This window comes from Protomyctophum parallelum (genome assembly GCF_964188405.1).
Source record: "Protomyctophum parallelum genome assembly, chromosome: 9".
In the NCBI taxonomy this organism is placed as follows: Eukaryota; Metazoa; Chordata; class Actinopteri; order Myctophiformes; family Myctophidae; genus Protomyctophum; species Protomyctophum parallelum.
Window position 1 is genome coordinate 33,084,568 of NC_139706.1, and position 241,230 is coordinate 33,325,797.

Sequence of the window (241,230 nt, forward strand, 5' to 3'; positions counted from 1 at the left end):
GAGTTGTACTGCATCCCTAACTGCTCTAGTTAACCACAGCACCCCCCCCCCAGATCTATAAACTGGCAGATCTACAAACTCACAATGAGCTTGTAGATCTACTTGCAGAGCTACATTTGGCAAAGAGATTTGGTGTAGATGGAGAAAAAAAAGTACTGTTGTAACTTGTAACTCAACTGGAGGGTTTAAGTGGTTAATGACATTCAAAACTCAGACTCAGACTCAGACTCTTCCCTGGTTCATTTTCGTGAGGTTGAAGAGAGCACACATTCAGGTCCCGACAAGGTAAACAGTCATTTAGGGTAAGTCAGACGCGTGATGAGTCACAAATGTTTTTGTCTTTCTGAGGGTGGGGCCTGAGAGAAAAAGTCAGACTAAAGACTTTTAAAAATAAATAAATGAGATCTGTTATTCTGTTTTTGACAAGAGAAGGAAAGTTAAACCCAATGAGAAGATGGTGGAGCCGTGACCTTGAGTAAGTTGAATTTGTAAAAACAAAAGGAAAAAAAGAAGAACATTCTTAAGGTGAATGAGAGCACCACTTTACTGTTTTTGTTGGGTTTTTTCAGTTGTAGTATTGCCTAGAGAGCAATGTGACAGCCTTGTTTGACCTGGTATTGGCCCTGGCAGGAATGCTGCTTGGCACAGTTCATTTTTCAGTCAAATTGTCTGAGCATACAGTAGTGACTGCGGTTGGTATTGCTTAACAGCGCTTAGTTTTCTCGTTCCATTGCATGAGTTAGAGGTGGGAGAAATATGTTCTCTTGCACGTTGTTGGCACACCAAGTACCACATATTTTTAATAAAGGCGGATGTGCAAGCTCACAACGCGTCGCGACGCTGTTGTGAGCTTGTAAATCAGCTATTTCCACAATTTTTGGCACAACACCATTGTGTGACGGAAGTATAACTAATGATTAAGTGGTTAATAATTTGATATCTATATATCTATATACTGTATATACTAGACCGGTGCCCGGCTGTAGCGCACCAAGTTGGTAACGATGGAAGTTGTAAATCCATGCCCCACCCGGCTATGCAGTACCTGTTGTACCTGTGTCAGAGTACCCGTTCCACCCATCTGTCTGTGTCCCTTTTATGCCCATATATGGAGATTTCTGTGTCCGTCTCTCTGTGTCCCTTTATTCCTAGGCATGCCCAAATGTGGAGTGTACACACGTACTACCTACGTACAGACACGCGTACAGAGACATGGTGCATTTTAGAGCGGTGCCCGTTGGGCACTGGCTTACTTGGAACGATGCAAGTTGGAAATGTATGCCCCATCCAGATATTATGCGTTGGAGCCTCTACAGCGGTGCCTGTTGGGCACTGGCCTACTTGGAACGATGCAAGTTCGAAATGCGTGCCCCACCCAGATATTATGTCTGTGTCCCTTTTCTGCCCATACTGTATATGGAGTTCTTTGTCAAGCATGCCCAAATATGGTGTTTATCCAGAGCCCGGGTCAGATGATGATGTCAGAACAGGCCAGCTCCATATACAGTATGGACCACAGCCTTTTGTGGCGGTTCTGGAGAACCGTGGGCCCGCTGATTCGACGTGACGTGGAACGCGTGTGTCGAATTTGAATTCGTGGGGTGATATATATATACTGTATATATATTAGGGCATTAAGCAAGTCGACTAGTCGACCAGTCGACTAATCCTGCTATGGTCCTCTGCACTTCCATCAGGTCATAGAATTAGCTTTAAAGCTAAAGGGTTTAGCGACGTGAAGGTTAGGGTTTACATTTAGAGTCGAGGGCTAGCATTAGGCTTACGTTATCATACGATTACGGTTTAGGCTAAGTGTTAATGCTTAGAGTGAGGCTAGGGTTAGGTAATGGCAGCTAAGGTTAAAATACTTGGCGGTCATGATGATGACTGTGCCAGTCGATGAGAAGTGCTCAGAAGCAATGCAATGCAAGCACACATACCTGTTTGTGCTTGTGCATGTGTGCATTTACATGTGTGGATGCTAGACATACACAGGGAAGTGTGTGTGTGTGTGTGTGTGTGTGTGTGTGTGTGTGTGTGTGTGTGTGTGTGTGTGTGTGTGTGTGTGTGTGTGTGTGTGTGTGTGTGTGTGTGTGTGTGTGTGTGTGTGTGTGTGTGTGCGTGGTGTGCGCGTGCATGCGTGTGTATAGTACAATTTCTGAAATAGTCATTATGCCATTTTCTGATTTTGATTCAGCTTTAGGTAGCAGATACAACATTGTGGACCCTTAAATCTGCAATTCTTAACATTTTAAAGTTAAAAATGGCAAATCAAGGATGACATGTGTATCATTAACTGCCAGGTGAAAGAAGCGCTCTCCATTGTGCATCTGTCACCCCATGTTTCTTTTCCCCTATTATCTTTTGTTATTATTTTCTCGGCCACTAGCTCACTCACACTCGGTCACTCGGCAGTGTTACGGTGAAATTGGCGACCTGCTGAAATATGTACCATATGGTGGACTTCACACACCTTACAAGTCTTTGGCTTAAAGGTCGCTATAGGTTGAACTCTACATTCGGACACTGACATTATGTGACTGTCTACACAATTGTCACATATTTCAGCAGGTCAACAATTTCACCATGCCGGAGAGACCAAGTGTGAGTGAGTCAGTGAGTGGCTTAGATTTGTGTGTGTGTGTGTGTGTGTGTGTGTGTGTGTGTGTGTGTGTGTGTGTGTGTGTGTGTGTGTGTGTGTGTGTGTGTGTGTGTGTGTGTGTGTGTGTTACAGGCACATTGCTCTGCACTGGGGGTTGCACCTCGATGGGGCCCGTTCTCGGCAGAGGGCCCCAAACCACAGGCATTACCCAGTCCCACATTGTTGTGCAATTCCTGCCCTGAAGCCATTATAAAGGGTGCCTGTCAGACTGGCCCGACATTATGACACACACACACACACACACACACACACACACACACACACACACACACACACACACACACACACACACACACACACACACACACACACACACACACACACACACACACACACCACACACACACACACACACACACACACGCACGACCGCTGCTCCACAGAGCAGCCTGTGTGTGCGTCTGCATCCCACCCTGAAACATACATACATGTGCCTTTGTGTCACTATACGTCCATTCATTTATTCCCCAGAGTCCGACCACTAAGCGGCCACGTGACGGTCATGGCTGCTAATTGAACTGGCAGCTCGATTTGTCGTTCCGCCTGCAAGGTTTTTCTGTTGTCACACGTCGGGAAGTAAGTCGAAATGAGGTCAGAGGAACGGAACCAGTCATCTTTGTATGGCAGTTTTTATGTGTATGGCAGTCTCATGTGTTGAGATTGTGACGTCAGTTGTCACAAATAGCCGTTCTCAAATTACTTAACAACAGAACCCGTTACACTCAAAAAGAGTCTTCCTCTAAGAAATAGTCTGTGACGTTCTTAGAAACGGTTTGTGACCAGCTTTCGGGTGCCACTGTTTGTTAAAATCCAGATTTAAACCAATGCTTAACACATCGGTTTATTTTGGCAGTGGGTCTGTGGAACATTGAAATGTTTTCATTGTCAGTGGTGTCTGGTGTGTAACAGCGCACGGTTCGGTGCCCACATTGTGTCTAGCAAAGAAACAGGTCACACAGAGTGGGGGCGAGGTTACAAGCACTTAAGGCAGATTGCGAGCAAAACCAACCGTAGCATCTTCTGCAAAATGTCTTCATCTTAGAATCTCTGCTTTGATTATCTGCGCAGAGGAGAGAGAGACAGAAAAGAGGAGGCAGTGAGGGCACGGGACTTAAATGTGTTTGGACCATGGGCTGAGCTGCCAGGGCCACTACAGTGTTTATTTACTTCCCTGTCTCCCCAGTGAGGGGGGTGGCTTTCCTTAACAACTTTACGGGGAAGCAGCCACACAATTTCAGGAAAGTTGGGCAATGATCCCTAGATTACCTGATTACATACTGGGGGTAAGTGGGTACAAGGCCCCGAAAAAGGCCATAACTTCTTAAAACATACTGCAATGTACTTCAGACTAACAACATATTATTATTATTTCTGAGCAAAATTCTTATACATTGGTCAAGTTTTGGGGGGTCACGGTCATGAACTCAAAAACTGTTTAAAACCCCCATACTATTACTGGCAATTAAGAAGCATAATATTATGGTCTTTCCTTTGGCATCATTCGACCTTGAGCAACCTTGAAACGTCAACATTACAGGATTTGGATAGTGGATCATTGCCCAGAAAAGGCAGAGCTATAGCCTGGGGTTTGTTCTCTTTAAAGGAGGGAGAATGGGCAATGCAAAATGAAAATAGCCAACGTAGAACCTGACAATGCATCGCAATGTGACACGTTTTCAGTGCCACACACACACAGACATGTGCACGAGAAAAGCTTCTAATTATTATCGTTACCTAAATATTCTGTATTGTGACTGTGCTTTTACTGAAATATTAACTTTTTTTTAATACCGAAAAGCAACTGGTGACCCCTCTGTGGCCCACGACTGACGAGTCACGACCCCCAGGTTGAGAGCCAGTGTATTATGACATGCCCAGAATAGGTTCATGTGGTTAAGCCCAGATCCAAAATGTAATGGAAGCACCTGTCTTTAATACATACACTTTGTCAGCATCAGACATTGTGACGTTACATCCAGTTCAGCACTGGCATTAACCCTACAATCCTAACTTCCTGAATTCAAATCAAGACCTGGTGTGCAAACCCCCACCCCGTCTGTACTTACTTTGTCACCAGTGATGTAAAGTAACTAAGTACTGTACAATTTTTATGTATTTGTACTTGAGTATTTCCATACTATTACTATTACACCACTATACATCTCGATTCCAAATATCATATTTTTACTTTTACAATTATTATTGCAAAACGTACATTAACCACTTTCTTTTTATTTGAAAATAGCCAATCTACAAGCTCACATTGTAGATGTGCTATATTGTTATGGCTGGCTCTGGGGCCATAACGAAGAAGGGGAAACCACACCGGAGGACAATCGAAAAATAAGTATTTTATTTCATACTTGTGGAAAGATAAATAGTTCAAGCAATTAAATTAAAGTTTCCAACTTAACTTGGCAGGGAAACATACTGCCCAAAACAAACAAAGGAACTCTCCTGCGGCCGGCCCTGCAGCCTGTGGAGAATAGCAGATCTGTAGTGCTTTGAGAGCAGGTGTCTTAAATAGTGTTTGGGGAGGACACTGGCCAGGTGTCTCCCCTTCCACTCATCATCTCTGGCTCCGCATACATATATACATACTGTATATGGGCCATTCAGCCCTTATCATAATCATATTATACCCCATACATAATCAGATTCTGATTCTATTTTTTCCACACCAGTTTATGGTTTATGACTAACGTTATCTCTTCCCAGGCTGGGGGGCAAGCCATCATTCGCTGTTATTGCATAAGAGCAACAGTAACAGGATAGCGTGTGAAATAGGCTTAATGTCAGATAGAACATGAATAATAATGAATAGAATAAATGTTTGTTGCCAGAAATGACAATGTTGCAATAGTGAGAGAAAAAAATCAGCCAGATCAGAAACAGCAGATGACTGCATTGGGCCATTGGCTGAATTTAATATCAAAACAACTTGGAAAGTCTACTCTATGTTGAAACAAAAGATCAGAATCTTTATTTGTATTTTTCAAATGATATGCTCTACCACATTGGTTCTCAAGGTAGGGTCCGGGAACCCCCAGAGGTCCTTGGGGAAGTTCCAGAGGGTCCCCAGCCAAATGTGTTAATACATCACAATCATATTAACCCCTTGATCCATATTTTATACGTTGGCTATTCAAAAATAGCAAATATATTATTAAGCTCAGAATTTATCTTGCCTTCATTATTCATGCTATTGAGTCTTTTTTTTTTTTTAGGTTTTAGTATTAAATTATTGATTATTGAATTATCATATGCCTGTATTATTGTAAATAGCAGGATATAAAAATAAGATTGATGGTTTTTACTGTCTGGCACTGGGTGATCCCATCATGCCTTGGAAAACCAGCAAAGTGATCATGTGTCCGAGAAAAAAGGTTTGCCCACCATCCCAACCGCCCAACACCCCCCTCCCAGTCTAAACCAATGCAACCACAGCTCAACATTGTCTAAACTCCAGACAAAATGTGGAGCAATGATTACTCTACCTCTGAAGAATAAGATACATACAGAGAAAACAGACGGAAGACACACACACACACACACACACACACACACACACACACACACACACACACACACACACACACACACACACACACACACACACACACACACACAGACAAAGGCCTGTTATAGACATCTTGGCCTTCAGCCATGCCATAAAAATAGAGAATAAGATTAAGTAAAGTATCTTTTTACTACAGGTTGGTTCCCCGTACACTGTGCAGGGGTTGTGCTGGATTCCTGGGAGACAGCAATGCCAGGCAGGCAGACTAAACGTGTAACCACACGCACACACACATTTTCCCTCATCATCATCATGAATCATTCATGTTATTCAGATCTAAGGTCTAGTCAACATGGGAGGAGGGTACGTGGAGTAGAATATTTTGTGTCGTTTTCTTCCTCCATTTAAAACCATTACAGTGTAATGTTTTTGTTTGATGTTTGTATGGTCTCGGTTCAAGACTGGAAAATGTGGGGAAGAGCAGCTTTCATATACATGTTGTTGCTACAAGGCAAATGGTTGCTTTTGTAGCAAGTTCTCAGCCATTGTGTATTTTGTGGGATTCTGCCATTCTGGCATACAGTGGTAGTCATTGTCAAGAGTTTTGGGTTTGATGCCAATCCGGATTTTGGAGGTCTCTCAGGTGTTTTCAACTTTTTCCCAGGGACCACCATCCTGACTAAGAGAAACCTGGGGGCCACCACTATTGTGTCTGGTGTCCATCATAAACCCACCTGACACAATAGTGGTGGGGGGTCGTTCATGCACCGTTCCATGCTTTTTTTTCTCTCTTCCCCTTGTTACTCACTAATCACACTATCACAGGCTACATTGATGAGCTGGACAAAAACAATCTAGTATTCAAAGCAATTTATTACCAGTAAAGAGCAGGGATATTATTTGTGCAAGAACTTTTTAATACATTTGAATACAAATATGCGGCTGAATGCAAACAGTTTATGTCTAGGTCTATATATATATATATATATATATATATATATATATATATTAATTTTTTTTATCATTTTTGTTTGAAAAAACATAATAATAAAAATGTTTGGGAAGCATTTGATTACAAGATAGTGCATGCAGGCAGTGCAGAGAGTAGACATCTTTGTAGTGCTCCATTACGTAACAAAGTGCACACAAGTCACCGCCGCCAGCTCCATCTGCATAGTACATTAGGGCAGGTATGTAGCATGTGGCCACTGCCTTGTCAGCTAACAGGAATATATTAACCTCCATCTGCTCCCACCTCCATTCCACTCTCTCTCTCTCTCTCTCTCTCTCTCTCTTCACTGTAAGATCCGAAAGTAGTGTTAATTTAACTCAAGAGAGATGTGTTAAAAATGTTAGTTACGGGGTCCATTTTTTGACTGTCTGCAGCTAAATTGACACTCTTGACAAAGAAGTGTGCAGGTGTTAGGCCGCGGCTCACAGGAAGTGGGCCCTTTGAGAGAGAGAGAGCGATGCGAGGGACGTGCAATGATGTCACCAGAAACAGGAAGCATACATGGCTCCCGAGTCTGACGCCAGATTCTGCGGCTTCCTCCTTAATTCCACCCGGCGTTTCTTCTCTCGCTTCTCTCGCTTCTCTCTCTCTCTCTCTCTCTCTCTCTCTCTCTCTCTCTCTCTCTCTCTCTCTCTCTCTCTCTCTCTCTCTCTCTCACCCCTCGGTTACCACCCTCCCCACTTCCACACCTAAATGTATCCACTGATGTATCTGACATTAGTTTATGAAGGGGCACTTGCACTGATTTGGTGGTCAAATTAGCCGCCGTGTGGTTTTCATTTTTACCCGTAAGACAAACGCTGCCATAACAGTGAAATTGAACAGCCAGTTACAAAAAAAACAAACAAACAAAAGTTCCATCTGCCGGAAACCCCTTTCTTTTGTTTGTGGACAGATTAGAATAGATTCTATTCTATCTGTCATTTGGTCTCTTTATCCATGTCTCTTTGTCTTTCCTCTCCCGACCTACGGAAATTTGATATTTGTTCCATTTGGGTGGGCACCTCCAAATGTCAGGCAGGCCATCCTATTGGCATGCGTGCAGAGCTTCCATATAACGATCAGGCCACAACATCACCAAGTGTGGTTATTGGTCACGTTAGTTAATACCGTAGAGGCGACGTGGGGCAGGGCTCAGTAAATATGCAGTGATATGATTCCACTGAAAGATTAGGTGCAAATGTAGATTAGATATTAGTTTAGATTAAATGTATTGTCACTGCACATAGTATACAAATACATTGACAATGAAATGAATAGTGGCGTCGACTAAGCAATAAGCAATGAAGTATAAGTAAATAGTATGAATGTACCAATATTGATATGCTCAAGAGTCATCATGGCTGCTAATATGCGTATCCTATTGTAAAAAGGATTGGCACAGGTTGGACCATCATCTAATATTATCGCAGCTCCCTGTCCACCTCGACCCCATCCTAGTATTATTGTCTCTGGGTATTACCTGTCCACCTCGACCCCATCCTAGTATTATTGTCTCTGGGTATTACCATCGCTGCTCCCTGTCCACCTCGACCCCATCCTAGTATTATTGTCTCTGGGTATTACCTGTCCACCTCGACCCCATCCTAGTATTATTGTCTCTGGGTATTACCATCGCTGCTCCCTGTCCACCTCGACCCCATCCTAGTATTATTGTCTCTGGGTATTACCATCGCTGCTCCCTGTCCACCTCGACCCCATCCTAGTATTATTGTCTCTGGGTATTACCTGTCCACCTCGACCCCATCCTAGTATTATTGTCTGTGGGTATTACCATCGCTGCTCCCTGTCCACCTCGACCCCATCCTAGTATTATTGTCTCTGGGTATTACCTGTCCACCTCGACCCCATCCTAGTATTATTGTCTCTGGGTATTATCATCGCTGCTCCATGTCCACCTCTGTGTCTGTTCATAAAGGAGAGGACGGGTGGGTATGATCTGTATAGGCTTATACTTCCCATGAAAACTCACAGTCACAACAATTCTATCACTCCAATGCAATCTACTGAAGAAAAATAGAGACGTCAGTTTTTTTACACCTAAATGTATAGGTTGTCAACTTGTCATCTAATTATACACGTATACAATTTACAGCACATTATTATAGTCCTGTGTAATGTCTCTCTTTACCGCTGTTTCTCTTGCTTGTCTCTCGTCCTGTCTGTTCCCCTCCCTCTGGTTCTGCTGCTCTCTCATATATGATATCCCAGGCATATCTCTCTCTCTCTCTCTCTCTCTCTCTCTCTCTCTCTCTCTCATGTTTTCCTCTGTCTCGTTCTTGGAGCTGTGAATTTGGCTAGTAATGTGTGTGAGACGTGAGTCCTCCAGTAATTTCCTTTTCAAAGCGAGTCCGCACCAGATAGCAGAAAGCTGGCAGTAAATGCGCTATCTTCCGTTTAGTTTGATAGAGTCTAGTGCAGTGATTTTCAACAAGGGCCATTATTTATTCGGGCATTTGAGCCACGGACCACCATTTGATCGTTTAGCATGGACGAAAATACAGCCCCAACCTCTCCGGCCCGAGAATTGGATACGATGTTGTCCACAATTCCATGCTGTACTGAATACTCTTGAGATGGTAAAAGGAAACCAAATGGACCCGGTACTCTGCTCTGCCGTCTGAGCCACTGCCGTCCAACAGACCTAACTAGGGATGAGGAAAGCATTGACTATACGACTGATTCTGAAGTAGATCAGAATACTCAATGAATGGAGGTTGTGACATGATATTGTATTTGCTATATGTTCATTGCTGAATTAGAACCTCTTTGAAATAACTAGGCTACTTCATTTATGTGTGTGTGCGTGCGTGCGTTGCGTGTGTGCGTGCGTGCGTGCGTGCGTTGCGTGTGTGCGTGCGTGCGTGCGTGCGTGCGTGCGTGCGTGTGTGCGTGCGTGCGTGCGTGCGTTGCGTGTGTGCGTGCGTGCGTGCGTGCGTGATTCAGCAAACGAGGCATCTTTAATAATGACTCAAATGTTGCTGCCCATCGGTAAAGAAAACATAGTTAATTTGATCTTTGAGAAAAGCATTGGCGACCATGATAATTTTTTCTATGGTACAAATGTCAACTTGTAGAGACTTGGGTAGGAACTAAGGTAGCTAATCCAACACAGTAAAAGTTCTGTCACTGATTTTACTTGTGCAAGCAGAGCACGCAAGTACTGTAATCGACTGCGTTTGTCGGTGGCGTCCGTCGGTGGCTGATGACGTAACTATGTATGTATGTACAGTATGTATGTAACTTTGTATGTGTGTGTGTGTGTGTGTGTGTGTGTGTGTGTGTGTGTGTGTGTGTGTGTGTGTGTGTGTGTGTGTGTGTGTACATGTATGTATGTCGGGGTAAGAATGGCGGTCCCTTATTGGCTGTTGATGGTGATGTAACTAAGTTTCAATAATAATAATAATAAGCTTTATTTATATAGCACCTTTCATACAGGGTTGCAGTTCAAAGTGCTTCACAGGCAGGACATATATCAAGTGCTTTACAGTTAGGTCATAGGTTATATCAAACACAATAATTAAATTAAATTACATTTTTGTATTTGTAGAACAATAATAATAAAATACATGCTGGGGAAGCCTCAATAAAGTGCTACGGTAGGGTGGAGAAGGCCAATCTGAAGAGGTGTGTTTTTAGTTTTTGTTTGAAAATTTTGGTGGAGTTGGCCTCTCTGATTTCCTGAGGAATTGTATTCCATAATTTTGGTGCATAAAAAGAATGCCTCTCCTATTTTCTTTCGTGGTTTATTTTTTCCTTTTGTGGTTAGTAAACCTGCTGTTGAGGGTCTAAAGGATTTAGAACAGCAGTTGTAGGCCATGTATGGCCTACTTGTGTGCAAGGTGCAAGTTGGCACCTTGACAGGGAGCGATTAACTTGATGTCTAACTGAAAATAATCCCTGTAGAAAAGACTACTGAGGTGCGATTGAAATGCCTATGACTGACTAGTGATGGTCAAAGTACTCAACCCCAGTGCTAATGGCGATAGAAATATCAGCCGGAGAAGCAGAAATGGTCCAAAACAGTGACTTTTTAGGAAATGGTCATCCAATGTATAGTTATTATTTTGTCACAAACTCTTGTTAATACTTTCATTGGTTCAAAATTTATGAAATCCACAGACAGACTTAACAACGATATATTGATCAGCAGCAGCACAACAACGTCCAGCAATGGTCCACACACAGCAGCTTTATGCAGACTTTGGGCCCGGCCTGGACCAGCCCAGCTCCGCAGCTCTTTTTGTGTGCGCTGATCGCAGGGGCGAAAATATCCCTGAAGCTCCCACAGACTGCACTCTGTGCATTTACAGACGCACATTGTGTCCCCACACACAAACGCATTCACATAATATTACCATGGTGAGCTTAAGCCAGTACAACCCGGGCCCTGTCTGTGCGAAGGCAATTGCACGGTGCTTAACTTAAGTCTGCGACAAGACGTTAGTGAGCGCAACACTCGGCCACTGTGCTGTAATTACCGCTGCATGGTGCTTGCTTGGTAGCGTATCTAAGGAGCACACAGGTAGGTAGCAGGCGTATGATTGGAGTTGAACTGCCTGTTGACGTGTTGCACCATGCGGTGGTGCGTCTAATTAGTTAGTTACTAACTCACTCACGCATCCATCCACTGATTCATTCTCTCGCTCACTCCACTGGCCATTTACTTGCTCACTCTCTCAATGTCTCTCTCTCTCCCTCTCTCGCAGCCACTGACGCAATCAAGCGTCAATTTCAGAGATTTTTGACCAAAAAAATGTGTTTGATGGGCAGAACACAGCCATCAAACACAAATGTTTGGTCAAACCATGTGACTCCCATTGGAAATGCAGGCCATTAAACACCCATGCTTTTTGTTCTTGCTTAATGTAAATCGCTCTGGATTAAGAGCGTCTGCTAAATGCCTAAATTGTTAATTGTAAACACAGACAAGACACAGAACATGTGTTCGGTATGTGTGTATGGGGTCTTATACTCTCCACCCAGGGTTGAATTTACACTCAGAACTTCACAGGGTGTTAGGCTTTACAGGATGCTTCATGTATACTCAGTCATGCAAAGCACCATGTGGACAAATAGCAGATCTGCAAGTGAGCTTGTAGATCTGGCATTTTGGCACGTCAGTATATAAACCCATTCAACTTCAATCTCTTTAACTACGTTAGACTCAACTTAAAAATTGGGTTGCATGCACACAAAAGTCAAAGTAGTAGAGCTGTAGATATTAAAATGATCCCAGAAGTGAAATGCCCCTTTAACCTCCAACGCCGGGCTGAACCAGCAGGAAACGGCAGAGAATTTGTCATCCTTCTAGCACATTCCCTCACTTTGATTGACACCTCACACCGGAGGACGATTGTTTCGAAAACATACAGTAGTAGTGGAGCTGGCACTTTTCCGCTGTATACCCCCGAGCCGGATCACCTTCACAAGGACCCCCGCTTCTCTCCCCCAACCCCCCATCCCCCCCACCCCCCCTTCCTCTTGTTTTCGCTTTTGTCAGGCCGCAGAGTTTTGATTAGGAAGTGGCGGCTCTTGAACCCGCTGTTTCTTCAGCCAGTTGCCCCCGCGTGGCTCTGTGGAGCGCGGGGGCGTGGCTCTGTGGAGCGCGGGACACGCTCTCCTACTCCAGTGTTTTCCCGTAGAGACCAGAGGTGGGGGGGGATCAGTATCAGGACTCGCCAGCGCTTCCTGTGCCGGATACAATGCAGGGAGGAAGTTTGCTTAAAAGGCCCCTACTACGTATATATGCTCCAGCGCCACCGCTCTCACACTAGCACACAGCACTGGACTGGAGGCTCCTGCAGTGTCACGGAGGACATTCAGCCATTGTGTAACGTGTCCCCATGACCGTGCGCATGTACACATGCACGCACACAGGCACGCATGCACACAGGCACGCAAACACGCACACACACACACGCACGGACGCACGTATGCGCGCACAAACACACACACAAACACACACACACACACACACACACACACACACACACACACACACACACACACACACACACACACACACACACACACAAACACACACACACAGGTTTGGATTTCTATACTTGTAAAGACTACCCACCGATTTCCATTGACTGCATTAATTCACCAGACTGTAATCCTAACCCTAACCTTAATCCTCACTGATAGATACCTAATTTTAACTCATGCCCAACCTTAATTATTCTAACTGTAAACCCAGGACCCAACTAACTCTAAAATGGCCCTTGCCATCACAAAGGAAAACTGATAAAATGAATACTATCACTTTCAAGGATTTTATCTTTATTTATTGCTTTAGTTTTTTTTGTGTCTTTCTTCTGAGAAATCAAACACACACACTCATACTGTACACACATCATTGTGTGTGTGTGTGTGTGTGTGTGTGTGTGTGTGTGTGTGTGTGTGTGTGTGTGTGTGTGTGTGTGTGTGTGTGTGTGACACGTGTGTGAGACAGATCCGTCTTCTTAATCACACCCGTTGTCTCTCTGCCAAGAACAGTGTGAGAGGGATTGGATGTTTGCACTGCTCTGCTCAGAGTGCTTTGCGGAGGATTGTGAAAGATCCAGTCGATTTGCTCTGCGACTCGTGTTTCTGGCGTCCATCCGCAGGCCTTTCTCCATTTGCAATGTCTAAGAGCTCTTAAAGTTCTTCGACTGAGCCAAGTTCAGTGATCCCTGATAAGGCGTGATCCTGCTGCGTTTGTTGCAAAGGTCAGAATGAGGTAAAAAAGGAAGAAAAAAAAGGTAAAGATGTAAAAAGAAACTGAGACATGCAGGAAAATATTATTGTATTTGTTTAAATTAATCCACACACCAAAAAAAGAAAAAATGATCAAATAAAGTGTTGATGTAACACAAATGTGGGACAAAGAAAACTATTTAAATTCATATAATAATTATGTTAAATAACATATTGCATAATGTATAACATTTTCTCTGGATGTTTGGGAACCCTGGTCATATACTGTAACTCAAAAAAGAATGTATAGACGTCCCACAATGATGTCTCTTGTGGGACGTGTGTGTGTGTGTGTGTGTGTGTGTGTGTGTGTGTGTGTGTGTGTGTGTGTGTGTGTGTGTGTGTGTGTGTGTGTGTGTGTGTGTGTGCGTGTGTGTGTGCGTGCGTGCGTGTGTGTGTGTGTCCAAAATTAAATTCTTGGAGGTTGACGTCAGTAAACCAGAAAAGGACTCTTTTGTGACTGTTTTTTGCAGCAGCAGCACGAGTGTGTGATCAGCTCAGCTGTGAGTGACCAGTGGTGTGTGTATGTCTGTGCGTGCGTGCGTGCGTGCATGCGTGCGTGCGTGCGTGCTTGTGTGCGTTTCTGAGAGGGACAAGTGAGGGAACAGAGGACAAGAGAAAGGGGCGGAGCCGCGGGACTGAAGGCTGAGGCGGAGACGGCCTATTTCTGGACCGTGCCGTGTAGCCTCGGGTCAGGTTCCATTTTTAATCCCAGCCATTTTAAAAACGAAATTAATGTGTTGATGGTGCAGCGGTTAAGAAGACTAACGCCTCTCTCACTCCTTCCTTATCTAGCCCTAAGCTGGCATTGTGACTGAATCCACTGACTTCACAGAAAAAATCCTGACATTTTCAGTCATGTGTGTTACATTCTTTTGAGTGGTCTTTTTTGCCGATGGCTCTGGCAATAGCTCCGTTATCATTAGAGCATTTGTCTATATGGAAGTACCGCTCAAAAAGCAATACTGTCGAAACACCCAGGGATATTTTGGTAGTAACTGTAAAATACATTTATACATTTTCCGGTACATTTGTGGCTCCTATGCCCTACAGGCATTTGGTGCAAGCTGTCTGGGGCAGACATTCGCAAATAAACGTATTGTTTAATTGTGTTTCAAGGAGTTGTAAAAATAAAACATTTATGTGGAACGGTTATTGTGAAAAATATATAACCGTGAAAACATCACACAGTGTGACTTTGAACTGTGAGTGGTTCCATTTGCATGTCAGAGTTACAAACAGAGATGAATCTCGGCTTTCCCGCTATATTTTCTCTCCAGCAGTTACACTTTTCCTCGTGCACGATGACACCGTTAAATCTCAGCAGCACGCAGGCTGCTATGCAACTTATAATGGCAGCAGTCATTTCCCTCACTCTTGTTTTTTATGAAACTGGAGGTGCATTAATGCGAGAGGACCGAGGCTTTATATTTCCTGGGTGTCGCGTTATTTCCACATCGTTTAACGATCATATCTCCGTATTGACTTTGGCAAATAGGTCAGCAATTATCACCGGATGGTACAGTGTTGCCGGTGACAATAACCCATCAGGCTACATGGCCGATGGAGGCATCAGAGGACATTATGTCGACTCAGGAGCTTTTGTCTGCCTCATAATGAGTATTTCTCGTGTATTTATTTCAATTTTTACTGTTTCCGCTAGAAGACATTGAAAAGGCTTTGAAAAGGCTCTCATGCACATCTAGGCCTACATGAGTCACAGAGCATTTAGGCACACTGTTTTTTTCCTAATAAAGTTGTCCTTTTAGATGTTCCCTCCCCTGGCCCCAACACATGCAAAGAGTCTTTGAGTACTCATGAAAAGCGCTATATAAATCCCAGATGATATTATTATTGTTATTATTATTATTATTAAGATTAAAATCTACGGAGTATTTGCAATGAAACAACTAGAGTGGTTGTGGGAAAACAAATTCTCATCTTGCTCCTGGGTGGAAATTTACAAGAATAAAACCTGTTGTTGAACAATGGGGGCAGAAGCAGCTTTTGGCCACAGCTGTCATTGTGTGTGGGTTTGTGGTGTCTCTGCCATGTTATCTATCTGATGGGACTGTGTACTCATTGGTTGTATATGGTATTGATTGCAGTACTTACTTATACTTACTTACTTACTTGCATTACTATACGCAGTTTGGTGCTGGAAACTGTACAGCCCATGGTTGTATGGCATTGATTGTATTGGTTGAACTTCACAGCAAAATTATTAACCCCCCCCCCCCCCCCCTCCCCCCGCCTTCCCCCCAGGTTGGCAGAGGAAGCCAGGATCACACCAGATGATCTTTGTTTTGACCAAAAATGCCATCTGGGACAAGGAATATAGGAGATACATGCGATTGAAAGAAACAGATTGGTACCTGTTATGGGCACGATGATAATGATCGCGCGATCCTGTGTTAAAAAATAGCAGTTATACAAGCTCACGGCACGTCACTTTGTGCAGCGCAGAGAGCTTGTACACTGCAATTTTTTAATCTTGAAACTATTGGGAAATGTTCAAAAAGTGTCCTTTCCTTGGCGCGAAAAGCTTTGAGAGCCAGCTGAGAACCACAGGCTGAAAAGCTCACATCGTTATTGTGCAATCCACAATGGTATGAATCATTACCCAGAAAGACACTGGCTACAAAATAATGTAATGTGATGAAATAGAAGCAACAGGATTACATGCATTAGCTACAATGTCAAAGCCATGGTGCCGGTTACACTATATTGCTATAATCCCTATGGATTAAGCTACTGTACATTAAGCACATTAACCGCAACGCCAATATGAGAAAATGGTACCAGGGCAGGGCTACAGCATGACAGCACGTACAAAGATTTGTGTGATTTGCGTGTTACTGTGAGCAGTGTTAATTTTGACAACAAATTTTGATTTAGTTTCTGTCCTTTGAATGAAATGTCATTTTAATTTCACTAATATATAGGACTAAATATAAGATTTTAGGCGACTAAAATAAATACATGTACAGTTGATGACGTCTTAATGGCTGATTTTACACTAGGTTGCATGCTGAAAATAGAGCTTGTAGATCTGCTATTCTCAAAGGGCAACACCCGAGTGCAACCAAACATAAAATGACTTTAGTTGTCTGGACCTCAATTAGAGGCCATGGCAACAATCTGAACAGACTATACAGCACATAATGGCCGCGGTGTTGAGTCAACATGTGGGCCTATACACAGTGACAGTGCTCATTAGTGCTGCACAATGGAACAAGATCCTGGTCTAGATTAAGACACCTATGAGATCTCATTTCAAAATTTGAGCAAGAATGGTGCAGCACTAGTTGGCTGTCCAATTCATTTTAGTTACTCTCGTGTTTTTACTACAAGAGGCAGATTTTAAGAGTGGTTTAAGACAAGCACTTTGATGTTGTCTGTTTAAAGCCATAGTAGTAGACAATACAGTGTGTGTGTGTGTGTGTGTGTGTGTGTGTGTGTGTGTGTGTGTGTGTGTGTGTGTGTGTGCGTGCGTGCGTGCGTGCGTGCGTGCGTGCGTGCGTGCGTGCGTGCGTGCGTGCGTGCGTGCGTGCGTGCGTGCGTGCGTGCGTGCGTGCGTTACACATTACACAAGCTTACACAAGCTTACATTCCCGTTTATTTATTAATTCAGGTTTGTTTGTTTGTTTATGTATTTATTCATTCATTCATTCATTCTGAAAGCTGCTTCAGACTGCTTCAGACTCCACCCCACTGTGCAGTGCTGTGGTTGTTGTCTGAGCCTCTCTGTGGATGTTGCCAAGCAGGGATTTCCCCAGATAGGGCTTTTTTTGGTCTCTTTATGGGAGCCAAGGTTACGTAAGATCAGTGGTGGAAGAATTACTCAATACTACGTGAGGTGCCCCTGTTTTTTAATTAACTTTGTTATTTATTATATTATTTAACTAATATCATTTATTAATTTATTTTTAAAATATAAAAAATAAATTAAAAAAGTAATAAAAAAAAAACACGGGCACCTCACATATTAGTCACTATCAGTCACCAGAAAAAAGTACGGGTGTTTTTGATGAATTGTCATGCCATGGTATCATGGTTAAAATGGAGGTTGAAGTTACAATAGGTTTGTATAGGAAGGGGACGGGCAGCTAAAATGAATATCAAATATCTAAATACTCGAGCAACTTAAAAACTGTCTGGGGTGTTCACATAAGCCTAGATGATAAAATGACCAAACGGTTTTTTGTGAAGATCCCTTTAAGTACATGCACTTAAAAGTCACTTTAAATCTCTCTCTCTCTCTCTCTCTCTCTCTCTCTCTCTCTCTCTCTCTCTCTCTCTCTCTCTCGTCATGAAATAAGATGAACTTATTTAAATAAGACTTGACATCTTCGTGTAAATTTGACGAGTTGGGACGGAAAAAAGTCGTTAAGTGTCTGTGAGAGTTTCCTAGTAACTCTTCTCTAAGAACTGCCACCTCTTGTCTCGTGCTGATGTCTGCTGTGCTCTGCCAGCCTCCTCTGGGGCCTGCCAAAAAAAATCGATCATGATAACAGATTTATGAGACTAGATATAATCTGGGATCGTAATATCAGTTTAGATATTGAAGCCTCTTTTATTGTTTTGAAGCTGCTAGTAACAAGGGTGACTATACTGACATTTTCCATGTGATCTTCCTCAGAGTCATAAATGTTGTCTTTCCCTGATATTAATCTCTTAAGCCGTATTTTATGCTTTGCGGAAAAACGTCAACATTTCCCAAAGTAGCCAATCTACATGCAGGCTCATAATGCGTCACACTGCTATTGGAACATTTCTGAAAAAATATGTTATTTTGATAATACAGTATAGACTCTATACTGTATTAGCAAATGCTGGTGGTGATGCTGAGAGATTAGTGAACCCGCCTGCATGGGGAGCCAGAGCCCCTGGTTGTCCCAGGTACGATTCCAGGCGAGGCCAGCAATGTGTCGATGTGTGTCCCTGAGCAAGACTCTTAACCCCAAATTGCTTCCCAAGTGCAGTAGAATGGCTGCTCACTGCTCATAGTTGGCAAGCATAGAATGGGTAAATGCAGAGGGCAATTTTCACCTCTGTGCACACACACACACACACACACACACACACACACACACACACACACACACACACACACACACACACACACACACACACACACACAAAATGGTGACAATGAAGTTGATTCTGATTCTGAGTGGCAGTGGGCATTCAGCTGTGGGTGTACCCAGTAAGTGGCGGTTCCTCTCACTCTCCATGCAGTAGTTGTGTCCTACCTTGCTCCCACGCTGTTGTTAAAGGACCTGCTGATCTGGTGTCAGCGTAATGACAGGTCTGCATGTTCTCCGTCTCAACCACACCTCTCCAACTCAGCCAGACTCAGCACAAAGCCCACCGCGCTAGACATGACCCAACTCGAGCTCTAAGGCCTGTTGTTTACTCCCGTGGTTTCACGTGCAACTTGCTGATGTAAAGGCCCACCACTCTCTGTCACCCTTACAGGTGATCCTCGGCCAAAGCCGCAGACGTTACACGGTAAAATGGTTGGCTTGCTGAAAAGCTGTGTGTGAACGCCTACCGTTAAAAGGATTGAAATCGGAGGTTAGATAAGGTATGAAGCGTTGCCGGGGACGCCACCTCTTCTTAGATAATGAAGACTGATGCAGGTGGAAATGGCGCAGGGCAAACCGCGTTTCTTTTGACGGTTCCTTGTCTCATGTGAAACTTTGCAGGGGCTGGAGGAGCTCTTTACAAACGCCTGTCTGCCTGTCTTTCAAGTCAGAGAGAGGGAGCCTCGCGGCAGCAGATGCTCTTAATTTCTTTTCAGTTTCACTTTTTACCCCCTTTTCTGCAGGTCAGGTTTCAGTTGTAGCTTTCAGTCGATTCAAAACGCACCTCCTGCCCCTGAATGCAGGAGGTGCGTTGGTGTCTTTCTTTAGTTCTGTGGGGGATTGTCTTCTCTTTATGTTCTAACTTTACCCGAGGAGTTGACATTTGAGCGGTTTTAAAAGCATCAGCAGCACCTCTGGGTCAGTGTGCCGGCGCAACATCCCCCCCCCCCCCCCCCCCCCCTCACTGGTCTGCTATTAGCCCAATGCTGGCCAAGGTGTCTGAGAGAGGGGAAGGTTGTCACCGAACAGAGGAAAGTAGATGGGGTGGGAAGGGTAGGAGAGTAGAGGAGAGAAGAGAGGGTGAGTGCACTAAACACTACAGCCTTTCAGCAGCAATGTTCAACCAGCACACCGTGTCCCTTTACCGGCCCATGCCCTCTCTGACACACGCACGCACGCATTTTGCACGCACGCACTCACGCACGCACGCACGTACACACACACACACACACACGCGCAATGTAAGAGCAGCTTTCACTATAATGACCCATAACAACAACATTCAATCATGTTTGTTCTTTTCCTGTCTCTTTCTCGTACACTGAAACAGGACAAACTGGGCGGCTATACCGGTATGGCTCTCAAAGTGGGGTCCGGCTGCGGGGACACCCAGGGGTCCTTGCGCTAAAGGATTGGCAACTCTCTGAGTTATGGGGGTCCTTGGCTTATTATGACATATCGTAAAGTGGAGGGTCCTTGAAATGTAAAACGTTTGGGAATCACTGGTCTCTCTACAGCAGTGGTTCCAAAACCTTTTAGCCCATGACCCAAAAGAGAAAAGCACACAATGTGACACATTGAGAGCTTGTAGATCTGCCATTTTCAAAATATTTTTTTATACATTTGAAAACTTATGAAATGGGACATTGTGCATAATGACTACTTTTACTTTTGTACTTTAAGTATATTTTGATACCAATACCTTTGTACATTTACTGAATTCCGGACCTTTACTTGCAACAGAATATTTCTACATTGCCGTATTGACACTTTTACTTCAGTAAAATACTGCTCATTGGTCATACATTCAGAGGAATACTATATTTTACATGTGCATGGAGCAACAGAAGACACTGTGACATCAGGATTAGAGCTGTTGCCAAACATAAACTCCCCCCACCCAGAGGAGAGAGCGGGAGAATGCTAAATGTGCGGTGTCCACTTGGCTCGGGGGCTCAGCGGTTTTGCATTCCATGCCTTTTTTCCCTCTCATTCTCTCTCTCCCTCTCCCTCTCTCCCTCCCTTCACAACCAAGGTTTTCCTGTGGGGCAGGAAGTCAGCGCTGCTTCCTGTCGCAGTCCTCTTTCATGTGGTCACTTCCTGGCGGTGCATTCCGTTGACTCTAGAAAAGAATCAGAATCATTCAGAATCAACATTGTTGTCGTATCACAGGTTCACAGGGGTAACGATGTGGGTGAAATTATATATATGTTTTGTGCGAGGTCTAAAGGGAGCTGAGTGGCGCCCCTCGCAGGTGGGCTCGGGAGGCTGCCAGGAAACACAAATGCTCTGGAAGCGAACGTTTGGGAAAGTCAACTAATGTAACGAAGTGGTGAAGATGGGCAGCAAAGACTTAGACTGACACACAGATCACCTCCCATCATACGAACAACACTGTTGTTTCTGTTTTGAAAAAGAATCCACTCGATTTAGTGTTTTCCCTTTATTAACTATATCCTAGATCATCACTGTATACTGTATATGGCACGAACAATACGGGCTACTATCAGCCACTGCTTTAGGACCATAACATTTACCTTCAAGCGCAATATTATGTAAGTTGTCAGTGTGTTATGATGACTTTGTTAACCTTATCAAAGGTTAACAAAGGAATGTCTTGTTGTTTTTTTGTTTCTCTTTCACATTGGGTCGGGATAAAGGGGGGAAATCTCAAGTATTGACCAACGTTGAGACAGTATAGGTTAAGGTGCTATCATCCAATATGTTTTTTTTTCATACAACAGGAGATAGCAGTGTCCTCCAGCTCCGGTAATCAAAGTTCACTTCTGCAGAAGAATCCTCTCTTTTGTAACCTTGGGTTGAGGAATGTTGATTGTGATGGCTGGCTGGGAATCTTGCAGCTTTTTCTTTTTTTGGAGTTTTTTTTGCTGTTTCCTAACAGATACTGAGCGGTCGGCTGCGATTATGTTTGAACTTTGCACACAGTGATTAGCTGGAATGTTAAGATTCCTGTGTACTGCGGACGGCGCTAACAGTAAATCAAACATTGTCACATGCATGCAGTCCCCAGCCACCAAAAGGAAACGGGGTCAAAAGTAATTCAGTGGATGAATAGTAGATGATACAGTTGTCCATGAGCTATGCTGTATTAATTAGCGTGACTGTTAATTAGGGGCTTCTGTTTTGCGGTGCTCTTCTGAAATTGGCAAGATGTCAGATTAGACACTCAGTATTTCTTAAATCATACAATTTATAAAATGGTTGATAAAATATAAAAATGTTCAAAAATGTCCACTCAAGGTTGTACTAATAGGCTATACTATTTGTAGATACAGTAGCCTCTATGTCTTCCTCTCATAATCCCTATTCTGAGAGGAACATTAGCTGAAAATAGTTCATCTACAAGCTCACAATGCGCTGGTGTAGGAAAAAGGAGCAAACCAGTTACAGAGCCATGCACTGTCACTGATAGTCAACGTAGCTTAATCTGCTGCACAATTGTATACAGTGTTGTAGGGGGTCACTCACTGCTTCCTCTCTCTCTCTAGAGAGGCTCATGCCGACCTAGGCTACTCCTAACTAGTATTAACCCTAATTTTGCAGCCATTAATTTCCCATGTTTTGGCTCTCAGATACACACAGTCTTGTCCACTCACCTTGTTCAGATGCCCTCAGCCACACAGGTCAATCTGTCGCATGGTTTAAAGCCACCACTTTAGCTTTTTGTTTGTTTTTAGTTTTTATTAATATGAATACATTTCTAATTGTAAAAAATATAAACGGTGAGGTCCTCGTGTAACGGGTCCCAAGCCAGGCCGGGTACCACATTTACAATATTGGATGATAGGTTCTATGTCTCACCGGTCGTGGTCTCTGAAAAACAGAGTAAGCAGTCATAGGAATGAAGACTCTCAATTTATTCACAATAATACAATCACAATAAAATAATCAATAAACTGTTTCCAGTTTCATCCCAGGATGATATAGGGCAGCTGTAAGGGGACATCCTGGCCTCACATTGCAATCACTGTGCTGCTGCTGCTCAGCTGAAAATGACCAGCCACTCTTTTCTCAGTCATGGGAGACAGAGACTCATGACCAGGCATTACATCCCCTGGACGTACTGTACCGTACTGTACTGTATGGGGAGAGAGGAGAGGCTGACCATGGAGGTCCCTAAACAGGGAAGGGCCCTCACTTAACCGCCTCATTCTGATCATGCGGACGGGCCCCCGTAAGGCTATTGGCTGAGTCAGTCAGGTCATTTAATGTCAGGGTTAATTTAATTCATTTGTAAAGGCTGCAGTGTTTTCGGTGTGAAGGCTAGGAAGGCCCTCCCCGGGGTCCTAGTGCCTGCGCTGTTCCCTGCATGCCAGGAAGAGATGGGGTGAAGAGGAGAGGAGAGGAAGATGCGTTTTTACAATAGACGGTGATGCTCGGCCATGACCCGTCCTAGAAACGCCCCGCCTGCCTCTGATTGGCCTGCCTCTGATTGGCCTGCCACTGATCGACAACTCTACAACGTGCCAAGAGTTCTCCAAGGCAGCGTCTCTTTTATCTGTTTCGCGCAGGTGGACCCCCCCGCATAATCTGTGCCATTTGGCTTATTATGAATTCATTTAATTTGTCAGCCTTCTGATTGGTCTCTGACTGACTAACCAGCAGGCTCTTTCTGCCTTGTTCTGCCATGGTTCTACCTTGTTTATGTTATGTTATGATATGCCCAGTCACCATGCTGCACCTGTGATGTTCCTTTTTAGAGATGATACGGCAACCAATGGGTGCGAAGAGGGGCGTGACTTGACAAAGGGTGAATTATGCGTTTTTCTGGAGGGTTTGGGTGTGAATGATACTGTGTAGCAACCTATAGTGGATTAGACAATCAAAGCAAATACAAAATAATAATTATATTCAAGGCAATTTCCACAAGCCATCATATGAACTACATAATTCTGCAGCACGCCGATGATTAGCCTGATCAAGACGATCAAGATTGGTCACAAGAGAGTCATATTAAATTATAGGACAGTCTTAGGCCAAATCAACGTTGCCTTGTGTGATTATTTCATAAAACCTGCATTTTTCTCCATAAAGTTTATAAAGTCATCGCCTCATCTGGCCCCTCTGTGAAAATACAGTGGTCCGGTGTGTGCGCGCGCGCCTGCGTGTTAAGGCTGTACCCTAGCCCTTATTTTAGGACTCGAACTTCGGCAGGAATTTTCGAGTGAACATTCGGACCAATCATGACAAACACAATTTTTCGGGCCAAAGAATTACGTACGACGCTTAAGGTCTTTAAATAAAGAAATGCCTATGGAGAAAATGAAATGGAGAATAATTTCCTGGGCCACTCGTCGTTCTGAAAGGGGGAGGGACTGAGACGCTCTATTGTGCAAAAGGATGCCTGTTTAACAGATTAAATGTAATCAGCAGGGCGCAGCAGGGAATCGAACCCCATCCCAGTAAACCAGGAGCTCCATGCCTGTGCCAAAGTGCTTAGTTTGCGATGCAACGCAAAAACCTACCCTAGTAGGAACCCTACCCTACCAACCCTACCCCACCAGCAGAAAAGAATACAAAAACAGATACTTACCGTGAACCATCACGTTCTTCTGCAGATGACAGGCAGTGTCCACAAGTTAGGTGAAATGACGGAACCGGACGAAATTGTGGCAGTCGACGCAAAAGACGCAACGCAAACGACGACGTGACGCAACCGCAGGAAGCCGGAACGCAAACGAGAGCAACACCATCAGTACCCTGCTTAACCACACCAGCGACAGCAAAGGACAATAAACAAGATTTGTACTCACTGCGCAGCAAGCAGCTCTTCCCAGCAGCAGCTATAGCGTACAGTTCATACCGCAATTTCTTGTGCAGGGAGGGGGGCATCGGTCTGGGACACTTCACATGGGCTCCAGGGTGGGGGTCCTCGGAAGCCTAAATTGGTGGGGCTGTGGGGCCCACGGACATGGCTCGTCTCAGGGTCCAGGGCTTGGTGCTGCCTACACCACTGATGCAGTGACTCTTCATATTCTGGAATTACATGAAGAGAAAAGATAAGTGTGTTATGTAGGCCTACATCACATTGGAAACACATCAGCCCCCACAACCCATATTTTACAACTTAACATCCCTCCCTCAAGCTTACATTTTTAATATATACATTTTCCCCCCCAACTTTTGAAATAAGTTTTCCCTTCAGCTTTGAATGAAGTTTAAGCCCAACATTGTATTGTGCGTTTGTGACAACACCAATTTTATATTGAAGATGAAGTGTTGGCATGTTTAACCAAATGGACCCTTACAGCTCTCAGTGTACAAATGGAACCAAAGACCCTTACAGCTCTCAGTGTACAAATGGAACCAAATGGACCCTTACAGCTCAGTGTACAAATGGAACCAAATGGACCCTTACAGCTCTCAGTGTACAAATGGAACCAAATGGACCCTTACAGCTCAGTGTACAAATGGAACCAAATGGACCCTTACAGCTCTCAGTGTACAAATGGAACCAAATGGACCCTTACAGCTCTCAGTGTACAAATGGAACCAAATGGACCCTTACAGCTCTCAGTGTACAAATGGAACCAAATGGACCCTTACAGCTCAGTGTACAAATGGAACCAAATGGACCCTTACAGCTCTCAGTGTACAAATGGAACCAAATGGACCCTTACAGCTCAGTGTACAAATGGAACCAAATGGACCCTTACAGCTCAGTGTACAAATGGAACCAAATGGACCCTTACAGCTCAGTGTACAAATGGAACCAAATGGACCCTTACAGCTCTCAGTGTACAAATGGAACCAAATGGACCCTTACAGCTCTCGGTGTACAAATGGAACCTTACAGCTCTCGGTGTACAAATGGAACCAAATGGACCCTTACAGCTCTCGGTGTACAAATGGAACCAAATGGACCCTTACAGCTCTCGGTGTACAAATGAACCAAATGGACCCTTACAGCTCTCGGTGTACAAATGGAACCAAATGGACCCTGTCCACTGTCTGATGAGTTTGAATGCCAGTCAAAAAGACACTATGAGCCATATTGGAACAGTTACCTTAACTCTTGTTATAAAACTTCACATCTCAGTGGCATTCATTCACAGATCAAGTTACCCAAACTGAATCATTTAAAACAAAGCTAAAGGTTTAAGTTTAACATGTAGTTACCTTCTTGCTACAGCCAGACAGTGTGTAACTTCCTGCTACAGACAGACAGACAGACAGACAGACAGACAGACAGACAGACAGACAGACAGACAGACAGACAGACAGACAGACGGTGTGTAACTTCTTGCTACAGACAGACCAAACACACACCAGGAAGAATACATCAGAATGCTGCTTCCAGTGCTTCCACACAGCTTTATATAGTTGAGGCCATCACAGGAGCCAATCAGCAGCCTGGCTCCTCCTATACAATCACACGCAGTCAACACACTTTTTTTCAATTCAAAGGAGCTTTATTGGCATTGAGAGCAAGGCAAAAAGCACAATACAACACATTAACAATACAATCAAAACTAAATGTATGTACATTTGAATTGAAAGTCAGAATATTCAATAAATCAGTGTCACACACACACACACACACACACACACACACACACACACACACATGCGCGTGCACACACACACACACACACACACACACACACACACACACACACACACACACACACACACACACACACACACACACACACACACACAGACAGACAGACAGACAGACAGACAGACGCAACAGTGCGGCGAGAGAGAGAGAGAGAGAACTAACCTTTTTCTCAAATTGTGACGTGCTGGTGTGTGTGCGTGTGTGTGTGTGTGTGTGTGTGTGTGTGTGGGTGTGGGTGTGGGTGTGTGTTTGTTGCTGATTGGCTGATTGGCTGCAGGCCCATCACCAAATTAATGTGCACAGGGGATTTTGGAGAGGGACAGCACAAGGAGATAGACATAACTTCTGAGAGGAATGCACGAGAAACTTACTTTTTAACATATATCACATTCTCGCCGAGATATATTTTCGAGTTAATAAAAAAATAAACCCCAATGGTTCAACTTCAGACCCATTAATTAAGATCCGAGTGCCAACTCTAACGAGCGAACATTCGAACCTTGAATGTTTGGGGACAGCCTTAGTGTGTGTGTGTGTGTGTGTGTGTGTGTGGGGGGGGGCTTTAGCGGTGTTAAACCGGTCTTAAAAATCCTTAATGTGCAGACCCTGTATACACTTATACTGTATGTTGGTTTGTTTACTGTTGACTGAGAAAACTATGTTTACCTTAGGCTAATCATCTGGGGACCCCACGAAAAATAATTTGAGGTCCCCCTGGGTTTCCCAACCCACATGTTGAGAACCACTGCTCTAGAAGGGGAGGGTTAAGCCTGTAGTTGGATGGTGTTGCGTGCGATCTACAAGCTAACAACATGCCACAATGTGACCCGTTGTTGGCGTATATAGATCGTCTCTTTTTTGTTATGTGTACAGGCCTACCATAAATGAAGCAGTGTAACTACATTTTTTACTGTACTTAAGTACTATAAAATAAATAAATTACAATTATTTTACTATACTCCTCAGTAGGCAAATATTGTACTTTTACTCCACTACAATTATTTTAAAACTTAGTTACTAGATAGTTTGTAGATTTTGATTATTATTACAAAACATTCATTAAACACTTCATACATTTCGGCCATTTGAAAATAGCAGATCTACAAGCTCAGGTTGTAGATTTTTGACATTTTAAAACTTGTGAAGGACATTCGCCATAATGAGTACTTTCTACTTTTAGTAGACTTACTTGTAACAGAGTATTTCTACAGGGCAGTATTGGAACTTTTACTTAAGTAAAAAATGGGAGTACTTTTTGCACCACTGAAATTAAGCGGCAGTTATTGTGTGTGGGTCTGGCAGACAAGCACAACACAGCGAGGAGTGTAGACTGGGAACCAGATGTGAAAGAGTGAGTCACTGCAAGGAACCGAGGCCTCGATGACGCGAGCATAGACGCCGCTATGCGTGCTAAGCTCTGCGTGTGTGTGTGTGTGTATGCGTGCGAGTGTAGTGTGAGTGTGCACACCGAGTCTCGACCTCTCTTGAAAACAAGAAGCTTAGTTTACGCACCGTCTTATTGCACTCGTCTGGCCAAAGGCATACGAGGTTGCACCAGACATGCATTGCACGCACGCAAGCATGCATGCACGCACGTACGCACGCACGCACACACATACATACACACATACACACACAGAGCTAGACTGTCTCTCTGAATAAATAGACACTTAAAAACAGTGGTTTGGGCTGAGATAGAGTCATGTCTTTCTTAAATCATAACAAGCACCCAAGAGAGTCTGACGGGATAACTTGAAGTCTACAAAGATTTGTTTGGGTAAACAGCTGGGTGAGCGCCCTTCCACCTTTTTTAGACCTACAGTATTAGGTGTTGTTTTGGTACAAAGTGTTCACTGTATTATTCTTATTTCACACTGTGTAATGTTTTTGCTGCTCGGTTGCCACGCCGGACGATTTCTCTGTATTCCTGACTGTGCTTTTTTGTCCCACCTTTGTGTTTTTTAATAATGCTTCACACTCTCTGTAAAGAAAAACGGCCGCTTTTTTCACTGAGCAACGTGCAGGTAGATATTAACATTTGTTTAAGGACAAAAGATGAATCTGTTTTCTCCTTTTCACTGTGGTTTCGACACGCATTGAGGTGGAATGTGTGTGTGTGTGACTGTGTGTGTGTGTGTGTGTGTGTGTGTGTGTGTGTGTGTGTGTGTGTGTGTGTGTGTGTGTGTGTGTGCGTGCGTGCGTGCGTGCGCGTGCGTGCGTGTGCGTGCGTGCGTGTGTTTGTGTGTGTGCATGCATGTGTGACTGTGTGTGCTGGTTGCTCACAATGGGCTCTGTAAGTCTTTTGATGAAGGATAATAAAGGCCATATGTACACTATATTTGTAGATAACACTTTCTGTCCTGCACACTCTTGCAGATGTACAGTATTACTGTAGTTTATTGTAGTTTATTGATGGCCATTGTGTGACATTGGGGCAAGGTTTTTGCGCAGGAGTGCGTCTGCTTGCGTGTGTATGCAAGCTCACACGCAATACTGTTTGTATGTTTGGTAGTACATGGCATTATTAGCTGGTTGACTGACCTTAAACTCTCCACAGTAAACTGAGCAACCGCACCTGCAAGGAGGGATTTGCGCTTGTATGCTGTTCTACAGCTGTCATCAAATTAGATGTTTTTTCGGCCAAAGGGCAACCACACAAATATATCTTTCACTACATTTAACAAGACCCCCCCCCCTTCTCTCTCTCTCTCTCTCTCTCTCTCTCTCGTCCAGAACTCCATCAGACACAACCTGTCCCTGCACAGCCGCTTCATACGCGTTCAGAACGAGGGAACGGGCAAGAGCTCGTGGTGGATGCTCAACCCAGAGGGCGGGAAGAGTGGCAAGTCACCTCGGCGCCGAGCCGCCTCCATGGACAACAACAGCAAGTTCACCAAGAGCAGAGGGAGAGCCGCCAAGAAGAAGGTACACAAAGACAGGCCTATACTGTGTACATGCTCGCGATTGAATGAACCAATGTAAAGTCGCTGTCGGGCGGAAACTATTTAAACTTTCTGTTTGTAAATTAACGTCCTACTTGATCACACTATGACTATAGCATCACATAAAAGTAGGAAGTACCAGATCCGCAAGCTCAAAACGCGCAGGCACGAAGCAACATGCCTTGAGCTTATAGAACTGCTATTTTTGCTTTCTTTTATTTTTATTTGAATCCTGAAAAATAACAAGTTTGGACATATGAGATTTCCACCTGACAGAGATGATAACAAGCACGGGGGAATTGTTTACATAGAATTTAGCCTTTAAAATGTTATAAGTCGTTTCTGAAGTTGGATTTGTTAAGATGATGAGGAAAATTGCCCGGCAAAAGAACAAATGTATGGGATTTGCCAACAGTGTGGGCTGAAAACACGCCCGGCCTCGTCATCACGCAGACAATCTGTGAGCTGCCGAAGGTCACTAGTATTTTCCACTCTGTGTTTTGGTTCCTTTGAGCCCGGATAAACTCCAGTGGTTCCTCAGCTGTGAACTTTACCAAACCATGTGCAGAATCCATGTTAGATTGCCTAGCTACAGCTATGTTTGAGGTTAGTTTATGTTAGACTGCCTAGCTACTGTACAGCGATGTTTGAGATTGTGGGTTCAGCATCGACTATCGAGGTAGCTCAGGGTGGCGGTTCAGCATGCTATGGCACTTTAATACTTGATTGGTCAGGTGCCATATTGGCTCAGGGGTACAGTGGCCAGTAGTGAAATGCAAATGGCCAGTTCGATACCGGGCTCCCTCAGAGTTAGTGTCGAAGTGTCCTTGAGCAAGACTCTGAACCCCTATTGCTCCCAGTGGTTGCCACCATTGTTGTGTGAATGTGCATGGGAAGTGAGGGCGCTGGCGTTGACTGTTCACCACTTCACCTTCCAATGCATGAATGAATGCACCATTGTAAAGCATTATTATTTAGCGTTATTATTATTATTATTATTATTATTATTATTATTATTATTATTATTATTATTATTATTATTATTATTATTATTATTATTATTATTATTATATTATCCCTAAGGAAGATATAGCGTCCTCCTTTTATCACCCCTTCAGCCAGGGCTGACTGACCGTCCACTCTGTGACTCTGTCCCTTGCAGCTGTCTCTCCAGAGCGGGCCAGACGGCGGAGCCGACAGCCCGGGCTCCTACTCCAAGTGGCCTGGGAGCCCCAACTCCCACAGCAACGACGACTTTGACGCCTGGAACAGCTTCAGGCCCCGAACCAGCTCCAACGCCAGCACGCTGAGCGGACGCCTCTCTCCCTACATGCCCGAGGATGACCTCGGGGAGTCGGACGTGCACATGGTCTACCCGGGGGCCTCCGGCGCCAAGATGACGGCCACCCTGCCCAGCCTCACGGAGATGACCAGCTCTTTGGGACACGGCTCCGAGAATGTCATGGAGAACCTGCTGGACAACCTCAACCTGCTCTCTCCCAACGGCGGCCAGGTTGGCGGGGGGCCCGCCACTCCGGGCTCCTCACAGTCCTCGCCTTCCCCGATGATGCAGGCCAGCCCCGGGTACCCCTCCTACAGCTCGCCCAGCATGGGCTCCCAGCCCCAGCAGGACTACCGCAAGTGTGTGTATGGCCAGGCTGGGATGAACACCCTCTCGCCCATGCCCCTGCAGGCGCTGCCGGAGGTCAAACCCGGCTTTGGGCCATCACTGTGTCAGTACAACTGCCCCGCGGGTCTCCTGAAGGAGCTGCTGACGTCGGACACGGACCAGCACAGGGAGCTCATCCCATCAGTGGACACGGTGGTGTCTCAGTCCATGCTGCCCCCGTACGGCAACGGCGGTGGCCAGCATTGCGCCAAGCTTATGGGCGGGGGTAACGCCCACCCTCGCGGCCTCTCCCATCCGCACAACCACCCCCACAACGTGCACAACCAAGCCCCTCCCCCTTCAACGGTAGCCATGAACGGACGCTTGCTCATGTCGCTGAACCACAACGGGGGCGGCGGTCGAATGCCCGCTGTGAAGAGCCCCATGCACATGCCCTACGGCCTCGCCGCCCACCTTGGCGGCGGGGCGATACCGGGCAGCTTCTGCCCCGCCAACGGGTACGGCCGGCCGGGCCCGCCCCAGCCCCTGCACCCAGAGAGGCTGCCCAGCGACCTCGACGACATGTCCATCGAAAGGTTCGAGTGTGACATGGAGTCCATCCTTCACGACACGCTGATGGACGGAGACTCGCTGGACTTCAACTTTGAGCCAATGGCACCGCAGCAGGGATTCTCTCACGGGGTGAAGACCACCACACACAGCTGGGTGTCAGGGTAGTAGACGAAAAAAGAGCCCCCACCCCACGCTCAGCTCTTTAACCATGACTGACTTGTTTGGCGACAGTGTTGACAAAGAACTCAACCTGAATCCATTTTAGATGAAAGAACCTGCATACTCTTTCATCCATACCCCAAGAGTTCCCTAGTCCATCATCTACAGATAGTGTAGTGTAGCCTAGTCCATCATCTACAGATAGTGTAGTGTACCATCAACATTTCATTTAGGGAAAACAAACAAACAATATATGGTATATATTTGGTCCCTTCCGTTCACAAGGAAAAATTCTTGAGACCTTCAAAATGACATGAATGAGCCAAGTGCCAAACGATAATTTGCCTTAAACTTCAGAGCCAAACTGAAACACGCACCTCTCTTTGTCCGGTTTACTCTCACGGTAGGCGTGGTCCTTCGCAGACAGACACTACGACGTGTCGGTTAGCGTTCGCTCATCTTTGCCTATAGCGACACTGCCAACTCTACGTCCCAGCAAAACGACAAGTACTGTTCCACACAACTACATAAACAATACATCACGCTGTTTACTCTTCTTCACTGTGGCTTCCCACAGACAATCCAAGTCTGTGTGTGTGTGTGTGTGTGTGTGTGTGTGTGTGTGTGTGTGTGTGTGTGTGTACAATGTGGTGACGGATAATCACCACGACGCACGTCCCAATGAAGGAAATGGGACATTTATGATGCCTTGAAGATGGGGTCAGAAGGTCCGTCAGTCACAGTGTCGATTTGGAAAACCTCTCCGGGAAAATATCGGGACGATGTTACATAATCACAAGGTTTGTTTCTTATTACCTGAATCGATGTACATACAGTTGTCACATACAACGGTTGTCACGGTGATTTGTTAAAAAAAAAAAAGAAAAAAAAAAAGGGTGTTGCGTAGTGTATTTTCTAAGAGTTGTACATAGTGTTTACAGTATAAAAACAACAATCAAGGCAGCAGACATTACTTTGTGAATTGACCTAGAAAACTGGATTAGACCTCGTCTTTTTTTTCTTTCTTTTTGTAACAGGACTAATACGGATTGAAGTGACTAGCTCTGTGCTCGAGAATGTTTCTCAATCAGGCTGTGTGAGCGTTAATACATTTACTTATGCTGCGTTGTAAATACATTTCAAGATGTATAATAAAATAACAATAGATGAATACTAGAGTAAGCATATTGTGTTTGAGACCTAAATTATTTGTTAGATGGAGGTATAGATTTATGCTGGTGCATAATAAATGTGCACCTGGGCTAACAGTTCCTGGAGACCTTTGTCACTCTGAACCTTAATGCCACAGAGGCCTATTCACTGTGCCTGGTCGGGTAGATAACAACCACATGCTTGAGATGTTTTGCCATTTTAACAGTACATGGTTCGGAAGATACCGTAATACAACAGCCTTTAAAAATTAAAAACCACAGTGAATTGATTTATTTTTTTCATCTTTTCAAATGCCCTGCTTTATAGATGAAAGATGCCAGATAGATACTGTAGTTGAATCTTTGTGAGGGCTGCGTTGTCGTCGTTCATTGTTGGCCAAGTAGATGTGGTGGCATCGTGAACGCTGTGAGTCCGGTTCCGTGGACAAAAATATATTTTTTGTCACCCTTGCTGTTGCTGTTGTACAAAACAAAACAGCAAGTGATTGTCTTTCAAGACGCTGCAATGAACCATTTGTTGTGCCCGTTTAGTTTAGATTCCGGATTCTTTTTGATAATCACAATAGAAATTAGATATGATCTGAGGTATGATTCCTATTTAGACAAAACAGTCCCTTAGAACAGTGGTTCTCAACCTGTGGGCCGGCACCCCCATGGGGTCCCCACATGATTTTTGGGGGGAGTAAAGTAAAAATGTAAGGACTTTTTAAAACCTTGCCTTTTTAAAGACCCTTTTAAAACCTTTCCTAAACGCCTTGCAACGCAGCTATTTTCTTTGTCCGAGTCAAACTAAATATAATTCCCCAACTCCTACAATTCCAAGTGCTTAGGGTGTCCCCAGTTCAAATATGATTATTTAGGGGGGTCGCGGCCTGACAAGGTTGATAACCACTGCCTTAGATGCTGTTCACAGTCACCATAATACTTTTTATGAGGCCTCCTCTGTCACTGTGTCCCCTGCTACCTCTACTGAATCTATATCTCTGTCTCTTTGTCCAAGATCGACAGGATGCATTTGAACATTTGATATCCTATGTGACAAAATGTGACTTGATTTGCTCTAATTGCCTATACTGGATTCCTGTTTTAAATAATTGTTACAGTGCCCCCGCCATCCACAACGAGTGCCACTAAGTGTTAAGTATGTTGTATAGGCATGTACATTCGCGATCTTCTGTTTGTGCTTCTCCAAATTGTTGCTGTATTAACGATTTATTTGTCGCACGAGTCTATCGGTGGCTAATCATAGCAGAGTCACAGAATGCACAGTGAAATCCTCCGGGTTTTTGTCGTGTACCGATGGTCTTTGTTGAGCGTGACCGCTTCTCGTGAAGTTAGGTTGTGTGGGGTGGGAGGTGGGGGTGTAGAGAATCCTTAGAGGTGGCACACAAATAAATTATGAACTCATTATGAACTGACTTTCTCACAACAGTCATTCATTCTAATTTAAGATTGTGATTTTAAATCCAGAAACCACGTAGATCTCAAGAAAGCCAGAGTGATTCGGGGGAGCAGGTAGTAGAGATTTTTTTTATATTTTTTTCTTTAATACGAGATTCTTGCATTTCAAACATTTTTGCGTAGAGGCCTATGAAAGAAGCTGCTGTGTGTGTTTGGGCTTTGGTGCCAGGTGTTGCCTTTATCAACCCAAACACGCCCATAGTGTACTTTAGCCAAGTTTGTCTTTGAAGTCAAACTGTATGATATTATATTTAGCAAATTCATCATGTGATGTGTTCAGAATTTTATGCTTGTGCCGGTCACTTGAGTCAGGATATAAACTATAAATGAATCCGTGTCGCCAGCGTCACACAGTTCGCTCTAAACATAGAAGAAAAAAAATAAGAGCTGTACTAAGTAAATTATATCTCTGCATTTCTTTTTTTGTTTTTTAAATGATTGAATCTATGCATTGTATTCCTTAATTTTATGTTGCTATTGTTATATATTCATTTTCCTTTGAACTTAAGACAGAGATATTTTATTGTATCATAGCGCTGTGAGATATTATTAAGATATTTGTTGTTGTCCCAAAAAATCCTTATGTTCTTAAATAGTTATATGAGGGGGGAAATGAAGTTTATTTAGATTAAATAGATTATGCAGTGATTGACATGCTAAGCTTTTGTAAACTGACGATGTTGTATTTCTTGTATTTAGCTACAGTTTGTAGAAAACAATGCATAAAAACATAAAATATGGGGGAAAGAAATTGATGAAAAATATATATTACATTTTTGAAAAGTAAAGAAAACAATATTTAGTCTGTAGTGTCGGATAATCCCTTCTCAGATGACTGATTCTGGACCAATTATTTTGTAATTTTACGAGTAGAAAGACATTGCACTTTTACTTACATTTTATAATAAAGTGCTCCTTGTAAAAAGAGGACAAATACCCATTACATATTTTACAACAAAACTGTTACATTTAACTCATGTACAGGAATAAATTGCAATTGTGCTGTGTGGTTTTGCAATCAGAAAGGATATAAAACTTGTTCAACATTAATGTATTAAGACATAAATAAATGTACTTCTGTGTTAAAGATGTGTCATTCCTATGTATTATTTTGTCGGGTGGAATCCTGGTTTGCCCAAAACCACTTACTTACAAAAGAAAGAAAGACAACAAAACTTGACTTCCACTGGATCCAATGTAGTTAGTAATTATTCACAAGCTTATTTACTTTTCATTTGTTGAATTTTTTATCAAATCCACAGATTTAACCACTTTCTATTTTTGCAAAATAAGCTACAAGCTCACATAAAAACAAAAACGTCAACATAAATTTGCGTTGAGCGGTTAATGTGTTTTATAATTAACAATCTAAATCAAAAAAGTAACTAGTAACTAAAGTTGTCAAATAATATGCAGAGGAGTAATAAGTACAATAGTTGCCTCTGAGTAGAGATGTCCCGATACTGTATCGGTATCTGAAAAGTTTCAATATCGGCCCTTATTTGTCATATCGGGTCATATCGGTATCGGCAATTATGCCAGTCTAACCACCGATCCGACACAGGGGTAAGGGTTTGACACTATGGCTGGTAAATATAATGTTGGGGCATGTGGAGTTTGCTTTCAAGTTGCCCAAACTGCAAGTGCACATTTGAGTGAGGAGTCTGCTATAAACACAACACGAGATCGGAAACGAAAAAAGTGTATCGGGACGTCCCTACTTCTGAGGTGTAGTGCGTAGAAGTGTAAATGATAATAAGATTACATCACTGATTGTCAGGTTGTGTCATCTGCTCGAAAGCTCATTTCAGAAGTTGTCTGCAGACATAATGATGTGTGACGTGAAGCCTGTGAGGCCAAGACTTTACCCATGCAGGTCAGAGAGCTTCAGGTAGGGCTAAAGAACCACACATTAGCACCTTTAGTAGGAAAACCTGACGGTCAGTGGAGTGAAACAGGATCCTATGTGTGATGTAACAATGTTTTTGGAATAAATCAACCCATTGCTTTGGAAAGAGAGAGAGAGAGAGAGTGTAACGAATGTGTTAGACATTAACTAAACACTGCAGTTCAGGAATAATCTAAAATGAAATTCCTCGCTTTGATCTTTTTGCAGCTTTGTACACACCCTGGAATTTACAAGAACTCAAGAACAGCGCACACAGCAGGCCAATCGAGAGTGTTAACAAATGTATTAAAATGTATCTGTAATTGGATACATTTGGATCTGTCTTTACCCCCTTTTCACCCCAATTTTAATATACCATTTTATTCGTCCCCACACATATTTGTGTTTGTTAATGCTGTTGTATCCTACTGACTCACCTGCCAGTGAGGAGCCCTACCGGGAGGACGTACGCTCGTACAACCTTCGTCCTACTCCTCCTGCCCAGCACTCCCTGCTGAAAGGTTCCACCCAGCCTGTAGAAGTATTTCAGTCAGGACAACTAAAGAATGGATGGAATATATATTTATTGAATATAAAATGAGCAATATATTTATTATAGTTTGGCGATGAATTGGATCTGCTTTTTAGGTACTGAGATCAAGCGCATCAGTCCCAACCATAGAGAATCCGAATCCGCCGTACCTAAACAGCAGATCCAAAATGACAGGTGGTAGCTGGGGTGGAGGAGGGTGAGCAGCAACGTTTAAGCAGGCAGCAGCGCAGCTGTATCAGTGTGCAGCAGCAAGTAAGCAAGCAGATTGAGCAGTGCAAACTTCCAGTTTAAATAGCCGGTATGAAAATGGAATGAGTATGTGATTGGATGAAATTAATCATGTGAATGAACGTGATGCTGCAGGCGGCACAATTAACGAATTTCCTGACTGAACTTGCTCTGTGCATGTCTGTGACAGGCTGTGCGATGCAATGTCCCCACTGGTCCGACTCACCCTGTGTCCCTAAGGTAGTGTAGCACTGGTTCGACGTACATCAGGACCGCTCATTAGCCCGACACCAAACCCTAACTCTAACCATAACCACACGTAAAGCCACGTAGACTGACTAATGTGGCATCCGAATTATGAGCAGATCTCAGTGGGCACTTGCCGCCGGGGCATTGTATGGGATGAGGAGTCTGAAAATCGGACATTAAATCAGAAAAGAAAAGTGGGTGATATTTTTGTATTGTGCAAGTTGGTGTTGGCTATAGTCCATAGTCTCACATCAGACTCTCCTGATTGGATTTTTATTCTTTCTTTTTTTAATGGGGAGACTGCTTTTAATTCACACTATCAAATAATCAATGGTTGCCATTAGAATGTGGAGCTACTGTATATATAACACTTAGTTTGACCAAACAATATCACTTACACTGATGTTATGTTATGAGTGTAAATTAGCCCATAGCCTTTGTAAAAGAAAATCCCTCTACATTGCAAAATCTTGTGTTAGTTTAACTTCTTAGTTTAACTCTTAAGAATTGAACTAACACTAAGGACTTTGTTAGCGTAATTCCCTTGAGGATTAAAGACGGGTTCAACCTTTTCCCACCACTTATTTGCATGATCTGAACACTATGGATCTGACCTACTTAATGCTGGCTGACCTGTAATGTGAGTAGTGATGATGACATACAAAAGTAGAGCCTTCTTTTTCTACCATTTTGCATGTAAGTTGACCCGGGAGCGTCAACCAGATGCCTTAAATGTCACACCAAATATGTCATTTCTAAAGATTGTGTGTGTGTGTGTGAGTGCGTGCGTGCGTGCGTGCGTGTGTGTGTGTGTGTGTGTGTGTGTGTGTGTGTGTGTGTGTGTTTGTGCGTGTGTGTGAAGTGGTGGAGGAAGTAGTACTGTAAGTATTACGGACTTACCGACAGACCGTCTGACTTACCGACAGACCCGTCGGACCAACCGTCGGACCCGGTCGAGTCTTTTGGATTTCGCCTTTGCTGAACGCTGCCGAGTAATAGTTCAGTATTAAAATCTTAATCTAAGTATACACTTAATGTACCAAAAGTAAACATAGGCCTACTCATTATTTTCCAAATCTGTGGTCAAAACGTTCAGAAATAGTATAAACGCGTCAGTATTGTTGATAGATTATCTTTGAATAGCCAAAGTGTAAAATAAGGCTAAATTGGTTAACATGACATGTTTCCTTGTTTTGTTATAATAATCTAAATCTGCAAAGTATTAAACTAAAGCTGTCAAATATTGGAGTAAAAAGTACAATATTTGACTCTGATGTGGAGTAGGCCTAGTATACAAACTATTAAAAAATGGACATACTCAAGTAATGCCAAAGTACCTCAAAGTTATAATTAAGTACACAGTACTCAAGTGAATGCACTTTCCACCACTGCATGTGTGCTGCATTCCCAAGTTGTGTACCTTCAGAATGCTCCAGAACTTCCTCCTCTACACCATATGTAGCTCCTCCTGGCTTTTCCTTCTGTAACCTCTCCTCCCTCCCCCTGCCTTCATCCAGTTCCTCATGAACCCACTCACCCCAGACAGAAAACTGCACAGTTTCTCTCCCTCCCTCCCATGTGTCTTTCACTGTATGGTAAGTAATAGACAGGGTTGACCTAGATGAGCCACCAGGGACTCACATAATGGGCCCCAGCTAACATCTCCTTCCACAAAAAGAACACCAGATACATTCTTCGCTGTTGCATTTTGTGTCTGTTTGTCTCTTTGTTTGTTTTTGTATTTCCCTGGCTTTGTATGTTCTACATCCAATCTGATATTTCTTTTGTACCTGCCTATAGTATAAAACTTTCTCCCGAAAGTACCATCACAACTTCTGCCGGAAAAACATCGAGGCACCTGAAACCATGCAAGCCTATAGGACCTCGGCCCAGAAACGAAAAAAGTTGCATGAATGGCAGTATGACAGCCGATTCAGCCAGGGGGCTTCGCTCCAGCTCCTTGAGGAAAACCAGGTGGTTGTCCTCAATACTGCAGTTCAACAAACTGCTGTACTGTAACTATATGTATGCCGCTCCCCCCACACACTCCATATTATTTTCATAGCTTGGTGCAGCAGAGCAATGTGATCCTGGGTTTTGGTGTCAGTACGAGGCGAGGGCAGGGGAGGTGGAGAGGGAAGAAGGAGGGCAGGCAGGCCGGGTAGGGGGCGGGGGTGGGGGTGTTGGTGGGGTGGCGATGGTGAGATTCTTGTGAGCACACAGCTAAGGAATGTGGGTGTGGACTCCTGCCAAAGGCATATGCAATCCTTATGTTCCCCTGGGTGCGAGGAGGCAATACGCGGTTAGCAGGCCGGGGCCATGTCAGGACACAGACACGCTCACACTGTAGTAAGGACGCACACGGGCTGTGGGCTGCTCCACTTCAAACTGTGCAGTTGATTTGCGGACGCAGCCGGGGGTTGCTCTAGTTGAGAGTTCTTGCACGTCTTGGCTTTTCGTCTGAAAGTTTGTGGAGACTTGATAATATCCTCATTAAACCCCCTTTGCCTCCCAATGTTATTATGCATTACAGATGCTTTGAAGTACCAAAGAGAAAGGAGAAAAAAAATATTCCACCCCAAAACTGAATTCACATGACACTGATTATCTTTGACAGTCTGCTCAACAGACTCCCAGTGCTAGAACCCTGAATACAGACTCAAGTTTGTGCTATCCTCAAGCATCTCTTTCTTCTGTCCTGTTCTATTAGCAAGTCCTGCTGGCTGATTTTCAAAGTGTGTTTGAAGCTTTTACCTCCAAGTATACCACTTATTTAAACACAGAGGTAGTGTAGTTTTGTAAATAGCAATAGGCTACTACATTATAGACAAGGTTTTAATGTAAGTCTGTGTCGATTTCCAGGGCCAGTTTGTTTCGCCCCTCTTTTGGTCCGGTCTCTTTCAGGCTATGGTCATCTTTTCTGCCCACACTGTCTCTACACGGTTCTCATCCATAAATAAATTAAATTTAAATAAAATTGGGCAAACAGAAGAAAGTGGGTTTTAAGGGAGGAAGGACATAAAGAGACAGGAACTAATATGGCTTGTTTTTGACAGAGGCTGAAATGAAGGAGCACTGTAGTGTAGCATGCCATTTTCGTTTATTTTATTTACATTGGATGACAGTGTTGCATGGCATGTTTTTAATGGTTTTTACATTGGATAACAGTGCTGCATGACATGTTTTTAAATGTTCTTTTTTTACATTGGACAGCATGGCATTATTTCATGGTCTTAATTCATGGCACTATAGAAAACATATACTGTAAGTATCATAGTAAGCACCATCGGAAACAGGTAAGTAGCCTATAGAGGGTATGTGCATGCATAAAGTGAGTGACAAATTGAGTGGCAAAGTGAGTTTAACGTGTCCTTTAATGCAATCAGATAGGACTTTTCTGGGCTGTCAAGTTCAGAAAGTACGGTAGTTTTTTGCCACTATGTGATGTTGATTGATTCATTGATTGATTGAATACTTTATTGAAATGTAAACAGTATAGCCTACCCTACAGAGTATACGGTCAAACACACGTCCAGGCCCAGGCGGTGGCGTAACCGTCTGCAGGCACCCGACTGGTAATCCAGTCGCAGTGTGCCGCGGGTTCGACTCCCGAGCCCGACACAGCCTTTACTGCATGTCATCCCCCCATCTCTCTCCCATTTCCTGTCAGCCTACTGTCTGTCCCTTCAAAAACCAATAAAAGGCGTAAGCCGCAAAAAATATCTTAAAAAAAAACACGTCCAAAGGGATCACTGAAAAAAGTCCTTGCGGTCTTGTTTCCATTCAGGTCCTGAAATGTTACTGAGGAGGAAGTGATGTCACTGAGGCGAAAGTAATGATTCTGACAAGTCCCGGAAAAGATGTGTTGTGATTGGCCAATAGTCAGTTTGGCACTTTGAGTGGCAGCGTCTACCTTTCTATGTCTATGATAGGAAGCACCATAGAAGACAGGTAAGTACCATAGGAAGCACCATAGAAGGTCAGGTTAAAAACCAAGCATACAAAGAACAAGGAAAACAAAATAGCATAACATAACAACAACAAAATAAAAGAGCGCGTACACAATTTAAGCAGAACATATTATGCCAAGATCCATGAAACCAAGACTAAAGGCTCATACATAGTCTGGATTTACGGTGGTGGGGTGACCACCGAACTACAACATGACGTCACGAGCCGCGGTGAAGAGCGGTGGTCACCTCGCCACCGAAAATCCAGACTATGAATAGGCCTTTAAAGGACCAGTGCTTATACGATCAGACATGAGTTAACGGCCAGGGAGAAGAAATTACTTTTAAGTGAAGATTTGGAAAACCGATAAGGAGAGACTTAATAATATGTAGGGGAAAACCGTTACGGAGGCTGGGGCTGACCACTGAAAAAGCTTGGTCACCTCTAGACCTGTAGCTAGTTGTGGGCGCAGTCAGGAACAACTGGTCAGCTGACCTCAGGGCCCTGGCTCGGGTGTATGGGTATAGGGAAATGCCTGGCGGGGAATGCCAGAGGCTCTTAATGTGCACATGAGGCTCATAGGGGATTAAAAGATCAGAAATGTAGGCAGGTGCCAGACCCCAATGAGTCTTAAATCTAATCAGTACACTATTTTAATCTATTGTAAATCCAAGGAAGTTGGTGTAAAGAGACTTGAAATTGGCATGACATGATCGCTTCTTGTTGTGGTTAAAAAAAATACTTGTATTTTAACCTGTTGGCGTAGGCCAGTAGTTGAGCGGACAGCGTGCTAACCACATGATTCAATGTCCACCAGTTTGAGATTCCGGCCTCGAGACACGTGTTGCGTCACCATAGGTGTCACCTGCGTCACCCTCTATATCCTCGTTCAACACTTTCACCCTCCCTATCCTTGTTCAACACTTTCACCCTCTCTATCCTCGTTCAACACTTTCACCCTCTCTATCCTCATTCAACACTTTCACCCTCTCTATCCTCATTCAACACTTTCACCCTCTCTATCCTTGTTCAACACTTTCACCCTCTCTATCCTCGTTCAACACTTTCACCCTCTCTATCCTCGTTCAACACTTTCACCCTCTCTATCCTCATTCAACACTTTCACCCTCTCTATCCTCGTTCAACACTTTCACCCTCTCTATCCTCGTTCAACACTTTCACCCTCTCTATCCTCGTTCAACACTTTCACCCTCTATCCTCGTTCAACACTTTCACCCTCTCTATCCTCGTTCAACACTTTCACCCTCTATCCTCGTTCAACACTTTCACCCTCTCTATCCTCGTTCAACACTTTCACCCTCTCTATCCTCGTTCAACACTTTCACCCTCTATCCTCGTTCAACACTTTCACCCTCTCTATCCTCGTTCAACACTTTCACCCTCCCTATCCTCGTTCAACACTTTCACCCTCTCTATCCTCGTTCAACACTTTCACCCTCTCTATCCTCATTCAACACTTTCACCCTCTCTATCCTCGTTCAACACTTTCACCCTCTCTATCCTCATTCAACACTTTCACCCTCCCTATCCTCGTTCAACACTTTCACCCTCTATCCTCGTTCAACACTTTCACCATCTCTATCCTCGTTCAACACTTTCACCCTCTCTATCCTCGTTCAACACTTTCACCCTCTCTATCCTCATTCAACACTTTCACCCTCCCTATCCTCGTTCAACACTTTCACCCTCTATCCTCGTTCAACACTTTCACCCTCTCTATCCTCGTTCAACACTTTCACCCTCTCTATCCTCGTTCAACACTTTCACCCTCTCTATCCTCGTTCAACACTTTCACCCTCTCTATCCTCGTTCAACACTTTCACCCTCTCTATCCTCGTTCAACACGTTCACCCTCCCTATCCTCGTTCAACACTTTCACCCTCTCTATCCTCGTTCAACACTTTCACCCTCTATCCTCGTTCAACACTTTCACCCTCTCTATCCTCGTTCAACACTTTCACCCTCTCTATCCTCGTTCAACACTTTCACCCTCTATCCTCGTTCAACACTTTCACCATCTCTATCCTTGTTCAACACTTTCACCCTCCCTATCCTCGTTCAACACTTTCACCATCTCTATCCTCGTTCAACACTTTCACCCTCCCTATCCTCGTTCAACACTTTCACCATCTCTATCCTCGTTCAACACTTTCACCATCTCTATCCTCGTTCAACACTTTCACCATCTCTATCCTCGTTCAACACTTTCACCCTCTATATCCTCGTTCAACACTTTCACCCTCTCTATCCTCGTTCAACACTTTCACCATCTCTATCCTCGTTCAACACTTTCACCCTCTCTATCCCCGTTCAACACTTTTCTTCTGAAAACTGTTAGGATTTAGAAGACATTAGTGGAATCAGCCGCCTCAGGTCTTAATGGGTTAAATGCTGCAATATTTTAACATTGAATTGTCCAGACTAGGATATTTAAATAGCCGTTGGCCAAGAGCAGGCGTACAGTAAAATAAGGTGGCCAATAGTTATTGATGATGTCCAGAATGCTTTCCATAACCTCATAAAACTATTGCAGTCCAGTTGGAACAATATGTCCTGCGGAAAAGGAAGAGGGTTTCACGTGTGAAATGGGAACTAATGGGCAAAAGAACAATGTGCCTTGTCTAGTTCAAACAACAGACAGGTCATGCGCAGAATGGATAATCTGATTTCCGATGTTTTGAGTTTTCTTGATGAAATATTGCAGGAAATCTTCCCATTCTTCACACGGTAATCACTGGTTCTTTTGTCCAACAGAACATTCTAATTCAGTGATGCCCAACCTGTGGGCTGGGTACTAACTGGTGGACCGGGGTATGTTGCCAGTGGGCCCCCAAATAATTGGCACTAAGACTTTATTGATAATATTAATATAAATGGTATTTCTTCTTTAAACCATGACAATATGTTTTCACTGTGATACTGATGAATAAAAACCCATTGAGACCTGAGGAGTCTTCACATGCATGACAGTTTTCTGAAAGACTCTGGACCCCCAAAATTATGTATTTGGCCTAAGACCCTTATCTCAAAATATTTTTTCCCGGGACCAGAAGCAAATATTTGCATCATGAACTGTGGCGATTTATTATCGTGTACCTTTATTTTGTAGTATGTCTCTTGGTGTCCTCTGTTGCTGTTTTTACCTGTGTTGTCTCACCTCCCTGTGATTGCTAATTCAATTTCAATCGCAATTTGCCTTTGGGGAACGCCAATCCTTGCGTGATTGGCGTTCCCCAAAGGCGAATGATTTCGCTCATTTACTTAAAGAACCACGGTTACTGAAGTAACCTCCAGTTTTCTCCACCTGTGTTCTGTTAGTCTCCCAGCCAATCCCTCGTCACCTGTGTATGGTTATCCCTGTCTACCTCTAACCCTCCGTTCCTTTTGTTCCCTGGCTAGAATAGAGATGTTGTTATGGTGTTCTGTCGTAGTGTTTTCAGTCCTGTGTGTAGGAAGTTATGAATGGTTTCCTGAGTTTTCCTGGGTGAATAAATCCCTCTGCATTCGACTGCTCCATGCCTCTGACTAGTCTGTTGTGCATTCTACAGTAGGTCACTGGGTCCTATACATCTGAGTCTCACCGCAACAATTTGAGTGTAAAATGTTCACTTTAGAAATATTCAAGATTATTAGCAAATCTACGAGCTCCTGCCTGCATCTTCTAGCTGTTTGCTGTGACTCTGCGTTTGGGTTCAACTTGCTCTGCATCCTTGACAGAAAATGCACCAGACGCCAACCCATCTGACCACAGCAACTGATTGGCTGCTGTGTTAATGATGATTATAGATTATAATGAATTCATTTGTATCACGCTTTTCAAAACAGAGTTACAAAGTTAAGTCTGGAACTAATTTAAAAACAGAAAACAACAGAGTAAAAATCTGAAAACTGCTCCTTGAAGCACAGAAGCACAGTTCTAGGTACGTTATTGTGGATCGTCAGGTGGAAATGGGCATGGCTAGTTTGGGGAGTTCCATGGAATCAAAGGGGGAAATAATTTTGAGAAAACTAGGTTGGCCTAGTGGGATGCGTGCAAAGTTTCACAGCAATCGGTTCATGATTTGAAGCATTTTGTTCAATAACATTTTTAGAAAGGGTTTAAACATGAAAATGTTCAAAATAGTGGCATAACTGGGTTTGTAAAACGCTGATAGGATTGCTCATACTATAGACACTATAGCACTATTATACATTTTTAAGTGGAACGCAACATTTTTTGTTACACAGACCGAGTAGAAAGAAATTGCGCAATTTTTTCATGATTATTTAGTGAGGACCTATTATATGAAGATAGGTTGAAAAGTGGTGAAGTGGTCCTTTAATAGTCCAAACACTCAAATAAAATACTGTATGATATGCAGATTAGACGTTGAAACAATGTCGTTTCAACAGCTAATCAACGTCTAAGGTAAGCCTAGGCCGCTAAAAACGGATGTTAGGTTCTTAGCTTGATTATGATCCTTATACTATTTCTATGTATTTGATGTATTACCATGTGTTGTTTTTGTTTACTGTAAATCATTAAGAGTGTCTGCTAAATGACTAAATTGTAAATTGTGTATACATCTGTACTTGCATGCATATTGCATAATTGTGTGTATCTGTGTGTCAGTGTGCATGCGTACGTGATGTGTACAGTAGTAATGTTCCTGTGGCATGTGGACGGCCTCCCCAGGGCTCCAGTACGAACTTAAATGAGTCTCAGAGAGACCTGGCAAGCCTCAGGCCCAGTACAGTATACAGTACAGTGTACAGTATACAGCTATAAGGGCTGTAACTAGTGGAGCACCTCTGTGCCCTGCAGCACCACCCATGGGTGATCTGCTCTGCTCTTGCACCCCGGCAAGGGACTCAGAGCCTACAGCCCTATCTCTCTGAAGAGATACTGTGTGTGGAGAGATATGTCTTTTGGTTCATATAGGGCCTTAAGCCACAATAGATATATTTATTGAAGAGCGTTTATAAACTGCAGATCCGGTTTCTTTTTTCTTTAGAATATATATAGTACACACACACACACACGCGCGCACACACACACGCACGCACGCACAAACGCACGCGCACGCACACTCACACGCACACACACACACACACACACACACACACACACACACACACACACACACACACACACATACACAACACACACACAAGCAGATCCGACGTTTGTACAGTAGCTGCTACAACAGAATAGATACAAAGATGCAAAGCTACAAATTGAAGTTGAGCTGGGTTCAATTTGTGCAAAGCACAAACCAATGAAATGGATTTGTTTTTCTGATTGTAATTGTGAGACTGATCGCTAAGCCCATGCACCCACACCGTAATCATGTTTATTTCCTCTTTTAGTCGAGTAGCTACTTGCCCAGCTGCCAGCTGGAGAACCCTTTCACATGTTTCTTCCATCTAGCATCTCTATTGATGTGCATTGTGGGTATGCTGATAATAAACTTCTGGGAAGTCCCTGGTTGACTCCATGCTGATGTTGCTGAGTTGAAAGCAATTAGAGGTTTGATTGTTGGAGCACATTGAGGTTGCAGGATATTGATTTTAAATATATGGATCGTCACCCAAACACGCGTTGCCCAGCAAGGTTATCCAAGGTGTTGATGCGGATGTAGCCTACCCAAGGTGGGGTAATCAAAGGAACAAAGACATCAAGATGGCCAAAATGTAACACAATTAGAAACACCTGGGCCTAGGCCGACTATAAGAAAACCTACTGTATGAATGAACACATCTCTAATCTTATTTACATTTACAATACAAATATAATAAAGGGTTTTCCACATACAGTATATATATACAAGCTTGTTTCACAAACAGCACAACCGTAGGGGGGGTCTCTTTTTTACAAGAAAAAATCACACCCGTGTGAACTGAGTGGTGCAACTCCCCTCCCCCCCATCTCTCCTCTCTCTCTCTCTCTCTCTCTCTCTCTCTCTCATTAGCAGGCAACAGTGCAGCACTAATACTATCTCTCTCTCTGTTTCTGGCAAAACAGCGCCCCTACTGGTACTCATACAATTTCCTCATCAAGGTAATTTATACTGATGAAGGTCATTTACTAGTCTTATGAAGGTCATTTATACTGGTCAAGGTCATCTATACTGGTCAAGGTCATTTACTATTCTTATGAAGTTAATTTATACTGGCCACGGTAATTTATACTGGTGAAGGTCATTTACTAGTCTTATGAAGGTCATTTATACTGGTCAAGGTCATTTATATTGTTAAAGGTCATTTATACTGTTAAAGGTCATTTATACTGTTAAAGGTCATTTATACTGTTCAAGGTCATTGAGCGGCGCGCTTTAATGCACGATTCTTCATCATTGTTGAGGATTGTTTTTTTAAAGGTGAAAATCCCGGAAAGGCAAAAAGACAGATTTCAGAAGAAGAAAACAAACAAAAAGCAGTGTGAATTGTCTGGAACCAGTGGCTCAGTGTGTTAGAATGCTGGCCACATGATCGGGAGATGGTGAGTTCAGACCCCACTCGAGTCTTTACTTTCAAGACCGATTTCAGGAGATGTAAACAAACAAAAAAGCAGTGTGAATTGTCTGTAACCAGTGGCTCAGTGTGTTAGAACGCTGACACATGATCGGGAGATGGTGAGTTCAAACCCCACTCAAGTCTTTACTTTCAAGATCGTTTTCAGAAGGAGAAAACCAACAAAAAGCAGTGTGAATTGTCTGGACCCAGTGGCTCATTGTGGTAGAACGTTGCCACATGATTGGGAGATGGTGAGTTCAGACCCCTCTCGAGTCTTTACTTCAAGACCGATTTCAGAAGAAGAAAACAAACAAAAAGCAGTGTGAATTGTCTGTAACCAGTGGCTCAGTGTGTTAGAACGCTGACACATGATCGGGAGATGGTGAGTTCAAACCCCACTCAAATATTTACTTTCAAGACCGATTTCAGAAGAAGAAAACAAACAAAAAAGCAGTGTGAATTGTCTGGACCCAGTGGCTCAGTGTGTTAGAACGCTGCCACATGATCGGGAGATGGTGGGTTCAAACCGCACTCAAGTTCAAACAAATAAATAAAGGTCCAGGGTGTAATCCCATCTCAGTCTTTACTGTGACACTTTGCTTTCCACACTTACATCAAGTAGCACAGAAAAGCTGTGTTGTAGTAACCAGCAGTTGGCTCAGTGTGATGAGAGGCTGTCCTTGGGAGCCACAGGTCCAGGGTTCAAATCCCACATTAGTCATAACTGTGACACTTTGCTTTGCACACTGACTTTCAGAAGGACAACTTTAAAGCAGCACAGCAATTCCCCATGATTGTGTGCCTCAGTGGCCCAACGGGTAAGTCAGATGATATCCGTAGTATACCTAATAGAAGTGTGCCGGTTCAAACCCCGACATACTCAAATCACAGACGGTGGATAATTGATATCCATAGATCACAGACACTGTCCATATCCATATCCTAGTAGATAAGTAGAAGTATGCTGGCCACATACTCCTAGTAGGATGCTGAGTAGGTAGGAGTGTGTGCAGTTAAGATCCCTGGTGGATAAATCAGATAATATCCATAGAATACCTAGTTGAAGTCTGCCGGTTCAAACCCGACATAGAATGGTGCTGGTTCACATCACTATCAACTAGTGTAAGTATGACTGTGTGCCGTTAAGTGGCCCGGTGGATAGATCAGATAATATCCATAGAATACTTAGTGGGATGGTGCTGAACATCACCTAGAGTAGGTAGCACTGTGTGCCGTTAAGTGGCCTGGTGTATAAATCAGATAATATCCATAGAATACTTAGTGGGATGGTGCTGACTATCACCTAGAGTAGGTAGCACTGTGTGCCGTTAAGTGGCCTGGTGGATAAATCAGATAATATCCATATAATTCCTAGTAGGGGGAGAGTAGGTGAGGGGGGAGAGTAGGCTAGAGGGCCCCAAGCAGCAGGAGGAGAGTAGGCGAAGGGGCCCCAGGCAGTAGGAGAGTAGGTGAGAGGGGGGTCAGGCAGTAGGAGAGTAGGTGAAGGGGCCACAGGCAGGAGGAGAGTAGGCGAGGGGGCCCCAGGCAGTAGGAGAGTAGGCGAGGGGGGGTCAGGAGGAGAGTAGGCGAGGGGGCCCATGGCAGGAGGAGAGTAGGTGAGGGGGAGTCAGCCAGGAGCAGAGTTGGTGAGGTGGGGGATCAGGCAGGAGGAGAGTAGGCGAGGGCGGCGGTCAGGCAGGAGGAGAGTAGGCGAGGAGGCCCCGGGCAGGAGGAGAGTAGGCGATGGAGGGTCAGCCAGGAGGAGAGTAGGCAAGGGGGCCTCGGGCAGGACAAGAGTAGGCGAGGGAGGGTCAGCCAGGAGGAGAGTAGGCGAGGGGGGGTCAGCCAGGAGTAGAGTAGGTGAACTACTACTGTAAGCTACTAGTCCTACATACTTAAACCATGCTGGAACATTTTACTTTGAAATGTTTTGTAGTTTCTGAGTTATTTAACTTAAACGCCCAATGCATTCTCTATGGCAATAGCACAAACTTTGGCATGCTACTACTAGTCCTACATACTTAAACCTACCAACCCCATTCTAGCCTACTTAGGTTCATCTTACGGTGGACATGTTTGCCTGAAAAGGAATCTTTGAAAGGTGTCATAGTTTTAGAAATATAGTGCTTTCAAATTTTAGACTTTTAACATGGGGCTCAATGGCAGATTTTGGCACGTCAAAAAATCACTTTCACCTAGAAACTCCATTCACACTTTTTATTATTCAGCTTACTGTGGAGACACATGCTGGAACGTTTTACTTTTAAATGTTTTGTAGTTTCTGAGTTATTTAACTTAAACCCCCAATGTATTCTCTATGGCAATAGCACAAACTTTGGCATGCTACTTGTCCTACATACTTAAACCTACCAACCCCATTCTAGCCTACTTAGGTTCTTCTTACGGTGGACATGTTTGCCTGAAAAGGAATCTTTGAAAGGTGTCATAGTTTTAGAAATATAGTGCTTTCAAATTTGACACTTTTAACAAGGGGCTCAATGGCAGATTTTGGCACGTCAAAAAAATCACTTTCACCTAGAAACTCCATTCACACTTTTAATTATTCAGCTTACTGTGGAGACACATGCTGGAACTTTTTACTTTGAAATGTTTTGTAGTTTGAGTTATTTAACTTAAACCCCCAATGTATTCTCTATGGCAATAGCACAAACTTTGGCATGCTACTTGTCCTACATACTTAAACCTACCAACCCCATTCTAGCCTACTTAGGTTCTTCTTACGGTGGACATGTTTGCCTGAAAAGGAATCTTTGAAAGGTGTCATAGTTTTAGAAATATAGTGCTTTCAAATTTGAGACTTTTATAATGGGGCTCAATGGCAGATTTTGGCACGTCAAAAAATCACTTTCACCTAGAAACTCCATTCACACTTTTTATTATTCAGTTCACTGTGGAGACACATGCTGGAACTTTTTACTTTGAAATGTTTTGTAGTTTCTGAGTTATTTAACTTAAACGCCCAATGCATTCTCTATGGCAATAGCACAAACTTTGGCATGCTACTAGTCCTACATACTTAACGGCACACAGTCATACCTACTCTAGGTGATGGTGATTTGAACGAGCACCATTCTATGTCGGGTTTGAACCGGCAGACTTCTACTAGGTATTTTATGGAAATTATCTGATTTATCCAACAGGGCTCCTAACTGCACACACTCCTACCTACTCAGCATCCTACTAGGAGTATGTGGCCGGCATACTTCTAGTAGGATATGGATATGGACAGTGTCGGTGATCTATGGATATCCACTGTCTGTGATTTGAGTATGTCGGGGTTTGAACCAGCACACTTCTATTAGGTATACTACTGATATCATCTGACTTACCCGTTGGGCCACTGAGGCACACAATCATGGGGAATTTCTGTCCTGCTTTAAAGTTGTCCTTCTGAAAGTCAGTGTGCAAAGCAAAGTGTTACAGAGCCACATGACTAATGTGGGATTTGAACCCTGGACCTGTGGATCACAAGCACAGCCACTCATCACACTGAGCTAACTGCTGGTTACTACCACACAGCTTGTCTGTTCTACTTGATGTTAGTGTGGAATGCAAAGTGTCACAGTAAAGACTGGGGTGGGATTGGCCCTGCCACGGGGCAACCCGTGCCCTATATACAAAGACACTTGAAACTGCTTTCTAAGTTTCTATAACATGCAAGGACTAATGTTTTAAACTTGTGTATGGAAAACTGTGTGTTCACTGATTGTTTGCACTGATTGTCTCTCCTGCACTGCTGGTGGCATTGCCCTTGATTTAGGAAGGGGCCAAGTGCTATGCAGGGGAGGGGGGTTACTTCTTATGCTTTGAGTATTTGTCATTGAGTGTTCATGCTTATTTATATTTGTTTAATGGTAACACATCTTTAGTATGTTTAGGTTACTTTTATACAAGGGATTATTTATGGCAGTATTTATTTATAAGTATTTATTGAGAAGAAAGGTTGCTAATTGCTCTGTGTCCTGTGGTGGTAGGATCCACCCCTATTTAAGGGAGGCTGCAGGGACAGGTGGGTTAGTTGGTTGTGGGCTTTAACACAGGTAACAGTAGGGGGAGCTACAGGGCCTTGTGGGATCAAGGTTTAACCTGAAGAGTTCTCATCCTATTTGGTCTTGTTCAATTGTGTTTGCCTAAGTATTTGTTTTGTTGGTCTATTGTTGGACAGTATTTAGTTTGTCTATGTGAATTGCACTGAAGAAAACTGTCTGGAGGTTGGTGGAGGAGTTTGGGGAAAAGAAAATCCCTTAACGAACATTTCTGACTGTTCTTGGAGCCTTGGCTGTTCGGGCAACTTCACAGGCCCCTTTATTTCTTTTTTTGAACTTGAGTGTTTTTTCCAGACAATTCACACTGCTTTTTTGTTTGTTTTGTTCTTCTGTAAATCGGTCTTCAAAGTAAAGACTTGAGTGTGGTTTGAACCCACCATCTCCCGATCATGTGGCAGCGTTCTAACACACTGAGCCACTGGGTCCAGACAATTCACACTGCTTTTTTGTTTGTTTTGTTCTTCTTAAATCGGTCGTGAAAGTAAAGACTTGAGTGGGGTTTGAACCCACCATCTCCCAATCATGTGGCAGCATTCTAACACACTGAGCCACTGGTTCCAGACAATTCACACTGCTTTTTTGTTTGTTTTGTTCTTCTGTAAATCGGTCTTGAAAGTAAAGACTTGAGTGGGGTTTGAACCCACCATCTCCCGATCATGTGGCAACGTTCTAACACACTGAGACACTGGGTCCAGACAATTCACACTGCTTTTTTGTTTGTTTTCTTCTTCTGAAATCGGTCGTGAAAGTAAAGACTTGAGTCGGGTTTGAACACACCATCTCCCGATCATGTGGCAGCGTTCTAACACACTGAGCCACTGGTTCCAGACAATTCACACTGCTTTTTTGTTTGTTTTGTTCTTCTGTAAATCGGTCTTGAAAGTAAAGACTTGAGTGGGGTTTGAACCCACCATCTCCCGATCATGTGGCAACGTTCTAACACACTGAGACACTGGGTCCAGACAATTCACACTGCTTTTTTGTTTGTTTTCTTCTTCTGAAATCGGTCGTGAAAGTAAATATTTGAGTGGGGTTTGAACCCACCATCTCCCAATCATGTGGCAGCGCTCTAACACACTGAGCCACTGGTTCCAGACAATTCACACTGCTTTTTTGTTTGTTTTGTTCTTCTGTAAATCGGTCTTCAAAGTAAAGACTTGAGTGGGGTTTGAACCCACCATCTCCCGATCGTGTGGCAGCGTTCAACACACTGAGCCACTGGGTCCAGACAATTCACACTGCTTTTTTGTTTGTTTTGTTCTTCTGAAATCGGTCGTGAAAGTAAAGACTTGAGTGGGGTTTGAACCCACCATCTCCCAATCATGTGGCAGCTATTTATCGAAATAAATAAAAGTTTATATCAACAAGAAGTTGTCATAGCGGTGAAAACCGGTTATGTTCCGTCACTTGCGAACCAGTTCTCTCCCAGTGGAATGGCTTTGGCAATGTAAACGTATGTTGCCAATAAAGCCCTTTGAATTGAATTGTGTGCGTGCGTGATTCAGTAGTAGCTAGCTGCATGTATTTTGAAACTTGGTCACTGTCAATCATTCCTTTAAAAATCCCCCACCCCCCCCCCACCCCCCTCCTCTCTCTCTCTCTCGACCTCTCTCATTAGCAGGCAACAGTGCAGCACGTGCAGCACTATCTCCCTCTCTGTTTCTGGCAAACAGCGCCCCTACTGGTACTAATAGTCACTCTCGTGCTCATGGCCACATAGGCGGTTGTACACGGAAATTGCTGGTTGTAGGAGTGGTTGCACCACTCAAAAAAAAATATAAACTGTAGTACATGAGAAAAAAAAATCACACCAGTGTGAACCGAGTGGTGCAACTCCCGTCTATTGGTTCTCTGTATCATTCCAATTTGTATCGTCCAATTTCTTCTCTGTATCGTTCCAATTTCTTCTCTGTATCTCTGGTGCCCCCTACTGGTATAAATATGTAACATACTCGTGCTCACTTATACATACATACAGGTACACACACACACAGGTACACGGACGTCTTCTCTGTATCTCTGGTGCCCCCTACTGGTATAAATATGTAACATACTCGTGCTCACTTATACATACATACAGGTACACATACACGTACACACACACACACACACAGGTACACGGACGTTGCTGGATGTAGGAGTGGTTGCACCACTCAAAAATATATAAGGTGCATGAGCATAACAGCCGCTGTGTACTGTGCTATATAAATATATATATCCATCCATCCATCCATCCACCCATCCATCTGTAATATATATATATATATATATATATATATATATTACAGCTCCTGAAAATGAGCGTCGCGCCCGTCACAGACATGCGCAAAGTTCAGTCAGGAAACTCAGTGCAGTTGTTGCCGTGATCATCCAATCACACACTCATTCCATCTTCATAGTTCATACCGGCTATTTTAACTGGAAGTTTGCACTGCACTTGTTTGCTGCTTCACACTGATACTGCTGCGCTGCTGTCTGCTCAGGATGTAGTGCTTTCTAAAAACCGACAAACATTTTACGGCATAGTTTTAGTTGACAAAATCAACTCTAGTCCACACAGTTCATCCATCCAGCTATACCTATAGCTTTTCCTGCAAGCTGTCCAGATGTTGCCAAGTAACAGAAAGGTACCATAAAGGTTACAGTGAACTGTTAAAGCTAATAAGGCTGAGAAATGATTCCGCTATTGAAAGGCCATATCTTCTTAAGAGTTGGATAGTGCCCTTTTCAGAAATTCTGCAGAGTGCAGTGCCCACAATAGATTTAGGGGAAAATTAAGTGAAATACCATTGTCTCTCTTTTATTTGCTGACTTTTACATTTTACACGCATAACCACATTGGCGTAAAAAAGGGGGAGAATATTGCTTTTTACTAGGCTGTATTTGCAGAGCCAAGGTCTCCATTTGGCCGTTATCGGCTGCTTAGTTGTATGCTTGCTTTATCTAGCATTGCCATGCAGTGGTGGAAAGAAATTCAGTATATTTACTCAAGTTCTACTTAAATACAATTTTGAAGAACTTGAACTGTTCTTGAGTATGATACTTTTACTCCATCTCAGAGGCAAATATTGTATATTACATTATTAACACATATGACCAATTTCCACTTAATAATAATAATAATAAAAAACTTTTTATATAGCACCTTTCATACATAAATCGCGATCGCATTGCTCCACAGGCTGGGAGCATCTGTTGCGCAAAACATTCAATGTTATTTCCGGTTGGGACGTCATAGAAAATGTCCCCCCCCCCATTTTAGCGGGTCAGATCGAAAATCTTAAAACGTGAATAACTCTTGATCTGAATCATTCCGTCCAATTCTAAGCATGTGATTTAGACGGGCCATTACAGCCTCGCTAGTTAGAATTAATCATAGCTCCCGTTGTTGTCGATCGCCTCAGAAGTGTTTTGGCTACATCAAGCTACTTCAGCTACATCCGGGATAGCCAACAAACTGGCGAGATGTATGGAAAACCGGGGTGACTTTAAGCGACAATGGAGGGCTCGTCTGTGAACGACGTAGAGAGAGAGAGATAGATCTGTCACTTTTTGTACTTTTGTAAGTAAAAGCAATTTTTTGCATCCACAGAGTCTCAGTTTTCATCCTTACCTGGCCTCTTGTCGCCCCAGTTTACAGCCCTGCCTTGAGTTTAGAGTGCCAACCTCCTGCATTCTTACTATTAGCATTACAAACAGGCCTGTAAGACTTTCCCCTGGCCTGGCCTGAAATACATTTCCAGGCTACTACTACAGTAACTTGGCTGGATGATAACAGCGAGAAAAAGAACCTGTAACTTCCACCCGATTGTTGCTCTGCATCGTCATCCTGTTATGAAATTGGTCCACTTTGAGGCATGACAAAACGGTAGGCCTGCTATGGAAGAGAGAGAGAGAGAGAGATGTGAAACAGATGTGTATACCAACTGTTGGTTGAGGGATGGGGATGTGAGCCATGTCCTCAGCTGACCTCTGCGCTGATAAGGCATCAAGCGTGGCAACACACATACACACATGTAGGCTACTACGCATAGCATGTATGCATTATTCATGCACACACACACACACACACACACACACACACACACACACACACACACACACACACACACACAGAATTGTAGGCTACTATAATTATTCCGTTTAGGCTATAACACCAACCAACTGTGACTCTAAAATAGTCTCTTAACAAAATTAATTTCTTCATTATCCAGGATATTTGCCTTTGCACATCTGGTTCTTCTCACAACGATATTTATGCACGCACGCACGCATAGACACAGAGAACTTTTTCTTTCATCCCTCTTTCTCTCTCTGTCCTTTCCTCACTCTTTTAATATTTGGAGTTTCTGACGACGCTGGGCTGTCTCGACTGCTCTCTCTCTCTCTCCCTGTAATTTATGAATCACTGGAACCAATGAAAGCACTGGCTTTAACTTCCAGGTCAATCGCATTCCACATCAGTCATCTTTCCCTGAGCTCTTTGTACTGTCACGCTCGCCTTGTGGAGGGGAATCCTCCTCAACTTGTTTTGACACTGTTTTGATCACTATACCGTCGCAGCGATGGATCTATAGTTTAAACTCCCTATAACCTCCTGGGTTCTCTGTATGATGTAAGACATCTCCCGAAATGGAACTTGACAGTGCAGTGTTTGCCCCGGAGACCAAAGCACACTGCAGCCGCTGTTTCCTGGCACCTCAGATGTATTTTTTGGAGCATTTTGGAGCGTTTGCAGAATCCAAACAACGGGTGGCTGGCATCACCCTTAGAGATATGGTGCGAAGTTCGGTCACACGAGAGAGACTCGAAATAGAGTCGCTGCTTCTTTGCCTGGAAAGGAGCCAGCTTAGGTGTTTCAGGCATCTGGTTAGGATGCCTCTCGAGCGTCTCCCTAGGGAGGTCCTCGAAGCACATCCCTCTGGGAGGAGACACCCAGGCAGACCAAGGATGAGATGGAGGGATGACATCGACTCACTGTCCTCGTAACACGTCAGGTTCCCCCAGGAGGCAGTTACTAATGTTGCTCTGGAGAGGGAATGTTGCTTTTGGTATTATTATACGCGGACGACACAATTGTCATGTCAAATACAAAGGAGGGATTGCAGAAGGCAATAGACCTGATGTGTGGTTTTTGTGAAAAATGGAAATTGAAAATCAATAGTGATAAAACAAAGGTCACAGTCTTTGGATGTAGAAAAGCTGATATCAGCAAACAAAAATTTGTCTGTAATGGAGTCAACCTAGAGCTTGTCCATAGTTTCAAATACCTTGGAGTTATTATGAACTATAATGGATCATTTAAGATTGCTATCGAAGAACTACACAAGCAGGCCTCACGTGCATGCCATGTACTCCCTCCTTGGTAAATGTAGATCGTTTGATTTACCAGTAAATGTTGCACTGGATCTCTTCGACAAATTGGTCTCACCAGTCATGCTGTACACATGTGAAATCTGGGGGTTCGAAAAACTAGAAAAACTAGAAAAATTACATCTGAAATTTCTCAAGTATATCCTAAAAGTTAAAACAACTACCTGTAGTAATATGGTGTATGGTGAGCTGGGGAGGTACCCAATTTGTATCGCTGTTAAAAAGAGACTTATCGGGTACTGGGCCCGGTTGATCGAAGGAAAAGAGAGTAAACTGAGTCGAATAATGTACGACTGTCTTCTTAACCTGTTCAACACAGGTGCCCATGTGTCACCTTGGGTTGCACAGGTGAAGAAAATACTGGATGACTGTGGTATGTCCTACATTTGGTTGGCCCAGAAATGTAATAACATTGACTGGTTGAAGCGAACTGTTGAACAAAGGTTGAAAGACCAGTTTCTGCAAAAGTGGCAAAGTGAACTCAATAGTATGACATCATGTGACATCTATGTTGAATATAAACAAGAGTTCAAACTAGAAAAATATCTTCTATGTGAAAACCGTAAGTATAGACAGGCTATTTGCAACCTTAGGCTAAACAACACAAGAATCCCAAAGGTCATCGGTAGATATAAAGGATTGGAAAGAAATCAGAGGATTTGTAACCTATGTAAGGAAGCCAGAATTGGAGACGAGTATCATGTTTTGTTGGAATGTAAGAATACTGACATTATGAATTTCAGGCAAAAATACCTGCCACTTTATTTCTTTACCTACCCTTCTATGTTTAAACTACGTAATTGCATTACTAAAATCTGAAAAACAAAAAGTAATTTATAAATTGGGTGCTTTTCTGAAAAATGTTCTCCCACTGTATAAATAGGGAAAGCCTTACGATATGTCTATGTATATCGTGTAATCTGTAATGTATTGTATACTTTCGATTGTATACTTTTATGAATCTGTGCTCCAAACCATGTGATCATGGTCGTGAGTTAAATAAATGATGAGGAAATCTGGAGCTCTCTGGTGGAGCTGTTTCCCCCGCGACTAGACTATGCGGTTGAAGATGGATGGACTTCCACAATATACACTAGGTAGGCATACAGGAGAGCAAAATACTGTTCTCCACAACTCATGGTGCTTCACATTTAAAAACAATAGAAACATTTTAAAAAGAGGCAAAGCCGCTTAAAAACATTAAAACGTAGAGAGAGCAGACAACATTGGCAGGAGAAAGCAGAGGTGCTAACCGTGCGGTCAATGGTGGTGTTGACAGCTTTAATAATTATTTAGTTTATCCTTTGCCTTGAAAAAACCCGTTTTAATGATAATAGTCTATTTCCGTCTTGGTTGGCGGATGTTTAGATTGTTTACAGACATCCCAAGTAGCCAATCACATCCCGATCAGGCCGCAAAGCAAAATTCATCCGCAAACGCGATTGGCCACTTGGGATGTTTAAATTTGTTTTGCCTATGCCACCAATAGTCACCTCGCGCTTGCTGTATTATTAGCCTACCTGATTGTCACCAGGGGGCTATCAATATAGCCTATATAATGTTTATATAATATAATGTTATATAACTAGAGTGGTACCCATGTTGTGATGTCAGAACAGGCCCGATCCGAATATATAGGGGTGATCGGGTAGGTCCAGAGCCCTGGCAGAGGCTTTTGTGCTGGTTCTGGACAACCGGAAATCCATGCCCCACCCAGTTATTATGTACATATGTGTCCGTTATTCCCATATGGAGTTATTTTTCAAACATGCCAAATGTGTGCTGGCTCTGGACAACTGGGAATGCAGAGTACCCGTTCCATGCACCCATCTGTCTGTATCCCTTTTATGCCCATATATATATTGCTATATACTGTATATACCCGCCACCCCTGGTTTGGGGGAAGAAATTGTTGGACGACCTGGTCCTGGACTGATGTGTGTACAGTGTTCTGACATGAGGAACCAGATACATATCCAGCAGAAGGTTGTACTTCATCTCATCCAGTTTGAGACAAGGGGCATACTTGGAATCGTAGAACGTAAAGATTATGTCACGGACCTAACTCTAAAAATAACTTAAAGCTTAAATAACTTAAACCTCCTGCCAGATGGCAGGAGGTCTTCAGAACCTCCTATTCTTCTTGTTGATACTGCGAACACACAAGGACAGGCCGACAGTACATCTGCTCACAATATCTAACTCCAACAAATGATAGCAGCCAAAAGGCACACGTCGTCATAACTTGTCAACATCAAGGCCACAGAGGGGGTACTTATCTGAAAAGAGGGGCTAGTCGCAACTTGGCCCCTCTGCTGAGTCAGTCTGGCTTCCCCTCTTTCAGCGTCTCAAACACAGGTTCCCCGGTCAACCTGTGTGATCATCTCATCTGCTGGTTCTCCTTCATCCCTTGCAGAGTTGCCTCACACCGACGGCCACACGAGCTATCCTGGCCTGGTGTGGGAATTGTCCTCTCCTCTGTCCAGTACCCCACCTCCTCAGCCCTGTCACCGCACGGACAGAGCTGCTACCTTCCAGACCCGCTTCCTTGGCTCTCCCTTCCCAACTGAGTGTGTCCCTATTTGAACCCCAAGGCCGGCCCAAAGTCATCAGCGGGGCTGACGCTCATCAGGCAATCAAGGGAGACGTTCAAGAACACAACGTTACTAAGCACACTCAGACAGTAATACAAATGACACAAGGGAAAACAATATTACTCAACAGGTAAATAATAAGGCCATTATGCAACACAAAAAAAAGAAAGAAAAGCACACTTGACCTCCGTCACACTTACACCTAGAAACCCCATTCAAACCTATTTAGGTTCATCTTAAGGTGGACATGTTTGCCTGAAAAGGAATCTTTGAAATGTTTCATAGTTTTAGAAATATAGTGCTTTTAAATTTGAGACATTCAGAATGGGGCTCAATGGCAGATATTGGCACGTCAAAAAAGCACTTTCACCTAGAAACTCCATTCACACTTTTTATAATTCAGCTTACTGTGGAGACACATGCTGGAACTTTTTAATTTGAAATGTTTTGTAGTTTCTGAGTTATTTAACATCCTGGCAGGAAAGAACGTCAAACTTTCCTTTTGCTTTAAGTAGCATGTGACATATCAAACTAGTTTCTTTTTTCATGATTCTGAATCCATTCCAAGCATTAGTTTTGCACAAAAAACACTCCTTGGGCTAAAAGCAGCCATAGCCACTTGCCCAAATGAATGTGCCCAAAATGTGCTGACCTCATCACATTTGTCATGACGTCTATGGCCGTTTTTTTGCCCAAGGAGTGCATTTTGTGCAAAACTAATGCTTGGAATGGATTCAGAATGATGAAAACCCCCTAGTTTGACATGTCACATGCTAAAAGGAAGACTATACCAAATGTCCTATACCCTTAACCCCGGCTGCCGGACTATAGTAGTCGAGGAGCCAACATGTGATGTCATGACATACTTTTTATTTGTGTTTTTGAGGGGCGCTAGCCTCTCCTATATACAGGTTTAATGTTAGTTTTTCCTTAAAAACGCCATTATGGACATCACTAAAAAAAGAAAAACATTGCATGGATGCACCTGGGATGTATCCTCAGTGATGTATCCTGAGGTCAACGGGGTTTTGGGTCTCTCAACATCATACCCCTCACTCAGGCGATCTAGCCGGGAGTGATCAAGTCCAGACTTACGTCCCAGTAGCTACCCTCAATCAGTCCCACTAGGGAAAAACCAGGGGCACACAATCCGTTGGAACTACTCCAGAACTACTCTGCCAGGGCTGGGAGGTACACTTCTGGCGCATGGAGGGACTAGGCTCTGTGTGTTGTCTCCCTCCTACGTCTCACCAGGTCCACTCCTGCTCTCACCAGGCTCAGGACCTGTGCGTTGCACCAGAGTCCCAGCACCAGACAGTTCATTCAGGAGTGGTGGGCAATGGTTCCGCAGGGACATGGTGCTGCGGTTCCGCTTGCTGCTTGCATGGCCCTCCCAAAGGCCTCACCGAGGGTTGTTGGGCTTCCTCCTCACGGAGGACACAGGCTGGGGCGCTAACCCATACTGCTCACCCGGGTGCCGTCTACATTCCGACTGTCACCTGTCTCTCCGGTGCTCACCAGACTATACCTGGTTGTCACATAGTCTATTCCTATGAGTCAGGGTTTAATGTTTGTTTTGTCTGATAATTACGTCATAAAATATCTATATATAGCGCCCCTCACTTCACACAGGTCAGATTTTTTCTATTAATTTGGTCATTAAGGTCCACAGAATGAGAGGCCTGTTCTGCTGGAAACATTGCGAAAAAAAGTTAAGTTTTGTATAAATTTCATCATGCTATAAGTATAGCATGTGACATGTCAAACTAAAGGGTTTTCATGATTCTGAATCCATTCCAAGCATTAGTTTTGCACGAAAAACACTCCTTGGCCTAAAAACAGCACATTTGGGCATATTTGGGCAAGTGGCTATGGCCGAATTTAGGCCATGGAGTATTTTTCGTGCAAAACTAATGCTTGGAATGGATTCAGAATCATGAAAACCCCCTAGTTTGACATGTCACATGCTACTTAAAGTATGATGACATTTGGAAAACTCTATGGTGTGGTATACAAAAATGGCCAGAACTTTCTTTCGTGATGTCTCCGGCAGAGCAGGCCTCTCATTCTGTGGACCTAAAATGATCAAGTGAATAGAAAAAAACACACATAAAAAGTATGTCATGACATCACAGGTTGATCAAAGCTTTTGTGGCTCCCCGTCAAAAGTCAAAAGTGCAATAATTGTCTTTTTAATTTAATGGAGTGAAAGTCACAAGTCAAAGTGTCCAAAACAATTCAAAAACAAGCAAAGTATACAAATGCTCAAAAAGATTTACTTGTACACTGTAGCCTACACCACTGACTAGGTACGCCTGCGGTCTCCAAGGCTACTGACTAGGCAATGCTCAGCGCCAGTATGGGGTCTATTATTTCCCAGCCACTATACAGGCAGCGGTAACTCCTGTGTTTGTGTCATTCAAGGCTCCCACACCATGCTCAGAGGACTCTATTTATGGCCACTCACTCACTCTCTCAGCCTGGCAACGGCTCGCCCACAGCCATATTCCATGATTTATATGAAAAATGCCCCTCTCCACCCAAGTTGGGTTTTGCGGTCAGCTGAGACTGGCACGCGATTCGTGGCATTTCCTCTTCGCCATCAGCATAATAGTGAGGGAGAAGAGGCACAAACACGCTCGCGCTCTCAACAAAGGAGTCAGGATTGTCCTGGAAAAACATTGGCCTGCTTGATCCATCTCAGCACCAGAGTTTTGATGTTATGATTCGAGAAAGACATAAAGGAGAGAGGTCCGCACAGTGGCAGAGAGCAGAGAAACGACACTTCATGCAAGTGGAAACTTACTTAGGCTGCCCGCGTTAAATGTTGCATAATTTAACACTATGCGTTTAGGTTTTAACCACTAAAGCCCTATATTATACTTCAATTTCTTTTTTAATTTTTCGAATAGCCTAAGACAAGTATAATACTTGTTCTTTAGGCTATTTTCTCTCTTTTTTGCTGAATCAGTCTGACCAGATTCTGGGATCAAATATATCGCCACTGGCAATAAAAATAAATGACCAGAGGAGAGTTATTTTGTCTGACTTTTAACAGTGTCTGATGATGCTGGTTCTGTATAGTAAAAGAAATCAATGGTAATAGTGCATTTAATACAGTGCCTTTATCCGAAGTGCTTTAGAATGGAATACATTCACACAAATGGCGGAGGAAACCATGCAAGGCACATACCTGCTCACCAGGATCAATCAGGGGTTAGGTGTCTTCTTGCTCAAGGACAATAACCCATGGGGAGCCAGTGATCTACTTGGCTCTACTCACGATTCCCAAGTGGCTGTTTTACCTCCTGAGCCACTGCTGCCGCAATATAATGACATGTCCAAAATAGGGACGCCAAGCCCAGGGTTCATGTGGTTAAATGTGTAAAAGATCAATCCTACACTGATCATGGTTTACTTTGTGTTAGACGTATACGTACTGTGGGATTCTGCCCTAACTACGCATTCAGTTTTTGAGTGGTGCTAGGCTGCTAGCCACTCCTATAGACAGCAATGTGTGTCCCTATGTGTACGTGTCCACGTGTCCGTCCAAGCACGGAAATAGCGTTTGTTGACCACTAAGTGTCACTGTTGCGACACACACACACACACACACACACACACACACACACACACACACACACACACACACACACACACACACACACACACACACACACACACACACACACACACAGGCCAGGGAGGAGAGCTTGTACAGTACAGTACAGTACAGTACAGTACAGTACAGTAAAGTACAGTACAGTACAGTACAGTACAGTACAGTACAGTACAGTACAGTACAGTACAGTACAGTACAGTACAGTACAGTACAGTACAGTACAGTACAGTACAGTACAGTACAGTACCACTGAGTTCAGACGGCTCAGATTTTTTCTTTTTTTTAGATGTCAGAGGATATGATTATGCTGTAAAACCCACATTTTACTAAATGAAAACTACTGACTATACGTGGGGCAGCATAAACTTTAATGGCATGCTTAGGTCTGCAGCTCATCTAGTTATTGTTATGTTTTATAGAAGATAATCTGTGTGTGTGCGTGGGTGCGTGCGTGCGTTTTCAAATGATTGTAGTGGATTAAAAGTACAAAATCTGCCTCTTAGATGTATTGGAGTAGAAGTCAAGTACTGAAAATTAGAAATACTCCAGTAAAGATTCCTCAAAATGGCCCAGGCGGTGGCGTAACGGTCTGGGCACCTGACTGGTAATCCAGTCGCAGTGTGCCGCGGGTTCGACTCCCGAGCCCGACACGGCCTTTACTGCATGTCATCCCCCATCTCTCTCCCGTTTCCTGTCAGCCTACTGTCTGTCCCTTCAAAAATCAATAAAAGGCGTAAGCCGCAAAAAAAAAAAAAAAAAAAAAAAAAGGATTCCTCAAAATTGTACTTAATTAAGTATACAATACTTGAATAAATGTACTTAGTTACTTTACACCACTGCTTGTTTCCTGTCTCTCTCCGCTGTGCTATCAAAACCACACCATCATCGGATCCCATTCTTGTTCAAATATTGTTTTAAGATATTTGCACATTCAAGTAGAGAGGCAACAATATGCAACATAGACCTCGTGATCACAGGTCATCATGCAACTGACGAATTGAGCCATCAGGGTGTGCCAAGTAGTTTGTTTGTTGTTGTTGTATATAGGTCTCGGTTTTTACCGTAGTCCTTATTACAGTCAGTATATCAAATGGATAGAAACACTGAACAGCAGTTTGCTATCCCTTGCCATAATTCATGAATTTTAAAGTGGCAGCTGTCATGAAAAGGCATCCTATTGGATCGACAGGGTCATTCACAGGGTGATGAAATTATTCATGAACAGCGATTACGTATTCTGTGTCCTTTTTCACACACACGTGATGTAATGCGTACTACCGTATGTTTGTTTACCATTTATCCAGGAACATGTCACCTGAGCCCTAACTGGCCTAGTACTCTGAATACAGAGAACATGCACGTGCTGTGTGTGTGCGTGCGCGCGCGCGCGCATGCGTGCGTGTGTGTGTGTGTGTGCGTGTGTGTGTGCGTGTGTGTGTGTGTGTGTGCGTGTGCGAGAATTGTAACAGGACATTTGAAAACAACACCACCAACAACACTTACACTGACCATGGCGGGTAAACACATTGGCACATAGTATTGTTTGGAATTAATGAATGAATGGCAAGGGCAGTTTGTGTCACACTTTTAAAGACTGACAATCTACATCAAATAATTTTCATTTAAAGAGCTTTTTGTTCCTTGATACTGACATGATACTGCCATGATACTGTCATGATACTGGCATGATACTGACCATGATACTGACCATGATACTGACATGATACTAGCATGATACTGACCATGATACTGACATGATACTGGCATGATACTGGACATGATACAGACCATGATACTGACATGATACTGACCATGATACTGACATACTGACCAGTGAACATGACACTGACATGATACTGACATGATACAGACCATGATACTGACATAATACTGACATGATACTGACATGATAAAGACCATGATACTGACATGCTACTGACATGATACAGACCATGATACTGACATAATACTGACATGATACTGACATACTGACCATGACACTGACATGATACTGACATGATAAAGACCATGATACTGACATAATACTGACATGATACTGACATGATACTGACATGATACAGACCATGATACTGACATGATAAAGACTATGATACTGACATGATACTGGCATACTGACCAGTGACCATGACACTGACATGATACTGACCATGATACTGACATGATACAGACCATGATACTGACATGATACTGACATGATAAAGACTATGATACTGACATGATACTGACATACTGACCAGTGACCATGACACTGACATGATACTGACCATGATACTGACATGATACTGACATGATAAAGACTATGATACTGACATGATACTGACATACTGACCAGTGACCATGACACTGACATGATACTGACCATGATACTGACAAAATGTGTCCACCTGCTGGTGGCACTATAACAGGCCTAGTATGTATGTATGTATGTATGTATGTATGTATGTATGTATGTATGTATATATATATATATATATATATATATATATATATATATATATATATATATATATACTTTTTTGTGAGGACCAGGTCTATTTCTCATAACATTGTACTATACTTCTATATAGTAATACAAGTAGACACACACACACACACACACGCATGCACAGTTTGCACACGTACGCGCACGTACGCGCACTCTCACACACACACACACACACACACACACACATACACACCGCACATGGTTCTCTGATGTCTGCTTCTCAGACATGATCTTGTTGAGCGGTCTTTTGAGCGGAGGCCACATGAATTGAACATGTCTCCTCTTATCATAACAGGTCATCAGCTCAACAATGGAGTCAGACAGCGTCCCACACAGAGGGCCTCCGTCATGCTTGGTGTCTAGTGTTGTTATGGAGGTCACTGATCTGTGACTGATCTCCAGGGCTGTGATATCGATTATTGTCCTTGCGATTATTCTATCACAGGTTTTCTCAAAGTGGGGAGCCCTAGGGTGCCGTGCTTCAAAAGTCCAGGGGTGCACCAGTGCCTCCCACCAAACGACCGGAACAATTTCATATTCACCCACCACGGGACTCATGTATCCTTTACAACCACTATATTAATAATGGCAAGCCAAAAAACGGAACTAACCTGTTAAAAGTGGTTAAAATGTCCTAATGGAGAATGGATGTATACGTTTTCCTAGTGACATCTTCGGGGGAAAGATTTACAAATTTACATACCAATAAAAGGTAAGGTGCTATAAAGTAACAATAATAATTCAGGGGTGCCGTGGATGAAAAAGTTATTTAAAAAAATTATAATTAAAATCTCTGTTCTATCGATTACTCTTTTCAATTAATTGAATAATCAAGAAGTGTGTCTTGCAGTAATAGTTGCAGATCTACAAGCTCACGTGTCATATGGGGCTTTCACTGTCTTTGCTTATTTAACTCCAGAATTAATTTCCATTCATGCACTTTCGTAGTTACAAACCCATTGATTTGCTTCCCAACTATCAATTATTTAGCTTGGGGCCACACCCCCGGAATACCCTCAAAGACCCCTGTAGCGGGTCCCGGGCCCCCAGGTTGATCAACAATACTGTATACACACACCAAAAGAAAGAAAGGGTCCGTTTGGTTCTATTCCTACACTCACAGATGCCGGAAAAGAGTTCCATCTGGATGTCTGCTGGGGTAGTCCTCGGGCCTTGCGTGGAGGACCATGGGGGGTTTATCAATAACCCTGCCTGCAGCGTATGGGGAGGTGTGTGTGTGTGTGTGTGTGTGTGTGTGTGTGTGTGTGTGTGTGTGTGTGTGTGTGTGTGTGTGTGTGTGTGTGTGTGTGTGTGGACAGGCCGGGGCATAGCGCCAGGGAATTAGAGAGACGGGGCAGCGGGAGACATTTTAATTTGTGCTGCCATGTGCAAAGGCATGCACCTCCATCCCGGGCCGGGTTCCTGTGATTAGGGAGCCCGTCGTAATTCTTAGAAGGGAAGGCAGGAGAAGGAAAGAACAGAACACAGGGGCTGCATTCTGTATATTTCACAGGCAGGATTGTGTGTATATATATAGGGTAGGTTCAGACTTGGATGGTTAGAGCGGCACGATTACATACAAAGTCAATGCAAAGACGAGAATTGCACGAACGGGCACGGCACAAACGAGGTGAATATATAATCAGGTCTGAACGCAGCTTTACGCCTGTGTTTAAGCCAGGTGCTGGACTATAACCACGTGTGACCAGACATTCCATCTCAGAGGAAAGCCTTCTAAAAGCGTTCTAAAATGTCCCATGTGATCCACGATCCATCAAGGGTTTTATTTGGTAGGCCCTAAAATTATGATGCAGGGAATTATTTTGGGTAATACTGGTTCCGGTTTGGTGGTTCCAGGACGACCGTTTTTTAGTTGCTTGATTCAGTATTTAGATATTTGATATTGAAAACTCGACATCAAAGGGTTGATGTGGATGAAGCACAACTTCAACAGACAAGAATTTTATGTTATTTCAAGGTTCAAGGTTCCTTTATTGATATCTTGTGAACCATTACATGAGACAAAAAATGACTGACTTTGTAGAAAAACTGGCTCCAATCTAAAGTTCATTATCACATTCACACAGGCCAGGTTTTCTTCATTATGATCAATGGCTCTCAGCTCTGATCATTGGGGAACCATATGAGTACTGCGGCTTCTTCTATTACCAAGCTATTAATTGCATTCACCTGGAGTGCAAATGAGTCCCTTTATTAGACTGCTATAGAGATGGCTGTCACTTATTACGGCAGACTTGTTAGTGTAAGGATGAATTATGACCCCTTTGTTTGAACTGCTCAGAAGAATAGACCAAATCATCATGACATCACAACAACCAAAGATTTAATTCTGGGTAGCACGGGTGGAGCAGTATTGTTCATTGACTAAACATTTTCAAAAGTGCTGCATGGGTTAACCTATACACTCTAAATGGCTGTGGCCAATAAACATGCAATAGTCGTGTCTGTGACGTCAGGCTATATGACTCAGTTAAACAGGGTTAAACATGTGCATACCAGTGGTCTGGGGTGTTTAGGCCTTTGCCTGTGACTCACTGTATATAGTGTATAGTTGACATTTACTGCCCAACATTTTCCAAGGCATACGGTAGGCCTACCAGTTGTCAGCATACCAGTTTGTTTGGTTTCCATCGAAGCCACTGGATTCAGTTTATTTCAGTAACAGCAGCGATTCCCAAGCTGTAGGCCATGACCTACTGGTGGGCAGAAAGAGTATTGCAAGTGGCCACCAAATAATTGGCAACACACCATTTTTGTGCGGAATTATAGAACAAAAAAAGGTATGTTTTACTTTTTCGTATATTTTGTGGGTTTCCCTGTGAACATGTGTGAATACTTTGATTAAACTGACTTCAAGACTGATTGATATACACATAAGACGCGCGAGCGCAGGAAGCTTTTTTTTATGTTCTTTTTTTAAAGTTTTCTTTTTTTTTGTTTTCTTCTTTTTGGAAATACTCAAGTAAAGTACAAATACCTCAAAATTGTATTTAAGTACAGTATTTAAGTAAATGTACTTAGTTACTTTACACCACAGCCTTCCATGGGAATCTGTCACGCAGAGACGGGCTGCCTTAGTGCCAGCTGAGACAAGGACCCTCCCATTGGACTCTCACACATCCCCATCATTACTGTAGACTGCGTATGATGACATAATCACACTGTGGTGTGTGTGTGTGTGTGTGCATGCGTGCGTGCACGTGTGTCTGTGTCTGCATGTGTGCGTGCATAAGAACAATTTACAATTTAGTAATTTAGCAGACGCTCTTAATCCAGAGCAATTTACAGTAAGCAAGGTAATACATCAAATGCATAATAATCTAGGATCATCTGTAAACCAAGAATCTATCTCAGTCTAAACGGTATAAAAAAAGAAATCTGTGCATTGAAACTATATACAAATTGAGTGTATAAATGAACCTGGCAAATGTCTACATAACATCTAAATTACATTTTAACCTTTGCAAGATGTGCTACGGACTAAGGTGGTGTCTGAAGAGATGAGTCTTCAGATTACAGTTTCAGCATCCTAAATCAAATCAAGTAAGCAAGTAAAATATTATGCATTCAATTAAATTAGCATAAAGTTCAGTAAAGCTGGAGAGAGAGGCTGGCAGAGCCCTGCTGCTGAACAAACACTCTAGTCTACAGCAATGATTACTATATCAGAATATAGAACTATGCCTATAAAAATGAGTTTTCAACTAAAATGTTTTTTTTGTAGCGACTATACTATAACTCAGAGTGTGTTCTGTACTAATGGAACACAAACACACCCGTAAGTGTAGCTTGTAGACAAGCTATTTCTAGACGCGTGGCAACGGCACACAACTGAGTATAAATCACCCTGGAGGGTTAACTGGACATTTTGACAGTGTTGTGTTAACTTGTGTATGTGTGGATATTAGCAGACCTTGTAAAGGGAAGGCACACGTACACCGAATGAACTCTCTATCTTTCTCATTAGCAGACGTGCATGTAAAGTATAACTATAAGAACAGTTACTGAAGTACTGTACTTCATTTTTGAGTTAAAATAAATAAATAATGTATTATATTATTATTTAGAATTGGAGTACTCTCATACAAAACACACATTACCCACTTCAGCCCTATAGATCTAGATTTTGGCCATTCGAAAACAGCCAATATAAAAGTGAGCTTGTAGATCTGCTATTTTCAAAATATGTTTTATACATTCGAAAACTTGTGAAATGGGTCATTCTGCATAATGAGTACTTTCTTTGGTACATTTTTATGAGCAGACCTTGTGAAGGCACAGGGAATGAACTCCTTCTCGTTAGTGAGAGGAAGGCAATCGTCACCCTGAATCCACAAGGAAAGGAAGCAGTCACTCCCCAGGGACTTGTTAGCTATTATGTTTGACAGGAGTGAAGATGGTATACCTATAGGGCTGCATACAAGTATCGTATCGATTGCCTCTGATAAAGACATTGTTGATTAACAACTTCAGCCCTATATTTCAGCCATTTGAAAATGGCCGACCTACAATCGTGATGCATTGTGAGCTTGTAGATCGACTATTTTTTATACATTTGAAAATACATTTTATACATTTGAAAATATAAAATGGGACATTCTGCATAACGAGTACTTTCTACTTTTGCTATAGGCTACTTTAAGGACATTTTTATGCCAATACGTTTGTATGTCTTTTACTGCATGTGCATTTTGATATTCCAGACTTTTACTTGTAACAGTATTTCTACATTACACATAATAAAACAAGCAAGTATTTTTTCCCCCACCACTGTATGGTGGTAAACACCACCACACTATACTGGATGTAATGGATGATGCCTGCTGCTATAGAGGGAAATGATGGGTAAAGAAAAGAAAGATTGTTTTGTTATATCAAAACACAGTGCAAAGTTACATACAGCCTTTAACACATTGGTCTTTACATGCAGTTTGTTTCCCACACGTCCATGCAAAGGGAAAATGGGAAATACAATTTAGGCATTTAGCATGGTCTTTTATTTATTTATTTTGCTTTAAGGCAACTTGTACTGTACTGTACAGTACAGTAAACCGCACTGCACATACTATATTATGCCAAGACAATTTGTACACTCAATGTCACCTGAATGGGTTTATGTGTATTATGCAATATTCAATGTAAAAAGCGTATGTGTGTTCATAATGTAGACATTATACAAAGTGTGTGTGCGTGTGTGATAATTGTTATGCAAGCCAGCATGTGTGACCGTGTGGGTTTCCTCGTGTGTGTGTATATATGTGTGTGTGTGTGTTAGTATGCGTGCGTGTGTGTGTGTGTGTGTGTGTGTGTGTGTGTGTGTGTGTGTGTGTGTGTGTGTGTGCGTATGCGTGTCCCTAGAGCCGGGGAGGCAGAGAGAGAGAGAGAGAGAGAGAGCCCATTCACTGTTGCTAATGACTGCCTTCCCACGGGCTTAATCAAAGATTTGTACATTTAATTGCTGTCAAGTCAACGCGCGCCACCTGCCATGTCCTGCCAACACATGTGCACAGCCCCCTCTCTCTGGGAGCCTTCCAGCTCTGCTCCTCTCTCTGGGAGCCTTCCAGCTCTGCTCCTCTCTCTGGGAGCCTTCCAGCTCTGCTCCTCTCTCTGGGAGCCTTCCAGCTCTGCTCCTCTCTCTGGGAGCCTTCCAGCTCTGCTCCTCTCTCTGGGAGCCTTCCAGCTCTGCTCCTCTCTCTGGGAGCCTTCCAGCTCTGCTCCTCTCTCTGGGAGCCTTCCAGCTCTGCTCCTCTCTCTGGGAGCCTTCCAGCTCTGCTCCTCTCTCTGGGAGCCTTCCCAGCTCTGCTCCTCTCTCTGGGAGCCTTCCAGCTCTGCTCCTCTCTCTGGGAGCCTTCCCAGCTCTGCTCCTCTCTCTGGGAGCCTTCCCAGCTCTGCTCCTCTCTCTGGGAGCCTTCCCAGCTCTGCTCCTCTCTCTGGGAGCCTTCCAGCTCTGCTCCGTCCATCCATCATCCTCCTCTCTCTGGGAGCCTTCCCAGCTCTGCTCCTCTCTCTGGGAGCCTTCCAGCTCTGCTCCTCTCTCTGGGAGCCTTCCCAGCTCTGCTCCTCTCTCTGGGAGCCTTCCCAGCTCTGCTCCTCTCTCTGGGAGCCTTCCCAGCTCTGCTCCTCTCTCTGGGAGCCTTCCAGCTCTGCTCCGTCCATCCATCATCCTCCTCTCTCTGGGAGCCTTCCCAGCTCTGCTCCGTCCATCCATCATCCCAGCACACTGAGCACAGGCAGACAGACGGACCTGCTGGGCAACCTACTGTACACTGCACTCCACCGGCCAGCCACACAGACAGACAGATGGCACAGAGCCCAGGACCCATCCCATCCTCCGCAGGACTGGTGTTTAACCACTGAAACCCTTTACTGGGGTCGACTCGAGTCCTTCAGCCAGGGCTCTATAATAGAGCATTTTCAGTTTTTTTCTTCTTTTATTTATTTATTTTTTGTTTGTTTGTTTGTTTGTTTGGTTGTCGTGTCAAGGACCCCCAAATTGATATATATTTGGCTGTGGAGCCCCATCTGAAAATGTTTTGTGCCAAAAAAACTAAAACCAAAAAAACACTCAAAACATTAAAAAAAAAATGTCCTAAGATAGCACATGTACAAGCTTGTTCATTTGCTATTTTTTAATAGCCAACGTATAAATCAAAAAAGTGTTTATACTTTTGCTCATGGGGACTCCCTGGTTCCCCTGCCCTGAACAACCCCTAGGGCTCCCCGGAACCCACTTTGAGAACCACTTGACTTACAGTAACAAAGTAGCCCATTATACAAATTGAAGCTCATTTGCCATGCGTTGTGAGCTTGTAGTTTTCAAATTATTGTAGTGGAATAAAACGTAAAATGATTTTCCTCCTGACACTAAGCAGTGTCTCAGAGGTAGAGAGCAGCCGGATGGGGCTGCAAGGTTCCCAGTTCGATCCCGGGCTCCCCCAGAGTTAGTGTCGAAGTGTCCTTGAAGAAGACTCTGAACCCCTAATTGCTCCCAATGTGCATGTTGGTGCAATTGTCTCAGACACATGATGTAAATTCTCCATTAATTGTCAATGGGAATTTAATGTTTGTGTAGGACGAAAATCTACACTAATAGGAGGGGCTAGCACCCCTCAAAAAAAAAACTCCAATGCATGGTAAGCCATGCAAAACAAGGCACTTCATTTCAAAACGGTTGCAGACCTCTGTCCTAGGGGGAGGGTTCTGGAGAATCAGTCATACACTGAAAGGCCCCAGGCAGGCAGGCAGGCAGGCAGGCAGGCAGGCAGGCAGGCAGGCAGGCAGGCAGGCAGGCAGGCAGGCAGACAGACAGGCAGGCAGACAGACAGACAGACAGATAGACAGACAGACAGACAGACAGACAGATAGACAGACAGACAGACAGACAGGCAGACAGACAGACAGATAGATAGACAGACAGACAGACAGACAGACAGGCAGACAGACAGACAGACAGACAGGAATGTGGGCCTATCTGTTATCATTCTCCACTTGTTTTCACAGCTGATGCCCACAGGTCTGATGTGGCACCGCCCCAGGGCCCCTCCTCCCAGGCAGTGGTGGAAACTCAGATGTAACAGAGCAGAAGTAAAAGTATAGAAAATTGGAAATACTACAGTCACGTAAGAGTACCTCAAAATGGTACTTAAGTACAGTACTTGAACACATTAGTTACTATCCACAACTGCTCCCAGGGGAGTTAGGACGGCTCAAGGAAACCTTTTGTACTGTTTTGGGGGGAGAAGCTGCGTTCCAATGGATCTGATGTATTTACAGGTATTTATCTAGGCACGATCTCAATAAATGGTGCATTTATATAGTGCCTTTATCCAAGGCGCTTTACAGAGATGTGTATTACATTCACCCATTCACACACACATTCATACACCGATGGCAGCGGAAACCATGCAAGGCACCAACTAGCACATCGGGAGCAATTAGGGGTTCAGTGTCTTGCTCAAGGACACTTCGACAGTAACTCTGGGGGAGCCCGGGTTCGAACTGGCAACCTTACGGTTACCATCCAGGCACTCTACCCCTGAGCCACCACCGCCCGGTTAATGCTTTTCATTGGTTGATAATACTGTAATACACAGACAGACTTATATTATATAACATATTCAAAAATATCAGATCTATTAGGCCTAAGCTCAAAAAGGTGTTGTGAGAGCTTGTACATCGGCTATCTTTGCTACTTTGGTGAGACACGGTATAGTATGATGAAGTAGGGCATTTATTTACGAAAACAAACAATCAAACAAAAAAAACATAAAAAGTCAAAATATGGAGATATGAGGTTTCAGTTCGACAGTCAGCAATAAAATGCTTTTTTCCACCTTCAAATGTGTGGGCTTTCTGTATGATTAGTCCTGTGGGATGACGACAGCAGCTTTCATAGGGGAAAAGGTTTTGTTGTATTTTTTTGCTCAAATGATCCTGTTGTTAAGCTTTGGCACACTCAGAGCTGCATACAGCACACACTTGGCACCTTGACAATGGATTCATTCTTCAATCGAATGATTAAACATGATTAATTATACATAATTCCTCCTGAGTGCATATTACTGAATAAGCTTTAAAGACAAACAAGTACTGTAACTGTACAGTGGTGGTAGTACATAAGTCCATAAAGTATAGGTTATATAGATAAAATAGATGATAGAAATAATCCAGATTATCCAGACTGCAAGGTTGAAACTGTTTATAAGCATGTCTCAGAGATGTCTCTGGGGCGGAACATTTATTCCCTGGACTTTTAATTGCACAGGAAAGTGGATAATGACGATGATGGTGAAAATGGTTGATATTATCATATCAGCTATATTTGGTCCCTGCGACTACTACAGTCAGTCTTTGCGGCAATGCCATCTGAAGCACTAACCAAAAAGGCCTCTGAATGATAGATACACTGGAGGGTTATGAGGAGGGTTATTAAACACACGTCCGATACTGTCTGTCGGCTATCTCACAAACTAACCACAGCCACAAAAGACACAAAACCACACACAGAGCACAGCGGTAGTGCCGCAGGTGTTGCACTTAACGCAATGTTGTAGTCAACCTTGAAAGTTGGCTAATTATCCCTGTTACACGGCTCCAGGGCTAGATGGAGGAAAACAGGCTCCACAGGCTCGTGCAGTGGGGAGTGCATGGGGTTTGACTGTACAGGCTGGCATGCCTGGACAAGACATGCTCCAGGCCTGGAGTATCCCTGCGGAGGGGAGGGCAGAGCGCTGCATGCATGAGGTGATCTGCATGGCCTCCCCTGGGGGTCCTCTGAGCCCTGGGCCTCCTCTGGGACTGGGAGGGACGCAGGTGGACCGCTTGTCTTCATCAGTGGTGGAAAAAAGTATACTCACATTTCTTACTTATAAGTATAAAAGGTATAAATACTGCAATGTAGAAATATTCTCTTACTAAGTAAAAGTTCAGAAGTAAACACTAGAAAAGAAAAGTATTAGCATCAAAACAAGATATGTACTGTACCAGTACGCGATAATCGGGGTTGAAAAAAGGTGCGCCGTTTTCGGCGTGGGACGGACGGGGAGAGACCCCTTTGCGTCGCGACACATTGTGAGATTGTAGATCGGCTATTTTCAAATGTCCGGAATGTACTATATATAGGGCACGAGAAATGGGCGGAGTAAATGTAGTGGAGTAGAAGTAAAAGTAATTGGAAATACTTTATACTTTATGTGCAGTGAGTGGTCACTGCACATCATCACTGGCCTGGCCAGAGAGGAAGAGGCAATTCCTGCCTCTTTGACAATGTGACAAAGCTCTGTTTACACAATGTTGTATCCATACATTGCATTATTTTTGTCAAGAGATACATCACTTCAATCAATAAATCCGGGGTGCCAATCAATGCCAAAGCAGAGAGGCAGAAAGCCGAAAGAAGAAGAGAACAGCCAGGTAGGCCTATTGTTTTCATGGTCCTTGGCGGTAGAAAGGAGACAGCATTTCGGGGAATTGTCATATCGATCACAAAATCTCCTGATTTAGACTCTCTGTGAAGACGATGAAAGTGGTCTCTCAACTGGAACACGTGTCTTATCTTATTTCTGCTTAAAAAGAAAAAGAGAAAGTGCGTCATTTTTATTTACAGTTTACTCAGGTTTTTAAGTTGCTCAATTCAGCATTTAGATATTAGATTAGATATTCATTTGATCTGACCAAATCACACCTGTCAGATCAGATCATTTGACCACACCTGTCCTCCGTGAACTCCACTGGCTCCCAGTAAAGTACAGAATTTACTTTAAAATACTCAGCATAACATACAAAGCCCTCAACAACCAGGCCCCCCGCTACCTCTCTGAACTCATCCAACGCCATGTCCCCTCCCGCTCCCTCAGGTCAAGCACTGCCAACCAACTGGAACCCCACAAGTCCAACAAGCAAACTTGGAGACACAGGGCCTTCGCAGTGGCCGCCTCTTCACTGTGGAACTCACTCCCGAGTCCCAACTCACATCAGAGCTGCCCCCACCTTCGAAACGTTCAAAAGCACACTCAAAAGTAACCTAGTAACCTTTTCAGACTTGCTTTTCCTACAAAATATTCCCCCGCACACACTTTTGTTTCTCCACCTTTGGTTTCTAGTTTTTAACCTTTTTAACTTTTTAACTACCGGTACTTTATTTTTCTTTTGTTTTTCTTTTTCTGTTCTGTAAAGCGACTTCGAGTACCTTGAAAAGCACTATATAAATGGTATTATTATTATTACCCTTATAATTATTATTATTACCAGACAGTACACCTTCTTTGTAACTTCAAACATCCGTCCTTGGTTATTGTGTGTGTATACTATATATATATATATATATATATATATATATATATATATATACATACATACACAGTATATATACATATATATATACACACTAAATATTTTATTTTCTTATTATTGATCTTTTGGGGGAACACCCTGTTGGTGTTGGTTAAAAATATTGAACCAATGAAAATTATTAAAAGCGCTTCGACAAAAACCTCCTGAATGTTCTTCCAGACATCAGAGATGTTATACTGTATATAGCCCACTGTGATATTGTTGACTGTTACTGTACAGCCATCCATATGGAGCTCTCTATCACAGCACACACACACACACACACACACACACACACACACACACACACACACACACACACACACACACACACACACACACACACACACACACACACACACACACACACACACACACACACACACACATTAATTTAATCTAATTGAATTTTCACTTTCTGTTTCTCTTTCTTTTGTTTGTTTGTTTTTCTATTGGGCTTTCATATTACTTTATAACTATTTGCATTTATTACTTTTGTTAATTGTTATTGTGTTGTGTAGACCTATGGGTTATTACTATATTATAATATTTATGTGAAGACAACAGGCTGCAGCTCTTCAAACGCATGGAAAGTAAAGTACATTTTGCTGATGTCTAGTAGACCAGTGGTTCTCAACCTGGGGGGTCCCCAGATTAGAGTGAAGTGACAATTAACAGTAACAAAAAAGCATAGTTTTTTAGCAAAGAACGTCAAACTATACAATTAAAACAGGTCAAACATTGGCCAAATTGTCAAATAAGATAAGAAAGAGGAAAAAAATGTGAAAATAGCTGATCTACAAGAGTTGTGAGCTTGTAGATCAGCTACTTTCACAAATCACAGTATTTATCTGTGGAAGCGAGTCAAACTAAATGGTGGCACGGCCTGAAAAGGTTATAGAGGTTTTAGTCATCATCCGGAGACACACTGATGTTGTTATTACAGCAACCTTCCACTGGGTTGGGACAGTGCGTTGTCTTATGGACAGACTTACCAGGTGTACATTTGTTTTTAGGAAGTTTGTATCAAGCCCATGGGCATCCTTGGCTTTGGATGCTTTCAGTGATCTGATATTTGTCACCTCGTTCTCTGTGATTTCCTCCAAGTCAAAGATGGGGAGGTCATTTTGGGCAGGGGGTGGTACAAACTTGGAGGGTTTAAACAGCTTTGTGATTTCCCTTACAGAGTTTTAAAATAACAAGATTAAGTTACTGGTCACTAGTATTTCCCTGTCAGTTTATTTATGATTTCTTTTTTTTTTTTTTTACACCAAACGTCTTCAACAGCGTTGACAGCGTTATGGCATGGCCAGACTAATATCACTGACTGCGTAGATATTAGATACAGTACAAACAGATTACAATATCACAGCACAGTAGCCTGCAAACACAGTACAGTACAGTACAGTACAGTACAGTACAGTACAGTACAGTACAGTACAGTACAGTACAGTACAGTACAGTACAGTACAGTACAGTACAGTACAGTACAGTACAGTACAGTACAGTACAGTACAGTACAGTACAGTACAGTACAGTACAAACAGATTCCAATATCACAGCAAAAGTCTCACTTTAAAAAGTGGGCTCTGATTGGTCACCCACAACTCTGGGGTGAACAAAATTAAATTCAAATTGAGGAGTGCCAGACCAAACCCTGGGGCAGATTTGTCTGGTTACCAGGTTATAACAGCGTTGTCAGTTTGTAGATCTGATATTTTCGGTAGAATAGGGATGCTGGGGTTAAAGAGTTTGCAGATCTGCTATTTTAATTTGGCGGACCCCCTAGGACCCGCCTTTCTAATGCAACTATGCAATGAAATGAAAAATTGATACTGTTGGGTAGATTTTGAAGGTGCGTTTTACCAATGGAAATACATAAATTGGCCTCGCTCTGCGCACATTCGTATTATGAAAGGCATATCGGCCCGTGTTGAACGCACTGACCCGTGTTGAACGCACACACATTATGGCTTACCGCGGTCCTGAATATTTTAGCATTGTGGGAGTGTCCATATGTTAATTATTTTCGCTTTGCGCAATTTGCTATTAAGCCCCTTGACCTAAAGACACTCAGCGCATAACGATTAGACGTGGGTCTGACCACCTCATAAACGCAAAAAGCACTGTTTGATTTGACACTTGAGCGGCTCTGGGAAGCTGGTAGAGTGTTGTCATGTCTGTTTATTATAAGCGGCTTATTTTTCTGTAAAGTTGCTTTCTGTGTAGTTGTTTTTCTTGTTTCTAAAGTGGTTATTTGGGCTTTTCTCCTAATGTTGTTTAAACCAGTGATCCTCACACAGCACATTCCGATGTCAATGATCCCCAGATGAATGCATTTGCCCAACTAAGGACAGCTAATCCAAAAATTAAATAAAAAGATTACTTTTGAAAATAGCAGATCTATACCAGCTCACAATGCATCACATTCATTCATTAAAACTATGAACTCTGACTGCAGGGGGATATATAATGATCATTATAACAATGTGCAAGAACATATTTAAAAAGAAGGAAGAACTTTATATTTGTGGACAATCAAAATATGTTTTTTTATTTTAATGTGGTGTCATTCAAATTAATCTGGATATGGCAGACTCACTATTTAGAAAATAAAAACATGGCACTTCATTTAAAATAGGTTACAGACCCCTGTTATATGCGCTTATTTTTATAGACCTATTTACTTGTTTCTATGAGACATGGCAGTTTTGCGTCTTTAAAAAAAAAATGTTGAGATTAGAAACGGCCATAATTCTTTCATTTCTCAACCTTAAAAATAAATAAAAACATCTCCATAATCCGTGGGAAATGTGCTTTCATATGCTGTATCACACCCGATTCAAGTCTTCTTCAATAAAATGCTACGAGCGAACTCAGCGAAGACCATACCATCGGGGCCACAGCATTACGCAGCACGCATTCAACTCATTCCTTCGTCGTGACTTGAATGAAATAAAATATAATAAACGTTATTTTACTGGTGTTTTTCAATAGAAACAAATAAAGAGCGTGTGTAGGCTACTGTGTGCAAGTGCAACAGTGCATATACATGCATGCACTAGGCTATATTTCTTCCGTGTCGGGATGGTGATTGAGCTCTTCAAGTTCACAGCCCGTTTGGTCTTTCATAAAAAAACGTTGATATTAGCCTATAAACACTCATGGTTCTCTCATTTCTCAACCGTTTTATTAAATGTAAAAATCTCCATATTCCTTAGGAATCTTGCTTTCATTCGCTGTATGGTACATGGTTCTATCGTTATCGAATTAATTAATGAATTGCCAATATGCTGCTATCTACTCGCAATTCCATTCCGATCTGAAAGATGGGTCTGTTCTTTTGAGGCATAAAGGTGACAGCATGCAGTGCAGCGACGTAGAGTCTGTGGGGGCCACGGGGCCATGGCCCCCATGAAGAATCCTAGGGCCCCTTTCGGCCCCCATGAAGATTTTCGTGGACATTTTACATTTACATTACATATTTTCTGGGAATTCCGAACATTTTGGACCTCTCCGCCGGCAATCTGAGAATCCCATCGTCAAATATTCGGGAAAACAGCGCCTCCCCTGTTGTTCCTCAGGCAACGGTCTGTCTTGAGAGACACCGGCCGTCCAAGAGGTGTTAAAAAGTGCTAATCGGGTTTCTTTTGTAGTTGTTCTTGAGGCGTGACATAAAGGGCGCGTTCGGAAATACCACACCGGAGCACACTCGCCTATTAGTTTGCATTGCACAGTGGGCTCAGTGCGCTATTTCCGAACGCGCCCAATAACACTGATCAAGAATTCACCAAAGAGACCTATTAAACCACAGACTAGTGAGACTACACACTGACTCGAGAAAAGACCCATATCGTCCAAAATAGGCTGATCAGTCGCTGTCTGTGTATAGGCTAATTCATTGGTAAAAGTATGCTAAAGAACTCATTTTTAGACCATTTGGGAAATAAATAAATAAATCCGCGGCGGCGGCCTCGCTTCGCTCGGCCCCCCCCCAACGCAATTCTGTAGCCTACCCATTACCCAAAGGTAAAACGCACCCGCCGCCTATTATCTCTCTCTCTCTCTCTCTCTCTCTCTCTCTCTCTCTCTCTCTCTCAATAATAATAATATAGTCCTGAAAGTCCTCACCTTGGCTTGGACATTGGCCTATAGAAGCTGCTTTAAAAGTACCAGCGAAAACAACTTATTTTTGTCCGCGCTGCGGCGGGGGGGGGGGGGGGGGGGCTGCGGGGAGGCGGGGCTGCGGGGGGGGGGGACGGGCCCCCTTGAGGATTGATCAAACTCTTCGGCTCTGATGCAGTGCAATAGGAATAATTAACCCAAATGTGACAAAGGCATGTCATGTCTTCTATGGTGCCAGCCTGAAGAAATGTCATAGCCTACCACGATCCCCAAAGTGCGCATTCCGTATGTGACATCAGCTGACTGGTAAAGAGAATAGTACGGACATGTTGATTGGGTACGTCTCAAACACGCCTTAAACACACCCATGACCAGCGACGTAGAGTCTGTGGGGGCCACGGGGCCATGGCCCCCATGAAGAATCCTAGGGCCCCTTTCGGCCCCCATGAAGATTTTCGTGGACATTTTACATTTACATTACATATTTTCTGGGAATTCCGAACATTTTGGACCTCTCCGCCGGCAATCTGAGAATCCCATCGTCAAATATTCGGGAAAACAGAGCCTCCCCTGTTGTTCCTCAGACAACGGTCTGTCTTGAGAGACACCGGCCGTCCAAGAGGTGTTAAAAAGTGCTAATCGGGTTTCTTTTGTAGTTGTTCTTGAGGCGTGACATAAAGGGCGCGTTCGGAAATACCACACCGGAGCACACTCGCCTATTAGTTTGCATTGCACAGTGGGCTCAGTGCGCTATTTCCGAACGCGCCCAATAACACTGATCAAGAATTCACCAAAGAGACCTATTAAACCACAGACTAGTGAGACTACACACTGACTCGAGAAAAGACCCATATCGTCCAAAATAGGCTGATCAGTCGCTGTCTGTGTATAGGCTAATTCATTGGTAAAAGTATGCTAAAGAACTCATTTTTAGACCATTTGGGAAATAAATAAATAAATCCGCGGCGGCGGCCTCGCTTCGCTCGGCCCCCCCCCAACGCAATTCTGTAGCCTACCCATTACCCAAAGGTAAAACGCACCCGCCGCCTATTATCTCTCTCTCTCTCTCTCTCTCTCTCTCTCTCTCTCTCTCTCTCTCTCTCTCAATAATAATAATATAGTCCTGAAAGTCCTCACCTTGGCTTGGACATTGGCCTATAGAAGCTGCTTTAAAAGTACCAGCGAAAACAACTTATTTTTGTCCGCGCTGCGGCGGGGGGGGGGGGGGGGGGGGGGGGCTGCGGGGAGGCGGGGCTGCGGGGGGGGGGGGGGGGGGCCCCCTTGAGGATTGATCAAACTCTTCGGCTCTGCCCATGACTAATTCAAGGCCGTTTTGCGCACTCCGCGGGGTGTCAAAAGCGCTTCTTAACATGCCCAAAATTGCAATATGACATACTACACACCCCCAGATCATAATACTGTAATTAGATTAGTAATATAGAAGTAAGTAAAATAGAAGTCCTAAATCGACCCCTGTATCTTTGTATACTGTATGTACGGTATATGCTTGGGTGAGTTGACAAGTTTGGACTTATTATAGAACATGTGGAGTTATGGTGGACTTGCTGTTCAAACACAGATTTCCAAAGTTCAAATAACATAATATGTATTGTTTTTGTTTATGAGAATACGTAACTCGAGTGTCTTGTCTTGTTTTACTTAAAATCGAGAGTGTACAACAAAAAGTGTAACTCTGAGACTGTACAGAAATGGACCCTCGGGTCCACTTGGTTCCATTTGTATTTCTCAGAATTTCTCAGAATTCAATTTAAATGGAGGATTTTGTAGCATACATTGGGGTCCTAGAGATTTAAAAATCACACCCGTGTGAAGTAAGTGATGCAACGCCGTGTGGGGGTCCCTGGGGGTCCCCGGAACTTCTAGACCCGCAGGAATGTGCCCAGGGTGCCGGCCCGGAGGGACGCCCTGTGGACTGTACTGTACTGTACTGTACTGTACTGTACTGTACTGTACTGTACTGTACTGTACTGATACACCTGGAGTCATCATATACTGTACAGTTAATACGCAGTGTGTATTAGGCTGCACAACAGTGACACTTGGTTTTGAAAAACAACCAAATGCAATTTCCGTGCTCACACACAGCCAGCCACCCAGGCACACACAAAGCTATTTATAAGGAAGTGGTTGCACCACTTAAAAATATATATCAAATCCACCATATCAAACGTGGAGTCCTTGAAACAAAAAACGTTGAGAACAACTGTTCCAAAGCAGAACAATAACACTGGTCATGAATCACGCTGCAAGACAAGTGGACCTCTTCGGTGACACAGCCGATCCTCCATTCTTTGATTCTATCTTACTTCCTGCTGTGCTTTTCTCCTCCTTCTGTGGCAAACAAGGCTTCCTATACTTCACCATCCTTCTGAGGCTTTTCATACAACCCAGCCAAGATAGCACTTTAGGGAAAGTCAAGACCTTTCTGAGTATGAATGGGAGGAAGTGACCATGGGTTTCTCTTGTCGTGCCAGTGGCTCAATAAAAATGCAATTTCTTTGCCACTATAGTGCTCAGGTTAAGTTATTGTTTTTTTGTCCCCTGTCTCAATGGCAGCAGATTCTTGCTAGAGATTTTGCCAGGTTCACGGTTAAGGTCTCTGCAAGCTCACATACCAGTGTTGGCCTGGGTTCAAATCCCACCCAGACATTCTCTCATGTTGTGTCTCCCCCAAACCTGTTGAAAGAGATACTTAAATTTGCCTTGATGCCATGAAATGGTTCATCACGTGTGCTTCGGCTTCATCAACAGCCACTATGAGAATTAGAACTAAGGTATATAGACCCGGTTTCAAGCTGGGTGAGTTTTCAACATTCACAACCAATTGGCCAGGTTTTCGCCAGTTAATACTAAAACAAATCACACCTGTGGGAACTGTGTGTGTGTGTGTGTGTGTGTGTGTGTGTGTGTGTGTGTGTGTGTGTGTGTGTGTGTGTGTGTGTGTGTGTGTGTGTGTGTGTGTGTGTGTGTGTGTGTGTCTGTGTCTGTGTGTGTGTGTGTTGCAGTGATCAATGGGAGTGCTGTGGCCTATAAAATGGAAATAACATGTTCAAAGAGGGTCATACACTAGACCCTCTTTGAATGTAATATTGACTTTGACCGTCTATAGGAACGGTCTGAAGTCAATATTAAGACCCATAGATGACAAAGTTTTGGCATTAACTTTATTTGTCTTACACAGATTGATTGTATAGACACCTTATTATTTTTACCATCGTTTAACGTTTCTCTGTAGTATTAGTATTATTATTGTTTTTTTTATGCATCTGTTTTATGCACCTTGTTTCCACTGTAGGCCTATACTACAATACTTTTTTCTTTTTCTTATACTACTATCTAAATGTTGAGAGTGAGACCTTTTCCAACTCGCCACGAAAAGTGTGGACATCTTGCCAGACATGTCGCCGCTAAGGTCACCGAAAGTCCGGACATGTCGCCGGACATGTCGCCCGAAAGTTAGTTTGGGCAATAAATGATTGAATATGATACAACGTAAGTCTATGGGAATGTCGTAACGCTCTCTCTCTCAATAGCTCTGGTCTCCCCTGTGGTGTCTCCCTTGCAGCTTTCCTAACGCCTATCTCAGTACAGAAACATAACAAGAGCAGTGGAGTGGACTGCTGCTCACACTCAAAGTCTGGAAAGTATTCACACATCTCCTTCCCCGCCTCTCGTCTCGTCTCTACCGCCCCACTGCAGAGCCTGATCCGGCCCCCCTAGCCCTATACAGCCCCTTGGCCCGCACGGCTTGTTGGAACAGCTGCTCAGATGATCGGGGCTCTCCGCGGGTTCCATGATTCATCCTCTGAGTCAACAGCACATGAGCATCAAACACAATGGAGTGCTGATTCACACCGGCAGATTATGTGAATCTGAATGAGTCCTCTGGCGCTCAGAGATCATATTTTACTAATCTTTGGCACGGGAGCGAATGGAGATGAAGCCATCGTTGCTGTCGGGCAAATCCTCTTATCTCCAGATTTGATATTATTATTATTATTATTATTGGTAAATTAATACCCAACTTGATCATTCTACAGCGTCACACAAAAAGCAAAAGTAACAGGATCTGCAAGCTCAAAACCGCAAGCTTTTGAATTTGAATCCTGAAATTTACAGTTTTTGACATACAGTATGAGTTTTCCACCTGACGGAGACAATATTTTACTAATCTTCTGACACGTGAGCAAGTGGCGATGAATGGTGCAACAACAAAGTCAAGTGGAATAATTACAAATAAACCAGTCAGGAAGGGCAAGGCTCAAAAGCAATAATGTCTGGGCGTTGAGAGGATCAGTTTAGAGACAGAAACATCAACACAAAACAGGAACGTCTGCATTTTATCGAAATGAATGGCAAGAAATGCAACCTATAGCATCAATCTAAATAACATGCTATCTAAATCACATTACTGTACATTTGAACCAACATGAATAGGACACCAGCTAAATGAACCCAAAATCTGTGTAAATCACATTCTTAACATTTTGGCCAAGAAAAACACATCTAAGAAACCAAAAACATGAGAATAATTGACCATGAAGATATGTCTGCATAGTAGCCACATCTTGGTGAATCGCTAGCATCAATCGAAAACAAAAAGTGTGCTAGTATAGGGGATGAAGTGGAGAATGAAGAGGTGAGTCTGCAGCATATATAGTGGCCATTTTGCTTGCACATTTTGTACATAATGCACAAAGTCTGCACTTGCAATATGAACACTTTTATTGAAGCAACCTTTCGGTCAAAGACCTTAATTCTTCAGGCGTTTGATTCCTATTAATTTAATAGCAAAATGGCTGCCGTGTGAATATTGTGAATGGGGAGTTCATTCCACAGTCTTTATCTTGGAGGCAGGAGAGAGAAGAGTCTATGACGTGTGGAGCGTTGTCCAGGGTGTTTTAGGGAAGACTCATAGCATTCCTGTGGTAGCTGATCTAAGTGAGCATGCAGGGGTTGTAGGGTTGGATCAGGCCTAGAAGTTATGGCGGTGCCATGGCTTTGGTTAATGCTTTGGAAGCCAGCATTAGTGTTTTTTACCACTGATGTGGTGAGACGTGAACATTTTAGGCTGGTTGAAGACCAGGCGTGCTGCTGCATTCTGGATCATTTGGAGGGGCTTAACTTAAGTGAGCATAGCGGGAACCAGGAAGCCAATAAGGAGAGAGTAGTCAAGGCCTGGATAAAGAGCTGGGCTGACTCCCGGGTGAGGAAGGGTCTAATCTGATGGATGTTACAAAAAGTGTTATAAAGTGCAAAGCTACACCTAGGAAAATGGGAACACAGGGTTTGGTGGTTAAAGGACAACAGACTGGATGGGAACTGGAACACTATAAAATTGAATATGATGGATGAAAATAGATATTGGGATGCGATGTGAGCTTGTAGATTTTTGCTATACTTTTATGATGAAGTAGGGCATTTCATTTAAACAACCGATTAAAAAAGATTGAAACATGGAGATCGTCTCTGTCGGGTCCAAAACTATACTTTTCAGGATTCAAATTTAAATAGCAAAAATAGCAGATCAACAAACTCGAAACATAGTTGAAGATGAGCAATTTTGTATGCCTGTCTCGCCACCTCCTTTCCCAGTCTGGTAGGCCTGCAGAAGGCATGGGCCGAGGCAAGGGTGGGTCAGTGACATCGTGGTGCCACTACTGCCCTGGCCCCTCGGTCATGGGTCACTCCCAAAACGTTCCACTTCCTACTCCGTAATAAAAGCCACTAATCTAACTAACCCACTCCAGACGTCGACGACGCTGAGCTCTCTCCAGTCACAGGCTAAATATTATTGTTGTGGATTGTCACTGAATCACACTTTTCCATCAACACCTCGTTGCTTTCGACCTCCGGTGTGGTAACACAGTGAAATCCCCAAATGTTCATTTAGCTGTGGTCTGTCTGAGGGTGAGGTCCAAAAATGGACCTGCGGCAGGTCCATTATTTGAGTTCAGATTGTTTTACAAAACTTGAACCGGAATCAAGCTGTCGGACAGGTAGGATCTAAACCAGGCAAGGGCAGTGCCCGTAATTCCAACTTGGTGCTCAAGGCGTGAGAGAAGGATCCTGTGGTCTACGGTGTCGAATGCAGCCGAGGTCAAGCAAGACCAGAATGGTGGGGCTACCAGAGTCAACAGTTCAATCAAATCATCAAAAACTCTTAATAAAAGGATGCACCACAGCTAGCCCAAATTTAGATTCTCGTAGAGGGTTTTTTTTCGATTCTGACGAATCTCTCTACGAGAGTCTAAAACATAACCCCCCCCTTTACCGTCGAAAGTTGAACGTTTGTGCCTCAAAATCACTCTTACTTTGTACAAATGCAAAATCTAAGCTGCTTTTAATGTTGCCCCACTTGTTTGTGAGGTGTACGGATTCAGATTAAACACGGAACATGCTTATTTTTCAATAAAAAAGGTATTTTAATCCACTCTGTCTCGGAATCTGGCGGCCATCTTGCTTTTCTCTCCATTGTAAATGCGCAAGAGAACCCTGGCCGCTAGGGGCGCGGGCAATATTCTGTTGCGCCGTTTACAGCATTTACAATGGAGGATTCAGAAACAGAGTGGATTAAAATAGCTTTTTTATTGAAAAATAAGCATGTTCCGTGTTTAATCTGAATCCGTACACCTCACAAACAAGTGGGGCAACATTAAAAGCAGCTTAGATTTTGCATTTGTACAAGGTAAGAGTGATTTTGAGGCACAAACGTTCAACTTTCGACGGTAAAGGGGGGGGTTATGTTTTAGACTCTCGTAGAGAGATTCGTCAGAATCGAAAAAAAACCTCTACGAGATTCTAAATGTTTGGGCTACACCACAGCATGCTTGAAGCCAGCCGGGATGCAACCTGAAACAAGGGGTGTGTTGATGAGTGTTAATATGCTGGGGCCGAACTGAAAACTTATTTAAAAAGACGGGAGGGAAGGCAATCTGTGGGACAGTTTGTGGGCCGGAGATGGTTGGGAAATTTGTTGGAACTGAGCGAAGACAGCTGGGAATGGAGAGGAAGGGGGATCAGGGGCAATAAATGTGTGAGCTGAACTGAGGTATGCAATTTTGTCAATGAAAGACTTCTGAAAAGTTTCACATAGGGAGAGGGATTGGGTTGGGTAGTTATACCTTGCCATGATGTAACTCCAAATGTGGACAAGAAATTAAAAAAAGGTGTTCCAGTGATTATAAATTGATAAATCAAAATATGCCCCTCATTGACTTACATTGTACACTAAAACGGCTCTCAAAGTCACTCTTTTAGTACGTAAATAAACACAAACAAAGTTGATTCAGACAATATAGAGCATCACCAAAACTCATGTGGTTTTATTTTTTGAAAAATGTTAACTTACTGTTGATTTTACTATTTGATCTGGATCCGGATCCACTGTAAGGAATGAGTTACGAAGTAGGACCCAAAAGCAGGCAACCAGATGCAGAGTAGATATCTTCAAGGTGTTTATTTAACTATCAAGCCAAAAGGCAAAACATAGGCAACAACAGACACAAAACTCACTCGACATAGGTTTACGAACCAACAAGGACACACTGCAATCAAAGGGCTTAAATAGACACAGGGATCACAATACACAGGTGAACAGAACAAACGATCAACACTGGGATTGGCTGGGAGAGTAACAGGACACAGGTGGAGAAAACTAGTAATCACAGGGAGGTGAGACAAGACAGGGCAGGCTAACACAACTAGGCAGAACAGGAAACACTAGGGCAACACTACATAATAAAAGTGTGCAACAGACTGATATCGTGACATCCACAGATCCAGTCTGGGTTTTCTTCCTAATAAAATGGACAAATAATTGTATTTATGAAAAAATAAAAAAATAAAACATGTATTATTGTGTCATTTATTTGTGCTATGTTGATGAACCCAGACAAGACTGAGCTTCTCTTCTTCCCAGCTAAGTCCTGCCCTATGCGGGAGCTAACTATTTCCGTAGACAACGCCCTGGTAACGTCTGTCCCAACAGCCAGGAATCTTGGTGTTGTCCTGGATAGTCAGCTCTCGTTCAAAGCTCACATCACAGCTGTCACTCGATCATGTAGGTTCACACTCTATAACATACGACGAATTAGACCGTTCCTCACCCAGGAATCAGCCCAGCTCCTAATCCAGACAACAGTCTTGTCAAAACTCGACTATTGTAACTCCCTCCTTACTGGCCTACCAGCATGTGCACTTAAGCCTCTCCAGCTGATCCAAAATGCAGCAGCTCGCTTGGTCTTCAACCAGCCAAAATTCTCACATGTCTCCCCCCTGCTCCGCTCCCTCCACTGGCTCCCGGTCGCTGCCCGCACAGAATACAAAACTCTGATGCTGGCATTCAAAGCAACCAAAGGTATGGCTCCCCCATATCTTACAAGTATGATTGAACCCTACAAACCCTCCCGCGCACTCAGATCAGCCAACGCAGGGAAACTGGAAGTACCCTCACTAAAAACGCCGGGACAACGCTCCACACGTCCCAAACTCTTCTCCCTTCTGGCTCCAAAACTGTGGAATGCACTTCCCATTGCAGTCAGAACTGCAGCATCACTCCCAATCTTCCGCCGTAGCCTGAAAACCCACCTTTTCAGACTCCATCATGGCCCATAGCACTTACCCTAACCCCTTAGATAGCATTTCTGTTGGCTTAGATAGCATTTGACACAGACTTATAGCATGTTATGTAGACAGCACTATAATTGTATTGTATATAGTCATAGCACGCCATAGTACATATGTATAGCATAGTAGTAAATATGTATAGTTTATATGTATAGTGTATGTATAGTTTCATTATATAGATATTCCACTGTTACTTTCTTAGCTTACGCATGTTTCATGATATTGATAAATGCTTTTATGTGATGTATTCCCATGCTTTTGTTCTTGCTTAAATGTAAGTCGCTCTGGATTAAGAGCGTCTGCTAAATGCCTAAATTGTAAATTGTAAATTGAATAGAATACATAGCCTACAGTATGGAGTAGGTACTTTTCCTTTTTTAATTCAACTTTTACTTCTATTTGATATCTTGTTTGCATTTGAATACTAATATTTTGACAGAGGGCTGACCTGTTTGGTCCAGGGTAAAAATACTTTTGTAAATACTTGATGCATTCAGATGTGGCTACAGTATATCCAAAAAAATGGTTATATCCCTACTCTTTAATGGTAATAAAAGAAAGAAATAATCCATGGAATGGTGCATGAACCCCCACCACTATTCTGTCATGATGGACTATGATGGACCACCTGACACACTAGTGGTGGTCCCCAGGTTGCACTTAGTCAGGATGGTGGTCCCTGGGCAAAAAGATAGTTGAAAACCCCTGAATACTAGTGCTGGCACCAGCCCCGCCACCTCTTGCCATTGCGACCTGTTGAAGTGTGGCTACTATAGATTGAGATGCCAACAGTCCCCACTTCCCTTCATGCTTCAATATTAGGCAAACCCCCAATGCAATGCATTGTTTTCAAGAGTGTTGCGCATACACATCAATGGTATTATATTATTGTGACAGTAGATCGCAGTTTATATCAGTCAGTCAGGCCTCGTGACACGCTCCATGGCCAATACAGAATTCATAGAAAAACAAGGAAAAGGCAGCACACTCATAGCCACGACTGGTGTGCCAGTTTGTCTACCAATACATACTGTACATGTAATTCATTCCATATGTTGATCTGACCTCACTGACCTCATCCAACCCTGTACACTCAAGACACTGCCCCGCTGCCACCCTTAGATGTCTATATATGGAGCTGACCACCCAGGCAGATATGTGCATGTGACCTCGTCCTTTAGGGTGAGGTCTCGGGGCGTCTTGCTGGTGTCTTACTGGTATAATATAAATCAATATAGTATTATATGGATTTATGTTATACCAGTAAGACGCCAGTAAGACGCCCGAGGGCCCAATTCCAAAGCCCTGCCAGGTCATTCTTTTTATAGCAATGGGACAATCTTTTCCCAATTTTTTGGGGTGGGTAATAGATCGTGTTGAGTTGCTCATTTTAGGGCACCCCTGTTCTACACAGCATATAACTGTATGTTCTACACAGCATATAACTGTATGTTCTTCATCATATAACTGTATGTTCTACATCATATAACTATGTTCTACAGCATATAACTGTATGTTCTAATCTACAGCATATAGCTGTATGTTCTACACAGCATATAACTGTATGTTCTTCATCATATAACTGTATGTTCTACATCATATAACTATGTTCTACAGCATGTTCTAATCTACAGCATATGTATATGTTCTACAAAGAGCAATGTCAGCCATTCTCCAGCAACCACTTGTTCTCTGCTGGGATTCTATGTCTGCCACCATCTAAGCAAGGCTACGCCATTTGTGCGTGCGTGCGTGCGTGCATGCGTGCGTGCGTGTGCACTATGGGGAGTCAGCATGCAGGCTTACTTCACGTGATTGGGAAGGTGAAGGGCTATTAGGGGAAAGGTGATGGTGAGCCTCGGTCACTCTGGGTTACTGAGTAACTCTTCTTCTCCACCCCCCCCCCCCCCCCGTCTCTGTGGCTGCAACTATCTATCATTTTCTTAGCTATTATTATTTGTGCAAAAACACTATTAAACATTATATATTGTTTTTATTCACGAGTGTCTGCCCCTGATGCTCGCTCCCGAAATGTACTGGAAATATATTTATAAATGTAATTTATCAATAACATTAATACCGTCGTAGAGATTCACTCTTTCCCGGCATGGTTTTGAGGTTCAAAGTTAAGCATATAACCACACACATCAAATAATAATGATAATGAATTGCATTTTTATAGCGCTTTTCCAAGTGCTCAAAGCGCTTTACAATGGTTAATTCATTCATACATTGGGAGGTGAAGCGGCGAACAGTCGACACCAGTGTCATCACTTCCCACATTCACACCCCAATGGTGGCAAGCTCGCACCGACCAACTCATTGGAGGCAATGGAGGGTTCAGTGTCTTGCCCAAGGACACTTCGACATGTTATTGTGGACAGGAGGAGCCGGGATTCGAACCGCCGACCCAGGGATCATTGGACGACCTGCTCTACCTCCTGAGCCACAGCCACTCATCAGCCGCCCATCAGGTAGCAAGGTCTGGGAAAGAGGTAATCCCGTTTGACGTGCTGTTGCATTATACAATGTGCTAGATGCTAAAACAGACATTTATCCATAGATGTTTCAGAATATCATCATCATACTATAATTAACCGAATGTCTGTCCGTGTGTCTGTCCGTGTGTCTGTGTGTCAGAAACAGTGCCGTAACTCCTTACTGCCCTTTTTTCAATTTGACACATTAATGATTATTAATTAATGTATTAGTCAATTACAAACGTGTAGGCCTGGAGCCAATCCTGGTGGTTAATCATGAGCATAAAACATTTTATTTAACAGTGCCGTAACTCCTTACTGCCTGCACCAATCACTCTCACTTTTCACACAGGCATTGACCATATGAATATGGAGGGCGTAACGAAGCCCTTTTTTCGATTTGACACATTAATGATTATTAATTAATGTATTAGTCAATTACAAACGCACCCGGGCGCAGTACCCTTCACGGCCACAAGGGGGGGGGAAATATCTCACAACGGGTAAGGACTAGTTATATTAATTCAAGAATTGTAGGCCTGGAACCAATCCTGGTGGTTAATCATGAGCATAAAACCAGGTTGGGAAGCAGTGCAGTGTGGTTGTGTGGACCCCAGGTTGGGAAGCAGTGCAGTGTGGTTGTGTGGACCCCTGGACCCCAGGGTGGGAAGCAGTGCAGTGTGGTTGTGTGGACCCCTGGACCCCAGGTTGGGAAGCAGTGCAGTGTGGTTGTGTGGACCCCTGGACCCCAGGTTGGGAAGCAGTGCAGTGTGGTTGTGTGGAGCAGAGCAGGACAATGGAGGGGTGAGAAGCTCTATGCTCATGACCACAGAGAGGAGAACAATGTGTCTGTTCTCCCTTCAGCCTTCTCTCTCTCTCTCACTCACACACACACACACACACACACACACACACACACACACACACACACACACACACACACACACACACACACACACACACACACACACACACACACACACACACACACACACACACACACACACACACACACACACGTGAAACATTTTGATGTTTTTTCTCCCCCCTTTATGAATTAATGCCCCATTTTATACTTTGTCTTATTATGCAAAAAAATATCAATTATATGATCTGCAGAATAATTTACACACATTTACTGCGTAGCAGGTTGAGTCACAGGACTGCTCTTTGAAGAAGCGCACATTGAGAGAGAGAGAGAGAGAGAGAGAGAGTGTGTGTGTGCATGTGTGTAATAATTGACAGCATGTTGAATTACTCACACAGTGGCATTAGTCATGGTGAATCTGTGACATGTACTCTCTTCAGTCCGTGTGAATCGCTCGGCCCGTCTCATTGGTTCAGCGATCAAACGTTGACACAAAGACATTGATATGGGCAAAAAGAGAAAAACAACACAGAGGATGGTGTTGACTTACCGTATACGTTATTCTTACCGTATACGTTATTCTTGTTGTCAAGATCAGCGACTGTCATCAGTACACTGTATACAAGTGTCATTTTCACTAGTTTTGGAGATATGATATTTCCACCCAACAGCGATGATATACGAATGGGGACCACCAGGGGTGAGCTGTCGGTAGGGCTGTCCAGAGTGCTGCCCTGGTAGATTGAAGATGCAAGCCTGGACAGCCATTCAGTTTTCGCACCTCGATAACGAAACCTGCCGATCGATGCTCAGTGTCATATCAATGGTGACGGTCCATTGTGTTGATCTGCTAAACTAGCCTACTGTAGGTGTCAGAGGTTCTGCCTGAAGCAGTCTAAAGAGTTGGATAACAGTGGCTGATAGATTCATGAACTAATGAAATTACAGTTTGCCAGGTAAATGCATACTTATGACAACACTAAACATTCCCCTTTATGCAAGTAAATAGAATAACATTTGATATGCAGTTAGTATATTGTGGGTTAATATATAGGCCTATGTTAAAAGCGGTTAGGTTACCGGCATTTCGATCGGTGATCGTTTGCGTGTGTGTGCACGTGCACGTGACATAGCCCAACTAGTTAAAATCCACAGCACATCCCTGTGTGTGTGACAAATGTGGAATATTTTGTAAATAATAATAAACAACACAAATCTGCTACAGGGGTCCCCACCGTAGCAGAATATATAAACCAGTGAGACGCCTGAGGGCGAGAAGTGACCTCGCCGCACTACAGCGCCCGGCAGCCCAACAGGCCCAAAAATTAAGATCTTACCCCCCATGCCAAAGCGCTAGCACTCGCCCAGCAGTCTGCTGTCACCCAGGCGGATGCAAGGTCGCTTCTCGGCCTCTGTTTCCACAAATGTAAACATTTGCTATCATTAGCATTAGCACACACTGTTTACCTCTTGCCAGAAACATTTACATGTCAGGAACGATGCGGTACAAAGTCACAAATGACATCCGACCTTCTGGCTGAAGATCCACCAAGGACAGCTCTCGTAGATTCCGACTTATGGAGGTTTGAAAATCCTGCTTTGAACTGAGGTAAACGGAGACCAGTTGTAACGTCCCACTTTGAAGAGACAGAATTAAGAAACACCCCCCCCCCACACACCGCAACCCGCAACTACTATATATACAGTATATATAATATATATACAGTATATATATATATATATATATATATATATATATATAAAAAAGTCGCTTATAATAAGCGGACATGGCAACACTGTCTGCAACAGGAGGCGGGAAGATGAATGAGAAAATTTCAATCAACAACAGTGGAGAGAGGGAGGGGCACCATGAGTGGAGAGAGAGAGGGAGAGATTTGGAAAATGATTCAACACGTTTGTGTACGGTCCAGGAATCTGCACAAAGTGTTCAGATTGCAAAGCAAACACGTTTCTGGCCTGAGAGGAAGAGCTCACACAATGAACGTATCACGCACGCACGCATGCACACACACACCCACACACACACCCCCCTTTTCTGGGGCACCGTCGGGAGGTCTAACCTTCTCCAACAGTGCAAGGGCAAGGCCAGGCCCGTCATTGGCTAATCTCCGGCCAGAGGGGGCCATGCGGTTCCCTGCTTTTTCCACTCTTTTCCTCGGCCTGTACAACTAACCAAACAGTGCTGCTGGTAATGTCCTCCGATATGTTTTGTTTATCAGACCGCCTGGTCCACGCATCTGGTCAGCCGGGAAGGTGTGTGTGTGTGTGTGTGTATATGTGTGTGTGTGTGTGTGTGTGTGTGTGTGTGTGTGTTGATAGTGCAGCCAGATGGATGTGCATTAATAACCGTTCCTTACGTGTGTGAACTGGTGGGCAGGAAGATGAGCAGATTGGAGATGATATGAGATAAGATAAGGCTGTATTTATCCATGGGGACTGGATGGGTACAGCACTGCAGTCACTATGGTGTAGTAATAGTGTAAGTAGTAAGTGTATACTGTATGTCAGTGGTGGAAAACGTACTCGCATCTTTCACAAGTAAAAGCATCAATACTGCAATGAAGAAATACTCAACTCATTCAAAATGATTAATATCAAAATGTATACTTAAAGTACAACAAGTAAAAGTAGTCATTATGCAGAATGACCAATTCAAGTTTAAAACTTATTAAAATCTTTTGAAAATAGCAGATCTATAAGCTCACATTGTGAGCTGGCAGATCTGCTATTTTCCACAAGCTGCAGGCATCGTACTTATACTACTGTCCCCCCTGCGTGCCACAGTGTAGGCAATAGGCCTGTGTTAACATTCACTTTTCTCTTTTATCTTTCCACTTAGAGATGAAGTACTTTACAATAGGAAGTTGTTCAGAAATCAATGAGAGTGTTTGGTGGACTTTGTGTGGTCCAGGCCGGCTACGAGGTGACGACACCACACAGTTCTGTCTTGTTGTTTCACACGCTGGGCTGGCCCTGGCCAGCTGTGACGTATAGCCTGCTGTACTGTTGTCTCACACGCTGGGCTGGCCCTGGCCAGCTGTGACGTATAGCCTGCTGTACTGTTGTTTCACACGCTGGGCTGGCCCTGGCCAGCTGTGACGTATAGCCTGCTGTACTGTTGTCTCACACGCTGGGCTGGCCCTGGCCAGCTGTGACGTATAGCCTGCTGTACTGTTGTCTCACACGCTGGGCTGGCCCTGGCCAGCTGTGACGTATAGCCTGCTGTACTGTTGTCTCACACGCTGGGCTGGCCCTGGCCAGCTGTGACGTATAGCCTGCTGTACTGTTGTCTCACACGCTGGGTTGGCCCTGGCCAGCTGTGACGTATAGCCTGCTGTACTGTTGTCTCACACGCTGGGTTGGCCCTGGCCAGCTGTGACGTATAGCCTGCTGTACTGTTGTCTCACACGCTGGGCTGGCCCTGGCCAGCTGTGACGTAGCCTGCTGACTGTATAGCCTGCCCCAGCCGGTGTGGTTTCTAGTCTAGAGGGGGCGGGTGCCGGCCCTGGCCAGCTGTGACGTATAGCCTGCTGACTGTATAGCCTGCCCCAGCCGGTGTGGTTTCTAGTCTAGAGGGGGGGTGCCGGCGAGTACAAGGAGATGGATCCTATTGGTTTACCGATCTCAGAGCCATAGTGTAAGACAGAGTTGCGACATTGAGGGGGCAGAAAACAGCCTGGTCACGTGGTTCATGTAACTCGTTTGTCATTATTAAAGTCCATAGACTCCAATGCATTCCGTCAACTTTAGGACTTTGTCACTATTAGCCAATAGAAGTCTATGTAGAAGAGCCGCCATTGGACTGGCCCCATGAAGTGAACAGAGTTGTCGTAACTCTGTCTATACTCTATGGACCGATCTGACCGATCTGAGCGCACGCCACCCCACACAGATGGCGTGATGCCACTGAAAGGAGAGATGCTTGTATATCATGTCACGTCATTGCATTTTACCTTTTATATTAACGTTTTAACAGAAAATGGATAAGTAAGTCCCAGCATGGATCATCACACAGACAGTAATGTTGGTCGGAGGTGACATATGTACAAGCATCTTTCCTTTCAGTGGCATCACGCCATCTGCTGGGCCATAGCACTTGTAAAAGTAATTAATGATCTTAGTGTGTCTGCTGACAAGAAAAATTTATCCGTTCTCTTACTTCTGCATCTAACGGCTGCATTCGACACGATTGGGATATTTTCCCAATCCCTGATGATCTCCAATGTGCTGACGAAGAACGCTTTGTGGCTCGCCAATGGCCTAGTGGTTAAAGCGAGTTGCGGGTTCGATTCCCGAGCCTGACGGCCTTTGCTGCGTGTCACTCTGTCTCTCTCTCCATGTTTCCTGTCACTCCTCACTAAACTATCGAAATAAATAATAAAAAAACAAGACGGCTTTGTGAAAGATTGTCTTCAGAGGGAAAACAGGTTCAAAGCAAACTTCAATGGAATATCCTGCATAACTGTAGGCGTCTCTGTAATCTTTGCCTTTCCAAAAAGGATTTTGGTACAACTACTGGTTTTGGAATATACTGAAAAGCTACATGAAAAAGCTACTCAATTACAGTAATGAGCGTACTTGTAATGACGGTAATAATAACAGTAATGAGCACTTTTTAACAGACTTTTGTAACAGATTACACAGTCTTTAATTATCAAATAAAGTGCAACATACGTGGAATCTAAAGAAGGAACAAGGTTAAAACGTTGACGTTAAAAATATATACTGTATATTTGATCTTAAAAGCTGCAATGTGTTTAACTTTTAGCTTAAAGATCTGCTATACTCAAAATGTTTCAAAGGCTATCACATGGGGGTCCGGCCCGCAGACAAATACATATTAATTTGGGGTGTACTTGACGTGAAAAGTTTTAAGAACCACGGTGCCAGAGAGGCCCAGAGCTCAAAAAGGTTGACAACCATCGGTGTGATGTGAAGGGGAAAAAGTCATTTAAAAGATGCTGTAGTCGCACACAATATGCCATTGTTTGACTCTCACCGTTTCACCCAGGCAGGAGTCTCCCCTGTTACTCTACACTCATGTTTGTTTGTCTTATTTAGCCGGAACTCTCCACCTCAGCCCTGTTCTTAGCAGGCTGTTGTTCATTCACTCCTCCCAGTGTCTGTTCTCTCCATCGCCTCACCTTATGAAATCCCAACAATAAGACGGCCCTCACTTATGCAATTTCGACTCAAAATGCTACACAGACACTGCTTTGAGTGCGGCAGACAGACAATCATCCATGCCATTATTGTGAAGCTCAAAATACTGACCTGTACCACAGAGTGTAATTCATCGTGCTTCATAATACCCCTCCTCCCTCTCCCCTCATAACGACGTCCCTTTGTATCATTTTAGGTCATCTCAGGTCAAACTTAGTTCTCTTAGGAATATACGGTATGATTATGCAACGTGTCTGACTGTATTGATTTCAATCACCTGGTTTATTCCCATCGCTGCGCGTTCCTCCAACACAGCTGCTTTTGATTACAGAACTACTCTGTTTTTAATCTCTTTTCCAAGATGTCATCCAGACAGTGTAGGCCTAATACTTGTTTTAAACGTAATCACCACGCTAAAATATGTATCTGAAAACATTATAGGTTAGAAATAAGCCACAAGCTTTGCTGCCCGTCTCTCTGTGACATGAAGCGTTGGCTTTCCAAGCAACGAAGGACCGCAGAATGGCGGGGAAAAGAACATACTCTTTGTTTGCTCTTTATGGTTGTTTGAATATTATGCTATCTATGCCGCTGCATTTTCTGTAAGGAAGACAAACAAAAATAAATTTTACTCTTATGTACCTGTACACAAGATGTAACAATAAAGTCCAACCTTGAACCTTGGTTGTAAACAAACAAACTCAATGCATGCGTCGTGCACACATGATTCTAAACTACGTCCGTCTCCGCGCTGGGCAAATCCTATGCTGCATTGCTGGAATTTGGTGGAAGTATGGGATTTTGGCGGAAGTAACTTTACAAATCTGTTTACACAGAGAATTCTGTATATGAAGTGTTGTGAATTAGTTTAAATATATCATATCCGGCCCAACATTTCTGGCTATGCACTCTATGCCTTATATTGTGACCAGGCTTTCTCTTCGCAGATGCTGGGACCGAGGCTAGTCTGTCTCTAGACATGTTAACGCCTCGCCTGCCTCTGATTGGCCCACCAACACTGCCGGTCTTCACCAGACTTTCCTCCGAGGTGGATAGAAAAGCTATGGTGGATAGTCTGGTGGTGAGGTGACACTGGCAACGCGAGGTTACTTCATGGTGGGAAATAACAAGGGACAGAGAATGACAGCTTGGCACGTGCGACAGATGACGTTCCAGAATGCAGCCTTGTAACATGTAACTTTAATTTTTGTAGAAGAGGCAAACTAATATTGTTTATGCCGTTTGCTTTGCTTGAATAATTGACTGAACACATACAGTACAGTACACAGTAATATGATTTGGGTGTATTCTAAATAAAGTGTTTGTGTTGATTATTGTGTATTAATCAGATTAAAGTAAACTAATACTATTATACTAAAAAGGATAAAGATGAAGGGAAAAGGGACCTTTTTACAGTACAATAATGTTTCAAGTTTACACATACAAATAAATGACATTAATCAGTGCTGCAGATCAAACAGCAGTGACAAATTAAGAACTTTGTGCAAAATGTATCCAGTCTTGAGACCCGATGAAGACCAGAGGCAGGCGAGGCAGGCGGGCGTTACCATGTACGGGTCGTTGTCTAGAAACGGACGTAGTTCAGAATCATGCGTCGCACATGTGCATGTAGCGGAGCTACGTCCCATACCCTGAAGGGATGCAACGTTCTGATTGGTATTAAAAAAATACATAACTTTCAGTTTCAGAGTGAAAGTTCAAAATAAAATGCACCAAAAAGCCATTGCGCCCCATCTTTAAAGGGGAATACCACTCATTTTCAACATTTTACTATGTCATTAATATACTACCTTAAAGCACACACACACACACACACACACACACACACACACACACACACACACACACACACACACACACACACACACACACACACACACACACACACACACACACACACACACACACACACACACACCTCTCTCCTGTGGCTAGTCTGACATGAGAACAAATCCTGCTAGGGCTGTCTCCGTCTCAGCTTTCTGTACTGTGCAAATAAAGACAGAAAGACTAAACCAAAAGTAAATGTTTTTTATTATGGTGTGTAAGTGTAACCCTATGTTTTTATGTCAACGTTATGTGTTTTTATTATTTTTGATTCATTCTATGAATATTACTATTATGATTTTTTCTTTTTGTATGTTTTGACCTTGTTCCAAATTGACAACACACAAATGAATTCAGAATTATTATTATTATCCCATTATTATTATATTATTATTCCCAACCTGTGGGCCATAGGTATATTTCAAGTGCCCCCCCCCCAAATAATAAATTTAATCATAACATTAATATAAAATAAAATCATTGTCAGTTTTTGTGTTCCGGGCCGTAGGACCCAATCGATTGATTGATCGTTAAAATAAACATGCTCTGAATGATACTAGAACTCTCGCCTAAAAAAACAGTCATCCTGGCCGGGCGTAGAGCTGGCCAAACTGCTCAGTCTGGTATTCCTATAAGTAACCTATAAGTAAACTATGCTTAAACTTTAAAATTTAAGCATTTAAGCAACATTAAATCTAACCTTATTCCTAACCTTAACATCAGTAAAACGGTGCCAAAACCTAAACGCTATTCCTATACTTAACCCCAGTAAAACTATGCCTAACCCTAAACTTATTTCTAAACTTATCCTCAGTAAAACCAATAATACAAGAACCGTCCCCAGCGAGCGGCCGGCGTGAGGTCAGCGGAATAAAATGAGGGTGAGTGCGTTTTAAGGCGAGCATTCCGGTTACCGCTCTGAAAATGCCCTGATGATCCAGAAAGAAAAGGTTGGGAGATGCTGACCTAGATCCGTGCCCCGGCCTCCAGCACGCTCCAGCGGGCAGGAGCTTGACGACAGCGCTCCTATGGAGCGCATGATTGGATGAAATGTTTGTCACCGCGCTGCTCGCCATCTATCCGTCTCTAAAGTGGCGACTCTGTCACCTTTCACATCTGTCGACTCTCGACGCCTCTCACGTGCCCGAGTGCATAGGCCCACATGTATGGATAGATAGCGTCTAACGAGCCACTGCATAGACCCACATGTATGGATAGATAGCGGCGTTTAACGAGACACTGCATGCATAGGCCCACATGTATGGATAGATAGCGTCTAACGAGCCACTGCATAGACCCACATGTATGGATAGATAGCAGCGTCTAACGAGCCACTGCATACAGTAGGCCCACATGTATGGATAGATAGCAGTGTTTAACGAGACACTGCATACAGTAGGCCCACATGTATGGATAGATAGCAGTGTTTAACGAGACACTGCATACAGTAGGCCCACATGTATGGATAGATAGCAGTGTTTAACGAGACACTGCATAGACCCACATGTATGGATAGATAGCAGTGTTTAACGAGACACTGCATAGGCCCACATGTATGGATAGATAGCAGTGTCTAACGAGACACTGCATAGGCCCACATGTATGGATAGATAGCAGCGTCTAACGAGACACTGCATAGACCCACATGTATGGATAGATAGCAGCGTCTAACGAGACACTGCATAGACCCACATGTATGGATAGATAGCAGCGTCTAACGAGCCACTACCACTGCGTTGTGCACATATGCAGCCAGGTGGGCGTCTCATCTTCTCCGCAAACAACCAGTGGTGTAAAGTACATTTACTCAAGTATACTGTACTTTATGAGGTAGCCTATTTTTACTTTATCAGAGCATTTCCAATTTTCAGTACTTTTACTTCTACTCCACTACATCTCAGATCCAAATATTGCACTTTTACTCCACTACATTTATTTGTGAGGAGGAGGTCCAACAGCCCACGGTAAGGCCTTTAGGAGGGCCATTCAAGCCGCAAGCGAAGCCTGCAGACCACCGCTTCCCTGCCGGTGGAGCCTGTGGAACCATTGCGGCTCAATAATCCGCTACTCCTGAATGAAGTGTCTGGGGCTGGGAGTCTGGTGCAACACACAGGACCTGCGCTAATCCTGGTGAGAGCAGGAGTGGACCTGGTGATACGTAGGAGGAGCCCGGACAGGAGTCAACCCACAGAGCCTAGTCCTTCCACACACACCAGACCTCCCAGTCCCGGCAGACTAGTTCGGGAGTGGCGGACTGTGTGACCCTGTCTTTCCCTAATGGGACTGATCGTGGGTATAGCTACTGGGACGTAAGTTGGTCACATTTGAAAACTTTAGTTACTAGTTACTTTGTAGATTATTATCACAATTAAGCACTATACATTTCTGCCTACTTGTGAGCTTGTAGATTTGCTATTTTCAAAATATTTTTTGAAATACATTTTACACATTTAAAAGCAAGGGACAGGGTATAGTTTCTGGCGTGTGACCGAAACGGACCGCTTCCGTTCTACACAAGCGAATGGGCGGAGCTTGTTGTTTACGGTGTTCTGGCTTGCGCGTGACGTTGTGTGAGTGTGGTTTACGGTGCGCTGGCGGCCGGCGCGTGACGTTGTGTGACTGTCGATTGTCGATTGTCGATTCATCGAACCATGGCGTTCCGTTCCAACGTTGTTGAGCTAACACGCGATGGCATGTGATGCACCGCAACCGGCAGCTCCACCCCTTTGCTTGCCTAGCCCTTTGAATGACAGTGAACAAGACTGCTGCAGTCGTGCATGTGTTACCATAGGCCTCAATCAGGCCCAAGTTGTGCAAACAGAGGTGCGCACACGCCGCGCCGCGCCGCGCCGCGCCACACACACACACACACACACACACACCCCCCCCCCCCCTGGCATTTGGCTGCAGCCAACAGAACGAGAGGAGAATAGTGTGTTCCAGTCTATTTCAAGTTAACTTAAGAGCTGCTTCCAGTTAAACACAGTGGCGTTTCTCTCTCCCTCTTCCTGCACATGATGTCCTGCCCAGTGATATTTGAGCAACATCCGGCTCGCTGGCTGGCTGGGGAAATCCTGGGAGGCAGGCAGGGCCCACTGGTGGTGCCAACTGCCAAGGCTGAAGGCAATGCCCTGGCTGCCCTGATATCATGCTAACTATAGCACACTGGGGGAAACAGAAAGGTGGTGCCGTCATTAATCCACTCTGTTGTAATAGTCTATGATATTACAACTAAAAGTGGAACTGGTCTAACCACAAGTAGCGGTTCCACCCTGCAGTGTCTTTGGATGAACTAGATTATACCTTTTTCACAACCGACCTAGGATGTTTAATACATTCAAGCAGTATAACCTGACAGATCTTTTGTTTTATTAAAAAAATAAAAAAATAAAAACAATTATATATAATTATAATTAATTATTTATTTTAAGTTCAAGTTCAAGTTCAAATATCTAACTGTTTCCATTGTGTGAATGTTATGAAAGGTGCTTCTCAGGTGCAGTAACCTCAGTCTAGTATAGCAGCGTGTGTCACTACGTTACATGATAAGCCTCTGACCTTACTGCAGTCTGCAGGGTCTCAAGACACTGCGCTGTCCAAACATTCTCTCTTACCAAACTAAATGTATTTATGGAATATGTATTATTTAATAGTAATAGTAACTTTTACAAAAAGGAAAAAAGGGGGAATTTACTCACAACCAATAAGAAATATCTTCGCAGCCTACAAATCGAAAACACTGGTCTATACTGTACCTTCAATTACACGCAACGCTCTGTGAGCTTTAGACCTGCTATTTTTAGAGTGTGCTACTGTATATGATGTTCAAAATAGGAATGCTAGTTAATTTTTTTGAATACATTTTAGGGCTGTCAAAATAACTGAGTTAACGGAGTTAATTAAATTGGGAAATTAATTAGATTAAAAATGTTTACGCAATTAATCCATGCTTGGATGACATGCCGCATACATCCCATAATTAGATTCACGCTGCACTATCTAGCCCTATCTGAATGGGGGGAAAAACACAAGGCTGCACAATTTACATAGGCAGCGGCTCAAATCACATAGCATGACAACGGGGTGAGAGAGACACACCATGGATTTGTTATAAAGAATAAAACATGCATATGTTATATATCCACCTTCTGTCATTTATCTTTCCATTCCCACAACAATATACAGAAAGACATATTTGTACATGTTAATTCATTGTTTGACAATACATTTATTTGGGAGGGACAGCGCATATTAATGAAGACCACACATACAATGCTGTGTAAATACACTGGATTTAGTACGAATGCTAGTTTCCTACAGAAAACAATCAATACAAAAGAAAAAATGAAAATTCCCCAGGTAAGGTTGTTAACAACGCATCACCACTTTACACATTTAACATATTAACCGCCAGGATTAATAAATGAATTCAGCTCGTACTGCCAAGGATTTCCCCCGTTTTACCCTTATTTTGAAGAGCCAAAACCTGCGACCAGATGCTATACCGACTACCGCGAGGATTACAGCGTCGAATAAACCTTTCGTTTGACCAGAAATGCCATCTGGGACAAGGAATTGGAGCTAAAGGCGATCGAAAGAAACAGATAACAATGGGTGTGGGTGCGTGCAAAATTCAAGATGGCGCACTCCACTGCTGTTGACATCATCACCTAACAACCCAATGCTAATGTAAGTAGCATCACGACTCGATCCATCATAAACACTATAAAAGACCCTTTGGCATGAATCTACTCCAAATTGCAGAGACATTTAAAATGATGTAGATCTATGTCAAAGGGCAGGTCCTGGTGGGTAATGTGGTAAATGTTGGCTCAAAAATTGCAGATCTACAAACTCACAGCGCACCACTTAATGCCATGCTGCGAGCTTATACATCTGCTGCTTGTGAAAATAATGTTGATTTATTTTTTCTTTAACATAAAAATCTTCTCTTCAGGAGGTTCCCTGGCACTAAATCTTCTCAGATGTTGAGTCCAAATATATCAAATGGTCCAAAGTGTTTAAATGAACAGTCAAGGATGTTTGCAATATGAGGTTCATGATGACATGTCTCTCAGGACAGCAGGGACTGAACCTGCTGTGGGGACCTGGGGACCAGCGTGTCTGTGTCCTTGTATCCGTTTTCGGGGGCGCTCACGGCCTTGTACACCTCTGCATACGCCCTGCACACCAGCTCTGTGGACTGCCGGAAGATCTGCTCCCTGCAAAGTCATACCACATCGTTTACTACTAGTCTAACATTACTGATAAGAAACCTCACATCTGCAAGGTCGAAACAACGCATTTGAGCTTGCAGATCTGCAGCTTTTGAATTTGAATCCTGAAAAGTATAATAATATGAGGTTTCCACCCCACAGAGACGTACTACAACTAATGAGAAGCCTCGCCTATTATCTCAATGATTAATTTCCATTGCTTTATTTATGTGTCCCCCTGTTCTCTTTTGTGCTCATTTGTTTTAAATGCTTCCTTTTTTGGTCGGCAGTGGATCAGGGGTAAAGTAGACAGTAGGGGTTTAATGGATTAGCCAGTAGAGTGGCTGGATGGGAGCCGCAAGGTTCCCAGTTCGATCCCGGGCTCCCCCAGAGTTACTGTCGAAGTGTCCGGATCCTTGAGCGAAACACATGGGACCGATATGCAGGTTGGTGGCTTGCATGGCTTCTTCCGCAATCAGTGTATGGATGTGTGTGTGCGTCTGTGTGAGTGATGTAATGCAATGCACAATTTATTTATTTGTATGCACTTGTTTTTATTCTTTTGTGTGAAAAGCTCTTTGAGCTGCATTTTGTGTATGAATGGTGCTATATTAAATAAAGATCATTATCATCACTACTACTACTAATAATAGCTCAGATTTATCTAGTGCTTTTCCAAGATCTTTTAAAGAGGCGGTTTGAAGCTTGGGTGGGTGTGGGGCCTCATACAGCATGTTCGGCTGCAACATTTGGATTAACCACTTAACCCATTCTGACCTGAGATCAGATTCATAACGAGGTTTCCGCTGGACACACACTGGTCTGATTAACCCGTTCTGACCTGAGATCAGATTAAAAAAATGTCAGTCGTTCTTCGATTTTTCAAAAATAGCAGACCTACAAGCTCGTATCGCGCCACTCGGTGGCGCGATATGAGCTTGTAGATCTGCTATTTTTAAATAGCTAAAGCATAACATGATGCTGACACCAAAATGGGTGCCCGGTCAGAATGGGTTAAGTATAATCATGCACCTTATGCATACTGTTCCATTATTTGATTTGAACAGTGTGCCTTCCTGTTATTTCTTTGCTGTGTGATCCGTGTTCTTTTCTTCTCATCTCGTTCTCTATCCTAGCTCTTCTTGTAACTGCATTGTTGAGAGCTCAAACGAACAGAATTTTACACCTGCAATGCTGACGTGATGATGTCACAATAAAGATTCCGATTACTACTTTTGCGTGCAACAGTGTTGTGCGAGGAAGATGAGACAATCTAGTACAAGCTCACAAAACATTACATTGTGATGCATTCTATGCTTGTAGGTCGGCTATTTTCCCTTGTAAATGGTAAAATGGTAAATGGTGCATTTATATAGCGCCTTTATCCAAGGCGCTTTACATAGATTGTGCATTACATTCACCCATTCATACACCGATTGCGGCGGAAGCCATGCAAGGTACCAACCAGCACATCAGGAGCAATATGGGGTTCAGTGTCTTGCCCAAGGACACTTCGACATGTAGACAGGAGGAGCCGGGATTCGAACCGCCGACCCATGGATCATTGGACGACCTGCTCTACCTCCTGAGCCACAGTCGCCCCTTATGACACCGGCATAGGACGGAGTATAAATGTCATATCATAATCAAGCAGGCATAGGCTACTTTGAGACTTTTCGCCAGAATTGATGTGGTTAAAACCCCCCAAATAAATAATAATAAAAACAATAATAGCAATGAACGAAGTGAGACCCTTATGCTGTATCAGAGGATGTGTGTATCCCACTCTTATCCATGCCACTGCACTGTGTATTTACTTATATTGATAATGAAACAAACCTCATCCCCTATATCAGTGGTTTATAACCAGTGGTCCTTGAGGGGATTCCAGGTGGTCCCCAGCTAAATGATGGAAAGTTTGTAACCAAATGGACCCTTTTAGATCTTTAACTCTTGAGAGCGTAAAATGTTATGCTCTCAAGAGTTAAATTATTGTTAAACATCGGCATTACTTAATTTACAAGAAGTCTACATAACACAATTAGAGAATGTAAAGAAATTGTAATTTTGATCAACGTTTGCCTGTTATCTCTCCTAATGGTACCAACATCAATACAGCATGGAATTGTGGACAAAATCTTATCCAACGATAACAAAATATTCTTACATTTTGGGTCTGAGAGGCTAAATCTCATCAAAACTGTTCTTCCTGTACCTCCTTCCTGGTGACCATTACCATATAAGGGAACAATTTGGGACAGTGGGGGTTTGGGAACCTGCCTTTGTATTTTCCCTTTGATGTCTCTGTCTTGAGTTGTATTTAAAGCATACTGAAATGTCTACCTAGTGTGTGAGTTGCCCACAAGCTGCATGGGTACATGCATGGGTCTCAGGACCCATGGCCATGAAGCTGTACTTTGTCTCTGCAATAAATCTGGACTACGAAACCCTCATTCATGTGCGTTTGTTCTCCGTGTTTTTGCCTAAGTATTTCAGTCTAGTAGTGTAAGTCTGTTCATGGGCTTCATGGAGAGAGGAAAGCAGTTCTATTCTGTTTAGTTCATATACTTCAAAGTGGAGTTAATTTACTTCATCCCCTATAGAGGTCTTCAGGTAAGCCCGAGATTCGAAAATACCCGGGGTCCGAACTGGAGCCGGTTCCAATCACAGGAAGTGATTGGGAGCAGCTCTTGGGTAATGACCGAGTGGACGCAGCGATTGCCCGCTGCCCCCCGTTTTTCTCCTCCGGCCAGTAGGGCCTTGCGTCACGTGACTTTAGTAAGGAGAGGCGCTACAGTAGTAGAGAACAACAATAATAATAATAAGCAATAGAAATATGGCCTTCTGCTGCTACAACAGAGACAACAACAAGAAAGAAAGCACAATTCCACGAAATTGTGAAACGAAAATTGCGTGACAGTACCGCCAGGAGAAACCAGATGGAAATAGTCCCACTTGGATCTCGTTTGTTGTAATAGTTGACCAACGTGGATTTCTTTTTTATTTACAAACTGTAATGATTGACTGTCTACTCTGGAATTATACATTCACGTTAATGACAAACCACTGCCTGTATCACACATTTTCATATTGTTGTACATGTTCGGTCATCTGTGTGAAAGTGTGTAGTATTGTTCTAGTGCTTTGGTACACGTTTTCTGTGAAGCACATTGCTTCTTCTTCTCTGCTACTAGAATATAAACGCTTCTCTTCAGGATTACTCAGCAAGCAAAGAGTTGAGAATAACTGTTAGACGCAACTGTAATACAATTCCTATTTTATTAAGTATCCCCATTTGCTGGTGCCATAGCAACCAGTTGGTCTTCCTGGGGTCCACTTATTCACTGGATTCTTTTTTTTCCTCCCCCTTTTTTGCACAGACTGTTTCGTGCCACCTCCACCCACCCACCCCCACCCACCGTGCCAAAGCCAGCAGCAGCAGCACCTCCACCCCACCCCCACCCACCGTGCCAAAGCCAGCAGCAGCACCTCCACCCCACCCCCACCCACCGTGCCAAAGCCAGCAGCAGCACCTCCACCCGACCCCCACCCACCGTGCCAAAGCCAGCAGCAGCACCTCCACCCCACCCCCACCCACCGTGCCAAAGCCAGCAGCAGCAGCACCTCCACCCCACCCCCACCCACCGTGCCAAAGCCAGCAGCAGCACCTCCACCCCACCCCCACCCACCGTGCCAAAGCCAGCAGCAGCAGCACCTCCACCCCACCCCCACCCACTGTGCTAAAGCCAGCAGCAGCACCTCCACCCCACCCCCACCCACCGTGCCAAAGCCAGCAGCAGCACCTCCACCCCAGTGACCCACCCCCACCTGCTGTGCCAAAGCCAGCAGCAGCACCTCCACCCCACCCCCACCTGCTGTGCCAAAGCCAGCAGCAGCACCTCCACCCCACCCCCACCCACCGTGCCAAAGCCAGCAGCAGCAGCACCTCCACCCCACCCCCACCCACTGTGCTAAAGCCAGCAGCAGCAGCACCTCCACCCCACCCCCACCCACCGTGCCAAAGCCAGCAGCAGCACCTCCACCCCACCCCCACCTGCTGTGCCAAAGCCAGCAGCAGCACCTCCACCCCACCCCCACCTGCTGTGCCAAAGCCAGCAGCAGCACCTCCACCCCACCCCCACCCACCGTGCCAAAGCCAGCAGCAGCACCTCCACCCCACCCCCACCCACCGTGCCAAAGCCAGCAGCAGCACCTCCACCCCACCCCCACCCACCGTGCCAAAGCCAGCAGCAGCAGCACCTCCACCCCACCCCCACCCACTGTGCCAAAGCCAGCAGCAGCACCTCCACCCCAGTACCCCACCCCCACCTGCTGTGCCAAAGCCAGCAGCAGCACCTCCACCCCACCCCCACCCACCGTGCCAAAGCCAGCAGCAGCAGCACCTCCACCCCACCCCCACCTGCTGTGCCAAAGCCAGCAGCAGCACCTCCACCCCACCCCCACCTGCTGTGCCAAAGCCAGCAGCAGCAGCACCTCCACCCACCCACCTCCACCCCACCCCCACCTGCTGTGCTAAAGCCAGCAGCAGCAGCACTGCAAGTGTGGTGGTGCACACTGCCATCTATGGACGCACTTCAGTAGGCCTGTCACTGGTATTATTACATAATCGCCTAATCTCAATTATTTGAGATAAGCCAATTATTTTTTCAGAATAGTCAATCGTTTCCATGTTGACATTTTAAAAAAATTGCAGAACTAGCTTACTTCGTGACGTGTTGTGTAGATCAACTATTTCCGCTATTTTGCACATATTTTGGAAAGAAAAAAAATAATTAAATGCGTCAGTGATTTCTATGTATATTTAAGTTATTTGTCATATCTGCCCAGTGCAATTTGTGAGAAACAGAAATACAACAAAAAATACAAATTGTAACATTCCAATGTTCAATGGAAAAAAGCACAATTACATCGCTAATAGAGGGTATGCGTCATCATCATCATACCTGGAAGTTATGCGGGAACGTCTACTGACTGAGTGGCAAAAAAGCTTCTTTCTGGCCTTGACAGTCCATGCATCCAAACAGAAAAGTCCTATCTGATTGCATTAAATGTTAAACGACGTTAAACCAACTTTGCAACTCGATTTGCCACTCATTTTATGCATGCGATTGGGGTGCGCGCGCTTATCCGACATACCATAGGACCGACATGCGGAAAACGATCGGATTAAGGTTGGCGAACATGCGTTAAGGTTGGCGACCGGATTAAGGTTGGCGAACATGCCTTAAGGTTGGCGAACATGCGCTGCTTGTGGTTATGGTTTGAGGTAGGTTGTCATTGTCAGACCTAAAGCCTGTACCCATGGGCATACCCTCTGTACTCTATAGCAATTATGTGTGTGACAATGAATCGTCAACATTGTAATCATGACAGCCCTACACTGCAGATAGAGGGCTTCACATGGATTAAAGTTAAATACAAATCTCAAAACTGAAACATGTTTTATGGCCTATAATGTGCAATTTGTGAAACAATGTGATAGGAGCCCAATTAATACAATATGTTTAGGGTTAGGGTGTTTTAGTAACCTTTGCTTTCATGAAATATCCAAGATTGTGGGTTTTTATGGAACACGCTGAACATAATTGCTATAGTTTGACTACTTAACACTTAACACGCTCTAATCTTAAAATAACCCAGAATAGCTAATCTACAAACTCTCAACTGAGAGTTTATCTAGTTTAAGAATAGGGAGATAGTTCTGCTGCGCAACATGCTGCCATATAAGACATGCTGGCTTCTTCAGAATCAAAATGAGTAAAATCAGTCATGGTGACTGATAACTTAAACCACAGCAGAACCCTAATAGTTGTCCTTTTTTTTAGGGATCACATCCTGTGATGACAGATAGTATGAATCAGATGTATTCATCACATATCACACAGCTGTAAAGGTGTAAATATCAGTGGGTGACATTGGTTTTCGCCCAAGCTCCATCATTTAGTTGTTTTCCAGGAAAATAAAGTAGGAACAAAGGGGGCAGGGGAGGCAAAGAGAGGGGAGGGAGAGCAAGGAGAAACATGAAAATCATGAACACAGTATACACATACTATACTGTATAGCAGTTGAAAAGAGTGGCAAATGAGTAGATTCACAAGACAGAACAGAGGCATAGGATTAAAAAATATGGATGCAAAAATATTAGGCTGCAAATGTCTACATGCTCAAAATAGTGGTAGATTAGATAAAGCGAATTAACTGTTGTATGATGAACTGTTATTTTATAAATTCAGATTCTGAGAAGCAGATGGATATCTGAAAGTGAAAGCCTGACTTTAGTAAAACATTGAAGTGTACAGTAAGGATATTAACAGGAAATAATAATAATACTAATAGCCATGGAACACCCCTCCATCAGGCCCTGGGTGACCAGGGGGAGGCAGTATAGAGACCATGATTACTGAATGATATTTGTTATGTCCCCCTACCCTAGGGGACACAGGGAGAACATGGAAACTCCAATTTCACCAACCCCACCTATAGGGTAGGGTGCTGATGACACAGAGCAGAGGCTTTTTAGTCGGCCGGCAATGTTGAAAAACAGGTTTAAAGGAGATTATCTGGAGATCCATTATTTTAATTGGCCCTCAGAGGGCCGAACGGTCTCTGGTGCATTACTGAAAGAAAACGACTTCCTGGCAATGCATGCAACGTGGACAGAACAGGCCTGAAAGGAGGTCTCAATTATTTTGTGCACTCTTTGAGTATTGGGGGAATGGGGGATTTGGTTTGTTTTTTCCCTGTGTATCTATCGCCAAGGAGTGCTGAGAGGGGGGGGGGGGGGGGGGGGGGGGGGGGGGAAGAGAGCGAGCGAAAGAGAAAGAAGGAGAGACAAAGAGGGACATAGAATGGAGTTTTACAGATGGGGACGTTCGGGGAAAACGGGTGTGAGTGAGAAATGGACTAGAAGCTAATTAATGGCGTCCTGGCCCCGTGTCCATTAATAGAGGGCATTAACCTGAGTGCTCCTGTAGCGAAGTTGCACTTCCCAGTAAAAATGTGACTCACACATACAGCCGTCCAATGCCGTGCCGCCCCGGGTAAAGCTAAAAGCATATGTGTAAAGCAACCCCCAGAGGTCAGTGCTTGGAAATGCTTTCCCGGTTTGAATGGGTTAATAAGACATAGTAGTGTAGGTGCAGCAGTATTGTGATGTTTGCTCCATTTACGATCCAAACTCCATGTGTGTTTGTTTGGGGAAGTGTCTGAAATGCAGAATAATAAAATAGATAATATTTATATATATTTAATATTTAGTATATAATGTTCAAATTGCATTATTCCAGGCAGATGGGACCAGAGCAAATTCTAAACAACCAGCATTCTACCGAGTAGATGTTTTTAAACATTGCTTTTGAAACTTTGTTTTATACAAAGATGAGAGAGAAGTTGGTCTTCTTGTACACACAACGGTCTCTAATTTGAACCTAGCCTCTCAAAATTACCTCCGCCTAAGCCTGGTTTTAGACTTCATCAGGCGACGCATTACATTATTTTTGGTGTGTGACGTGTTATATGACGCAACGTGATGTATATATAGTTTGTACATTTTAGAATAAATATGACTTAGGTTAGTATTTAGAAGGTGTTTTCAGAATCTGCCTCGTATTGAATTGTGAACATAATTGAAAGTAGAACTCACTTGATGGCTGCACTGAGCAGGAAGTTGAGCTGCGGCATCACCAGGGTGTCCGGAGATGACAAGTACCTGTCAAACTGTACCTGAGAGATGAGGTACAGTAGAACCATCAGCTGGAAGCTAGAGACACCGCACACGCGAGGTGGAACCATACAGTAACTGCATCGAAAAATCTATTCCAATTTCAACAATCGAAGTGTATCGATATGTAAATGGCAACATTATCGTTTGACTTTTTTATCGTATGGTATAATTTTGCAATGCAAATAATCGGTATTGAATGTATCAATCCTAAGTAGGCCCACTTGTGCGTTGTATTTAGCAATTAAAACAAAAACAAGTCCGTATATACTGTATGTCCGTACACAGACAAATGTGCTATGTGGCAAAGACTTGATCTTGTCCATGGCAAATGTAATTTTACAAACCATTATAATGTTCTTATTTTGAGCATAAGACCCAATTACTGAATGTCAAGTCAAGAATGTCAAGGTTTTCTTCAGAATATATGACACTTGTATGGCACATTAGGAGCATTCTCCAATGTTTGGACCCCCATAACTCTGTACAATTTGGAATCAAATGGACCCGTGAGGTTACAATCTCTTTGCGTTTCTCTGGTGTAATATTCATTTTGTATGTCCGTGGCAAAAATATATAAAACTTTTGCCTCGATTACGATAAATGACACTAGATCGGCAATTTTCACTATTGGAATGTGTTCTCTTGTCAATTTGTTGAAATATAAGAAATGCTAAACAAATCGTAAAAAGAAAATATAACAATCGATATATAAACATTAAAACCGGGAAAGCATCCGTGTCATTTAATCTTGGTCTTGAACTTGGTCAAGTGTTTGAAAGAATGTTGAATAACTTTGTAGTTGAATTACAAAGTAGTTTACAGAATCGTCTTCAGGTCTCTTCAGGTTAAAAAGGTTAACGGGGTGGGCTGCCTAAACGAGGCGAGGCCTGAGGTCACCTGGTGAACAACTTACCATGGCTGTTTTCATTGAGGCTGTGTCCATGCTGGGGAGGATGGAGAGTGGACCCTGGAACCAAGAGCAACAAAGAGCGTTTAGTACAGTAAGTAGGTCGGGAGAGGCTTATTGTCGGTATCAGCAGAGAACGCGCTACAACCCATGGGAGTTGGATTGCTGAGGTGGAGCGCCACACCTACCTGCAGCTCAGAGTACTTCACGTACGACTTGCCGCACGCAAGCCGTGCTAATCAAATGCTGAGTTGGTGGGGCCCGGGATAGAACCCATGACCTTCTGGTCCAAAGGCCCACAAGGTCGACTAAGCTACCCGGACATGACATTTACAACTCTAAATGTTATTTATCAATTACGGTAACTATTTGATGATTCCTCCCCACACACATTTCTGTGTGTTGTCACTGCTGTCATATCCTTCTGGCTCACCTGGATGCCCTACCCCCTATGAGGGCGTAATGCCTCCGTCCTAAGCCTTCCGCCCCAACACTCCCTGCTGACAGATGCTGGCCCTGCCCGTAGGAGTATGTGCAGTGACAAACATCACCCCTCCCCCGGCCAATTGTGTTTGTATAGACGCTCGACAAAGACTGATGCACGTCACCACACTTCCTTGAAGCAAAAAAAGATCACAGGCTTTTACACTCATTCAACTGCCTTCTTTTCTTCTCTCTGGAGATGGAGGGCCACAGCACTGCTAAGCCATGCTCTGACTCGCCTTATAGAGCTGTTAGAGAAGATGCTAATTAGGGGCAGCCAATGTGGCGATGCAGACGAGAGAGTGACCGAAAACAAACAACTTCAAAACACAAAGATGGTAAATAAGGTCACGGAGGACACTAGCATGCATCGTCACTTCTGGCTCTCAGTGTTGGGCGTGCTGTGTCCCCACACGACCCAGAGCTCCTAGGCTGACATGGTAAACCACAACTATGGGTGTCAGTCATCCCAATGGTACAACCTGTGCACGCATGCATGCGCACACACACGCACGCACACACACACACACACACACACACACACACACACACACACACACACACACACACACACACACACACACACACACACACACACACACACACACACACACACACACACACACACACACACACACACACACACACACACACACACACACACACACACAGTGTCACCTTCACAATCATTGGCAGAAACATTACTGCACAAAAGTTATTATAAAATGATTAGCTAATAATCTACTGAATATATTAACCTCTGAAAAGATTTAAAAAAAAATATATATATATAGCAGATGTGCAAGCATTGTGAGCTTGTAGATCTGTCATTTTAGCCAACGCCATCTAAAATCACCTAATGCTTTCCCGGGTTTGATTGATTGATTGAAAATACAAATTTGAAATATTTATTAACAGTCTGCAGAATTACAGTACATTTCAAGCACAACTCAATACAAAGACTGTTTTAATGGGTTAATGTGGAAATAGTGAAATTCATTGATGAAAAAAAATAAAAAGCACACGTTTTACTACATTTAGATTTAGCTTTAACTCCAATGAAATGAAAAGCTTTCACAGTAATTGGTAGGTCCTTGACTCCTCGGTATCAGTATTATATGTGCAGTGATAAGTATCACAGTCTCCAACCAGCTTCCCTCCACGGGTACACAGGCCAGTAGTGTTCATAATAGTACAGCGGCTAACAGCCATATTGTGAGAGAACCTTTCACTTGGTGATACAAGCGTGAAATTTGGCATGAACATGCCTCTGGGTCACCTCTTTAACATTTTTAACCGAGCCAGCGAAAAATCCAATATGGCCGCCAAATAAAAAAGGCCTTTTGTGGCGGTTCTGGACAACCATGGGTGCGGCCGACTCGAAACCGGGCACTGCACTCCCTGTGGGTGTGTGGAACGTGTGTGTCGAATTTGAAGTCGGTGGGGCGAACGGTTCTCGGGTTACGTGGATTACAGATGTACACACGCACACAAAATTCGTGCAATATAGCAGATCATTGGAACGGTTGTTCGCTTGGTGATACAAGCGTGAAATTTGGCATGAACATGCCTCTGGGTCACCTCTTTAACTTTTTTAACCGAGCCATCCAAGAATCCAATATGGCGGTGCTATTTCAATATGGCCACCACATCTAAATGTTAGCCTATGTCTACATTTCTTACAAATTTTAGGAAAATTTTCACCATTATAGATAAATAGATAGATTTATTTTATATATTTTATTTATTCTTTATATTAATTTTTAATTTTTTTGTCATTATTCTTAGTTTTCATACTGAAAATGGTAGCATGCTAATGCTACCATTTTCTAATGCTAATTAGCATGTTAGCATTATCATGTTAGCATGCTATGTTAGCATGCTAGCATATTACCATGTTAGCATTATTATGTTAGCATTAGCATGCTACCATGTTAGCATTAAGTTAGCATTAGCATGCTACCATTTTCAGTATGAAAACTAAAAATAATAACAAAAAAATAAAAAAATAATATAAAGAATATAAAAAAAACAAAAACTAAATTAAAAAAAACTATCTATCTATAATGGTGAAATTTTTCCAAAAATTTGTAAGAAATGTAGACATAGGCTAACAATTAGATGTGGCGGCCATCTTGAAATAGCACCGCCATATTGGATTATTGGATGGCTCGGTTAAAAAAGTTAAAGAGTTGACCCAAAGGAAGGTTCATGACAAATGTCACGCTTGTATCACCAAGCGAACAACCGTTCCAATGATCTGCTATATTGCACGAATTTTGTGTGCGTGTGTACATCTGTAATCCACGTAACTCGAGAACCGTTCGCCCCACCGACTTCAAATTCGACACACACGTTCCACACACCCACAGGGAGTGCAGTGCCCGGTCTCGAGTCGGCCGCACCCATGGTTGTCCAGAACCGCCACAAAAGGCCTTTTTTATTCGGTTTATTCGGTTAAAAAAGTTAAAGAGGTGACCCAGAGGCATGTTCATGCCAAATTTCACGCTTGTATCACCAAGTGAAAGATCGTTCCTATTATCTGCTGTACTAATAGACGCTCAACCAAGCTGGATTTTATTACCACTGCACCAGCCGAGCGCCAGTGCACATGGGACAGTTTTGAAGCCACTTTTTCGACAAATTGAAAATTGCCATCATTGAACTTCCGGTCCCGACTGCTATTGGCAACGAGGGCGGGTCTTCACTCGATAGAATAAAGTTGATTTTTCTTCATCTTTATCCATGGATTGCTTCCTGGGTTTTCTGACACAGATCTTTGCCTCACTGGAGGCAAAACGAGACTTCAATAGCGGCAGTGCATTCATTAACTCACTGCGGCTGTGCTCATTTACATCATCAGTCTTAATAAATAAACCGCTAAATTGAAAACATGTGGCGATGCAGACTTATGTGGTCCTGGCGGTAATTTGCGGCATAGTAAATAAGCCCCCAGATGGTTTCTATGAGTTTTAGGTCTGACTGTGATGGCCCTCACAGAGACTTTATCTTCTATTCATGGACCCACTTCTGTTGATTTCAGGGCCATCTAATGATGGTCTATGTCAGTCGGTCGGTCCAACATTTTGGTCCCCCCCTTATTTATCGAACTTGCAGACCACAAAATGGGTGTATCTCAACGCAAGATCTCAGCATTTATCAATCTGTTGTTGTCAATTTGACACGAGCATAGCCAACGATCAAATCTCATGTCGAGCCTCAAGCTGGACGAAATGTACGAAATGTTCATGGCATGTGGTGCAGCTCAGTCTGACGATCCGACAGGCGTCTAATCATGTTCAGCAGCCGTTTATTCACTTGAACATGTTGAACATACAGGATATATTTGGTTGATTCCGTCGACTTATCAATAAAGGTCATTATTAGATGCTGCATTCATATACACTACAGCAATTACAATAAGATAAGACAGCAGGAAAGCTGAGAGGGAGTCTGTGTAGGAATGACAGACCATAGGAAAGCTGAGAGGGAGACTGTGTAGGAGTGACAGACTGTAGGAAAGCTGAGACGAGGACAGCATATAGACACAGGAGGGACTGGTGGGTTTTGGTACCATGCCAGTGGGAGTGCGTGGGGTTATATTCTCAACTAGTGGACACAAAAATGTGATACATCTTTAAAAAAGACACAATCTCTCCATGTTTCCTTCTCAAGTGAAAATTGGACAGAACTGCTAAAAGCCCCCTGGCCTGGTGGTAACCATAGCAATAGCTATTCTAAAGCCTTGTAAACACGCCTGACCTAGTAAAGTAGACCATTAGAGGACCTGAGCAGCTCTGAGCACAGACTAAATGCACACTTCTTAGACGTGCACTTGGGTGAGCACGAGCAAACAATGCAAGTGCATTTTGTGTGTGTGTGCGTGCATGTGTGCATGTGTACGCGCATGCGTGCGCGTGTGTGTGTACATGTATTACTATAACTGCCAGGGCCAAATGTATTATAGTATAATAATATACAGTATATATAATATTGATAATTTGAGCACTAGATATTTGAGGACCATGTTCCTGGTTCCTTTTTTTTCTTTAATGCCTTTATTTTGCACCTTGTTAAACTACATTGTGTTGTATATACAATATGGAACATCTCTCTACGTCGTCCTCAGACGAGCCTTCCATCGGCGTCTCCAGTCATCTCGGTTCTCCATACAGTACATCTGGCCAGCTCTTTTGTGCTTTCCGCACCAGTATCTTTCTTCAGTACGTCCACGTACTGTAGGTAGGTGTGGGACGTTCTCTCGATCGATGCCTGTGTGTTGGTTCCCACAGTACTAGCTTTTTGGCCGGGAGTTCTTGGTGTCGGTGGCAGTGGCCAGCTAGTCTCATCCTCCTTACTGCTATCTTCTCTGTTACACTTGGTAATGCCCCGTACAGACGCTTGTTACTTGCGCAAGTAATAGTTTTTGTCCAGTGCTTTGATGCGTATGTCGCCGTTTGATGTGTATATGCACCGTGCCAGCGTATGACGTAATGACTACTTGTGCTTGATATGGCAGTGGTGTCAGATTACATACATGTATACATAGGGGCATTACCCTACGGGTGTTGCGTCCTGAAAATAGCAGATCTACAAGCTCACGTCATGTTGCGCCACTTCGTGGGCTTGTAGATTGGATATTTTCAGCATGCAACCAAGTGTAAAATACTTACGACACCACCAAGGCCTGCCGAAATCGACTAAAATCTTATATTTAGTTGACTAAAACTAAACACAAACTAAACACTTTTTGGATGACTAAAATATGACTGAAACTAAATGAAACTTTATTCAAAAGACTGTCAACATCAACACTGGTGTGTGTGTGTTACCTGCTCTGCGCTGTGCTGCTGGACACAGCCGTAGATGTAGCTCAGTCCGGCCCTGGTCAGGACAAAGGAGGCCTGCTCGTTGATCATGGTGTCCAGGTGGGCCTCGATCTGCAGCACACAGGTGGAGGCAGGGCTCGTCAGTATGTCCATATGTACACAAAAGACTTGTCCGTGGCAAATTTTAGGCGTAACTCTAGGATGAGCGAAATTCTAGTATATATATATATATATACTAGAATTTCGCTCATCCTAGAGTTTTTTTTTTTTTTACATAATAGGTAGTTAAACAACTAGTCAACTAGTAAACTAGGCAACTAGTCAACTAGTAAAAATGACTAGAAGTGAATGCCCTAGTAGGTACCCTCACAAAAAACATGCAGTAATCCTGGTCTCTTAACTACCTCCCCCTGATGGAGGTGAAAGGAACTGGTCGGAATAACGTGTTCCTTCCGGCCGGGGAAACTCTACCCTGTCAGGTGAAAAGAACAAGCTTGGACTCCTCATGCATAGAAGGAAGCATGAGGTCAGTATGCTGCCTTCCCCAGGTTGGCAGAGGAAGTGTAGCGCCCAGGATTGCATTAGATAATTGACACTGGTTGAAAAAGTGGGTTGTAAAAATCGCGGGATTAAAAATGATAAAATTTTTAATATTAATCATTTTTGCCCCTGGCCAGTAGCAGCAGCAGCAGCAGCAGTGTGCACTGATAGCACTTGTGCCCAATTGAGAAGCTGCTGCTTTCATTTCATTGATAATGAAACTTCCATAAAGAGCTGGAGTCTAGGGTACTTTGCCCATAATGGATGTGCTGAGAATACGTATGTACTATGTACTACGTATGTAGAAGTGCTTTTGAGTCTGAAGGACAAAAGATTCCTGTTCAATGAAAGATTTAGACACAGATGGGTCTCAGTGAATGGAATTGGAATAATTATCTGTTGTAAAGCCCACAATACTCCTAGTAACCCCCAAAACCCCTTGGTGTTGTATAATTGATCCTTTGTGTGAATGCTACAGTACGTTTCTCATATTGCTGCTGACGTAGATGTACTCACTGTATATCTTATTATTGTTTTCTCTTATTTCCAATATTATGACATTGTTTTATTGTGCCTTTTGTAGTCTCTGCGTCATTGAGGGCTTGCCCTCAATGCATTTCTAAGAAAAAGGTTGAATGAAAAAAAAGAAAGAAATCTGTCCACTGAAGAGGAGGCCATTTTGTGTTATACCATAAGCACAGGATTAAGTTTGTCGGTGCGCTTAATTTCTCTCTCATTTAAATAACTTTATCTCCAAGTTGCTTCTTGCAAATCACTTGAGACTTAAACTTATACTTGAAAATGTAGGATGTAAGTGCCGACAATGTAGGATTTGCAGTGCAGACGCATTTCCTATCAAGAATTCATATTTTTTGCATTCTCCAAAATCGAAATACATGATTAAAATATGCAACGTGTGTCTTTGCCGTCGTGTCAATTCCATTTCCAATTTTCAGTATGTTTTACTTCTACTCCTCTACATCTCAGAGGCAAATATTGTACTTTTACTCCACTACAATTACTTGCAAACGTTAGTTACTAGTTGCTTTGTAGATTTTGATTATTATTCTAAAACATACATTACCCACTTCAGCCCTATATATATTTCGGCCATTTGAAAACTAGTGAAATGGGACATTCTGCATTCTACTTGTACTCAAGTCAATTTCTATTTCCGATTTTTCCTCAAACAGAGAATTTCTGCAAAGCAGTATTAATATGTGATGATAATGACCTGGAACTCCAGCATTTCCAGCCTCTTGTCGGTGAACTCGAAGAGAGCCAGCGTGGTCTTCATCACATACAGCGAGTTCACCATGTAGGTGGCCATGTCCGCCGTGCCCAGGTTGCTGGCTGAGACGGTGCACAGCTGAAGCAGAGGGTCCAGAATGCATGACAACACCTGAGAGACACACAGACAGACAGACTGGCTGAGACGGTGCACAGCTGAAGCAGAGGGTCCAAAATGCATGACAACACCTGAGAGACACACAGACAGACAGACTGGCTGAGACGGTGCACAGCTGTAGCAGAGGGTCCAGCATGCATGACAACACCTGAGAGACACACAGACAGACTGGCTGAGACGGTGCACAGCTGTAGCAGAGGGTCCAGAATAAATGACAACACCTGAGAGACACACAGACAGACCCTGTACATTCAAGACACACTCCATATATGGCCAGACCTCATCAAACACTGTACACTCAAGACGCTGCCACCCTTAGATCTCCTTATATGGAGCCGACCTATTCTGACATTCCATATGTTGTTCTGACTTCATCAAACCCTGTACACTCAAGACACATTCCATATAAGTACAGAATGAATTCCATATGTTGATCTGACCCCCCCATGCCAAAGCGCCAGCACTCGCCCAGCAGGCTGCCGTCACCCAGGTGGATGCGTCGTTTCTCGCCCTCAGGATGTCTTACTGGTGTAATTTAGTTGAATACTAATATTGTTGACGATTTTTGGCATTGGAAATTGGAACATTATGAATAGAATTACATTCTGCCTTTTAGGCCTCCTAATAAAAAAGTGCATGGAACAGATAGGACAAATATACCAAGAAATTACTGGCATTTTAATACATTTTATAAAAAAACAGCTGATCTACAAGCTTACAACACGTCACAAAGTGACGCAACCGCCAGTCACGGTGGAGGCTGCATTATGATCAACTTGTGAACTCAATAACGCTCCATCTGGTGTAATCAGTTTACCATTTCTAGATAACCTTCAAGTTTTAAGATGAGTTTTTGGCTTTTCTGCTTTTATCGATAGTATCAAGTGAAGACGTCAGGAAAGAGGGAGGAAGAGAAAGGGAGAGACATGCAGCAAAGGTTGTCATGAAAGGGACTCCGCCAGGCCAGAGCCTATACTGTATGTGGTATGCGCCCGGACCGTCAGGCCAGCGGGCGCCCCTAGATAACCTTCAAGTTGAGTGTTGTTGAGTAGGGAGTGGGAGGACTTACCTGGGCAAAGTCTGCTTGGCGCGCGTCAAGGGGAACCACGGAGGAGTCGTGTGAGGCCAGCACATCTCTGAGCAGGGACAGGGTCTGGGTGAGAGAGGCTGTAGGGCCCAGGTCAGCTGGGGGAAGCTCCACCTGCCAAGGACAGGACAAAGGACAGGGTCTGGGTGAGAGGCTGTAGAGTCCTGGACAGCTGGGGGAAGCTCCACCTGCCAAGGACACGACAATGGCACTAATGTTCGACTACCTTTTTGTACTCTGCAAACTGAATAAAAACTAATTAAAAGCGAAGCTATGATGTCATGTGTGAGGCTTACACGGCAGTTCTGCATACTCCGCACCATGAACATTCCTTCTACTATGTACGTACACTATGTTATGTATGTATGTACGGTATATCTTTTGGAATATTTTACCCTTTTATGTCTTGTATGTCTTTCCTTTTCTCCTGCTCTTACTCTAATGCTATCCTCTCTTTTCGTACGGAAACTACAAAATGAAAGAGTGCGTACAAACGAACAAAACACACTTATTTACACCATTAATGTAAAGAAGTGATGTCATGTGTTATGTGACAATAACGCTGATACTGATTCTGAATCAATGTTCTGTGTCAAAAGGAGATAATTCAAGTAGACAGCCTGGGTTTTCCAGTGTCTTTAGGAGCATTGGACAACGAAAGCACAATCACCGGTTCTACGCTACCTAATGTGTGGTAGCGTAGGTGGGGGGAGTGTTGGGCGGCGGCGCAGCACACACACAACACTCCAACCGCGTAATCTATATCCTTCAGGCGGACAAATGCTCTTCATAACATTTCCAGATCATTAACAATTACCTGTAATGAGGGCTGTGTCAGACCAAAAAACATGCAGGCTCCAACAACTAACGACAGCGAATAGCCTTTTGTTTTTAATTCCTTCCCTTTCTGTCCCTAATGAAAAGACACTTTCATTTCACTAGGCTCAGAGAACTGGGGCCCCTGGCCGCTACCTCTGGCCATCTAATAGGAATGATTACGAGAGGACCTGTGTTCCTGGTCCTGGGATTTGATTAGCACCCCGCTAAGGCCATAGATTCTTGGTAGTGCTAATGATTGGGGTAGTGACCAGACCCACCCACCCCCCCCCCCCCCCCCCCTCCCGGCTGTAGCTCGTGCGCTGGTATATGTGGATGACAATTTGAGGAAGCACCATCGGTGGCTGTTGTTTTTGGACAGCAGACAGCCCTGTGGCCTGAATGGTGGCGCATGATGTTTACGGGCCTAGTCATCCTCCAGGTTTGGACAACAGCAGCGATACGCTCATTTTACAGTTTTTATAATTATTATCATCATTTTTGAGGAATGCTAGCCCAACGTCTGGCTTTTGGAAAGTACGTCATATGGCAGCTATGGACTTTTAATGACGTAAAAAAAACAGCACCCCACATGATGTCATGTTGCATACTACGTCATACAATTTAACAATTTAAAATAGTTCCAACCAGCCGATCTACATCGACATTGTGACGCTTGTAGATCGGCTATTTGAACTACTAGAGCGGTGCCTGTTGGAGCCTCTACAGTGCCGTTGGACACTGGCCTACTTGGGACGATGCAAGTTGAAACAGGCTGGAGTGGATGCTAGGGCTGGGGCGGTATGGGATTTTTGTTAGAATTGGTGTATTAATAGTTTAAAAGGTTTTTCAAAATAGTAAAAAATGGCAAATGGATAAGGGGTGGCGCAAGATATAATGTTTGTTTAAGAGTCTTTTTTGAGGAGCGCTAGCCCCTCCTACTGTATACACAGTTTAATGTTTGTCTTTAGCATTGACATTTGACAATACAGGGAATATTTACGTCATAATGTGTCGTTTATGTCATATTGTCTCTTTTGGCATTTAATGCTTGTGTTGGCACTTGGCACCGTTTGTTTTACATCACCATTACATCACCTAATCAACATGAGTTAGACTTTAACATATTTGCACCCCTCACTTCACACGGGTGTGATTTTTTTAAACCACATTGGCATGTCTATTCTGGGCACGTCATTAAAGACGGAAATTTGTAAGCACACCAGAGACTAGAAAATAGGCCTTAAGTGGTTTGGGAGAACACAGCGAACTCTCTCTTCTATCTTAATAAACCACATTGGACATCCAACGCCCATTGTGTGTGGGAGATGGCAAATGGGTTAATAAATCACAAAAAAAAAATGCAAATATAAAACACGCAACTACTACAATGCAATCACGCGGGAGCTCTCTTTCCGGTACCTTGTCCATGAGTCTGCTTGCATGAAGGCTTAAGCTGTTGAAGAACATCTTCTTGCTGAGGATGTGCATTTCCTCCATGGTGATGAGCAATGAGCCCACGCTGGTCCCCACGATGGAACTGCATTGGTGGATGCACACACACTTAGCTTTACAGTCAGTGGTGGAAAGCAACTATAGTACATTTACTTAAGTAAAGTACAAATACCTCAACATTTTACTTACCATAAGTATAGTACTTGAGTATCTCCAGTTTCCAATAGTTTTACTTCTACTGCACTACATCTCAGATCTAAATATTGTGCTTTCACTCCACTACATTTATTTGAACACTTTAGTTACGGTACTAAACTCTAATCTAATGTTGGTCCATTATTTCTCCACTTTAATAATACCAATTTGTGGAATGAGCAACAAAGATAAACGTGTAGCTAAACGTGTAGTGCTCCAAACAATGTGACAAAGTGGTTGGTATTCACCCTTGCTTTGAGTTTGAGTTGCTTAGTGGATTGGATGATTGCACTCTACTCTCCCACAGTAATAAGGAAAAAAACTACACATATTGGCCATTTTTACTTTAATAATTTTACACTCAGTGTTATGGAACTCAGTAACGGGTGGAAGATCCAAATGCAGCCGCAACAGCTTGGCACCTCCTCATGTTGGTTATGCAACCTATAGCCACATTTTGCTCTAGCATCCCATTCCTCAACCAGATTTAGTCAGCCAACGTGGTTCTGTTCGTCACTCTAGCACGTACAGCATGCCCAAGCTGATCCCACAAGTGGTCAATTGGGATGAGGTCTGGGACTCTGGACTCACGGCAGGCCATTCCATCCTCTCTACTCCCACATTCTGGAGGTACTCTGTGATAAAACTGGCTCTGTGGGGGGCGAGCGATGTCATCCTGGAGGGTGACGTTAGGTCCCAGATTCTGAAGGTATGGGATCTCCACTGGTTCCAGAATCTCATCCCTATATCTCACTGCATTGAGAGTTCTGTCTTGCCTGTGAGAGAGATACTGCCCCATACCATACCAAGATGTTGTGGCTGCGTATGGATCTTTCAGACACTACTGAGTTAACACTGAGTGTAAAATTAATAAAGTGTAAAAATGGCCAATATGTGTTGTATTTTTCCTACTGTGTGAGGGTGCAATCATCCAATCCACTAAGCCAGGGGTTCCCAAACTTTTTTGGACCAGGTACCCCTTTTGGGGTAGATATTTTTCCAGGTACCCCCTCATCCTCGCAACACAGATAACAATATATTTACAACCACACGCAGTGTTTCCTGCAGGAAAAAGCTTTGGCATGGTGCTGGGCGCAGGCCGCAGGGGGGCCTTCTTGCGTCGAACATTTTGATGAATTAATTAATTTGATTCAATAATTAATTAATTTGTATTATTGCTCTTGTATTGCTATTGGAGACACTGGGGGGACACTGGGGGACACTGGGCAGGCACTGGGGAGGCACTGGGGAGACACTCGGGAGGCACTCAGGGGGACACTGGGGAGGCACTGGGGAGGCACTCAGGGGGACACTGGGGAGGCACTCAGGGAGGCACTGGGGAGACACTGGGGAGGCACTCAGGGAGACACTGGGGAGGCACTCAGGGGGACACTGGGGAGGCACTCAGGGGGACACTGGGGAGGCACTGAGGGGACATTGAGGAGTCACTGGGAAGGCACTGAGGGGACACTGGGGAGGCACTGGGAAGGCACTGGGGAGCATGGGGAGGCACTGAGGGGACACTGGGGAGGCACTGGGGAGATACTGGGGAGCATGGGGAGGCACTCAGGGGGACACTGGGGAGGCACTGGGGAGGCACTCGGCTGGGCACTGGGGAGGCACTCAGGGGGACACTGGGGAGGCACTGGGAAGGGTCTGAGGGGACACTGGGGAGGCACTGGGAAGGCACTGAGGGGACACTGGGGAGACACTGGGGAGGCACTCAGGGGGACACTGGGGAGGCACTGGGAAGGCACTGAGGGGACACTGGGGAGGCACTGGGAAGGCACTGAGGGGACACTGGGGAGACACTGGGGAGACACTGGGGAGACACTGGGCAGGCACTCAGGGGGACACTGGGGAGGCACTGGGGAGGCACTCAGGGGGACACTGGGGAGGCACTGGGGAAGCACTGAGGGGACACTGGGGAGGCACTGGGAAGGCACTGGGGAGGCACTGGGGAGAAACTGCAGCCACTGGGGAGACATTGGGGAGGCACTGGGGAGACACTGGGAAGGCACTCAGGGGGACACTGGGGAGGCACTGGGGGGACACTGGGGAGGCACTCAGGGGGACACTGGGGAGGCACTGGGGCAGCACTGAGGGGACACTGGGGAGGCACTGGGGAGCCACTGGGCAGACACTGGGGAGGCACCATGGCGGACACTGGGGAGGCACTGGGCAGACACTGGGCAGACACTGCAGGGCAGACACTGGGGTGGCACTTGGGGAGGCACTGGGGAGGTACTGGACATTTCATATCACACACACACCATGATTCACTAGCCCCCTCAAAAAAACAAAAAAAAAACAAAAGGGGGCTTGGGGTACCCCCTGGCTATGCGTCGCGTACCCCTAGGGGTCCGCGGACCCCACTTTGGGAACCGCTGCACTAAGCAACTCCAAGCAAGGGTGAATACCAACCACTTGCCATATTGGCAAAAACAAAATTAGGCACAACCTACACGTTTAGCTGTGTTGCTCATTCCACGAACGCCCGCTCCTTACAAGCTCGTTGGAAAGGTGACTAATCAACCATTCAAATGATACAAATGATACACACAATACAAATGGGAAATGGTGAAATAATGTACCAAAGTTAAGTTTCACTTTTGTTGCTGAGTTTAGTTACTTTGTAGATTTTGATTGGGGAGGCACCATGGCGGACACTGGGGAGGCACTGGGCAGACACTGGGCAGACACTGCAGGGCAGACACTGGGGTGGCACTTGGGGAGGCACTGGGGAGGTACTGGACATTTCATATCACACACACACCATGATTCACTAGCCCCCTCAAAAAAACAAAAAAAAAACAAAAGGGGGCTTGGGGTACCCCCTGGCTATGCGTCGCGTACCCCTAGGGGTCCGCGGACCCCACTTTGGGAACCGCTGCACTAAGCAACTCCAAGCAAGGGTGAATACCAACCACTTGCCATATTGGCAAAAACAAAATTAGGCACAACCTACACGTTTAGCTGTGTTGCTCATTCCACGAACGCCCGCTCCTTACAAGCTCGTTGGAAAGGTGACTAATCAACCATTCAAATGATACAAATGATACACACAATACAAATGGGAAATGGTGAAATAATGTACCAAAGTTAAGTTTCACTTTTGTTGCTGAGTTTAGTTACTTTGTAGATTTTGATTATTCCAAAACAAAACCTATTAACCACTTCAGCCATTTGAAAATATTTTCAAGAAAATGTTTATACATTTGAAAACTTGAAATGGGACATTCTGCGTAATGAGTTGTTTCTAGTAGTTTATTTTAGTTTATTTTTCTTTTCGTAACATAAGGCCCAGAGGCTTCAGAGGTAATCAACTAGATTAGGCAGGGGACCAGAATTTTAAAATTACTTGGGAGTCTGCGGACTGTTTGTTGTGTGTGCTACAGTATATAGGACACAACAATGGACATAATTACAGTAGAGTATGTCCATGGCAACGAATTAGGGCCTGCTTGTTTGATGTTTGATAATTTCTGTGCGAGTCCTTTATAATGCACAGTTTTTCAGTATTCTGTGTTGCGGGTCCATGGCATGGAAGTATCTTTGTGAGAAGAGAATTGGAGGACAGGCTGGCAAGCCGAGGCTTTCTTTTCTTGTTTTGAGCATCTGGCTGATAAGAGCACAAGCTCTTATGATGCATTCCATTAGCAGTGGGGACAGAGTCAGACCGTCATTCAGGCAAGAGCACAATTAAAGATGTGTCTATGGAGTTAACATTACTCTAATAGACCCCCAGGTGTAAGGTACCTGATGGTGTGGTGGTAGAACTTGAGCAAATTGGAGAGCTTGTAGAGAAGCACAGCGCCCGGCTCAGCCACAATCACCTGCTCTATCCTGACCTGAAAACACACACACACACACACACACACACACACACACACACACACACACGCACGCATGCACGCAGAAGTGTCTTTATAGACTAAAGCAGTGGTTAGCTCAAGACCCAAAAGACACATTTGATGTCCCCCCGAGACCCAAACTAATGAAAATATACGATCTACAAGCTTGCAACACGTGTTGTGAACATGTTTAAGATGTGAGTCACCGGTTGACTGATCTTAACCAGGAACAAAGAAATCACATGGTCGCCAAAAAACTGCTCGCATACATGTTAGAGCATTTTTTATCATGCAATTATCTCCAGTCTGTATTGTTTCTCTTCTTGCCATGATGGTATTTTCAATAGAGAATAATAAAGGAATGGCACGGCCGTTTTACTACTATAAATACTTTATATTACGTCCCATCAAATCTAATGCTTGACTGCCAAAAATACGATATCACGTCCTATGGTCTTTTCAGCGCTCTTCGTCAACGTACGAATAGTTCTAAGTTGCTATAGGTTGACGAATTGACGATACAATCGGAAATTAACCGGAAGTGAAAACTCCGTCTCCATCCGCCTCAATGTAAACAGATGTACAAAAATGCATATCTCGGATTCTTTTCCCAGATTGCATTTTTGGTCAAAACCAGCTTTAATCAATGGCCCATAACTAAATTACCGTGGTTACAAAATGTATTTTCCGCGTGAAAGAAAAGATGATCATCCACCACTCCACACAGCATTTGTTCACATCTCAAGTCGGGTCCCCGAGATGTGAACAAATGGATCAAATGGATCTTCAAAATAAGAGAAAAACACTGACTAAAGAATTAATTCATTGATACATGCAGTTAATTTTAAGTAGTCAGATGGGTGGCCCGCATGCATTTTCAGTAGCCCATCGTCATGTGTCTAAATCCAAAAGAACAGATATGTAAACTGTCGACACACCATGAGCGGTACTGGATGTAATTGTAGAGCATTCTCACTTTAAGTGGCCTGCAGACTCCCTCTGTGATGTGACACACTACTTCTTGCATGTTCTCTTCCACACCTGTAAATGGACAGAAGATGAGTGTTCAGTGTTGTTGTTTTTAGACGAACAACACTTCTGATCGCTCCATGTACTGTAGCAGACAAAAGATGAAATGGAACGTTGTAAGTAGGTGATCACCATTATTATAACCGTTTTATTACAGTCCGTTTTAGTTGCCGTAGTACCCATTAAGACCGGGAAGAGCACTGTGGCATTTTTTATTTACGCTATTTTCAATCATTTTAACCGCTTTAACAATTATTTTATATAGGTATTCAAAATTAGCAGATATACAAGCTCATAGCACATCACTTTGTGCCCCATATATGGAGCAAGCAGCACTCCATATTTGGGCATGTCTGACACATAAGGCCTCTGCCCGGGCTCTGGACAGGGCCCTGCCCATGTCTTGAGCCTGTCCTGGCCTGTTCTGACATTGCAGCACTCCATTTGGGCATGCCTGACACATAAGTCCATAAGCTGGACTGTTCCGACATCTGGACAGGTCCCCTGGCCAGGGTCCATATATGGAGAAAAGGGACACAGACATAATATCTGGGTGGGGCATTCAATTCCAACTTGCATCGTTCCAAGTAGGCCAGTGCCCAACGGGCACCGCTGTAGAGGCTCCAACAGGCACCGTTCTACGTAGTTATTCAAATTATGAAAAAAGTGCCGCAACGTGTAGGCAAATTATAGAAGAAAAGAAAACCCATTATTCAGATGGCTTGTGTTTGGGTTGGAAACTTGGGACAGTACCTTGCAGAGTGACCTGTTTGAGCAGTGCCTCTAGGTGTTCCTTCTCAGAGGCTGTGGCTTGGTGCAGCCAGGCCAACATGTCCCCAACATACCTAGAAAATATGAAACAAACCCAGGAATAAGTGTGACTAATCGCATTTTGGGACTAAACCAAACTAAGCAAAAACAATAATTCATGAACTGACAAGATGATCACCTCACAATCATTATATATTTTGGGGTGGGGAAAGTGATCCTGCTCTGTGGATGAATTGTTGTAGCCTGGCTCCAGCCCCTGAATCGCTAGCCACGGCCATTAGAAATATGTTCTTCTGGCGATTCAGGTCTGACGACCATTTATAATGCGGTGGCATGTCAAATGGCGGATCGACTAATATTCATATAACTTCTACCAGTAGTTTATTATAATATATATATATATATATATATATATATATATATATATATAGATATATATATAGATAGATATGTGTGTGTGTGTGTGTGTGTGTGTGTGTGTGTGTGTGAGAGAGGTGTTCATTCTCGAGGTCGGCTGTACCTTTGACTATAGCCTGGAAGAAGGATTTCTAACCAAAGTGCTGAAGTATCAGCAGCTAATGCAGACCATCTCACAGCTAGGCTACAGATGTAAACTTTTAGTTTTTATCTTGGAAGCCGCTCAATTTGGAGGAGGCGTTGTTTCCTTTATCCATGATTTATGTCTGCTGCCCTGTGTCCGACATGTCAGCTGTACTGTATGTAACAATGCTTTGCCGTCCATGCACGTTGTAACTGGCTGCTCTCCCACTGTCAAACTGCACTGGCAGTGTTTATGTCCTTTGTACAGTAACAAGGTATTCCTGTACTTCTCATTATGTGGACATAAATAAACATTTCAAATGTGTGTGTGTGTGTGTTTAAGCATGCAGCAACACAGTGAGTAGTACTTGAATGACTGCACAATTGTGAATGCATACGTTTTGCCTACATGCATGAACCTGAGTGCATGTGTTGCATCGGGTATGCATTTGTGTCTGTGCTCGTGCGTGTGCATGTGCGTATCCGTGCCCTCGGCCGTCGGGAGGTGAAAGAGAACCTGATGTTCTTCTGAGAATGGCTGATGATGCTGTAAAAATGCAGGTGAACGCGTGCTGTTCCACCCAGGGCCTGATATTCTGAGAACGACTCCCATTAGGCTTCTTGGCAGAGAGCAGGAAGAGGGTGGGGAGAGGTGCACTCATGATGCTCGTCGACTCTGTATGGTCAATGATGCCTCGTTTCCAAGAATTCACGCCTCTAATTAAATTCCCACAAACGGTTTCGAGCAGGGGGGGGGGGGGGGGGAAGGGGCTCTCTTGATCAATTTATTTGTGACTATTTATTTAAGGACTATCAAATAAATAAATGAATACAAATACATTCTAAAAGGTTTTGGTGGCTGGTGACATGGCTGTTTTTATTAGTTTTAGGTTTTTTATTGTAATATGGATTAGTCAGGGGATTAGAAACCATTTTGATTATTTGATCAAAGACTAAATCCTAAGGATACTTTCTCTATGATTGTTAGTTCTTATTCGTTTTGTAAGCACATAACACCATTTCAGTTAGTTATCGCTCTTTTCTTCCCCAGGCTCATTTGTATCGTTATTTCAGTTAACTAAAATGTTTTTTGTTTGTTTTTCCCCATTATTAGTTTTAGGCAACTAACAGTGAAGTACCTCATTGGGTCATGAGAGTGCATCTCGATGGGGCGTGGGGTTCCTCCAGGTCCTCCTCTGGTGAGGGCGTCAATGAAGCCTCGCACCACCGCGCACCTGCGCGCCGTCCCAAACTCATCCAGGGTGTACCTGAATGCATAAAGATAAGAACATTCAGCTGCGTTCTGTACAGGCCAGGGAATGTTTCATTATTAGTAAAGCTGCGAAAGCCAGAGCAAAACTATCGTAATGAGGCTGTCTATATGTCTGTGAATATGCACGCAGGTCAAATGTATGAAAGAAAACCACGTCGCAGTTGCGAGATTGCAGATCGGTAGAATCAGACCCGTCTGAAGTGAGTGGTACTGTACTGTACTGTACTGTACTGTACTGTACTGTACTGTACTGTACTGTACTGTACTGTACTGTACTGTCCCTCCTCCCTGGCCTGTGTGTGTCTGTGTGTTAGACAGTGACACTTGGTGGTGAACAAAGGCTATATATTTCCGTGCTCGGACACAGGGACACACACACACAATGTTAACACCTTGTATGGGGGTCCCCTGGAACCAAATGATTTCAGATGGCGGTCTGTGGCCAAATACATATTAATTTGGGGGTCCTTGACAGGAAAACGTTTGAGAACCACTGCCTTATGGCATGTAAGTAAGACGGCGGTCAGTCAAGTCAAACAGTAAGTAGTAAGTAAGTCAAAAGTCAGAAAGTAAGTAAGCATGTCAAACGGAAGACAGGAGGGAAATAGAAGGGTTGTTTTGAGGCAACAGTTCAGTGTCAGACTAAACAGCAGGCCGTGTGGACTCCAGATTACAGAACGCTTCTTTCCAGTGGTGGAAAAAGTACTCAATTGTTTATAGTTTATAGAAGTATCAATACTGCAATGTTACATGTAAAAGTCCGGAATTCAAAACTGTACTTGAGTTAAAGTACAAAAGTATAACTGGCATAAAAAAGTACTTCAAAAAGTACCAAAAGTAGAAAGTACTCACTATGCAGAATGTCCCATTTCAAGTTTTCACATACATACAAAAATATGTTGAAAATAGCAGATCTACCGGTACATGCACAAGCTTGTAGATCGGCAGTACAAATACCTCAAAAGTGTACTTAAGTACAGTACTTGAGTAAATGTACTTAGTTACTTCACACCACTGCCGTTTTCCACATATCCCTGCCTACCTCGTCCACTCCCTGCCATCCTATTGGCTGCTTTCTGACCATGACAAGAAGCGGGAGACGACTTATTGATTATCGATACCTTTAAATTAACACAAAGCAAAAAGAAAGAAAATAAAACACGCGTACCTACTCCAACTGGTGATTCACGTACTAAAAATAAGTTAGTACGTATTAGTTACTGTATTAAGTGAGTTTTGCATCTGAATGGATAAAGGTCTCTTGGTCCCCTCTGCACTATGCGGTAATTATGGAACCTCAAGAAACACCTGTGGAACAACATGTGCATACTAATATTCAAATCACAGGACATCCAACACTCAAACAGCTGTGCATAATTACATATTTATATATTTAGTAGATGTGCAAACAAAGTTTACATCTTTATTCCCTGCTCCATTAAGACATCGGTGAAGTAATATGATTGGGCTGCAAGCCAACACATAATAATTGTCTCATAAGCATTCACGGTGAGATGATGTTAATTTCCCCTACAGTAATTGGACATTCCCCGCCGTAAGTGTTCACATCAGATGGTCCCACGGACCACATCAATTTGTTCATGCTGATTAATAACGTCCCCTGGTGTGGTGCTCGTCTGAGCAGCGCACTTGGGGTCTGATCTAGTATTTCACGTACAAAGGAAGAGCATTCTTTAAGTTGCACTTGTTGTACTGTACTCCAAGACATCCATCCATCCATCCATATTCAACCGCTTAGCCGTTCGGGTCGCGGGGGCAACAGCTCCACCAGAGAGCTCCAGACTTCCCTCTCCAGAGCAACATTAGTGACTTCCTCCTGGGGGATCCCGAGATGTTCCAAGGCCAGTGAGTCGATGTGTTTCCTCCAACTGCGCTTTGGTCTGCCCCAGGGTTATCTCCCAGTGGGACGTGCCTCGAGGACCTCCCTAGGGAGGCGCCTGAGAGGCATCCTAACCAGATGCTCGAACCACCTAAGCTGGCTCCTTTCCAGTCGAAGAAGCAGCGACTCTACTCCCGAGTCTCTCTCGCGTGACTGAACTTCTAACCCTATCTCTAAAGGAGATGCCAGCCACCCGTCGAAGAAAACTAATTTCGGCTGCTTGAATTCCCGACCTTATTCTTTCGGTCATGACCAACACTTTATGACTAAAGGTGAGAGTTCGAATGAAGATTTCTCGGTAGACAGAGAGCTTTGCCTTCTGGCTCAACTCACTTTTAGTCACAACAGTGCGGTACAGCGACTGCAATACTCGAAGTCAGTGGTTCTCAAAAGACCCTCAGCGGTCCTTGAAGGGGCTCCAGAAGGTCCCCAGCAAATACAGCATCACAATCTACAAGCTCATAGCACGGCACCAAGTGCCACACTACGAGCTTGTAGATCTGCTATTTTTGAAAAATTGTGAAAATGTGGTGCAAATCTTTGAATACAGTATATATTATTTTAAAGCAAACATTTTTAGCTCAAATCTTTTCTTCTGGGGGGTCCCTGGAACAAAACAAATGATAATTCTGGGGGGTCCTTGACGTGAAAAAGGTTGAGCACCACTGACATAGGTTTTCAATTATTTTAGAATTGGCCTCAGGTCTAAATGGGTTAAAAAGTAGCCGATCTACAAACTCACACAAACCGTTGCATTCGTGACAAGTTGCTATGCAACACCACAAAGCAGGTGTTACCCAAAAGGGAAAAGTTACTAATATATAAATGACTGGTATGTCTTTCTTATACTGAATTGTGGTGAGGTTGTTCTCATAAGGTTGCGATTTGAGAACAAGTTCTGAAAATAGCACAAGATAGTACAGATGTAGGTGAAATGTAATGTCAATGCTTGGCCTCGCCTTGAAAATAACTAGATTATAACAGAATGTCAACTCGAGTGATAAAACGGACAGACAAACGTTCTCAAAATAAATCAATGTCCACAAAACAATGATACACTGATGATAAAGACAATACAAACGTTTCAATGGGCCTTGTTATTAAAGGTGCTAGGATTAGAATCAGGGGGTGTTGGGGCTAGGTTAAGAATGTAGTGGTGAGTATTAGGGTTAGGTTAACTTAAAGGTAGTGCAAGTGATTTTCTTTGGTTAAATTAAGTGTTAAAAAGCTCTATATCGTGATAGTACTCATTGCTATGTGTTTGTTCAGTAACATGAGTCTCGATGTCTCTCCAGCTTTTTATTAAACAGAAAATACCTTTTCAGGAACAGAAACTGGGATACCAATCAGGATAGAGAACACAGCCAGGATACAAATTAAACAAGTGGAATTGTAAGTGATGACACAAAGAACTGAGCAGACAAAATTGGAACTGGAACACTATAAAAATTAAGCTCATAAATAGCTACTCTCGGCTCGGATTCGGATTGGCTGAAATTTGGTCACCTACCTGAAAATGTTTTTTCAGTTTATTAAAGAGAGACAGTAACCTCTGTTACTGAACAAACACTCTATAGCAATGATTACTATCAGAATATAGAGATTTAATATCACTTACACTAACTTTAAGGATGTAGTTACTGTTAAGGTTAGCTTAAGGATGTAGTTAGTGTTAAGGGTAGGTTAAAACACTTTCCCTGCGGAACACGCTAAACCCGACATACATGGTTTCCGTCAGACAACCCGGTGACGCCACGCGCTAGGATCACGTGATCGGAAAAAAACACTGACGCTCGATTCTCAGGGCTTCTGGGAAATCGAGGCACAATTCAAAGTCTATGGTGCGTAATGGCCGCATCCATCTTGCTCTATTCTCTGTTGTTTCGGATCACCTGCTTTGTGATCGCGGCGGTGGAATATTTTTCGACTCAATAACAAACGATGGGACAATTTTCAGGCGGATTTTCGTGAAATGAAGGTACAATCGCGACGCAGTGATTCTTCAAAGGTTAATGAAAAACAACGGCAGTCAAATGGGGATTACGATTATTTAATCCCGCAGTCTAAAGGTGCATTCAGACTTGGATGTTTAGAGTGCCGTGATTACATACAAAGTCAATGCAAAGACGAGAATTGTGCGAACGGGCGCAGCACAAACTGGACGAACCGAGGCGAATATATATATATTCAGGTCTGAACGCAGCTTAAGTGTAAACGATGTACTGTATTGAGTGTTAAGGCCCACGCATATTCCAGTTTTATGTGATAAACTACTCACCTTTTCAGTGGTTAGTAAAAACAGAGCGATGTGTTGGGGTGAGCAGTGAGTTGCTTATCACCGCAGCTGGTGTCATGTTGTAGTTTTCCCAACCACCTCGGTGAGTAGGTTATGCATGAGCCTTTTATTTAATATATATACTCCAGTTTTAGGTGATAACCTTATCACCACACATCTCTCTGTTTTTACTAACCACTGAAAAGGTGAGTAGCGTATCACCTAAAACTGGAGTATGAATAGGCCTTTAGGGTTAGGTTAAGGATGTAGTGGTTAAGTGTGTTTAGTGTAAGTATAGTAATTGGGTGTTACTTGTAAAGGACAGGTCGGTCTTGTAAAGCCTCCATAGCTTGACTCAGCACTGGGCTGATATCACACGACTCCTGGGTCAGTCCTCTGCATTCATCTGGACAGTGGAGTGGACACAAACATACAGTTATACCCCTGGGTCAGTCCTCTGCATTCATCTGGACAGTGGAGTGGACACAAACATACAGTTATACTCCTGGGTCAGTCCTCTGCATTCATCTGGACAGTGGAGTGGACACAAACATACTGTTATACTCCTGGGTCAGTCCTCTCCATTCATCTGGACAGTGGAGTGGACACAAACATACAGTTATACTCCTGGGTCAGTCCTCTGCATTCATCTGGACAGTGGAATGGACACAAACATACATTTATACTCCTGGGTCAGTCCTCTGCATTCATCTGGACAGTGGAATGGACACAAACATACAGTTATACCCCTGGGTCAGTCCTCTGCATTCATCTGGACAGTGGAGTGGACACAAACATACAGTTATACTCCTGGGTCAGTCCTCTGCATTCATCTGGACAGTGGAGTGGACACAAACATACAGTTATACCCCTGGGTCAGTCCTCTGCATTCATCTGGACAGTGGAGTGGACACAAACATACAGTTATACTCCTGGGTCAGTCCTCTGCATTCATCTGGACAGTGGAGTGGACACAAACATACAGTTATACTCCTGGGTCAGGACACAGTTATGATGAAGGAAGGAAGTAGAAAGCTCGTGAAAACCCTTCATGTTCATATATTAGGGACGCCAGGTTGCAAAGTGCTAAAGAATCACAAACCTTCCGTTTCCCAAGCAGCCACTCTACCCCCTGAGCCACTCACTGCCACCTCGTTATAACTGCCAACACCACTGTACTGTATATGGGCCGGGCTCTAGTGCCTACCGATTAATAGATTTTTCAATTAAATTTTTACTGTCTTTGCGTGGTGCCACTCAAAGTGACTACTGGGTTGGGCTGCCGGATGCATGGGCCAACCCCTAGTACAGTATGTATTTCAGAAGCTGTTTATATTTAGTACTTCCCAGTACCCCCTCATGAAAATACTATTTTTATTTTCCAAGTAACATATAGACAGCACTAAACATGTAATGTTGTGTGACCATGTGAGTATAATATTAAATACAGTATGTACTAAAAGTGTTATATCTCTGCTGTCGGGAAGAAACCACATAAATCCAAATTTAAAAATATATTTTTTTTCAGGAAATTAAGAAAATCTTATATGTTTTCAAAGCAATACTGCCTCATCAAAGTTGGTATTGAGACTTTATACATCAGTGCTAGTCACCCTGCATGTGGCCCCTAGTTGTATATGTGAGCTTAGAGCTTTTCTTTCATAGAAGGTTACAGCAGTAAACAAATTGTGTGTGCATTTTCTGCATGTACGGTGTCATTACACCATCACCATTACATGCCATCCGCCTGACGCTTGACTAAATATTTACCTGGCTAAATTGTAAGATTTGGTTACAAATGGAATAAAATGCAACATTGCAAGGGAAATGGAGAGGAAACTAGTCCCCAATTTCCCTCCTTCTGCTAAGTTGATGTATAACAATTACAACAAGCACTTAAGTATCTATTTGCTTGTAGTCTCGCTGAACTGTAATTACACAAAGAAAAGGAAGCTGGGATCCAAAACGAGTATTTCCGCCAGAATGGGCTGCAATTATGTGTTATTGGATCCAAAAGGCTTATACGTTTTTATTTCTATGACAAAATGATTGATTTTCATTCCCCATTTGAAGGCAAGGCGTATCGTTTTTTGTTATATCACTTCAAAAAAGTACAAATTTTCAATCTATTTTCCTGATTATATGTGTGACGTGTGTGCGTGTACACAGACCTCTGGCATACATAGTTTGCAACACATGGCTTGTAGATCTGATCGTCTATTTTGTATTTTCTGTGCGTGACACTGGCGCTCAACAAAGTTCAAGAGTCAGGCTTTAGAAGTGTGACTCCTGCCACCCGGGCTATGAAAGTGATGAAGTGAGGTAAGCACCAAGGTGTGTCTCAGCTTGATTACAGTGACACAAGGTCACAGTACATTGAGTACAATCTGCTTCATCTCAGGGCAGGCTTTGCTCCTGTCTGGGTGGTCTACTACTCACTCTGGGCCCAGCGGTAGAGCTGTTCATACGACGTCTCCTGTAACACGGCCATCTGCTCCATGATTTCCAGCCTGGAAGCAGCATGCAAACCACAGTATTACACCTGTCATCTCCACTGTAGGATCACAGCTAAGAGCCAATCTGTGTGTGCCAATGTTTCATGCAATTAAAGTCATAATGTGCATAAGCTATGAGCATAATTGTTCAAAAAAGCAAAGCTTTTTGTTATAGCTTAATTACTAGCTATCAATGTCTGATACTTTGGTGTAAGCCTAGCGTAACATTCTGTTTCTCTCACCCTGCTGTTTGCTGGTTGGTCCGTAGAAGAACCTTGATGTCCTCGTGGATGTGTTTGACTCTTGAAGCTTTGAAGAAATCCTGTGGAGAGCCATAGATTGCATGACACAGCACACATCACGAGACATGGCCAAAGCATTTCCGGGGGTCCCCAGCCAAAAAGGTTGAGAGCCCCTGCTCTAGAGCAGTCATTTTCGCAGCACGACACAATCATACGCTGAAGTTTAAAATATGGCTAAATCCAACATAACTTGGCCACATACACCGGTTATGTGTTTGATTATAGTCATTTCCAGATCACCTTACAACCTCATATGTCCAAAACTGTTAGAATATGGAGATAAGAGGTTTCTGCCTGACTGCAGCAATTTCATAGTTGATCTATGTGCCATGCCTCAGTAGGGCTGTCACAGTTACAAATTTAGTCACAACTAAGATTGTGATTAATGATTGCATTGAACATTGGAACATTACAATTTGTATTTCTGTTTGCCTTTTAGGCTTCCGTAATCACAAATTGCAAAGGACAGATTTGACAAATAACTTAAAATATACAAAGAAATCAATGACTCATGTAATACTTTAATATTTTTGAGTGGTGCAACCACTCCAAGGAACAGCTTTGTCCCTATGTGACTATGGGACTATGTTACTATGTTACTATGTTTAGAGTACCAATAGGGGGTGCTGTTGCAACACTCGCTTCAGACTGGTCTGATTTTCTTTTCTTTACATTTCTTTTTTACGAAATAGCGGAAATAGTTCATGGAACTGGAAACGACTGACGATTATGCCAAAATAGGTTTGGCTATTATGTAATAATTGTGACAGGCCCATACCTCGGTCACGGGTGCGTCCCGAGTCCTGCGTAGCGTGGCCATCTCTTCACTGGACAGCTGGAACTTGGCCAGGAAGGCCTGGGCCACCTGCGACCTGACCTCCAGGCGGTGACTATAGGGCGAAGAGGAGAAGAATATATGGTACAATCTGACACTGGTGTTCCCAAATACTGGGTCGGGAGTCGGGACCCATTTGTGGGTTGCGGACACTTTTTTATGGGTGCCTTTATTTGTTTTTAATTAGCCCATTATCATCATTTAAAAAAACATTGAAACACATTAATTAAAAACAAATTCAAGATTATTATTATATACAATTATTATATTTACAATCTGTTTACTTTCACTGTTTCATGTCCTCTTTGTAAACTAAAAAAATTAAATAATCAAGACACTATGACAACAATTAACAACAATAAGCAAGATTATCAAAGTAAAATACTGTATACATACATGAAGAAATCAAAGAAAATCTAAGAAATTCCATAAAGTAGCTGGTGTAAAATGAGGGCTTTTGATTTGAACTAGTTTCTCTTTTTTTTTTTTTATAAATGTGAGTACTTTTTCCACCACTGGCAAAGAGGAGAAAATATGCTACAGGACAAAGTCCCTCACACTGGTCTGTGGTTTCAAATCACACTATAGGGTCCGATTCATTCATTCCATGTACTTTGTGATGATTTATTTCATGAGAGTGGGTGGTCCATTCCTCCTTTATTTTTAGGGGTGCAACAATTAATCGTACTAACAGACTTAATCGATCTAAATCATTATAGGCAAAAAAAAATTGTATGTCTAAATTTGTGAACTTGTGAAGTAATAGATCAATATAATTCTTAGTGATAGAATAATCGCTAAGAAAATAGTGGCACTTTAGCCCTAATAATGTCTGTGAAACTAAAAGAAGGACTAAGGATAAGCAGAGTGGGGTAGTCTCTGTGCATGAAATGTAATGATTTACGTTTACCACTAGATGGCAGCGATACCCCTAAGCAAGTCACACAACATTCATCATCGGGGAGGGAGGGGGAGTGGGAGGGAAGTGTAAATAAGATACTGTTTGCAGACAGAACAAAACCAGCAGAGAGAAAAGACGGTACTGAAAGAGAACCATATAATACAGGCGAGGTTCGTGTCCAGATCTCGACATTATCAATAACAAACACTGAGATCCTATCTGTGTGCCTATTAATTTCTCCACACACAATAGCGGCCATGGTAACCGTCCCAGACGAGCAGAGAACCTTGTCACAGGATAGGAGCAGAACAACGGGCCAGGCTCTCCGCTGTCTGTCTCCCTTCCTTTATCCTGTCTACCCTGCCCAGTGCCCACACCCCTTCGTCTACATTCTCTTTATCCCGTCTACCCTGCCCAGTGCCCACACCCCTTCGTCTGCATTCTCTTTATCCCGTCTACCCTGCCCAGTGCCCACACCCCTTCGTCTACATTCTCTCCACTCCTCCTCGCAGTCCTCTGTGAAGGCAGTGCCAGATCGGTAAATCTTTGTTGTGTCGTTTTCTTTGTGCATAGGAGGAAACCTCACATTATCCGACCATGGACTAGTACCACATTGGGCCCAAACTGAATGGAGGACGAAAAAAGGCAGTAAATCTGTTAACAGGGCGTCGCTTGGTGGGACCCCCTTGAGAATTTGTCGTCTCGTATAAAAGCAGATCTGTGGGATAAACACTAAACAACTCTACTCTCAGTTCACCCGGTGACATTGTGTGTACATGATTGTAATATTATATTATTTTTTTGTCCAGGACCCTGCAGGGATGTTGCCAGGAATTATGGGCCCCATACTGATGTGAGGGCCCCCCATGCTGCCCTATGGCCCCGGGTGAATGAATCATTATCACTTTTCACCACTTTACGACAGGCCAGGACCCTGTCAGAACATATCAATACCCCCTTTCTGTCTTTCCCCTTTGCATTTTAGCCAATGGGATGGAATTACCCAGAGCTCAGGTAGATCAGAGATTATGAAAAAAAGAAAACCTATGCGGAAACATAGCAAGGATTTATATTCTTGGCTTGCTGATAGTGTGCACAAGCAATGTGTTTTGTGAGATGAGCCCAGGTCACTTAAGGGCCATTCTCACTGAGCACAATAACTAGAACTATAAAAATATAAAAGTCAAGTGGGGCCTGGGCCACCGATGACTTAACGGTCCAGGCACCTTGGCTGGTAACCCAGTCTGGCAGTGTGCAGCGGGTTCGACTCCCGATCCCGACGGCATTTAATGCATGTCATTATTCCTGCTGTCTGTCCCTCCATAAAAAATATAAAATAAAGGCGAAAGCCACAACAACAAAAAAACATTAAAAAAAAAAAAGTCAAGTGGATGGCAGAGTTCATACCAACTATAAATAAAATAAAATGGTGAACGATATAGTTATATTCATCTTCATAGTTATAGTGCTCAATCTGAATGGCACTTAAGACAGACATGCACACACAGACAGACACACACTCTTCTTGGCGGCTGGGGCTTGCCCCCCCCCCCCCCCCCCTCCCCCTGAGAAATGTTCCAACAATCAGATAAAGGGAGTGGAAAAACTGCGGTAGTGTTTACCAGTAAGAGTTATAAAAGCCATACAGGAGGAGGCTAAACGGAAGGAGGTTTTTCTTTTCTTTTTTTAGATGTAAGGGAGCTGAACCGGAACACAGGAGAGGGCATCTGATTTCCACATGTCAATATTTGTATGAGAGCCAGGCAGTTCCTCTCCCATCTTCCAAGTTGCAATGCCTGCTAGACCACTGATTCTAACTCTTTTTGATTTCAAGGACCCCCAGTTTGATATGCATTAAAGTGAAACAGACAAATTAAATAATTATTATGTATGCCTCTCTGTGCACACTTTCCTCCCCCCCCTCCTTATTCAGAACATTTCCCATTGCTGCTAAAGAGTTTTTAACCAACCTGCCTTAAGAGGTTTCATCATACCTGCCATTCTTACTGGTACTTTTATAATTTTCTTATTTTTCATTATATCCATCAACATCATTATCATCATCTTTCATCAACCATCATCAAAAGAACATGTTATATTGTATTGTCTTGATTAGGCCACAGGCCCCCGGTTGACAAAAACGATCTGGGACCCTAAACTACACTGTTAAAAGTTCATTTAACTCTGACACATAAGGTTCCATTCGGTTCCAATTGTGCCCTCTCAGAGTTACAGACCCGTAATGGTCCATTTGGTTCCTAACCATCAATCATGTAGGTGGGGAACCGGTGGAACACTCTTCCACGCATTGAGAACCAGTGCACTAGAATAACAGTGACAGACAGACCTGTTCCTCCTCCGGGGTGTAAATCATCCCAATCCTCCCCGACAGGCCACACACGCCTGCACAAAAAGTGCAGGGAGAGAGAGAGAAAAAAAGGGGCGTACAGGGAGTTTTGGGGCGGTCTAGGAGTGGGACGTCTTTTTCCAGAACTGTCCGGGCATGATAAACTCCCGTCAAGGGTGCAATTACCGAATACCAGAATGAGCTAAGCGCACATCAGAAAATAGACCTGTGTCAAACTCTGACAGCCAAGCATGCCAAATATTCTGTGGCTGCTGTGAAAACGGACGGGAAAGCGCTCGATGCTCAATGTCAGTTAGCAGGCAGAGCGTACAGCAGGGGAAATATTGTGACATGCAAAGGTTAGTTACATAATGTTTTAAAGAACAGGGCGTGTTTGCATGTGCTAGGGTGACAAAACAAGTGGTGTCCGCCATGTACTAATGAATTGCACACCGTGAACTCCTCAACAGACTTACGGACTAGTCAAACAAACTGGTATTAGTTTGCATTACAGTTAATCAATCTAATGGATTTAATGATAATCAATTTTATAAAATTATTGATTTTGGGGAGGGAAATATTATTTATTTCTTTTTTGGATTTCTTATACGTGTGCACCACACGTATAAACGGTCCTTTTTGGCCAAAAAAAAAAATACTTTGTTACTCCAATGCGCCCTCTACGAATATTGCTCAGAGAATTGCCTCATAGAGAATATTTTTCCTTGTCTAATGATGACACAACCCGTCTTTGTATTGGTGAGTAGGTCAAACGTTCTTGCACTAAAGTGGAGAGGCTGGTCTGAGTTCCATGTGAGATTTAAAAGCGAAAGTAGCAGAGCCTTAATGCAGGGCAGAATCATAGAAGCAGTAAGGCCATGGACCAGAGCTACACATTACCTAATGTCCATTAAAACATGAATGATCTCATTTCCTTTTTAATGTCTTAAAATATAGTAATATAATAATAATATTCTATCAATGTTAGCTACTTTATGTCTCTGCAAGCTCATTTTAATAGCTTGACCACAAGTGTGCAGTATAAACTGAGTAGGCCTCTAAAGATTTGAAGCTATTATTGTCTCTGTCGGGTAGAAACCTCATATGTCCAAAACTGTTACTTTTCTAATTTAAATTCAAATTCAAAAACAGCAAAAGCAGCAGATGTGAAAGCTCAAAACTGGTTTCGAGCTTGTGGATTTTCTACTTTTGATGTTTTTGTGTGACACTGTAGTATAATGAAGTAATAATCCATCTATAATAAATGTACCACGTCTCTGTATGTCTGTCTGTGTGTACGTCTGCAATGCACGTAACTCAAGAACCGTTTGCAACGCCGACTTCAAATTGCACGTTCCACACACCCCCCCCCCCCCCATCTCCATATGGAGCCGTCCTGTTCTGACATCATTCTGACATCTGCATATACTCCATATTTGGGCATGCCTGACAAAGAATATATGGATATATGGGCATAAAAGGGATCACGGACATAGTAACTGGGGGGGGTGGGGGGGGGGCGTTCCCAACTTGCATCGTTCCAAGTAGGTCAGTGCCCAATGGGCACTGCTCTAGAGGCTCTGGACAGGGCTCAAATTAACCAATTGATCACACCTGATCACCCCTAGATCTCCATATATGGAGCTGGACTGTGACTGACATCACAATAATGTTCTGAAATCTGTATAGACTCCATATTTGGGCATGGACACAAACATAACTGTGGTGGGGCATGCATTCATTTCCAAGTCGGCCAGTGCCCAACGGGCACCGCTCTAGGCTCTAGTAATTATAATAATAATCTTTATTGTCCCGAAGGATATTCGTCTTCACAGTCTGTTCAGGCTAACCTGACTTCGCCAGATTGCAGCAGTATTGAGTTCACCAGTTCCCTCCTCCTGCCTGCATCTGGGATCTCTCAAGCAGAAACGATGAACCCAGAAGCAGCGGGACAAACATTTGATATCTCCATAATAATTTCGAGTTGTAGTCTGGTTAGGTTGTGTTTACATTTGCGCTGTGGCAGCGCTTCAATATGTCATAAGTCTCGCGTTGATCCCGCCTCTAGCGGACTCATACAGCTGCATATCGCTCCGGACAGAATTGGACCGGAGTACATCATCTCTGCCTGAGAGTTCCCAGACTCTCCCTGCTGGCAGAATGCAAATGTTGTCCAGCAGGGAGAGTGGTTTCACCAAGCTATGTTCAAGCACCCACATCAAAAACAACACATAGCCCATATCACCAAGATAATACAAAACATAGGGCATTAATTTGCCCTATGTTATAGGAACTCATAGAAAGCCTTGTCAAAACTAAACCATTAGTTCTTGGGTTTTCAACCGGTGGTCGAGGTATTGCAGGTGGTCCCAGGAATGGTGCATGAACCCCCAACACTATTGTGTCAGGTGGATCTATGATGGACCCACCCAACACAATAGTGGTGGTCCCCAGGTTGCTCTTAGTCAGGATTCTGGTTCCTGGGTTAGAAATCTGTTGAAAACCCCTGCATTAGTTCCTGCCAAATTGTCACACACTCAGGCCAATAGGATATTTTTCAAAGCCGATGGAGTAGTACATTTGATGAGTTGACTGGTTCTTTAGTGAGGTAATTCTATGTTCCAGAATGCATAAGATTCGATTAAAAATGTTAGTAGTTTCTTTTTCTCTTTGTTTGTTTGCACCTAATCAAAGGATGGCAGTGAATCGAGCACCTTGTTAAAGTGTCGCTTACAGAACTGTATTCATTATTGGATTGGCTTTCTCATCACTTTCTTGCCGCTTGTATATTGGATACTGAAACAAACAAATATTCCCACAGGGACTAATAAAGTTTAATATCATATCTTAAAAGTATAATGAACATCTATAAAAGGCCTAGCCCCGGCAGTATCTCCTAGAGGTCGAGACCAAAGCTTTACTCAAGTTACTTTCTCTACACTTTGTTCCTTCCGGAATCTCATCAACTTAATATTATCAATCTACTGTTCACAGACGGCAACATAAGAAAGAACAAGCGCTCTTTGTGGCCAGGCGAACCAAATGGGCCTAACCTTTCATAGCTTGAAAGCTGTGCGGGTCGATTATCCATTAAAATCCATTAGGGGCCATATCAAAGGCGCGCGAGGAAATTTGGCTTTCATAAAGCGCTTTAGTTAGACATGCACCAGTGATCATGGAGTGCAGTCGGTACTGATCACATCAGACAGACAAAGGCGTATTCACAGTCATGGCCTCATTAACAGCCAGTCGAGCCTTAATGAGACTCAAGTGTCTTTTTACACAAATTGTCAACCATGATCCGATGCCCCGCCATCATTCAGTCGGGGGGCTTTTTGGCGCTCTTGAACTTTAGAACAGAGGAGTCATACTCGTAACACTTGCCTTTATTTTTTGCTTTTGTGAGGTAGCAAAATAAAGCTAGTAAGCTACATATAGCTACAAGTATGAAATGTTGTTTCATTCTCAACTCCAAGCTGAGAAAGACTGTCAGAACTTAACCAACGTAATTCTTCTGTAATCATAGAGTGATTATCACCAAGGGAGCAAAATCAGCTATTCATACAAATTACATTACTTGCAAATGTTACTATCCTGTAGTACATGTTATCTATTTGCACACCAGATCAGGGATTGTATTCATTTCCTATCCCCTATTTATTTAGCAAATACAAAGTACAGTAGATAGCTTGTATACGCATTGTACAGGTGCAGCTGTGCCACTCTGCAACAGCTGCAGTACGGTACCTGCTGCGTCAACACAGTACCTCTGATGTGATCACGCCGTCTACAGAAACATCTGTCTCTACCATGTCTGAACACGTTGGGCACGATAAGACGTCAACGCACGGCAAGGGGACAGGTGTGAAGTGTCACGTTGCTTCCTGCAACAATGGACGCCTCTTATTAAAAAAGGCTCCTGATGACAGCTCTTTTCACCAGTGGCCGGCCTGGACACGTCACTGAACACAAAAGAGCAGTGGACAAGCACCAGGTCTTCAATAGGGTGCCCCCCCCCTCCACTCCCTTTACCACACATGCTGAAATCCCTCGTTACTTTACATTTCATTAGAGCGCATTGTTAGAAAAGACATCACAAGCAGCTCGGGACAGGCCTGCTCTGCTAGATAAACACACACGCTAGAACCAGCATCCGATCAGAACTCCGGAAAATATCCTAGCACATCCGCTCTCTCTTCTCTCTTCTCTGCCTGCCCATACAAGCACATTAATGTGAGCTCATGCGGCAACTGTCTGTATTAGTGTCAACGCGGGAGAGGAATAGTGCTGCGTTTCAGGAAAGCATCGAGTGTGTGTGACCTGAAATGGGCGCAAGAGGCATCGCCGAGTGGCGCGGCGTGACGGCTGACTGGTGGCAGGGTGGAGGGATGATGAGGACAGTTTGAGGACAACCACACACACAGCAGCCTCTCCCTTGGCAGCTCTACTGAGACGAAATTGGTAAGACGAGGTCAAACCCCTGGCATGCACACTCCGGTCCCATCTGGCAGAGGGTCGCCACGGCTCGTGGATGAAAACGTCACACTGACACATTCACTGCTCGCTCACTGTTACCCAGCAGGAATCTTCCCAAACCGTACTGTTCATATTCTGGGGGCAAGCATTCGGGGACAACATCAGATCTACAAGCTCACAACGTGTCACATTGCAATGTGTTGTGAGCTTGTAGATCAGCTGTTTTCGCCAAAGAGATTTGGGGGATCCCCCCGGGGCCAATGAAGTACCTAGGGGTTTAAGGACATGCATGCTTCTCTCTGGAGGTCACCTTCCTGCGTCAGGGGGATTATCAGCGTGTGCCAATGGAGCATGGAATTAATAGTATGCCACAGTTGTCAGCAGTGTCATTTGCCAGAAATCTACCAGCTCTTCTTTCCTCCTCGCTCCTCAATTCACGAGGACACACTGGGGACTGGCATGCCATAAAGTCTAGGAGAATCTGACACCAAACCCCCCACTCAAACTAGTAGTGAACATTTTTGTCACGCCAGCATCGACACACACAGCTCCATGTGGATATTTACAAAGGCGAGTGGGTGCCACACATCACACATTCCTTTGTATGTTCTTAATTGAGAGAGGCGGAGAGAGAGACGGTGTAGAATAAGTCAGGAGTGAGGACTCAGGAGGGAATGCTCGTTTGGCTGAATCTGATCCTACCTGTAGGCCAGCAAGGAGTTCAGAACAATGGTCTTATACAGTACTTAAGTAAGATGCATGAAAGACCATTGCAGTGCATAGGTACGCATAGGATTTGCACATCTCAGGACTTTTTCAATAAATGCACACCCAAATGACAACCACTGGCTCCCCTCTTTAGTTGTAATTGCCTCGCTTCGGTGAAGCAGCGCAGCACAGCACAAGCATGCACTACTTAGAAATGGATCTCAAGGCTGAAACTAGAGAATGAAAATAAAAACAAAAAAGTACAGAAATATAGACAGAAGCTTCCACTGCTGCCTAGTCACTGGCTCAACCAGTGACCACATACTGTACGAGTTTGAATCGGATTCACATCTTCTCTTGCATGTCTTTCTGCCCTGCCCTATCTAATTGAAGCAGAAATTTGAAAAAAACAAAATACATACATACTGTACATACATACATACTGTGCATACATACTGTACATACACACACACACACACTGCTTAAGCCAGCTACTGTATGTGCACTCCACCTCAAATCTCTTACTTTTAACAGTTTTTCTTGCATATTTCTTATGCAAGACTTGCAATAAGCTACGTGTAAGAGAAAAGTGACAAGTCAAAGTAATAAGTAAACCGTAACTGAGATTATTACCGTGTATAAATTATAACTGTGACAGAGAAGAAGTCCTCCTTACAGCGGTGTCTTCATAGCTTGGCATGTCCAGACTAGGACTATTTCGTTTTTAGCTCTGGCCGATTGGTGGTTCCAAGGGGTCCACAGCTAAATGGTTGATAGATACAGTAGGAACCAAATGGACCATGTTATAGGTCTGTAAGAGAAGACACACATGGAACCAAAAGGGCCCTTATGGCAGTGGTTCTCAACCTATTCAAGCCGAGACCCCCCAAAATAAGGTAATAATTTGAACTGGGGACCCCCCAAAATAGCTATAAGCTCACAGATATTTTCAAAATGTTTGCCCCTTTCTTATATTATTTTACAATTTGCCCAATGTTTTACCATGCAGTTGTTATAGTATAGTTTACTTACTTTTGATTATAATTTTTCTTTTTTGTATTAAAAGGCTTACATTGTCACTTCACTGTCACCCGCTTGGTCCCATCAGTGCCAACATTCGCACTTAATAATAACCTTGGTGTGACTTTCGATAGCAATCTAAAATTTGATAAGCAGATCAGTTCTGTGATCGAAGCAAGTTTTTTTTAGGCTTTTTCTAAGGTAACAACCTACTGCCCCCTACATACAGTACCTTGAGTCAGCCACGCTTTTATTTATTTGAGGCCATATTTGTCTGATTTCATTAATCCATATATCCCAACCAGAACCCTGAGATCGGCTGACCAGTCGCTCCTGATTGTGCCTGATGATATGCAGTACAGAACCGTGGCCAGACCCAGTCTCGGGAATGCCCTGCTGCTTCATATTCGCTCTGCTCGGTCATTGGTTTTTTTTTCTTGTTTTTTATTACTTTTTATCCCACGATTTTGCAACCCATTTTTTCACCCAGTGTCAATTACGGTATCTAATGTAATCCTGGGTGCAAGACTCTCTGCCAAGCTGGGGAGAACTTCTTTTCACCCGACAGGAGGGAGTTTCCCTGGTTGGACATAGCACGTGGAAGGAACACGTACGTTATTCCAACCAGGCGCCCCGGGTGACCAGGGGGAGGCAGTTTAGAGACCAGGATTACTGCATGTTTTTTGTGAGGGTACCTACCCTAGGGGACATGGGGAGAACATGCAAACTCCACACAGAAAGGCCCTTTTGTCAACCCCACCCAGGGTATGGGCACTGAGGATTTTCTAGCTGTGAGGCAATTTACAATTTACAATTTAGGCATTTAGCAGACGCTCTTAATCCAGAGCGACTTACATTTAGGCAAGAACAAAAGCATGGGAATACATCACATAAAAGCATTTATCATGAAACATGCGTAAGCTAAGAAGGTAACAGCGGAATATCTATATGACTATACATATACAACTATACATACACTATACATAATAAACTATACATATTCACTACTATGCTATACATATGTACTATGGCGTGCTATGACTATCTACAATACAATTATAGTGCTGTCTACATAACATGCTATAAGTCTGTGTCAAATGCTATCTAAGCCAACATAAATGCTATCGAAGGGGTTAGGGTAAGTGCTATGGGCCATGATGGAGTCTGAAAAGGTGGGAGCGGCGACAGCGCTTAGACTGTTCCACCGTGCCCCCACTGTCATTGGCAGTTACAAAAGACTAATTTTGCCTCGCTCGCTTTCAATGTGAAATTAGCTTATCCCAGCCTTCACAGCCTACCTTTGATGTACTGCATATAATATTGATATGTTGTTTGATATATTGTATTGAAATGTTGTTGTATTTTCGTGTTTCTTCTTTTTGCATTCCTTTTTTAATCGTATCGTGAGTTGAGTGAATCGTTACATGCCTAATATATATATACATATACTGTACATATAATATATTAATGCATGGTTCAACTTTGCATAGGCAAGCAAATACATGTGCAGACACATCATACATTCACACAATACAGGCACACTTTGCAGTAAAGCATGACATCAACTCACTTTTCCCCCTGTAGCTTGTTGGTCTTTACTATCAAGTCTTGAGTTTGGTCTTTGGCAGCCTGTTGAAAAGCAAAGATTCACTGCATTATTTAATGTGATTATTAACATTGTTTGTAAAAGACCACAATACATATATAATTGTATTTGTAAGTATTTGATATACAAGTCTACAGCCTGGACTGAATATTAAGAATGTGGGCAGATACACGGTGAACCGTGTACAAAATAAAATACAATAAAATAAAATAAAATAAAATAAATGAATATCCGTTTTGGACTGGATTGATTGAAAATTCAAAATATCTCATACAATATAAATAATGTAAATTATATTGTTAATAAATGTAACCTATACAATACTGTTCTGCTCTAGCAGTATTACACGCTTGTTATTCTTTCAAGTAGAATGTTGAATAAATTAATTTGTTCTAGAATTGCTTGGTTCCAATATTGGACCATCGGTTGAACCATTTGACTTGGTTTGTTGATTTAACCAACATACAGTATGTAACATAACCATAGCTGTAGCCGCCACGAAATCTATGACATTCGCATCAAAGCAAGGGGTACATTAAAGGAGAAAGGCTGCATCATATTCTACAGTTATCATCATCACTCATCACTCATCACTTTAGTTTTTCAGGGCTTGCCTTTTAAAATAAACAAAATGCTTTGCTCAAAATGCTTTGCTCTGGGGGGAAAAAAAGTGTCCGGAAGACAGATGACCGTAACTGGCTTGTTAAGTGTTCAAGGCTTATGATGCAATGTTAATAATGTTTAACATGCTTAACAATAATAGTCAACAACAATATGGTTAACCACGGATAACCATGAACACTCCATATATATAAGTTTTAAACAAAATGCACGCCCACACACGACACCTATTGTTATGGTATGATTGTGAATTTGTGGAGAAAAAAAAAGATTTTTTTCCTGCCCAAACTTTGTTTGTAGATTTTGGTCTACAAAATATATAAGTAAGTAAGTAGCCTTGCCGAGCCATGAGGCCCATAGGTCAGGAGCCTATCTCCTGTTTCTGTAGCGTGAGGCAGCTTGATGTACAAGTACACCCCCTGGACATGACGCTAGTATGTCGCAGGGACTTACCCCCAATCCAACCCTTGATGCTGAGTTTCAAGCAGGGAGGCATTGGGTCCCATTTTTAGAGTCTTTGGTATGACCCGGCCGGGGATTGAACCCCGACCTCCCAGTCGCAGGGCGGACACTCTAACCACAAACATAACACATGTAAAATATATACACACAACATAAGACTTACACAGAACACACACAAATCACCTCCCTCCCCCCCAGGCCTAACACAAACAGGAACAAAACAAAAACAAACACATCAGAACTTAAGGAATAATAAAATAAATTGAGACAAAACCATTCTACAGACATACTGTATCTATATCATGCATGGACAAGGCTCCATTATTATCCATTTAATATAGGCTATTATCATTTATCATCACAGGAAGCATATGCATTTCGTCTCTGTCTGGTGGAAATCTCATATGTCCAAATCTGTTACTTTTCAGGATTCACATTCAAAAATAGAAAAAGCTTGTAGATCTGCTACTTTTGATACGTTTGTGTAACGCTGAAGTAGGGCATTACGAATTACACGTTAGAATGTGGATATAGGTGGTTTCCGCTCGACAGAGACAATGCATATCCTATAATCTCTAGTCTATCCATTCTCTGCCTGTTCCAGCGTATCATTTACATCAACGATCTGGTCTCATTTGGATAGAGCAAAGTCTATTGGTACTGTAGTTTGACACATCATCATGGTTAAAGACCGATTGTACCTTTAGCCTTTTGGTCATCTCCTCACAGCAGGTGCTCATGGCCTGTACATCCTCATGTACACTTTCCAGCTCCTAGGGAAAAGGTTTGAACATGTTACGATAGCAATGGAGAGACTGCCATCTTCTCCACATAGACCTTAGAGATGCACATTTGTGGCACTCTTCTTCTTTTACTGTATGTATTTTCCATTAAGCACATGAATGAAGCCTGTGCAAGTGTGCATACATGTAAAACACAAAAAACATTTTGTAGAGATCAACCAAGTGCTTAAAGGAAATAATATAAATTAATAGAGTTAAAGAAGTAAACGCAGCTTGGTGCTTCTATGATCACCAGGAACCAGGATAGCAATCCGAGCACTGAAAAAATAACGTAGGAGAGAACGTAAAATCAATGGACTTCAATCATACTTGCCCTGATGAAGTGGCCAGAGCTGCCAGACAAATATTGTTTTTCCTGTGGCAGATTTGTTTGATTACCAGGCTACTGATGAAGACCAGTTTGGTTGAAACATGTTGAAACATTTTACGCCTGGATTGTTCTCTCTTTTACAAATAAAGTTTGACTTGACTCTCGTTTGGCATGCTGACAGCGTGACACCAGTCAGTGTGTGGTATTGTTCTTTTATAGCTGTTGCTCTCTCATCCATTGATCAAACGGTGACGTTGTAACTTGTAGCCTGTATGGAGTGCAGTGCACATGCATTTTGTTACCTCTTTAACATCTTTGAATATCCGTGCAAACTCCTCGTTGATGGATAGACTCCGTCTTTCTATGTCGCCTCGGAGGTTTCTTCTGGTACGCAGACTGTTCTCTGTGAAGAACATGGACAGCGCCTTCAAGGCCTCCAGCATCTCCTACAGAAAGGACGATGATGATCATGAAGCAGTAGCATTTACAATTTACTTCACCTACTCTCGTCTGGGGTTACATGTGACCAAAATGTGGTTTGCTGTTTCAGTATTCAATCTATTGTGTCATATAATCATACTGCGCTGGTTCACATTTTCATGTCAAGGACCTCCACATTGATATGAGCTGACAGACATAGGCGTCGTTTCTGTGAATGCCTTCTCACTGGCGGTACGCTAGTGACGTGCACCCAGTAGTCCAGTACCTGCCTGTAGACCCTATCGCAATTTGGTGTTGGGGGAATTTCTCACTTGAACTAAGTCAATGGGTCCCTAGACATGAAAGATCAATGAGGTGCTTGTCCGCCATAGTGCCACGAATGGCGCAATGGCCACATCAAAAATGGCCGCCATCGGCTATGATGAAAATCCAACCTTTTTGTTTTTTAGTGTTTAAGCACATGTAATACATTCATTTTGACTAATTGTGGTGTGTGGAATTCATTTCTGATATTGTTTTGATGATTTGGGGTGATTTTGACCTTGAAAGGTCATAGTCAAGGTCATTTTGCTATTCCACAGACCTTGGCCATAACTTGTCCATTTTTAGGAGTAAGAACAGGAACAATAAGTCTATTTCAACTAAATCTGACTCTTAAAATTAATTTCTGATATTGTTTTGACCATTAGGGATCATCCTGTCATTGAATTATTGATGTTAATGTCATTTTTCAATAATTCGATTATGATTCTTTAGTCGCTTTTACTATATATTTTCATGATTTGTTTTCTTTACATAAACAAAATACATGGGCATGAGCAAAACAACAACAGCACCATATGTGCTGTGTGAATAAGCCCATTGTACAAAAGACTCTGTCCATGGCCCAAATGAGCCAATTCATTGCTATGGCAACCCCATAGTGGAGGTAAGTCAATATATCATAAGAATCGTTCACGTGATGGTACAAGCACCAAATTTGGTACACAAGTGCTTCAGAACCTACTCTCTCAGAAAAGTACGTTGTCCACTTGAAAAAACTAAATGGCCACCATTTTTCAAGATGGCCGCCAAATGAAAAGGGCCTTTTGTGGCAGTTCTGGACAACCGTGGGTCTGACCAACTCGAGACCGGGCACTGCACTCCCTGTGTGTGTGTGTGGAACGTGTGTGTCGAATTCGGTGAAGTCAGTGGGGCAAACGGTTCTCGGGTTACATGGATTACAGATGTACAGACACACACAGACTTGAATATATGTCAATGGGCAATGCCCATTGGGGGTTTTTTTAGATGATGGGTAAGAAGAGAGAGATGTGATGTCAGGTGGTGTGGGCTAAGAAGTGGTCAGGGCTAAGATAAAGTATATGAGATGTACAGTAAGTGCAAAGAGAGATGGTGAGGGAGGGAGAAAATTATTTGTACCAATTGACCAAACAGTAGACAGTAGTGTAACAGGTTAAGGTGAGTATAGAGATGGAAATGTTCTAGCAAGTGAAGCCAGTGTATTGAGAATATGGGACATATGTGTCAGGAGTTATTTGCCGTACGGTTGGAAACGGTGGCACTGATGAAAAGGAGGCACAGCTGGAGGTGGCAGAATTAAGGATGCTATGCTTCTCATTAGGAGTGAAAAGGAAGGACTTGATCAGAAATGACTAAATTAGAGGATCAGCCCAGGTTAGAAGGTTTGGGGATAAAGCAAGAGAGGTGAGGTTGAGATGGTTTAGACATGTGAAAAGGAGGGATGAGGGTACATTGGGAGAAGGATGCTGAAGATGTAGCTGCCAGGTAAGAGGATGGCCAAAGACGAGGTTTAAGGATGCTGTGAGAGATGACATGAAGGTGGCAGGTCACAGAGGAAGATGTAGAAAACAAAACCAAAAGGGGTCCTCCCCTTTTCCCTGTGCGTGCACACACACACACACGGTACTGTACAGTACACTACAGTATGTTACAGTACAGTATTGTAAAGTACAGTAACGTGCGGTACGGCATGGTACAGTATGATACCATAAGGTATGGTACAGTACAGTATGATGCCGTACAGTACAGTAAGGTACAGTATGATACCATACCGTACCGTACCTTACTGTATGGTATCATACTGTACAATACTGTACTGTACTGTACCGTACTGCATGGTACCATACTGTACCTTACTATATGGTATCATACTGTACAATACTGTACTGTACTGTACTGTACTGTACCGTACTGCATGGTACCATACTGTACCATACTGTACCTTACTGTACTGTACGGCATCATACTGTACTGTACCATACCTTATGGTATCATACTGTACCATGCCGTACCGCACGTTACTGTACTTTACCATACTGTACTGTAACATACTGTAGTGTACTGTAGAGTACCGTGTGTGTGTGTGTGTGTGTGTGTGTGTGTGTGTGTGTGTGTGTGTGTGCACGCACAGGGAAAAGGGGAGGACCCCTTTTGGTTTTGTTTTCTACATCTTCCTCTGTGACCTGCCACCTTCATGTCATCTCTCACAGCATCCTTAAACCTTGTCTTTGGCCATCCTCTTACCTGGCAGCTACATCTTCAGCATCCTTCTCCCAATGTACCCTCATCCCTCCTTTTCACATGTCTAAACCATCTCAACCTCACCTCTCTTGCTTTATCCCCAAACCTTCTAACCTGGGCTGATCCTCTAATTCAGTAATTTCTGATAATGTCCTTCCTTTTCACTCCTAATGAGAACCATAGCATCCTTAATTCTGCCACCTCCAGCTGTGCCTCCTTTTCATCAGTGCCACCGTTTCCAACCGTACGGCATGGCTGGTCTCACTACCATCGTATACATCTTCCCTCTCACTGGTAGCCTTCTGTCACAAATAACTCCTGACACATATGTCCCATATTCTCAATACACTGGCTTCACTTGCTAGAACATTTCCATCTCTATACTCACCTTAACGTGATACACTACTGTCTACTGTTTGGTCAATTGGTACAAATCATTTTCTCCCTCCCTCACCATCTCTCTTTGCACTTACTGTACATCTCATATACTTTATCTTAGCCCTGACCACTTCTTAGCCCACACCACCTGACATCACATCTCTCTCTTCTTACCCATCATCTAAAAAAAACCCCAATGGGCATTGCCCATTGACATATATTCAAGTCTGTGTGTGTCTGTACATCTGTAATCCATGTAACCCGAGAACCGTTTGCCCCACCGACTTCCCCGAATTCGACACACACGTTCCACACACACACACAGGGAGTGCAGTGCCCGGTCTCGAGTTGGTCGGACCCACGGTTGTCCAGAACTGCCACAAAAGGCCCTTTTCATTTGGCGGCCATCTTGAAAAATGGTGGCCATTTAGTTTTTTCAAGTGGACAACGTACTTTTCTGAGAGAGTAGGTTCTGAAGCACTTGTGTACCAAATTTGGTGCTTGTACCATCAAGTGAACGATTCTTATGATATATTGACTTACCTCCACTATGGGGTTGCCATAGCAATGAATTGGCTCATTTGGGCCATGGACAGAGTATTTTGTACAATGGGCTTATTCACACCGCACATATGGTGCTGTTGTTGTTTTTCTCATGCCCATGTATTTTGTTTATGTAAAGAAAACAAATCATGAAAATATATAGTAAAAGCGACTAAAGAATCATAATCGAATTATTGAAAAATGACATTAACATCAATAATTCAATGACAGGATGATCCCTAATGGTCAAAACAATATCAGAAATTAATTTTAAGAGTCAGATTTAGTTGAAATAGACTTATTGTTCCTGTTCTTACTCCTAAAAATGGACAAGTTATGGCCAAGGTCTGTGGAATAGCAAAATGACCTTGACTATGACCTTTCAAGGTCAAAATCACCCCAAATCATCAAAACAATATCAGAAATGAATTCCACACACCACAATTAGTCAAAATGAATGTATTACATGTGCTTAAACACTAAAAAACAAAAAGGTTGGATTTTCATCATAGCCGATGGCGGCCATTTTTGATGTGGCCATTGCGCCATTCGTGGCACTATGGCGGACAAGCACCTCATTGATCTTTCATGTCTAGGGACCCATTGACTTAGTTCAAGTGAGAAATTCCCCCAACACCAAATTGCGATAGGGTCTACAGGCAGGTACTGGACTACAGGACATGCGGACAGATTTACTTTAAAGTAGCTCACCCATTGGCTTTTAACAATCCAGTGTCGACAGACTCGACACACACATATACTACTATACTATAGCATGTATGTATAACTATAGCATGTAATAAAAATAATAATACACTTACATATCAAAGCATGTAACGCACATGTTTATATCAAAGCGTGTGTCCAACATTTCAAATTTAAAAACCTCTCGATTGACAGATCCACACGCAGCTGAATGTCGTTTACACTATACATGCATGTCCATGTTTGTACTAAAATCTAATGCAGGGGATCTTGTAAATAAGAAATACCGTTCTGACAGCAGATCTAATAATGTTATATGTATATAGTCAATTACCAGTGGGCAGTGGTGGAAAGTAACTAAGTACTTTTACTGCATCAGGAATATATTGTTAGTTAATTTGTAAAACATACATTAAGCACTTCAGTTCATACCTAGCCCCGCGAGTCAGAAGTCAGAACCCAATGGTAGTGAAGTTCGAAAGAATGAGCTGACCCAGGGGTCCGCGAGAGGAGCTAGTTCAGACCTAGGCCGATCTTAGCCGCAATTTGCAACTCTAGATTTTTTTACAATCTGTTGAATCTAGAGTTGCAATACCCTCCATCCACTTCCTATTCATGATTTTCGGTTTCTGATCTGCTGGTCTTAAATGACGTTAAACTCACCAACATTGCAGCTGTAGTCCAAGCTTGAATTATCCTCTTTCAATCTGCCGAGCTTGTTTTTCATAAAAATCCCCCGTAGACATGTTATGAGTTACTTTCTGTCCAAAATATTCCAAGAGTGACATTTCCGAGCCGCCATTTGTATTTTTGCAACGTGCCGTAAAACAAGATGTGAGGGGGAGCGCTTGTTTAATAGAATCTTACCTGCGCAGGTAAGACACCCAAAGAAGAGGCAGACACAGTGCGACGCCCCATCACACACAGCCTTCTATTAAACAAGCGCTCCCCCTCACATCTTGTTTTACGGCACGTTGCAAAAATACAAATGGCGGCTCGGAAATGTCACTCTTGGAATATTTTGGACAGAAAGTAACTCATAACATGTCTACGGGGGATTTTTATGAAAAACAAGCTCGGCAGATTGAAAGAGGATAATTCAAGCTTGGACTACAGCTGCAATGTTGGTGAGTTTAACGTCATTTAAGACCAGCAGATCAGAAACCGAAAATCATGAATAGGAAGTGGATGGAGGGTATTGCAACTCTAGATTCAACAGATTGTAAAAAAATCTAGAGTTGCAAATTGCGGCTAGGCCGATCTACAAGCTCGCAACACGTCACGACTCACTTATACTAGCTTGTAGATCTGCTATTTTAAGTATTTTGTACATTTGGGACGTGCACACTGTGAAAATGTATATATCGAGTATATACTTTTGTACTTTAAACGAGTACATTTGTAATACTGGTACTTTTACTTGCATTTCTACATTTGCTAATTTTGCTTAAGTAAGAAATGTGAATACTTTTTCCACTACTGTCTCATCATTGCCGGGTACATGTATCCAGTGTAAGGGGGCTATAGCAGCTAACCATTAGCTATATTTAGCTTATTACCTTGTCATTGTCAAGTCTGGTCTCCAATATTTTGTTGAGCTTCCGCGAAAGCGGGTTATTATTCTGCTGCGAAGGGACGCTGACATTCTGGTTCACACTGTTGGCGTTGTCCATTGACATGTCTGCTTTAATCTCAGACATTGTATAAAACAAACCAAAACAAACCCCTCCACGTCAACCAAAAACAGTCAGGGTGTTTTGGTGCGTCAATAAAATGGTCCGTGTAGATTCAAGGAATAAACGTGACAGTTCCTCCGCGTGGTTATATGTGTCAGTTAAACGGAAAGGTCACTATAGTACTATAACCTAAGGATGATACAGTTGTATTAATCACGAGGGCAATTTGTTGCAGGACTGTAGCCTAGTAGTCCTCAATGTGGGGTCCGGCCGGGGACCCCAGCCCAGGGGTCCATGTGCATGGCAGGCAGTGGGGGTGGCAGGAGCCGGTCCCCGGCAAAATGTGTTAACGTGGCTTCCGCTTCACAATCATCATATTATCCACGTAAGTTTCTTAAACCATAATTTATTTTATAGCCTACTTAGTTTGGCAAAAAAAAAAAAACTAATAGCAGAAACGCCTACGTACACATTTACAATGCTGCACTATGAGCTTATAATTGTAGATCTGAAAAATCATGAACATTTGTGCAAATGTAAACTACCGGTAGGCCTATATATTTTTAAGCAAACATTTTAACACAAATCTTTGCTTCTGGGGGTCCCATTTCACAACATGCACAACATATGTATGTTTTGATTGATTGATTGAAATATTTATTAACAGTTTGTTTGCAGAATTACAGTAGCCTACAATTCAAGCACAACTCAATACAAAGACTATATATTCTACATAATGTGAAATAAGAAATCAAGTAATCAATCAATCACAGCCAAATACATATCATTTTTGGGCTACTTATATGAAGCACGAGAGCCACTATGGGATCATGAATGAATTGTCTTAATTGCGTTTCAAAAACAAAAACAAAATAAAATGACTTTGTCTGGGCAGAGGACAGGGTTGGGCTTTAGGTAGCCCTCCAAGCAGAACCCAAATGCTACTGAAGTTTCTGACATAAGTTTTACGTAGGGTCCCGAAAGGGGCTAGGCTTTAGGCAAACAGCACAACAAACACAACAGACCTAATTAAGCTGATTGTTTAATATACAACAGTAGGCTACGTCACACTACAGTGAATCATGTAAACTATACAAAACTCCACTTTTTACTTGTAAAAATGTGATGTGCGATAAGTTGATTCTGATTCATTCAACAATTAACCAAAGCACAATTGTATTTATATTAAATTAACTAAAATGTACATAGGCTACAGACAGTAGCCTACATAATTTTTTTATCATAAACATAATTAATTTGAGAGAGAGGGGAAGAGAGAGAGAGAGAGAGGGGGGGGGGGTGGTATAGGGTGTGATTGATGGTCCCCCTTTCCAAGCCGTGGCCCCCGGGCCCGCAGTCAGTCGCTCTCTCTCTCTCTCTCTCTCTCTCTCTCTCTCTCTCTCTCTCTCTCTCTCTCTCTCCTCCACTCGCTCCCAACTGGAACGTTAGAGACAACATACACGCTCCTCCGCGGCCACAGACCCAGATCATTTGTCACCTCGTCCCCTAAGTATACATTGTGGAGACAGTGTGTGGAAATCAGTGAACTGGGATTTATTCCACTATCATCTACTATTTACGGACGTTTTCCTGCCGGTTGTTGTGTTTTTTCTTCTTTTCACACGACCGAAAAGTTTGCCTTGGCTTGAGACCACCAGAACAGCAAGAGCAGCGGCACAGCTGGGTCCGCAAATGGAAATACCATCGCAGGAATAAAACAAAAAACCCAACGTTTCTTATTTCTGAGGTCTGTAAGATGTTCCTTTAATATATCTGCATTCAAAGCTGCAAGCGTTTTTTGCTCGTCGTTATAACTCGTCTTGCATGATTCCTCCAAGCCTTAATAATTGGATCAAGACTATCAGATGTATTTTATCGATTGAAAGTAAAAGTCAGACTCGATAAAATCTGATCTATGATAGTCTCGATGCAATCCAAGGCTAGATTCCTCCAGTCCCCCGGTTAAGAATTTCCACAGCAAAGAAAGTATACGGTCCAAGAAGCAGGACGGAGAAATCGATATAAGTCCAGTTGTCAGTAATGAACCGAATAGGTTTAATGGCATTATAATTATGATAAGCACGTCATTGTCACCGCCGCGATCCTAAATTGATTTCAATCGTTTATCGCCATGCATGTCTTCTATAACGTTTATTCGATATTCTTCAATTATTCTGCATAAAAAACGTGCTTACAGATAAAAGAGCCACTATAGGCTATCTTAATAATTTGTTTGACAAAGTGTACGACATTCTAAGCCAACAAGGAATGTCATCGTCATGTGTATTAACAACTGTGACTGCAACAATTTGCAAGTCACATAGTTATTACAACTTATTAATGAAGAACATAATGTTATATTGTTGTCTGCTATAATATTGCTACCCTCTTCCAAGCGTCCAGTTCTTTAACAGAAACAATTAAAGACTTCATTTATTTCCATACAGTGAGTAGCTAGTATGTCTGCACCATTTCCCATAATAGTGAAACCAGATATTCCTCTGTCATTCTCTTTTCCTGCCAGGGAAGCTGGGGTGTCTGACATGTTGAAGACGACCCATGCTGTTCTATATGTGCTCACTCCAGTACACAGTTCCGGCCAGCAGAGCACAGAGCACTGACTCCATCAATCCCTACAACAACCACTGTCAGGCTGACCAGTGACTGCTGCACCGGACACACAGCGTTTAATCGTCTGTGGCCTTGTTGACGACCACCATGGCGTCTAGCCTGACCTGCGCCGGCGTGATATGGGCCCTGCTGTCCCTCCTGTGCGCCGCGGCCTCCTGCGTGGGCTTCTTCATGCCCTACTGGCTGCTGGGCGCGCAGATGGACAAGCCCGTGTCCTTCGGCACGTTCCGCCGCTGCTCCTACCCGGTGCGGGACGAGGAGAGGCAGGCCACGGTGATGCTGGAGCAGTGCGGCCGCTACGCCTCTTTCCAGGGCATCCCGAGTCTGGAGTGGAGGATCTGCACAGTGGTGACGGGCGTGGGCTGCGGCCTGCTGCTCCTGGTGGCCCTCACCGCCCTCATGGGCTGCTGCATCTCCGACCTCATCTCCCGCACCATCGGGCGTGTGGCCGGTGGCATCCAGTTTGTCGGAGGTGGGTTCATTTCCTGTTTTTCTCCTGTATCACCATGTGCGTTTGGACCCGTCTGGCAACCTTCTTGAGTTTACCTTAACCCCAACTTTGTGTTGGTTTCAATCAAAGCCGCAACTTCAAAGTGAAACCCTCGCCTACGATTCTGGCCTTTCACCCTGTAATCCTGCCTTTTCCCTCTGTGCTGTGTTGGTGAGGGAACAATCACAAGAAGCTTGTATTTAGTGAGGTTGTAATGGAGGCGTATGAAAAAACACTGTAATTCCAAGCTCATTCTAGTAGGCCTATACATTACTGCATTCTCACCGGCTCTGTGCACTGCGTTGGCAGCACCCAGGTGTTTGATGTGCCATCGTACCCCATCTCTTGTACCGGTATTTAACTTTTTTTGTTTATTTACATGTGGAAATGGAGCATACTTCTATGTATGTACTGCATTGGCTAGTTTGCACATGTGTTCTGTTGGTTTTGTACAGTGTGTGTGTGTCCTCGTGGGACGTGAGGTCTGCGTGAAGGATTCCAACTAAGGCAAGCTGTGCTGCTCGCAGTGCTCGGGGCTCAGCATGTGTTTCTTCTCTTTCTTGCCCTAGTTTAAGAAGCTGCGGCGCTTGAGCCCTCTCATTAACTCCAAAACGTTTGCTCGCATACTGTGGTACACCGCTCTGCTATTTACAATTCTCGTCGATTTTCGGCTCAGCTCTGGCGAGCAAAGTGACATAAAGGCAGGTTGCAGGCAGATGTGACAGAGCTGCCGGGCTTTTAAAGATGGATAAGCCGCTGCAGAGGTTCCATCACAGCCCGTCTTATCCCACTTCTGACGGTTTAGTCACTTGGCACATCAGGCACATACTGTTGTACACATTAAAGTCGTGCCAGGTAAATGCTGTCTGGTTTGTATAGAACTGTACACGTTTATGTAGTCCCTCTGACTCAAAAAACTGCTCAGTATGTGGTTACATGATTAGAAAAGAAGGTAATCTGTCTGTCTCCTTGCAGGCGCACGTGTCCTTCCTCATCACAAGTGCACAAAGTCCTTCAAAAATTGAGAATAGCACATCTGCAAGCTCAATCGCAACACGTTTAGCGTGTAGAACGGCTATTTTTAACTACTGACAATACATTGAAGTATTAATAGGACATAAGTGGTTAAGGATGAGCAATAAAAAGATGAATATGGAGATAGAAGGTTTCTACCCTACAGCATCTGCAGTACGTCACACCATTTCCAAAGAATTACAACAAATTTACCAATTGGGAATAAAGTGAAAACCTTAACAGAATATAAATCGTTTTGGGATTAACCCATACATACATTTTGTCACACCATCACTAAACACGGGTATATTTTACCCAATGTTAAATATTCCATAAAAATACTCATAAAAATATATTGAAGTACAGCAATACATGGCAACTTTAGGTACGGTGAAAAACGTGGGTATTTCTTTTTTATATTCCTAAAAATATAATGGACCTCCTTTGGTCCACCCATTCCTGGGACATGTGGGAATGGTCCAGTGGGGGGAAAGCCCATTGTGGGTGTGTGGGATGTTTCTCTGTCACTAAACACAGGTGAAATTCATCCGTGTTTAGTGTTCTACGGTTAATAATAAAGTGACAACTTTTTATCACATTCTGCGGTTGGATACAGTACAGAATGGAGAGAGAAAAGTAACTTTTCTGCTGTGAATCTGGAGACCACACTGGTGCTGAGGCTGGTGTTCCCTCCTTGTTAAACCAAGATAACGTCACAGAGAAGAAACAGTAATGATCCATGAGGGTGAAACCAAACTGTTTGCAAGGAGAAGATGATGATGATGTGACTAACCACCTCTTAGCCGTTCACGGGAACAGAGACATTGAGTCTCGGTTGGTGCAGCAGCAGTGCGTGATGAGAATTTAACAGAAGTAAAAGGATCCCTGTTGTGATTCGTCTGAGGCCAAGTGTCTTCCTCCTTTGTGTTCGCATCCACTCCTATTGTTGTCCACTAATGGCCTAATCAAGAGTGTCCTGCCCGGGAAGGCCTTTGGCAGCGGGTTGTCACCAGTGAAAGAGCTGCCCTCGATCTGCCTCTATTCAATCTTTGTAGAGCAGTGGTTCTCAAAGTTGGGTCCGGGAACACCCAGGAGTGCCAGGGGATTTCTAGTAGATTAGCACTTAAGCTACATTTTTATTGTTCAGCCTCGTGAGCTTGTAGACCTGTTATTTTTGGACAATTCACAAATCTACTCTTATGGGGGTCCCTGGCTGCAGTGGCTGACTGGCTGGCACAAAATCTTTTCAATTGAGGGTCTGCTACCAAATACAAATACATTTTGGGGCCCTTCTTAACATGTAAATGTTTAAGAATAACTTATAAGGAGGACACATAGGAGGAAAAGGGGAAGACAAAACCATTGTCAGAGAGATCCTAGACAAGCCTGGGTCAATAGGGTTCCAAAGACATTGCATGTCAGGTGTAATAAGAGGACTGCATATGATACGAGTCACCTCAACTTTTGTTCTCGATAATTTAATTACATCCCGCAATTGACATGTATGTGGGACAGAGGATTAAGACTTTTTAGAGAGCTTTGTCCATCCATCTTCTATCCATAAGTCACCAAATCTCTGCGTGTCAGGCATAACTTGGAGGGTGATAGGAGTGTGTGCCTCATAAGATCCCTTGATGGATGGAGTGCATCGAAAGGCAATTGCGGGGGGGACGGGACGGGGAGACTACGGTTTCTAAGAACTGAAAAAGCATGTATGCTGAGTGGCCTGAACTCTGGTCCATCTGACTGAGGGGGAGACAGAGGTTCTGGGCTTCCTGAAGGCTTGACTGATGGGCAGGGCTTCCTGATAGGCCAGACAGAACCTGAAGCCTGACTTCACAATGTGAAGCCAGGCTTCAGGTTCACAGATCTTCACATGACATTTGTGCCAGGCTTTGCATAATGTTTAAGCCAGGTTTCGCATGACGTTTGTGCAAAGCTTTGTTGTCCCGGCGCCCAACGACCGCCATCCTATAATGGCTTCAAACTTGCCAAACTCGCCAATACTCAATGGTGCATTCACACGGTACGGTAAGGTATTTTGCCTCAGTCTGAAACAACAGATGGGTCATATATTGTTAAAAGAGTAGCAGATTGACCCAGGTCACCAGATGGGCTCTGGGATCGGTCTCAGTTTGTGTTGTAAAAAGTACCACACACTCTTTAATTTAGGTTCAGTAATATGACTGAGAGGCTGTCAATTAGACACATTTAACCACACTATATACTTAGTTGGCCGGGGTCCCCCAAGGCTCTATATTTGTTCCTTTCATTTCTACCCTCTATACTCCAAATCTTTGCACCAAAAATAGCCGACATACATCTGCTAAAATAAGATCCTCATCCGCCAGATGAGGTTAAATTAATGCAATGACAAAAAAGTATTTCATTGGCTGCTAATCCATATAACCTTTCTTTAATATGCTTCAGTGCAATCGTGTGAGTGTCAACAGTCCACTCACTGTCCAGTTGTATTCACTCTTAGGTTTTGACAGGAGCCAAGACGAGAGGTATGGACAAGTGCTGCCGCAGAAAACACTTACCAGCTATTAGTTGTTTTAGCAGAGCTCTCGCTGTTGGAATGTTGATAGTGGCTTTCACGGAGGCCTCTCAGAGAATTTACAAGCAGAAATAGAAAAGCTCTAAAGTAGCTCTATTATCCCTAGAGTGACCTACAGTACAGTACAGTAGAGCACTGAATGCTGATCATATGCTCTTGTGGCCCAGTGAAAATAAAATATACCACTTTTGGTGTCTGCTACTGTACCTCCATAGCTGAAAGTTAAACGCCACAAGTGAACGGGGAAAAAAAGAGAAGCGAAAAGGACGTGTAGATGGCCCGTCATTATGCGCACGGCTTCCGCAACAGTGCCAGGGGCTCTCTGGCACAGGAATGTCTGCTGTCCTGTTGGAAAGCCATACAGTACACCGCCACAGCCAGGAGCTTTGTCCTTGTGTCGGCTTGGCGAGCTCTTTGTCCGGCTGGACCTAACCCAGACCCAGAATGTGTGCTTCCACTCCCCTCCTACCAAATCAGCGGCACTCATTTTCCAGAGGTACAACAAAACAAAATGGGAGCCATATGAGCGGTGCATCGGAGCAGAACACTGGGCTCCAGCGGAGAATGGTTTCTGCTTCTTTGAACAATGTTGTCTTGTCACATCCACCGATTCGATGTGTGCCAGGTCAATGGCGGCTCCCTGTTGAGTTACCTCTGAACAACGGCTCAATATTCCATCCTGTCGCAGGGTCCTCTTTTACACTTGAAGCACCCGGAGGAGCCATCTGTATGCCAGCCTCTATTCTGGCCTGTCAGGCTGATATGATGGGGTTATGGACTCTGCCACCTCCCCTGCCATGTAGTCACTGCATAAAACCAATGAGATGGCACAAGCCTGCATGTTAGGGTGCGGATCGACTGGTCACATTGCTGCAGACAAGGAGCCTCATGTATATAATGATGTTTAGATTGCCATCTTGACCTTTGTTGTGTATGTTTACCTGTGAGGTTGATTGATAATCTTCTAAAGTGTGCTGTGTTGCTACAAAGCACATCACAGACACAAACATGTTTGGGTATTTGGGGGTGTGATAAAATCTGCCATTGTCTTGGAGGTGCAAACAACACAGCTATCACCATTTCATTTGTGAGAGAAATCGTATACAGTATTTACATATACAGTTATTTATTTAACAAATTGTGGTGCAGGGACCTGCAACAACCACTATCTTTACAAAATGCTCCCGAGCCACAAAAAGGAGTTAAATCCATTCAAGTTTGCACCTCCAACACACTTACACTGCATGCCTTTACATGGGCTGTACACAATATTGTCTATTAACACTACAATTTCTCCTTTGCTCTCGTCCTATATCCTTCCGTCCCACCCCACCTCTGTTCTGTTGCTGCCCCTGTCATCTAGGCCTTATTGTGGTCGCCTAGTCTCTATTTCCGGCCCATTTCACCTTTCCCCTAATTCCATGGTGTGTCTGTCCACCCCTCTCCTTCCTTAACCCTTTCTGTTAACCATCTCCTCGCCTCCCTCCTGGGCACGAGGGAGCCATCTGAAGAAGCAGCTGATTGGGCTGAAGCTCAGTGACCCAGGGCCAGGGGGCTGGGCTGAAAGAGACAGAATGTGAGGGAGAAAACAGAATGAGGCAGAGAGAGAGAGAGAGACTGGACGGAAACTGCAGCTTCAGCTGGGATTTCGTTTGGTCAAACAGGAAGTCTGGGGAAGCAAAGGGCAGACAGGGAGGGATATTTAACTCTCTTGTTCCGTTAAGTCATTGTTTTTCCAGGCCTGCTGCATGCGAGGAGCTCTTTTGTCACCAACGGAACAGGGCCTGTTCCAAAAAAGATAAAGCGTGTCCAGGCGTCTCCAGCAGAGCCTGGAATTAATGTATCTATTAAAGCAACGAGTCCTGTCAGTTGAAGGAAGTTCATAGCATTTCGGGGTGCTGAAGTAATACCTATTTTTGTTGTTTTTCTTGTAAGATCACTTAGACTGCCTGAGTTTTTCCAATCCTGGTTTACTGTATATAGAGCGCATAGAATCAGGACACAGAAGAAATTCCCCCAGGTGAATCATTACACAGCGTCCTGCCATTTCTGCTGACAGGCCAGGCCTGTGTTCTTGTTCTCAATCATAAAACGGGCGAGTGTGTGTAGGTGACGGCTGACGGGAGGAGTTGAAACAGATGCCTAGCCGATGACTCGAGTGGCCACTTTTGGCGTATCGCCGGTGACTTGGTTCTGACACAGTGCTGTTGAGGGCATGTTTGTTTGCCAGTGTCTCGGGGCTGTACTTACACACTGTACTTAGAGATGAGGTCAGAATTGATAACGACGTTGTTCACAGTCCAACTATGGCAACACTTCATTAGGTGGCATTTAAATGCCAGGAAGTGATGACAAAGAGGCTAATAACTCTTTCAGGTGGAAATACCTATAATGACACATTGACATTATTTCTCTGGTAGGTACTGTATGGCTTACATTCATTACAGAAACAGTGTGCCTTTGGGGCATTTTACGGGGGTATTTCTTGTATTCCTTACAAATGGCAAATTTCCACATGCAGTATATTTTTTTACTCTAAAAGTGAATAGAGGATAGGGGAAGAAAAAAAACTATTTATTTCCATTGTTTTTCCGTGCTGCTGTGTTGAATTATAACGGAACGAAGACGGAGAGTCAATGTTCGACCTATTGTACGTCTCTCGGAGCGGCGGAGGGCCCGAGTCTGCCTAAAAAACTAATCAGTATGGATGGAATGGATCGGCACTGATCCCTTAGGGATAAACCAGTGTGCTCAGTATTCAAACACAGTTTTACGGTATTGGAGACAATGTTGGCTGTAAGACTACAGTTTAGGCCTAATTATGGCCTGATCTTCCTAGAGAGAGGGGGCGGCATGAGGTCGATACTCCTTTTCTGCTACCGTCTCATAGGTCAGATAGCAGGCCAACTGGACTGGATGTACGGAGACAGGAGATGTGCAAATCAAATGTCCATGCACGATGACAGGGAGAAGGAGGAGCTATTTTCAGCATTCACTGAAAGAATCCACAGCTACTGGCTGGATTAAGTTACCTCAGCCTTATCCTATAGATCACAGCCTGTGGGTCGGGTGGAAGGGGGGGGGTGTCCCCAGATGACAGTGAATTAAGTGACAATTTTTTAATATATACAGTATATAATAAAAAAAATGTAATGAAAAAAGCCCATTGCTGGCCCGGGCAGATAGTGTAGCAGTCCGAGCTACAGCCTGACAGCGTGTCGCGGGTTCGACTCCCGTTCCTGACGACCTTTGCTGCGTGTCACTTCCCATTTCCTACTGTACTCTCTAGGTCGTCCTCAGACGAGCCTTCCATCGTCGCCTCCAGTCATCCCGGTTCTCCATACATCCGGCCAGCTCGTTGGTGCTTTGCGCTCCTGCATCTTTCTTTTTTTTTTTTTTTTTTTTTTGCGGCTTATGCCTTTTATTGATTTTTGAAGGGACAGACAGTAGGCTGACAGGAAACGGGAGAGAGATGGGGGGATGACATGCAGTAAATGCCGTGTCGGGTCCGGGAGTCGAACCCGCGGCACACTGCGACTGGATTGCCAGTCCGGTGCCCAGACCGTTACGCTACGGCCTGGGCCTCCTGCATCTTTCTTGAGTACATCCACATAATATGTTAGTATGGGGCGTCCTCGTGACCGGTGCCCATGTGTTGGTTCCCACAGCACCAGTTTGCTGGCTGGGAGTTCTCTTGGTGTCTTTGGCAGTGTCCTGCGAGTCACATTCTCCTGGCTGCTAATTTGTCGCTCACCCTGAATATTCCGGCATACAGATTCTCGTTGGTAACATGTGTGTACTCTTGCTGATGTTGAGCACTAATGAATACTAATGAATTGAACACTATCCAATAAAGGCAGAAAAAGACCAAAAATATATATTTAAAAAAAAGAGCCCATTGCTCCATCAAAAGTCATCAACAAACTATACTATAAAAAGTAAGTCTGTCTGTCTGTCTGTCTGTCTGTCTGTCTGTCTGTCTGTCTGTCTGTCTGTCTGTCTGTCTGTCTGTCTGTCTGTCTGTCTGTCTGTCTGTCTGTCTGTCTGTCTGTCTGTCTGTCTGTCTGTCTGTCTGTCTGTCTGTCTGTCTGTCTGTCTGTCTGTCTGTCTGTCTGTCTGTCTGTCTGTCTGTCTGTCTGTCCTGTTCACAGACTGTGGTGTAGAGTTACGATGAAGCTTGATTTATACTTAGCTGCAAGCCGATGTTATGTGCCAAACATAGTTGATCTACAACGCGATGCATTGCATATTTTTCTGGCCCACACGCTACTATGTATGAATTAAACATATTGCATCAGGTGTGAGTGCCACTCCTGCTTTCAGAATGCACGACTTTGCGGCAGCCATAGTTTAATGGCTGTCTGAAAGGACGTCTGGGAATCAGAAGGTCTCTGGTTCGCCCCCAAGCCCTGGGAAGTGTCCCTCGTAACGCCTAACTGCTCCCCAGGCGCTGTGTTAATAGCGGCCTCTGCTCCTAATAGTTAGGATGGGTAAATTTATATTGCTGAGAACAAATTTCACGTATGTGAAAAATGTACAGTGAAAACATACAGAGTGGGGGCTAAATTATTTATTTGTTGTATTGATCGGACATGTAGGTGATAGGAATCCATCAGGATAAGCATTGTTCAGGTCAGCTTCTGATCTCGGCCCTCCCATTCGCAGCTTTGATTGGTGGCACTCACTTCTGTCATTCAATTAGATTTTCACACCACCCTGTCGCCTTATCATCCCGTGGCAGTGGAAGGCAATTGAATTAGGAGTTGGGCGTATAGACAAACACTGCCGATGATAGATAAGGGGCAGAGAATACGTCTGCCTGTGACTCAGCATAGACAGGGTCACCTCACCAGGCAACTGTAGAAAGGAGCCATCCATTTTAACCACTTAAAAACCCTACCACAATCCGTGGGTCAATGACCACTGGCAAAACACTATGATTTTAATGATAATATAACATTAATAAGAATAAGAAAGTAATAATAATAATAAAATACTAGACATGGTATGTTTTTTAAGATTGAAAAGTTAGTTTTTACTGTGATATCAATGAATCACTACTATGTGGTTCCATTGATCCAAACTGGAACACGATCAATTGATCAATAAACGCAGCTCATCTGACCATGGCAGCCTTGAGTCCCCCAGGGGTCTAATGGCGCTTTTCCCCCCTCTACACTAAAAATATCGTAATGAAAATAGCCAATCTACAATCTCACGCATAGAGGCTATGTGCGTGACACCATCGTACCTGGAGATTATGTGGGAGTGCCTACTGAGTGGCAAAAAAAAACGACTTTCTTTTTGTGTCTTTTTGAGTTTTTGTGTCATGAAACTCCACCATAGACATGATCTGAGACAGATATGAGCTACTTAAGTTTCTATCAAGGACTTCCGTGCAGGTGTTTGGAAGAGCTCAATAATGCAACGTCCTGCTGCCTCCTGCATTATGTGAGATTTAGTGTGATGCATGTGCATGCTCTCTTTTAGAGACGCTAGGGTACATGTGGTTAACCACTGGTTGAGACACCGGTAGCACAACGTTGAAGTGAAAGAAAGGACAGGTGAAGGTGACTGTAGAGACCTTTTGTTCTTTGTGGTGGTTGACTGAGAGTACCTTTTTCCAACTGACTGGCTTTGTACAGCAAACTTGACCAAAAAAGGGAAATGAGGAATGTCCAGGCGAAGAATTAAAGTTGAACTCAAAAGGTTTATTTGAAAACAAAAATAAAGATACTTTTAGCATATAACTGTAACTGAGAATAGAAGGAGGTGTAGAACAAAAACCAGACGTAAAAAACTGTGAACCTCCAATCAACAACACCTGGCCCTCTGATGGCCAGGTCATTTATGTCCTCTCTGCCCTGTCTGTAGGGGGTGACAAAGCACACTAACAGGAATGTTAGACATGGCATGATGGCCCATACATGATGTGATGGCCTATAGTAGATCGGCTCCTACACACCGGCCCCAATTGTATGGTGTGTATAACTAAATACAATTTATTAATACAAAGTAATGAATGGAGCCGATTCTTCATATTGTGTCGAAATAGAAAATGACTTAACTTAAAAAATGTCTACTGGGGACAGGAGTCGTCTTCAAGCAGCAGACATAGTTTTGTGATGGGTCGTTCAAGAACACTGGTTTGGGTCTTGATCTTCACAGAACGAACTAGGCCTTTGGCATCTGGCATGGTTTCCATCACTCTTCCCAGAATCCATGACCCTCGGGGTGCTGTCGAGTCGACAATCATAACGATGTCACCCGTCTGAATATTTTTCTTCTTACTTGTCCATTTTTGTCGCTCCTGCAACAATGGCAAGTATTCTTGGGTCCACCTTTTCCAAAACAAGTCAGCCATATACTGAGCTTGTCTCCATCGGCGTTTGATGTACATGTCAGACTTTTGAAAGACCCCCGGTGGTAGAATGGGTTTAGACCTCAAGGTCAGGATGTGGCTGGGTGTCAGTGCCTCCAGATCGTGTGGGTCGGATGACATGGTGGTGATGGGCCGACTGTTGAGAATCGCTTCTACCTCGCACAGGATGGTAAACAGGCCTTCATCATCAAGCACTTGCTGGTGCAAAACTGATAATAGGACTTTTCTCACCATTCTGATGAGCCTTTCCCACACTCCACCGTGGTGTGATGCTGATGGGGGGTTGAAAGTCCACTTGATGCCATCTTTCAATAAAGAATTCCTCAGTTTGTCCTGGTTCAGATTCATTAGGGCTTCACGTAGTTCTTTCTTTGCACCGACCAGATTAGTGCCATTGTCTGAACGGATGTGAGATACTTGACCTCTCCGACATATGAATCTCCGAATGGCATGTACACAAGAGTCTGTGTCTAAGGAGTATGCCATCTCTAAATGCACTGCCCTACTGGTCATACAGGTAAAGATCACTCCATACCGCTTGACAAGGCTTCTTGCTCTTTTTACTTGGATTGGTCCAAAGTAATCCATTCCAACATTTGTAAAGGGTGGCAGATCAGGAATTAGTCGTTCTTGGGGCAGGTCTGCCATTTTCTGTACTTTGGTCCTTCCTGCTACACGTCTGCACACAGTGCACTTGGTGATCACCTTTCTTGCTGCTGAGTTTGCATTTGTGATCCAGTACTTCTTACGAAGCTCAGACATCATGTGATTTCTTCCACTGTGGCCTGTGCACTCATGTATGTGACGTAGTATCAGAGTAGAGATTGGGTGATTTTTGTGCAGGATGATGGGATGTTTTACCTGTTGGGGCATGGCTGCACGGTTGAGACGTCCACCAACTCTTAATAAGCCATTATCCAACACTGGATCCAACTTGAATATGCAGCTTGTTTTTTGCACACAAGATGGTGCCATTTGCAACTTTGCCAATTCTTCAGGGAATGTTTGACTCTGGCTAATTCCAATGATGACTTTTTCAGCCTCTTCCATGTCATCTACAGTGATGTTCTGACCGCTCACAATGGAGTTGAATGGGTGCATTTTTGAAGCAACATTTTTGCTTTGGCAACGTGTAGTTGCACCAATTTCCTTGAGTTCCATTTCCTTTCTCTTTCTTGCAAGTTTTCTTAGAACATCTTTAAACTTCAAGTACCAAGCCACTGCCTTCTTGAGTCTCAGCCAGTCTGAGAAGTGAGATAGTAGCTGGTCTGTTGGGCTTTGTGTGTTTTGAACATTGGTTGTATATGAGACAACCTTTCTTTTGACCTCTTGGTCATCCACTGGGTTAAACTGTAAATCAACGTAGTTAGCTGGCCAGTCATTTTCAGAATTCATGAGAAACGTTGGACCTTGTATCCATCGTTTGCATTCAACAAACTTCTTGGCACTTAGTCCTCTGGAAGCGAGATCTGCTGGGTTGAAATTTGTGCTTACATACCTCCACTGTGACGCGCTGGTGTTCGCCCGGATCGCAGCTATGCGATTGGCTACAAAGGTATGGAATCGTGTTTTTTCATTGGAAATGTATTTCAACACAGTCTGACTATCTGTCCAAAAGACAGACTCCTCGAGTTCCAGTTGTAGTTCTGACCTCAGCATTTTGTCCACTCTTACAGATAGTACTGCAGCTGTGAGCTCCATCCTGGGTACTGTGATCTGTTTCAAGGGAGCCACTCTTCCTTTTCCCATCATAAATGAAACTGACACTTCCCCTCTGCTGTTTTTCATCCGTAGGTAGCTCACAGTGCCATATCCATCTTCACTGGAGTCTGAAAAGTGATGTAATTGGGAGCTTGTTGATTCTCCAAAGTCTTTTGGTTTGATGCAGCGAGGCACGCTAAAATCGGTCAGCTTTGTCAGACTAGATGTCCAGTGGGTCCATTTCTTAGATGTTGCTTGTGGAATGTTCTCATCCCATCCATACTTTTCTTTGCATAGTTCCTGGAGCATATTTTTTACAGGAAGGGTTAGTGGGACTAAAAATCCAAGTGGATCATAAACTGAACTTAATACAGAAAGCATTCCTCTTCGAGTGAGTGGCTTTTCTTTCAGTGTGATTTTGAACACAAATGTGTCATTTTCGACATTCCACTGTAGTCCCAGTGCCCTTTCCATGGGGAGCTCCTCTTTATCCAAATCCAACGTTTTAACTTCTTTGGCTCTGTCTTCCTCGGGAATAGCGGAGAGCACAGTGCGACTGTTACTCATCCACTTTGTGAGATGAAATCCTCCCATGTGACAGGCATTTGACAGGTTTTTAACCATTTGTAGAGCATCCTGTTCTGTGGCCATTGACTTCAAACAATCATCAACGTAAAAGTTATTATTAATGGTGCTTGCTATTTCTGGGTGTAAATGAGCCTTGTTGTCCTCGGCTGTTCTTTTCAATGCAAAGCTTGAGCAGCTGGGTGACGAAGTAGCTCCGAATAGGTGAACAAGCATGCGATGTTCGACTGGGCTTTTACTGACATCGCCATTAGGCCACCACAGAAATCTTAGAAAGTCGACGTCCTTTGCAGACACCCTCACTTGATGGAACATTGAGCGGATATCTGCCATAACAGCCACAGGCTCCTTTCTAAATTTCAGAAGCACTCCAATTAGGCTGTTTGTCAAATCGGGGCCTTGCAGCAGCTCAGAGTTGAGTGACTTTCCCTGGTAGGATGCACTGCAGTCAAATACAACTCTTAATGTTTTCTTTTTGGGGTGATACACGCCGTGATGTGGAATGTACCAAACTCTCCCGTCTGTCTTTTTGAGCTGCTCTGATGGTATCACTTCGGCATAGCCCTTTTCAATTACATCAGCTACAAAGTTAATGTACTCTTTCTTGAAATGTTCATTCTTTTCAAATTTCCTTTTCAGCCCTAGGAGGCGCTGTTCTGCAACTGAACGATTATTTGACATGATAAGGTTGTTTCTCCTGAAAGGCAAATCTAGATAATAGTGTCCATCTTTTAGTGTTACACTATTATTTGCACATTTCATGAATTTCCTGTCTTCCATTGACATCTCGGGCTTATCCTCAGATGCCTTCTCACTGAAGTCTTGATTATATTGGCTGATCAAGAGCTGCTCTATTTTGTCAATTGAAATTCTATTACATTGGACAGTTGGATGGCAGGTTGTGTCTGTGCCATCATGATGTCCAAGCGGTCCATTGACAATCCACCCCAAATGTGTTCTCACAGCAAACGGTCCATCTCCTTTGCTGTTAATTACCTCCAGTGGTTCCATTACTTTTGGGGCGTCTGTTCCAATCAGCAACTCCACTTCAGCATCAATGACAGGGATGTGTACTTTGTTCAGATATGGCCATTTAGATAGATCCTCCTTTCTGATGATGTTATCTCTAGTTACAGGCATTTCCTTCTGTGTGTAAATGCCTGGAAGAATATAAAAGTCATTAGTGTCCAGTCCAGCCACTTCTAGGCCTGAAACAATGCGTGTTTCGATAACTTTCTTCTGACCCATAGTTCTTAATAAGATGTTAGTTTTTCTTCCTTGAAGGTTGAGTCTAGCCATTAGCCCCGCTGTACAAAATGATGCCGTGCTGCCTGGGTCAAGGAATGCATAAGTATGCACTGTTGTGTTCCCTTTCCTGGCCTTTATTTGAACCGGCACTATTGCAAGTTTGCAGTTGTCTTCACCGGCCCCAGTAAGACCGCTTGTCAGCACGGAAGCCATGGCTTTGTCTTTGGTGATTTCCTTCGTTTCAGATGGGTCTCTGTAAATATGTAGCATTTTGGGGTGCCTTAGGCCGCAAATGCTGCAATTTAGTCTTCGTCTACATGTTGCACTGACGTGTCCTTTGCACATGCAGCCGAAACATATTCCATTCTCTTTTAGAAAAGTGAACTTTTCGTTATGTGTCCTCTTTTCCAACTCTGGGCACAATTCTAGTGCATGCTCTCCTTCACAGAATAAGCATCTCTTTACAGAAAACTGACTTTTCTTTTCCTGGGTTCCTTTTTCTTTTGCAGCCGTCACGGTTGTTGCAAAAATACTTCCTTTTATTTTGGGGTGTGATTGTGACTTGGACCTTCTTGTGTCTTTATTCACTGGGTCGTCTTTAATGTCACCAAAGATGGGATCTGTAATAATTCTGACTTGTTTTTCAAGAAAAAATACAATGTCCTTGAAGCCTGCTCTTCGGCCGTGGTTCTCCTGGAAGTCACATACTATATTTCTCCATTTGTCTCTTAGGCGGTAAGGCAGCTTCTTAATGATGATCAACAGATTAGAAGGCATATCAAGCTCGTGCATGTAGTTGACATCTTCCATGGCATTACAACATCCTCGTAGGAAAAGACTGTAAGCTTGCAGAGCTGTAGTGTCATCAGGTTTTATTGACGGCCATAAAAGAGCCTTCTCCACATAGGCTGTTGAGATTTTATGCTCGTTGCCAAAATGCTCCTTCAGTAGAGACTTAGCCTTCCTGTATCCTCTGTCTGACATCATGTGTAAGCAACTCCTCACAAGTTCCCTTGGTTGTCCTTGGGTATACTGTTCCAGATAATAAAGACAATCTGTGGGATTTGGGTTCTTAGTTTCGATGTTATGTTCAAAGGATTTTATAAAGGTATGATATTTAAGTGGGTCACCATCAAAAATGTGAATTTCCTTCTTGGGCATAGAAGACAGACATTGTTGTTGAATGAGTAGGGCTGTGATTTCATTTTGTTTCTCCATGACAGAATAGATATTGTTGCCTTGTTCAACTTGACCTCTGGTACCCGTCTGGCTTGCCGCAGGTGCTGTAGTGCGAGGCCGGATGGCCGGAGCCACAGCTCTGCCTGTGGCAGTGCCTGCTGGTGCTGATGCCCCAACATCTCTCTCTGGTATTGGGTTTGCTGTCAGTGAATAGACCGGAGCCACAGCGCCACCTGTGGGTGTTGCAATTAGAGCTGGTGCCTGTCTGGGTTGTGAGGGGACCTGTCTTGGAGTGGGTTGTGCATGTGATGTGGAAACAGCTGCCTGCTGTCTCTTCTCAAAATATGATCTCATCCCATCTGTCACTTTAGATGTAATAGAAACATCAGATCTCCTTGAACCTAGCACCTTCATTTTTGCCACATTAGCAGCCATGTTTGTGTCCAGCTCCAACTGTTCTTTTTGTCTTCTTAGCTGCTCCATTTGTACCTCTAGGGCATGTCTATCCTGTATCATTTTTTGCTTAACGATGAGAGCAGCCATTTCTGCCTCAGCTTTCAATCGTGCTGATGCTGTACTTGAAGCTCTACTAGAACCTTTTGTTTTCTTGCTTGCATTTGATACACTGTCACCAGGTTGAATCGTTTCCTGTAAGTCAACTGTTTCAGATGTTGCCTGTTGTGATTGAGATACCTGTTGTGACTGATCAGAGTGCATTTGAGCATTAGGTGGTATTGTCTCCTTTATTTCCACCTCCTGTCTAGCAGGTAGTTCAATATGCCGTACATGTCCAACATTCATTTCCACCTCTTCAGGTGAACACGTAAATTCAGTAACTGGCCCAGTTTCTTCCACATTACTCATTTCATGCATTGACATTTCATACATTGGCATTCCAAGCTTAACAAACCACAGTTTCACATCCTCCATGAAATCTTTATGGTGTTTTGAAACACGTGAAAACCACACATTCTGATTTTCAAGTTCCTCCTGTGGAATTGATAAGATTAGTGAATCATGTACTGCTTTTGCATTTTCGTACGCATTTATCAGTTCCCCCATTGTGCTTTGCACATCCTTTGCATTTGCGTCATTTTTCATTAGCCCTTTAATTTCTCTTGTGAGCTCTTTCATTTGTTTCACATGTGAGTGGCGGTCCTTCTGATTCTTTTCAATTTTATTACCCAGTGCTTTGGCTGAGAGCTTGACCCTCCTCCTTGTGTCCTCCTCCATTTGATCCATTCTGTTTGTGTCTGTGACGTTTGTGTCACTCATTTTCCATTTCCAACATGTAATTCACAGCAAGAATACACAGCAGGGGTGCACACAACACCAGCCAAAATCCAAACAATAGTCCCCAATGGACCAGCAGTAGTACTTCTTTCAACTGTGTTCAAATTCAACCAAATACACAGAAGAGAAGAACCTGCTATACGATACGATTGTATTTCTCACCAATGGCTGTGATGCTTTGCTGCTTGTTCAAACATTTTCATTGCTGTTGTCCATATGTCACTCCAAACTGAGTCACACTCTTCTCCAATCCAGAAATCAATCCGTCCAAACTCCATGATTCCATGTTGTCCATTTAGTCCTGTACTCCAGAAAGGAAGTTTTTTACAATTGTAGAGACCTTTTGTTCTTTGTGGTGGTTGACTGAGAGTACCTTTTTCCAACTGACTGGCTTTGTACAGCAAACTTGACCAAAAAAGGGAAATGAGGAATGTCCAGGCGAAGAATTAAAGTTGAACTCAAAAGGTTTATTTGAAAACAAAAATAAAGATACTTTTAGCATATAACTGTAACTGAGAATAGAAGGAGGTGTAGAACAAAAACCAGACGTAAAAAACTGTGAACCTCCAATCAACAACACCTGGCCCTCTGATGGCCAGGTCATTTATGTCCTCTCTGCCCTGTCTGTAGGGGGTGACAAAGCACACTAACAGGAATGTTAGACATGGCATGATGGCCCATACATGATGTGATGGCCTATAGTAGATCGGCTCCTACAGTGACATTAGACGGCAGCTGCAGATCACACAGGAGGGGCAGGGGGGGTCATGCATTGGTCTGTCGTCTGCAGTTTCGACTGAGTTAAAACAGGAATTGTGTTGAATCCTGCAGATCGCTTAAACGGCACTTCTCATACATACACAGAAACTACAGTTGGTAGTGCACGTGCACGCCGCTGTGGCCGCTGGGACCCGTGAGGAGACCGGTGGGCGTGCGGACGTTTCCTCTGTGAGTCTGCAGAGTCGCTCAGTGCAAATCTATTTCTGTGTGTGTGTGTGTGTGTGTGTGTGTGTGTGTGTGTGTGTGTGTGTGTGTGTGTGTGTGTGTGTGTGTGTGTGTGTGTGTGTGTGTGTGTGTGTGTGTGTGTGTGTGTGTGTGTGTGTGTGTGTGCGTGCGTGCGTGCGTGCAGGCACGTGAGTGCACGTGTGAACGTTGGTTTGCTAGGGTCAAGGTCTGCTTTCGTCTGTCTGCCTTGAGGAATGTAGGGAATTCAGGGTAAACATATTCTCTTGCCTTCCATTCCTCTGCTCTACTACTGCAGGAGCCCACCACCCAATTGACAACTTTTAATTTTATCCTTTTTAATTAACACTTTCACATCTGATAAACAAGGGAAAATGTGTTAAGCTCTCACATTCCCTTTTCTTTTTTTCTTGAAACTATTATAACAGTAAGAAGCCTAGATTATACCATGAGATGGTAATTGTGCTCGTTTCTGTCTGCTAAAAGACATTTTTTAAACACCACCTTGACACTTAATTTCCCAGTCAATGTTGTGCTGTATTGCTACTAGTGCACAGTCATGATAGCTGTCATCAACGCAGCACTACAAAACCTGCAATTTTGCTACAAAAATGGAAGGAATGAAGTGTGTTACGTTTCAGTGGTCATCTAGAAGTGGTTCAGGTCGAGACCCGAAAGATAGATTAAATGTTTGGCCAGGACCCAAACTAGTGAATATAGCAAATCTACAAGCAAGCACACTACGCGTTGATAATTCATGGAATTTCTTAGATTTGTTAGTTTGTTGTCGAAAAATGTATCATATTTGACCTTTTTTTTTTTTTAATCCTGTTCTAAAAGTAAATGTTTTACTCAAGTCGTGACCCATAAAAAGTGGTCCGTGACCCACAAATGGGTCCCAACATGGGTTGACACATGCTGGACTAACGTGGTTGTAGCCCTGCACAGCTGCAGCAGTAGTACTAAAATTCTTCCACAGCTGCAGCAGTAGTAGCGGTTAGCTGCACATAGTGTTTGGGTAGAGGGAGGGCCAGCCATATACAGGCAGTGATCCCAGACCCTCATTCCTGCGGATCAACAGTTGGGTGGGCTCTTCCTATTATAAGATCTGGTTTCCACAGCAGCGAGTGGGGGGTTGCAGACCTCAGAGAGGGGCTGGCTGAGCATCTCGGAGCCTCGCCTGCACTCTCAGGGGTCTCTTGACCTGAGATAAAGGAGCCAAGCTATGAGCGGGTCGTGCTGGAGTTCATTCTGTACACAAGAGCTTCTCAGAGACACTCGCCAAGGCATATCGCCGCTCTCACATGTGGTCAGGGCAGGGCCGGGGCCCGCCTTGATTCACCACTTCCAACCTGCCATCCCTTTTTTGGGCATGCCATTTATCTGGAAGTTTCTTTTTGAGGGGCGCTATCCCCTCCAATCTGCATAGCTTTTGAAGATTGCGTCACATGGCAGACAAGTCTATGGACTTGTAATGTTTGTTTAAAGCACTTATGACGACATGAGACGTCATGTGGGCAATATAAAGACAGTGGGCAGTGGGGCACCCCTCACTTCACATGAGTGTGAACTTTATTTTGTTTATTACTAAGACATGTCCGAAATGTTCAATAATAATTATTGTCAAAAAATAGCGAAGATATCCGTATATTTTCACTGTACTGCTGTGACATGCGATCTGTTATATCTGCGAACATCTCTGCTTAAGCATAAGCATCGATATCACTACTAGTGACTAGTAGCGAGTAACCTACGTATACCACCTTGTGTAAAATAAACTGCTGTCCCTTTGAGATTAGGTCAGTCTGGCTCCGACGTCTGGCGTAGACGTCTGGGCACCTAGGCTGCTAATCCAGCCTGACAGCGTGTCGCGGGTTCGAATCCTGATCCCGCCGACCTTTGCTGCATGTCATTGTCACTCCCCATCTCTGTCTCCCCATATCCGGTCAGTCTACTGTCCTATCAAGTAAAGGCATAAAAAGCCCAAAAGATATCTAAAAGAAATATAGATCAGGTCGGTCTGAATATGATGATTTCTCTTGGCCTCAGCTTTTGCACACCATCAAAATATTTCCTATAGGAGACTATCTGGAACCACTTATTCTCTTTTGGCCAAAGAACAATGCAGCCTTTTAGATTTGATTGTGCTCCCCTAGTACAAATAGTGGAGCTGTAGACTCCACTATGTCTTGATGGTCGACGGTCCTGTCACGCCCAAAGTGAAGGCATTTCAGCTGCAGCAATAGAACACCGACTCATAAACAAAAGTAGTCCGTTCCGGAATGTAGGCATTTTCTCTATCTGTGTCTGTATCTGTTTTTGGTCCTCAGACAAAAGGTTCCATGGAAACTAGAGTCATTGAGATGAGAAAAGCCATTTAGGTCATCGTATGAGACGTTATTTTAAGCCACTCAGCCAAATAGACACGACCCTGTAAAAGCATAACACAAGGTCTCTGGAATGTTCCATGTGAACTTCAGTTGCAAAGAGCTTGCACTGCAGATGATGATAAACAGAGGAGAGGACAAGTTCTATCCATATCTGTGTATGTTTATGTAGCTCGGTACGAGAGGAAGGCCATATATAGAGTTGTAAAGAATTAAGTTTGTTGGGGCTGAGCTGTAATCTGAAAGAGCAGGCCGTGGCTGTGTTTTGCAAGCTATTATTAAATGCAGTGCGATTGCTAATGTTGCCGTTGGAAACAAATGAATAATTAAACTGAGACGGCGTGGGTGGTGTCATAATCGGTGGAATTGAAGATAAGCTGCAACTCACAGATATGTATTGGAGGTTGAACAATGGTGCCTTTTTCTGTATCTTATCTTCTCACATGCCGCATTGCCGCCAACACTAAAGTTTGTTATTAAGAAAGTTTGCCCCCCATAATACTTTCCAGCCCTCAAGTTGAAACAAAAACACTGACAGCCTAGAGTCTTTAACAAATGTTCATTCTCTTCTCTCCTCTGCTGTCATTGAATTTTCTAATTTGATTTGCAGTCCTGTTGCCCCACTTTAAAAAGAAAGAAAGAAGAAAATGTAAATGTCAAGCTGCAAACAGCTCAAGTTTACACTCCTTTAGTTTCCATCAGTGGCGCTACGGGGGAACAAAGGTAGCCTTTGATCTAGCGGCATGTCGAATACTTTGGCGCTCGTGCAGCCCTCCATTTGGACCTGGCTGGCCTGATGCTTGAGCACCCCCACCCTTGTATTGTTCTCCCCTGTCCGACATGCCCAATACACCCTGCTCCTGGGCCACCGCTAACTCTCTGCAAGGTCCCCATGGCAACAACCGGAGCCCGGCGGCAGCTCTAGTTACACCAGGAATATTATGGAATGTTCTCCTCCGGATGTGATTTTGTGTCACGCTGTGAATGAGTCTGAGCCATAGACATGATGGCGAATGCTGCTGCTCAATCTGAAAGTACTGTACTTAAGAAATATACAATTTCAAGGTACTTGAAATTGTATTTCAATTTCTTGATACGTTATACTTCTACTCCACATGCCAGAAGCAAATATTGTACTTTTTACTCCACTACATTTATTTGTCAATTTAGTTATTAGTTACTTTGCAGATTCAATTAAATTCTATTAAAGTGTCAAATCACAACAAGCTTACATGTACAGCAGAGACCAGACATTGTCCCACCCTGAGCAAGCAATTGTTGCAACATTGTACGATTTTGACATTGTGGAATAGCTTTACTCAGATTTAGTCTAAAATCGGACTACTTTATCCACTACTACTGCCTAGTGGCTACCGAGTTGCACCGGCAGCACCGGTGTATGCCACCCAACAAGTCCAGTTGTTTGATTGATTTATTTATTGAGTGAATACTTTATTAACAACAAAAAGTACAGTTATACAATAACGCTAAAACATGGTTAACATTGTTTCCATTGTGGTCCTGTGTATTTAATTCATCAAGTCATGTAAAGACAATACAAAAGTATATAACAGAAAAACAGTGGGGGGATTCTTTTGGCAAGCTGGAAAACTGGGTCCAGTAACTACAGTGCATGCTACAGCAAAAGTCATAACCTTTTGAATATGTATTATATGATATTACTCTCATTGCCTATCACACTGGCACTCCGACCTCTTTCTGCGCTGAAACAATCCTGAGTGTTAATTAAGCTCGGAACTGTTGATTCTCAGACTCAGAGTTGTTGATGTAGCTCAGTAACATGAAGTCACTTAATAGTTACAGAGAGATAGTAAAGGAGATTTGCAGTGTGTGGATCGCGGTCCAGTGTATAAGTCATCATGAATGATGCAGTATAAGAAAATGATCATAGCTGCACTGACCATGCCACACATCATGACCTCATTTGTGGATGCCATGTTGGTAGAGGAGAAGGCAGCCTGTCTAACTGCGATAGCCATTTTTAACCTTATCTTCATCTTCCCTAATGCTTATTATTAAGATGGCACCATTTCGGCCTACCCGGGCCGAGGACAGTTCCTACCAATGACATCATCGGTGGTCATTTCAAACAAGATTTGGATCATTTTTTAAACAATTCATTGATTTCATCGTGCTAACTTCCCAGGAAGACAAAGGCTGTTGTTTCCATTAGCCTGGAATGGAATCCCCCACCAATTATGTCAGCGAGTAGAAAGAACCGCAAGAAGTGCTACTTTGACCACATTAACCCTTTCAGTATTTTTTTTAAAGATTCCCGCTATTCATTGTACAACAAAGTACACATGGCTTAAGCGGTTAAGAGCCACAGTGGGGAGCCAAATTGGCAAGGGGCCAGCGAGCTTGTAATGGGGGCACAGGTATAGTTGAGAAAGGATTTGTAATTACAGAGTGATTTATATACAGAGCCAAAGCCCCTGGGAGTCCAACTGTGCAGGGAACCGGGCCCGGGGTCTGGAACCATGCTGCCAGAGTTATCACTCCCATCTACTTATGTCCCAGCGAGGACCCCATCATTAGTGAATCTGTCACTATCACAGCTCTCCCCACAGATAAAGCTAGTCCCTTGTTGGCATTCAGCATGGCTCCCTCGCGTTCCGCCAGCTGTTCTCCCCATGCCTCTCCCCACCTCTGCGAGCCCCCCCTCCCGGCCCAACGCGTGGATGTTCGAGAGATGGATGCTGAGGAAATGAGGTGTTCCTTAACGCATTCGTCTCACTTCCTGTGTGATTATTTGAAAATGTTAAATTGTCCAATCTGCTGGTTTTCGCCACAGCACTTTGCGTAAAATGTGTTTCCGCCACGCTGTGGTGGGTTTCGCGTGGGTTGTTATTTTTCTCCTATCTCAGCCGGTGGTGGGTCAGAGCCTAATGTCCACTCAGGCTGCTGCTGTTCCGCTCAGCCTGACCATAATGTTCTTCTCCTTCTGACAAATGGAGATAACCACACTGGAGTGGGCGGCCGGCCAGGTTTATTTTATTTTTTGTAGGTTTCTCCTTTCTGAGAATCCAAACGGTGAGCACTCAATCACGCTCTCGATGGACGCCTAATGGCTTGTCATGAGGCAAAGAGAGAGATAATAGGCTGGTAGCAGAACTCACAGGCTATAGGGAAACCGAGTCCGTTTATAGCGTGGAAATAAATGTTGCCCAACCAGATTCAACCACTATTGATTGCTGTTGACTGTTTCTGATGTTTGTTTATGTCATGGAAAATGATGTAAGGGCCGTCCCCACCAAGCACTATAACTATAATTATAGCTGTCTGTAACTTTTATTCATGTTTTATTCATTTTTTTAGTCATTATAGTTGTGGTGTGGACTTCATGTTTTTAAAACTATACCTTTGTAGTTATAGTGCTTGGTGTACAGTGGTGGAAGAAGTACTGAGATATTTGACTTAAGTAAAAGTATCAATTTCACAATGTCGAAATACAAGCATGTTATTCAGAATCAGAATTGGCATTGGCAGTACCCAAAGTAAAAGTACAATGACGCAGAATGTCTCATTTATTTCACAAGTTGTCTAATGTATAAATGTACAAAAATACCAGATCTACAAGCTCACAACGCGGCCCGAATCTGATCTGCTATCTTCAAATCACATTGTAGGTGATAACCTTATCACCTAAAAAGTGATAATGTCCATAAGCATTGACTGACCTCTGGTTCAGATGCGCATCCCGTGTCTGCAAAACCAAGGGGACCGCCCACCCAACTTATAGACCAATTAGTGAACGGGGTGATAGCCCAGAGTGAAAGGGGAGATGTCGGCCAGTAAAATCACAGAGAGATGTGCCAGCTGGGTGAGCTTTGAGTTGCAACTCACCGCGGTGAGTGACGTAATGTTTTAAAAATGCTTTAAAAAACTACATAAAACATCAAACTGGAGTACGAATGAGCCTTTATATATAGTGTTGAGGGGAAAAGGAGGGGACCAATACAGACCCCTGGGCGACCCTGGGCATTGCAAGTAAATAATCATATACACACTGTTACACAGTCACAGTCACACCACAAAATACCACTGAAGTTAATGATTCGTGAATCCGAACACCGCATTGTGATTCGTGCGGCTTCGTTCACTAACAGCTTAGCGGCTCGCTATCGATAGCTAAAGATTGGACAGAGATGCTGCGCTATTATGAGATAAGATATAACTTCATTGATCCCCGGAGGGAAATTCAGGTGTCATAGCTGCAGCGACAGCAGTGAGAATGAAACACAGGATCCGATAGACAGACATGATAGGGTAAAAAAACACTATCCCGTGAGCATGGGATAGTGTGAACACTGCCAGGGAGCTCTAGAATGCACGTTGTGAAATCCTGAGTGTTAATTTGATAAGATTGAATGAGACTGTACAGTTTATTTTCAGCTTTTGGACAACAAACTAAAGTAAAACTAGAAAATGTGCCCCTTGGGGCACATGTCTCCACCAGGCCAGGTCATGTTATTGTGGCCTCCTGGTGGCGCTATAATAGGCCAATGTGGCAAATGTGTTTTACAAATGTCGGCCTCCTATAACAGGCCATTCTGGAAAATTGGCAGAGGTTCGTTGGCATCTAGGGAGTGTGTGTGCAAAGTTTGGCATCGACCGGGTTAACGATGCCGGAGATTAGCTGTACACGGACGGACGGACACACACACACACACACACACACACACACACACACACACACACACACATGGACGGACGGACGGACGGATGGACGGACACACGGACGGAGTGCAAAACATACTCTCTCCCCATGCCTTTGGCATGGTGGAGACAACTAGTTGCAACTCCTTGATGGCAGCTGCAAGGAGTTGCATTGGTGTGGTTGACCTTAAAACTGTTTTGTTGCAAGGAGTTGCGACTAGTTGCGAGTACTTGCAAGGAGTTGCAACTGTTGGCTTAACACTCTCTCAGTGTTAAAGCTGCAATCCGGAACTCTTTCTAATGTATTTAACCAATCTATATGGTAGAGTATGTTAATACAATATAACTAGTGTACATCTGCAGTGGTTGGAGGTGTTCTTCCTATTCTACCATTGAGGAATTCAGATCCCAGTGTCGGGTGGGTGGGACAACTTACTGGTCGACAAGTAGCCCTGACTGATGCCCTAAAGCTCAATATCTCCCCCTGTCAAGCAGCCTCTTGGGATGAGCAGTAGAAATGTGCTCACTCATGCGGGAGGCATACAAATTATGGATTTCAGCTTTCTAAATGAACACAGGATACCACTGAGTAGGTACCAGGTGTGGGCATGGAAGTGAAGTGTCCATTAGCCTAGATTGCCTCTCAGCCCCCAACCCCCCATTCCACAACACCGGCCCACTCGCTCCTGCCTGGATCTAGCATGGAGCTTCTCTTGGCCTGCAGGGTCATCAGACCATGCAGCTGAAGATGTGTTATTCATTATTCACACTGCCAAGAGAGCAAAAGAAAGAAAATGTGAACTCCCACTCATTGCGTCTTCCCCTTTGCCTCTGTACTGGAACCATCCTCCAGAGTTTTATCAGCAGATTTTTATGTAGGTTGGCTGCTGTGTGTCTTGTATGATTAGACCCGCTTCCCCTCCCCCATCCCCGTCCCCCCTGCTCCTTTATTCCTTCCGCACTCATGGCTGCCATGGCATTCATATGACTGCAGAGATATGTGATAATATGACCTTTCTTCGCGCATAATTAAGATTCGGGAGGGGGAAAATATATGATTTAATGAGAGAATGGGGCAGAGAGGATGAGTGTGTGCAAAATGGACCAAAATGAAATGTCAAAGGTTTCAAAGGGAAAAGTGACAGCTTATTATTTGAAAGCCCTCCTTCACACCCAGGGCATGCGACTGTCACGTACCTGCCGTGTGTGAGTCTCTCACAGCCTTCATCGCCACGTGCATCGAAAGCGAAAGCTTGTGGCGAGTGGAAAAGGCCGGCATCAGGCGTTTGAGTGGCGGATAGATAAATAAAAAGGCCAGGTTTCAGTGATAACGGGTCCATCTCCCAGCTTTGTTCTCCCCTCTCATGCAGATAAAGGACAGAGAAACAGTCTACTCAGTGCTCCCTAGGTAATGGATACTGGCACGTAGATTCCCTCTTGTTGGCATGAGCTCGAGAAATAATCAAGAAGCAATTTTTATTGTAATTTACTAAATTGCAAATATCTACATATCAATTAACCAGTTAATCGTTGGTGTCATGCAATAATAGTGAAAATAACAATTTACAACCTCCCAATGGGTCACGTTTCCTAGGGATTGATTATTAACAGTATTATTAGTTTTTATAGTCGATTAACTGTTGCAGCCCTACTCATTTAGAAAATACTACATTTACCCAACTCGTGTGTTCCATGAAACTTAAAATCTATTGTCAGTGTTGCAGTTTACATTGCAGCAGCAGTAACTGTCATCGTTTCCACCGCTGCAACATGTGATAGCGGCTTGTTAGCAGCCACTCATTGAAATTCATGGTGTGTTGTTCCTGCACCCCCCCCCCCCCCCCCCTCCCCAGCATTTGTATGCTTTATTCTTCAAATAGGAAAGTGTAGAGAGAGACGGGAAACCAGGGGCACAGTACAGACTGAGAGGAATGTGTGACTAGTAGACGGGAGTCGGATTCAAACTCGGCTCCAAGGAGGAGCATATGGTCTGTGCACCAACTGACTGAGACGGGCTGGCAGGCACCCCGTGGATGTGTTGTTTTGATGAGAAAAGCAGACAGGTTCTGGGGTGGAGGTAAGCAAGCAGGATGTGGACTGGACAACATAAACTGTTTTTGGAACAGAATGTTTTGGTTTCCTCCGTTGGAGAAATACAATAATAACCTTTTCTTAAATGTAAGGCCTATTGTATACATAACATTGTAGTACGCTATCGTGCATCTCGCACTGCAAAAATAGCTGAGCTGGTAATTCAGCTATTTCTGTGATTTCAGGATATTCTTTAAACATTTTCTCCCCTTTAAAGACAGGCCCCAAAATAGGGACGACAGGTTGAATGCGGTTTGCTTTGGGTTGTTTTTGTGCATACCAGATTTTCTTGGAAGGCTGATGCACTACATTTCAACTCGAGTGCCTCTCAATGGCAGTGTGGTTTAGATGTTTGCCTCAGGAACCATACGTACCCCTGCTGGTTTAGCGCCTGTGCCAGACTCCATGCTGTGCCACCCCTAAACTGTCTCCCTCTCAGCTTGACTGCTGTCACACTCAAAGAAAAAAGAAAAATAGACAAACCAGAAAATGGGTTAATTTTTGCCGTTTTATTTAATTTTATTTAAGCCGTTTGGAAAATCTTGAATTTCTTAATTTCATAGGCTGATGCTAATTAAAGCAGAACAGCATTTAAAGAAGGGTTGGGCTTTTTTAACTTGTGAAACTGCTGGGCTTTGTCAAAAGTGGAGCTCATACCTTGAATGTTCTTGAAATGTGCTTGAAATTTGTCCGGAAAGCGGAGGGAAAGAAACAGCCCTCCGCTCAGCGGTGTGATGGAGGACTCGCAGTGGGGTATTGCTGAGTCAGGAAAGCCACCTGGCACTGAAGCACACTGGTCTCTAATCATGATCAAAGTCCCTTCTCTGTCAGCCTGCCATCCCTGTTGTGTCCTTGCTTCTCAAACCTTTTCATTTCAAGAACCCCGGTTTGATATGCATATAAGCCACGGGCCCCATTTGATTTGATTTTATCTCTGGGGACTCCAATCTACACTATAAATGTGTCTACAGATGGAATCAAGAGTCCATTTGGTTGTACACTTTTGAAGTATACAGACCTCCTTAACGCCTCAATTGGACCTCACTTTGTTGTAGTTGTAGTTATATTCACTTCTCCCCTTCGCCTCAGTCACGCAGTGGGGGAGTTGGTTGAAGTCAACGAGGACAGCTAGGGCAGGGTGGAGAAGCAGAAGCAAACATCCACCAGGACCAGGGAGTTGTGACAGAGACAGAGTGGGCCTTATTGATCTGTGTTCAGACTAGAAAACTAGAAATATTGCATCACGGTTGTATCACCTAGTTGCAATTTACACCCATGTCTAGTGAATGAAGGAATTTAATGAATGTGTTTTACGAGGTCATAGTGATCTTGACTTTTGACCTTTTGACCCGCCTAACTTCTAATCAGTTCATCCTTGATTCCCACCGGCCGTTTCTGCCAAATGCCATGACATTCCTTTAAGGCCTGACATATTACATTAGCCAGGCCAGGATAGAATCTATCCTGACTATCCTGTCTGTTTGTCTGTCTGTACAATCTAGACAAACAGACAAATGGACGGACGGACAAGCTGAAAACATAATGTCTGCAGGTGGATCCATGGCTTTCCACTGGCGGAAGTGTTAAGTGTCATAAAACGGAAGGAGCAGCAATACTTTATATAACATTGTTGTAATTTTTTGTTTTGTTAGACAAGCCTCAGGAGTTGTAATCTGAAAGAGGCGTGATGTAATGTGATTTGCCAACTATTATAGAAATGCAGTGGAATAACTAATGTCTTGGTGTCTGCTCCTCTGAGCTAGCTGCTGACAGGTCACCATTTTGTCACGGGTGATGCTGAGCTACTATCTTCTATTTGCGGTCTGTCGCTGTCATAATGCGATGCGTTGTCAGCTGGTAGATCAGCTATTTCCAATACGTTTGACATAAAAAGATGAAATATGTCGATGCAGGGTTTCTTCCCGACACCGACGATGTGATGTTTGATCTCATTGCACTACTGCTGCTGTTCTGTGACACGTGGCAGTTCATTGCATTCAACCATGCATGTCTGCGTTAGTCCCTGTTAGCCAGCTAGATGGGCAGTCAGCACAGCAGTACTTTAAATTTGGGACCCCTGAGCTTGACCAGAGCGGTGGAGAATCTGGAATGGTCTCCATCCTCTTGTGCATTCCTCAGACACGCCACTTTATCTGTGTCGCTCTCTTAGCACGCAGCTGCCGACCTTCATCTTCGTCTTCTGTTTTTGAACCCTGTCCGATCCCAAAATGAAGGATTCCCCCATGCTGCAACGCGTCTGGCCATTAAAGGCCCCACCTCCCGCCATGACCAGCTAGTGTTCTATCCAAGGTTCAGGGTCAATCTTGTACTTTATTGTTACATCTTGTGTACAGGTACATGTTCCGTACAGACAATGCAGCATCATATAGATAGCATAACATTCAAGCTACGGATATGACTCCCGACCAAGGGCATGGTGTCATACGTGGATATGACACCCGACCAAGGGCATGCTGTCATCCGTGCGATTCATTGGCATGTATATGGATGGCTGTATATCTGCTAGCCGACCACAATGGGCTGGGGGAGGGGGAGGGGGAGGCGAACATGGTGAAAATGGGCTGTTGGGGCTTCACTGCCTGCTAATGGATTGTCCCCACCGGGACCATAAAATACTGCCAGTCGCAAAGTGGATCTGTCATTGGGGTTTCATAAAGCAGTGTTGCAAAACAAAAACCCTTTACAAGCATTGGGTATATACGTGTTATATATGTCTGTCTGTCTGTCTGTCTGTCTGTCTGTCTGTCTGTCTGTCTGTCTGTCTGTCTGTCTGTCTGTCTGTCTGTCTGTCTGTCTGTCTGTCTGTCTGTCTGTCTGTCTGTCTGTCTGTCTGTCTGTCTGTCTGTCTGTCTGTCTGTCTGTCTGTCTGTCTGTCTGTCTGTCTGTCTGTCTGTCTGTCTGTCTGTCTGTCTGTCTGTCTGTCTGTCTGACTATGAGAACTGCACTAGTACAGTATAGATAAACAGGACTATGGACACTGCACTAGTACAGTATATATAAACAGAGGACGATGGACACTGCACTAGTACAGTATATATAAACAGGACTATGGACACTGCACTAGTACAGTATAAACAGAGGACTCTACTTCAACTAATCTCTGTGTTCTCAAGCACTGTATCAGATTACAGGTCGGTCATCAGCTCGTTATGGGGGGACAGCTAGGCCATTCCTCCCCGCTGTGGGATGTCAACTGTGATCCAGACCTAATCTACCAGGCCTATAGTAAGGTCCCTGTGGGGAGCCGTGGGGCCCCGGGCCTAACACCATTACCTCATCTGTCTTAAAGGACAGGCTAAATGCTGGGCCAGCCCCTCTCCCATCCTCCTAGCATGTGAAGGCAAGGCTGAGTGGGATGATGAACTTGGGGGGGGGGGGGTTCCAGGTAGTCAGTGGCGCGCTGCAACCCAGATATTCACCACGCGACGGTCTGCCGGCGAAACTGGAAAAGAGACGATCTGCAAGCTAGTAGATATTTTTATAATCAGAATAAATTGTATTGTCACAGGTTAACAGGTGTAAAGCAGTGGGTGAAATTTGTCATCATTTGTAGTTTTCAGGGGAACAAGTGTGGGGGAACAGAGAGAAACGGACAGGGAAAAAATCATGTCAAAAGATAAATCTAATATACAGTATGTATGTACATTAATACACATCTTTTGGCATTTGTGAAACATTCATGAAAATTCGCACATGCTCATAATAGGGATATCAGGTTGAAAGATTGTTAATGTAGGACAAGTTGGTCTCACCAGCTCTGTTTTTGTCAGTTCTTCAGCCCACTTCCATCTATTCTAAACCCTGTTGTATACTGTAACTTCAGTGAAACACAGATGACAGAGCCCGGCTCAGCTAGACTAAAATAGAATCCTTTGCCGTTTCACGCACAGGGATTGCCATCAGGCCTTACCGTGACAGATGCCAATCTAAATTTTGTTTTAGTTTTTCTCCTTCATGTCACCTTTAGAGTATTTCAGTTTTTATTCCCCAGAAGCGGCTTGCATGTTGCTACTTTTTCTATTTTTTTACAAGCTGAATGGAGAGACATGGGTGAGTGGAAAAGACGCTTCCACTTGAAAATGAATGGTAGCCTGTGGTTTTGCAGATGTCAGTGTGAAGAGTGGCCGGTCCATTTGGTTCCGTTTGCTACACTCTCAGAGTTACATAAACACTGAGGAATTTGCAGTGTAGAATCATTGGTGTCTTACAGATAAGAAGCGCTGTCAAACTGGGGTCCGTGGCCTCTCACTGGGCTAGTATTGGTTTGCTTGCCTGGACATCGGCATCTAAGACAGGACGAGCTCCACAATCCAAAGGCTTCATGCTATTTGTTACCAGAAAACCACAGGTGGCAGGCGGGTGAGCGTGTAATGAGACCGAGCATCTTGTACCCACATAGTCACAACACGACAACCAAAAGGTCAAAACCTCACAATGGTCGGTGTATGTGTCAATGCTGCCAAGTTTCCTTGAGCCAAGACACTGGATTCCTGCCTGCTTACTCACAGAATAGAAACACTTAATTGGCCAAAACAGGTTTTGCAGTGCCCGGTAAGGAACGTTGGCATTGCGGTTGGTTTGCTCACATTGGTGCACTGTTGGATATCTCTTGTAACCCATCAACAGTCGACGATACTGAGGCTTATTCAATAGCTACACTTGTCAAAGTGGAAAAGCGTGCCAAGTAAATGCCAAGTGTTTTGTGTGTTTTATACACCACCGCGCATCAGTATAGGGCTGTGACAATTATGACATAACTGTGTAATCACAATTATTTGAGATAATCACAATTATTTTTGCATAATCATCTAAAATAAAAAAGACAGAAATAGCCGAAATACTGTATATTAGATCACCTATTTCCACTATTTAATTTTTTTTAGTATCAAATTATTAAATATGTCAGTCATTTCATACGTTGTCCAATGTGCAACGCCAAAAACAATTAAATCGTTAATCACAATTATTCGTAAGACAATTAATGGTCAACTTAAACTTGTAATCGTGACAGCCCTGTCTGTGAGACCGACAGATAGTAGTGGTGATCTGTGAGCTCTGACGAGTATGCTCAGAAAGTTTGCAGCAGAGTGAGTGACGTGTTCCTCCTGACATGTATCCGCTGGAGAGCTGCCGTCTCGTTTGTTCCTGTCAGGAGGAAGTCAAACACAGCTTCAGCAAACTCACACTTAACGCTCTGCAGCTAGGACAACAACAACAGGTGCTGGGGCACCGAGATAATGGTATAGATCAGGGGTGGGGAACTTTGAAGATGGAGAGGGCCAGTATAGTTCCACACTCACTCCAGAGGGCCAGTATATAGTTCCACACTCACTCCAGAGGGCCAGTATATAGTTCCACACTCACTCCAGAGGGCCAGTATATAGTTCCACACTCACTCCAGAGGGCCAGTATAGTTCCACACTCACTCCAGAGGGGCACGTTGCATTATATATACTGTCATATAAAAAATAGAAGATCTACTTGAAGCTTAAAACGCGCCGCAGTGCGACACGTTTTGAGCTTGTAGATCTGCTATTTTTGCTATATTTGAATTGAAATCTAGTTTTTATTTTATTGGAATCCTGAAAAGTAACATGTTTATGGTGTAGATAAGGTGTAGATAAGGTTCTCATTGTCTTTAAAATCAGTGGTCATGTACATACGGTACCCTTGTTGGCTTAGGGCGGAATGTCCCCGGAGCGTTCCCTCTGTAATGGTTTTATTGTTGTGGTTTAATGGTGGTTTAATAGTGGGGTACAGGAACCCTCAGGGTTGCTTGAGGCGGTTTTCTTAAAAGTCTGTAACTCTTGAGTGTATACAAATGGAACCGAATGGACCCTTGTAAGGGTCCATTTGGTCAATTCTCCTCATTGACTTACATTGTACAGTGAATAGTACAGGAGGAGCTCTTTTAGCCTGTAAATGAAAGTAAACAAAGCTGATTAGATAGAAAAAACTATTATAAGGGAGTGGATAACTCGCCCTTCTTTGAAAAGAAAAACTACCAAACCAAACGATGGATTGCCCATGTGACATGCACCGATCTAAAGGAGCTGTTAATCTCTTCGTGTTTGTGAATAAATGGGAGACCATATCTCTTGTTTTCTTGTACTTTTCTTGCTGTTTGGCTACAGAAAAATGACAGAGTTTCCCCTTGGGATTCATACAGCTATTTAATTTAAAGTGTTTGGTTGTGAGCGTTAGAAAGCAGGTGTTTCTGGATTTGCATTTTTTTCCCAGGAAAACTCAAATCTAAGTAGGATGAGAAGCAGTTCATCTCTGGCTGGATGCTTCACTCATCACCTCATCTCCCTATAGCAGCACACAGAGTAATGGATCTATTAGGGAGGCAATGAAATTAGGGCTGAAATGATTCATTCTGTTTCTAATTCATTCCATATATTTATACTTCAGCATACGACAATGACTCCCACACTGTAAATAAATTACAGATCTACAATGGTGCATGAATTGATCAATTGTGCAATCAGTTCAGTGAATAAATTACATTAAGCTTACCTCAATGTCTTTATTTCCATATTATAAATTCAAGCTATGGTTTTGACTGATCGCTCGGTAAACATCTTTGGGTTCAGGTAAGGTAGGTTGTGATGAGCCATCTGCTTTTATTCTGTAACTTATTACCGTATCACATACTGTACATTGATTGATTAATTGACTGAGCCGTAAATGAAATCAATTAAATAATTAAATATAGATTTGAATTGACTGTCAGTCATGGGTAGAGGCTTTAAGTACATTGCGATGATAACTTAAAGAAAATATGACATAGAAAACAGGCTCATATTTTGCTTGTGGAAATTAATTGAGACGTTTATTCTCAGTTTTGTCCTTGGCGAGTCTCTTATGCTCTGACGGATGTCGTATTGTTAAGACATCTACAGTTAATGGTACAGCTCAGCTATCGAACCTCCAGAGCACGTTTGCAGCATGGCTTTTGATGATTGCATCATATGTCAGCCAAGTCTAGGGCTTTTTAATGTTTGTGTAGAGCACTTATGACATAAATCGAATGGCAGCCATGAAGTCTATGGCTTATAATGTTTGTTTAGGGCAGCAGTTAAACAAACATTAGACCATGTGAGATCATTGCCTCTGTGAAATTCAATTTCATTCTGAACATAACGTCCAAGCAAGACATTCAGCTCAAAGACATGTGCTGCAGTGTTAAATGGAGATTTGGGTCAATTCAATAAAACTGCATCACTGTGAGAGGTGGCAAAACCGCTTCTTAAAGTAAACTACCTTCCCGTCCCAGCGTTGAGCTGTTACCCCCCCATTTCCTCCCAGTGCTATGCAGCGATGAGTGCTGAGGGGCCGGGGGAGATGGGGGAGGGGAGAGCAGATACAAGATAGAGACCTTGGAAGCCACCCAGGAAATCTTTGCATACCACCAGAGAAAGTGGGAGTTTATTTTTCTTTTTTGAACACCTCTACAGGCTCCAGACATATCACTCTCCCCCCTCTGCATTCTCTCCTCTGTCCTCTGTCCACCTCAGCCAGCATCTAGAGTCATAAACTCTGTGGGAGCATCTGGCGACGGAGATGGACGGAGAAAGAAGAGAGAGGAGGGGTGACGCCCCGCTGTCTTCTCTAAATAAAGGCCAGTGGAAAGAGATAGAGAGATCAGTGTGGTGAAAGAGTGAAGGCTGTGGCGTACTTCTGTTCCGTCCCCAGATCTAAATCAAGTTCCTCCCCTGCTAAAAATACAATGGAAAAACAGGCAAACGCAACGAATACACAGAAGGCAAAAAAAAGAAAAAGCTCCCAACATGCTGTGGTCAACCGCAGTGGTTAGAGCTCTGAGAAGCAACACCCCCCACACCTCGCATTTCTCCCCTGAAATCAACCGTAGAGGCTCTCAGTTTAGCATGCCACCGCAGCCATGAAAGGCCGGGCACTGGGACATGCCAATCAAACTATTGACCCCATTTCCATGATTCTCCCCGTGGAGAAAATCAAGAAATGTCCATTGCAAAGTAATTGCAGTGTGGTGAAAATCTGCATTAATTTGTTATGGTCCAACAACTGTTATCCCCCCCCCCCCCTTCCCCATGTCGACTGATTTACTGTGTCCCAGACAGCTCTGTAATTAATTGAGGAACTCTGGGATTTGCCGGCCTGAAAAGCATGGCGTCCTTCCTTGTTATTGAACCCCCCTGCTTATCGGCTGGTATAATCTGCCCCGCGACGGGGAGACGGGGGTTTCCTTTGTTGCCCCAAAAGGATCAATTAAGCCATCGAGGGAGAGAGGCAGTAACCAGACGTGTAATGGAAGGTTCCCGGGATGTCAGGGCTTGATTCATCACTGCCCGACACGTGCACGTTTATCACTGGCACATTAAGACATGTAATCACACACACAGATGCCGCGGATGGCAGTGGCTCCCTGACACTCTCCACACTGGGGCCAAGAATTTGAGCACACACATCACTAGCACACTAGCACAGTCTCCCAGTCCACACTGTGCGATCAGCTGCCAGTGAATCCTGGCAGGGGGTATAAGGTTTATCGCAGCCTTCTCCCCAGAGTAGTAGGGTTCCCGGCTCTCCTCTTCTGCACATTGCCTCCATTTTAAACAGTGCCAGCATCTCAGAACAAAAATCAACTCCAAGCCATTTGTCAGCATGAGCGGAACAGAAATCATGGCGTCCCGTCTGAGCGAGGTGCTTGGTTTGTATTTCTTTCAATCACAGTGATTCGGCCCAGTACCCATGCGGACTTTATTTGTCGTTCGCATCTAGAACCACTCACACCGAACAACGATGAATACTATAGGGACATACCAAATGGTTTATAGATTTTATTGACCATTAAACGGTGTGATACGGTGTCATGTCAGCTAGAATTACGAGAAGATCACCATCCTACATGGAACATAGTGGAGTGCTGGTGAGAGTAATGATATATTTATACTCCATTGATTGATGTACAAGCATTGTGAGCTTTTAAATCGCTTAATTGTTTGCCTGAAACACATCACGTCATACGTCAAAGTATATATATTGGGCTTAGGACCAATAGCTGATCTGTACCATAACCAAGCAAAACATGTGTTGATGGATCATATTTAATTATTAAGACTTTGTTGTTTGCATATGTCGTGCCCTGTGACCTGCATAAATCTTCACATACTGTACGCCCTATGACTTACTTTTCATGTCACATTGATCCCACTGACTTTCATATCCTGTATTTTTATTTAGCTAAATTCAGTGGCGCCCGTTTATCTGCCCCTTTTGTGAGAACTGTTATTTGACCTTGTACCCATTTACGCACGAGACATTCTGTCTCTTTCTCACTGACTTGAGTTGTGAACTACATTTACTTAAAATAACTACATATCCCATGCATTATGCTTCCTGGTTTTGACCTAGGTTTTGACAGGATGTGATTGTATTAACTTCTCTTGACTGTAGGACACGTAGCTCTGTGTAGTGTTCTCTATCTGATTACAATATGATATATAAACCGTGTCCATTTTGCGACACGGGAAGAGGCATTTTGTAATTTGGCTGTATGTGGACTCATTCTTTGTGCTCTCTGAACTAAAATGAATTGGCTAAATCATAGAAGCTTCTGACTGGACATTACATTCTTTCTTGTGGACTTTTGGGTATTTAAAGGTAGTTTTCGAAAAGTATTTCCTACTTAAGGTATTACATTTATATTGATCATTCTCCTAAATGTATTCCTGTTAAAGCTAATTCTTAACTTAATAATTTAAAAGGTTTATAACCATTTTTGTACCATACATATACATTTATTCAACATGTGTCATGAGACTTTTTTAAGGAAGTCTAATGTGAAGGCTGATGGTTACAGAATCATGAAAAAAGCCAGGTCAAACCAAGCTCTGACCTGGAAACTGTGGCTGTTTCACCCAATTCCCAACATCTCAAATTTCCTTGTGCAATACTAATTGCCCAAACTAGTGTGCCGTGTAGAGATTATTGTGTGTGTGTGTGTGTGTGTGTGTGTGTGTGTGTGTGTGTGTGTGTGTGTGTGTGTGTGTGTGTGTGTGTGTGTGTGTGTGTGTGTGTGTGTGTGTGTGTGTGTGTGTGTGTGTGTGTGTGTGTGTGCGTGCGTGCGTGCGTGCGTGCGCGTGCTGGTATAGCTTTGAATATGACCCCTTTGGGGTTTATTCAGGGTGAGAAGCATGGTACGAGCGGAGATGCTGCGATGCCATATGGTGCTGGTGCCGGAGCCATGTTGGCCTGGGGAGAAACAGCCCTTATGATGGCAGGAAATACAGACCAGGCACTGCTACAACAACAACAGACCGAGGAACGCTCCATTCGGCGTTGCATCATGAAGAAAAATGATTTTGAGTTCCATTTTCATTTTCAAACGTCACTTGGAACTAAATGATTGGAAATGGAGGAACTGTAAGGGGGGTGCGGGGGTCAGGAAATGACCTCCAGAAGGAAATTACAGAAGTGTCATATATTCCTGCAGGTCTGCACGTGGCCCTGAAGATTAATCTGTGTCCCCTTCTGGGTCCTGGCGTGCCACACCACATAAAACATCTTAATAAATAAATAAATGAAGAGGCTCCAGCGATAGCATCGTTTCCTTTATGGCGTTACATGCATTGTCATTGAATTCTGCTGCCACCAGCATCTCTGAAATGATGGAGCAGCCAGCAGCCAGGTCTGACCCCTGCTGCTCTGACATTTCAAGGCGTTTTTTACACGCCCAGCTCTCTTATTACACACTTGAAAAGAGCGCCGGCCGGAGCGTTCTCAAGATTGATGCGGGGAGGGGAAAATGTCCCAATGGTAACAAACTATTATAGTGGATTCCATTATCAGTTAATGAATGGTTTCATGCGATGTTGGATGGTTGTTTTGTGTTTGTTGTGACCTTTTTGCGGCGCCAACAATGCCATCTGTGCCCAGCGGGCACCGCTAATCCCATTGCTGTCACACTCAAAGTATAGGCTTCGGCTGCTATGAGGTTTTGAAGGCTGATGATGTCATCTGATTGTTTTCGGATTGAAGCTGCTGATTGGAGCCAATATCCTGAGCCAATGGTGGAATTAGTTTTTTTTTGTACCAGAACAGTCCTGAAACATTTCAAGGTTCCACCTAGTTGGTAGGTGGAAAAAGCCTCAACCTTCATTCAGACCACGCCTCGCCTTTTCAGATTCAGATGGCCTTAATGATCACAAAATGATCCATTTGTTTGCAGGTTACCCACTCCGTAAACATGACACAAAAGACAGTTGAGGGAGTTATATCTTGTCGGAGGCAACAAATCAACGCAGATCAATAATAATGAAACAATAAGCAGCAGTAAATATTTGTTTAGGAACGTACAGTTCATTTAAAAATACTTCTATCAGTGTTTAATAACCTGAACTGGAAGGAATGAAGGATTTAGTGTATCAGTTTGTTCTCCTAAGAGGGACATTATGACCTGAGGCCTGAGGGTGCTACAGTGCATCACTGGACAGAACACCATCAGGTTGGCTAATAAGGCCTTTTGCTTTCTGGGCCACCTTTTCCACCCAAAGGAAACACACAAGTCTCTTTGCCGGGATCCAATTATCTCATAGCAGACAAGACGTTCACTTCCATTTAGGCTGTGCTTGTCCTTCGCAGGCCACCCATTACACCAGCAAGCCAGAAGACTCACTCAATGTTTTATAAAAGAGCAGAACTTCTGCACACCTACAGTACATTTTGACAGGTGTTTCAGAGAAGGCCAATCAAGCTCAACATAACCTGATGCCGTTCTGTGTACAGAAACATTGTCCCTCTTACTACCCAAAAGTATTAGATTTAATTGCAAGTGAAGAACACCGTGTGGGGAGTCCTTTCTTCTCCAATGAATGATTGATAAATATAATATAAAATAGGCATGCATACACATACAGACACAAAAAACGGATAAAGTGAAATACACTGTGACACCAAAGCTCTCCTTTGAATTCCATGATAATGATATTTAAGGTGACACACTGAGGCATACGTACAGTGGTTTTTCCCTGCTGCTTCAGTTTTTGTCATGTAATGTCTGCTGCCAATGCCACACAATAATCGTATCTCAAAAATGCATCCCTGCAAATGAACAGCCTCTTTTCCTTTTTGTATCCTCCCCTGTCCACATTGGTAGAGCTCTGAAGTACCCCCCTCTCCACCGCCCCTCTCCCCTCTACCCCCCTCTCCACCGCCGGCGCCGCGGCACACCTGGCAGAAGTTTGTATGTGCTTCTTCTCTCTGCCATTGTCTTGTGTGCCCAGCGAAGTAGAACGTCATCGTTTGAGATGCAATACTTAGCTCCCTGCTGACTAAGAATCTATTTTAGCTCTGGCTCTTTGACAACACCCAACGCTTGTTTTGATCAACCGTCGTTTACCTGGAGGAATAACTCCAGCTCTCATCAAGACAACCTTCTGCTGGCATGGCGTGCCGGAGAGGCGTTCGCAACGTAAAGGCTCTGGTTGACATTCAATTGAACAATGCAGAGATGCTGTCAAGCGTGTCCCCACTGTCTTTATGCTTTGCATTTTCCTTTTGTGATGGTTTCTCATCTGTGGGGGAAGCAAACTCTCATGCCCGCTTGTCTCTGCCCTCCCTTATGGTGACTGAGTTACAATGATTGGATGATCAAAGGCTTTCTGGCTCATTGTGATGAGGGCCACTGCAAAGAGTGCCAGGATGTGGTATGAATTTCTCCAGGGGATATAGTGTAGTGTGGTCTATGGACTGCAGGAACAGCTCCTTACTATTATTGACTTTTATTGGCAATTCGTTTTTTTGAAATCCCCTCAAAAAGTGCTTTGTTCAGCCATGAAGGCCACTTTGATGTTAAATCAGAGGAACTGGTATAGCTTTTATCAAAGTCCGACTTTTAATGGAGAGAGGTAGCATTGGTGCCAATCGGAAAGTTTAATAGTTATTCCAACAGGTGAAAGGTCTCAGAGGGGTTGTAAGTTGTGAAATGCTAAGTGGGGTGACGGCTCATTGTTTGGTACAAGCAACAGTGGGATATGTGAACGAGAAGTGGCAGCCCACACAGTAAAATGCTGAGTGAAGTTTCAACCAAGTATCTCTGATAGAGACGGGTCAAATGGTTACATCTGTACTCTCTCAGAGTTAAATGAACCACATGAAAGCTTCACATCTGCTTCTACAAGCTCACAACCCATTGTGTTGTGATGGCGTTTTGAGCTTGTATCTGCTGTTTTCGCTAAAAGATTTGGTGTGTAGAGGAAGAAAATGAGAGGGCCAAGTTTAGAGCCATGGGAGACCTGGGTCAGTGTATAGTCGTGTTTAATAAGTGATTAAAGCTGGGCATTTCCACCGTGTAGCAGGCAGACTGCTCAGCCTGCTGTGCCTGTACTGTATGTAACGTTCCTCCTGGTCAATTGATTTATTATTGCACGTTCTTGCAGGATGGGGTTTTGGGCCATTTTCATTAAACTGGCTGAAGTGTGTCGCCGCGTCGCTCGGTATCGATTCATCACCGAAATGCACGCCATGCAGTGCACGTGACTCCTGACTTGATGAACCGCTGGAATTCCAGCCGGAAGACGTGTTTTTCTTTTTTTTCTCCTTTTTTTTATGTGAGGTGTGCCCCTGATTCCTGGCATCCATTCGTCTTGCCATCGATTTTAATGGCCGGTGGCAGAAACGTGCCACGCGCCCAACCATCGATGGACAGACGGATGGAAGGATGGATGGCAGGCCAGAAAACTCAGATCTCGTTCATTTTCATATATTCTTTTACGACCAGCAAGGAGAAACACTATATTACACACACACAACGTCACTCCCCTCCTCTTGGGGACACCAGCGCCACAAAAAGCCTCGCATTTTTCCTCATTCTCAGTCACAACAACACAGTCCAATGTGATTCTTTGCTAAAATGCTTTGTCCTTGAGCACTGATTACACAGCAAAGAGACTAGAGGCCTTTACAGATTGAACCCCTCCCCAACCACTATTTCTTTCTGCGATCATTAGATCACCGAGAAAGCAGCTCAAGGACATGGTGACCTTGATGTTTGGGGGGATGGGCTCTATCTCTCTGCGTCTTGCTCCAGTGGGAACTATCTGGTGGGCTGGACTCAACCTCTCTCTCCTCCATCACTAGTTCCCATGCTCCCAGACAACAGCGATTGTGTCTTAATGAATTCACTGAATACTAATCAGGCTGCCAGGGTCCCGGCGGGGGTGGGGCAGCAGCTCTGGACAGAGGTTCCTGGGCAAAAATGAAAGGGGGTCGTTTCTCTTTCCTTCACACTTCCTTGTGATCAGGCGATCTTGATTTGTAGTTAATTTAGGCGTGGGCAATTAACTGAAAATGTATTATCGAAAACCGATGTTTTGAATCAATAACAGACTTAATCTTGCAGGTTAATCGAATGACCGAGGAGAAGATTTTTTTTTTAATAATCAACTAAATTAAATTATTAGTCTGATTAACCACTTAACCATAATTAGGCCTCATGTACAATGGTGGCGTTCACAAATTGTGAAAATAGCCGATCAACAAATCAAGCTCAGAACGAACGCATTGTGACGCGTAGTTTCTATGTAGAAATAATTGTGAGTGTTTTGTCATATCGTGCAACCCAAGGTTAACTGTTGTTTGTTCTCTCTGAAAATATGTGCACCATGTGTGTCTTTATTTATAGCATATGTCTCACATATCTAAATGTGTTTTTACTCAGCATTTGTTTTAGGCAATGCCCTATGAACATAACGGCCCTCGTTTACCAAATTGTCGGGCAGAAACCTGTAAACCGTCCAGGCGGTCCAGGAAATTTAAACTGTGTTCCAGTGTACAAAGATAGTTATTATTTAGTCACAAGCAAGTAGTCGAAAATAGTCACATTGCGACGTGTTTTTAGTACATCTGCCATTTCTGCCAAATCGTCACCTATATTACCGGTATGACATAATTATGACAGAAAAGGGACGCTGGGGTTCAAGTGGGTAAATATTCAAAACCTCAGCTTCAGTTCAATTGCCGACAGTAATTCTGTTCTCTCTTCTCAGATACTGACTGGTACTGTATATCACACATTTCCATGTCATAGACTACAGGGAGGAGGCCTCTAAACGGAGAATATTTAGAGCGGTGATATTTATATGACAATAGTTTTCAGTCGCCACATTTATCAACGCCCAGTCTGACAGCCCTGAACTCTGTCCTGAGATGATTTCTGCACTCTGGATCTGCTTCTACGTTTCTACGATTGATAAATGAAGGCCTATGTCTTCCAGAGCTCTGTGTGTGTGTGTGTGTGTGTGTGTGTGTGTGTGTGTGTGTGTGTGTGTGTGTGTGTGTGTGTGTGTGTGTGTGTGTGTGTGTGTGTGTGTGTGTGTGTGTGTGTGTGTGTGTGTGTGTGTGTGTGTGAAATGCATCACCGCTGAGGCGTGGTTTATAGAGCTACTTTGGCACCTCTGACCAAACACAATGTCCGTTACCATTGATCAAGCCTCAACGGCCTCTTAATCTCTTAGCAGAGCTCTGTTTCCCTTTGGACAAACTGTTTATAACTCTATCAAACTATCAATCAGAAGTGGAGAGACTGAACGAAACACTTCAAGGTAGTTCTGGATGGTTGTTCTCTAATAATATTATTATATGACCGTCGACCGATGGTGATTATATTTGAAGGTTGTTATTGACATATTGAAAATGGCTTGACTTTCAGTGTATCACACCACGTTGCAGAGATTAGATTTTTTTCTGAAATGAAAAGTGATTTTCTTTTTGGCTTAGATTCTGTTGTGAATTATTGATTATTTTTGTCCTTTGGGACTATCGTTTGTATAGGCCTCCTTTGTGTTATTCAGAAGTATGATACGTATAAGACAGATCTCATGGAGGCACATTGTTGGGTTGTATTATTGTATTATATTAAGTTTAAGTTTAGTGAACATTGTATCACACATCAATGTTTTGTCCATAAATATCATAATGTCACTTTGAAGTCAGTCAGACCATTCATTCTCCAGGAGGCGACCCAAAAGGCTCATTTATATTTAGCCAAACGATTGTTTCGCACAACAAAAGCAGCACATTTTCAACTGAAAACATGTCACTAAACATGCAAGCTTAAATTATAGCCTTAAAACTAATAATCTACAGTGCACTGTGATGATGTAACCATTAACCACCAGACATGTGGAAATGCTCTTTCAGGGAATGGGAGACCAGCTGTGTCGACATTACCCATGGTGTTTTAACAGTTACATTCTATGTTTATTTATGTTTAAATGAAGCTTATTGGGACATAAAGGTTTAAACTAACATCCCAGAGTCATTTAGATAACTTTTTTCTTCTTCTTTCCAAGTCTTTGGTTTTTAGCTTTGTATTATATTTGTGAATTGTAATGGGTTAGGCAATGCACACTGTTTGTAAATGTGTGTGTTGCACGGTAACACTGATTGTGAAAGGAAAGCATTGTTGTTAATAGAACAATACGCTGGGTAACAATAACAGCTCCCTGAGTTGTTTGAACGGTCGGGACTTCAGGTTGTTGCTGTTTGGGCTTATTTTGTCTTTGTTGCTGTGAGTCCTCCTGGCTCACTATTTGTTTTGTCTTTGTTTTAGTGACTCCTCCCAACTCTGTGTTTGGACTCACAGGGACGGACCACCAACAGACATTTAGAATTCATGTCATAAGTGCTAAATTGATGCCTGCAGCTTGATTAGAGCCATATGTTCCTTTGAAGGCTTTGTGTAATAGAGGTGTTATGTTAAGTCTGTGTGTACTGTCGATGTTGTAGTAAAAAAATATATAGACTTGGCCAAGGTGTCCAACCTGGCTTTCACAAGCCATCTCCTGTTCTCTGCCAACTTGGCTTGAAGCAATTTCCACGATTGTTATATTGTTCAATGTCAACAATAAAAGGGTGATTCATTTCATAGCATATTTCCAAAAGAATCAGTACTCACAGGGCTTAGAATATTTTTTGGTATTAATTATGTTCATTTTATTGTAATGCATTTGAATTTGCATCAAGTACAAAAAAAGGGTTGGGTTCATTTAATTGAATGGGTTAGACAAGTAGTTAATGTGGTTGGATAATAATATCTGAGTTGTTTGCACTTTACCACAACTGCTGCAAAAACTAGCTCTGGTCCATAGCCCTAATGCCCTTTGCTGCTGTTGCATTAAGGCTTTGCCACTCTTTGCTTCTATCCCTCGCATGAAATGCAGACTAGCTTCTCGTCTGTAGTGGAAATATAAAAAACTTTTACCTACTCACCATACAAAGGCGGTTTGTGTTATTAGAAAGCCTACTTTCCTTAGTGGACGCCTGGGCATACTCTGAGCCCCCCACCACATGTATACAATTTTTGGCCAGAAAGGGATTGTTTTTCCACCGGAAAAAAATACTTGTAGTTACTCCACTGCGCCCTCTACCGATATTGCCAAGAGAAAAATCTCGTAGAAGAAAATCTCTTTCTGGACAAAAAGTAGGTTACATTTTATACATGTGGTGGTGGGCTCAGAGTGCGTCCACTAAGGTAGGCTTTCTAATTACACAAACCGCCTTTGTATTGGTGAGTAGGTAAAACATTTAAGCTACAGACGAGAGGCTGGTCTGCATTTATGCGAGCATAGGAAGAGAACAGTTCTAATGAAGGCATTAGAGCTATGGACCAGAGCTATGCGAAAACCAACTATGCAAGCTTGATTAGTGCTTGAACTTTAGAGTAACTGTGCAAACCCTCCACAATGTAACATCAAAGAGAGGAAGGTAATGAAGGGCTCAGAAGGGTGCGATCCGTCACGCCACCACGGATTCATAGTAAATCTGTGTTTTCCTTAATCTTACAAGATATTGTTGCCTCCTTTTGCCCCGGGACAAAACTGCCAATGCTGTAGTTGTCTGTCAAGATGAGCAGCTTCAATGAGTGCGCCTGTCAAAACAAGAACTAGAGTCCTCCTCGCTTTGCAGCCGCCACACACTCCGACCGAGAAAACGAAAATAAATGTCGGTTTGGGAAAAGCCCTCTGGCGTTCCACAGCTTTCATCAGGTTTTACCACAACGGACATTTTTAAAAGCTGAGCTCTGAAGTAAGCCAGTCCCTGTCTTGTCTCTTCTGCACACAAACCATCATAATGAAACTGTTCTTGTTATTCCAGAGCAGTCAAAATACTTTAATTATTACGCCAAATTAGAGCACAGGCATGGATTCGCTAATTATTATTTATAATTATTTTTACAGTTTTGAAGCCTGCCCATGACAGCAACAGAAAAACATTAATAACAAAATGTTTCTTTTTGTGGATAAACAGTCTAGTGATACACAGACAGAAAAATAAAAATCAATTACTGATGGTCAGGGGCGGCCTTAAGGATCGGGAGGCCCCGCTCATGACGTCATCATTTTAATAATTCATAATTATATATATTTTTTTCAAAGCATGAACAGCATACACAGCCAAGTAGAAAATACACAAAAGCAGCTTGCTTGATTAAACTTTTTTTTACTTTAAGGTATAACTGGAAGGCAGCATAGGCTATACAATGATGCAATCGCAACTGTCAGCGCTGTCAGCGCAGCGGTGGGGGGTAGTGGGGGGTAGTGCCTACCGTCATTGCGACGCATTATCACGGCCCGGTTAAAAACGAGAATGATACACACCATGAACTGACCATAGACAATATCCGCTTTACAGCTCTCTCTTTATTAACGAATATAATTCACCACAATCGCCAGCCTATACACGTAGGACTGGACAGAAAGAGAGTGCAGAGAGTACAGACAATATGCCATACTATTACTAGGCTGTTGCTCTGCGCTCTGATGTCCTCTCCATGCCACGCACCGTGGCGCATGAACAACAACAACTCCACGTGGACCCACGACGACCCACGTATGAATTAGATAGTTTATAAGAAATGGCACGGCGGCCATCCTTGCAGGCAGTGACAGTAACAGAATGAGAATCCTGTAGGCTGTAACCTGTTCATTTTGGGGGCCATCAACAACAGCCTGTTGTTGATGATGAATGATACTATGAAACTTAACAATTCATTAACTAGTACTCACCTAATGACGCCGCCACGGAGGATATACCATGTTTAACGTAATTCCAAAGTGTTTAGCCTACATTGTTTAAGTCATAGACGCATGCGGTTTTTATGAACTTTGGCTAAAAGCATGTTGTTGTTATTATTCCACTACCACCCGGAACTTCTAGTCGAGTAGACGGTCATGGCAGCTGGCTACAACCGAAACAACTTCCTCTTCCTCTTCAAAATAAAAGCTACTTATAACAATACTTTTATTTCTTAAGTGAACTACAGGATGTAGTAGACGCAGGATAGTGGGCTTGGAAGGATAAATAAATCACACAGAAGGCAGGAGAAATGAACTCCGCAGACAGTCGGGGCTTTATTATTTTAAAATCTTGCCAACAAAATGGGGAGGCCCCTGGAGGCTCGAGGCCCGTTTCAATTGAAACGATTGAAACATACGGCTGCCAATGCTGATGGTTGATGCACATGTTACAGTTATTGGCCCTATTGGTGCATCTTTTTATTGACTGGCATGGTGTCAGACACAGTCAGTATGAGGACCTTGGGGCGGCCGTATTTGGTAATCAGAAGTCCCAATGTATGAATGAATGGACCATTGTAAGCGCTTTGAGTAGACACGTAGTTCATAGAAAAGCGCTATAAAAATGCAATCCATTATTATGATTACTAGTTCCCATTCCGGCCCGCCCATGTCTACATTTCAAAATGTCCCTGAGCAAAGACACTTAACAGCTCACTACCAAGTGCTCATCATGATCATCTGAGCGGGCCATCAGCCGGGTGAAGCTGAAACTGAAATTTCCCTGCAGGATTAAGAAAGATCCCCCCTCTCATGATACTGTTAAAGTGTTTATTCCACAGTGAGGTAGTAAATCATCTCTATTGGCTGGAAACCTCATTTGTCCAAAGCTGCTACTTTTCATGATTAAAAAAACGTGTCACGTTTTGAGCTACGTTTTTGCTACTTTTGATGCTTTTGTGTGATGATCAAGTAGGGCGTTCGTTTACGAAAAAACACAAATACTTGTGAATATGGAGATAAGCCTGACAGCAACAAAATGGTAGTGGGTTGGTAGCAAAGCAAACAAAGCCCTCCTAACATTGAATCCCCCACGAGCTATAGATCAGATCTCAGCTCCTCAATGTCTTCTCCACTGGCTGCCTTATAGCTTTCTGATTGATTTAAACACTAATGGCTAGTGGACTGGACTGCCCACTCTCCTTTCAAAATAAAATACTTTCAACTTGAGGCCTGCATAATAATGCCTCCCTCCAGGCAACAATCACTTCAGTGCCACTGCTGTCGACTTGTCGAGTCCTGCTCAATGCGAGTCCGAAAGAAAACCTTAAGAAACAGTGTGAGTATGATGACTCGTCCTGATCTCTACTCGACTGCTATCTGTAAGTTGAGTCATTGGGGGCAGAATGGCTTCCCGTTCCTGGGAGCACTGGGGGGGAAATCAGATAGGACATCATTATGTTCCGCAATCCAAATTCGATATCGTGCAAAATGTCAAGAAGCACTCAGGGTCGTGCAGGAGGCCTCTCTCTAGTACCGACCTATCATGTTGCGTGGATATTATTTGACATGTTATGTAATGTGTTTATTTGGTTGTATTCTCTGGTTCTATGAATTCTCTCGAATAGCAGTGTTGACACCAATAACCCCTAATGATGGGTGGGAACGGCTTTTGTAACAAGACAACAAGTAGCTCGCATTTTTCATCATTGCATAATGCCACTACTGTGGTTTTATAATCGATCTTTCAGGCTGCCTGAGGTTTCTTATCTTTGTATCTAAGTATGTTTTGGTTTTGTGATGTACATACGCTACATAGTACAGTCACAAACAGACTGAATTCTTACAACAGTTTCTGTGTGGCCTGATTTACACTTAGCTTCAACCAATTATAACTAACTCAGGCTTAATTTTGAGCCTCGCAGACAAGACCAAATCTAGTACATAGGATTTTTCTGTGTACAAATGGGTGGAAATTACTTTGGTGAATAATTTCCCTTAATGTGATTATAGCAACATATTGAAAAGAATACTTTCATTCAATCTTTCCATTCATTATTGATCATTCATCAACATAATTACATCTGAACCACGTCTGAACATATTATTCCTTGCAGTGTTAGCAGTTCCTCCGGTCTTGGGCCTGCTCGGCTCGTCAGTTTTGTGTCAGACAAGACAAAGGACCAAACGCAACGGGCCGGGGGATTTCAAAACGCAGACCATGGGGTGCTTTGTGCACAACGCTGCACTCTGCAGTCAGTGGGAAGTCATATTTTCCCACAATCTCTGAAGCGATCCATTGTGTTTGCACAGAGAAAAAGAGTTAGAGAGAGAGGGGGCTCCTTATGTTTGCTGCATGGATGATGTGCTCGCACAAGGAGAGTCCTCCCGCATGTTGATGTCTGACGGTGTCTGCATGCGTGAGGAGGATTCATAATGTATATTTGCATGCCATTAACATGGACATTAAAGGAATGCTGCTGCTTGATTGTGCTCTCCAGAGGAGCTGGTCCTTATGATAAATGAGCAGGCTTGCTCCTGTGTGTTAAGGTTAATGAAGCTGTAGGTATTGTGACTCCGGAAGGCATGTCTTTCTGTCACACTGAGAGTGTGAATGAATGCCACCTGACCTAGTTTAGAACTAAGAGCAAGCCTGACGTTTACGCAGTACTGTACTTTAGTATTCATTAGTATTTTTGGGTCACTCACTTTCAAAGACAAATATTGTACTTTTGACTCATTTCTAGGAAGGGAAAATGTACATCATGAATTAACCAACCACTTAAGCCCTGTTTACTTTTTAAAAGCAAGTACTCCAGTACTTTTAACTTCCAAGTAATCAGCTTTAACTCTATACTTTGAGTCAAGTACTAGGGTGGAGAATTGGATCTGACCCAGTTTAGAAGAGCGCACCTCACTTTTATGGCCCCAGTAATAACTTGGGGATTCGTCCAACCCCTCCGACCCAGAGGAGGATTTTCATACCTTGAGGTCTTTTGGCTTTGTTGCGCTTTTAGCGCCAAATACTTTCCTCTCATGGTCCCCTCCCTCTTGTGAATGGAATAATAGCCGTGTTGTTTGGAGATTCCAGTGCGAGGAGAAATATGTTGAACTTCTGCGCTCTATGGCAGTGATTCTCAACCTTTTATAGGTTGAGAGTTTGCATATGCATTAGGCCACGGAGCGGACCCATTCTTATCTCTAGGGCCCCAATCTATAGGACATTGTAAAATTCTGTGTTTACTTAACTGGGAGTGGACAAATGGAGCCAAATGGTTCCATTTGTGGAGACCATCTGGAAGTGGAACCCCATCAAGGGATCATCCGCAATTTCCCCCTCTCTCCCCTATTAAGTTTGTATTGTATTTGCAATATGTGTTCTTTTAGTTTTTTGTAGTTTTTTCCATTCCTATTTGTTATGGTTCTTTTTCTCCTCCCTTTATCCCCTTTCTCATTTCCAGCACCCCCTCATGCTTGTCATTTTGTACTTCACAATACCACGTTTCATTTCCCTCATGGTGCTTTCCATGATGCTTCGCTCACAGAATGTGTTCTCTACATTCATGGCCGTGGACAAAGAAACTCTGTAATGGAGCACTGTTTCTCAACATCGGGTCTAAATGGTCCCTTATGGGAGATAAATGAAACAGCAACTTTTACAGCGTAGATTGGAGTCTAATGCATATCAAACTGGGGGCTACTTAAAATTAAAAAGCTCAACCTTTTTAATACCAAGTACCTCTGAACTGAACTAAAACTATCTACAATGTAAAATCATCAGTGTTCATTTAAACTCCATATGGGTCCAACCATATGGACCATTACGGGTCAGAGTTAATGGCCTGTAAAGGTCTATTTGGACCACTAGTGGCCCCCAGACCAGACGTTGAGAACCACCGTAATAGAGGAAAAATGTGTGGTCAGACACATGGAGATTTGGGCTGTGATGTTGCTTTAATTACTGACTCTTTGACTAGCTTTTACGCAAGCACAGTTGCCCCATCATCATCATGGTCAGCTAACAGTTCCCATGCCTAGAGCTGATAAGAGGTCATTAAGATATCGCTAGGCTAATCCTTCCATTTAGTTCCGTGGGAAAATTAGCCCTGGGAATCTATAGAAATGAACAGTTGCAATGTGCTGACAGTGGGCTGATGGTTTTGGCACGTTTACTTTTCTCACCTCCTTACATAGCGTGAACGCCTTTCCTAGCACAGTCGTTCTCAAACTTTTCCACGTCAAAGAGCCCCAGATTAATATATTTTTGGCCGCGGACCCCCATCTGAAAATATATTTGGTGCTAGGGGCCCCTGTACAAGATTTGTGCCGTTAATTGTTTTTCAGAATTATTTGAATATAGCATATCTACATGCTCAACGTGTCATGTCACTATAGGTTGCGACCTTGTAGATTGGCTATTTTCAAATAATATAAGTGTATAGGGTTAAATGGTTAAAATTATGCTATATTTTAACCCCCTGGAACCCCCTCAAAGACCCTAGTGGGTCCCCTGGACCACCACTGTGAGAACCACTGCCAGTGGTTCTCACAATGTAAAGCATGGGGATATGGGTTTGTGCCAGTGGTCCTCTCTCCCACTGGCACAAACCCATATCCCCATGCTTTACATTGTTGACGTACGAGTGACTCTGCATTTTAAAGCGAAAGCTAGAAAAGTGTGGCATTCGCTAAAGGAACAAGAGGAATCTCCCAGATACTGGTTGCATTCTTTCACCTTTTCCCCCTGCTACCTTTTCCCATTTCACTTCTCTTCTTACCCAGACAAAGGCAGAGGAAAGAATGTCCAATTTTCTACAGTATCAGAGAAAAATACATGGTTGAAGTCACAGGGAATTGGATGGAAAGAGTGAAGCATGCAGTAAAAAAAAACCCCACTCTAGTCTTCATGCTCTCTTTTCAATTCATGTGCGACAATGTCACATGCTATCAGTGGTGGAAAGAAACTAAGTACATTTTACTCAAGTACTGCACTTAACCCATTTTGGGCGGGAACCCCTTTTGGTGTTAGCATTATGCTATGCTTTAGCTATTGAAAAATAGCAGATCTACAAGCTCATAGCGCGCCACCGAGTGGCGCGCTACGAGCTTGTAGGTCTGCTATTTTTGAAAAATCGAAGAACGACTGACATAGAAACAGCTTTTTCAGAAAACTGTCAGGATGTAGAAGACATTTTTAGAATCTGATCTCAGGTCAAGTATGGTTTTGAGGTGCTTTTACTTCATCACCTGGAACCACACAGGGACAGTTAAGTGTTCCACCTATACTTGTCTTGTGTGGCCAAATGCTTCCGACATACAGTCTAGAAAGAGAACGGAAGCTCTTTCCATGATTAAGCGATAGAGTGGATCATGTGACGCATCCCCTCACTTGGTGCAGCGGCCAAAACAAGTCCTACTCGAAGCAAAACAGACGTTATTTCTTCTTTCACTAGTTTTGTCGGTGTTAATTCCATGATACTCTTATGTATCAGCAGTGCACAAATTAATAACATGAATCTCAGATGACTATATGCTTCCGTCTCGTTGTGTTTCCAATGTGACTACAGTTCCGTGAGTCGTGATTGGTTGAATATCTTTCTGGTCTGAGCAGCAGAAAGAGCTTCTGTTACTCGGCTCTTGGGAGCTGTAGTTTCAGACTCTACAATATATAGCATTCGGAGATTGTGGAATAGATGTCTGGCTACGCAAGACTACACCTCTACTCCACTACTGATATACAGTAAAGCGGCTTGCGCTTGAACTGATTGTTACAACTTTAAGTAGGAAGTCACGGTAGTGATATCTGAAGCCCCACTATACCTCCATTATAGCTCTAGAGACACCTCTGAGACTACATCTCAGAGGTTTATCTGAAGCCCCACTATACCTCCATTATAGCTCTAGAGACACCTCTGAGACTACATCTCAGAGGTTTATCTGAAGCCCCACTATACCTCCATTATAGCTCTAGAGACACCTCTGAGACTACATCTCAGAGGTTTATAAATAGTGGATATAGACGATCACACACACACACACACACACACACACACACACACACACACACACACACGCTGAGCAGCTTAATGAACCCTGAGTTAAATGTGCTCGCATGTGTCTATTAATTGCCACTTGTAACCGTGCACTCTGTGATAAATAAAACACTTGATTAGTTGTAAAAAGGGGGAAAAGAGAGAGAGAGAGAGAGAGAGAGAGAGAGAAGATGAAGAAGAAAAAACTCTGCCTCTTTCTTGACAGCATAGCTTGCAGCAAATGTGTTAAAAACAGATCAGTGTGGCAAAAAGCTGTTCTATAAATACTCCTAGCAAGTTGAATGAAGTTTAAAGACGCTGAGAGTTGATATGAGACCGATGACAGCACGGCTGAACTATCCATTACTTTCTCTGTGATTAGGCTTTTCTGTCGATTTTTGATTAATTGAATAATAAAGAAGCTAAACAGATAAATTAAACAGACAATTAAATAATGTAATTCATATACTGTATGTATACTTGCATTCTAACTCTAGTACAGTACAGTACTTCAGTAAATCATGTAATACTTTCGTGCTCCTGCTCCCTCCCACATGAAAGACTGTTGGCGTTTGCCCTCTCACAGGCTCTGCCTGCTGGTCCTTCTGTTGGAACGGAAGAAGAAGAACCTTTATATTAAGGTTCTACTACAATACGCTGGCAGTGTTCCAACTGCAGAAGCACAAAGATGTCGGGGTGTGTGTGTGTGTGTGTGTGTGTGTGTGTGTGTGTGTGTGTGTGTTTGTGTGTGTGTGTGTGTTTGTGTGTGTGTGTTTGTGTGCGTGCGTGCGTGCGTGCGTGCGTGCGTAAGCCCATTACTTAAACCACATTATATTGTGTTGTGACTTGTGAGCTTGTATATCAGGCTCAGCTATTTTCACTATACTTTTCTATAACCTTTCTATAGTGTATATATACACCGGTAGCTGAAATCTAACTATGAAGCTACTTTAAAGTAAGACAGGGTTCTGAAGTGACCCAGTCAGTTATGAATCATAACGCCACAGCTGTGTCCCACAAAGTGGCGGTTACGCAAATGACTGACAGCTTCTATTTGGTGACAGCATGATGAAACCTCATCATTATGCTGGCTTGGGATGATATAAATTCATTGTAACCTTGAAACCTATTTTGAGTGACAGTGTCCTTTGGGAGCTCGGAGGGCTTGGCTGGTAATTATGAAACAGTGGAGAAAACACAATACAAGGAGATAATTGCTGACTGTCCGCATAACTCAGGGAAGGATCTCTTTTTTTAACCCATTCTGACCTGAGATCAGATTCATAACGAGGTTTCCGCCGGACACACACTGGTCTGATGAACCCATTCTGACCTTAGATCAGATTCTAAAAATGTCAGTCGTTCTTCGATTTTTTTCAAAAATAGCAGACCTACAAGCTCGTATCGCGCCACTCGGTGGCGCGATATGAGCTTGTAGATCTGCTATTTTTCAATAGCTAAAGCACTACATGATGCCAACACCAAAATGGGTGCCCGTTCAGAATGGGTTAATGGAGGGTGGGCGGTTCACAGCCTGTGTGTCTCTTTATTGAGGTAGAGCTAGTGGTTCTCAAAGTGGGATCGTGGCTGGGCTGTAATTCTGTACAAATGGAACCAAATGGACCCTCAGGGCTCTATTTATTGCCAACACCACCATCTCGTGGCTGAATTGTGTGCTCCGGGCCTGCCACTCGTTCATTTCAAAACCCATTTATTTTTAAAGGCGTTTCACCCGGAAACTGAGAAAGTGAAAAACCGCTATGTAACATGTCCCACCGATCATATCGTTTATATAAATTGATCCAAAAAGAAGAATCTGCGATATTACGATACTAAAAACTGTGTTCCCATAGACAGCATAAAGGACCTTTCAAACGGGCAGCGATTAACACGCCTAGTAATTAATTTTCAATGAGACCTGTGTTCTGGTATTTAAATCGAATACCAGAACGCTCGCCCCAAAACAGGCTCGCCCCGGAAGGAATTCAGCGACCTCGGAAAAATGGGGGGTGAGCCTGTTTCGGTGGTGAGCCTTCTGGTTACCTTTAAATCCTAGTAAACATGGACCCGTATGGGTCCATATGTTAAACTTTCAGACAGAACATCTGAAGATTTCACCGTGTAAGAGGTCTCCAGAGAAACGCCCCGCTTTGACCGCTGACCTCTCTGCTCCCCAGTCTGAGGGTCGTGAGGAACCCTCGGATTCGTAGGGATTCGAGGGCGACGATAACAGCGGCACTATATCTAGTGAGGTGTAGTGGGAGTGCTCTTGTGTATCACGTCGTTTGTTGTCAACACTTTACCAATTTGTAAAAAGTAAAAAGCCTTTCCGGGAAGTGTCCTGGGAGGGGGTTCACTCTGACCAACGTGGGGGGATTGTGGATAACGAAGTGCCAGAGCTGGGTGAGGTGAGGTCGCACCGAGCGGCGACAGCCCGCCAGACGACTCCTCTGCTATTGATTTATCTGTGGTCCATTATCAGAATGAATAGACCCTCAGGCCTGTCTCTATATTGTTCTGTCTAATGGCTTCTCTCCAGTGGTGGAAATGTATCTAAGTACATTTACTTAAGTACTATACTTAAGTACAATTTTTAGGAATTTGTACTTTACTTGCGTATTTCCAATTTCCAATACTTTTACTTTTTAGTCCACTACATCTTGGATTCAAATATTGTACATTTACTCCACTTCATTTATTTGAAAGCTTTTACTTTAGACAAAACTTACATTAAATTAACCACTTCAGCCCAAAATACATTTCGGCTATTTGAAAATAACCGATCTACAAGCTCACAATGTGTCACGATGCAATGTATTGTGACTGTGAGCTTGTAGATCTGCTATTTTCAAATGAGTTGTATACATTTGAAAACTTGTGAAATGGGACATTCTGCAATGACTACATTTTGAATTCAAGACTTTTACGTGTAACAGTGTTTCTACATTGCAGTATTGATACTTTTACTTAAGTAAAACATTTGAGTACATTTGAGTTCTCTCTCTCTCTCTCTCTCTGAAAGGCATTCTATTAACTGGGAAAGATTTTTGTCAAATTAACTTATCCAAACACAATGAACACTGAATCAATGTTCAATCCATCACAAAAAAAGAAAGAACCTTCACTCAATCACGGTCTATTACCGCCCAAGAATCCTCCCACGATAAAACCTCCTTCAAGCCGCATCATTCAAATGGGTTTCTAGAAGAAGCAACGAGAGCCAAGCGCTTCATTGCTCCTGTACAGAACTATTGTTCAGCCCCACTGTTTCGTTCTGTGCTTTTTCACCTGAATGGAAGCGAGGGGAAAAAGGGGGGGGGGGGGGGGGGGGTTACACACCACCCCTTTTCCTATGCCATACATTCTACAATTCTGGGAGTGTCTTTTGTGAACCGTCCCTGCTCTGCTCTCTGTCAAAAACCAAAGAATTCCTTTGCCCTCCTGCATGGCCCTGGACAATATACGGATTCAAGGTCATCATTGAAAGGGCCAAAAGAGTACACAGAAAAGGGCTGGGCCTGGCTATAAGCTGAAGGGATCTCATGTGCCCATGCAGGCCCCGGGGAACTGGGAGTAGCAGCAGCGGGTGCGGAGGTATGAGTGAATGGAAAGTTTCAATGCAAGACGTTTTCTTTTGGGGTGGTGATCATCAGGAGAGTGCGTGTAATCTCTCGCCCGAGAGCAGAGGAGGACAACAGATCTATATATAATCTCTCGCCCGAGAGCAGAGGAGGACAACAGATCTATATATAATCTCTCGCCAGAGAGCAGAGGAGGACAACAGATCTATAATCTCTCGCCAGAGAGCAGAGGAGGACAACAGATTGTCATTGCTGAGAAAATAAAAAAAATTCACTGAGATCCTTTTTTTTCTGTTCTTCCTTCAACCCTGACCTCAACATTTCCAAATATTCTTCTAAATCCTCCAGTTTTCTGAAATAAATATTTTCATGATTTTTCTAAAAATAGCAGACCTACAAGCTCGTAGCGCGCCACTCGGTGGCGCGCTATGAGCTTGTAGATCTGCTATTTTTCAATAGCTAAATTATAACATAATGTTAACACCAACTTCCCGCCCAAAATGGGTTAAGACATTAAAACCGGAATAGCATCTGTGGCATTTTAGATTATAGCTGTATATCGTTGTTGTCGGGCAGAAACCTCTTATCTACACTAAACCTTTTTCGTAAATGTCCTACTTGATAACTTGACCACACTACCGTGTCACAAAACTGTATCAATTCAAAAGTAGCACATCCACAAGTTTGAAATGCAGCGCAAATCTCTGCTACTTTTGATACTTTTTTTTTTAATCCTGAAAAGTTACAGTTTAAAAAAACAAAAAACACGACATAGACTAATACACAGCCTGGGGTTAAGAAAAGCACTGACACAAACTTTAAACTCAGAATTTCCAGTTGGTAGTGTTCATGTAGTTCTACTTCTGCAGAATGTTTAGATACCTTCAGCCAACTGGCACCTCTATAGTTTTAGTTGTCCGCTCAACATGAACACTAAACCATGATAATCCCATTTAAAGTCACTCTCAGTCTCCCCCTCGATCCACTGCTGAGCTGTTAAAACATCTGCTTTGTTTTAAAAATATAAATCCACTGGGCCAAGCAAAGTGGTCTGATCGGCATCTCCCATTGCGTGCATCGTATGATCGGTACGCCTGAAATTCGTCCAGAGCAAAAGGTTCTGGGAATGTAAAAACTAAAGGTTCTGGGAATGTAAAAACTAAGGTTCTGAAAGGTTCTGAAAGGTTCTGGGAATGTAAAAACTAAAGGTTCTGGGAATGTAAAAACTAAGGTTCTGAAAGGTTCTGGGAATGTAAAAACGAAGCGCGATTAAGATGCGTAATCTTTTTTATCATGTTATTGTTTCTGTAATAATTAATCAAAATGAATCAGTTAAAGTCCCAGCCCTAATGAAGTTAGGCCCTAGTGAAGTACTGTCACCTCATAGACACATGAAAAACTGGAAAAAGAAAATTGTGGCACTTCCACAAGAACTTGAATTAATTGCTATTTCTACTCGTCAAAACCAGTCCTCTCCATGCAGTATGACTTCAAAAGCGTTGCACACCCAGTCAAACTGAGGATGGGTATATGTTTGTTTATGTTTTTCTGCAGTTGGAACACAACCCAGCTTATTATAGAACCTGCATAATATCTTGAATATACAGTAAAGGTGGTTCTTCCGTTCCAACAGAAGGACCAGCAGGCAGAGCCTGTAGAGGGGGGCTCACGCTCACTGCACGGAGCGTTGCCTTCAGCAAACGCCAACAGTCTTTCATGTGGGAGCACGCTGGGGTCGCGACACTTCACCGACATGATGGATCATGGCTGAGATGAGAGAGAGAGCAGAGAGATGCCTGGTGCAGCCTGTGGAATGTACTGTATGTTAGTAACGTTCAGACGCGCAGTAGTGCCTTCATCCTACCTTAGGCTATCCTAATATAAATGCACCAGGTCTCTGTGTGTACGTACGTCTGTAATCCATCCATCAAATTAGACACACGCATTCCACACCACCACAGGGAGTGCAGATGTACGTCTACGTACGTCTGTAATCCACCATCAGATTTGACACCGGCCGTCGGATGGCCGCGATCGCCGGTTGTCCAGAACCAGCACAAAAGCTTCTGCCTGGGCTCTGGACAGGGCCCGTGCCCGTGCCCAGGCTCTGGACATCTCCATATATGAAGCTGGCCTGTTCTGACATCACAATGAAGTTCTGAACTTCTGACATCTGCATATACTCCATATAAATGTCTCAACCTTTGTCATTTCAAGGATATTTGTCCCTGACTTTTGGGTACTTAAGCCTGTCGTGCTGTGGCATACAACAACACATCCCCATCTGACGTTTGTGATGTCAGGGGAATGCAAAGGTGTTGTGGCAATGTAGCGGATGTGAATGAATCCGAATCCCTGTTGTTGCAGGATAAGCCTCTCTTCCCTTTCTTTTCCGAAGGTGTGTGTATTTTTGTCCTGTCAAGGTGACAGGTCAGGAAATGAAGAAGGAAAGGAACTGTCTTCCTAGTATGATAATCCGTTTGGAGCCTCACAGTGGGAATGTTTTGTTTTCTAAAGTGGACCTTCGTCACAGAAACCCTCCCCTCCCCTCTGTCTGCTATAGCCTGGCATCTAAACACGGATATGTGAAAAGACACTTTCCGCTCATTTTAATCTTCTCTCATTTCCCAGTCGCCCACCATCCACCCCACTCCGTTTGTCAGTAACCCACATAGAGTGTGGAGGATGGGATTTGATTGGAATGAAACCGTGAAACACTTGATTTATTGAAATGTATATTTTTTTTTTAAAGGAGCTGAGAGAGAAATTCAGAGGCCGGTATAAGATGTGGAGATTAATTGTTTAGCGTTTTCATTTGTCGTTCATCGGGTGTGGATTGACTAATAGAATTAGTCAGCCCTGGACCAGTGTGAGTGTATCAGCCTAATCTGATAGAAATTAAGAACAGGGTTCATTAAGGATGCTTAGATCTGACTGTGGATATGCTACAACATCATTGCTTTTCTTCTGTTTTCTTATTGTAGTCATTTCTCCTCTAGCTGTCATATTTACTCAACTGATGTTCAGCGAACCATGTCATTGACTGACTACAGTATGTGTTGGAAATGTGGTCTTGTTCAGTCTGAGAAAGCAGCAGCATGTCAGACTCATTATGCTGTCAATCAACAAATGTTGAAAGTTGAAATAAGAGATTGAGCGATTTCACTTGAACTGTAGCATAAATTATGATGCATATCTGGAGTAACCAAGCAGTTAAGTGTGCCTTCCTGCCTTGCACGGACACTTGTAGGAAAAAAAAGTCTCATACAAAAAGAAAAGAACATTCAGCCTTCATTTAACGCACAGTTGATTGCTCGCTACATCTCTTGGCGTTGCGCCGCACTTAAAAGGGAATCATTGATTTTGATGTATTATTAATCCTGAATACTGAATACATTAGGACCCTGGCTTTGCTTTTTACTGCCTTTACGGTTAACAAATTAGTATGAGGCCACTATAGATCACACTGCATAAGACAGACCACCCGTTTTAATGACGGCATGAAAGCGCTGTGTGAAGACTCTGATGTTTCATGCTGCTCAAAGAGGGGCTGACAGTGTCTTCCTCTGTGGGGGATTAGCATTAGCAGTGCTAGATGAAGTACTTCCACCACTAGCAATACCACAATATGAAAGCCCTCTGATAGAATTTGACTTGAAAGTATTGGCGTCCAAATATACTTACAGTACCAAAGTAAAAGTACTAGAAAATAGCCACATCTTGTACAGTAGATCGGTTATTTTCGAACAGCCGAGGTATTATAAAATAGGGCTTAAATGGTTTATGTGTTTTGTAATATCTAAATCTGGAAAGTACCAGTTACTAGAGCTACACATTTAAAAAGTACAAATTTGGCTGTAGTGTAGTGGGGTAGAAGTTTCACAAACCTCAGCATTGTACTTAAGTACAGTACTTGAGTAAATGTACTCACCTTAGTTACTTTCCACCACTCAGCAATAGAAGCCATTGTATTGTTGCTTTAAATGTGGTACTCAGCGTGTAGGTTGGCATGGCGGTTCTTTAAAAGTGTGCAGGAGAGGATTCGTCTGAGGCGTCCTTCTGAAGTGTGAGGATGAATCGGCTTATGATATGAAAATCCTTTCTAATTCTAAGCAGTAACGAGACAGGACTCGTATACCACACAGTCCCTCTGTTCTCATGAAAACTTTGGCTTGATCCATTCTTCCAGAAATAGGATGTGGGCATCGCAACAATCACAGATTGATTTGTTCCGATATCTGCATGGATGTGAAATCTCATATCTCAATAAAAATCGACTTCAGACTTGCCACGTGTATCTCCGCAGACCCCAGGGAGTGAAGTCGGTCAGATCAGTGGTTCTCCAACATTATCTATGATTTATAAATCCACAAATACTCATATATGGAGATCCCGGCGGCAGGGGTAGAGTGGCCTCTACCGGATGGGAACCGTGTGGTTCCCAGTTCGACCCCGGGCGAAGTGTCCTTGAGCAAGACACTTAACCCCTAATTGCTCCTGATGTGCAGGTTGGTGCTTGCATGGTTTTCTCCGCCATCAGTGTATGAATGTGTGTGTGTATGAATGGGTGAATGAAAGGCACAATCTATGTAAAGCGCTTTGGATAAAAGCACTATATAAATGCATATTTACCATTTATCCCTGAAATCATCCGTAATATAATGGCTACTGCACTAAGTAATGTGACTTACGGGTCAAAAAAATCTAATTCAGTTATTTTATGCACCCCAATTCTGAATTCTGTTTTTGCAGAGGATTCTGATGTCATCGCAATCGATGCCTGTCCATCTACATGTGACATGCGTTGATAAGCGTTTTATTGTATGCAAACACATATTTATTAACCACTTTCAATGTGGCATCCCTATTTTGGGACTCTTCATTATAGGCGAACATTTTAAACATTCTCTCTTTTCACCCCCAAACACATGAAACACACAACGAAAATAGTGGATCTAAAGGCTCTCAATGCGTCGCTTGTTGGAAGTTTATAGATCAACTATTTTCGCTATTTCGCCATTTTTTAACAGCCAACGCTGAAAACAACACGGATGCTTCCCCAGTTTTAACGGGATAAGGTTGAGAAATGGGTGCAGTGCTCCTTTAGCGCTGACATTGCAGCATGTTATTAGGCAGTGAACGGTGGTGCCAAATGTAGCATGAGTATTTAAGAGATGGCGGTGTCAGATGCTCTCTTCCACTCCACTCCTCCAGATTGCTCCACATCCTTTCTTGCCAGTCTGCGTTGGCATGTGCAGATTAATTATTTGCCTGTTATCTGTCCTAGATGTAATAAGGATTAAGGAAGCTCCTGGATGGCAGGGGGTTAATCAGGTTGGAAGCCAAGAGCACTTCTCTTTCTCTTCCCCTTCACTCAGTTGGGGAAAGTAACTATATACATTTACTCGAGTACTGCTTTTGCTTTTCTTGAGCACGTCCCTTTTTCAATACTCTGTACTTCTACTACACTAATCTCAGTGGCATTTGCCTCTGAGATTAGTGTTGCACTTTTTACTCCACTACTATTTATTTGACAGCTTTAGCTACTAGTTACTTTGCAGATTTAGATTATTACAAAACATACATTAGCCAATGAAGCCCTATTTTATACTTGTACTTGAAAATAACAGAACTGCAACCTCGTGTTGTGAGCTTGTAGATCTGCTACTTTTTAAAGAATATCGTGAAATAGGACATTCATAATGAGTGCATTCTGGTACATTTTGATGTACAGTACCAATACATTTGTACTTTTTCCCAAATCAAAATGTCGAACAAATAAGGCCTTTTACTAGTAACAGTGTATTTTTATGTAGTGGTGTTGGTACTTTTACTTAAGTAAAAGTACTTCTTCCACCGCTGTTAATCAGGTTGGAAGCCAAGAGCACTTCTCTTCCCTTTCTCTCTCTCCAACTGATTGCACCGCAGACACATCGCAACGGATTAAGTTAACACGATGACGGAGCCACCTACCAGGAGGCCCCCACCGGGCATCCAGGGAGTAACTTGTCAGAACCTGGCCTCCCGGGCCCCGGAAGATATTGAGAATATTAATACTTACCTTAATGGCCTCGACAAGATTTAAGTCTTGCCTCTGGGCGCAGCTCGAAGCACGGACTATTAAATCACCGAAATGAGGCAATCCCACTTGGATTTCACTGTGATTATGGCAACCAAATAAATGAATTTGCCACCATTACCTTTTTCCGTTTTCTAGAAGAAAACATATGCGTTGCCAGGGATTCAATACTTTCTTGTGATGAGCATTTCATGAAGGTGAAAGATTGAAGTGTGAAAAGATTTGTTCTAAATTGCGATAATTTGTGAAATCTCACCCTGGGTTTTAACAGCATGTCAGACAAGTTCAAAGATGCTGCATGAATCCTGGAAGTGTAGCGCCCAGGATTACATTAGATAATTGACAATAATAATTGGTGAAAAAATGGGTTGCAAAACCGTGGGATATATATTTAAAAAAAGATGCTGCGTGAATCAGTTGCCTCAGCTGTCAGTGTTAGCTGGAAATTGATGAAAATTAAAATTTCAAATGCGAAATCACACCCTACAGTACAAACCAAGCTACATAATGTATGTGCTTAATCTAACTGACGATTAAAATAATGTAACGCACACAAAGTAGAAGGTTCAACAACTATTTTGGGCTTCAGACCGTTTTTTAATAGTTCAAGCTAGAGAAAAGGAACCACACTCAAAGTCTTTCTTTGCTTACCGTATTTATTTATTTATTTATTTATTCAAAGATTTAGATTAGGACACGTACACAGTTTGGTTGTAAGAGGCTTCCAACAACTTGGGATGCCAAAAAAGCAGCCAAACGGCTTGCGGAATTCTGTGCAATCTCTTCCACTATCGGTAGCCGCCAAATATGGCGAAGACGCTGTTACTTGTACCCCTGAAGGGTGTGTGGGTATTTGTTGATTGCACTCTGTAAAGCACCTTGTAAATATTTGTGTCCTTGTATTGTATCTCTTATGTGGACATAAATAAATTATTAAAATGTGTGTCTTCCATCACAGGTCTCCTCATAGGGTCAGGCTGCGCACTCTATCCACTGGGCTGGGACAGCGAGGAGGTCCGACAGACCTGTGACAACCTCTCAGACCAGTTTGAACTAGGTAAGCTTCACACCGTCTGGGACTGCATGGGGTCCACAGGGGAACCACCTCTCCTTCGAGTCTGTAGCAATAGTGCAGTGGATGTCCCACCTGCTGGAATGTGCCGATGCCCCCCCGGAGCAGTCCAGAAGATGTGGTAGAACCTAGAGCTGTGACAATATACGACAAAACAATAACATAACTCAGACATTTCAATCATATGTGACCCATTGTGAATAGAGTTTAGTCGTCTAGCATTTTTTTATCCATCCATCCATCTTCAACCGCTTATCCGTAGTCGGGTCGCAGGGGCAACAGCTCCACCAGAGAGCTCCAGACTTCCCTCTCCACACCAACATTAGTAACTTCCTTCTGGGAGATCTCGAGGCATTCCAAGGCCAGAATAGCATTTTTTCCATTTTCATTTTTGAGTGGTGCAACCACTCCAAGGAACAGCAATGTCCGTGTTCACCTATGTGACGTTAATGTGTTAATGTGACTATGAGCACCAGTATGACTATGAGTACCAGTAGGGGCGCTGTTGTGCCAGAAACAGAGAGAGAGAGATAGTGCTGCACTGTTGCCTGCTAATATGAGAGAGAGAGGGGAGGGTCTGCATGCCTTCGACATGACTAGACGACATTAACAAGTAGGCTGTCTCCATTATTCCTAATGCACATACCGGTAATTTCCTTGAAAAATGAATGAATTTAGGTTTTTGGCCAGTTTGCAATCTCTCCCAGTGCATACTGGGCTGTGTTTGTGTTTCTGAATTCCATGAATTCCAGAATTGTGAGCACTCTACTCTATAATTGTTAGCAGACGGTACATTCTCCACCTACTTCTGAATTATATCAGTTGACCAAGCGGTCTGTTTGTTTAAGAGGTAAAATGACGTTTACTGCACTTGTCTCAGCAAAGTCAACCCGTTTCACACAAGGAAGGGACATTTTAAAGGTTTGACAAAAATGTCAAACATTTAACTTTACAACATTTTATCCTAAGAGCAAACACTTAGTGTAACACTGCGAAGTCAATGGTGGCAGTTGGGTTTAAAGGTCTTTTGACATTAAGTAGCGTCAAAGACAGTTTATGTGTAGTTTAATGTACAATAATAATGTGGATTATGAAATTAATTGAAGAAATAGATAGTAAAGATACTATGTGCATTTATAACAGATCATAACCACTATGATTCAACAAAGTCATCTCCTATCGTTTCCATTGTCCCACTTAACATAGGCCTACTAACTACAATACAGTGGTTCTCAAAGTGGGGTCCGGGGACCCCCAGGTGTTCCAGGGGGTCCTCAGGGCTATTTGCTTTATTCTTTCTTAATGGTCATTTTGGAATAATCTTGCTTTTAAAAAAAAATACACAAATCTTCTCTTCTGGGGGTTCATGACACAAAATATTTTCAGCTGGGGGCCAAATACATCAATCTATGTAGGGGCTCTTGACATGGAAATGTTTGAGAACTATACTGCTTTACTGATTCTGAATCTTTTAAATTTCCAGCACCCTCAATTTGGGTTCTATTGTCACAATGTAACAGCATGTTATGTTGCTCTAACTGCAAGTCTTGCATGGCCATGTCAGTAAGTAGTTGTGATCATATCACGTTCTAAGAGTTTCTCAAACCATTTTATTGTAAAGACCCCTATTTTGGTATGCATTAGGCTATTACCCCCATAACTGTATATGGTTCCATTTGTAAACTCAGGCTTCCACCTTTGGTTCTAGAACTGGTTCCATTCTAGATCCTCACAGAATACCTTACATGAACCTCATACTCAGAAAAGAAAGTGCTTCTGAGCTGTGTGTGAGAGAGAGAACCACCGATTAGAATTGTGTTGTATAGGCAAACGTACAGTAGGATGTTAATATACGGTGCCACAATAATTCACAATCATGGTCAAAGTATAAACATGCTGTCACATTCCTGTCATCCAGCCACAGTCCTGACTCCTGAGTGATGTTTTCGTTTTCTTTCTTTTTTGATTGGTCTGATTTCAGCTTGAAAATCATTGTCAATTTACTGTAGAACTTTCTTATGGTGGACAGGAGTGGTACTGGCTCCTCCAGCACAAACATCACTGGCCATGATGATATTATGATTAAAAGCTGTACACATAATGGGCTGATGGAGACAGAAAGTAGGTTTTTGGGACTAATTTATAATACTTTAAGTTGGTGATTAATTGGGCTGCACATTACAAGAACTACCTGCAGTTGATAGGTTTCCATGTACTACCACCACCACCAGCTAAAGGCCTCCTGCAGTGATAGGTTTACATGTACTACCAGTACCAGCTAAAGGCCTCCTGCAGTGATAGGTTTCCATGTACTACCAGTACCAGCTAAAGGCCTCCTGCAGTGATAGGTTTACATGTACTACCAGTACCACCAGCTAAAGGCCTCCTGCAGTGATAGGTTTCCATGTACTACCAGTACCAGCTAAAGGCCTCCTGCAGTGATAGGTTTACATGTACTACCAGTACCACCAGCTAAAGGCCTCCTGCAGTGATAGGTTTACATGTACTACCACCACCAGCTAAAGGCCTCCTGCAGTGATAGGTTTCCATGTACTACCAGTACCAGCTAAAGGCCTCCTGCAGTGATAGGTTTACATGTACTACCAGTACCACCAGCTAAAGGCCTCCTGCAGTGATAGGTTTACATGTACTACCAGTACCACCAGCTAAAGGCCTCCTGCAGTGATAGGTTTACATGTACTACCACCACCAGCTAAAGGCCTCCTGCAGTGATAGGTTTACATGTACTACCACCACCAGCTAAAGGCCTCCTGCAGTGATAGGTTTCCATGTACTACGACCACCAGCTAAAGGCCTCCTGCAGTGATAGGTTTACATGTACTACCAGTACCACCAGCTAAAGGCCTCCTGCAGTGATAGGTTTACATGTACTACCACCACCAGCTAAAGGCCTCCTGCAGTGATAGGTTTACATGTACTACGACCACCAGCTAAAGGCCTCCTGCAGTGATAGGTTTACATGTACTACCACCACCAGCTAAAGGCCTCCTGCAGTGTCCATTTCTGTTATAGGGAAATGATGAATTATTCTCATTGACTGTTAATATTGTGACTGAACTGGGTTGAATATCTAGCCTTGTGAAATAACTACAAAGTATTCTTCTTCTTACATAGTTCTACTAGCAGGCTAGAGGCTATATGCTGTAAGCATTGTATTGCTGCCCTCCACAGTCAGTGGTGTGCACTGCGTGTCCGTCTGTTCTTACATTGTAGTACAAAGTCACACACCAAGCTCAGAGAACAAAACATAATATAAAACCAGCATTAACCAAATTTCACAGCTTTCCAGTACAGTTTTGATATCAATATCTTCAAAATAAAACGGCAACAGTAAACAAGTATAGCTCTCTAATAACAGTCGTGCTAGTCAAATGTTGGGATTTAATTAGGTTTACCACTTTACAGATCAGCAGCTTAGCACATCCATCCATCCATCCATCCATCTTCAACTGCTTAACAGCTCCACCAGAGAGCTCCAGACTTCCCTCTCCAGAGCAACATTAGTAACTTCCTCCTGGGGGATCCTTAGGGGTTCTTAGGGGTTCCAAGGCCAGTGAGTCCTTGGTCTGCCAGGGGGTTTCCTCCCAGTGGGACGTGTATCAAGACCTCATTAGGCAGACGCTTGAGAGGCAGCCTAACCAGATGCCCGAACCACCTAAGCTTAGCTTGTCAATGTCATTAAACATAATAGTTATAATTAATTTATCCAGTTTCCACTTTCTCTCACCCCTACACGTAAGCTACCCCATTTGAAAAACAGATTGTAAAATCCTCAGTGTTAATTTAACTCCAACGGGTCCATTTGGTTCCATTTCATACACTCTTTGGAGTGACTGAGAAGGGGTACAGGCTTTAGTTTAGACATACTATTGGTCCGACTATCATTAGACCGACTAACATAACCCTAACTACAAGCACGGGAACAACGCATGTTCGACCACATCCGACCGACTATCATTAGACCGACTAACATAACCCTAACTACAAGCACGGGAACAGCGCATGTTCGACCACATCCGACCGACTATCATTAGACCGACTAACATAACCCTAACTACAAGCACGGGAACAATGCATGTTCGACCACATCCGACCGACTATCATTAGACCGACTAACATAACCCTAACTACAAGCACGGGAACAATGCATGTTCGACCACATCCGACCGACTATCATTAGACCGACTAACATAACCCTAACTACAAGCACGGGAACAGCGCATGTTCGACCACATCCGACCGGTCCGTTGGTGTGTCTAATCTGCGTGTGCATCCCATTGAGGCATTTGGCATGCAGTGGTAGAAGTACTGCTGTCAAATAATTGTAATGGAGTACAACAATTGCCTCTGATAAGCAGTGGAGTGGAAGAGTAGAAGTGTAAAGTATTGGAAAAACAGAAATACTCCAGTAATAAAAGTACCTCAAAATTGTACTTGAGTGCAGTACTTTCCACCACTGTGTATAGTATATAGTTCCTTTTATTCACCAATCCCTGATCTGACAGCTACAGTAGAACGTAAACACCCCCCACCCACCCACGGACCACAGGAGTACTAGCAAACCAACGGCTTTTAAACATGCATGTCATGTAGAAGGGTTATAATGAACTAAGGGCCTAAATCGTCTGAGCTGCTCCAGTACCTTCTTGTTCACATTAAACATGTCAGCAGTAGGGGTTCATTGTCTTGATCAAGGACACTGTGATGGACTCTATTAAGTCGCAGAAGCAGACTACCTCACTGCCCCAAGAGAAATTACATCTTGTCGGTGGAAGCCTCATCTGTCCAAAACTGTTCTCTTTTCAAGATTCCAATTAAACAGCAGCAAAAGTAGCAGAGCGACAAGCTCATTCTGCTACTTTTGATGCTTTTGTGTGACGCCGTAGTGTGATCAATTAATGAATATTTAATATACAGTATGTAGATAAGAGGTTTCTGCGGACAGCAGCGATTTCAAACCGATAACATATCCATATGCCTTCTCCTCTGACCAACTATCAGTGGACTACTGTAGGCCTATTAGCCAAACATACATTTACTTGAGTACTGTTACTTAAGTCAATTATTTTATTTTTTGGCTGTTGTGCTATAATGACGCTGACGCTATGCCTCTCTCTCTCTCTTCCCCTCCTCACAGGTTCGTGTACGATCGGCTGGGCATATTACTGCACAGGGGCGGGAGCGGCGGTAGCCATGCTGCTCTGTACCTGGATGGCCTGTTTTGCAGGGAAGAAACAGAAGCACTACCCCTACTAGGAGAGAAGAGACGAGAGAGGGAGGGGGTACATGATGACACTTCATTTATGCCCCGTTGTACGACGGCGTCGCAAACAGAAAATAGCCGACCAGGCCGCTCACCCATTGGCGTGCAACAACGTGTTAAGGGGGAGGGGGGGAGGAGTATGGGAGATGGAGCAGGGGGGAAACTTCCGGTTACTTTTATTTTCAACAGGAGTCACGTGCCAGCTCCCGTCCAACCTGCCGCGGTGGAGGGGGAAGGGGAGGAGGGGCGGCAAATTAATTGTACCCAGCCGCCTCCCTCCGTCCGCCTCCCCTCCGCCGATCCGACACGTTGTCGCACGGAAACGTGTGAGCGGCCCGCGCTTGTGAGTCAGCTATTTTTAGGGGCAACGTGACGCAGTCATAAGACAAAGTATAAAGGGGGCTTTTAAGAAGGACAAGGGGACGACCACAAAGGACACCCCAACGGGCAGCCGGGAGAAAAGGGAGCAAAAAAACTCTGCCTCGAGGGACTCACAACCAGTACAGCACAGCAAAGCACCAAAGACACTTAAAAGTCATAAGGGTGCACGTCATGGGACAAGTTGCTCAGCTGACGGCAACTGCAGGGACTGTTTTGTTTTTTTCTTCCGCAATGCAGCACACACACACACACACACACACACACACACACACAAACACACACACACACACACCCACACCTACACACACACACACACACACACACACACCACACACAGATTTGAAAACCTGGAACGTTCTCTGACAAGCTATTCTTTAAAAGGAAATCTGTATATGGACCAATCCTATTTGTAATAATTGTAATATGTATATGTAACTACCGTAGCTCTTTTTTTTGTAAAGAGTGCTCTATTGTTTTTTTTGTCTCTTTGTCTGATTTGATGTCTTCCACCCTTTCTGGCCATCGTTGATTTTTTTGTGGTTGTGTGTGTGTGTGTGTGTGTGTGTGTGTGTGTGTGTGTGTGTGTGTGTGTGTGTGTGTGTGTGTGTGTGTGTGTGGCTATATGTGGCCATGTGCGCGCGCATGTGCGACAGAGACTTAAGTGATATTATCTCCGTTGTCATGCTGACATGTTTTGTGTATCCCTCTCCACGGCACGTTCTTGCCTTAAACACAGAAATGCAATAATAATCTCTATAGGCCTAAACGTACATAAAAGCAATCCGATGTCGTCTGCACCGCTTCTCAAACACAGTCTCATTTTTGTTCTTCCCCAAGACTCGGAAAGCGTAAACCTCCTATTTTATTTAACGTCATCTCTTCAAGATATGCGTTGTGTACAATGATGTATTTTATGTTAGCATACGTCGTTTTTGTATTCACACTTGCAGTTATTCTTTTTTGCCGCATTGTTTTTTGGATTTGTAAATAAATGTTTATCTAAATCCTGTGCTTCAATGTGTGTGTTTATACTTTATATGCCCCAAATACTGACCATGCCTGATGCCAGTAAAATGCTCTGGGCTAATTTATCCGTCGTAACTCAGAGAGTTTACAAATGCAACCAAATATAAATTCTCTGAGTTAAATAATGACTAGCAGATTTCAGCTCGCATTCCTAAAAAGCTTTCCCATCACCTCCTGACCTCGACCGTGTTGAGTTCACACGGGCATCCATTTTGGATCGATGTGGAGGGATAAGCGTGGGTGGGATTGTGCATTAAACTTTTCCTGTTACTGACTTGGTGAATCCCTTCACGCCCCACCACCCCAGTCACATTATGTGCCTCTGGTCAGGTTACTCAGCTTCAAAGCAGTCTCACACACTAACACGTGTGAGGTCATTAACATTTCATGAATGCCATTTTGTACATTTTTCCACCATTCTTAACCATAACACTATAGCCATAAGTAGACAATCTATACAAGCTAACAACTGACGTCCAACTAAGTATAAATGAGGCGCAACGCCAACCCCGAGTCCTAAACTTGACCTCTAAATGCCTCACTCGAGTTCCCAGAAGTTCTAGTTAGCTCTCTGCTAAATGCCTAATCCTAACCTTAAACCCCATCCTGAATCTGTACCTAATTGTAAACATAATCCATAAAACAAACATTTCTCTCTGAAGGCCAATAAATTGTCTTCACAATGTCTACAGTGTTTCTTGAAATTCTATTATTATTTTGGGGCTATTTGGCACCCTCACATATAAAGTCATAGATGAGTACTAAAAACACATTTCTAGCCTAGAATACCAAGTGGCAGCTCCATATGGTAGCTATGATGTATCTCACACTAAATATAGTCTCATCAGCCTGCTTTCAGAATGTGAACGACACAGATAGCACTTCCAGAGCTGCCATACGGTGCTATATACAGTAGTATACATGCTTCATCAAAGGATGAGCTGGAACTCCCGCTTTCAACCAACGCAATGTGCTATTATTAGTAAACTCCATGCCTCTGACATGCTTTGTTTATTTATTTATTTGTCTATTTATTCATTTGGCTCCTATTTTGTGTAACAAACGGCGCTTTATGGATTGGCTCGAGACCAAGTATTCAAAGTCAGCTCATTGAAAATGCAGCTGTAGTGGGTGTATATACTCATTAACACCATCTCCCTCTCTCGCACAATACATAGCATCCCCCAGATAATACCCCCCTCCCAAACGCACCACCACAACCTCCACCACTCCCATCTGAGGAGTCTCACTGTTTAATACATAAATCAGTAGGGTTCTTCCCTGCCTTCTGCCGGCGCTCTGATCTGCACAGTGGATTGATATGAGCAGCGATTGTTGTTACAAACGGTGTGCTCTGTGGACCAGATGTCATGATCTCCGCTATGACACATTCAGGTCAAGCAGGAAAGCACTCCTTCCCCTCTCCGCTGTTCCTTTTCACCAATACCACAGACCCAAACAGTGGGTGCAAAATAAATGTTTCATTGTGTACAGTTTCACCGCAATCGCATGCTGCGTTCATGATTTGCAGCGTTTTGTTCAAAACAGGCCACTGCTGCTGCAAACTTTAGATCAATCTTAGCCAGTCTTGTTCCCATGACAATAGAGATCATGTGTACCGATTTCGATTTGTGTGAGATTTTGACATTACACATCCAAAAATGTGCTTTACATAAGTCGGCCTCCTGGTGGCACTATAAAGAGCAGATGTGTTGGGCTCTAGGGAGTCTGTGCATACAAAGTTTTACACAGATCGGTGCAGTTATAGGTTAAAACACAAATCGGCCGGTCATAGTTTTGTTTAATGGCTAGAGACTGTGTACCAATTTGCGTGATGTTAGGACAAAATCTGTAGGTACTATATAACAGGCCCATGTAAAATATTTGGGGCAGAGGTTCAGCTATGGCATCCATGATGGAGTGTGTTTTTGCAGTTTGGCTGCGATCAAGACGGACACACAGACGGACGGACGGACGGACAGGGTGCAAAACATACTCTCTCCACAATGCCTTCAGCCTGGTGGAGACAAAAAGTTAAACGATCAAATAATGAAAATAGCTCAGAATGAGAGCTTGTAGATTGGCTATTTTGACATGACATGACATGACATTTCGCGAGTCCACTGAAACACTTTGGGAACCAATGCCACAGATAGATGGATGCACTCTGAGGGGTTTCTTCATACAAACTAAAGACAATGGAATGAATCACGTACAGTAAAGCGATCAGCGTTCATGTAACCACTTGAACCCATAGCTTGAACCCTATAGTATAGTCCCTTTTCCAGCTACTTTTGGCAAAAAGATTTGGTGTAGGCCTAGAGGGGGGAAGGAATCCAATGTACCCATCAAGTATAGCGAAATGTACTGAAGTGTTAAAGGTGGTGTAAGTTATATTATATTATAACACAAAATTATTATTTTTTTGTTAAAAGGTTAAAGCTCTATGATAGAAATCATTGCTGTTATGTTTGTTCAGTAACACAGGCTCCGCATTTCCAGCTCTTTCATAAATACATTCATTCTCAAGGGCTACCACTCACCCTATAGGCTACTAGGCATAGGGAATCACCCTAGGACTCACCCTATAGGACTCACTATAGGCATAGGGAATCCCTACTGATTACATTGGGCTTATGAGCTTTTAACAGTACCTGTCAACCAGTAGGCAATCTAGGCATCCTACCTGATTCACACTTTTAATTGCACACACACTTAATGCTATGACATATACAAGTATGTTATAAAAGTAGGCCTATATAAACATGTAGGCCTATAATAGCAAATAAATTAGCATAATTAGCTAATTATTCCCCAAAACAAGAAATGACTATAACTTTGCTTTACTTAACTTAGAAAGGTGATCTAAGAGTCTAGTCTATGTTTGTGATGGTTAGAAATTAATCTGTTACCATAGTGCAATCATACCACCTTTTTAATTTGCATAATTTGCTTAAGTCGTGAAAGAAATGAGGTCATTTCTAATTTTTTCATAATTTAGTCAAGATTTATCTTAGTCTAGATCTCTTATAGGCTGAGTCTATACATGTCCTGAAATTTGTATCTTGCCATGACTAAATTGTTCAACCTTTTGTCATTTAGCATATTTGCATAAATTATGAAATAATTAGGCTAAAACCCATAAAGCTATTATATGTTTTGCTTTACCATTATTGAGAAGGATCTTACAGTCTAAGTCTGTTTTGATGTCCATAAAATATAATGTCTTGTCATAATTAAGTTATGTAACCTTGATGACTTTAATCCTGGGGCAAGCCTTGAAGGGATCAGCATGACAGGTCTGGCTACTTTCAAGTCTTCATGTTATTTTGGAGGCGTCCCACACATTTCAAACGCTTTAATAGCGTTCGCCGAACGGCGTTCGGTATGGACTATGGAGGTGCGGCTACGCGTCGAGACTACTAACAACAAAGATGCCAATTTAGGGAATCTTGTTTTTTGTCCACTACTCTGCGTCGCGTCGCGTCCGGCTACACACTCATGGTTACCCAGGCAACAGCAGTGTACTGTGTGTACAACCACTGTGTACGACGCTAGCTGCGTGACGTCACGTTGACCGTCGCGTCCTAACTGTGGCACATATGGTTACTACCCAGGCTACATGGTTACCCAGGCAACAGCAGTGTGTAGTGTGTACAACCACTGTGTACAACGATGCGAGCTGCGTGACGTCACGTTGACCGTGTCTGATGTCACGTCACGCTAACGTCCAATCAGAATCGCACTGACGTGGGCTATTCAAACGGTTTTCACGTTTTAATCTCAGTATATTGTTGACGTCTGTCAGAGGCAGCTAGAGCTCTACAGAACTTGTGTTGGAAGTAGTCAATTGTAGTAGGCCTACACTCCTTTGAAAAACGACAGAAAGGAATTGTGAATTATTGTAGCTTATTAATTCAATACATTTCTGAAGAAGAGCAAACAACTATGTATTTTCAACGGCCTAGCCCACTTTCAGCTATTCATCAAGACAGGACTAATGCAACAGCACACTGGCAACAGACAGGGGAGGAGACACTTAGGAGATGCTTAAGAGAGGAGAACAAGCCAAAGTTCTCCAGACAATTAGGAGCCGGAGAGAAGCCAAAGGTCTCTAGACACTTAGGAGAGGAGAAGGAGCCAAAGGTCTCTATCTCTGGCCAAACTAATGGCCCTGACTCACTTGCAGCTCATTTCCAAGCACTTGGTCCTGAAATGAGTCCATTTCCAAAGAAATTTGTTATTGCTAAGTGTGACATAAGTTATGGAGCCAATCTAAAGGAGGTGTTCAAAAGCTTTCATGGAGCCATTCTCTGTGGCATTTCAACGGAGTTTATGATTGATAATAAGCATGAGAACAAGGGTAACACAAGCTATGGAGCAGATCTCATTCAAATTATTCCTGAAATGAGTCCTTTTCCAAAGGAATTTCTGATTGATAAGTGTGAGGATGAGGGCACTCCGGTGAACTATAGTGACGCAGGCTCTCACAGTCCTGAAATGAGTTTTACTACTAAGGAGGTTCTTACTCGAGGAGAAAAGCAGGATGTGAGCAGGGCTGCATACTCTGCACTCACACAGCGTCGTCTTCCCATCTCGTCTGTGAATAAACGTCGCCATGTGAAGGAGGATGACGCCGGCCACAAACGGCAGAAACTGCAGGAGACAGGCGACAGCCGCAGCAACAACACATCTGTGACTTCTGTGCACCCGGTTATAGTGAGTGCCCACAGCCACCCCTACTTCAGACCTCAGCCGCATGCGCCATTCAGAACACCTCTCGTCCCGTCATTCGCACGTGCACAGTTTGTCCCGCCATTCGAGCATGAGCGTTTCCCGCCGCAATTTCTGTTCCCCCCCCCGTTCGCTCATGGTGAACTGTTCCCCCCACGATCCCCTTTCGCTCATGGTGAACTGTTCCCCCCACGATCCCCTTTCGCTCATGGTGAACTGTTCCCCCCACGATCCCCTTTCGCTCATGGTGAACTGTTCCCCCCACGATCCCCTTCCGCTCATGGTGAACTGTTCCCCCTACGATCCCCTTTCGCTCATGGTGAACTGTTCCCCCCACGATCTCATTTCGCTCATGGTGAACTGTTCCCCCCACGATCCCCTTTCACTCATGGTGAACTGTTCCCGCCACGACTCCGCCCGCCATTCGCGCATGAGCGCATCCCACCACCATTCCTCCCGCCATTTTCAGAACAATGGTCCCCAGCACCACCATTCCCCCATTCCTTCCCGCCATTCCCTCAATCTCATCGAAAGTCCTGAATTTTGCAAGTCGCAGCTTTCTGGTCAAACAGTCAGCTGCAAATGCTTAAAGCTGGATAAAAGACAATACGTCATCAGAATCTAAAACAACTACAAACTGTGTGACTTCTTAGGACTGTCGGCATGGTGGAAAGGTGGACCAGAGGACAGGACTGTAGGCATGGTGGAAAGGTGGACCAGAGGACAGGACTGTCGGCATGGTGGAAAGGTGGACCAGAGGACAGGACTGTCGGCATGGTGGAAAGGTGGACCAAAAGACCAGATCTTCCCGGTGTGTTTAATTGATGTTTCCTGTGTGACAATTTCACATTTATTTCACAAAACAAATTAGAATGTTGGCCAGACTGAAATAGATTATACTATGATACTGAAAACAATTTTATGAACGTGTGTATTTGTTGATGTCTATAAAGTATGTTATGGGAGGTGACTGAACCAATAATTGTGAAATCTATTACCGGTACATTTTATATATTTATATGTATGTATAATGTATATGGCTTGTTTCATTGATGTATAAATAAAGGTATTTTAAATAAATATATTTTTTCAATCCTCAAAATGTGTTGTTGTCTATGTCGAATCACATTAACACAAAATGTAGGATATACAATTTACAATTTAGGCATTTAGCAGACACTCTTAATCCAGAGCGATTTACATTAAGCAAGAACAAAAAGCATGGCAATACATCACATACATAAAAAGTAGTTATCATGGATCATATGTAAGCTAAGAACGTCACAGTGGAATATTTATATAATGAAACTGTATGAATCGGCCCTAAGACTTAAGAGACTTCTTATAGATCTTCCAAGCAAATTTGTTGTTGTTGTTTGATACATTTGTTTTGCTGTATTTTTCCTGAACAAAATGGAGCCTTTTTGGCAAAACAGGTCTACCCATGTGCTGTGAGCAGATGTAAAGGGGGTGGTGGTTCTGGAATGGCAGAAGTCACTGCTGAGCCTTCTGCAGGTATCGAGGGAGGGCTGATTCATGAAGACATCTGTGATGGAAGGTGCCAACATGATAAACCTAATGATACAGTATACAGTTTCATTCATGTCATGCCAAATGTGTTTGGCCGCAGACCCTATCTGAAAAGATGTTGTGCCAGGCCGGGACGCCCATAGAAGATTTATGATGTTGCAATGTTTAAAGAATATTCAAAATTTCTCAAATGTTTTCAAGATTCTTTTGAAAATGGCAGACATACAAGGCTCACCGACACGTTGTGAGCTTGTAGATCAGCTATTTTCAAATGGCTAATAGGGTTAAAGTTATTCTGATACTGTAGGTACTATTTATACATTTAGCTGAGGACCGTCTGGAACCCCCTCAAGGACCCCCTGGGCATCCCCAGACCCCACTTTCAGAACCACTACTCTAACATCCAAGTCAGGTTTCTGTGGAGACTGTGGTTAGTTTAATCACAGATGTGCCATCAGGTTCTGTTTGTATTAGCCAAAGAGACGTCTGGCACATTGGGAACGTGTGGATAATGTAAAAGTAAAACACTATAGCAGCAGTGGTTCTCAAAGTGGTGTCCGGCGCCCCCCGGCAGTCCTTGAGGTTGCTTCAGGGGGTCCCCAGCAAAAGTGAGAACTGAATGGATCCTCACAGCTCTGTAACTATGATTGTGTACAAATGTGTACACTCAGAGTTATGGGGATGGGGGTCCATGGCCTTGTCTATGATGCACTGCATGCACTAGGTCCTAGTGCATGCCAAACAGGCAGTCTTTGTTTGATGTAAATTAGGACTATACCAAATCTCAGCTTTTAAAGGTTAGCCTATTTCTACATTCTGGTTGTGTATTGATACAGTAGATATTTATCTATGCCATATGGTACCACAGAAGACTGTTGGCTTTGGCTGGTTCATACTGTATACATAAGGGAAACTTTGACAGAAAAAGACTCACTCACCGTATAGAAAATATAAGTAAAACTCCTTAGACTGAGACTTTATTTTATCATGCTCATAAAGTGCTCTGTGCTCAAAGTGCAATTAAAAACAAACGTTTCAGTCCTTCGCCAGTGCTATCATACTGTATACATACAGTAGCTCTCAGAGAATGAATTGAAAGGAAAATGATTACAGGATTTAAGATTGTTTTCTAGAGATCAGGGTAAACCTTTAGGTTAGAGACTCATTGCCTTTCTATAATTATGAAGATCATTTTGGAATTATATTCAGATAATGATTGCATGATGATTCCACAATGTCAAACTGGAGCGTGGCTTCAGGAAGTGAAGTAATAATGCTGTGGGCTTCTGGCTTGCAATAGCAATAGCATATCAGTTGTGAAACAGTCATCATAAACAGAAATGTCCTAAATAAATCATAACATTGGCAATTAATTAATACTTAGTTTGAAATCAATTTCAAATTAAAAACTGTCGATTAAATATAATTATAGATTATACGATGTTGTACCGACAGTGGAATGTGTGTCACGCCTGTGTATTACAATACCAAATATAGCTGCAAGCAGCGATAAGACGGGGCCAAGCAATTAGATAAATCACACCCACAACTGCCTTTTTGGGTGGACACCTCATATGTCCAAAACTACTTTGCAGGATTCAAACAATGGCAGATTGACTCAACAGATCTGCTATTTTTGATGCTATTTGTGTGACGCTGTAGTCTGCAAGTAGGGCGTTAATTTACGGGAAAAACACGGAAAGTAAAAAGCCTGCCCAACAGCAACGATATACTGTACATGAAGTAATAACGGCTGTGCGACACCCTGTATCACCACGGAATATCAGGCTGATCATTGTCGCGTTGTCAACATATATTGACAACATATATTGACAACATTGGGTGTGAGCCTCACAGTGTGTGTACATACTAGGAGAGAACTCAGCTCACAGCCCTGAGGGATATGTTTTTATGTAATGTTGACCATTTTCACCAGACAAGAAGAAGCCCACTAGTCCAGTATCCAGGTGCACACATGGCCCACAACAGAACAATTGTGTTGAATGCAGTGCTGCAGTCAACATAGCCTAGGCCCAGAGCATTCACACACAGCTGTTGGGTGGTGTGAAGAGCCATATCGCACTCACATCATCGGTACATCTATCTATCTATAAATGCACCAAGTCTCTGTCTGTGTGTGTGTAATCCACGTAACTCGAGAACCTTTCGCCCGCACAGACTTCAAATTCGACACACGCGTTCCACACCACCGCAGGGGGTGCAGTGGCCGGTGTCGAGTCGGTCGGACCCGCTGTTGTCCAGAACCGCCCCAAAAAGACCTCTGCCCGGGCTCTGGACAGGGCCCCTGCCCAGGGTCCATATGGAGCTGGCCTGTTCTGACTTGCAGCCAACAGCACAACAACGTTACCAATTCACTGTAAAATATGAACTAATGCATAATCAATGCTCTGTCATACAATGGTATTAGGTGAAGAAAATAGCTGATCACAACATCATTCATGTGACGTGTTATGAGCTTATTAACGTTGATGTTTAACTTGATCCAAGTGAAGTACGATGTAAGTCAGGAACGCAAGTAACTTGCATTGTTGGTTGGTAATGTTATTGAGAAGAAATATGCAAACAATTCAGGTAAAGTGTACAGCACAAACAAAAACAGACAAACAGGACAGGAATAGGCCTACATAAAACAATACACTAATGTTGGCAAGTTGGTAATGTATGCCCCATCTGGTTATGCAACACCAGTTGAACTAGTTGTGCTTGTGGTCAGAGTACCCAGTGGTATACTATTCGACCAATCGACTAAATATGGAGATACAGGGATTTATTTGGAGTTCTAATGTGCAAGCGACCACTGGTGTACATTTGGCCTAGGACTCTCCAAAATTGGGATCGGCTTCTGACCTGAAAATCTGGTATCTAATTAGTAGCTCTAATCCGATAGCATGTATTATAAATAATGTAGTGCAGCTCGAACATTGCTGTTAATCCGTAGTTTCTGGTCAGGATAAATCCATGGCTATACAGAGTTGTACGTGTTTTCCCCAATGGAACGTCACGTATAACATATGGCATTACTAATACGCTGGCCTGATAGAGTGAATACAAGATTCACTACTATCTGAAATGAGATTTCAGTTTCCCCCGTCTGACAAGCATCATTGACTGCTTCCAAATACGAATAGACTCTATTCCGTCTCTTCGGATGCTCTATTCAATAGAGCATACGAAGAGACGGAACACTCGGTTGGTAGATCAACATTTCAATCCACCACAATTCAGTCAGGAAAACTCACAAATGGAATCGAAATGTTTTTAATGAATATAAAATGAGCAATATATTATTATATTTATTTGGTTTGGCGATGAACAGATTTTCTTTTAGTTATAAGGAGGACACCGCATCTCACCTACCAAATAGGAGGCCTCCTGAATCTCCCCATAGTACATAGGTCCAAAACAATTGATGTGGTGGAGGGTGAGTAGCTATTCATAGAAGGGCAGCGCAGCAGCGGTGGAATGAGACAACACAGCAAACAAGCAAATTAAAAATGCAAACTTCATTGTTTAACCACATGAACCGTAGGCATGTCATAATAGGCGTTCAGCTAAAATAGGTGAACATTTGACATAAATAATAATGAGAAAGAAATGGGTCTTGAGTAAGAAATTGCTGAGCCATGAG

At 43.3% G+C, this 241,230-nt stretch overlaps 3 protein-coding genes across 4 annotated transcripts in view; 2 read left to right on the forward strand and 1 right to left on the reverse strand.

Annotated features, from left to right (window-relative positions):
- The window catches only part of foxo1a (forkhead box O1 a), a 45,836-nt gene extending 10,358 nt beyond the window's left edge, over nt 1-35,478 (forward strand). Inside the window, exons 2-3 of the mRNA XM_083773712.1 lie at nt 29,347-29,538; nt 30,718-35,478. Coding sequence (XP_083629838.1) covers nt 29,347-29,538; nt 30,718-31,902 — 1,377 coding nt within the window. The 3' untranslated portion in view covers nt 31,903-35,478. The remainder of the gene's footprint in view (nt 1-29,346; nt 29,539-30,717) is intronic.
- Nucleotides 35,479-104,304: 68,826 nt separating this feature from the next.
- On the reverse strand, nt 104,305-159,689 carry cog6 (component of oligomeric golgi complex 6). Of its 2 annotated transcripts, none has more exons than XM_083772965.1 (19): nt 159,460-159,689; nt 153,592-153,735; nt 152,878-152,949; nt 151,058-151,116; nt 139,979-140,090; nt 139,141-139,220; nt 138,843-138,913; nt 136,716-136,809; nt 132,095-132,223; nt 130,398-130,489; nt 129,592-129,656; nt 128,521-128,612; nt 124,534-124,651; nt 122,278-122,409; nt 121,035-121,169; nt 119,264-119,371; nt 113,955-114,008; nt 112,961-113,040; nt 104,305-105,303 (listed from the first exon to the last, which is right to left on the reverse strand). In XM_083772965.1, exons 1-19 carry the CDS (start codon nt 159,598-159,600, stop codon nt 105,156-105,158), a joined length of 1,926 nt encoding a protein of 641 aa, XP_083629091.1. In that variant the 5' UTR covers nt 159,601-159,689; the 3' UTR covers nt 104,305-105,155. The 2 variants fall into 2 exon arrangements, with proteins under 2 accessions (XP_083629091.1, XP_083629090.1); XM_083772964.1 differs by having other exon boundaries at nt 121,035-121,202; nt 159,460-159,667.
- A 1,327-nt stretch (nt 159,690-161,016) lies between these two features.
- LOC310864911 (LHFPL tetraspan subfamily member 6 protein) lies at nt 161,017-231,295 on the forward strand. Its single transcript, XM_083773743.1, has 4 exons — nt 161,017-161,323; nt 162,101-162,679; nt 224,513-224,611; nt 229,785-231,295. Exons 2-4 carry the CDS (start codon nt 162,295-162,297, stop codon nt 229,901-229,903), a joined length of 603 nt encoding a protein of 200 aa, XP_083629869.1. The 5' UTR covers nt 161,017-161,323; nt 162,101-162,294; the 3' UTR covers nt 229,904-231,295.
- The last annotated feature ends 9,935 nt before the right edge of the window (nt 231,296-241,230 follow it).

Coding starts and splice junctions, on each gene's coding strand:
- cog6 (XM_083772964.1), bottom strand. CDS start 159,600: ATGTCTGAGATTAAAGCAGACATGTCAATGGACAACGCCAACAGTGTG. Junction 139,221..139,978: donor GGGACGCACCCGTGACCGAG/GTATGGGCCTGT, acceptor GGCTCTCCACAG/GATTTCTTCAAAGCTTCAAG. Junction 113,041..113,954: donor CCTCAATGAAAACAGCCATG/GTAAGTTGTTCA, acceptor CTCATCTCTCAG/GTACAGTTTGACAGGTACTT.
- LOC310864911 (XM_083773743.1), top strand. CDS start 162,295: ATGGCGTCTAGCCTGACCTGCGCCGGCGTGATATGGGCCCTGCTGTCC. Junction 162,680..224,512: donor TGGCATCCAGTTTGTCGGAG/GTGGGTTCATTT, acceptor CTTCCATCACAG/GTCTCCTCATAGGGTCAGGC. Junction 224,612..229,784: donor CTCAGACCAGTTTGAACTAG/GTAAGCTTCACA, acceptor CCCTCCTCACAG/GTTCGTGTACGATCGGCTGG.